Consider the following 288,358-nt stretch of genomic DNA (forward strand, 5'->3'; position numbering starts at 1 on the left):
ATGGCTTTACAAGTGAATTCTACAATGTAGGGAATTCTATGCATAGATTTTTCCCATTCATTGCTTAGCTCTTCCTAGACACAAGCAACTTACCTAATTTTTAATCTTAGTTGTGGGACAGGGAAATGTGGCAAAATATGCCTACCTCTAGCCATCAGCTCCCTGAAACCAGCCTGCAATACTTAAGTGTAATGTAAATATATATATATATATATGCTTTCCTATATTTTTTTATTAGTAGGCTTAATGAACTATATGTAGGAGCTGAGATGCACTATTTTCTATTTCAGTGATGCCAATAAATCTTAGGAGCCAGCTGGGCTTTTGGGCTTTTTTTTTTTATTATTAAAAAGTACTTAAGCAGAAAAGGTTGAGCAATGAAAATCAAGAAAGGTGTGAATCAAAAACCATCCCCCCTATTTTTCACGTGTAGATTGAAATTAATTTTTTATAGTTCAGTGGAGATTTAATATGCAAGTTAAATAGGCAAAAAGAATTATCTTTTCCAGAAAGGAGCACACATTAGCAGAGAAAAATGAAGAATTGCCTCAAGCTCAACAGACAGACCCAGATCTTTGCCATTTGATATTGCAGTAATAGAGGTGATACAGGAATGTGACTAGGAGAGTTTGCTAGAAATGGAAAAAATAATGTTGATGCTTAATCTTTCTGTCTACAACTGTTGGACAACAGTCTCTTACAGTGACATTTGGCATAAAACTGGCATAAAATTTGGATGTTACTGCTTTCAGGCAGCTGAGTCTGTTTATTCTGAAAGCTGAATCATGTGTTAAAGACGGTGAATTTCAGATAGATGGAGTCACGAGGCATTTATTTGCCCTCTACCAGGCACTAAATTATGCTTGTTTCCCTTATTTGAAAGAGCATGGCCTGTATTTCTCATAACTGTTTCCTAATCTCCAATAAGATATGTACTGTATTTCAAAATGGCAGGATTTGGTTATTCCAGGTTCTTGTTTTCTTTCCCTTTTTTAGTATCAAAGGAACTAGGAGTATTTTCAAAAATCAAACTCAAGGAAGCAAATAGTCATAACCCTGAGAACATATTGTAGTGACTGTGAGACAAATTGTCTGTGGAATGGAGAGTAGGTGCTTTTGGTTTGCTTTAGCTCGTTCAGATTCTTCAGATTTGTTTCCATTATGAAATTGCTATTTACTCTCTTTAGAAGTATGGATCTTTTCTTCTCTGTAATCAGCATTTATTCTGATCCTTCGCCCTCTAATGCCTGAAAATCCTGACATGGTATGAAATTGTCCAAAAATAAACCAGACTAGAAAGATGGAAAAGGTCACATGCAATAAGAGTTTGAATAGCGTGGTCCAATTTCACCTGAGGTGTAGTTGTGTAGCTCATGTTTCAACACAGAAAGGCTTCATTTAGCACAATGACATTGAGGGGATCTTTGAAAAGTAAAAATCAGACAAAAGAAGTAAATTAGATTTAGGATTTCAATGTGGTATAAAATAGCTCATGTCTATTAGAAGATCTTAAGAGATCCTCAAGCAGCCTGAAAAGCAAATTTTAAGAATTCTTTATCACAAGAGCACTTCCATTATGTAACTTGGTCTTGGTTATTTGAACAATAGTTTAAGAAAGGCTTTGCTAAAACCTGTCAAATCTAATTTATCATGTTCAGACACATGGAAATGCAATGTCTTCCCTTTATTTCAGTCAAGTGCATTTTTGCACTCTGGCAAAAGCACACATGCTTAATCTATTTGCTGGATATCCAGTAGAGCATGTAGCATATGGATGTGTCAGAGTGTTCCTTTCAGTGTATTAATAACATCCAGACTAAACTCTGATTCCTCTGTTTAGTTGAGAAAATCCAAGTTTTCTGCAGCAGTGCAATTGAATCTTTTCCTGTGAAGATCACAATTGCTTGAGTTTTGATTTCAGTATGAATTCTAAATAGTTTCTTTAATGTTTATATGCTGGATCCTCAAGCTGAAAGCAGTACCCAGTTGTAGTTAAGATTATACAGAAATTAATTGTAATGGAAAAGGTTTAGTTTTATTAACATGAAATAGCATTGCTTTTTAAGTCTTGTCTACTTTGCCCACAATATGTAGAAAACACCCAAACTGGGAAGGATTGGGTAAGATGGTAGCTAGAACTGGTAGCTGAAGGGTTATAGGACTAGGAAGCTGATGTTGGTCTTATGTAAGCATATAATTGTTTATGTACTTTACATCAAGCTGTTATAAATGATGCTCAAGCTCCATAATGATGGAATGAACTTTCTAATCCAATAAGATAATAATTTTATGATTCAGAAATTTATTAGATAAACAGATTATTATTTTTTTTTGTCAAAAAGAAAATAAATGTTCTAACTCCAGTATGTATAAATTTGCTTAAAACCGAGACTATTAGATGAGTTAGGGACCAAGGGGATAAATGGGCTCTGTGGTCTTGTGGCTTTTTTCATCATCTGTATTTCAAGGGCTGGTGGCACAATAAATCTCAGCAAACTTATTTTATAATCCTTTTCATGGTGGACAATGAAAATTGCCACCTTCTTTTTGTTTCTGTGAGAGTTTAAAGATAACTCTCTCAGCTTACTTTTCAGTGCTAAGCAAAGCTTGTTAGTTCTCATGTCATTAAATTTTTTCTTCTCCTATGTAAAACTTCTTCTTAATAAGATCTTTTTCTATACTAGATGACAGAATTTCATTGAAATGGGATTTTTCATGTCTACCAACTTGATTATAAACAGAGGCTGTTGTCCATACTGCTCAAATCTCAAAAAAAGAACACTTTGAAATGCATTCTCCAGGGTAATAATGCTTTAAGTAAAAGCCATGGTTGAACAGTTTTGCCTTTGCTTACACAGTTTAGGATGCTGACTTTGATCCTAAATTATGGCCTTTTAAGATGACCTCAATCAGACAAACCTTGACTTCTTGAAACTTCAGTTTTAGTGGTGACATTTCTTCTCTGACAAGTGTAAAATATTAAGAGAGAGCTCTGACTGATAGGATTCTTACTGTTGCTCACAGAAACCATGTGGAATCAGGCCCCAGGAAGTAAAGCAAGTACAGTTCTTTTCTGTGGTCTATTTGCAGAGTCAGTGCAGAAACAGACCTTAGTTAAGTATGGGCTTCTAATTAAGTATGGACCCTAGTTAAGAATGAGTAGATACCATCTTATGAGAGGTGCCCAGTAAGACTCTGGACTGCCATGCATGGGTGACTGCTTGGTTAGGACACCAACTTTTGGCATTAATATGAATCCAAGTCCTAATATCTGTGCCTCTCAGTTCCCCTTCTGCAAAGTGATAAAATTTTCTCACCACTCAGAAGAATCTTCTTGGAATGATACATGTTATTACAGGGTGATATATTCCTATAATTTTATTGCAAATCTACTTTTTCAAAAGTGCTAGTGTCTGGAGCCAAACATTTGAGAGGTTTATCTGTTCTTTCTTCTGAAGGACCTTTCTCTGAAGGACACTTCTGTGCTTTGCTTTTATGGACCAGTTCTGCTTGCTTCAAAAGCTTGAAGAATTGTGGTGTTCATGTTGCCTTAGTTTGTTAGATTATTCCCTCAAATGAACTTCCTGTTGCTGTAAAATGTAATTCATTTCCAGGGGTCATGATTTATGAGGTTAATAATGAAGATTAGAAGCCCTCAAAAATGCTTTCTTTTCCATCCCAAAAATATGCTTCTTCCCGTAGAGGATTCTTTATTTAGAAGCAAGACTCCAAAATCATAGATGATTTGTCTTCACTTTGTCAGCAGCCTACAATAAAACTGCTTGTAAGATCTTTACCCAGCCAGCTGCAGATTTTTAACGTGCATTTTACATCAGGCTTCTAAAAAACAAACCTGAAATAAGAACTGACTACAATGGAGGAAAGTAAACCCTAGCCTGTTACTTGCTATTCATAACACACACCAACTGAGTCCTTGTCTGATGGAATACATTGCCCAAATAAATGATCTGTGGGATTTGAGAGCTTGGCAAGGCCTGATGGAGAGCATTGGGACTGTGACAGCTTCTGAAACTGGTGAATCTTGCATTTGGCAAGTTGAATTTGTCTATTTGCAGAGCTGATTTGTTTCCATCAGCCAGTCCCTCTCCCCAGCCACCTCTCTGGGTACAGAGTGATGCCAGTTGAAATGCCCAGCAGTAGATGACATGTGGGAAGTTGATGGAAGTTCTTATCTACAGTGCCAGGGGCCTGTCTTGTACCATGTTCAATTGCACAGTCCTTGCATGCAACCAGGTAACTCCTAGACTGTTTCTAGTTCAGAGGTTTAGATCTTTGGATTTAAAACCTTCCTGTGAATCCCTTAAGGTTTGTTTGGTTATAAGGGTAACAAGCCTTGGAAACTGAAGGAGAGTCTGGAATGTAACAACCTGAAAATATTAGCTCAGTGATTGGAAATATCAGGTACCTAATTTCTAGCACTTGAGATCATTGATACTGGAGTGCTTTAGTGTTGTAATGCTATTTGGGTCTCAAGGTGGTTTTCTGAATGGGATCTTAAGACTGTTGGAGAGCCCTGTGAAAGGTAACTATGAAAAACAAACTTCCTAGTAGCAAACGTAATTTTGTAGCCAGCAGTCCTGGTTGAAAATCAATGTTGTGGAATCATAGGCACAGTACAGTCAGTGGCTATGAATTGGAAGCAATTTCTTACCTTCCTATGGGGCTTTCTGGGTTAGTACAGTAATGAAGCAATTGATCTTCAAATCTTTATTCTTGGAGACGTGACTGTTACATTGTTCTTGAAATTACTAAATAACTTCAGCATCAATGGAGGAAGGTACCTGCCCTTCATCCTCTGAGATGCCAGGTGTAACAAGTGTTTCCTGTCATTGCATGGGCCACTGAATTGAGGAATGGACGAATAAAGTGGTCCTTGCATGAGAAGGTTGGCTCAGAATTCTCTCTGCTATATGCAGACAGGTTGAATAGCCTTTACCTGCTGAGGTCAGTGTCAGTGTACACCCTAATATCCATTACTACTTCCATTTCCTCTCTGATCAGTCTTCCTTGATGAAGGATAATTAACACTCTGGACTGTGATTGATGAGCTCTGGGTCAGCTGCTTACTCTCTGCAGGTGTGGATTTACAAAGGGCTTCAGCTTTTCTCATCTTAACTCCTGGTGTGCAGTGTGTGCTTCCTGGGATGACACCACAGGCAAAGGGTTGCTTTGCTCCTTTCACACCACGAGTTAGGGCAGTCTTTTCCTTCCCTGCTCTACCACAGGCTACAAATGTGATCTTGAGCTTTAACTCTTAATATCTTTGTCCCTGAAAGAGGAGAAATAGCGTACTCATCACCCAGCAATATATTCAAGTACAGAGCTGTTACACTGTCAGAATGTAAAGACAGACTGCATCATCTGTAAAGCAAACCCAGCTGAGTTCCTTCATGTCTAGGTTCCTATTGTTGTTCTCTATCACAATCCCTCTCCTAGTACTCTGCTGTATCAAGAGGAGCTATTGATTAGGAATTTCAGCACTGCAGCACATTGGTTGTTAGAAAGATGATTTCACTAACTACATCACTGTATCAAAAAGCTGTTTCCAGTTTTGACTCGATATTGATAGCTTTAGATCAAAACCACATGCAGTTCTGCAACAGAGAAACTTTCATCTTCACGTTTTAAAAGCTTGTTTGCAATAGAAGGCAGAAGAAAGCCTTATTTTTAGCTTTGCTATTTCTGGCTTCAGATTTTTGAGACGGTATAAATGCACCTCTATGATTTGAATATAGCATGGTTTATAGGAGCTTTAGCAGATCAACACTGTAAAGGCTTGGGCAATTTCATATATGCTGTTTGAGTCTTGCATTTGCAAGGCAGTATATGAAGAATTCTGATGAATACAAATTGGTTTAAACTTCCCTGAAGAAAAAAAAAAAAGTCTAGGACCAGTTATATCTGAAATAGGACTTGAAAAATCAAGTTGAGTATCTTTTTATACCTGTCTCCTCACTATCAATTTCATTTGTCTCTTTAGTAAGGATTGTCAGTAACCCTGGCAACTCTGTATTTGTTTTTTCTCCTCTGCTCCTCTGACAACTGAAAATGCCTTTTTCTTTTTTTTTTTTTTTTTCTAATGGAGAACTGAAAAGTTAAGTCCCAACCAAATCATGTTAAAGGAGGAAGGAGGAGGACTGAGAAGAGAAAGTTTACAATACTTTCCTAATGCAGATTTTACTTACCACTAAAGGAAAGCTTAGGAGTAGCTGAGACAGCTTAGATGTGATTGTGATGTTTTAGGCTTATTTTGTCAATATATCTTGTTATGGGGGATTTTTAAAATTCCATCTAAAATGCTATTGAAGTAAATTATTGTGATAAAAAAGCCCAATCAGCGAGGATCTCAGCTATCTCAGAGTGTTCCTTCCATCAAAAGCAATCTGGAAAGACAAGCGGCCAATGAGTCAGGTGAGGCTGAGACTTTTACTGTGGTGGTTCTTGAGCTAAAGCCAGTTTTCTTGGAACTGGGCTATGGAATCTTCTCAACTGACCCTTTAAGTGCAAAGCTCACATGTCAGTTCTGGTCTTCAAAAAACATGAAAGGCTTAAAATCTCAAAATTGGCCTCAAATGCAATTGTCCTCTGAACAGTTTCTTTGTCAGATAAAGTACTTCTAGCATATTCGAATATATCCTGAGGACTTCTGGTAGTACCAAGTACTTCCATTAAGGTCATGCATTTAACCTTGCTTTTTAGCCATCTGATCTGTTTATGGAAGATGATACTATTGATCATAAGTATTTTTGCCTCTCAGCAAGTTGCAGTGCAGTGCTGAATGTCCCCAAGTTCTGAGGGGAGAATGAGGTCCACGATTTTTTAACTTAGTTTTTATGACTTGTGAAGATGGATGCAAAGACTGAAGGAACATAAGGAATTCATTATGTGCATGTTAATTTTCCAGGATTTAGGGTTATGCAGGATGGGCAAAGATGCTATATTCAGCTTTTTAACTGCTTAGTCCAGATGCATTATAAGCACCTAAACCCTCCTTTTTAAGCTAGGATGTTATATGTCACAACTGAAAATCCTCTGCTATGTTGCTCTGCAGTTATGATATACTATTTGACTTTAAAAATTGTACTTCATTGAAGGACTCTGATAGCAGGTCAGCTTTGTTGATTAGGAAAAAGTAATTGAAATTTGTTTTATTGGGGCAGTAGGAGGAAGGGAAAATGATTTCTATGTATCTGATAATAGAAAACATTATGGTAATTTATTTTAGATTCTGTAATTGAATTTCAAAGCTTTCAAGTTTAGGTGTGTGTGCTGTGGCCATGTCCAGAAACTTTCTTTAATTCCCTTGTCCAGATTTGATCAATTTCAGTGATTGTATAGATTTGTCTTTCCAAAAGTTGTGTCCCAGACTGTAGTTGAAGAGCAATCTCTAAACTAGTTACAGTATTGACAAAAAGCTGACATAGGTCATGCTTCTAATTGCTGCTGACAATGCCTGCAGAACAGAACTGGTTTGGAACGCAAACAGAACTTAATTTCCTCCTTCCTGCACAGGCTGGGCACGTTCTTGAATTTGTAATTTGTCATTTTCTTTTTAACCTTTTCCTAACCTGGATATATTTGCCGAAACTCTGGAAACTTAAAACAAGAGGACTAAGTTTGAAACATGAAATGTTTGTCAATTTGAGATGTAAAATTCAATTCAATCTGCAGTAATTCTCTTTGGATTCACCTTCAGCCTTAGCATAGCTGGCTTTTCAAGTAAAAGCATAGCACCATCACAGAGATGTAATAAGGAAAGGAAAAGCACTCTTGGGTCCTGATCTTGCAGAGACATAACTGTGCTTGTTTTATAACTTTGTCAATGTCCCAGATGAATGGAAGAAAGATGGGAAGGTGCTGGCAGGAGCAGTGTTGGTGGAGGCAGCTGCTGAGGTAATTGTGTGCATTTCAGAGGACCTGGGTAGCACCCTAGGTGACAGATAGTGGTTGCTGCAAAGTGCATCTGCTGGCATGTAAATTCAGGAGACCTATTAGGAATGTTGTCCTTCAAATTGATAGAACCACTTCTGCACTGATAGCCTCTAAGTAGCTAGAAATGTTGAAGCTGGCAATGTCTGACTGGTTTTCCCTCTTTTAAAAAAAACCAATTATCCATCCATGACAAGAATAGAAACAGAAGGTGGTAATTTCTTGTGCTCTTTAATTGCCTCCCAAAGAGGATAAAATGGTTACTTTAAAAGACTGTGTCTTCATCTACAGGATTGAAATACAGTCTTTTGAGAATAACTTAAAAGGACAGATGAAGATTCTTGGTTTGTTAAGGAAAGCCAGATATAAATTAGCTACTGGCTTCAACAAAACTTGCCTATCTTTAGGTATTCTGTCTGTCATATGGAAAAGTGCAGATAACATGGGAATTAATGCATGAGTTCCAAAAAAGGAAAGCAGCATTTTGGTTGCTGTTATGTCAGAAGTTAAGAAGTTTTTGCAGTAGAAAGGAGTGGTTCCATAGTAAGGGAACGGGCCTGGGTTGTGGATTACAATGTAGGTAGCCTATGATATTCCTGTGTGAGCTCAGGTTAAGAATTTTGTGTGTCCAGAATTCAGTCCTCAGCTCTCATTGTGAAACTGCCATTATCAGAGACTTATACTAGAGACTGATTTCTTTCTTAGTCAAGAATATCCCCATGCATCTTTGCAGGAGGCATTAGGGTGTGACTGAGGTATAACTTAACTGTGCTGACATGTGCTTTGGGTAAGCTCATCCTACTCCCCTGACATGAGGGGTGTCAGGGAGGGATGTTCCCATTTCAGGTAGTTCAGACTTAGTGTTACCTCACTGATCATCCCCATGAGAAGCAAATGAATGGCTGTGGTCAGAATGTTTCACATATGCTTAGAGCATTACTCCCCACATGACCAGTGTCTTGCAGCCAGAGCACTGTCCCAAGTTGCAGACTGTTGGGTTACTCTGCTTATGATGATCTTGGATCTGAATTTCTCACCTACCCACAGAACCTAAATACTCTTCAGCTCCTGGTGTCTTTACTGACAAGAGTTTAGTGTCTGAAAATGCAGTAAAAGTGAACTGTGATTGTCATCTCCATGAGCTGTCAGCAGCTGTGTTGGTGTTCCAGAAATATCTACAGTTAAGTTTCTACAGGCATCCTATACTTAGAAGCTTCAAAATTTATAGCAGAAGAATGCTTTTTGTTATGTCAACTCTAAACAATCACATTAGTTTTCCACCTGGGGTCCTGTTTTCTTCTGCCTGAAGGCATGAGGATCCTATTTTTTCATTAATAAATCCAACCTTCTGGGGACTGGCCTTTCACTTGGTTAGATCTTGGCTAATCCTGGTTCCTGCTTTTGTAGTTTTGCCTTTCTTTGTCAAATCTACCTTACCTCCTGTGGCACTCTGTGGGTTGTCTTTCTCTTTGTGTAGGTGCATGCCTTGAAAAATACAGTGCTGAGAATGTTTTCAAAAATCTATTTGATACATTGCACGGGTGTTTTTAAACTCAAAATTATTTTAAACCAAAATGAAAATAAAATTTGAAGCCAGCCCTAATGAGAACCTGCAAAGAATGGTCCCTGGGGGCTGTTTCCTCATGGATGTTTAGTAATGCCTCCTTTTTAATAATGTGTAACATACACTGGAAAATGTAATGTGATAGAAACCTTTCTACTGCAGACAGAACACACACTAGCAAGGGAGTTCAGAGAAGTGGCATAAAGTAACCAGTAAAAACATGCTTTGCTGGTATAATTGCATTTTTGCAAGGAATTTTTCCAGCATAGAAATGCCTAAAAAAAGAATCATGCCATCCAGCCAACATTGTTAAGGCAACCTCCTGCAGCTGCCAGTCATACTGATTGGATTTCTCAAACAAATAGGATATGCACATACCTAAGAACCGTGTAGACCCAACAAGCTCCCTCAAAATGAGTGACTCAGTGTAGGTAATTTATGTTCCTCATTAAGAAAAATCCCTTGCTATTTCTTTTCTATTAAATTTATGATATTTATCACCTGCTATGGTAGGATTTATTAGATTTTCCATCTTACTCTGAGCAAGTTGCATGAAGTTTGTTTAAGAAAAAAGGCAGAGACAATAGAGCCAGGAACTGCTGAGTGGCAAAGTGGGCTGCTGGGTGGATTTATTGTAGGTTATGTTTTCTTGGTGCCAGGGAGCATTCAGTAGAACCTTTGTGATTTCATCTTTTATTTCCTGCTGCACCTGACTGGGGTATGAACGGTGAGGCAGGAAAATTTGGAGACTCATACTGAAATGCAAAAACCTAATGAACATTTTCTGCTTCCAGCCTTTGATTAGAAATATTTGAATGTAATTACTGTGTCAAATTGTACTGATAAGCAGTGTTTAATCAGTGTATGAAACTGAGGGAGCATATGCCTTTGAATATTTGGGTTTTCTCTTTTCTGGGTTCTAGGTAGTTTTGCTTAGCCTTTATGTTACATAAAATAGTACTGAATGTTTTGAAGCACGGCAAGCTTTACTCAACACTTGTCAAAACAGAACAATTTCCATTTTATTATTCTCTCTGGTAACAGCTAGCAGAAAGTGTGTTTTGGGAAGGAAATCATATAAAAAAGGTAGTTATCTATGACTTGTCAGGCATGCCACTGAAGAGTCTACCCTCTGCTGCCAGATGCCCAGCTAATGGCACCTGGTGGAAATGAACATTTAGAAGTTCTGTGCACCTGCACAGAAATCAGTCCTTTGAAAATATTTCTGATTGGACTCTGAGAATTACTTTGCCCTGTTCCCTTCTGTATACGTTCTCTATATTTGACCTCATCACTGTTTTTTCCTGCAGAAGCTGCTATCTGGTTGAATTCTGATAGTGGTGAGGTTGGATTTGTTCCTTCAAAAAGCTTTCAGCAAAGATACACCTGCTATAGATGGCTGGGATAAGAATACACATTTATTCTCAGCCTGATGGAAATTATTTCATGCACAGAGAACAAGAGCTGTGAATAAAGTCTCCTATGTTTCAGTGTTGTGAACATATTACACTGTTTTGAAGAGAATGATTCAGGCTCCCAAACTGAAATGAGTGCACAGAGCAGTGTGACCAAACTCAGTGTGGCCCAGGAGTGAATATTGCCAGCTCACCACCTTTGATCCAGGAGAATGGCAAACTCTGCTCTGTGCTGGGGGTGGTCTGTGGGAAATGTCAAACTGTCCCAAGCTGGGATATTATTTTGTGCATCTAGGTCTCAGTACTCAGGGATCCCACAGAAGCACTGATGTCAGGAGCTAAAAATTACTTGCAAGAAAAATCTAAAAACCCTAGGTGTATGAATTTTATTTGCATTAACCTTGAAATTCAAATTTGGTCATGCACAGTCTGTACTTGCATTACTACTGATAAAAGAGACTGTGTAAATGTCAGCTTCGGGAGGTCTTAATTTACAGTTACAATTGTTTGATCTTTGCAAAGACTATCTCACTTTTAAATCTGCCTGATTTGGGGAGTGGCCACAGACTGCAGATTAAATCTCCAGTTCATCAAATCACGTCAAGATTGTACATTACTTTGAGATCAGTTTTCACATGCAGAAAGCTGACTGCATGCCAGGCTGCTCAGTCTCTGCAGCAACAAACTCAAAGGAAGTCCAGGAATTGAAAGACAGTTTTTTTAATTTCATACAGCAGGCATGGCCTTGCATTGCTTTCACAGAAGTCATACAAGAGGCACACAGGGTGGAGATTGCAGAGCTGATTGCTGTGAGATTTGTGTTCTGGGGATTCCTCACTCTGGACAACTGGAAGGACAATTCAGCTACAAGCTTTTTTTCTTTCTTTTGTGGGCCTCCTCCTTAGTTGGTCTCTCTATCCCCTCTAAATTGAGGGAAGCTCAGGACATCTGTTGGAAATTGGTATTTGGAAATATGTGAATAATCACAATTCTTTGTGAAGTAGCATGAGGGGAAATAGAAAAAATTACATGATTGTTCTGGAACAATTTCAGTAGCACTACAGAACTTGCACAGCCATTCATTAAACTGTGATGGAAAAGTTTGATCTATTGGAGCGAAAAGTCTTGATTTAGTTCTTGTTTTAGCATTTTCTGGCAGATTCTGCTGCAATTGGAAATACTGCTGCAAAAATATTAAGCAATGGTTCGGTACATGCTCTGAGATCATGGGTTCTGTTTTAGTGGGCAGAGTGTTTGTTCTCCCTGCCTCTGCAAACATCCAGGGCTTTTGTTTCTTGAGCTTCTATTTCAACAGAGAATTGTGAGCAATGGAAAGGTGCAGCCCACTGCCAGCATTGAACACGGGGCTGTACAGAGTGTCTATTGGGGGGAAAAAAAGCAGCTCCAGCAGGGCAGAAGGGGGAGTTCCGAGTGCAGCCTCGGGGGGGGGGAGCTGGGGGCTCCGCACTGCAGGCACTTGAAGCAGAACTCCACTTTGCTTTAGATTAGGAGGGAAAATCTGTTCCCAGTCTGTCCCTGTTGTTGCTCAAAGCCACTAAATGACCTGGATTTGAACTGGTCTCCTAATGGGTGAAAGGCTCTGTGTCTCATTGCCAATCCCAGAAGCATGCGGTTGCTCTCAACACAGATTTGTAACAAATCCTCTCCTGAAGTCATCAGCCTTATGTTTCATTCCTCTGGTGATAGATGGCAATTTAAAGACTTTGCTTTCCTCTCCACTCTTCCAGTACCTATTGCACCCTATTTTTCCTTCAGCCATATAAATCCAACTAAATCTTCTGCGAGGAGATTATGAACTGGTAGATTTTTAACAGTGTAGCATCATAAGAGAAGAAAACAAGGTGGATGTTTACATTCCAAGCCTTCTCCCATGCTTCCCACAAGACTGACAGAAATGTCCTGAGCAAAATCTGCCCCTTCAAAGAAAAGATTTTAAATCCAGTCCCTCTTGAGAAGGATATTTTCTTCTTGGTACTAACACTGGCTATGACTATCAGTGCTGTTGTAGAGGCTGCTTGGGGCCAGCATAAGGAAGCAGCCAAGTACTAGTAAGAATGTCTTCAACAGCCTCAGGCTCACAGAATGATGACTTCTGCTGGGCTGATTTATCCCTTAACTTATCTGCTCCAAGTCCTTGCCTATCATGCCAATGGACTTTTTCCTGTTTTCACCTCAGTCTTGTTTATGCATAGGCAGGGAATGTCTTCTCTTAGTCTCACCTGTATCAAATTGATATAATGACCTTCACTGAAGCTATAATTACTTTTGTCAGGGATGCATCAAACCCCAGAATATTTGATTTGTCCTCAACCTGAGGTGAGGACTCTGAATGTATTTTTTTTCTTTCCGACCCTTTGCAACTGTAATTCAGTTCAAATCTGTGGGGATCACTTTCAGATCACACTAATAAAGGAGGTAGGTTAATATCCCTTCTGTCCTTGGCTTTACTGCAGACAGTAGCAACAAGGGGCCTAATTAGTGTTTGGGTTTGTTGCTTATGGAGGTTGCTCCACCAGAAACTGGACTGACACTATGAAACTCATTAGACTCAGGTCTTCCAACGTTGTGTTTTTATATTAAAGGGAAAAGAAATCTAGCAAGAGGGAAATCCAGGGAGTGCAAAGTAGAATCCTCATTAGAGTAATTAGCTTAAGTCATTATTTCCTAGAAGCCTCAGATGGCTACATTTATTCTAAAGAGATGCCAAGGGTATGGCTGAATGTAACTGTGACATCTGCCTTTGGGAGGGGAGGAAGGGAGAGCTTTGTTTGCTGCCTGTATTTGCTTACATTTTCTGGCTTAGGTGATAAGTGATCCTATTAAGCTTGGTATAGTTAATCCTCTTTCATGGTACTAATTTCTTGCCATTATCTTTATTTGGCTGCTAATTTCCCTTATGCTATCCTAATGTAGTGAGTAGCTTCAAATATTTCTCAAGTATCCTGTAGGAAAAGTCCTGCCTGGTCTGTGTCAGTGTCCCTGGAAGGAAAAGGAATTGCCTCCTAATAAATCTTCTGCTACTGATGGCATCTCTTAGGCTTATCTGCTGTGTTTCCATTTCTGAAACTCATCTTGTACTTTGAGTTACCTTTCTTCAGTGAATATTAACAAGCACTTGGCCAGCAAACTTCTTGCACCTTGAATGGCAAAAGGAGAAAAGGACCTCATGCAATAGATCATCAAATGTCCTGGAATGGTTTCTGGTCTTTCAGTTGCAATTCCAGTGGTGTTTGTGTGCTCTTCAAATTGTGAGCACACCCTTTCAGGCTAGTGCATAACCTTACTCTTGTCTCAGGCCAGAATTCCTTGTGGAGAGATCTTTTCTGTGCCCAGGATGTTGTCAGAAACAAGCTGGAGTTTTGTTCTTTTTTGGGGGTGTGGTGGTAGTGGAGCGGGGTGAGTGTGCTGCTTTATTTTTGTCTGGTGATAACATGTCTGCCTTGTTAGCATAGGTGATAGAGCAGCCCTCATCTAATGCTTTTTCAGCCACTTGGGTTATGGCTGTGAATTTTGTGAGTTTTGCTGCTTGTAATTGGTAGAATCATTTACTAACAGTGCTAGGTTTTGGGGGTCTATTTCAAAGGCCTGAAGTTTCAGAAAGTTTGTTTTGTTAGTACTAATTGTAACAGCTGTATAATGGAGGACATTTCTGCAGTGGCAAAACTGTTTTTTTCAGGCTTAGTACTTAGTATATTTTTCTGCTCAGCTCATGTAGATCATAGAAATGAGTATCAGTGAGGTGATTTCTAAAAGTTGAAAATATACAGATTTTCATGTAAATCAGTAGAAAGATTCCTGTTTGCTTTGTATCAATCTCAAAAAGAACACTCTTGTTCCAGAGATGCTATTTGATCTTGGCTTGCCAGTGAGGGAGTCTGGTGTCAAAGAATTTAACTATCAGATCTGTGTTTTAAAGACTTTGAGGGAAGGGAGGGGTGTTCCTCCCCATGAAGAGCCCTGTCTGGCTTTGTATCCGGATTTCCAAGCATTGGCAAATTAATTGCTATAATTCTTCTTCAGCAAAGATTAAGCTGTAAAAGAAAAAAAAAAAAGCAAAAAACAACGAGGCATTGATCTGATTTTGTAATAAGATGATAAGTTTGTAATGATCACTGTTTTCAGATGTTAAAGAAATGTACTTTCCCCTGACGTTATATCAATATCTTTCTCTAACTGTTTTGAACACTGTGATGGCTTTTCTCTTAAAATCTGTTTTTTGAGATGGGAAAAGCTAGATCTGCCATTGAAACTGGGTAACTTCTATCTCTGTTTAAATTCTTTTGTGTTTGATAAAACACTTGTATAAAATCCAAGTGGGTCAGGAAAGGACCTTGTGCTCCACTCCACAGTGCTTGTCTGATCCTTCATTGTTGGTGTGTTGGATTCTCAGTGGTCAGGCAGTGTGCAATGTCATTTACTTGTTAAGTTGTTAGATGGATTATTCTAGTATCATTGCCTTGGCAGAATTGTCACAATATTCTTGAAAGGTAAGTAAAAATTGCATTTCTGCAATGAGAACTGAAGCACAGCAAGAGTGATGTGACTTGGTCACAGCCAAACCTGTGCCATGGGAGGGAACTACAAACAGTCTGAAGAAAAAGCAGTGGGGTCATGAAATATGGGGAATGATTCCTCTTTGGGTGGTGCTAAACAGACAAGGGGACACTTCATCTGAGAAGAGATGACTTGCAGCGTATGACAAAGAGCTGTAAAATCATGAATAACATGGAGAAACTGAATAGAGAACAAAAGTTCAGTCTGTCTTAGAATAAGGGTTCTCAAATGAGAGTAGCATGGGGTAATGTTCAGGACAACTGAAAGGGCATATTTGTCTTCACATAATTTAACACCGGATTTCTCTGCCACGGGATATTGTGAATACCAAACTTCTGCATAAATTGGAAAAGCAATTAATCACTGGGGGTGAGAGGAAAAAATCTGTCAAAGGTTGTTTAGGCTGAAATGTATTGCTCCGATTAGTGCTGACCATTGACCACTGCAAGCTGTAAGTGTGTAACATAAAAGTGTTGTTAAAAGCTTGCTGTCCTGCTTTTCTTACAGCAGTGCTAGAGCTGGACTTTGTCTGCCTCAGTAAAGGCATTTTTAATTTTTTATGCTTAATATAGCTGAAGAATTTAAACCTGAAATTGGGGGGAAAGTATATGCAGGAGCTGCAGCTTCTTTTAACATCAGGGTCCTCAACCCAGATCTGTTTCCAAACATGATAAATCCTTTCAAATTTCATCTTTCAATCAACTGTGTCAAAGCTGGAGAGAGAGCTTTAACATGGAGCAACTGGAATCTCTGTGAACTGCCAGACTGGTCCTCCCAGAAACACAGCTTTTCATCATTCACTTTTTAAATAGCAGTATTTATAAAATGATTTTGAAGTGATACATACCTTTAATTGGCTCAGTGTCAGTCTTGAAGCTGATGTGACACTGAAATATCAGAGCTTCACAGTTCCTGGCTATGTGTTCCAGCAAAGCTGCTGAAACACAATGTTGTGAACAAGATTAATGTGACACCATGGGATTACTTTGTCAAGCCAGTGTGATCTACAGACCCTTGAAACAAAGCAGCTCCAGTTTCAGGAAAATTTCTCTTTTGTTCTTTTTTTTTTTAATTATTTTTAATGATAGAGGAATAGAAGGAGAAAGTCTGGAGGCAGTTTCCTGTGCTGTGCTTGCTTTGGCTGAATATCTCATGGTAGCTTATGAGGATGTAGCAAGTGATCAGTTCCAGGTCAGAAGTGAGAAAGTTGAAGGAGGCAAATACTGAGGAAAAGTGAATGACAACTTTTATGATTTCTTAGGCAGCTGATCCATAGGGCTTGAAATTGGGGTTGAAGTCATGAAAATGGACAAGGATATTGATAGTCTGTATATTCAGAATAAACCTCATCAGCATCTAACATTTTATTGCACTTATAAAATTTAATTTTTTTTTAAGAGTGGTCTTGAACTTGCAGTAAAAGCTAATCTCTGACACACTACCTTTTATCATGATTCTTTCTTTGTAATGAAATGGAATATTGTCATTGGCTTCCAAAGACTAAAGTGAATATGTAATGATCAGGTTTGAACAACCTTTAAGGAATATTTCAGTCTAATGAAGTCTATGTGTGGATTCCTAAACCACTGTCTGCAGGCAATAGGTTATCACACAAGAGTTTGCTTTTTAAAAATAGGTTTCTTCTCAAGAAATGCAGTCCTTTAAAATTCAGTAGGTAAGGCAAACAGAAGGCAACATTTATTGCCTTGTGTCAGGTCACCATATACTTTGTTCTGTGTTGTAAGAAAAAAATCAATCTGGGATGCTGGGAAGAAGCCATATTAAAAATGGTTTCTAGCAAGTCCACGGGACAGGAAGAATAGGAGAGACGTACTGGGAACCTTAAATAAAGGAGTGAAACACAATGCTCTGCTGAAGCCAGTGTGGAAACTTCTTTTGTTACCAGTACATGCACTAAAATAGTTCTATGTATTTCGAAGGAATGCACCAGCAAGAAAGGGGGAGCTATTGAAGAATGTTTGATTTTTAGCAAAATGGAAGCAGGTCCCACTAGGCACTTGTTTTCTCCTCAGGCTTAAAGGACAGGAGTCTGAAAACTGTTTAAAAATAAGGACTTGCACACAATAAGGACAGCACAAAGATGAAGCACTGTTTGTACATCATTTGTACTGTGGCATTTTGTTTCCTTTGGGAATGCTGAGTTGAAAACAAGGGAGTGATGCAAGAAGACCCCTAAAAGGAGAGGAACTGCCTTATATTTAAGGTATTCGAACTATTAATAACTTTGTTGCAGCGTGATACAGCGAATGCTTAAAGTAGAAAACTACTTTGTCATCCCAACTGTCCCTGAATCACTGGGTGACCTTCAAGCGCTCAGCCCTCACTTTCCATTTCAGTTTCTTCTGCAAAGGGAAGGTCATTCTAGAGCCTTGCTTCTCTTAGGGAAGTAGCAGGGGTTAGCTAGCCCTTGGTAAGAGCTGGTTAGAACTATGGGCAAATGTAGCCATGATTAAAATTACCTGCTCAGAAATAACTTCGCCCTCTTTAGCTGGCATGCAAAATAAGTAATCCTGGCAAGCATGTTTACCAGTTGAGATGAATCCTGTTGTGGTTGCTGGATATGATAACAAGTGCAGTTCTGATAGCTTTTCTCTGATGAAATGATTCCTAACTCTGCCAGGATGCTGCAGAGTTCATCTTCTGTTGAAGTTAAGTGACCTTCAGCTTCATCAGAATTTACTAAGGAAATCATCTATTGAAGTGGCTCAATTAAGGCAGCTTCCCAGACTTGGGTTTCTGGCTCTGAAAATCTCGGCTTCTCAGACTTCCCTTTCATGTTCAGTTCTGTTAGTGGCTCTGTGTAAATCAAAGCTTCCTTTCCTTGATAAAAGAGCAGATTGGGGATATGTTACTACATCCAGCTTGAAGATGAAGTTTTTCATAAGTTGTTGCAAAACATTGTGAAACATCACTTTGATGCACTCTATTTTGTTTTCCAAACTTTTCACAGCCCGAAGTACTTCAATACAATGAGTAATTTATAAAGTTTTTAGTACCAACAGTTGTCCTTAAGTTGTGTTTCACACGACAGTGTGTGCCAAGGGGTTCTGTAATAAGCTGGATGGAGCTTTCAAACATATTAATCATGTAACTGCTATTAGCACTTCCAGAATTTGATAATCTTTTAGGTCTTTTGAGGAGGTAAAATAATGGTTTGCATTATTTGTTCCCGTTTTTCAGTGCATGTGCTGTCACTAATGCAGACCTGACTCTGTTTCTTTGCGTTTGCTTCTGGTTTGACACAATTGCACTATCAATAGATTTACTCTGGATACAGATTTATGGAAGTGAACTCTCTGGACTGGATTCACCACAAAGATTGCTGCTGAAACTACTGGAGCTATCTATTAGTTTAGTTTATACTTATCTGCAGAGGACATGAACCCTTCTTGTCCTTTGCTTTCACTCTTTCTATATTTTGCAATAAAGTTCTGTGAATTTAGGGAATTTAGTTGAAATTCAGGCATTTGTTTCGTGTTCATGTCACACGTTGTTTCTGCCACAGTTGCTCTCCTTCCCCCCTCAGTGAGTAGCAAACTAAATAAAAGGAGCTTGTGTGAGATTTGGCTCAGCAGACTGAGCTCTGTCTCAGTGCCAAACATCTTAAAGCTGCAGGAACCCCCTGGTGAGCTGTGTGCTATAACTGCTCTGGCTTCAGTGAGTTCTCAACTTCCCCATTTCTTCTTTCCTCCAATAGCACTTTTATCTGTTCATGAGGCTGTTACAGAGAATGAAATATAGAGGGTCTAATCAGTGACTCTTTGTGTGCCCAGAAACGAGGGAAACAATATTGCCCTGCTTGGGCTGCAGTGGTGCAATGGGCAGGCAGGTAAGGTGGTGGTAGAAAAATATCTGTTTTCTGTGATTCAGCTACAGCTTAAACACTCTGGGCTGATTGAACCTGCATGAGGGTATTTCTTCTGTGCATGCATCTCCTACCATTCTCTGTCCCTGTGGTTCTTTCTCCTTTCAGCAACCTACTCAGTTCTTCCATGTCTCATCTTTTGCAGTGCACCTGCACTCACCAGGCACATAGGGTGCCTCAATCGGTGGTAACATCTCTTGTCTCTGAAAGAAGTTACACTTTACAGTTCAAAAATGGGCTCATACTGAAATTTAAGATACCAGAAGTGGGCTACTGACTCCTTAGAGGAAACAAACTTGATTGTCAGCATCCAGCATCCATAAACAGATACTCCTACATAACATTGTAATCCATCTTGCAGTTCTCTTTAAAGAGAAAACCTCTCTTTCTCCTTCCTTTAATAACTGAATTTGGCTTTGCAAGGAAGGGAACCTTGTGGCAGTGGAAAAAGATACGCAGGAGGGCTGGCAGGGTTTTCTGCCTTTCCTACAGTTTGTGGCCTTGGGCAAGTCAATTGGTGTTTTCACTTTTAAAAATATATATATATATATATGCACACACCAAACACAAACAGCATTCATTATGTCTGGTACTGGCTCTGGATTTTCATCAGTGCTTGGTTAACAGCAGTCTGGGCACAGATTTTCATGCTCCCTCCCAAAACCCTCCTCACCCAGCAAATGAAGTAGAACATCACCAAAAGGAGGAGGAAAATCTTGTGAACTCTGTGTTGGAACATGAACCTGTGATATTTAGAGCACTTTGTCTTGTCTTAAGCTTAGTATAAGTAATGACTGCTATGTGATCATCTGGGGTTGGAGATTAAATATTTTCATTAAATCTGGATTCTTTTCCACCCCTTATAGTACTTCTGTATGACTGTTTACTAAGCATAATCACTTGGCTGTTGATGTTTATTAAAAAAAAATCATCTTCCTTTTCTAATGTTGTTAACTCACATTACCATTTTCCTCTTGCAGTGACAATGGGGAGAATTGCATTTAATTAAAACAATACAAAGCAGGGAAAATTTTTGTGGTTTTGCTCAGTAAAGAAGAAGATTCAGAAAAGAGTTAGATGGTTGGGGAACAGGAGAATAAATAAGAGAAGAAAAAGCCTGATCTTTTTGCATATGCTTTTATCTGCTATAATGAAATACTTGGTAATAGGCATGTTGACAGGAGGCTGCCTGTTTGGTAGGGCTTGAAGGGGAAGAGCACTTCAAATTGATCCTTTTTGGATCCTGGCTGCATTAGTATTCTGTACCCACCCAGCCCAGGCAGCAGCAGGCTGGAATGCTAATTAGTCCTGTCCCTCTTTCTCTTTTCCTTCCCCTTTGCTTCCCAATTCAGCCATCCACTTCTATCAGTGATCTATGGTTTATATCTTCCTAGCCATTATGCTGATGACCCGGGGCAGTGCCTGCCACTTTTGATAAACTGTCAGATTATTTTTGGAACGTCCACATATGCTTTTCTGGAGGTACAATTTAGTGCTATGATAATCTACTAAATTGCTTGCTGGGCTATGCCAACTCTCACTTCTGCTGCTCTTTTTAAGGTTTACATTGCCAGAAAAAAAGTGTGCCTTGCAACTTTTAGGTGATGCTGCACCCCAAAATGGAACCAGTGTATTTTTTACTAAACTGTTTATGAAATACAAGATAAAAAATGCTTGTTCTCCTGTTTTGGTGATGTACATGAAGAAGATAAAATTATTTTTTTAAAAATGCCCATTCTTTTGCCCTAAGAAGTCTGTAATATTAAGCTCCCTCTAATTAATTTTATAACATAATACATTGACAACATTGCAACATTAACCAGGCTACCTAGCATTACTTTTATGTGAATTATTAGTATATCTACTGCTCATAAAATATTAAAGAAAAACTGTGGTTAAAAGTTGAGTTAACTACATATTGACAAGGACTGTGATGAAAATTGGAAAACACATAAAAGAAAGGTGTCTGCTATACTCCTGTTTTGGGACTCATTGCTATAGCATGCAAAAAGAAAAAGTTGATTGGGTGGCACTCATGGGCCTGAGTAATGGCAAGGGCCAGACAGCTCAGTCTCGTGTTTGAAACAGGTCAAACTGAGGGCAAAACTGAGTCCTTGCATTGGCAGATGAACCACTTGTAAAGGACTGAGGTGCCTGGGTTTAGTGTGAAGTCAGAGTGGCTCTGTGAGCAGCACTGGGAAAAAAGACTCACTTGAAACTTGTCACACTTTTGGAGGCTGTTGATATTATTAGATGGAATTGGGGATGTGATACCTGCTGAGGCAGGAAGGCAAAGCATTCCTTGTTCTGTGTAATTCTTCTTGTGACTTTTCAGAGAGAGGATCTACGATGCATGAGGAGTAGAGAGGAGAAGGGAAAATCAGGCAAGGTTTTCAGACCTCCTGCTTCTCTGTAAGATGACAGGTATAGAGTGACCCTTGATTGTACTAGAGCAGATCCAAGATAAAATCTGTGAAGCAGTGTATATTTAGCTTTTGGATTATTCCTTATTGATATGGTTCTTACTCCAAAACACTTAATTTATTTTTCTCCTAATTTTTTTCTTAAACAGCCTGCAAATGTCTTGTTAAAATGTTATTTTATTTTTAAATAGCACTGTGCATAAACTTTCATCTGGTTCATTTTAGGAAAAATGTGGCTGACCTAAAAAGAGAAACTATCTTTGATCTTGCAGAGATTGAACTGTTAGCAGAAATTAATAACTGAAAAATGAACACGTGTGGCATCCCTCTAGAGAATAAAATCTATCTTTGAATCAAAGAAACTTGATGCCTAAGAAGCTAACTTCCCACAAAGCTTGTGCTTTAAACAAAATAATTAGAATTTTAAAAAGAAATGCATAGATGAGTGATCATGATTTGCCAATGATTTTCTAAATGAAAACTATTGAGTATTGTGCTGTTCCTCATTTTGTGTAGTAAGTAAATCTGAAGTGGGTCATCCCCTACTTGGAGATGCTACCTGGGAGCAGGTTTGCACAACTGAAAGGCCTAAAGCAGGAGGTATTTGAAGGCAGTGTGTAACAGCAGCTCCTGGTGAGGTCCTTACCTGACACTAAGGAGCACTAAGTGCTAGGCAGCCCTGCTCCTGGCCTGGCACTTGGGTAAAGAGGATGGCAAAACAGAAGCTTACATATGAAGCCTGAAATACCTGGCCTAATTTTCCAGAGTTGATAGTGCTTAATGTTCAATGAATTTGCTGTTTGCTCAGCATTTTTGAAAATCTAAGCTACTTACTACAATCCTAAATACTAAGTTAGAAACTGAAGTTCATACTCATTGTATTAAGATACTATCCTTTTTTTTTTTTTTTTCCTCTTGAGAATCTTGCCCTCTATCTCTGCATATCCATTCCCCATCTGTAACTAAGGGCAATGTATTGTTTTCTCCCCCAACTCTGTATCTATCTTCTACATTTAAATTACAGGTTCTTCACATCTGTCATTTAATTCCATATGTACAGACTTTAGCACCCCGATCTTGGATTTCAAATAGGTCCTCTCTGAGGTTCTTCTGTGTAATTATCAATGGTCAATCTTATTTAAGTCATAAAGGATGTGTAATATTCTGCCCATGGAAGCCTTAATTAATTAAACTTCGTTTAATGGATCACAGAACTTGTTCAGTGAGGAGCACAGTGGAAATACTGAGTATTATTTATTACTTCTTTAGTGTAAATACAGATAGTAACTTGAGATTGTGGTTCCAGTTTACAGGATGTGTATATGAACTCAAATTACCTAAGAGACAACTTGACCTCAATTTCCATTTATTGACAGTGTGTCTGCTTGGCTCACCCTCCTAAGGCATTGTGGCGTGAAATGGGAGATTAAAGAAAGAATCAAAACACTTGCTTCTTTCTGTGCCATGTACCTAGTTTATAACATCTGAACAGATACTTTATATTAGAATGTGGCTGTCTAAAAGCAATACCTCTTCCAGCTCCATGCTCCTTCCTTTACTGTTTTTGTTAGTACACACATGGCACATTAAGATCCCCTTTTATTTCTCTGAAATCTATACTTGTAGTTTTTCATCCAGAACTCCAGAAGCTGAACCAGACAGGATCCATTAGGACCTGATACAGCAAACATAAGCCTGGCACTGCTGGGCTCTGCTTCCTTATTTACTACACATAAAGGTAATTAGAGCATCACCTCTACACTTAATATCCTTGAGAGGTAGATTTGCTATCCTGGTGGAAGTCTATAAATCTGGTTTGTAAGTGAAGCCACTGCAAATTCATTGAATAGGAAATTGTGCCCATGGATTCTGGTTGTGAGGGAGAAGAAATGGAGTCTGACCTTTCTGGTAAAAACCAGAGCAATGCCCACAGCTTTGTGTTGCTCTATAACTGAGCTCCAGAACATCTTGCTAGGGCTGCTCTTGGTTGCCTGCCAGGTAAGGGGAGATGTGAGCCTTTCTCTTGATTTGTGTGACCATACATTAGGCAAAATTTGAAATCTCAGAAAATTGTGATTTATGCCCTTTGTGATTTTAGTTTCTTGGAAATACATTAGTCAAGCTTTCTAGTCACCAATTTCTCATAGACCTGGACAGGAGAATATTAGAGAGCAGAGTGCAACCAAGAGTGACATAGGAATTATTATAGTTAAACATACTTTAATGGAAATGTAATTTCAAGATGTGGTGGGTTTTAAGCAGCCTGAAGATAGTCACTAGCAAGGGTATTATCATCTCCTATATGACAGCCCAGAAATATCTGAACACCTTCTTTTTTTTCTTCTGAATACCTTCTTTTTTAAAAAAGAAGCATTTCTTATGGAACACTTTAGTCTCCTCCTTCTGCCATTGTAGTGTGACAATAACTGCATCCAGGTTGTCCCCACACCAGCATTCTGTCTCCTGCAAATGTGCTGAGACTCAAAGGCACACTGGAAAGTTGCATGTTCTCATTGTGCTTGAGATAATTACAGGCATTAATTCACCTTTTCTGTTACTGTTATAATAACTGTTCTGTGTAGCTTTATATCTGGAAGAAACACACCATGAATTATTCTGCATCTGTTCTTGATGCTAATCCTATTATCAGCAACAGGATTAGTTCATAAACAAAAGAGCTGTACTACTCTCTTCTATATGCCCTGCTATGAAAATTGAACAGGCTTACATGCAGTACACCACTTTCCTACTCTTACACTCAGCACCTCATCCAAAACTTGCAGCTGCTGAAATTCACTGTTCTGATATGTAAATTTGTAGGATTTCTGAGAAAAGAAAAAAAACAACAACAACAAAAAACAACAAAACCAATGCAAAACAAAGAAAAATGTACTTGTTAGGCTTTGAGGGCTACAGATTGTTACATGTAGTGGCAGAATAGAATACAGGGAATGGTATTGATGATATATTGCCTGTCATTCTGATGTGAAGGTTCTGTTGTGTCTGCCACTGCCTCACTGTGTGGACAAGTGTGTTGGAAAGGAACCTACTTTCCTACACGCTACTCATCACTTACTTTTCCTTCAAGTTTCTCATCTGAAAATGGCTGTAATGATGCTAAATTATTATTGGAGATTGGGAGATGCTTGAGATTATTGCTACTGAATTCCTAGGCATTATTGCTGAATCTAGTTAGCATGGGAATAAGGAGACAAGAATCAAATAAAGACACTGATCTTCCTTTATTTTGTCATAGTTCTCTTTCCTTGTTCTGGAATGGTGTTTGGAGGTAATAGAGAAAGGATTAGGGGTAATACATGTGAGCTCTCAGTTTCAGGAGCTGAAGGGTAGCTAAGACACATCTTTGCTTTTATAATTATTTCTGCAAAACTATGTTGGCAGATTCTCCCTGTAGAACTACAGCATATGCCAACAAAAGTTTTTCTGTTGGCATTGCTACACGAGTTCCTCAGATGATGTGAACTCAGCTGACAAAAGCAGTATTTTATCAGGGGTGCTACAGCTCTCCTAGTCAATATTTCAGGACCAGACAACATATATATATATTTTTTTTTTTCTCCCTCACCTCCCCTGCTGCTCTTCCTCTCTTTACCTAATGTCTTTCCCCATCATTTTCTCCACTCAGGAGAAGAACAGAGAAAGCAAAGCCAAATCCTTCCCTGTACAACACTGGCAGTATGATCCATCTACAATTCCTTAATTTCAGCTGTGTGTAAAAAAGGGCACAGAAATATTTTATGCAGCTTTTATAGTTTTATGCCATATCCATCCTGCTTCCATACCTGATCCTAATTTTTTAAAACTGCTGATCTTTGCTTTCCACAAGACAGAAATACTTTAGCAAAAGAGAGCAAATGCTGTCCCTGGACTTTCTCGGTCTTTGGATTCTCAGTGTATCTGACTTGGCCAGAGAAGTTTGGGGAAGACAAAAATTAGCAGCAGATGGATTTAGGAAAAGAGCTTTGTGGCAGATGGTGCTTACAGACATTTCCTGACATGTCCTCAGTCTTAGTGGGTGTGGTTTTCCCCTTTTAGCAGCACTGATAATACATTAATATTTCTATCTGTGCATTTTAAAGATAGGCTGACAGATAAGAGGCTGTGTTATGAGCAGAAGAAGAAACCCAACATCTCTGCTACTTTGTTTTGTGTACTGAACATTTCATCTTTGCTTGTGGGATAAGCTAATAGCAAGCAACAGCAGTAGGAATATTCTCTGGCTTCTTTCTGTTTAATCAGATCTTTACATTCTTAAGTCACCATTTTTCAGAAATCAGTTCAGTGTATGGGATTTATGTCTTCTGATAATTGGTGTAACTTATGCATTGAAAATCTGTTCAGAGCCTTCCAGACCTACCACTGTAACTGGAAACAATTCTGTAACTTTTCATGTTCATTAGGTTTTTTTAAAAGATGCTTGGATAGACTTAACACTAAGAACACTTTGGGTTTTGGTCAAGCATATGAGCAGGCTTAGAGGATCCTGCATGCTTGCTGCTAAGTAAGCAGTGTATTAAGTGCACTGTTGGATCTGCTGACCACTGACAGAAACTCAGCACAGAGATGCAGGATTTGCTGTGGAAAAGCCTGTATGTTATGAACTGCTCTGGAGACTGCCTTCCAGTACAGAACTGCTGTCATAAATTTTGGCACTGTGATCTCTTGCTTGCCATTTGGTATTTTTCCCTTTATGCTTAATTTAGGATTTGTTCCCAGAAAACTGGTACTTCATGGTAACCAGGTCTTCAATCTGCTTGCCCCTATCAGAAATCTGTCTTCACTTTGACACAGAGAGCTCAATATCTGGTGCACTTCTTTGCCTTGGAGAAAGCATCAAAAAAAAAAAAAGGAGGTGATAGGAGCTTTGACAGAGAGGTGATCAGGTTGATTTGTTGTCTTTCAATGCATCCATCTCAGCAATTCCTATTGGCAAGGTTTCCCCTAAAAATGGAACTAAAGCTGCCCTAAACTTCTCCCACAAGTTGAAAATCTGTTATCTGAAATCTTTTCTTTAGATTGATTTGTTCTTCCCTGACTTGGCAGAAATAGACCTACTCAGTCCTAGACTAACTCCTGGTTTTGCCTAAATCATTCTTTTCTGGGTTGCTTTCAATCTCTCCTTTCTGTATCTCATGAATTTTTCATTGGCTGTAAAGGATTGTCTTATTGGGTCAAAGGAGAAAGATGTATTAGAAACGAGGAGGAAGTGTAGTTAGGTTAAAAGAGGCCAAGTTACTGCTTTTGTTGTTTGTATAGAAGTTTGGATGGATGTGAAGTACAACAGAGCATATTTGGCTGTAGCCAGACTGGAGAAATGTCCCTGGAATCTGAAGATCTCTAAACTCAGTGTCTGGCAAACACACAGCTCAGCTTGATGGAGGGACTGAGGTGTGGGACTCAGCAGACTGGAATTGTGGTGGTTTTACCAGTAACCTGCTAGTTTACTTGAGAAAGTCACTTTTAGGGGGAATGAGCATCACTTAATTTCAGGCACCTCAGCTGGAGAGAGGAAGCTTTCTCTGGTTCACAGCCTCTGCAGAATGAGTGAATTTTGAGTTGCTTCTGGAGCAGCCCACCATTCCTTTCACTGTCTGCTGTGTTAGGCTCACTTCCTAATTTCAGCACCTTATGCCTCTAAAATTAGGGCTTGTGACTACCCTTCCACTTATGGTTCAGTTTTTGTACTTGAATAATGGAGATAATGATGCTGGAGTTGTTTATGAAAAGAGCTCAGATTCACAATTTAGAATATTTCTATATGTGAACCAGATATAATTAATTGCTTTCTGTCATTACATGCAAAGTTCTGTAATGGCTGGACTGGCATCATTTGGCAAATAATGCATCTGACACTTCCCTCATCAATCATTAAACAGTTGGTACATTTCTTCAGTGTGCACTAAGCTTTAAATCCTGTTCTAGATGTTTCACAGCATGCTGATGGGATTGCTCTAGATCCACTGAAATCCATGAGGAGCCTGACAGACCTGAATATCCTGGGAATCCTGTATTTTTGTGTCAGATGATCTCAGAGGGCAGCGAATGGGGAAAATCTGGGTTCACTGGAAGTTAGGACTGGTTCCCTTTGGAGTATTTTTCTTGGTGTCCCTCTGTGTAAAGCATGACACCGATGAAACAGCACTATTAGTTTACTTCTGGTAGTACAAGTCTGTTTGAGGGTGTCTTCCTGCATACTATACCAGCTGATGATTTCTGAAGGACTACATGGTCATAATCTTCCTAGAGCACTAATTCCCTTTCCTCTCCTTTGCAAGTTGAGTGCTGACAATCTCTGATGATGTGGAGAAGTTCCATGGTATTCAGTAATTTTCTTCATGCCCAAACTTCTTGATGTATATTATATCACTGTGCCCCAAGACAGTGATTTTTTCTGTGTAATTGTAGTACAAAAAAATTTCAAAAAGCTGACCCAAATGGATCCTACCAGCTCATTAAACAGTGGCAACCTATAAATCTATTTTTTAATTGCCTCTTGAATTTTTAAGTCTCAGAGTTGGTAAAGCTCATACTATAGATGTATGGAAATGGATACTTAAAAACTGAGCCCTAACTTTAAGAGGGCTGATTTGGATAAATGATTTCACTCCTCTTCTACCTTTTAATTAAAACTACTGTGGCATAGAATACGTACTTCAACAGATTTCTTTTAATAAATTGCATTAGGTGCTATTAGCTTTCAGGGCATTACTCCAGATTAACTTTGTCCTTTCTAGGATTTCCTCAGCTCTTTGCCATATCATTTGTAATAAAAATAGTCAGCTTTCTTTTCCTTCTTCCCCTTTCTTGCATCAGTATGCATTGCAAAACCAGTGGTTTGTACATCCTAAGCTAAGATAATGAGACCAATATTAATTCCACTACAGCTGCTACAGGCATGTAAATGAACCTTTCATCTGTCCAGCAGAGCAGCTTTGAGACTTGCTATGAACACCCGGGTTAAGCAGTTTGAACAGCCAGGGAGATGGCAGAGGTGAGGATGAGAGAAGAGGGTATGCTAAAAATGGCTGAAATTCAAATGTCCTGAATTAATATTTCCTACTAGAATCAATGCTGTTATTATTATCCACCACATTAATTATTGGCAGGACATTTTTTTCCTCTTTGTCTCTGCTGCTTGGGATGTAGCAGTCATTGTCCTGTTAGCACTAAAAGGACACTGTGTGAACCCCCTCATACAATTATCTTACCATGTGAGCATCAGCCTCTGCTAGGGGCTGTGTCCTCATTCTGTGAAGCAGGTTAGAACAGGCTGGTTTCTCTAAAAGCAGAATAGTGGTAATAGGGCAGAGCATGGGCTAATTAGCTGTGCCTCTCAGCAGAGCTAATTAATCTAAACACTGTTGTGTTGACACGACTGTTGCTTTGAGTTCTGGCAGGAATCAGATTGTGGCTGATGTGGTTCTGGTGTCTCTGCTCTGAATTTTTTTTGTGCACGGGTCAGCTCTGCCCTAAGAGAACGTGCTCACTGGCAGTTGGGTAGGATGGAAGGAAAACATTGACCCTTAGCCACGTATTAGCTCTTGTAATGCGTTTATATTTTACCAATGAACAGAAGCTTCCCAGAGCCTTTAGAAAGTGAATTATTTTTTGAAAGTCAGATTTCCTCTGTGTAATGGTGCAATAAGGAATTGTCTGTGGTTAGAATAACAGCTGACTGAATAACTCCACATTGTTGTAGAAAGCCAGACCCAGTGAGTACATCCCTAGTAATTCTACTTTTCAAATGTGCTTACTTCCAGTCCTCTTGAGTACAGCACTAGTGTGTAGGAATGGCTTCAGAGGGGTTTAACCATATGTTAAAGGTAAGCATATTCTGAATGCTTTGCTGAATTGAGGCCTGTGTGAAAGCAATATGCAGAACCTTTTGCCAAACATCTGATTTCTCTGAACTCAAGTGGTCTATTATTGCAGGTTTGAAATCTTCAGGGAGGCAGAGGATGTATGTAGAGTAAATTACAGCCTGATCTAATTATTGTAATGTATTCACTTCACTGGGAGATGACTCAGAGGTGCCTATGCAGGATGTCACTTGTGACAAAAGTTTTGTCCTGGTGGCAGCAACAAGGAGATGAACTTAGGTATATTTTCAGCTATATATTTTCAAAGAAGTGCATTCCAAATGCATGTATCTCTGTTTAATTCAGTTAAGCCAAAAATAAGCAGGAACTCAGTTTGCAAGTACTCCTAAGCTTTGATGATCTGGAATCCAGCTACTAATTTTCTTTAGATCTCTCTTGTAATTATTTGTATGATTTATATGTTTGTTATTGTTATTAATCCTTCAGGGAACAGTGCATTTTAGTGAGTTAGGGATACAAGACGTAGCCTTGGAGTTTTGGGGTGATCGATCTGAGGCTGTGAAACTGGAAGCTCAAGAGAGATTCTTCATTAAAATAAAAAAAGCTGAAGCAAGAATTCACTACAGGAAATTATTTGATCTGGAACTTTTTGATTCAACGCACAATTGGGATTAGGAATGCCTTAAAAACACTGACCCACACTAATAAAATAAAGAAATAAATAAAGCAGGAGAGAAAGTACAGGAAAACACAGAGGGAAAACCATCATCCACAGACAGTGTGGGATGAACCTGGAAATTTGGTTTCTATTTCTGGCTACAGTTTTGACAAGTTACCTCCCTTGTCTGTTCTCACAGTTCCTCCTACTGGGACAAGGTTTTTCTCTTGCAACTAATTACCTCTGATTTATGCTGTGCTGACATCTCTGAGTGGAAGCCATAGATTGTGCCCAGACAGTCTCAAGAGGTGTTGTGTTCCTTACTCAAAAGAAAGTGGCCCAAGACACCTATGATTCTGGCTGGTCTCTGTTATTGCTGGCTTAACAATGAAGTCCTTGAATTGAAGCAGCAGCCCAGTATCATGCTGAGAACTGTTTAACACTCCATGCTAGGAGAGAATTTAACTCCAGATCCTCATATTATGGGCTTCTCTAGTTTGATAAACAGCTGCAAGGATGGGAACTGGTGTTAAAAGCAATGAGTGAGATTTTGAGAGGCATCTCTCATAGCTGAAAACCCCTTAATAAAAGTACCTCCTTGGAGAGAGATGGGAATAAGTGAGCTACAATACTTCCCCCTGTCCTTAGTTGTGTCATTTGAGGAACTATTTCATTATATCTACTAATCCTAACTCAGGAGTTTTGCTCCTGAGCATGCAGCCAGCTCCCCTTCACTGAATGGCTTTCTTGGAAAGGTCTTGAGCTTTGTGGCTTCATACATCAGGTTTTTTAATTTCTTCCCCTAGAAGACTGTAGCTTCCAGGGAACAGATATTCTGTAATCTATCTGTGCTTAAAGAGTGAGTAGTTCTGTACCATGGAAGAGTTCTGAAAAGAAATAAGGAAACATATTAATTTATTAAATTCAAATAAGAATCAGTGCCTTAAAAGTGGATGCTTCCTGACAGTGCACATGTTTTACAGTGGTCTGACATTTGTTTTAAGTGTTAAAATACTCTTAGGCATTTTTTGCAGACTGTCAAAAGGATCTCAGTGAAGGCAACCCCTCACCACTTGTCCTAGTCTAATAAAGCAGAAACTAGAAAAAAGATATGAATAAAGAATGAGTAATTGGCCTCCTGAGTATAATGGTAGTGTCTGTTTCTTAAGGACAATTGCTTGTGTTAAAATCAACCTTTTCTTCTCAGCAAAAAATACACATTTTGGTGGCACTAAAGAAGAAAGAAATGCCAAAGTTATTTGTGTCACAATAACTTATTCATCTGGAAGGATGAAGACACTGCCCAGAGGTCATGTATGACCTGATAATGAGACTATCAAGCATCACCATAAATAATTAAAGCAAAACACATTACTTGAGAATTTTTTCTTTTCCCCTTCCTCAGGCACCTTGAAATTCATTCATTATCTGTATAATTTGTATTAAAGGTGGATTACCAATGTACAGAGCTGCAATTTTAATCCTTAGAGCATGTCAGAACAGTTGTGACTAGAAGAGGTCTCCAGGGATTGACCAGTCCAAGTCCCCCACCCAAAGCAGGATCATCAATGGAGCTCAGGACTCTGTCCTCTTGAGTTCGGAATGTTTCTACAAAAGGAGTCTCCACAGCCTTTCTGAGCAACCTCTTCCAGTGTTTGAGCACCCTCTCAGCAAAAAGCTTTTTTGTATGCTTCAATGCAATTTCCTGGGTTTCAGTTTGTGCCCTTTGCCTCCTGTCCTGTCCCTGGGCAGCACAGGGAGTCCAGTTCTGTCATCTTTACTCCTTCCTGTCAGGTACTTAGACACCTAGGTAAGATTCTCCTGAGCCTTCTGGCTGAACAGTCCTGGCTCCTGCCTCTTCTCTGCTGACAGGTGCTTTGGATTTTATCTGGTTTGCTTTTCACATTTCTGGTTCCAAGGAGAGACCAAAAATTCAAATTGACACAGACATGTAGCTGAAACTTGAAGCAAGGTGTCCTTGAGTTACACCTCCCCATGCACCCCAGGACTGAATAGCTCTTAGGAAAAATACCAGTGAAATCTCCAGGGCAGAACAGGAGTCATGAACTTTGTGGATCCAACCAAGGAAGGACATTTGGTGTACATGGAAGGTGGAATCATTTGGGCTTTTTAGATTGCTAATGACATCTTGTTGTCAGGATGGGAGGCAGTTGACTCAGTACCTCCTGATTCAGTGCCTCATGTGAGCCAAGATGAGAGTCATGGTGTTTACCTGAAAGGCATAATTAATCTGAAGTTAATTGAGTAATTCTGTATATAATCTGTTGTAACAGAGAATTCAATTGACTTCCTGAACCAATCAATTTTTGTCTCTCTCCCCTATTGTTTTTCAGGAAAGATTTAGTCTTTATTGTTGGTTTTGAAGTATTGTCTAAATCCACTTTGGTTTCATTTGCAGCAGCTACAGACAGCTCCCTCTGTTACCTCTGTGAACAGGAGAGTGTGTACGTTTCTAGAACAGTTCCTAAGGGGTTTTGTCAGTCTATCCCTTATCATTGTTGGGATTAAAAAAAGTCGTGTTGTAAAAGTCCAGCAAATATCTTTTCAGCACTGCTTAATGTGCTTGGTTCCTAAACAATTGCAATTGATTTTGGTTGCTCTTGCAAACACGAATTATTCTCTAATCATCTTAGCCTTCCAGCCACACTTATATTGACTTGTTTGTGTTTTAAAGTGAGAATATGCAGACATTGTCATGAGGCTAAGAAAGGGTAGAGGCTAATAAAAGTGAGGGTTTTTTCCTGGTTGGCAGGATGAGCCTCCACTTCAGTTAATTGTCACCCTTAGAGCTTATTTAGTACAGTGCAAGGAGTGAGGCAAATTTCAAAACTAAACAAATGACCTTTATTTTTGCTTTCACTTGTGGTTTCTCCTAACTGGCTGTTTCAAGGTTGATCAGTGGCAGTCTCTTACACCGTGTGATTGCTTTTACACAAAATGAGTAGGCGTAGCAGAATACAAAAGGGGAGAGTATTTTTCAGCTACAATATATTTCTTTACATTCAGGCTTTGTGGCAAAGTGCAGTCTAAGTCCTGGAGGATGAAATTGTACAGACAATTACCCCCCATTTTTGAATAACAGCATTTCCTTTGACAGCCACGTAGATCAGAGGGTACTGTTAGATGGGTTTTTGTAGCAGGAACCAATTTATCTGTTTATATCCACTTGTTGCTTTTTAAATTTCATTAATTTTGTCAATCTTCTAAATTCCTCAAACAATGCTATCTTTTAATCTGTATGCACAACAAATGATACCCTTGTCCATGATGGTGACTTCTAGATGTTATTGTGATGCAAGAAATACTGTAATTAAATAACAATAATATAAAATTGCAATGTACAAAGAAAGCAGTTAGTACTCCTAATCATCTGGGTCACGAATCTGCTAAACATCCTATAAGTAGGATTTGAGGAGCATAAGAAGTAGAATGACAAGGGGAACATTTAATTTAAGACAGTCTTTCTGAATTCCCAAACAAGTAAAAACCATTGCAAGAATTAAGGTTTATGTTATCCCAGGTTGCATGTGTCAGATGGAATGAACCCTGATTTTAAAATTCCTATTTTTAGGGTGCTTCTTGTTTTGAATTGATTTGCATAGAAATTCAATAAAACATCAAATTGAAATTGGTTGGAATGTTTCACTTCAATGAAAATAAACTGTTAGCAGTATCTGAAGACTTGATTTGTTGTTTATTTACCCACCTGGTCATTGAGAGATCTGAAATAATGAAACTTAAGGAGTGATGAGTGTTTTCTTCTTCCATTTCAGGTCCCAGTTGTGATTACTTTACATTTGAAAACCTGTCTTTTCGTGTGAGCATCATATGAGGAAACTCAATCCTGATTCACAGAGCTGTTTACTTGCTGAATGTGCTGACTGGTGCCTGAAACAATTACACAAAATCACTAAGGTGTGTATCTAATTCCCTCTGCATCTTTGTTTAGCTGCTGAGGTCTCTGTTAACTGTATATGTGAAACCATCTGTACAGGTAGGGGAACAGTACTGCTGATTGTATTTGCTGTATTAAAATCTCCAGTACTTTATAACAGAGTACAGACACTTCCAGGAATCCAAAGAGGGTTTTACTGTGTGCTGGTTTTAATGTACCAACCAAGTGGCAGGGATCATGAATTGCTGACAATTGAACACTTAGCATATGAAGAGTTGAAGATGAGAACCTGGATCAATAAGTCACAGGACACTATATTCCTGAAACTGCTCCAACCATTACATTCCAGTTGCTCACTTATTCAGCATCCCTTGAAACAGAGATTCATGCCAGCTTTATTTGCAGACTTTAAGTTCTGAGTTGTGTATCTGATTAATCCTTAGTGAATGAGACCAGATTAAAAAGAAGTGAGTAGAATACAGCCTGGATAAAGACATCCTGAAATACTGACCTGTTCTGCTAGCTGCTATATAAGCAGATAAGCAAGATGTGGTCACTTCTTGTGTGCCTTTATTAACTGGAGTATTCTGGAAAAGTTGTACTAGTTATGAAACCTGTGAAGGACATGATTTTTAAAATCAGTTTAGCTGTGCTAGTAAACCTCTTAAAGAGGCTGGCTCTGTCATCAAAGAGGCCAGGTGTCATCTTTACAGGTTTGTGACAACCCTTCATAGCAGAAAAACCCAGAAGGTTCAGGAGTCTTTGTGGGTCAGAAACTGCACAAGCAGATTTTAAATTTATTTGGCTCATGCTGTCACTCAAGTATGAAAAAGTTGATTACTCTGGAGAACTGAAATGCAGACATGCACACACCCTCTCTGTCCCTGTCCTCCTGTGCCTGCTGCTACACCCACCCCCAGTGCTCAGTTTTCCAGGGATCTCTCTCCTAAACCATTCAGGCAGACAGGGTCTGGTTTCCCTCTTGTGCTTAACAACACTCATTTGCAGATACATTTTAAAGCTCATCATAGACACCTTAGAAGTCACAAAATTATGCCCCCCCCTCGAATTATTGTTTTGCCTGTAAACTGTATTGAAGGAAGTCATGTTTTGCCAGGCTTGCCAATTAAGTTGATACAGATGTCTGCAGTCCTTGTTCAGCAGCATTGTGCCAAGTACATCTAAGCAAAACCTGAAGTGCAAGGTAGTTCATGAAATACATGTGCTCATTTACATACCTAAAGACTCCTGTTTATCTGTGTATGTACATTATTGGTACACATCAAGTGTGGATACATCTGTTTCATTCACAATGAGCCAGCTTAGCTTGGAGAATTTGTACATGTTTAGAGCCTGTAGAATTTGCAAGCTCATTGTGAATGCAGCAACCTGAAGATCTTTACTTGAAAGCTGAACAGGCTAATTGGAGGTGTCAATAACTTCCACTGGGGCTAATGCTAAGTAGTTGGAAGGAGTGACTGATGCAGTGGTGTTCTGAGGCCAAAGAGAGCAATGTAGGTGATGTTACAGAAGACCAAGATATCTGTGCTGGGAAGCAGAAATATTTGTGTTTGGAAGCAGTGATGCCCCTGTGACAAGATCATCTCTCCAGCAATCTCCTTGGACTCACAATTGCCTTTAGTGAATGGGCAATTGCAGCAGCCTCTACCTAATAACAGGTCCCTTCCCACCCTGAATCACAGATCTGGGAAGAAATTTGCTTAAATGTCCATTTCCTGATAACATGGACATGACTTGTATCTCTACAGTCTCTTAATGAAGTGCATAGTCCTGTGTTGAATAATTGGCCAGCTGGAGTGGTCTCTTAGTTGCTGTTATTTTAATTAAAAATATCTCTGCCTCAATAGCAGTGGTGATTACACTGACACAGCCTTTCTGCACAGGTCACTAGTTTCAGACCAGGCTGCTCTGATTCCAGCTGGGGTTGGCTGGTGGCACTCTGATGCTTAGTTTGGTAATTGGTTGGTCATCCTCCTTTGGGGTCCACTGGATCCCCTTGTTTCAGAACCCCCATCACAGCTCAGCAGTCTGATGGACCCATTCACTGGCTCAGCCAATGGTTTGAGTTGTACATTGGAGACAGAAGAGTCTTCCCAGCTCTGCTGGTAGGACAGTGTGACAGTTTACATTGCAGTGAGATAACTGTGATGCTGGTGGGTAGAGGAAAAAAGTTGGGGGGGTTTATTTTTCAAAAAAATGGTTAATTTGGCATTTTTTTAATACTAAGGAGAGAAACCGTAAACATGTGATTTCCTTCTGGTCTCTTCTTGCCACCAGGAAGATTGCAAAGAGATGATGAAGAAGCTTCTTTCCTTATTTTCAGTTTCCCACACCCTCTCTTATCTTGTCCTTGAGTAGTTTCTCTGAATTTACACTTCAGATTCAGTGTTGTAAGCTTTCTTCCTACTATCTGAAAGTGCTTTCCTGTGCTTAAGTACTTCCCATGGATTGTGTATGGAAGAAGAATATGCAATGAAAATTACATTTAGAGTGAAGCTGATCATATTTCATACAAGCACTACAGTTATATGTAATTTATGCAGGGCTAACAAATGCTAAATAGCAATTGTATGCATGGTTTGTAGATGTTAAAGATGGTAAAGCCTTCATTATAAATTGTATGTTAGAACTGCAACTGCTAATTAAAAGAATATTAACACAGGTAGTAACATTGTTCTAAACCTTTATAAACTATTCTTTAAGTACTGTTCAAACATGATACTAATATTTTTGAGTGGGCATAGGAATGAAGTGCAAAATAAAATTAAAAGAAGAAGGGAAAGCTTATTGAGATTGAAATAAAGAGTTAGGGTGAGGTTTTTTCCACAGATTAGAAATCATTTCATTCAAATAGATTTCAATAAACAAACAGAAAGAAATGGGAAAAAATATTGTCATCCTCTGGAACCTACTCTTTCTTTCCACCAAAACTAACAAGGTGCAAACCAAAAACCCTCTCAAAGGTGATAATCTGAATGAGTGTAGGTTAACATTCCTTGATAAATCAGCTGGGGAGTGTGAATATATTCCTTCTGTAGCATCACTTGGGTTCTGTCACAAAGTTAAGGCCAGGGTTAGTAAGTCTTGTCTTGATTTCAGTCCCATCACTGCTGCCATTCCTGAATGCCAGCACTCATTTGTCACAGTGAAACATAAATGCCCATACATTAGTGCAGTAACCTCAGACTGCAGAGCCTAGATGTTTCCAGCTTTAATAACATTAGAGATAAAGGCAAGTGACTTCTTAGCCTCTTGATGGTTCCAAGGATCAACCAAATTGCAGGACTCCAAATTTATTAACAATTGCCAGATTTGAATGAGTTTTACTCAATTAACTAACTCAAGGATGATTTTCAATGTAAATGGTGACCTTAAACACATCCACTGTGGAAAGGTGAAATGAGTGGATAAATGGCATATTATGACATGCTTGAGCATCATCTTGAGTTTAATGAGTGAAATTTAAGTGGAGGAAACTTAAGAGTTATTGGGGTTTTGTGGTTTCTTTTTTTCTCCTGTTACTTTCAGATAAATGTGCGGCTTCTGGGACAAATGCCTGAGATAGGGTGGTGGCTTCTGCAGTAGCTGGTCCAGCTGTGGTCCGGGTCACCTTTCAGGGACCTGCTTCTATTCACAAATTAGGTATCTTGAAGGATTTGGGCCATTATTCCCCCTGCCTCCCAGTGCCTTCTCTGCAGATGGGCAGGGTTGTTTTCAGAATGTATATTCAAGATTGGCAGGTGCCAAATGATGGGAGGTGGGAATGGTAAGGGAATATAAATGCCAAAGATTATCCATCTGATAGATAGAGCCTCAGGATTTAGCTAAATAGAAATTTACTTTGGGACATAACAGATGTCCAGATGTCCTTTGGGGTGAATTAATTTATTTAAATCCTATCTTTTTTAATGAAACACTTTTTAAAAGCTGGAATGAAACCTGACTTAAATACCCACTGAAATGTCTGCCAAAACTCAGCTGCTTGACAAGGGTGGTCTAACAAATGGGTTTCAGAGTGTTACCCAGTGGCTGATCAATCCTTTGGTGCTGGCTTTAGTGGAGGAGAGGTTATCAATCACAGGTTCCCCCTTGCACTGATATTGCTCTGTTTTGCTATAGCCACTGAATATCTTAACAGGTTAATATTAATCTTCAGTGTTAGCTGGCTGCAGTTATGAGAAGCTGTAGGAAATACCTGAAATATGCTGTGTTGCAATGCATTAGGAAGAAATAGGGGAAGATGATTAAATGTTGGTTTTCACAAGTGAAATTATTCCTGGCTTCTTATACCAATATTACCATAGGGATGCAGCAGCAATTACAGTGGTGCACTCAGTTTGCCATCAGTCTTGGAAAGTTACAGTAGAAAGTTGTGTTTTTTTTCTTAAAATGCTTACTATTTCCTATTGACGGTTTTCAAGAAATATAGGTGAAAAATCCAAACCTGGCTAATTTACAGATGTAATGCTTTTCTGCTAAGTGCTAAAGCAAAATAACTTCCTAGTGTTTGAAACATTTAATGGTTGGCACCAAGGGGTTTGGGTGTTTTCCAGCCACTGGAGGAATTGTTTTTCAAAACTATTATTTTTGTTGGTGGGTTGTTTGGGGTTTTTTTTGCTTGTGTCCTTTGGAAATGCTTTAACCATTTTTCTTGGCTGACGAAAAGGAGACAGATGCCCTGCAATGGATGCTTTGCAGCTCTCTTTTCAGTTCAGTTGTATTTTTGTGGCACTGGAGCAGGAGAGGTGGAAGGGAAACCCAGTCTCCTGCCCACTCAGCTGGAGGTGCTGCTGCCTGTCTGACCTTGGCTGTGTCTTCGTGTACTCTGTTTGACTCCGAGTCAACACCGAGTTTGACTCTGTGAGTGTTGGTGGCACTTAGAGGAAGTGTGGAGCTTTCTCATGTGGCCCAAACTCAGACATGGGTGTGCTGTGTACTGGGGAGACAAGAAGTCAGGGTGCTCCTATGAAGGTCCCAGACTGCTTTGTCAAAAGCTGCTCAAAAGCAGAGGCTTTGTTTCTTGCCTGTATTTAGAGCTTCATTCTTTCATCAAATGCAGTATTTTTAGAAGCTGTGGGAGTTTTCAAAAAAGGCTGCAGAGATTCATCATCAAGTAGATACAGTTGATGGGTGAGGGTATTTTATTTAACTTAATTTCTTAAGAGTTTACTGAAGAACAACTGCATCTCATTACCTGCTATAGACTTGCCTGTCACCAAAAGATGACAAAGAAATTCAAGTCTGTATTTTCAGAAGTCCCCAGCTGTGTGCACAGCTGGAGATGCTTTGCTGGTGCAGATTTGGCCTTAACCTGATCATGTCCTCAGAGCAGGGAACTGCTGCCCTGGCTTGGTGCTTCCCTCAGGCACAGCCCTGGGCTGGAATGAGGGTGCTGGTGTGGGCACTGGGGAGCTGGTGTAGCAGTGTCTGATGAACACCTCCAGTACTACAGTTTTGTTCAACTGCCTCCTCTTCCTCTACTGAAAATTGTTGGCTCAGCTTTCTAGTCCTGCTTCTTCTTGCTAGATTTCTGTTGCATTTCCCAGCACTTGAAAAGGAAGGATGTGAGCACGTACCTGTATTTAATTTATTTTGCTTTTCTGCAAACAGACCAATTACTCATGGTTCATGTTCTAGTTTCCTACTGCCTGCCAATGACAGGCTTCTACCTAGTCCAGAAAACATTGTCAGCATTTTGCTTTCCACTTTGTTCAGGTCATCACACACCCAGCTAATGTGAAGGGCAATCAAACTGTCGTGGTTGCAATCATCTTTTCATTTCAGTCTCACAAATATTGACATCAGTAAACATCCTAAGTATCTTTTGGCAATATCATGCTGCCTGAAAATTCTGATACATGATCCTGCAAACAGTTTGTTAGGGGTATAAACTTAGGAACTGGCATCTGGATAGAAAAGCATTTGAGGAGGAATTATGTTGTAGTTAATCTTAGGATATGAAATGTCTGTATTGTTGGGCTGCCTGTTTATTTTTGATTGGGTTTGCTAAGGCTGTTAGATGCTTTAAAAGCAATCAGAGCTGAGATTAGACATTTGTCACTAAGCAGATAAGTTTGGAAATAAAAATAGTCAATAGATATCTGAGAAATATGCAAGATCTTAATTAAAAGAAGAGAAAAATGCATCACAGTGAAATGATCTGCTTGTAAGAATAGTGGTCTGAAAAAAGCTGGAGAACATCTAAACCCAGTCTTTCGACCCAGTAGAGTCCAGTTTTCCTGGAGCATTATTTGCCATCTTGGGTGAGATGCAGAGCCCAAAGCTGGGATCACTACAGCTGAGACCATCTGACTCTACACATTGAGTTGTAGCAACTTTGTATTTGCAGTAAACAACAAAAAGTACTTAATTAGAGGCTTGGATCAGGGTTGTGTCTTTGGCTGCACATTTGAAGGTCTGCAGTACACATCCGGTTACAGTAGCACCTGATAAAAAAGGAATTGTTGGGAGCAAAGACTTAATGTGTGACTGCTGTGAGACAGAAGTTGGTTGGGGAGATGCTGACCCAGGGCTGTGCTGAATTCTGTATGGGAGGAATTCTCTGGAACAGAGTCTGTTGCTTCCAGGGAGCTCAGACTTGTAAAACTTCAGTAATACAGATTGTTTGCACACAGCAGCAACTTGCACAGACACTGGGTGTCTCTTCCATACTTGGTGGATTTCAACTCATTCACCTTTATGGAATGGATGTCATCACAGAAATTATGGGTCTGTTGTGGGAATATCTTGGGGAGGATTCTTGTTTTATATTCTGCCTGGGTGCCTGTAATTGTTCTTTTTGTGCCTGAGACCTCTAAATCTATCCAGAAGTCTAAATGATTTTGGAAAGCCTTGAAAATGCAGCTTGAATGCAACCTAATGGCTGAGTAGATCAAGGGGAAATACAAAGTGCTGTTTACTGCCTGACTCATGAGCTTGGTGAACTTGGATCTGGTGATACTAAAGACAGGCTCCAACACCTCTGAAGTTTATTTCTCTCATGTCTGTTTCACTGAGGACTTTTTTTTTGAAAGACCATGCAGGAAGAGTGCAAACCTTAAGAGATCTCTGCAGGCAGAAAAGAAATTTTCCAAAGAGCATGAGCTCATTTTCTTGCAGCAGTACTTCTACCACTGGTGCTACTAGGAGAAGGTACTCAAGGTTGTAAATCTCTGGTGATTGAACTGCTGGTGCTACAGGGAAGTTCAGATATGTTTCTATCTTCCTTAGAGGCAAGTTGTGAGGGCTGTTGGTGTTGGTACATTTTGCAGTGTCAGTGTACCAAGTAAATATTTGTTACTGCTGTTAATTTTTAAGTATTTGTGCATGCAAACAACTTGGTAAGCTGGAAGGCTCAAGGCTAAAATTCCAAGGCAACTTGACAGTGTGTGTGTTTGTGTACATGTACACACTTGACATACATACAGAATAATCACAACTGTTAATGTTGATCAGAAACTTAATTAGACATAGAGTCATAGAATCATAGGATGGGCTGGGTTGGAAGGGACCTCAGAGATCATCAAGTCCAACCCTTGAACCACTACTGCTGCAGTTCCCAGCCCATGGCACTCAGTGCCACATCCAGTCTCGTTTTACATGTGCAGATCCATTGTCCTGGATGAGAAGCTGTAGATCCCATGACACACGTTTATTTAGTATGGATAATTTATGTAGGTAACTCTTGGTCAGGTCAAGAAATTTCCCAGTTGGATGAGGCTCAGCTGAGCACTTAGAACATGTCAGGTTCCTCTCAGCTGTTGCAGAGATCTTGTGCTTCTTGCTGCTCTAGAGAAATGAAACAAAACCTCAACCAGGCATTGTCAGCCTCCTTTCTTCTATAAGGTTTTCTACCTTTTAGAGCCATTTATTTAGACTGATTAAAACTTCTTTGGCAAATGCTGAGATATTTTTGTTTTCTATTTTATCAGAAAGTATCATTTAGAAGAAAAAGATGAGGGTCATTTATGCTGATGAATGAAGCTAACTTGGGGTTAGCTCAGCTACTATGGTTTTCTGGTTTGGAATTTGTGAAATTTTGCAGTCCAGTGTTCTACAGGATTTTTATGGAAAGAAAATGATTTAAAACATTCTGTAGGAATTCTCAATAGCTATATGGCAGCAGGACAGCTTATGACAATGTTGCTTCAGCTCTCGTGGGATCAAGGGATCCAGGAAAAGACATTCCCTGAAAATCAGTACAGTTTCTTTAGACTTAATTCTTCTGAGTTTGCTCTCAGCTCTGGCAGAGTTTCAAATGGACTCTTTCTGGAGAATTGTCAATGCAGGTTATAATAACTGCACAGTTTAGCTTTACCTTTATTAGGGAATTATATCATGAATAAATATGAATTCTAGCTAAAGTGATACTGACTAATGCAGATGTAGTTAATAGAGAAATGGAAAAAAGTACTTATAATATCATTTATGATAATTAAGTTCTGAATCTTGTTTGAGGGAGGTGTATGTATTGCTGGCCAATTCAGAGTAGAAATAATGCTTACCTATGGTATTTTTCTTACAGAAATAAATATCTCATCTATAATGATGAATACTCAAAACAGCTCAAGCAAACAATTTTTTTTCTTCAGAAGCTTTTTCAGATGTTACAGTCTAGATGCAGAAATAGGAGATGAAAATTTGACTCTATGGAATACTTTGTGGGTTTTTTAGAATTATTTGTTAAATGGAGTTGAACTATTTTGGCCATCCTGTGTCCCAGTGTTTTTGGTCTGGTGGAGAATCCAGCAGGGGAGCAGGGCAGGGCAGGGGTGACTTCATTTGGATGGATTGTGGGGGGCAAGCAGTGGTCTTTGTGTCTGAGCCAGGAATAAGGAACTAAACTGAAAAAGCTCAGAATCTGGCCTTGAATATCATACTGTAACTCTCCTCAAATCCAGACCAGCACCTGGGGTGGAGAGCCACTGATTCCAGAGGGAGGGAGGAGAGCTGGGGAGAAGGAGAGCTCAGAAGAAAAAAGGTGTTACTAATTGTGCAGCTTCAGTTCTGCATTGCTTATCAAACTCAGTATTTTTTGAGTAAAATTTAAAAAAACCAAAAACCAACAACAACCCAAACTGGTTTCAGTGTGTCTACATTTGGATTTGGTGCATGCAATTAAATACCTTTTATCCTTTTGTGTGGATGGTCCATTTGGATGTTTCCTGCCTCCTTCCCCCTTTAAGACAACTGTCATTTAATCTACAAACATTCCTTTGCCTCTTCTCACCCTGGAAATTCAGGAAAAGAAAAACAATTTAGAATTTGCCCAAGAAAAATACACAGGTCAGGTGGATTAGAAAAAGATCAGGTTGCCAAATCCCCAGGGAACTGGTGTTTTGTTTAGTGTTTTACTCGGGCTGCCAGAAAATCCACAAAATCAACATTTAATAATCAAGGGAAGGCAGAGGGGTCCGGGGAGGGATGATGGTGAGCAAGGCAATGCTGTGGCTTTAATTTTCTTTTCTGAAGGAAGAAAGTCTGCATAGCAATGACAGGCTCACTTGTTCATGCCTTTAATGTGTGATCTGTTTTCTCCAGTGGAGGGCACTCAGTGTATCACAAACTAGAACATTAGCACCACAAGCTCCAAAGCATCATCACTCTCTGGAAAGCCTTCTGAATTAGACAAGAGCTGCCTCTCAGCACAGCTACAAAACACTTTAAACCTGAGCAGCTAAATGGATAAACCTTTCCTGCAGAGCTTTTAAACTGGGGGGCTTTGCCAGCACGGGAGACCTGCCTGCTTCAGGAACTGGGGAGCTGGAGGATGGATTGCTGTGTCTGGGAATGGCAAAAGGCAGCAGAATGAGAAAGGCTAGGTACCAGCAAAGGGGTTTTTTATCTGCCAGAGAAGTTGGGTTACCTGCCTGGGCTGCTATAGCTTTTACTTCCTGATTGCTACTTACTGCTGATGCTTCTCTGCTGACTTACACAACGGCTCTCAGAGCTTAGAGTCCCTCCCTACCCCCCCACACACTCCCCCCCATCCTTGGTCCTGTCTTCCCCACCCCCAGCCCTTTCCCTCTCCTTTCCCTTCCTCATCCCCAAAATTCTTGCTTGTCCTCTCTAGGGAACTTTGTGTGGGTTACTGGCATGCACACTGGATGGCGGTGATGTGAGCGGCAACCCTGCTGTGACATGAAGATTCTGATGGTTTAGAGAGAAGAGACCAGCTTTTGAAAGAGAGGGAGAGGCAAAGGGAAAGCAAAAAAGGAAAGAGAGAGAAGACAACAGCTGGAGAAAGGAAAAGGAGGACGTTTGTTGATGACAAAAGGATGGGTAAGTGAACTTTTCTTGTTTGTTTGTTAGCACGGCTGCAGCTGCATGGTATATTTTTCAGTTAGATTATTAGCTGTTCAAGAGGGGGAAGCAGCCTAAGCAGCAGCAGTGCATTCCTTTGCCAGGTGACTCATTGTACTTGCTATTGTATTTTTAGAATGTGTATTTCCCCCCCCCCCCCTCCCCCTGGCACATGCACACCTTTTCTTCTGCAGTGGTTTTCTATGTAATTAATCTGTAAATGCATGCACTGAGTGAAGGGCTGTAGAGAGCACGTTTGCTGCCTGTACCACCCACACACCTGCACACCTAGAGATAAGTACATGGATGCATGAGGCAAGCTCCCACAAAATTCTTCTGGGTTTAGATTTATATTGGATGAGCCTGTAGTGGTATTATTCAGGCTGTCAGAAAGGACTGGTAACACTTAGCAGTATGTGGGAAGCAAAGGAGAGGGGGTGATTTTGTTGCATAGGTGGCTTTGAAAAGGCTTCTTTGGGCTTTGAAGAGATACCCCAAATATTGCTGCTAGGTTTCCAGCAGTCATTTCCAGTCTTATTTTTTTCCCTCCCTCCTTCTCCCCCAGTCCCCAAGTCTGTAACAGCCAGAACATAATTCTAGCTGGCTGCTGCTGGCACATAGTATCAAAAGATGAAAATTTAAATTAAAAATCTAACCATTAACATGAAAGGCAGAGACATAGGGACATTTTAGATTAGGAATTATTTTGCAGATTGTCCCTTGGTTCAAAATTGGATTAAATAACTGCAAAACAGGGTTGGTTTTGTGTGTGTGACAAATAATAAAGTAATTATTTGTTGAGGAGATACTGGCCCTTAAAATATTCCCTGTTGGAAGAATGCATTTTGATTCTTAGCAAGATTGCAACTCTGGACAGACCAGTCCTAGAATTATTAAAGGCTGAAGAAAACATGCATATATATGTTGGATTTTCTGACAGCCCATTTCATAATTATTCAAAGAATGTGGGAAATGGGACTGTCTTCATGTAACAGCCTTGCTATTATATGATAAATTTGACATCTCAAGTGCAAAATTTTGAAATCAATATTGCTGTGGAAGAGGGGGGGGAGCTGAAATACAAATAAACCCCTTTAAACTTTCTGTGGTTTGCTGCTCCTAGGTCAGTGTTTATATCTAAGAATTTGTGCATTTTCATAGTGTGTAATGGATAGGCAAAATAATAAATGCTTAGATATTCACAGCTCTATGTAGATAACTAAATTAATATCTGCTTAAGACTATAGTTCATTTTAAAGCAATATGTCTTCTACCATTATCTTGGTCCCATACTAGCATTATATGGTATACTTCTCCAGTACATCGTTTCTCTGCATCTATTTATGTATTTTAGGTACATTAAAATGAGTAAGCCTGCTCTTGAAAACAAACCACTCAGTGCAAAAAGTAGTCTTACTGTTAAATTTGACAATAAATACACATTTGGAAGATTGATCAAACTTTACATTAAGTAGATTTCTCACTTCTGGCATGAATTTTTGGAGGAACTGGACTTGCAATTGCTTTTATTAAAGAACACGCTGAGCAGCACGTAAATACCAGAAGCTTTGGCTCATTTCCTTTCCAGCACTGTGGAGCATTCAGCACAGTGACTTGACAAATATGTTTATTGTTAAAACCTCAGCATCTAGTGATAAGGATAGCCCAGCTACATTGAGAGTATGATGTACAGGAGAAAAGAAATAGAGAACAGGCTCTTGGTCCTTCTAAAGGATCATAAATCACACAAATGTAATTGAATAACAAGAGTAGTACTGGTGATGATGGGGTAGGAGAGATGGCAAGGCACAAGCTGAGAGGAACAAGCATTTACACAACAAAAAGTCCAAGACAGGAGGCAACCAGGTTGTCTTCAAAATCACTGCTTCAATAATGTTTTATTAGAAACCCCCTTGACGTTAGTAATCTGTGGTGATTTGTTTTAATAGCTTTACAATGCACATTTGTTTTCTTTTTAATATTGTAGGTTTCCATTTAATTAAGCAGCTGAGAGGCATGAGTGTGGTGTTAGTGCTACTTCCTATGGTGCTGTTTGTTCTGCTCACGGGGGCTCAGCGAGCTTGCCCCAAGAACTGCAGATGTGATGGCAAGATTGTGTACTGTGAATCCCATGCGTTCAGAGACATCCCTCAGAATATTTCTGGAGGGTCTCAAGGCTTATCTTTACGCTACAACAGCATTCAGAAGCTCAAATCGAATCAGTTTGCGGGCCTGAATCAGCTCATATGGCTTTATCTTGACCATAATTACATCAGCACCGTGGACGAGGATGCGTTCCAGGGGATCCGCAGGCTGAAGGAATTAATTCTGAGCTCCAATAAAATCACCTATCTGCACAACAAAACCTTTCACCCCGTCCCCAACCTCCGCAATCTGGACCTCTCTTACAACAAGTTGCAGGTGTTGCAGTCCGAGCAGTTCAAGGGACTTCGTAAACTCTTGATCTTGCACTTGAGGTCCAACTCCCTGAAAACCGTTCCCATCCGCGTGTTCCAGGACTGCCGAAACCTGGACTTCCTGGATTTGGGCTACAACCGCCTGCGGAGCTTGTCCCGGAACGCCTTCGCTGGCCTTCTGAAGTTGACAGAGCTGCACTTGGAGCACAACCAGTTTTCTAAGATCAATTTTGCCCATTTCCCACGCCTCTTCAACCTGCGCTCCATTTACTTGCAGTGGAATAGGATCCGGTCTATTAGCCAGGGGTTAACGTGGACTTGGAGTTCCTTGCACAACTTGGATTTATCAGGAAATGACATTACAGGGGTGGAGCCTGGGACCTTCCAGTGCCTTCCCAACCTGCAAAAGCTGAACTTGGATTCAAACAAACTCACCAACATCTCCCAGGAGACCATCAATACATGGATCTCCCTCATCTCCATCACTCTGTCCGGAAATATGTGGGAATGTACTCGGAGCATTTGTCCTCTGTTTACTTGGCTTAAGAATTTCAAAGGAAATAAAGAAAGCACAATGATATGTGCAGGCCCTAAACACATCCAGGGTGAAAAAGTGAGCGATGCTGTGGAAACATATAATATCTGTGCTGAAATCCAGGTAGTGGTTACAGAAAGATCCTACCAGGCCCCTAAAACTCCCCTGAGACCTCTCTTCATTCCTAAACCTACCGTTTCCAAACTCGAGAGCAATCAGCCAACCTCTGTTCTGCCAAGCCCTTCTGCTGACCTCCCGACCCCTGGAGTGGAACCAGAGTACGAGCACGTTTCCTTCCACAAAATCATTGCTGGGAGCGTGGCTCTCTTCCTCTCTGTGGCCATGATCCTGCTGGTTATCTACGTGTCCTGGAAGCGCTACCCAGCCAGCATGAAGCAGCTCCAGCAGCACTCGCTCATGAAGAGGCGCAGGAAAAAGGCCCGAGAGTCTGAGAGGCAAATGAACTCCCCTTTACAGGAGTATTACGTGGACTACAAGCCAACAAACTCTGAGACCATGGATGTATCAGTTAATGGATCTGGGCCCTGCACCTATACCATCTCTGGCTCCAGGGAATGTGAGGTATGAACCATGATCCTCCTAAACCCATTTCAGCTGCTGGGAAGGAGAGGTAAATGTTTGAAGCTCTTGAGGTGTCTCTAACCACTGGAAAGATTAATGAGATTTTTTGCTTTTGGGTTTGCTCAGTAGCAAAGTTTATTTCGTTAAATAACAACATCAGGTTGTGATGATGGGTGTTTGGAATAAGTCAGAGTCATGAAAAATATAGATTAAGTTGAAATAAATGACTATGATGAAGGTGTCTGCAGTGTTAGTCCCCATTTCATTATCAGTAGCTACAAGACAGTCCTGTTTTTAATGGTTTGATAGTAAGAGAGGGGTTGAAGAACCTTTTCTCTTTTAAAAATAATGGAAACCTCTCTACTCCAGACCCCATGTCAAATCTTTAGAGGTTTATGGCCTATTTAAAGGTAATGGGCTGCAGCACAACCTTAGAGTTAGGCACTCCCTTGTTTTCCTGGAGAAGCAGGAACAGCAGCTGCCTTACGAGCTCTTCTGAACTTGAGCCTTGTAAAGGCCCCAGGTCAAACTGTACATTTACAAATATCTGAGTTGGGAGAGTGGGATTCGTGGCTTTTTAAAGTTTTCATTTCAGTGATCAGTGAAGACTTAGCTTGAGAGATGACTCTACTGGGGTTAACAGTTTCACACACTTAAAGCTGTGTTATGATTTTGACTCAGCAACATGGGAAGTACAAATAGGAAAAGCTCTCAGTGCTTCTCTTGTCTGTTGTTCAGCTGGGGCTGGATTGTCAATGACTCTATTAATGTCTGTGTATAAAATGTCTTCACTTGTGAATGCCATTGCTTATGTGTACCTGGTAAGGAGGATTTGTGCAATTACCTTTCAGTACTTATTACTAAATCCTGCACATGATGTGGTATTAGGGGACTGTGGTTGATTTTGCTTTCTTGGTTGGGGACATTCTCCCTGAGAGTGTTTTATGTGCCTGTTGAAATTTATTCCTATCCATTTGTGCAAATAAGGTTGGACCGTGGTAAATTTGGATCCATGTCTTGGACAAGCAGATGAGCAGTACTGAGCAGGCTGCAATTCTAGGATCCTGGCTTTTTAAACGTGGATGTTTTCCCTTTCTGCCCATAGGGCATCTTTAATATGTTTCATATTTGACACCTGAAATCCCTGACTGATTTTGGACACTGGAGATAAGGGGAAGAAAAACAAGGGTGTATGCTTTGGGGTCATCTTTACTGGGTGGTGGTTGTTCTCAAAAAACCCAACCTACCTGTCATACCCAGGTTATTTCTACCAGTATCATGTGAATGAAAGTGTGTTTATTTCTTGTTAGCAGCACAAGTACAAAGTAAATAATGCTAACAAAGTTACTTTGAATTTTCACTGGCTGTCACAGCGAGCATTAATTTAACCTGAAAAGCTGTCTTGTCTTCATGAACAAGTTTAACACCACTGAAGTTTCGTTAGCTTGAATAAATTGCTGTTTAATTTACATCAGGATGATATAGAGGACAGCTAAATCTGCACACCAGAACTGAAAGTCCATGTAATGAAACCATGACCTGTAATACAATTTAGATCATGATTGTGGAGCACAGAAGATAGAGAATATGTGAGGTTGTTTGGGAGACTAACATTTTTTATGATTGTTTGGATTATGGCAGCTCTCATTAACAGAAGGCCAGTGTGGCATAATCATAATTTCTTCATGTTGATGTTGATTGTTACAGCATTAAACACAAGGCGACTCCAGTTGGCCTGGTTGCCAGGTGCTGTGGCACTACCAGAACAATTCATTCCACTCCTCTGTTGAGTTTAAGTGAAGCTGGTGCACAGCTTTACAGGACTCAAGCTGTTCATCATGTCATCTGTGGCATTCTTGGGATGGTGTAAATCAGTAAGGCTGTGCTGAAGCCTGCAGTGCTGTCCCAGGCAGTGACTGCTGGAAAGTACACTCTGTATTTGTGTGGTGATTTAGTAAGCACTGGCTATCAGTACAGACGATTTCAGGAAAGAGAAAACAGCAGATCCTTGAAGGCACATGTAGTAAGCACAAGCCCCCACAGAAGTACTGTCTTCAGCTTGGATTTAACATTTTTCGTCTCCATAGCTACAAGGTTCCACTTGTAAAAGGATAGATATGCACTGTACAGTATTTAAAAATGGTAAGAAAAAAAAATCCTCATAGTGTCTTCAGCAATGGAAAGGTTTTATGTTAGGGGGGAATGAAAAGAACATGGAAGATCTCATAATGTCTTAATATCTCCCAATGTACATACTTGTAGGAAAACTATTATTTTGTAGAAGTGGGGCATAGCCCAGGCCCATCCTCCTGTGGGTCTGACTTGCTTATTCACTGTGCTCAGATTGAGGCTTCAACCAAAAAAAGGACTTCTTGGAGGGGAGACGAGTGGTTACCAAAACTGAAGGAAATTCATTGCTTGGAAGTTTCTTGATTTCATCATTTTTAGTTACTATTTTCAAATGATTGTCTGTTTCCCCCACACACCCCTGTAAGCAGTATGGTGTCCAAAAACTATGTGTCCCCCAAAAGAAATAATGGCTTAATGCCATTTGAAGTGGGTGAGATGCCTCAGCATGCTGTGTTGCTGGGACCTGGTGAGAGTGGATGGTTCCTGAGCATGGCCTGAGGTGGTGTGAGTGTTCCTAGTGTGGGGGTTTGGTTGTAGAAGTGGCCAGCTCATCTCGTCCACAAACCACTTTCTTTCCATGGCAGAATTGGCCTTGGAATAGCCCCCTGAGGGGTTTGTGCAGGTTCTGCCCACGTGAGCAGGGCTGGGATTTATGTTGGGGTGAGGTCTGGAGCTCCACCTGAGCAGTGCAGGCACCCGGGACCTGCTCTGTGTCTGCTCCTCCTGCAAGCCTGAGCTGCAAGTACAGTCTGGGTGGCTGCTTTCTCAAGGCTGTACTTTATGAATTGTTTCTTGTACTACAGAGAAAGTGCTAAAGTCAGGCTTGCTGTAAATGGGAGCAACTCCCTTGGCATCTGTGGGATTATAATCACTGACACCTGGCCTACAATATTCTGTTCAGTCTGTTGGAGAGGGCTTCCAGAATAACTGGATCTTTATGATTTTGGCTCTCCCCATCCAGTTAGGAGACTGCTGCTATCTTATTTTGGTATTTCCTTTGCTTTATGGACGTGCATCTTATTCCTTCTCCTTTTCATATTTATTTGTACATTTGCTGAAGATCTGGGAGGCACAAAAAGCAATTTCACAAACCAAGCTATAATATTATGTATTTCATACATTCCACACATAAAATATCTGTATACAGCACATAATGAAGCTATGTGGGGAGAAGGAACAAAAATGCTTCCTCCTTTCCACTGGAAGGTTATTAATCTCCTGTTTCTCAGGCTGACAGTTACAAACCAAGCAAACAGCCAAGTGAACATCTTTTCTCTGCTAACTGAGCACAGCTGATGCAAGGCCCTTTGAGAGGAGGTTGACACAGACCCTGTGAGGTTACTTCTGTGCTTTCACTTCTCAGTGTCTTACCATACCTCAGCCCTTGACAAACAAGCCCACCTGTTCACATCCAAGTACATCCTGCTGGGGAGCTCCTGTGTTTTCAATTGGAGTGAAAACCAGGGCAGTTGACACTTGTATTCATACATGCTAAATCAGTCATACAAAAAGATGCTGACTTTAATTCTCCTTTCTCCCCTCTTGCCAGTGGGAAGAAATAGATTGATAAAGTAATGGAAAATATGCAGACTTGGGCTGCTCCTCCCTTTGAGCCTAATTTAAAAGGAAATGTTGGCATGCCACTGTTGTCACAAGAAGGAAAAAGCAAAATAATCTCCATGGCCCAGATAATGTTTAGTCTATGGTTCCAGTTCTGTAAGGGTGTCCTTAGCTCTGTAAGGGTGTCCTTAGTTCTTTAACTCAGCTCTAGAAGGGCTGCCCAGGGGCTGAGGATGAGTTTAGGGGGTATTGCAACCTCATGAGTGAAATCACTCGATGATTCAGCAGAATGTATTGATTATTTTTAAGAACAATTGTATTTCCTTTGGTCATACAGCTTTATATTTTTATAAGAAATACCCAGCAAGGCCTTCCTGGCAGAGGTTCATTGTAGCTTGGGGCAATGCAAAGGAAGGTGATTCCACAGACAGTTACAAAGAGAACATGGGAGGTGATGGGTGAGGAGTTTGGGAAGCAGTAATTGTTACTAATTGTTACTACTGTCATTGTTTTCGGGCCAAAACAATGGCATTGCCTTTCCTGTAACCCTCTTTTGCAGCCCTGTTGGGTGGGCATTGCTACATGAGCTTTCTTGTATCCTCTGTGCAGTGGCCTCTCTTTCTTGGCCTGTGTGCCTGTAGGTGGACCTTGAATTCTTGCCTGAGTTGTTAACTGAAGAGTGACTCAATCTATTGAAACTCTGGCATTCCCTCAGTGTTTGTATGGGGAGATCAAGCAAGGTGCTGCCTTCCCTCAGGAAGCAGAATGTCAGAAGTGGCTCAGGGGTGAAATCTTTTCAGCACATGGCCAGAGAGAGTTATGAGGAGAAGGTAAATTTTAGAAATGTCTTCAGGATTAGGATCAAAGGTAGTAATTTGGGTTTGGTATCATTCAGAGCCCTCATCAGCATTGCATACTTGTACATTGCAAGTATCATGGCAATATCCAGAAAGTTGTGCTCTACAAGTGCTGGTCATTTGGCAATAAATGAACAGGGGAAATTTTTCCTGAGCTCAGCACAGTGTGAGATTTCCCAAAGATATTACCAAAATGACTGGCTGTATTTCCAGAACAACTCAGCCAGCTCTGCCTCGGCAGCAGTTGAGACACTGGTTATAAATTAGCAAGAAGGAGCTGCTGAAGGGTGCTGAGCACTTATTTGGGTGCTGAGATGAGAGATTAGCTTGTCTTAAATTTGGTCTTGCAATACAGGTGCTGCTGAGGCCTTGAAAGTCATTTGCTCTGAGATAACATAGAAATTCAGTGTCAAAAGTAGAAGCAGGAGAACCCACATCTCCAAAATTTTCCCTTAGGCTTGGGGACTTTCCCAACCACATTTCAGGCATTCCCTTTGCTCTGCTGGCTCTCACCCTGACAGTTATTTGACAGAGCTCAGAAACTGCACTGAGGATTTGTGGTCTTGAACACCACATCCAGCAGGGAGGGGACCTGATCATCCTCCCTGCCCTCCCGTCACCTCTTTTTCTACTGCCCCTGATTTTGTCACTTTCCAGTAGCTTCAGGGTTTAAGATACACATAGTGAGGACTGCGTTATAAAAGCTTTGTACAAAGGAGAAGAAAATGCTTGCATTTCTGTTGTAATCATTGCCCAGGCCCTGTGAAGGATTCCTGCATTGCTGGAATTCTGACAGATGCAGTTTGCCCTTTTCATCTCTCTTTTCTTTTCTCTCCCCCCTTCTTCTGCTTTTGCTTAAACTCTGTGATGTGCTGCCAGTATTTTAAGGAGGAGGAAAAAAAATCAATTTTAGTCTGTTGTGTAGCTCACTCCGGGAGGGAGAATGCCAGCAGAAATAGCAAAGAAATCTGTTGAACCTGTTAATTTGGTTTTGATTTTTCTTTTAAACATGTACACAAAAATAAATAAATAACCCCCCAAAACAACATAATCTAAACAGGGCAAAAAATCTTCTTAGTGTGTATCCTGCTGCCGGAAACATTCCTCAAACTCTCCTCCAGAATAAGAGAGCTGACCTGATTCTTGATGTTAAGACTGTTACCTAAACCACCCAGGCTGGTGCAGCAGAGAGCTCTGAGCTGCTCTGGCTGCTGGGAATAACCAGAGCTGTGGATGTGCTGCTGTACTCTGCTCCTGGGCACCTCCTGCTCTTGGCAGGCTCTCTGCCCCTGCTAGAAGAGACCTGAACATCTCCAGGACCACAGGTCAGGTCTGAGCTCTGCAGGTGTGTTACCTACAGGTGTGTTACTCCCTGATGATGATCTGCCTGCTCTCCTCAGGAGACTGGATGCTTGGCACACTGGGTGTGGAGCCCTCTGCCATGCCAGCCATGTCCTAAACATTTGGCCATGAAAATCCCTGTGTGATGCATTCTGGTGCTTGGTCCTTTCAAGCCAGGTATTTTAGGGCAGGACACAGATGGGCTGCAGCAGTAAACATTTTTGACACTAATCAGCTTTTATCACATCTGCCTGTTGTGCAGCCAAACAAACTTCCATTGCTTGTAAATCTCTCCATCTAGACATAAAGATGACTGGGTCAATTCTGAGGGATTTCTGGGAGTTGTTTCTGTTCCTAGCTGCAAAATTCCAGCTTTGTTAGGAGTCAGAGAGTGTGGTGAAGGGACAGCATGAGAGGGTGTTACTTCATGGGAATATTGGCTTCTTGGCTGGGTGAATTTGTTTTGCCTTTGCCTTTTGATGTCACAAAGAAATAGCAAGCTTTTCCTGGTAGATATATCAGCTGTGCTGTTGTTTTGGACTCTGAAATGGGAATTGTTCCACCTGCAAGGATGGGGAAGGCAAGGAAAGCCAGAAAACTGCTTGCCTGTCATCTCTAGCAGGGTACATTCTAGCTGCAGCTAAATCTCCATTGGTGTTTCTTAGTTCAAGTATAGATCAATGCATACAAAGGATTTTTAAAATCATATTTGGGGTTCTTCAGAGAGATTTAAATATATTTGGCTAGAATATGAGAAGTTCATGGGTGCTAGCAAGCCAGAGAGGCTTTCCTAAAAGCTTTGTGGTCTGAGGCTGTGTCTGTCAGTAGGAAACTCCTGATAGCAAACAACAGGACTTGGTGAGGATGCTTGAACTTCTCCTTGTTTTCTATCCTTTCTGAGACAAAAATAGCAAGGACTTTTGCATTGTGCTTTTAATCAGAAGTTCTTAAAACTTATTTGATAAGTAATATATTCTAATTCTTCCTTCCTGTATCACATGGATCACTCCCTTGTGCAACAGCTCTTTGCTCTGAGAGTTTGGTTCCATTTTTTTCCAGTTCTTTCACCATTTTCTTCTTTTTCCTCTGAAATACAGAACATAAATAAATACAGAAATAAAGAAATGCAATATTTCTGGTCTTAGCCTGTGGGGAAAGCTAACATGATCAATTTGTTTCTGATGGAATCTCACCATTAATGTTATGTGTTTTGTTTAGGTGAAGTCCTGAATAGGGAAGATCAAACTTAATCTGGTTGCTGATTTTCTAAATTCTTGTGCCACCTAAAAGTACTTTTTTGTCCAACATTTCAACTTAACTGCAAAAGTCTTATATTAGGAGAAAAAGTATATGGTTGTTAAGTCACTTTATATTGGTGTATTGTGGGGATAGAGAACCAGGCAGAGCTTTGTAATCATGTAATGTGCAAAGAGCTTTTGATGCATTCAGCATTGGGGTGTGCACAGTGTTCCCACTGCACAAGGAGACATGGATACAGGATTGAAACAGCAATCTGAGCTGCAGTTTGTAACAGGCAATCACAGAACAAGTTTTAATGCAGAAGGTACACATTTGGTATTTTATTTTTGGAAGCTCTATTCAAGTTTGGTTTTTTCTTGAATGAAAGAAGTAGCCTTTCCCTATATGTAACTTGCATTTTAATCCAGGTAAGAAGCAGGCAATAGAGAGTGAAAGAAGGTAAAGTCAGTGTAATTGTGGTATTATTACTGGGACTCTTTGTGTTTGGGTAGCAGCTGATAACTCCCAGTTTTAATCACTGTATGAAAATATTGAAGGAATCATTTTGTGTCTGGGAAAATAATCCACAGGAAGGAATCTAAACAAGAAAGAGGAAATGGAGATATGAGGAATGATTTTCTTGCAGGACAGGAGTTGAACAGTGAGTTCTGAAACTCGGGTTCTAAGAACCTTTTGCCAATGTTCAGTGTGTTGGGTGACTCAGTCTTGGGCAGTGAAAAGGCTGTGACTGCAGTGTGCACAGGTTACAGCTCCCTCCTGGGCATCAGGCCAAGGCAGGACCTGTTTTCATGCCTTGCACTCTCACACACTCTAGCTTGTTTTTTTTCTGGGTTTTTAGTGTGGTTTTGTGTTTTTTTTTTTTTTCTTCATCCCCAGACTTCCCCAGTGCAGAGAGTGTCTTTGATGAATAGACTTGAGTTGTGTGGTTTTGCTCATTTTCAAACTCTATTCTCATTAAAAATCAGCTTTGCCTTCTGTGTGATGGCCTCTAAAACCCCAGATGATTCTTCACTGCTCTCATCTTTTACCAACACATCCATTTGGATTATCTTTGTGTCATGATGGATGCTTTAAAGGGAACCAACGAGGCCATCAAATCCTTGCCCTGCTTCAACTGGCATTTGTTAATGTTCTAAATTGTCTTGGGCCTGAAGTGTGCTACTTCTTAAATTTAGAACGATGTGATTGCCTGAAGCCTCCCCATGTGTTAATTAAATCATCATAATTGTGCATTCTTGAGACTGACAGGTTATAAATAGTTCTTCTTCTCCTCTCCCCTCACCCCCCCAGTAATTTGGTATGAATGACAGGCAAAACAGCTATTGTTTAAACTGTACATCTGATCCTATCCTTCCCATTCAGACTCCATTTCTCTGCTATTATTTGATTGTCCTGAAATAATCAACAGTGTCATTCTTAAAGGCTAGTTAATTACTGTGCACGTCTCACATTATGTGAAGATGAGAGAAATTATTTTTCTGGATCCTCATTATCCATTTAATTTAACAGAAGGTTTATTAAGGAGTACTGAAGGTCAGAGCAGATGGTCAGTGTCTGTGTGTACACACACGTCAGAACAGACAGAAGAAGCCTGAAGATTAATACATTTTACTAATAATTTTTTTCCATGTATAGTGCCACATCTCACGTGAGTTTTCGGGAAATAGAGGCCTCAGTGTTCTTAACCCAGTTTTCCTCTGTTGCTCCCATGTGGCAGGTCTTCACCTGGGGAGGAGTGGAACTGCTGTGTTCTAACTGGCAAGAGGCAGAACAACTTAATGAGATTACACATTGTTTGGAAACAAACTCTGATTACAGTCATTTTCACTTAGTGAAAAAAAAGAGAAGGAAAAAATGCTGCAAATACTGAAACTGACCAAGAATTTGTACAAAGCCCTACTTGACTTTTGATCTTCCCTAGCTTCAGAGCAGCTCTGTCTCATGGGTGTGAGAAGAAGGCAGAAATGATGTCAGAGGGAACATCCTCAGGCTTGCTTTAGGCATAACCCCACCAGGCAGTTCTGCTTTGCTCCCCTGGAATGTGGAACATTCTGGGTGCTGTGCACAGCTCTCATTTGTGGGAGGGCTTAAGGCTGGAAGTTAATTTGCTGCTCTGGATCCTTCTTCCTTTTTCAGGCAGACAAAGAAACCGTAGTGGTTACTTGAAGTCAGAGATATGTTGTGCTGACTGGGATAATTCAGAATTAAATAAGATTGAAAAACATATAAGCAAGAGGTTTGACACTGGAGGCTCAACCTTTCTGTCCAAGGCTGGAGGATGTTCTTCCTTATGAGTCTGGAAAGCAGGGTGATCACCAGTCAGCCCTGGAATCCTGGAGGCCACAGGGTTTGGGAACTGTTCCTAACTCCTCTGTTAACTTCTTGTGTGAGGAGATTGTTTCATTGCAAGCAATCATGCTCCAAAAGACAAAAGGAAAGTGAGGTCACGTTGACTTTGAGTAGAGTTTAGCATTGAAACCAATCCTTAAATCTGGGAAAAATTCTCCTGTCTCGTAGTCTTTGCCTTCCCATCTGCTTCCACCCCAGGGCACTGGAGCACAATTGCCTTCCCCTCTCTTCCTTGCCAAGTGGCCACCTGAGCAGGGCTGGGGCTGGAGCTACAGCTTCAGCAGAAAGAAAAAAGTATTTTCTGGAGCCTTGAGGGCCTCCTCCTGAGAATGTTTTGTTCCTAACATAAAAGCCAGGCTGAAGTGGTCTGCTGTGCCTTGGTGTGGTATTAGCACATGCCTATTTAGTTCTTCTAAAATGTCTACACTATGTTCAGATGCAACAGAGACTGACTTCCAGCTACTCAGGTGCTCCCTTGTCCCAGTAGTTTTCTGCAGTGCAGTGAAATGGAATGATTTTAATGTAAATTTCTGAGCCATTTCTTCCCCCAGCATTATAATTTTCTTTTCCAGTGCCTCTAAATCACATGGTAGACTTCTGGCTTAAAAAGCCACATCAATGTCACATGTAAAGTGAAATGGGGAAATGAAGACAATTCGTGTGTTTTGCAGCTGGAAACCAAACTGTACAAATCAAAAAGGGAAGTGACCCAGTAGGGATTTTGGATTATTAGAAATTTTTATTTGAAAAAAAAAATCTAGGGCTATTTTCTTTGCTGACTTTCCTTTGTTGAATATATTAAGAGTCCCAGTGAGCATAAAGCTTCAACAATATGAGGCATTGATTAACCTTTTTGTATTTATTATTAGCTCCCAAACATTTATTATATTAACTTTTGAGGACCAGGTCCAGACTTCTTTGGTTTTTGGTAATAGTCAGGGGACTAGAATTACCAGTGCCTCAGGCAGTTTTTCACACAGGCCATAGGTAGAAGCCAGGCTCAGCATCCTGTATGTCACTTCCTCTCATGTCTGTTGGAGATTGGAGGGGATTTTACCCTGACAGACATACAGAATTTCCAATGGAGAAGAGGCACTCAGGTGTCTGCTTCTCCTTCTCTTTCAAGGGCCACCCAACGTCCCAGGGCCCTTTCTTTGGACCACGAATGGCTCCAGAGTCACTTGAGGACTTGGAGGGGAAGCTCCGCAGCTCTGATAATTTGTTGCAAAGGTTAAAAACCTTCACAGTGAAAAATAACTTATCCAGCTGTTAAAATCATCCCTTTCTCCACAGTGACATTAAGCTAATCTGAGAGGAGGACGTGGCTGATATTTAATGTGTGGCTGAGGAGGGATCTGTGAAGGTTTCCCAGAACTTTACCTTCCCAAACCCGAACAGCTTCAAAACATCTGATGTGTTTATTTTTGTTTGTGTGTGTTTGGGTTTGTCCTTTGAACTCCTCAGCAGCCCTTGGCCACTTTGTGGGAAGCCCTGCCTGGTGTCCTGGGGAAGTGCAAAGTGTACTGGTTTGCATCTGGGTGGGTTGGGTGTGTAAATTCAGATACAGCAAATATCTGGGCCAGCTTTCTATGTTCAGAACATGCAACATTGCATTACAAAATTATTTTCATACTGTTATCAGCTTTTATTTCAAAAAACCCAAATGCTTTTTTGGAATGCTGTGATAGGAAGTAACGTTGGTGATATTTCTGGAAAGCTTTTCATGTGATGGGCACAAATGGTTTAGCCCTGCAGTGGAGTGAGCTGAAGTCTGGCTTTAAAGTGCATTCCATAGAAGAACTGAGATCAGTGGGTTTCCTGTCTGCTTCTCCAGATTCTAAATCACATTTCTGAGTAGTGTCATAGGGGTAGTGTTTAACTTTGGTTTTGTGCTTATTGTCAAGGGTGCAAGGTTAAATGAATTTGTTCTTTCACTGACAAACTTGAAATTACACTGCTCAGTTCCTGTTCAGCTACATCAAGGGTTCAAGTGGAAAAAAAAAAAAAGTAAAATCCTTTTCCCTTTTTAAAAAATACATTGTTATTTTCAGTCTCCACTGGGTGGGCAGGTTAGAGAGGGTTTGGGTTAGCCCTACTTCAATTAATTAGTTGCTATGTATAAATTTTGTAAGAGGTTTTTAATGTACTGGTTAATCATTGATGAATATTAAAACAGGATAATCCCATAAATAAGAGGTCACATGTGATTTCAAATAGTTTCTTACAGCATGTATTAATTATTTATTAATTCTTAGTAAGCTATTTACAAATGCATCCCAGAGCTGAAATGTACTCAAATGAGCCATAGTCATTAAGCAAATAAAAACCTCAGAAAACAAGTATGTGCTGCACAGAAACAGCAATTTACTGATGCAGGGCAACTGGCTTGAAGCATTCACTGAACAAAAGAAAATTTATCATTGTTTGTAATTGATGCTGAGATTAAAGATAGAGACTCTGGACCCATCATTGAGTCAGTTTCCAGTCTGGAAGACAACATTTTAAAAGGTCAGCTCTGTTCTGGAGGTCTCATTTTGCTATCCTGTGATTTAGGACATGTTAAACACAGGAGTTACGTGTTTTTTCAGAACTGTAGTCAAGAGGCTCAGCACTCCCCCCTTGGCATGGGAACAGAAGGGCCTTGCTCTAGCTGATTACATGGCACAGCTCTGGGGCATTTGCCTACCAGAGCCCTTGTTTGGAGCAAAGGTTCCAAATCATCCCAGGGGAGACAGATGGGAGTCAGAACTTGGGCTGTCCTAAGACTCCCACTGATACAAACCATGGAGAGGTACCTGGGAGATGCAGGAGACTTCTGACAGTGTTTGCCTCCATGTTGGGTGTTGTGCAGTTTGGTGTTACAGCCAGAGAAGCTGTGGCTTCCCTGGAGGTGTTGAAGGCCCCAGGTTGGATGGGGCTGTGGAAGGGGTCCCTGCACCTGGATGGGTGGCACTGGATGAGCTTTAAGGTTCCTTCCCACCCAACCCATTCTGTGATGAGGCCCAGTCTGCTGCAGAAAGCAGAGCACAAGAGTTGAGTGGGAAATGCAAGTCTTGTAATGAGACTCCATTGCCCTTCAGTTAGCAGAGTACTGGAACTGTTAGAGCTTGAAACCTTAAAACCAGACCTGCCAGACCACCATTCCTCTTCCAAACAGCAGAAGCACTGTGCAGTGTTCCCTTCAGTGACAGCAATTATTCAGGTGCAGTAGTTATTGCCAGAAATGCCTCACTTGTGAGGTGCTGTGCTGATAAAAGAGCAAAGTGTGTGGTGTTGTATGTGTCAGTTATTTATGGATATGGTACAGTCAGGTCACATGCATGATTTGTTCTGTGAATGCCAGAGTCTTTACAGCCAAAGAAAAAAAATCAGCTTTTCTCTCTTCTTATGTTTACTTAATCAATATTTATATATTGGGATCTCATTGCAAGCCAGTGTTTATGGCTAGTTGTCCCTGTGCATCAGGCTGGGGCTTTGTTTTAGAGTGCTGGATTATTCTTTTTCTTTCAGATAGGCACTTAAATTTTTTTTCTTTCTCCTTGTGTTGATTGCTAATTATGTGGATGCAAGATTTGCTTTGTTTCCATTTAAAATTGTTTGCTTGGGACTATTTCATCATCACCTTTGAATCAGGCAAGCACATGAATATCAAACAGAGAGCTGTTAGAAGCTTTGCTTGCCACCTGTCTGCCTTCCAGTGAGTCAGTTCTGATTATTTTATTTCCACTTCTTCCTCTTTTTGATGTTTTACTATCTGAAGTATTTCTTTCCTTCCTTACCCTTTTTAAAAAATCTTATTTGGCATGTAGTTTTACCTACCTCTGAGCCTCAGCTGCTTTCTTCAAGGAAGAACTTCCCAGCTTTCTTTACAATAAGGCTCCTCAGAAAAGGCATCTGCTGCTCTATTGCTGTCCATTTTCTTTCTCTTTTTTTAAAGGCAGTTTGAAGTGATAAATCCCCCCTCATTTTTTGCAAGGCTATCTTAATTTTTGTGGCACAAAATCATTTATCTGTTAAAAGTGTGATCATTATTTTCCTCCCATTTTTACTTGCCATAGCAATAGTTTATTGTAGTGCAGCATCAGAGAGGCTCTGCTGAATTTGCCCCCCCCTATTCCAGGTGCTGAATCCACTTGTGGACTGTCTCTTCTACAGTGATCTGGCTGCCTGAACAGCCTGTAAAAATACTTACAATTGTCCCAAATTGTCCCTTAGTTTTATTCAGGTCTATCAGACAAGTAGAGCTAGCATGGCATGGGGCAGTTTTAGACCAATTAGAAATGTTGTTGTATCAATGTGACCTTGTACCTGAGCTCAGCACTGGGTGCTCTGGGCCCAGGGGCCTTCTCCCAGCACAAGGAGAAGGACTCCTCATTCTCACTGCTGTTTTTTCCCTCCCTGCTCTCCCTGTTGAAGTTCCTGCTCAGTTTTCCCACCCCATACAAAGCAGTGTTCTGGCATTAAGTGGGTTTGTCCCCTGTTCCCACCCAGAGCCCCACTGTGTGCTGAGCTGGAGGGTTTGAGAGCCTGGCAGGTCCCCTGGCTGCAGGGGTTCTCTCTGCTCTTGTTTCTTAGTCTGGTGACTCAGCTAGGAGGTGGCTGTGTCTTCTTACAAGTTTTTCCTCTTGTGCTGTTTACCAGACCTTTGGCACATGGATTTGATTTTCATAATCTCCTTTCTCATATAGAAAATCCTACTGAAGCTAAGATAGTGTGTAATGGCTTCAACCACAGATACACAACAGGATCAGGACTTCCCAGGCTTAAACTAAGTTTTCTTTTTGAGCTGTCTGAGAATGCTGCTGTCTTCCCTCAGAAGCATTTGAGAAACTCAGATTTACCATGGCTGGGTTTAGCACTCCATTGGTATTCATTCCCCTAACAGGAATCCTTTCTGCCTTTGCCATGAGGGATCCATTTTGCAGACAGCTGAGATAATGTCTGGGAGTTTGGAGCATACAGCCCAGTGGGCATCTCTGCTTAGTGAGAAACACCCTGCTCAGTCTTTGGATGTTCCATTTATCACAGACCTGCAAGACTGAAGGCTTCAGCCCAGCCCTGACTGCCTTTAATTAACACCCAGGAACATGCCCAGGGCTTCACTGGCCATTGCCTTTGGTGGGAAGCCAGGTCTGCCCTGCCCCACCATCCCTTTGGGTGCTGCAGCAGCAGGGGGAGGGGGAGAATCCTCTTAATGAGCACAGAAAGTGAACCATGCCAATTAGGAGATTATCTGCACACTCCCAAGATCTGAGGAATGAGCTCCTCAGGAGAGATGTGCACTTCCCCTTCATCTGAACTGCTTTGGAAGAGGCTTATCAGAAAATGGTAGTTGGATGCATATGGGCAGTCAGATGAACAGAAATGGGACACAAGAAGTATTTATGGAAACAAGGCCATGAAATGAAAACTGGGGTGGGATGGGACATTTCTCCATTCCAAAAATAAAGACCTTGAAACCTTCTCAATAATACTGGTAGGGAGTACTAGTGTGTGCAGACCCATTTGGGCCACACTGTTTGTGTGGTGACTGTTGTATGATCAGTCCCTGAGAATGACTGCAGAACAGGGAAACTATTGCACCAGAACAAAGTATCAGGAGGAGGGGAATGGTGTCAGCTTTAACTGTTGATGACCTCCTGCAATATCCTGAGTCAACACTTTTGTAGTGAAAACTGTTAAATTGGGGAAAAGGAAGAGCAGTGGGAAGCACTTGGCTCCTTTCCTCATTGGAGTGTGTGTCAGGCTGTGTGGGATGGGCTGCTCAGCCCATTGATCAGTGGGGCTGGTAGCCCAGCTCCAGCACCCTGCTGCTCTGGGTGACCTGGCAGGGCAGCACATGGAGGGGAAGGATGGGTGCTGAGCACATCTCTGGGAATGTCATGGGAGAGACAGGAGGCTCTGCCACTGGGCAGTCAGTATCAGATCTTACCTCCAAGTTGTCAGCTTTAATTTCAGCTACATGAACTAGAGATGAAAAGATTCAGTGCTCTGGAGTGTTGTGGCCTATGTGGAAAGCACTTGCTAATCCTCAAGTAGCTTCTTAAAGGATGACTGGAAACCTTGTTTTGTGTTTGTGATGCACTCAGAACACTGGGTTCCTGGTCCACAGGGGCAGAACAGCAAAAGGAAAGAATATTCACAGCAATAGTCGAGTGCAGAACTTTGACAGCCATCCCGGAACTAGAGAATCAATTATTCTCTCTAGCTCAGGTTTGAAATGCTCTGAGGGGATGGCAGAGCTGTTGTACCTGTTTGGTGGTTACAGAGAGGGCTCCTGTCTCCAGAGCTGGCTGCCTGGAACACCAAATTTTCCCTCAAAGAATCCATGCATCCAAATTTATGCAGTTGTAATAAATAAATTCATAAATAGAATAATAAATAATAAATATAATAATAAATATAATAAATTTCAGTCTCTGGATGATCCCCAACAGCAGGAGTTGTCAGTTTTTCCATTTGTACTTCAAGAGGAAAAACATAAAATTGAGGCCCAGCGTTGTTCCTTTGGAGAACACTTCCTTGGGAGCCCTGGGAGCTGAGTCCAACTCTCACACCCCAAACAAGTGGCTTCTCTTCCTGGGAGCTCAACCTTCCCTTTTAACTTGGGCCAGTTTGGACAGTGCACTTCTCTGGGGCAGTGCCATGCAAACCCTTCTGTTCCTAGGTCTGTGAGCTTCCTTCTCCACTGGGGTCTCTGAAGTCTACTGAAATAAAAATAATAATAAATTTGCCCTTTTCACAGTAGTCTTTAGCTTTTCCTGCCATTTAGAAAAGCAGATAGCACATAACTGTATGAAAATGTCATTTGCAAACATTTACCTCTCCAGTGCTCTCTGTGGTTTCATGGGATGCTTTCTAGAATTACACAGCTAAGAAATTGGAATCATTTAGTACTCTGGTATTCTGGGACTGCCTGAGCAGGATTAGAAAAAGGCACAAGGGAAACCAAACTAACAAGCTCTTGAACAAGGGGGCTATCAAAGTTGTTTAGAGGAAAATTAAGGAGAAAAGAAGAGATACTTAAAAAGGCTTCCTCACCAATAGTCCTCTCTTTTTTCTGTTGTCTCATGACTTTTATGGGCCTGAGCTCTTTATTTATCTATTTATTTTTAAATTGTGTGATGGGCTTTGGTCTTTCATCTTGTAAGGAATGGCCAATACTTCTCAACTGAACAAACCTCACTTTCCTCAATGCTTACTGAAAAGATTTAAAGACAATCTAAAAACAAAATGGGTGTTTATGTGGATTTTAAATAATTAACAGGAATGTTCCCTTGGGTGTTTTAGGTGTCACAACACCTACCTAATAGGAAGTTGAATCTGGTGTTGGGAATGCTTTCAGACTTCCTTGGAACATTGGAGCTTCCAGGGCTCAGGCCCTGACTTTGGTCATTATCCAAGATATCCAAGGACATCCTGGCCCTTGAGTGTGGTATATGAGCAAGAGAGAGCAAAACCTGTCTGCGTTCTGCCAGTTGTTTTCTTTCACTTTGTATACAGAGTGAATAAATGGATTTCTCCCTGTTCCATCCTGAGTCAGCTGGAGTTGGCAGTGGGGTGGCTGGAGTGAGCTACAGAACACACGTGGGGACATCTGTGCTTGCAGCTCTCTGTGGCCTTGTCTTAGACTGCAGGAATTCTGTCCTTTGAGAATATTAAGAATTAGACTTTTTAATCACACTGTGGTTAAGATAGCCAGTGGGCCATTTGTCCCAAGGCCTCACTCTTTGTGTAGAAGGTTTGGTTTTTACCTCAGTGCTGGGTCTCTTGGCCTCGTGCTGTTGCCCTTGCAGTCTGTAGTGCAATGGGGATGCCAGCAAAGTCTCATTCTCCACTACCTTGTTATGCTGCTGTTACTGCTGGGTTCACTAGTGCTGTGGTACATATAATAAGAGGAATTAAGCAAAAGGTATTTTTTGTCTAGATATAAAATTAATTCTGTTTTTTCTTATTATTATTATTGTAAAATACTAAACTCAATTGCAGATAAAATAAGCCATCTGGTTCCTGTCACAGCTGCTGTATATTACATACGTATGGGGAAATTGCTTATTGATTTAACCAAGTGTGAACAAGTGCTACTAGGAAAGCACAAAAGTATTGGTAATGCTAATAGATTCTATCAGAAGTGACATGCTGCACTTGATTCTTGGCTACAGGGCATCAACTTTTAACCAAGGATTTAAAAAAAATCAGTTATTTCTATATGGATGGCTGCACTGTTAAGGCTATAAGGAAAAATTTCTAGGAGAAGGAGAGGCAATACACTTAAAGACAATCATGTGTGCATGTTTTATTGACCTTACTGAACTTCATGTACTAGAATTTGGCTCCTGCAAAGTTTTGAAGTTATTTATGTCAGCTGAATCATCAACAGAGTATCCGTGTTGCCTGCATGCTGCTGCTCCAGCAGCTGCCCATGTGCATTTAGCCAGTTATGTGCATGGCCTGGACTTTATTTCTAACCCATTTGACAGGTGAAACCCCTGCAAGAAAGCTGTTCAGAACAACCTCAAAATTGGTGTATTCCTGCAGTGATTAAGACATCTCAGATTTCAAATGAACTGCTCTTGTAGGACTGCAAGTTGAAAAATTACAATACGTTTTGGGAGGAAAATTGGAATAGAGCCTAAATTTGAGAAGACTGATTTGTTCTGTTTCAATCAGAGAATGAAAAAAAGGTACAGAGTCTGTGAAAAGAGCCAGATAACAGAAAACCCTCTGGTTTTACTGTGTGAAATTCCTTAGAAATTCACTGCTGTAGCCTCAGCTTTCTGAAGGAATCTTTTCCTTAGACTTCTATAGTTGAAACTTCTTTCTGTGTTTATGCTATGACTTTGGGCATCTCACAGATGTTTATCTGTGTTCTCTCTGCATTTGTATTTTAGAAACTATCTTACTGAAGTAATGATCCTGTCTTTTTATTGACACTGTAACTGAGAGGGAAATATTACTCACTTGGAAACAATTATGGCTTTTTCTCATGGTTTCCAAATGGTCCCTATATAGGCTTCCTTGAGTGAATCATTATTAGTAGAATTGCTTACATAGCAATATAGTTCTACATCTTAACAAAGTCTACAAATAAAAATGCCAAAGGAAGAGCAGAAAGATCATTTCAATGGATGCCATGAGGTACAGTCTTCATTTCAGCAAGGAGGAATTGCTTAGCACCATGCTAACTGTGTTATCCTGTAGCCTTTGTCACCATTTTTAGAGGAGTGATATTCTCTCAGCTGTACTTGATCTTTTCTTCTTTTTCATCATCTTGGTTTGCATTGCCTGCTTCTTACTTTAGAATTCCCTTCAGCCTTCTCCCTGTTGATGTCTGGAGACCTGGTCTTGATTGTGTATTTGGAGATGAGTGCTTCTGGCTTAAGTGTCCAGAGATATTTTTACAAGGCCAAGGTAAGAAACCTACTACATATCTTCTGCATTTTTTATATTTAATGTAGGTAGCTGGAAACTGTGGCTCACAGTGGGTGTCATTTGATCTGACTTTTGCAAATTGTAGGGTTCTGTAGTGATTTTGCTCCTAAAATTTTAAACAGCTAATTAATTTTGTGATTTAGTCTCTGATGGAGATGAGTGATCTTAGCCTTGTTTATACACATGTAGAGAAGGAGGATCAAGGTTGCAGTGAAGCAGCTCAGGGCTTTGGGGTTCTGCCTGGTTCAGGTCTGCTCTCTCACACAACTTCTCTGCCATCTCTGCACACTCCCTGGTTCTTATGCTCAGTCAGGGTGGTAGCTCTGGCTTTCTCCAGAAGGCAGGAGGACTTCTTCCTGAGGAACAGTGGGGAGTGCACTCAGGGTGGGTGCTGCTCATTGGACTGATGCAACCCGATGAAAGAGATTGCAAAAGACTGGAATGCAAATATAGCCATCTAAGTATGAATTTACTGATGAGTTTGGGTACAGGCACTGTGCTGGCTGCCCCACTTGTGCAAAGAGGAGTTTGCTCACAAATGCTCCCAAGTAAGGTAAAGGAATTGTTCAAGTGGTCTGTGACCTAATATCCAAAAGGAACCAGGGTATTTGAGCACAGAGGTCTTGATCCAGGCTCTTGGTATACACAGATCTCTGCCCAGAGCCTACACTTGGCTCAGATTTTCCATACCCACTCTGCAGCTGCAGTGGGTGACCATTCCTGGGAAAGCTTTGACTGTGGTTGTGATGCTGTTGACTGAAAAGAAGCTGATCAATGGCTGTAGCATCCTGCTGAAAAACCTAAGGGAAAAAGGGAATGCATTTGCTGCAAAAATACCCAAGTGCAATTTTCTGAATTCTTAATTTGGTCTTGAAAATGTGCCAATTCATCTTTCTTCAGGCAGGAGCTCCTTGGGCATTACTCATTGTTTGTGTAGTTTCAATGGAACAGCTCCACATGAAGAGTGTTAATGCATCCATTAGCTGTCAGTTGGCCCAAACCTGCCTGTGTTTGCCTGTTGGTTTCTAAACTTGGGCTCACAAACAGAGATGTGAAGTAGCACAATCTGCTACTCAATCATGGTATTTTCACATACATTTAGAAAAAAAGACAGTGGGATGAGATTGTGGAGTTAGATTCCCAGAAGAATCCAGTTACAGGAGGTTAATAGCAATGACTCATCTAAACATAAAATATTTGATTTTTCATTTTCCCACTGCACTTGATTTAGGAGAAATTCATTTTTGCATCTGTCAAGAGTAATGTATGTACAGAGCCTGTCAGGAACTGAGTGTGATTGCCAGTTGTGTAGTGAATCTGCTCTCTGACTTCATAAATGAGGACCCAAATCCTTTATGAACCTGCATGTTAGTTTTAGCAAACAAGCTGAATGTAACAACTGTCTCTATTAAACATTTCCTTAAGCCATGAAGGGTTGCTCGGATGTGGCAAAAAGGACCTATGGAATCCAGACTCCTCAGTCCCAAAAATTTTTAGTGTGGAATGCTTCTGGAGAAGTTCCAGAGGCAAAAGCTGAAGTGCTTGGTCTTTGCAGGTGAAAACCACATTCATTTTTTGTGGGTTTTGCCTAAAATGGATGTGCACTTCATTGGCTTTTGTAGATCATTTGCCTAGGGTCTAGAATTAGGAAAACCCAAATGTTGAAAGTTTTGAAAAAAAGCCAGATGATTTTTGGTGAAACTCCTCATGGAAAATAATCCTGTGTTCTTTTAGCATGAAATGGAGGTGTGTGTGCTTGCAGCAGTGTCCCTTGGACTGAGTTTGGCAGCTGTAAATCCAAGTACACTGTCCAACAACTGAGAGTGGGCTGCTCTGACTTTGAAAATTTCCACCAGCTTTACTTCTTGGCTCTGTAACTGGGGGAAAAATAAAAGCAAGGCAGTATCTGCAGTAGTGGTTTGGAGCATAGTAACCTGTGATGTTTATGGATAAGTTATATTTGTCTTGTGTATAGTGGAGCTTTTATTACATTAAAAGCCCTTCTTAATGGTAATCCTGCTCTTTTTCAGAGTATTTTCTTCCTCAGTCCCAGAAGCAGATATTCAAGCTCTTAATATCAAACAGTTTTTAATAGTTTTTTAGGTTTGTTTGTTGGTTTGTGTTTTTTTCCTTTTTTCTGTAGTAACTGAGCAGCCAGTCGATCAGACTTGGGCAAGCACAGATGTATCTAGTGACTTCTGACTTTTCTAACCTTAATAATACCAATTTAAGGCACCTGGATGGCTTTGTTACTTTAGCAGCCTGGTTATCAGAGGTGTTGAACATCAACTGTAACACTCTGAAGCCTGTGGAAGCTCCTGGTATTCTGTCAAATCAAGAATCCATCTGATCTTACCTGATAAGTTTTGCTGGTGTGATCTCGTGTGTCAGATGAAGTCACACCTCTGGTTCAAAGAAGGATCCTTTAACATGGCAATAAGTCATCTCACTTTTAATTTCCTTAGCAACAAGGGAGCTGTTAATGCTTCCTCCTAGTGCCTAATTTGTACTGTGTGTTTTACTTGATGACAAAGGATCAGTAGATACCAATTTCAACTGATCACAGCTCTTTGAAAGAGTGTAGGTGATATAGCTCTGAGTTATGGTAAAAATAATTCAAAACTGAATGCTCCACATAGTTAATAATAATGCTTAAGCACATTACATCTTCAAGAAGCTGTACAAACATTAACTAATTAGTACCCCAACTAATACATAATACTCCATCATGGTATGTAATTATGTATTACTATTAGAGCTGGAGGAATTATTCGTTGTGAATAAATTATCCAGAAAATTTTTCTTTTTTTCCCCTACTGTTAGGAATTTGTTTGCAAAATAGTCCCAGGTGTTGTGGTCGTGGTTGATCTCACCTTTGCCACGATGACAGCAAACAGTGTCCTTTCTGTTCTGTGTAATCTGTTCCTTTATTCTTTTGATGCTGGTTTGGGACTGTTCTCAGTTTGTAGCAGCACCTCCAGGCCCAGCTGGGTGTAAGGCCTCGTTGTGCAAGGTGCTGCACGTTTGTACTCCTTGGCCTGAAAGGGAATTGCTTTGAAGAGAAGGAACAAATTGGTGAGTAGGGAAATGGACAGAGAGGGAAGGAATAAATGGTTGGTCCATGATCACAGAGCACGTCAAGTAAATCCATTCTGTGTCCTTGTGTTAGAATTAAATGCAGGTTTCTTGTAATCCATTCCCTTAGACAGTGCCTTTTCTTTTAATCAGGTCATAACAATGTCACAGGAGCTGCCTCAGTCCCCCAAATCTCAGTTTTCTTACTTCTGAACTAGGTCAGTGTTTCCAGTCTTGCCATGGGGGTGTTACGAGGCATGGAGATGCAGGCACATTGCTTTGGAACAGAGGGAACTATTCAGGTGGGGTCCCTGCCTTGCCCAGCCCCCAGGTTGCTCTGATGTATGGAGATGCCTCTGCTTTTCCAAGCTGCTTGCAAAAAGCTGATGTGGCAACGTGCCTGGATGTCCCAGAGCAGTTGGGCTTCCCAAGCTGTGAAGTCCTTACTGTTCAGCAGTGAGTAGTGACACCCACAGAAAGACATCCCCACAGATAGACATCCTCACAGATTTATTCACCAGGAGTCAAGTAGAACCTGTCTGTACATTTTGCAAACGTCTCTGCCTTCATATTTGCTATTTAATTGCTGTTGGTTTTGGAGCATGAGTGAGATTGGAGAGGTTTTAATCTTAGAAAAGAGATGACTGAGATGAAGCATGGTGAAAGTATTCTTAATAATGACTGAACTGGAGACTAGTTGTTTGGAACTTCTGTCTGATTACTCAAAAATTAGAAGATAGTGAAACTGAAAGATGGGAACCTAAAAAAAATAAAATTAGAAAAGAATACTTTTGTTTGATGAGAGAAAGGAATTTCTGGAAGTCAGTGTCACAAGATGTTTGTAGGTTAACATTTCCCTGCTTTAAAGAGGATTGAACAAGAAAAACTAGAAGTATTATAGGGAGTGTTTTAAAAATATGCACAGATAAAAAGATTCAGGCTTCATGGTTAAGCCAGTCAAGTCTCAGACAATGAGGAAAAAGATTACGTTTTTGTTTGGTAAAACGTTTTTCATCTTCTTGCTATAGAGTGTCTTGTGGCCTTAGCTGCTCTAGCTCATTTGCATGGTGGAACTGAAAGGCCCTGGCTCCTGAATACTATGGGAGTTCTTTTCCGTGTCAAACAAGGTTGTCCCTTTATGGAAAATGCCACTACAGATGCATTTCTTATGGTACCTCCTCTCCTGTCTGCCATATTCACACTTTCTGGTAACAGTTGCTCTGATTTTGGTTTGCTGTTCAAAGCCATACACTAAAAATTACCACTTTAATTTTCTGTGTTAAATGCAGATGGAACAGAAGGCTAAGGGTGATAGATCTGCAAGGAAGTCTCTTGTCACTTTTCCTACTCTATTTTAAAGCAGAGGAGGTGAAAATACAAATGTGGTCCAAATGCTGAACTTAGTCTGTGAAAGCTCCAGGGATTATCCTGGTGGGCACAGCACTGGTAGGGTAACCACAGCAACTGGGTGCTTTTTGCACTCTTTGCAGTGACTATCAGATAATTCCACTGTCTCGTCAAATGCACTGTGTTTATAAATATCTGCCTTGAACATGCTTCCCAGAATTGTTCTTCATAGTTTGATACTGACTGATTTTAATGGTGTTTCATTAAAAAAATATAAAAAGATTTAATTGAGAAAAGAAAGGGAGGGACATGCTTGCCTTAGAAATAAATGTGTCTGATCTGATTGCAGAATTCACACTCAGTCTGTGCAGGTGCACAGTTAGCTGTCTGATCTTCAGAGAGTTTAAAATAAAAAGGCATTAATTAATCCTTAAAGCAGCTTTCATGCATGAATCTTGTCAAGAAGTAATCTCCTCTGTTAAGGGAGGATGGGTCAGAAGTCTCTGTGTGTAGGTAGTTTCCTTTCCCAAGCTAAAGCAATGACATCTGGAATCACTTAATGAGAAGCCAGAACATCTTTGTGCTCTCACCACTTTTCTCTGGGATTTGTGGGTGGAAAACTTGCTGGCTGCTCTTGAGGCCAAAGATTTGCCTACAATGACTGAGCACTCAGAGACACCAACTCACACCTGGAGGAGCAAGAGTTAAGGTACTGGAAACCCTGGCTGAAAGCAGTGTATGTGGTAGTGAGGTGACCTCCTCTCTGCAGAGGGAGAGTCCCTGGAATCCCTGAGTGGTACCTGGGCAGGTGCTGCCTTGGTTAGTAATGAAAAGTCCTCCCAAATATAAGCAAGGGAGATGAGGAAGGGGCTGGCTGGCTGCTCTCAGTTACAGTTGTTTTGGCATGGTGTGTCTGAAAAAGATGTTCATAAATGCCTGTTTCCTTGACAACCAAAACCTAACAGATGATTGGTGAACTGATAAATATTTTTAGGATCAAGCACAATTTATAGCCTGTTGCCAGATTTCCCAGGGAATAGGATATTTGAGAATATTTGAGCCCCATTCCTAGCTTTTGCCTATCTAGACTTCTCTAAATCTAAATTTGTTGTGTCTTAGCTTTGTACTTCTTACAGCTTGGTGTAGATATCAAATCCAAGTGTCTGCTGATTAGGAACAAGGAAAAACCTCCACATATTCTTATGTACTCATGAATGCCTAGGCATGCTCTGGTTCTTCCACTTCCAGCAGTAGTCCCAAAATGATCATGGGAATATTACAAAGGGCTTATTCTGACAAAGTTAAATTGAAGAAGTGGATGCTTTTTCATAGCCCTGGCTATGAGATGAGAACAATTGTGTATGTATGGAAATTCACTACTCAAAGCAGGTGTCATGGATGCAAATGAGGGCTACTTTAAAACTTTTGATGGAAATCTGTTGGTAACACTCAGACTGTCATGGAAAAAAGTGTCACAAAGGAGAGTCCTGATCTTGTTCAGTGATTTAAGTCTCCCTTTTTTAAAATGCTGTTGGAATAATTTTTGGCCCTTGTGCTTTTTTTCTTTTTTAGTTTGTTTGCATGGCTGTGATCACCTGAAATACAGGAAAAATAAGGGATGGATCTGGAGCAGTGTCCCTTCTAGGTTTTCCCTGGTTTCAATGGGATGATGTGGGCCACATTAACAAGGGTATCTGTCCTTCTTTTTAAGGCATATGTGCATTAAATTAAAACAAACAAACAAACCAAACTTAATATGGGGGAAGGAATAGGCAACTGAAAGCAGGAAGATTTGTGATTTTGTGTTCTGTTTAACAGGGACATCTTCTTTTTCTAGTTAGAATTCCCTGGCACAAGGAAAGATTGTATTCTTTTTCCTGAGAGCACAGTGCTATTGATGTTATTGTTGCATTTCATATATTGGGTCAAGGTACTTTAACACTGGCTCAATATTCAGCATAGTTGAAAGAATACAATCACCCTATTTTCCTGCATGAGTCAACAAATAGATTTCACTAAGTAGCAGGAGAGATGTACAAGAAATTCCTGCTAAGGCATGAGGTGAAGGAAGACAAACTGAAATGGTCTGTGCTTTGAAGAGCATATCTAAGCAAGTCTAACTTGATTATACTTGGCATTTAAACTTTTGTTTGATGTGTTTTGGTTTATTTAACTATCCTAATGACCTTAGCTGATCAAAAGTTCATACAAGTGGTTCCTATTGGCCAAGTGGAAATGTAGCTGAACAGCAGCACTGAAAGGTCACATTCATTAAGGGCTGGAAGTCAGCAAAGTTATCTTCAATCCTTTTAAGCTAATAGAGTCATTGTTGTAGCAAATTAAGGCACAGCTCTGTATTTAGTACCAAGCTATCATTTATGGAAGGTTCAGTGGTAACAGGGAGTTGTTAAAATAACATTTGTTTATTTGCCTTGTTATCATATTGCAGATTATGATTGGGAGAGGTTTACAATTTTTGTGTCAAGCATTTTGAAAATAAGAAAACTGTGGTCTATGTGCCAGATGCCAAGCACTTGAAATCCAAGCTTCTAGGCTGCAGGTTTAATTGACTTTCTTAATCTAATTTTGTGATAGTTTAAATCCACCGAGTCCTTGTTTTAATTTAATATTTTATTTTTAAACTGAAAAATAAGTGTAGCTAGGGAGAAATCTATACTGGGTCTTGTCTTGCTTCTTTCAGTTTGTCTATAACTTGCTGCCCCTAAATAGTCCTGTGGGTTTTCTGTCTTTGACACCATGGAATTGATTCAGGAGTTAAAGAGATGTTTCTGTTCCTTGGAATCAGCTTGTACAGCAGCTTCTATCACCAGGCTAAGAGTGGATGCTGGAAGCTGACCAAAGGTCAGAGAGCCATGAGCATTGGCCTGCATGGCCATTTTCCTGTGATAACCAAGTGGAGCAAATCTCAGCAGCATCTGAGTTCAGAGAAAGCTTCCTCACACATAGATAGGAAAATTAGATGGCACCTTTGGGTATAAGAAATATTTCCAAGGAAGTCTTAACTGGAGGAGCATGCCCATTCTCAGGATACTGTGACAAGAACTTCAGAAGAGTTTATGTGACTTAGGACTCCAAGTCCTTTTATTATAGTAATCAAGAATTTTTAGCACATTTTAATTTTGTTTATCTGCAGTTTGCTGGCAGATAAGGCAGTCAAGAGTTAATAAACAAGCAGGACTCCCAGGTACCTTGTAACAGTTACTGTACAACAGTCCTTGCTGCCCTGTGTTGGCCTGGATGGATGCAGCAGGATTTTGGTAGCAGAGGGAAGGTCAGTCTGCAGATTCTCCTTCCATGACATAAATGGCATTTTTAAAGCTGTTTTCTTCCCCTCCTCTCTCAAAGAGGCTTGGATAATGGCAGGCAAGTACATTAAAACATACAAGGATGAGGAGGAAAGATAAAGCAAGTCCAAGAAGAGAGTGTGAGAAAAATCTGCCTTGGAAGAGCACTACACATTGCAACCCATTATGGGAGCCCTGCCCTGCCACGCTGTAATAGGAAATGTTGTGGGTTATTAAGCACTGAAGCATCACAGTGCATGAGCACAGAGTTATTCAGCCCAGGTCCTCCTATAATTAGGATGCATTTAGAGCAAGCAGAATGTTCAGTGGCCCCCTCTCATTGCTGCCACTCTCTGTGCTGTGGGCCCCTCCTCACAGCACTGGCTGGCAGGGTCAGATCCTGCAGGGGGCTGCAGGGCAGCTGGGGACAGAAAGAGAAGGGGTGTAGGTTCACTCTTACTGACCCACTGGGGTAGTACAGGATAGAGAGTCCATTTAACCAAAGTGTAAGAGCAAGGATCGATGAAAAACAGTCAGATGAAACACATCAAAAAGTACTTTTTTTTTCCTCTGAAGGAAATTAAAAGTTTTGAGATTCTTAAGTTTCATTTCCAAATGAGTCACCCAGTTCTTGAGACCTCTGCTGCCTGGCAGAGTCTACCAGGAGTCCTGGGGGTCACTAGTGGGACCATGGTCATAATTGGGATAAACTGGAGCTGCGAAATGGGACTCCCAGAAAAAGTGGAGGTGTAGGGTTTCCTGAACAACAGACTGATGTGATCTGAAATATTTGTGGCATTTTGCAATAGATTTTTGCTGACCTTCTTGTTCATGTCAAATGTTTTCTTTTTTTGGTTTGGATTAAAAACAAATGGAAAAACAATTTGAATTCTCTGTACAGCAAAAATTCTATTTTTCATTCAGCCATAATTACAATAGATTTTCATTTTAGCTGCTGCTTCAGGGGACATTTTACTGATACGGGATGAGTACTGGGATGGGGAGAGACAGCAAGCAAAGCAGGAGTTTCATTCTATTTAAAACTGCAGAGGAAAAACACTATTGTACCTGGTGAGATTGCCTTCTCATGAATTTCAGAACCTGAAGCCTGTATTTTACATAAAATCTTTCCCTTTAGTAAATACTGTTTAAGGATACTGAGATATGCTCAAAATAAGTATTCCTTTACATTATCAAAACCCAGCAATGATGGCATAGTTAGAATAGCTCCATGTAGCTGGATTTCCCTTAGCAGAGCCATGGTTACTCACTCTCTGAACCTGAGCTGGGAGTTTTAGGAGGCTCTGGCTGCTGCTCTGCTCCTTTTGCTCTGTCCTTGCCTGGTGGCTCCATTCCATTCACTCACGTTTCACCTGCTGAAGACAGAATCTCCTCCTGTCTGTTCCATGGCATATCATGATGGTGTCATTCAGCACTGCTGTTCTGAGATCAGAATTATAGCTGTGTGTCCAGTTAAACTGAAGGTGTTGATTTTGACCTCTGAAGTCTCAAATGGCTTGAAATTTGCCTGAGAGCACCTCTCTCCCACAGCTGCAATCAATAGAGGAATTCAAGCTTGAACTCTCCTGATGTGAACAGGAGGGAGCTGCTGGCAGGAGCACAGCTTCTTAGAGCCTCAGTTGTTCTTAGAATCCTTTCTGTTTTCATCTAAGGCAGAGAGAGTTTATGAAGAACTGGAATACATAGCAAGATCTTTTTATGTAGCTTGAGCAGAAAGAGGGGCAGGAATGAGGCTTTATGCTCTATGCTCAAACTGGTCTTAATTCTGGAAAATTCTTTCCCTGATATAATGGAACATCTATTTCACTTGTAGCTACTCTGACTGCTTGAGGGAATTAGTTCAGGTGATCTTTTGAACCCAAATGATTTTGTGAGGTCAGCTCTGTCCTACATCTACTCGGTTATTTTGGTGCCCATTCTGTTATCTTGGCACTTCTGGTTACATGTATGCACACATGCATTTCTGTTTGGCTACTGAGTCTTTTAATTTTTTTGCCTTTATGTTTGCTGACGTGAGGCAGCTGATTGCCCTGGATTGCTGATGCAATATTCCTGTCCTCCTTGGAGAAAGAGTAGAGCCTTGTGCAGGTTAAGGTGACAGTGAGGTTGTGCTGGTGTGTCCCTTGCCATCCTGCTGCCTCTCACTGTGCTGGAGCTGAGATGTTTTTCAGTGCACCTCTTGCTTTTTGGCAGTGGCTGTTTTCCTCCCTCATCATACTTCCTACTTTCTATGTCAGGTTACTCAAGAGAAGCTTCTTTTCCTTTGAAAGCATTATCCATCAGTGTTTCCTGGGGATGAGAAGATGAGAATGAAATCATGTGTCCATCAGGTTTTTTGTTGGTTTTAATAGAACCAATATTACATTTGAAGTGAGCTGAGGAACAGTAATAGTCCAGTAGGGAATTCTGTGAAAGGAATTTATGTGGAAGGGAATTGATTACCTGCCTCTCCTTGCTTCAGAGACAGCACTTGCTTGTTTTGAAGCTGGAGCAAATACCTGTTGGATGTTCTTAGCTATATTTGCCTCCTTTGATGAAGACATGCAAAACTTTCTTTTATTTCCCTAGTAGCTGCCCTTAAACTGGCATTTCAATTTTACAGGAACTCAGCTTTGCTGAGTATAAATCATCATTTGCATGGTGTCTCAGCTGGAGAAGTGAATTCACATGTTTACCAACTAACATGGGTTACAGCTATAACTCTTCATTGCTGCCTCTAGGTATTGGTTAGACCCATCATTTCTGCACCTACCTCTGTCTCTTGGAGCTCAGATTCTATTACCTTGATTGCACATTCATTTTTAGTCTGCCATTTTTTTAGCAAGAAAGCATCACACTTTCAGAGTACAACAACACAACACAACAGCATCTAGCTTAAGTAGAAGATAGTAGAATAATATGTATGAGAACAACAAGCAAAAAAGGCATTTATTTTACTGAGACCTGGAGTAGGAATCATTTACAAGGGGGAGGGGAGGGGGCTCTGTCATTGCTCTGTCCATAAAGGCCACCTTAACTCGACTGGGAAAGGAAAGGACACATTCTTTGTTTTCCCTTAGTTGGTGTGAAGCCCTTCATACAGGGCAAAAAAGAAGCAATAAATTTGTTTTCTGTCAGAAAGATAATGATTAACACTGTTTTCCCAGCTCTAAAACAAAGCTCGAAGTCTAAGGGCAATGAATAACATGAATAAAATAAATAAATAAGATTATTATCTCAACTGCTGCTGTTCTGTGGCAGAAGTGACTCCAGCCAATGCATTATTTTTCAGTGAAGTAGAGAGGCCAAATCCTCAAGTATTTGATGAGAAAGACTGCAGGATTCAGGTCTCTCAGATACTTCAGTTCTTTTAGTTGCTAACTAAAAAAAAAAGTCTTGAGCACCTATGTGGTAGATACATTAGGTATGAACGAGCCAGGATCCCTTTATACCCTTTGTGGATGACTTTTTTTCCATGTTGGGGTTCTGTGTGTGCCTTTTTGTGAACTGGTTTAGTGTTTCAGGTAGTTTGGTTCTAGCTAGAGCTGCCTTGTACCATCTCTGAATCCTCTGAGAACCTTGCATAGGTGCCCTGTGCCTTAGTGCTCTATGTTTAAGGTAGAAAAAACCCAACACGTAATGGTCACAAAAGGGGTGCTATTAATATTGCTAGAGTCTTAGTTGATAGAGACTGTAAAAGTAGTGTCTTTCCAAGGAGGCAAGTAGACTGGAATTAAATGAAGGAGAGTGCAAAAGGTGTTTGAAAGCTTGCATGTGTAAATTCAGACTCTTTGGATTTACTTCTCCAAGGCTGGGGGGGGTGGGGTTGCTGTTAAATAAAATACTCTGGATTGTAAATTCCTTTAAAAAGCACTTAAAATTTGTTTTTCTCTCCAAGGAACAGGAACAGAAAGGGACCCTCTGGAGATCTGATCTAATGGGCAAGATGCATTCCAGAAAATGCAGACATACTGTTCAGTGCCTCAGGATGGCATTAAAAACACTGTAATCATTACCAGTGTTTTGGGTTTTTTTACTTACTGTTCTGTTATAGTAATGATGGGAAAAAAAGACAACCCCCAGACAGGTTTTTGAAAAAATCTGTTAAGTACCATCCTCCAGTTCCATGGGCTGAGTTTCCATATGTTCTGACTCAGGCAGGCTTTGGAAATGGAAAGAGGCTGTTAGAGGGGATTTATCACAGTTAATTAGGAACATCAGACATTATTGCAAAACACTGACAATTTTTGGTATTGCTTCTTAATCTTCTTTAGGTTCAACATCACTTGGAGTTTTTGCAATAGACCACATCTTTTGTGTCACTGACTGTTCACTGTCACTGACTGTTATGAAAGTGATTTACATAATGGTATTTAATGTGCTAGGATTGCAAAGAAATTATTTTTTCCATGGGGTCTCCAGGTACTTTTGAAACATTAAATGTGTTAGATGAGCTTTCAGAGATATCTTTTCCTCCTCACCTTGAGATAAATCAGTTGGAATGGCAGAAAGGCAGCTGACTTGTGTCTCACAGGAAGAAATGGTTCTGATGTCCAGACATGTTCCCCAGAAAGATCTGCAAAACTGGTATCCCATGGTGCTGATGTACTGAAGGAGCAAAGAAATTATCTACAGGTATCAAAGCAGAAGGAAGCTGTGCCCATACAGTGTAGATTCCCATTTTAAGCCATCCCTAATGAAGGACTGAGCTAAAACATGGATTGGTGGGTCCAGGTAAGCAAGAGGAAGCCACAGCCAAGAAGGTGTTGCTGCAGCTTGAGTTCAGCTTTACAGAGAATTGTGTGTGTGCCTTCTCCAGCAGCAGCAGAAAACCAAGGTAGTAAAGAAAGCATGGCATGTTAGTGAGCATTAAAATGAAATGTTGGGATTCAGAGATTGTCTTCCAGCTCTGAGACAGCTGGGTCAGCATCTAGAGGGTCAGCAGCCTGGCTCTGTGTGTCATGAAAGGGTTTAAGTCCCCTGAAAGTTTTGCTGAGCTCCTTGTACTGCCAGCTCCCACTGCTGGTGTGTTCTTCACACTGTAAGGAATTAGCTCTTGGGTATTCTCATTGGGAAGGATTTCTTCCATCCCCAGCACTGCAAGTCAGCTGCTCACATTTTCAAGACTGAGAGAGGAATTAGGCAGGTGACAACAGGCTGGCTAAAGTGTCACTGTGGGCTGAACAAAAACCTCACAGAGGATCTGAGGTTTACAAGAATAAAAAGTGAAGAAGTTTCTGGTCTCAAAAGCAGTAATGTTAGTGTTTGTCATCAGTCCTTTTCTGATCACTGCCATGCTGTAGTTTTATCTGTAACCCTGGAAAGAAGGTGAGCAATGGGGTGTTCCAGGCTCCTGATACTCAGTCCTCAGGGAAAAAAAGTTACACAGACTTCTTGAGGTACTAATACTTATTCCTGATCACATCTGCTCTTATCTGATGGAATCCTGGCATTCTGTCTTCTCTCTGAGCTGTTAAGAATTTCTTTAGCAGAATTTCTGAGATGAAAATACATGTTGTTTTGCAACTACTTGCACTGTTGCAGTGCAGGCATTAAAATTGATCTGCTGAACAATGAATTCACACACCATTCATAAAGGAAAGCATTTTCCAGTCATCCATCTTTCCTTGTCAGGACTTTTCAATACTAAGGCTTTTTATGTTTTTGTAAAAGATGCTGCATTTTTCATTTTTATGCATGCACTGGACAATAGTGCCTATTAGAAGTAAGGTGATAAATTTTTTGGCTTCACAGCTACCAGAGTCCTTAGCATTGAGCTTGACAGACCTGCCAGGCAGTGACCACAAAATGCTAATAAAGAATAAAATGCATAAAAATGATGATAATGGTCTAATATGTAATGACATCGGGCTTGCTAACTGTAAAGTCTCTCATGGAGGTGAATATTTCCTTAGGTGCTGGCTGTTTATCATTAATTTCCCAGTCATGGCTTGAAAGCTTACACGAGTTAGAGGACAATATGAGAAAAATACTCTTCAAAAATAAATGAGAATGCTGAGAATGTTTGGTGTCACTGTGTGAAGAACGGAGACTGACTAGATAGGAAATGGAGGAATCCTTTTCCTGAGGAGGAAGGAGCTCTGTGCTGAGTATAAGAATTGTAGGCACTGAATAAGGCTGCAGTGCTCATTGATCTGTACCAAACTACCTGGCAGGGAGGCTCCCAGAGGAGTTGGGTGTTCCCAACAGGCAATACAGAACTGTGTCAGGGATACAGCCATTAATGGGACCTTTTGGGAGAACCCAGTCAGTCAAAAGCAGACTTGGAGTGGCTCTTCCTAAGAGGGTAAGGGGAGATGTTTGTTTCTCCCTCATTTCCAGCAGCAATCTCCTCTTGGCATTCCAGAGCCAGATTTTGTCATTTGCTTTTTCCCGTCTATTTGGGCCAGAAGTCAGGCTTGCATGGAGGAATGAGGTTGCAGAATTTATGCACTAGTGATCTTTGGGATCAAAGCCTTTAAATAAATGGTTTATCAATACTGTAATGAGTGAAATAAAAACATTAAAGAACTTATGCATTTATATCTTGAGCTTCCAGAACTAGAAACTTTCCAGTTACTTGTGTGCACAGACATGGCTTTTGTCTTTTTAGGGGAAGAGTTCCAAATTCCAGTTATGGTCCCATACACCCCTCAGGAGTCAGGTGAGCAATGCCAGGTGTGGGCAGGCAGGGCTTCTGGACTTGGTGAATGTCTGGCCCTTCCCACAGCAGTCACTCTGTTCATTTGTGTATAATGTTAATAGTTGAAAAATAAACCCCAGTAGTGCATAAGGTAAAGCTGCCATTTTCTGTAGCCCTGTTATTGCAACATATGCAATGTCTTGTGAAAGAAAAGTGATCCCAACTGTTCTGTTTAATTTGTTCTGTTTCATAACTGCATTCTTGTTCCCCATTTCAATAAAAAACATTTGCTAGCAGCACAGAAAAGGGGAGGGAAGGAGGAAAGACAAGAGAGAGAGCAAGCAAAGTGGCTCCATAGAGTTAGAATTAGCATAATCAGGCAAAGCATAATAAAATGCTTTGCAGTGACAGCTCTTTTGCATAATGCCATCTCATGGAGGTGTTGCTGAGGATCTATTGTGGGGGAAGGGGAGGACCTGCTACAGTGAGGAATTGACTGTAACTAAGTCTGTTGGCATTCTGTTCTCAGCTCTGGTTCCTGGAGTACAATGTGGCAGGGAATGTTAGCCAGGAGATGAAACTGGATGTGAAACGTCGAGGTGGTTTTGTTTTAACAGCTTGTGTGTATGTGTGAGAAGGGGAAAAAAAAAAAAAAAAAAAAAAAAGAAAGGCTGTTTTGAAGTATTCGAAGCTTTCACAATAATTAAAGTGATTGTATAGAGCAAACTGGATTCAAAGCCAGGTGATCTCATGATCTGAAAAGTTCAGGACTTGTAAGTGAAAGAGAAATTGAATAGATGACATACAGTCCTTTGGTGCAACTGTGGTACTGGCTTTTAGTAAACAGACAAATGGGACAGTTTGGATGCTCACCACTTCCCAGACTGGGGTTTTCCCTCCTTGTTTCCCTCCTGCACACATTTGTGCCCTTCACCTCAGCAGGCACAATTCTCATTTAACTTCTTGGAGTCAGTAGCTCAGTTTGCTCAGAGGCCTAAAGTTCCTGATTAACCTTTGCCATCCTGACTCTGCTTTGGGTTCTGCCTTCCAGTATTTGAGCTCTCATGTGACCGAAGAGATTTAATCAGCAGCCTTACTTACTAATATACTTGAACCTGATTGGTGATTAATGGCACCCATTAACCTTCTTGCAACACCATGGGCTGATATCTGCAGATGTCTGAATAAGCTGATTCAGATTCAACACTTCTCACAAAACCCTCAGTGTCTCAACATGTTCCTTGTGCATCCTTCTCAAGTTTCTTGTTCACAGAGGCAGTTATTAAAAATCATATCTTTTGACTCCTGGGTGTTCCTAACCCTGTGTAAAAGCTCAAAAGAACTTGTGTTTCTGTACCTAGGTGTTGGGAAATGTGCAAATTTTAGTGAAATTGGAAGAGGGCTGAGAAAAACTAAACAAGGAATTTGTTTCTGTAAGGAGATAAAGTGTCATAAAGAAAGGTTTCAATTACAAAATACTGTATAAAACTTCTTATAAACTAATAACTTGAAAATCAAACAAAGATCTAATCTGCACTTCATATTTTCCCATTTGAAAGGCTGTCTATTATTTTTCATTAATGTTTTGATTTTAAAAAAACAAACTTAAAGATTTGTTTACTTCATTAAGTTTAACAGTTAGTATTCCAATATTGGAACAGAGAATAAAGGGAAAAAAATAATCCTACAGAGCATTCAACTTAGAATCAAGAAATTCAGGCTCTATTTTATATCTAGACCTCCTTTTTTCTAATAATCACATACTTACCACAGTATCCACTGCTCAGTGGGACGAGGGGTTACATTTGTATGGTAGTTATGGTGTTTGGCACTATTAAAGATAGTATTTAACAATCACACCTGTAACAACAACCCTTGGATCTTGCAGGACAGCCCCATTCTGGTGAACTTCACTGCCTGTTGTCAACAGGTGTGTTTCAGTCAGCACATCCATTCCAGATTGGAGACTTTGCTTAATAACAGCCCAGTACTTAAGTGTTACATAAGTTATCCATTAATTTACTGTAGGGAGTTTTTTTGGCTTGCATCTTTTACAAACACTGATGTCATCTCCAAAGAACATGGTGTTTCAGATGAATGTTTTAAGTTACAATGAATCCAGCACTGTTAGAGGAACTGAGTGGGAAATGCAGAAGCAGACCTGCAACTCTCTCTGATCTTGAGGCCCTTAATGTGCAATGGAATCATTACAGCCAGCCTGAGCTGGAGGTATCAGCACAGTCCCTGTCACTCATGGAAAAGGCTGAAGAGAAGTATGATTCATCCCAGAATTCAGTGTGTGTTTAAATGTATTCCATAAAATCCCAAAGATAGTTTAAACTGACAGATGCAGTCCTGTGGCTGCAAACCCCACCATTTGCTTTCATGGTTTGAGCATTTGGAGGACTCTCCTTTCATCTGCTCAGAATGTTCTCCATATCTGTGGAAATTAGACCCAGAGCAGAGCCTGTTATGGGACAGGATAAGAGTTCAGGGTTTTCTGAAGCAACATTAATCTTTTGTATAAGCCTCACTTGTAAAGAATAGATAAAATGTAGGCACAGGTTCATTGCAGTTTCATTGCATGTTCTGAGCATGCAAATTCCAGGCTGAGGGAAGAACAAAAAAAAGAAAAAGCTACATTTTTTATGTGTTAGGGATATTGCCATCACAAATTTTGAATTAAATTGGTTAAGCAGAAATGAGATGAGTTTCAGTACATAGCAGGTGTAAACTTGATTTATATTATTCTCATAATGAATTTAAAATCTCTGTTCTAAACACTCTCATGCCACAGATGTTGGAGTCAAAAGCTTAGATTTATCAACCTCAAACTAATTAAAACCAAATTAATACAATTTACTTTTTATATGGAAAAAGCAAAGAGAATTGAAAGAAGAGATGGGGTTGAAATCATTTTAACAGGACAGCTTAAATAGTGTCAGGCCATTTCCAGAAATGAAATGGATCCCAAGGCAGAATATGGTAGCAAATCCTACCTTGGCATTGCATTGAGGCCTCATCTGTTGGCTGCAGTGGACAAACAGATCATTTTTATTTGGGTCTCTTTAGTGCCTTCACTGGTGAATTGGATCAGATGAATAAATTCCAAGATCTAGCCAGAAGTGTCTGTGCTGCCAGTGTCACAGTGTCACAGCAGGCATTGCACAGGGCAGGACCCTAGAAAAAAGCATGAAAGGCCAGAGAATACAGCACAGTTCTGCAGAGTTAATCAGAATTGTCAGTTCTGGGCTCAACAAACTGAAAAATACCTTGTCTTCTCTGCTGTTTGACATATAATGCAATGCTTGTATGAAAATATCATTTATAGAGACATAAAATTTAAAATGCTTTGAGGTAGATATTGTCTAATTTGCAGTGATGGGAATACAGCAAGACGTTCTTGTCCAAACTGGAATATTGCTGTTTGGTCCTTACTTGAATCTGGTGTAATCTAAATGCAGTTGTATCAAATGATACAGCAAAAAAAGACTCTTTCAGGCTATGTTTGAGTTAGTGTTATGGTGCCTGCTACTGCATTTTTTAGAGCAAATAAGTTGCTTTCATTTGAAAGGAAAATATTTTTTAGAAAGAATGTTTTTATCCATTCTCAGATGTTCTGATGAACCCCTGATTTACCATGGGATCACAATGGTACTTATTTCTGAAAGATTAGGAGAAAATTGTTGAGCTGGACCAGTTCCCTGATGCTGTTTGCCCTGCAGCTGCACTGTCATCTGAGCCAGCACAATGAGAGGGGCAGCACAGAGGTGAGACAGGTCCTGGGAGTCAGGGAGGAGGAGAGGCTTCTGCCAGCTGGGATGGCAGCTCCGTGGGTGAAGTCCAGTCCTGTCTGCTCTGCTCCATTACCTGCTCGTTTGAAAAAGCAGCAGCACAGAACTGCCTGATCCCTGGCTTTGGCTGCTTCAGTTTTGCTCTCCAAGTGCAGAGTTTCACTGGTGTGTGCCTGGCTGAGAACTTGCTGCTTCCAGGTGCAGCACAGCTGACTCTGGAGACCCCTCCTGTAGTTTTGTTCCACCAAGTTCGTGCTTGGCATTAAGAGTTAAAGCTCAGAAGCTTGGAATTCAGCAGCTGTTCCAGGTCAACAATGCCAGGCTGAAAAATCTTAGAGGTTTTGTATAGCTCTCATATAGGATTTCTGCTCCCTCCTGCAGAAATACCTTCAGAGCCCTTCACTTGGTATTTTCATCTCTTTACCTTCAGTTTCAGCTGGAGTGATGCAGCCTTTGGCAAAACAGTGATTTTTTAAAAAGCATTTCAGAGTTTGAAGGGAGGGAGAGTGAACCAGAACCAGGTTGTTTTCAAGTGGAAGGTGATTAAAGGTATTTCTTTTGACAGAAACTTTGTTAAAGAATTCTCTAACAGTGGTGGCCAGGGGTCCTTCTCAGGCAAAGTACCCAGGGAGGTGATGGAATGGTTTCCTCACAGGAAACACTGCACTTGATAAATTATTTGCATTTAGCAGCTCTGTGCAGAATTCCAGCCCCAGTGTAGTGCTGTGAGCTGGTTCCAGAGCTGCACGTGTAGGTTATGTAGAGGTTATGTACAACAGTACCTCCTGTCAGGAGGAATACAAGTTGTTAGACTGCATATGCAGGGACTTGCACTTTAGACAGATTTGGTTGCATTTGACAGGTGGTTAAGTGAGATGTATATAACAAGAGCTTCAAATCTGAAGGCTCTTTCTGCTGCTTTTGGTGTAGCACAGTGAAAGTCTGAGCTTTCAAGGAACTGCTTGCAATAGTGCTAAGATTTTAGAGGCAGCTGGAGGAGGATGTAATACCCCATGAATGATCATAGCATCCAAGTACTTCATATTTTTGACTTCTTTAAATTCCTTAATCAAAGCTTTTTTTCCCATTAAGATATTTAAATAATCTATCTGTGTCCTTTCCTCAGTGACCAAAGTTTAGTCTGGTTTAAAAGAGGGGTAGAGTCTCTACTGTGCCTGGGTTCAAATAATCAGATTATACAACTCCATTCTTTCCACTCCATTGATCCACTTTAATTTCAGTTCTCTCTGTGCTGAAGGGCTCGCATCCATCAGTCATTTCAGGGAGGGCTGTAAATGAGCTGTTATCATCTGTGTGGAACTGCTGGCTTGGGGATTGTACACAACAGTCAGAAGGCAAGGAATAGAAAAGGTCTGTAGGTAACAATCAGCCATTGCTGCTGAAAAAATGGAAGGTATTCTTTGTGACTGGAGTTCAGAGGTGTATTTGAAATTGCCTAATTTGATTGTTTACAGTTCAGCACACAATTTCATTTCCATTCAACAATAAATAAAACATGAGGGTTTGCTGTACCTTCCTCTGTCACCTAGGCCCTACTGCACAAGAAAAGATCTTGCTTTTGGCCTGAGTAATATTTATCAAATAATGTATGTTAATTACACCAAATCATTTCTAAAACAGCAAAGACAGTGTCTAAAATCCAGATAGCCTATATAAAGGTTTTGCCTGCTCTGGTTTTCTTTTAAAAGTGCAGCATGCTAGATCTTGCATCAAAATGCACATCAGTTCTTCATCTGGCATGACTTGTGATGCCCTGGATTAAGGGCAAGTCTCTGCTCATCAAGGAGGGCAGTTAAAGCATTGTTAGTACCTGAGTTCCACTTAAAAGCCAAAAGAATAATGGAATCTTCTTAGAAGCTGACAAGAAGCATTTAAAACCAAAGCTTTTCAGTGTATTTTTTTCATGTTATGTAACATAAAGTCATTCTTTGGAGCTCATGACTGTGAGATGGCTTTGGAATCACAAGAGCAACAAGGTGTAAAAATAGTGTATTTTCATAAGGCATGTGTGTGATTAATGGGGACATTCAGGATTCGAATTATTAAACAAAGGACTCATGATTTTTGGTAGAGATGCCAACTGTAATGTTCAAGGACATCAACTAAATAACAAGAGCTGTTTGGAACAAGTCGAAATTGCTTTGTTTGATTAACTCTTAAGCTCCCTGCTCCTCTGTGAGCTGGATGAGTTTTTTTTTTTCACAATATAAACACAGGTAAACACTGGGGTGCAATGACTGTAAATTTAATTCTGAACTGCTCCTGGCTGAAGACAAAAAGCAAGTGTAAAAAACCACTCATGTAAATGCATGAGCTCCAGACAGCAAGGTCACCAGAATGAGCCTTCAAATAATCATCCTAACCAGGACATGGGGTTGGCTTAGTTCTCATCCTCCTCTGAAACACTTGTGGCTGCTTTCTCCTGATCTGCCAAACTGAACCAATCTTTGTCAGTCTTTGTGCAATGCTGACTTTGTTCTTGAAATACTGAAAATACTGAAATATTTTCAGCCTGAAATACTCCCCCACCCCTTTTGAAGCTGCAGTAGCATTAGACTTTCTAGAACAAAGAGTGCCAAAGGGTAGGTGGGCAAGCCAGAATCTTTAAAAAAAAAAAAAAGAAGAAAGCATTTGGCTGGGACTGAGCACAATCTTCCTCTCTCTGCCAGTAAATCAAAGAGGTTTTGACAATAATTGTGCAGTATTGTGTGTGGAAAAATAAGTACATTTTTTGCAGTTTTAGTTGTTTATGACAATGCTGTCATAAAGAAAAGGCTTGATTTGGATACCACAGTGGATAAAAAAAATGCTACTGAAGTGAATGCATCATCTGTACTTATGGGTGCAGAACAAGGCTGAGTAGTAATGTGACTTTACTTGTAATAGAACATTATCTAACTGGGACTGTGAGAATAGGATTCAGGGAGCAGAAGGCAAACCCTCTTCTACAGAACTTAAAACCAACAGAATAGTTGATTATTATGCCCATCTTATAGGTTAAGAAGTGAAAACATAAATGGAGTATGATCTGTGCATGCCCCTGCTGCATTTTACCAACCCCAACACACCCTTTTCCTTTCCTCTCTTCAGTGGTTTTGGCTCTGTACTCAAGCACAGGGTCACCTGTGGAACAAAGTACAAAACCAGCTCACAGGCATTCTGTCAGCATCAGTCCCCAGATAACCTCCTTCCTAGAAGTTGTGTATTTTCTGTCCCAGTACAGCAAATAATTCTGCTGATGAAGCTGTTCCACTATTATGATGATTGAAGTAATTTGCTTCCCCCAGAAATCTTGTGCTTTTATTACTAGATGAGTCCATTTTGAACCCAGAACCAGCCCAAGCAGCCTGTCTGCCAGGGCTGTGTTCTGAGCACTCAGGGATGCTGCAGTCAGGCAGGAAGCTGGGGAGCTAGGTCTGCCTTGCTCCAGTGATGACTCTTCTGAGCTCCAGCTCATTTGGTGGGTCCACAAAAGCTTTTTTTTTATCCTAGGGCTGGGAGTAAAGATGTTGTGACCACTCTTCTGTGCCATTAAATGGTACACGATTTCCAAGCACTGTGAAGAGAAGCCAGGACTCCTGGTTTTGTAGTCACACAGCCTCTTGACTACACACTTGTTATCCTTTGGAAGTACCTACAACTCTAGCTTGCTGGGTTTAACCTCTAATCCTTACTTTCAAGGCTTGGTTTGTAATTGAGTCCCTTGCAGACTAATCTTGTCTGTGTAATGCTTCTCCATATAAAAGGTTTGCCTTAAAATAATGAGGTAGTTTAAATTAAGAATAAAACTATCTCTGTCCTTCAAGGTAGCAGCACACTTTAATGGGTGTTTCATGCTTGCTGGCAGACAGATAATGTGTCAAACATTACAGGTAGATGTGCTGCTGTGGCTCTGCTCACTGCCTACAGGTATCCTGTGCACTGTTAAACCAGGCAAAAAGCCTCAGACTGAAGCTGATGAATGGTGGAAATAATGAGGAGCTAGTTTTGTTCTGCTTTATTGGAGTGCTCTGTGCTTCCTCCCCTGAACATCCAGTGCTGGGTGCAGCCAGAAATCAGGTACTGCACAGGGACAGGCTTATAGCTTCTGGCATTCCTGTATTCCTGGTATCCCATTTATTGCTATTTTTCAAATGCAACAATAGGTTCTCACTAAAATTTTAATCAAAATGTATCTCGGAGACAATCAGAGGGTTGGGTTTTGAATCACTATTGAAGACAGAGAAGGCATTTTGAACAGAGGCCAGCATTTAAACTGCTTCTTGGCATTTACCTTGTATTTAATACAGGCAGACAGGAGCTTCAGAGTGATGGAAAATTTCCAGCCAAGGAATATGACTGAGCACTAGCTTATTTTGTGTTGTTTCAATGTTTCAGGTATGATATTGTTTGTATGGTTTTATTTTTTGGCTAGAAGGCTCAATGGTGGTTCCAGGAGCAGTAGCCAGTCCTGCCCTTCTGACCAAGTATCTTTCAGCCTTGGGAGCAGAGCTTTTATCTGCTTCCAGCCTCCTTGTTGATAATGCCAATTAGTGGCTACTTCTTTAGTAAGAGTGGGCTAGAGAGCCCTTCTTCCATTTCCTTTCCAAGCTAACTTCAAATCTTGTGCTCAAAAGGCAAGAGTTTTCTAGTCTGTGAATTCTGTTTCCCAGTTCCCACCAGTGACCTGCAGGGACTGAGTCCCAGAGCCAGCTCCTGCACCACAGTCCCATAAGACACTGAGGAGTCCCTTGGCTTTCCTCTGTTCATTTCACTTGGACTGCTCATTCCTGCAGCAGTCAGAGTGATTTGGGTTCTGTGGGCAGCAGAGCACTGCTCAGCAAGGCCTCTCTCACTTGGGGCTGGTACTGAAGTTCTGCAGGGTAAGTGGTGCATGCCAACCTTGCAGCAAAAGTCTGTGAGGGTTTTTTTTAAGTTCTGCTCTGAACCAGTGAAAATACTGGCAGCAGAATCCCACTGAATCCTAAGGGCTGCCAAAACTGTGTCACACAATGCCTCACTCTACATTCAGATTAATTTACGCTGAGACTAATTGGCCATGAAGACTTGATCCTTGCAAAGCACTGAGGATCTCTCATACTTCTGGTATCTCTCCATACTAAAAATGTTTCTGATACAGTTCAGCAGTACAAAGGCAAAGTACAAATGTGTTCTGAGGGCCAGTTCCACCATGTTGGACATGAATTCCCCTGGGAAAAAGAGTAACTATCACAAATCTGTCCGTTTTCCTGACAAGATGGACAGTCTTTGACTACTGCTTTTTCTTCTTTCATCTTCCTCCCACACCACCCCTTCTTCCATGCACTGTAGTGATTGTTTTACACATGCAGAAGAACTGCTTCACAGACCTAACTTTAAAAATATGTTCCTAAGGTAATAGGAACATTGATTCATAATTATGTATGGTACTGGTATTAGAGGGAGACAGAAGTACCCATATTGGCTACTGTTTATATGGTTTAATATCTGCTAGAGGAAAATCAAATATTACTATAGTGAGAAATAAGAAGAAGAACCTGTAAACGGGATAAACACTTAAACATGTGAGTATTCTGATGCTGTGCCCAATTTGAGAAGGATTACTTTAGAAAATACAGTAGTGGTGAGCATATTGCTTTGAAGCAGATAATGAAAAGAAAAGCAAAATTTCTTTCTTTCTAATAAACTGTGAATCTGAAGGCAACTCCTGCAAAATGTACAGTTTGCCTTGAAATACCTGAATGGAAGAACAGCCTGCATTTCACTTTGACAGTAATGAGAATGTGTGTCAGGGAGAGTGTCCTGTGCAGAAGGAAACAAATGCCTGACCTCATCTGAGAAGTCATGAGGATGACTGGAAGAGAAAGGAATTAAAAAACCTCAACATGATTAGGTTGCATCCTCATAATTGGGTTTATATGTGGCAAAGTAGGATGCTTCCAGAATAATGTAGCACCTGAGTACATACCATACAATAAAATGGAAATGTTTTCCATGACATTGCTATTTGCTGTATCTTTTTGAGGAGGGCTGGAACTGAGTGTGAGACAGAAAGGCTTTCTGCGGTCCTCACAAAAACAAAACCATCCTTCCTTATGTAATGAAAATAAACAGTGGTGCTTGCAACTGCAGATTTCAAAGCACTTGATCAGAATAATTATTAGTGATGGTTGGTCTCAGGGCACTTGGTAGGGAAGAGTAAGATATTTTTCTTGTTTTATGAGGAAGAGTCCAAGCCACAGAAAGTACAACTGGAAGCACAACCAGAATATTCAAAGCGTTAGCTTCTGGTTATTGCAGCTAAGGAAATGACTGGGTATGTTGTTGTAGAAATAAGTTACTTCTGGGGCCTCTTTGCAAAATCTAACCATTGCATGCAGGTATTTAGATAGGGACCAATGGCTAGTTTTGCATGTTGAGTATTGAAAATACTGTTCTTCAGGTTGCCAAGATGTCCCAGATAATCCAAGAGATGACAGAACTAGATTTTTTGAAAACTAGATAATCACTCATCCAAGTAAGACCAAACAAATCCAGTAAAAACACTGGTGTTCCCAGTTTGCTGTAACATCATAAATGTGTTCTATCATCAGATACCCACACATCCAGTGGAAATACCAGCTTTTAGCAAGTGCTGAACTGCTCTCTGGAGATAGAGAGCCTGGTGTAACACATTCCTGGTGAATGTGCCTTGAGTTCTTAAAAATCACAAGGCATGGACCTGGAGTTGTATCAAGTGTCTGGTTCTGTTGATCAAATTCCTTAGTTTGCTGGAGCCTTTGGGTCTAGACTGTTTGCTGTATAGGTGGTAATACAATGATACCTTGCACTCGTAGTAATTCTAGTAATACAAATGTAGTAATTAAAATACCTAAACCAAAACAAGATTCTTGAGACACAAGTGAATAATCAGCACAGGCTTCTCAACTGCAGTGTTGGTTGCATAAACTCAGCTAACAAAAATAACAGCCAAGTGTACAGTGAAGCTAAGCAGTAAGCTGCTCACTTATAGAACCATTAGTCATTTCATCACACCTCCAACCTTTCTTTTTTGTTCTTTTAATTTCTTCTGCATAGATATATTTTTAGAGGAACTTCCTGCACTTGGATTCACGCACAGCAACACAGCCTAAAATATCATCCTTTGAATTAAATCTATTTTTTTCCTTCTACATCAAAACAACTAAAATTATACTGCATGGCGTATCCCAAGCATTACTTCTACCCACCCTCTGCTTTTTATGTATGAAAAATATATGCAGTCGATGTGCAATGGCTTGACTGGGCTAATTCTAGTTAATGGTGTTGAAAAATACTTTGTAGCTCTCATTTATACTGCACTTTCAAGTTTTAGAATAATTCATCTGGGTGAACTGCAGAAGACGTGAGGAGGATCTGAAGTGGTTCAAACTCTGAAGTGGCAGAACCTGAAGCCTGGGACTGGCAGGGATGGCTCCTGGTGGCTCCAGCACTCAGGCACGTGCAGGACTCTGCAGGGAATTCTGGGCAAATCTTTGCGTCCCAACATCTGTGGGGTTTGGGGACCTCTGAGTATTCTTTGTGTTTGCAGTTCTTTGGAAACTATCTTGAGTTCTTAGAGTTGCAATGTGTTATTAGATGTGATGCTAAAGCAGTTATTAGTCACGCAAATTATGGTTAAATTTTATCCTATGAAACTTAAAGAATGTAAGCAGTAGGACAAGATTAGCAGCATATGGTTTTCAGCAACTGAAATATTAATTAGTATAGCTCTTAATATTAATTTAGATTACAGTAATATTGCTTTGTCCAACTGATACGATTGCAGTCTCTTAAGCACTGTGCAAATGTGAAGGGACAGTCTTATTTTTTCTCAAGTAATTTGTATGGTGAAAACACTTTATGCTCCCACCCTGGTAAGCAATCCAAAACAAAGTACTTAACTTGAACATTTCTGAAAGAATGCCTTTAGAAGAGATGCTATTTGTCATGGGAGCATTTTTCTTAGATATATCATCTCACTTTTGCACTTTCATATAAAACTGTAACAAGTCTTTTGTCCAATGTATTTCTAGCTGTGGCTGCAACATAAACCATATACTTTGAGGCAGTCAGGTGCACCATGCAGCAACAGCAGGGTTCTCAGATGTTGAGAAGCATGCAGATAGCTGCCAAATATGAAAGAATGGTTATCCCTCACCTGGGACATCACCTGAGGCTCTGCAGTCTGTAGTGTGTCTCTGTGTGTAATAACAGGGTACAACTAGTTTCCAGCTCAGATCCCAGACTCTCACTTTTAGAAGTTGTCCAAGTAAACTTTGTGGGTGATCTGAGGAAATTCTCTTAATTGCCTCCTCACGTGCACCTTCCTCTTCCCAGGAAGATAATTTGTACTTTATATGTTCCCTCACACCATATTAAGAGTTTTTCCTCTATTCTTGCTATTCTAGGTTCAGTGACACCCCACTACCCATCATTTCCTTGTCTCAGACTTTAATCCTTGGTGATTTAATATCTGTTTTCCCTTCCTTCACCTGGGATTGATTTGATTGACCTTGATAAGCAGAATGTGTTAGAGGTGGATGCTGACATCAAGGGAAGCGGCAAGGACATTTGCACTGAAGGATTTGTTGGGTACTCAGATCTGCCTGAGAACAGTTGGGCAAGATCACTCGGGCACTGCAAGACTCAAAATCTCAGGTCAGTAGCAGCCATGCCTCTGCACCTGTACCAGTGCCTACTTCATTTTCTCCCAACCATTATTCCAAATGGCTTCTCACTAAGAGTTTTGCAAATACCACAGCTCGGGGTACACTGGAATGATGAGGATACACCTTGCAATAGTGAGTGCCTTTCCTTTGGCAACATGGATTACTGCTTTGACCCATGGCTTGAGGCAGGATTCATGCCCCCCACTTCCTCCTGTTTTTCCCTGAAGGTGTTGGGAGTGGATTCTGTGTGTGTTGGTGTGTATTAGGATGTCTGTAGTGTTTTGCTTATGTTGCTCTGATCATACATGATGTCTGTCACTGTATGTGTTTACTCAAGAGAAGCAGATTTCTATCCTTTGTCTCGTTGTTTATCTTCCTTTTTCAGCTACATAATAATTTAAACAGGTACTGTAAGGTGCAGTCAGTTAACACCTGTGAAAATAGAAGATACTGAGATGGGGAGATTGTTTGGAGGGGCTGGTTGGGGTTGCTTTTCATTTCTTACCACAGGGTCTCAGTGCTGTAAGATTCTGTATGACTGTGGAATGCTGTGCAAGACTCTGGTACCAGTTTGGTGCCTGTAAGGGGCTCACTGCATAGAAGGCAAAGAGGAATTTTAAAAGTTTTTGGGTATTGAAAGAAGCAAACAGGCTCAGCACAGTATTTATGAAAGTGATGAAGTAGGGTATTTGCTTAACTGCCTCTGTGATCTCCCTGTGCTGCTGCAGGCTTTGGCTTAAGGTTCTCTGAGCTCTATCTGCAGCAAACCCCAGTCATGTGATGGAAAGCTGAGATGCCAAGAAAGCCACTTTGCTTATGTTCAGTATGAAAATAAGTCAGGCCCAATTTGCTGCAGCTGATAGCTGAATCTCACATACAGAACTTCCTTGGTGAATTACATGACTCCTAGTTAGTGAAGCATGACCATACTTTTCACAATGATCACTGCTCCCTGCTATCTGCTGTCAGCAATGGCTGGGAAAGACCCATTAATTACCAAGTGTTCTAACAACCTGTTTATGCCCGCTGCTAAAGAGAGGTAGGAGCCCTCTGTTCCACTGGGTGCTTTGCAGAAAATGGGTGCCACAAAATGAGGACTCTGTCTTCTGGTCTGGGGGCAGAGACAGCATTGCTGAACCTCATTCATAGTTTCTCCACTTGTTGTCTCCAGAGTTCATTCACGAATGGATTTTTCTTCCCTCCCGAGTTCTGAATGTTTCCTGTGTAACCATTGTTCCAGTAGGGAAATAAGCCTGAATCCCTCTTACCAGCACCATAGTTCTCCAGAGTCTTTAGAAAGGCAGTGGTTTCTTTTCCTTACAAATTCGTGGGCAAAACTGTGGAACTGTACCCAGCACAGAGCTTCCTGGGGTTTGCAGCTAAAGAACTTGAAGGAGCGTGCACCCCAGCTTGTAACTATGTCTATGTATAGAAAAAGAGCACCCGGGAATATCTGTTCTTTGTGCTAAGAAATAATGTAGAGAGGCAGGTAGAGCCATTTATCTGTGCTCTTTCTATGGCAAAACCAAGCCATGAACTAGACAGTTCCTGGGCTCCATGTCTATGCCTGCTTGCCAGAATTAGACTGGAAAGCAATTTACTTGTGGTGCAAGCTAACAAAGAAGAATTACACAGTTATCAGTGAGAGAAAGTGCTTCTGAATTTCTGTTGTTTCTGACATAATGCACCTTGCACATATTACCTTTTGGTTTTCTCCCACTCTAACTCCCAGAGGCAAAACCTGGTTCTCCAAGGAAGTAGAGTAAAGCTTTATTGACAGTTATGACAGATGCTGTGTTTCCTGGAATCAGTGGTAAATGCAATCAGTAGTGACTTGAGGATGTGCACTGTGTATCATCTTTTTTGATGTTGCATCATCAGGAAGTCCTGATGAATGAATGACAGGAATTCAAAAATCCTACATTTCACATCTGTCTCTGCCACTGGTTTGCTGACCTTGAGAGAGTAATTATATTTCTTCAGATATCCATTTCCCCACTTGTAATGTGGGCATAATAACAATGATTTCCCCATGAAGTGCTTGAGACCTGCTGCAGGCTCTGTCTGACAGTGATGCCTTCTCCTTAAGACTTGGAGCCTGAAAAAAATTGCCACCCATCTCATCAAGGGCAGCGTGTGGGTTACTTTGCAGCAGGCAGAGCACCAGCATAGTGGCAGCTGAACTTTAAGAAAAGAGACATTTCATCACCCCATGTCAGATGACAGCAGATGCAGGTGGTCAATTAGCTCAGTGTGCCAGGGATCAGGAAATCAGACAGATCTGAGGACTCAGTAAGATGTAATTGTGGTGCAGAGGAAAAAGAGCACACAATTAGAAGTGGTTCTCTAAAGCACAGCATGTGATGTGAAATCCTCTTCATACTCTAAAAGAATATCATATGCCAGTGGGCTATAGCATACGTTCCTTTTTTTATTTTTTTTTTTTCCCTTTAATTTTTTCCCCTCCTTCCTAAACCCTGCTGCTTGGTAACGGCAGTATTTTTGGGACTGATTCTTTTGCTAATTGCTAGCCAGAAATAGCACCTAAGTTTGGCAGAGCTTTCAGAAGAAGAAGAATGAGGGCTTTGGGGGGGGGAGAAAATTCAGAAATGCATAAAACTTGCATAAAAAATTGTTTTATCCTTCTCTGAAAATTCATCGCTCAGGCATATGCAGAATGAATATGATTATGACAAGTGGGAGAAGATCCAAAATGCTGGATTTTTTTAAGGACATTAAAGTTTCAGCCTGAAAAACCAAGGTGTACCTGGTGCCAGAGTCTCTGCATGAGCTTATGGGCCCCACTGTGGCTGATGTGTCTCATAGCTGTGTTGCTTGCCAAGGTCACAAGGCCAGTTTGCTCTCCTTAGGGGAAACACAAAGCTGTTACATCAATTGTTTAAAAAGGGGGGAAAAAAGGATGAGAGTCTTGGAATCTGTCCCCTTCTTAAAAAGGGCTGTGCAGTGGAACTTGAGATAAATTAGCCTGAAGACTGCTAAGCCTGTCCAAGCATGTGGGTTTTATCCAGCCAGAACGAGTGACTTAAAAAAAAGGAAATCTGTGATTTCTTTAGTTTGTGTTAGGATGCTGCAGGTCCATCAGCTTGTACTGGAATTTGGGATGCTTCTGACCTCTTGGCTTACAGCCTGTCATGTTTTGTGATGAAATCATGAAAACTGGAGAGCAGGGACTCCGTTATAAATTGTTGGCCTGCATCTGTTTTTTTCTGTTTATGTGTGAAAAACAAAAGCAATAACTATTCAGGGACCAAATTACAGACATTTTACTGGTAGTGGTGAGCATTTCCTCATGTGAGTGGCCTCATTGACTTCAGTAGTTGAATGAGCTGCATCGTTAGGTTTTTAATGGGTCTGTCCCTCTCTGATGATGCAAATCAGCAATATCCTTCCAGGCCAGGAGAAGGCAGAGCAGTGGAGGTTCAGAGTTACTTGGAGTGTTGAAGTTGGACACAGACTCACTTGTTGTTTGAAAGCTACTGGAAATGTATGGATTAGATACACAGGCTGTGAGGCTTCATCACTCAGTAGGGAATGCTATAATTATTTTTTACTGTAGGGTGATATAATATATATCCATTTTTATTCTTTCTGAATCATATTTTTCATGGAAACCACAGAAAAAGAAACCAGCTGATGTACATAAAGGGGAAGCTGGAAATGAAGCATCTTTAAGCTGTAGAATCTGAAGATGTACATTTAAAGTATAAGTAGGGAGGAAAAAGAATTAATGGATTTATTTTTGAATAACATTATAGCAGAGAACAAATCAAAAGCCCACAGAGCTTTCTTGTCCAAGGCTCTCCTAATTAACATCAGACCAGGCAGCACAATTGATTTCTGCAAACTTTTCTCATGTTATTATTTTTTTTCTTAATACAGTTTTTTCATTTCTGGATGGATTATTGCAAGAAAACTGGGAATATACCAAGTAGGTCTCCCAGTTTTACTTACCTACTGGCAACTGTTACACTGGTGCTATTCCACCTCAGCAAATGCTGTATTAATCAGGAAGCTTAGAGTATTGATTCTTCTCAGTGATCTATTATTGTTATTAATTGGACATTTGTTGATATTGGCTGAACTCCTTTCACTACCACCAAATGTGGTGAGATCTTGATGAAAATGGAACTTCAGTTGGATTTGTGTGTGTGTTGGGCTCTTTTTTGGTTTCTTGTTGGTCATTTTTTTTTTCTTTCTGTGGTTTTGTTTTGTTTCTTAAGCTAAAGGTATTTGGAGAAAAAACCAATAAAAGTCTAAGTAGTGATTTTACCATTTTACCCATGCTTAGGCACAAGCTGATCAGTCAGCATTACTGGCACTGTTTGCTTGAAGTTAAGCACATGTGTATCAGTAGTATCAGGCCCTGAGGAGGACACGGGGGAGTTCAAGGGTTAAACATTCTTGGGAGGGGGGATTCTGTGTTTATAACCATTGAAAACAGAAGCCCTGAAGTGCTTCAGGAAAGGCCCCTGGCTGAGGCCTTGCAGTGGTGACCTGTGCAAGTGGAAAATCAGAGCTCTGCTGTTTGCTGCCACCACCACAGGCTGGCTGTTAACTCTGCAACTGATAATTACAATACAGTCTTCTCTCCACACTCTGTGCAGAGCTGGCTGTTATTAGCCTGATTTAAAACGTTCTGCTGTAGATTAGCCTTTGAAACTTCTGTGGCTTTTCAGCAGATGAAGGGTCCCTCCAATCATCTGATTTGTAATGTTCTCATTATATGCTTATTGTCCAGCAAATGAGTTATTTGCAAATATGGGTATAACTGGGATGAAAAATCCTTGAACCCAATTTCTGCTTATAGAAAAGCCCCTCTGTATTACTGCAGTTTGTAAAAGGTCCATCATGTTGGATACAGCATTAATTTAAGAGAGCTGCCAGTTAAGGGGATTTTAGAACTAGGTTATATACTTGTCCACCTTTCAATAATTTGTATAAGCTTGACTCTTAAGTCTAATTTTTCTTTAAAGTTTGAATGTAATTGAAAGCCTTGTTGTAGTCATATATAATAAATCAATTTCCCCCAAAGGGCAGCTGCCTCTCAAAGTGGTGTTAGTATTCTGATAATCTTGTTCAGCATAGCTGCTCTGACTTGCATGGCAGAGAGAGAGAAAAGGGCTTTTTGTGGCTCAGTGCAGGGACTTGATGCAGGGCTCAGATACTTGGTGCTGCAGACCTCAGTGCACAAGACTTACCTTAAAAATGTATTTGGAAGCCTGATTGCTGAAAGGTGCTGAACATACTAAAATATTCAGATCACGTGCCTGATGGAATTTTTAAATAGCTGAGTATCCTGACTGTATAATGCAGGTCTATTCTGTTCATAGATGTCAGAAGAGAGGGTTCACTACATATACCAGATGCAGGATAAAAAGAGCCCGTGGTATTTGGGTCTCCTTTCCTGAAGCTTTGGCTGCACTGGGTGCAGAGCTGTCCTCAGAGTATGTTTAGTTAAAATTCCAGAGCATTCAGTGTTACTGTCTACTGGATAGCAGGGGGTAAGTGTTGTATGTTATGCTCAGCTGCTGCTGAGGTCTGTGAATAAGGGATGCAATTGTTTATGGTAAATTTGCCCCTTTTAATGAGGACGCACTCTTAATGAGACAGTGTTTTGGAGAAGGGATCATTAGTCATTCACTATTCTTGTCACAGCTCAGAGTGAAGCTGGGATGGCTGCTCTGGCATAAATGCACAGACTCTTGTGCCTCCGTGTTGCAGTGTCTGGGGATGTAATGTGACACAGAGCAGAGAGGTGTTCTGGTTGGGCACAGGAAATGCAAGCTAATGGCACTTTGCTCTGGGTGTTTCTGTGCCACAAATTAACATATGACTGAACTGCAGGTGGACACACAAGCATTAATCTTTCATCTAGGTAGTTAGGAATTGCAGTGTGAGGAGAGGATTCTCCTGTGCTGGATAATCCCAGTTGGGATTGTGTGAGCTTGCTGGGGTCTCTGGTATTTACCCCAGTTACTGAATTCTAGGCAAGTAGGAAAAATCTATTTGTAACAACTATACCATACTGGTTTAAATCTAGTTAGCATGAAGGACAGGAGTAGTGAATACCTAGTGACAGGATTTGGAGTGTAAACCAGGAATCTGAGTATCTACCCACAGAATTATTGTGCTTTCCTATCTTGCAGTTGTGTTGTGAGGACAAATGCAGTGAAGAGTGTGACACATTCAGTTACCATGGTAATGGAGGCTATATAAGTAAATTAGAAAGGTTCATTGGAGATTGAAAACTTGGAAGAAATACTGTTGCAGCTTCTGGCTTACTGTTTGGAAAAGCAATATATTGTTAATTTGTTGTTATTCTTATGGTGGCACTCAGAGATAGGATGGGATCAGAAGCCCAGACACTCTACAAAGAGGTCTGAGAGGTGGCTCTGGCCTGCAGAGCTGGTGACAGACATTGTGTATCTCTGCCCAGATCCCTGCTTGACTGGTACTGTTGGGTCTGGTTCCCATGCCCATCCAGGATGAGTGTGAACAAGCACTTTGAGAGAGTAACAAGCTAAGGATAAACAAACAGCTACCTCAGGTATATGTGGAAACAAATCATGGAGGGTTTTCTCATCGCTTTTCTAGCAGGTGCCACAAGGGAGGGGGAGGAGGTGTTAAGAGTTGAGGGAGCTCCCTGTGTTCTCACTTCTGAGGCAGGTAGTGCAGAGTAGAATTACAGTGACCTTGAGACACAGTGAAGGATGACAAATTTAACAGGGTTTTATGCAAATAGAGAATGCCAGACTTGGAAAGAGAGGAAACACTCAACTCTTCTGATACTACTAATTGACATTTTTATACAATTTAAAGCACTACACTGAATAACAAGATAAGACTTCCCCCCCACAAGTGGCACTGGTGGGTCAGGTGCAACAGTTCTTACCATAATTCCCACTAAACAGGCTGCTATGGACTGATCTTTTCCATACACATAGCCCCTCACTGGGGCTTTTTAGGTTTTCATTCATTTGTTTTGGAAGCTGTCAGAGCAGGGAAGCATTCTAGGAAAAAACTGCCTTTTGCTCCACTAAATGTTCATAAAACCAAAAGCCAATACCCTCTAGTTCCTTTTTTTCTGCTGACATAATGTGGCAACTCCTATTGAAAAGGAAAGTACCACAGAAAACTGTCAGAAAGCCTGAGCATTTTAGATCCATCCTGCAATGTTCACCACTTGCATAATAACTTTATAATTTTCGTAGTCCTTTGTTAATTTCCCTCTTTGAAAGTGCAGATTCTAGTTTTGTTACTTTAAATGATGCCTTGATACCTACTAATGAAAATACTTTTTCATCTTGAAGGTGTTGTAATGGAAGAGCCTATGACTTAGTGTTTTGCTAAAAGCAATATGGTGTTCACTGATGTTGCAACAAAATAGCAACCTCCACAGCCATGAAATAGGTTTCTGTTAAAATGTCTGCATTGTATAGATTGGTGAAATGAGAAAGCTCAACAAGCAAAGAGCTGATTTGAGATGCTAAATTAGAATCTATTTTCTGGTTCACAGTTTGTGATTGTATCACTCCAGCTAATGTGGTCTCACACGGGATGGCTTAAAGATTTCCATGTGAATGGGGCTGTGCCTGTGGCCAGGCACATGTAAGGAAAAATGTTTTTCTTACCTCTAACATAAAGGCATTTCTGTGGAGCTTTATGTTCCTCTTGACTTCCTTTTCATTTGTCTCATTGAATTGTCCTGGAAGAGAAGAAAGTAACACCAGAGTAGAGTTAAGACTATTTTTCAAGGCCAGGTTGGATGGGCCTTGAGCAACCTGGTCTGGTGGGAGGTGTCCCTGGCCGTGCAGGGGGGTTGGAACTGGGTGGTCTCTGAGGCTCCTCCCAACCCAACCCATTCTGATTCTGTGATTTTATAGTAGGAGGACACTGACTATTCTGATTGCAAACCACTGACCTGGCAACCTGAGAGCAGAATAGATGAAGTATTCACTAGAAATCTCTTTTCTTAGTAACTGAGTGACCTTTGAATGTCTAATTAATAGGCTATATGTTGGTTTTGTTGCTTCAAGGTATTTTATATTTTAATTGGTTGGATAAAGCAAACATCTGTGAACTGGGAAATCTGACAAAGTTGTTGAAATGACATCACCTGAATGCTTTTCTCACTGGAAATACCATTACCTGTTCTTTGTATTGCACTACTGCAAAGGGTGTTTACTGTTGTGGGCTCTACAAGTCTGTAATAACCAGTACACCATGTAGCAAGGAGCTTATCCACCTTAGTGAGGAAACAAGCTTCCAATGGAAGGAGCAACAGAGAGGGAGAGGTGACAAATCACAAAATAAGTACTAAAGAGAAGCAGCCTTTAAAATCTCAGTCTAGTGACCTCTGGACTAGGCACACTGCCACAGAAATGCAAGGTATTTTACAAAACCCAGTGTCCAGGTGACCTTAAAGCAGGTTTTACTGCAGTAATAGTAAAATCTAACATGTTTGTGGCCTTGTGTAAACTGCTTTCCATTTCTTTCCTTCTCTTCCTCCTGTTGTTGCAGTCATTATGTTGTTATTGACAGAAGCTTCCCAAAATGTCTTGTTTAGCAGGTGGCATCTGCTGGTGACACAGGAACATAGAGCTGAAAGCATCAGTGGGGTCTTACAGCCCCATCCCCCCTAATCATGAATGAGCATTCAGCAGAGTGGTTCACAGGACCATCTGCTCCTTCCCCAGGAGCCTGAACCATAGCTACTGGAATCATTAAACTAATTTATTGTTTTAATAACATTACAAGTTTGATAAATATAAGAACATCAGTATCAGTTATGAGCTCGGGTTGCAATGTTTGCCCTGAAAAGGAGCTGCTGTTTAGGGCAATTATTTGACTGTATCCAAGGAGAACAGAACTTGTCTGGACCTCACTCGTCCAAGCCACTTGAGTGGACTTCCTAAGTCCTGGCCTGTGCTCTGTGCCCACCATATCTTGTTATATCTCCATTAAATGCAAACACCTGGAATTGCCATTGCTTTGGAAATGTTTGTGCTTTGCCAAATAATTTAACACAACAGCACACATTGTAAATAAGGTGGGTCACACAGAAAACTAATTGCATTTCCACTGGTTTTACAAAATGCTGTAGGGGTGACAGAGATCATACAGTAATTGCCACGGTAATCTCTCTCCTCTATGTCAGGTCATTGAGGGGAATCTTAAATTTACTCTTCACTGCAGTCAAATACTGGAATCTATCTGGCATCCCCCAGCCATCTGGCATGCTATAAATCCAGCCAATAACATGGCTCTCCGTCATGAAATTCTCATTATTATTCAAACCTCTGTGATGAGGCCTGAACAAATAGCTTCAAGCAGGTGCAAATCTCAAGGCAAGGTTAGGTACAGTATCAAAAAGACACCAGGTCTGATCCTGTGAAATATAAACAGAACAAAGGTATTTTACCCAGCAATAATTTAATCTTCCTTGATTGCTGATTGATTGGATGGACGTCACTAAAGCTACGACACATTCCCAGCACCTCAGCATCTCATCAGTCATTTTAATTTGCACTCTCATATATTTCAAATATGTTCTCAAGGTGACTCTACCTTAATATTTTCTTTCTTTTCCTCTTCACAGATTGTAACTAGAAGAATGATGGGAGGCCTGAAATTCAGAAAGTGCTAAGCAGATGGGGATTTTATTTTTAAGCCATAGTAGAATGATGTTATTAGTGTAAAAAAGAAATGCTTGAAGTTTGCAGTTTCTACAGGCAGAGAGAGAGGGAGAAAGCTTTTTGCAGGAGGTGAAGTTTCTTTGCAGTGTATTAGTGTCATATAATCAGCTGTTCCAGGGTGACATAAATATAATATTATTTATAGGGCCTTATTTCTAGGAGTTCAAAGTATTTTTCATACCAAAAAACTTGGTTATTCTGGGGGGGTTTCTTAGGAATCCTGGGCTTGTAGGTTTCTGAAGCCATACTGGTGATTATTGTTATAGATGTGTCTGTAACATGTGACTTCTCAGTGGGCAGTGCTAAAAATGTAGCAAGGTTTTTGTATGTTGTAGGACTTTCATAACTTAGAGCTTATGGCCTCCTCTGACAGCTCCTATTAGCTCTTTGTAGCTCGAGGAGGCTCAAAAGTAATTTTCATTTTCTGACTGATATTTCTGTGCTAGATACAAGATTTTTGCATGGTTGTAAAATAGCAGCCAGACAGAATTGGCATGAAGTGCAGATATCTATATAACATTCAAAATTGTAGTGTTTGAGCATCTTATAGATGATAGGAAAATAATAACACATTCTACAGAGCAAGTAATTTGATTTATACTGAGGATATGTCCCTGACTGGACTAGGAACTGAACACACCAGAGGCCAAATCTTGGTTTCTTGCTTCAGCTTTATCAGCATGATGAGTGTGAGCTTGATCAGCTTCTTGCAATGTCTCCATTTCCCCATTTGGAAATGGTGATAATGTTACAGAGATCCCTTGTACAGCACTTGGAAACAGATTGATTGAAGTGTAAAAATGTCACTGTTTATTTTCTGAAATACAAGCTGGAGCTTCAGTCACTTGCTGCCAGCACCCTGCTTCCTGAAAAGACTTACAGAAAGAACTTAGAATTCTAATTCTAACAAATTTCCTGATGTGAATGTCACAAGGCCTTTAGTATTTGCCTCTACTTCCTAAAAGAGCAAGATAAATAAAAATCAGACTGATAAGTTTTGACATTGGAAAGGAAACCTTTCTCTTCACTGGGAAGAGGTAATCTACCAGTGACCAGCCAGCCTGGTGCCTTGCCAAGTGCTGGTGGGAAGCTTTCAAATGCATAGATCAGCAGGTGATTGTAGTCTCAGAAAGAGTTTCTTTTTCTTTCCTATGTTTCTCTTGTTTCTCAGGCATGGGTATTTTTTAAACTTTGAAATTCTGAAATCCATGCAACCAGACAATCTTTCTTTCAGATTTCTTTCAAGCTAAAAAAAATTAAAAAATAAAAAAAAAATGGACTTATTTCAGCTTTGCCAGTTGATGTGAACTGCAGTACCCAATCTGGCCTCAATCTGGGGAGCTCAGATAGGAAAGACAAATATCTGATCAAGCCTGTAAGATTCACATGGTTAAAACATCAGATCTTCTGTTGTCAAATTACACTCACAAGACTGAGTTTCTACCAAGTCCCTGCTTTGCAGTGTAGCCACCATGGTTTTCATCTGCTTCTGGAAGCCCTAAAGCTAGATTTGCTGTATCATTGAACTGTGGCCTCAGTGTCAGCCCTTGTTTCTCTACAAAACCACAGATTATCTCCTACAGGTCCTCGAAGACTATTTATGCTGCCTGAGAGAAAACAGACATGATTTTAGCTGTCTGGATGAGGAAGGAGGGAGGGAGGGAGGAGATGTTTGGGAGGCAGAATGGTAAAAAGGAAAATAATTAGCAATATTAGGACTTCAACATTGCAGCCATTATCAGCTCCTTATAAACTGCCATTCTTTTGTTCATCCAGGTTGTCTACAGCCTTGTAAAAGATCATTCACAGACATTCAGATAGGCTTAAACCTGAGTTCACCTGTGTTCTAACTTTGCTTCTACCAAGCACTGAACTTACCCACTTTTTGCTTCTTTCATTTTTTGTTCTCCCTTTCAGAGTGAAGGCTGAGAAGTTCTAGGCACAACCTTCCAAAACTTGCTTTTCCTTTGATTACTGTTTGTTACTTGTATGGCAGGAATATTGAGTAATTCTAAACAGACTTTGGGAACCTGGTATCATTTATGCTGGTCAAACAAGTCTATATGCTTTCAGGACTTAAAAAATACTATCACTAAGGAAATCTGGTGGATATTATGAAAAAAGTGAGAGGTTTGTACTCTGCCCTGCTGCTTATCTCTCATATGTACCTGGAAAAAGCCCTTCTCAAATGTGTTCAGCTGATTTCAGGTGACAAAGCTTGTGGAATAAATTTGCCTTGTAGCTTTCATGAAATATGAGGTTTTGCTCTTTAGATACTAATAATAATTATAAATGCTAAATGAAAATTATATTATCTACAGTTTGCATTTGTTTCAAAGAATGTTCCATTTCCTCTTTGGGTTTCAAGTAAATAGTAATATCTGATTTATATGGCTTCAGTGTAATGATGTATCTAACAGCTGTCTGCAGCATGGCCTTAGTTTCCCAAAACTGTAAATGAATAATGCCATTCTTTATTAATTCTGCCTTAAAATGCAGTTGGTTTTCAAGATGCCTCATTTGGTTCTGGTGCTACATCACTCTGCTGATTTTTTCACTGAAGTTTTAACAGTGTTGATCATTCTGGGGATAAATGACAGGCTTGTGAAACTCTCTGAGAAGCAGAAAAACAGTTGAATTGTGTTAATGGAACTTTGAAAGCCAGCACAGAAGTGTTGTAAATGAAAGTATGTTGACTAATAAGGATTGAGTGGATTGATCAGGCAAGATTTTTAGTTTTTGACTTGGTCCATGGCTCCTTGTCTGACCTTGAATGCATAACCTGGTGTGTTCATGTCTCAGTAGCTGCATCTTTAAAGTAAGTGTAAATAGAAGTCGAAAAGGGAGTGACAGTTTAATTACTGCTGGTGAAATGCATGGTAGTATTGCAGAGAAAGGTGCTGAAGAAACACAAAATACTCATAAATGTTCCATCAGTCAAAGTGAGAGGTTGAAAGTAGTTCTGAAATGTCCTCCTCTGAGGTGGATTAGGAGAGGGACAGGAAGAGGCTTGTAGTGATTGATCTCCAGGTGACTTCTCCAGGGTGTGAGACACCTGCAAGGTCTGTATATTCTCTGGGCCTAAGCTGAACCCATTAAGCTCTAGAAGTTTTCAGGAAGTGTCAAAATGGTTCAAAAAGCAACACAAGAACAGGCATTCTTGAGGCTCTTCCTTAATTCTGATTCAACAGAACACTCAGATTTTCAGTGGGAATGCCCATGTGAGGTCACTACTGAAAACCAAACACTATGAGCAAAGTAGAAAACAGGATTTAGGTTGTGCTTTTACAGTCATCAGAGAAATGCTGTTCTGAGTAGTAGTAGTAGTAATTTATTAAATTACATTATTTATGGGAAAAAACCCTGTATTTAAGTATTCTCACCATACACAAAATGGTTTTCCCTCCTTGATCTTTACCAATGTCTCTTTTTCCAGCTATGTTTACCCTATGACTGCATTAATAGATGTAGTGGCTAAGTAAAATAAGCAAAGCTAGTCAATAATTACTGGCATTAAAGGCATTAAGAAACCTAAATAGTGAATGATGAGTGAAGTACTCAACACTGAATTTAAGTGTTTTGCTTCAGAATTATTTGAAACATAGGTCAGATGTTGAGCTTACATCTAATGCATTCTGTGTCAGTGGTGGTATTAAGCCATCCCTGCCCTTGGATGGTTGTCTGTGCAGTTTGGAATCAAAACATGAGTTTATATCACATGCATGTTTGAGACCTGGTAGAGAAACATCTATGAAAAGGATCTCACAGTCTTTAAAACCTACTTTTCTTTCTTAATGTTGTCAGAAGGGACATGTGTATATATAAAGTTACAACTCAGGTTTTCCCTGGACGATTTACAAACTACATTAAAGATATTTTACTACTGGGAGTAGCTTAAGGGAGTCCAGGGACACACTAAGGAAAATCTGAATTAAGAAGAAGAAGTAAATCAGGTTCTAACATCATTTATGAACTGCTGGCAAAGATGGGTGTGGATGTTTCTGTGTTTAGTACTCATTCATAACCAGTAGATGGAGCTTTTAGTAATAGAGTTTGAAGGTGTTCCTCAACTATGAAGAATTCTTAAAGCACATTTTAAATAGTTGAAAGCATATCAAGTATATCCAGCTACAAAACAGAATAATAATTAAAAAAAACTATTATTCATGTGACAGACATCTTTGTTTAAGTTGGATCTGTCTTATTTTGAGAAGAAACTCAGGAACCTTCGTGCAGAAATGGTGATAGAAATATTCAGAAGGATTTATGCCTAAGTTGCTAGATAGGAATTACACACAGGGAGTGTGGAAGAGCTGAGCTTTACCAGGAGCTGCTAACCCAGAGATTCTCTCAGTGGTCAGATTTTCAGAGAGAATTCAGATACTTTGAAAATTTGCCTTGTAAATAAGGAATCAGAATTCATAAAGCAATCATCATTCACCTTCTCATAGAAAAACCCAAGGCAGTGTTTACACTCCATCACTTTGTTTAGATATGGAAAGAAGAACTCACTGCTTTTTCAAACAGTGCCAATAGTTTTGTATTTTGAAGTCTTCAATGTGAGTATACATCTGGCCTGGAAGATGGAATGATTTCAGTAATTCAGTTTCAGTACAGTATCAGATGGCCAGGCATTTCTTGCAGTGTTCACATTCTGCTTTGCCATGATAATTATGATTTTAGGACCTAATTGCTTCCTGACAGTGAAACATTCCTGTGACTACCCTGTCATCTTCTACCTAAGGAAGTGCCAAAGACTGCAAGCACGTACTTCAGTGGAAAGGTTTTTAAGAGTGAGTGTTGGAGATTCTGCACTTTCTCTTAAAAAAAAATCATCAAAACAAACAAACAAAACAAAAAACCCAAAAAAACCCCCCACAAAAATCCCCATAACAAAACCAACTTTCGACAGAAGGCCTCAAAATAAAAGTCCTGACTGCCTTTTCTCATGGTTGGATAGATTTATTCTCCATCCTCTTGGTGCTCTGAAGGTTCTTCCCCATTGCTCTGCTTATATAGTTGCTTTTTGCTTGAATAAACCTCAAATTCTGATGTCTGTAATGCTTTATAGACAGAAATTCTGTGATTCAGTATATATAATTTTTCTAGTTTAACTTTTATCAGCTTGGTTTCTTTCATGTCACTTGACAAATGTGGCCACTGTGACTGGCTAACTACTGAAAGGTACCACCATTTGTGTTGTGCATCTATTGAAGGGAGCTACTTTATTACAAGTGAATGCCAATGGTATGTACCTCTTGATACTGTACTGCACTTCTTTAGGCTTTGGGATAGATCATTCAGCCCAAATCATGGCAGAAGTTCCCAGTGGGAACTTGTGTGTCTTGTTTCTGTTTCAAGTGAAGCCAGAGCCAAGGTTGGCACCAGTTCAGAGTTAGTTCTTGGCTCCTCTGGCTTGGGTCTGTGCTCTAGAGATCAAAGAGGTGTTGCCTTCACAACCAGCACTCAGTGCTAGAAGAACTAGTAGTTCATTTTTAGTAGTAAAGAGCAGATCTGGGAAACACTGGTTCCTTTTTATGAGTACAGAAGTTAATGTATGTTCTGATGTAGGGAACTGAAAGAGTCAAGGGAGAGCAGTATAATATAGATGCAATTTTGTGGAGTCTTTAAAGGGAGAAGAGAGGAGGCTAGAAAGACCTGATTATTAAAGAGCCAAACAGCAGAAAGAGAAGTTTTAGTCATTGTGTGCCAGATTTTCCAAAGAGAAAAGTATCTTCTGGCTGAAGACTGCTGAAAGCAAATGGGACTTGAGTATCTTGTATCACATAATTCCACTTTGGATTTTCAAAAGACTTTAGTATGTGGGATGCTAATTAGAGCCTATTAGAAAATGAAAGGAGATGGGGAAAGGAAATTATTTTCCTCTGCCAAAAGTTTTGATGAAAATGAAAAATGCTGAAATTTAGGAAATACAGGAAGGAACAGGTTTTTTTAGGAAGAGGAGTACTGATGTACAAGCAATTTCAAGCACCAGACATTAGAAGGAGTACATTTTTGAAAAGCAGAGAAAGCTGGTCAGATCAAGTAGATTCCCCCTCCCCTCAGTGCTATCAGATAACATCACTGTGCAAGTGTTTGACCTTGGAGCACCTTAGCCATGAAATACATAAGCATTCAAGTGCTCTTTGGTTAGAAAAATGCTGGAATATGTAACACCAGCAATTTCTAGGTCTAAGACCAGTGTTGCACATTCTGTATCTGTGCTTTATTTTTTCTTCAGGATTTGGTAGTAATGGTGTGAGAAGCTAAGCATTAAAACATTGTTAACATACTATTTAATTTCTGTGTCATCTCTCAGCCTGTCCACCAGCAGCCAATGACAAGGGATGGGCAACTCTGGGCTGTGGTGTAGAGCTTGGAGAGGCTGTACAATTTATAGATTTGCAGAGATTTATAGTTCCATTGGCTCAAATCCTCTCTCCAGGGAGCTTTTTCCAGAGCTAGGGAATTACCTCAGTTCAGAAAGCAATGTGCCATCATCAAATACATCCTGATATCCTGATGTTCTCCTTCCCCTTATCCTTTTTACTGTAACTATCTCTAATTTGAAAGCCAGTAGCCAGTTTCTTTTTTTATTATTATTTATTTATTCATTTATTATTTTTTATTTGTGAGCCTAGAGTAGCTTCCCTGCAGTGTTTGTCTTGGCTTGTGAAAAACTTCCAAGTGCCAGCAAAGAACATTGCTAACAAGAATTTCCCTCTGTGATTCAGTGAGCAGAGCCATCCCACAGCTGTATGATCAGGTAATTACTGCTGTCATATAGAACAAAATATGGGCATGAAACACCAAGTATTCCTTTCTGACTGGAATTTCTTTCTCCATGTAAGCAGCTCCAAGGGCAGCTGAATCAATGGACTTGTGGCTTGCAATCTAGCAGACCAGCTGTACTTGGCAGGAAGGAAAAGCCAATTATTGTCAAGTTGTTATGGTGGACCTTTTTCATTTTTCAGGATGTTCAAATTGTAACTTGAGTGCTGTGAAATGCAGTCTTGAGCTCTGTCAGCTCAGTCTTTGTGCCTGCTTTTGTACTCAAGGACACTCTCTGGATTCTGCCATGACCCATTTTGCTACCTGGATAAATGACCAGATGCAACAGGGCAGAACAGGGCTTGGCACAGTTTTGGTTTTAAGGACAGGTACTCTATAAACTAAAAGAACAGCTCCAGGTATTAAAGGCATCTATTAGCAAACTGGCAAAGAAGGCCACTTCATGTCAGTGTCTTTTGCTGCATGTGTACAGTGTTGTCCCTGGAGTGGAGTTTCCAAGAAAGTATGGAGGTGCTTTTCTGCAGTCTGTTCCAATTTTACGCTTCTAAAGTGAGCATTTAGGCAGATTAGAAAGATCCTGAGATCGTTTTACTGAAGTTTCCCCAGCAGAGAGTTAGAATATGAGGATGAAATGTTACCATTTCATGATGAAATATCACCATGTGAAAATGCTCAAAATCTACTTCAGAGAAGAAATTGTATTTTCTAAAATGACTTCTATACAAAGGACCCAGATTTAACAGGTTTTAGGCTTGTAACCTGCAGATGAAAGCAATGGGAAATCAGGTGTCTCCACTGAATCTGGCCCAGAAGAGCCAAAGCCTCCTCAGGAGCAGCCTGTATGGATACATAGGAATTAGAAGAAGTGACTGACATGCTGTGTATCTGCAGGAATGCCCCAAATGGAGAAACCTTTGTCATCCATTTATAATCTTGCTGAGCCATCCGGTCACCTTGGATGTTCTAATCTGGCCCTTTGCTCCTGTCTTTATTTTCACTGCAGCCATTAGGCAAGCTAATAGAAATAAAACTTGTCCTTTTTGCCCTCTGTTTAGCATCATGCCTGGAGCACAAGAGTCATTGAGCATAATGTTCATCCAGTAAATACAAGTGAAAAGGATACTATTCATTTGCAGTTCTATTAGTGGAAGCTATGGTTAACAATTCAAATCTAGGGAGAAAGATAATTGCAGGAGCTGATTGCCAGCCATCCTCCTGTGTTGACTCACAGGGCAAAACGAGTGAGAGTGAGAAAGAGAAGCTAAAATTATAGTACAACTCTCTGAGGAATATTAATGTAATAGTTTTAATATTATCCTGCTCACATTTTATCAAGTAATGTTAATAAAAAGGTGGCTCTAGTGATTTTTGCAATATTACATTTTCCTTGGAATAATTGTGACTTGACATTCACTTCCAAACTGATGAAACTTTTACATTTCTCAGTGATTTTATATTTTTTGTTATTTAGGTGAAGATTATACCTTTGGGCTGGGAAAGTGCACTCTGGAATTGTAATCTTGTTTGCTAAAATATTTATGTGCAATGCTGTGATGATAGTGTACAGTGAAGGATCTTTCTTTGTGGGAACATGTTGTTATGAAATCTCTGGGATTGCTTTGAGGAGCTCATTAGCCATGCAAAGTAGGTTCATTTTGGGTTAATGCAAATATAAAATTTTCATTATAGCTCCAGTCAGGAATCCAGGCCCCAGTGTGCCTGGCATTGCCCTTTCTTTGTAGCAAACACATAGCCACTTCTCTGGAGAACTAACTGTCTGCTCACCAGACAGATTGCTGCAAGCAGATGAAACACATGAGGAGGTAACAACAGAACCAGCAGAGCTTGGCTAAAAAGCAGAATTAACAGTTCACTGCCTGCATGGCCAATTGTTGAATGGTTTGTAGACACTGAGCTGAAGGTAAGTGTGAGCTTACTGTTAGACACCATCTGCATGCCCTGTGCAGTGTTAATATTCAGCCTGTGCTCTGACAGGAGCAGGGAAAGACACAAATACCATGAGCTTCAGCAGAAGAGTGACTGATTTAGGGACCTGAGCTACTTCCTCAGTTCTCCTGGAGGTTGGTCACGTAGTAACTCTGTGAGAGGCTGCAAGACTCCTAAAGAAATGAGAGCCATCTTTGTCTGATGAGAAAACAAGCACCTGAGTAACAGGACAATGTTCCAGCTCTATCCAACTTGATTGATTGCTTGTGTTTGGCTCTGCTCAGCCTGCACTCTGTAGCCTTTCTAGTTCCTCTGTTGTGGTATCTGATGTTCTGTGTGTTTTATTTCCTCATCTGGAGGGCCTGCCTGTAGGTATAATATTGGAGGCCAAGGGATCTGTCACTTGAGCTCAAGAAGGACCTCCATCTAGTGAGCAACTAATAAGCTGCTGTTTTCTTAGCTGACTTACCTACAAACCATCCACCCAATGTGTCTAAGACATTAACCCTTCCCTATATTGGGACAAAAGGGACATTTTAATCCTCTCATGACTAAGTCAGACTATGCTTTTTCCATTCTCAGTGCATTTTGTACACAAAACAGAAACAAGAAAAAAAATCTTGTTAGGTTTATTTTTCCCTCCTGTGCTAGGCAGCTTAATGAGGCCAGTCCAGGATAGAAAAAATTGTTAGCATCTGCTGTATGGAGCAGCACAGAAATGTAATGCAATGCATTCAGGTAGGTCTTACATATTCTGTCAAAAGAAAGTACCTCCTGGGTGTTCATTCCTGCAAATGAGATATAAAATAGTTTCACATTTCCCTGGGGTATCAACACTGTTCACTCCACCAGACTGCACTGGACAGAGATCCATTAAAAGTTTTAAAACTAATCATCTGCTTGGTGGTGATAGCCTCACCCTGCTTGGCAAGGTATTGTCAGCCTTCCATCACTCTGTCAGCAGTGCTGGTTTGCCATGGTTAGAAGCATAGCTATTTTTTGCAGCTATTAACAATCTAATCCTTCCAGTTTTGGCTCCTACTTGCCACCTTCTGAGCAGGTATTAGATTCAGTTTTGTTATGTGCAAAGTAACTGGAAGAAAACGATCAAGGGAAGGTTTTTTGGGTTTGGTTTTTGGTTGTGGATTTTTTTTCCCCCAACATATATCTATAGTATATAAAGATGTATAGAGATAGCAGCCTAGCTAGCATGAATTGTTTTCATCCAGCATAGCTGCAATGGTACCTGCTGAAAAGCTGATGTGGTAGTACAGTCTGTGTTGTAAATTATACACAGCTCATTAGAACCCCCTAAAGAGATCTGAATTCTTTTCACAGGGTACTGAATGCCTTCCAGCTCTCATTGAATTAAATTGACATTATAAATTGTAGGAGCTGTGTTACCAGGATTTACTGTGTCTGCTCCTGACCCTTGTGCATGATGCTGTATGGCACAAGTCCAAGTGGAGAAAAATCAGGTGTCTGAAGATCAGATCACAAAATAGGCATGAAAAGGAGAGTAGTTTGAAGTGAGTTTTCTGAGTGTGCCTTGTTGCTTAGCCATGTGATCTAGATTTTTTTTTTTATATATAGAGAGAGGCTTAAATTCTCATTTACTACCATGACCCTTCATTAGACCCATGTTTTCCCAGTCTCATTTCTGCTCTTACTTGACTGACTTTGAAAGCTGACAGATACTGTTAAACAACTCATAGTTTACCATATATGAGCAGTCCTTTGACACCTTAAGGGTGTGAAAGAGTTTCTGCATCTGCTTTTACTTTCTCTGATTATTTTGGGCAGTCATGAGCTCAGCTCAGCTGAGTTTCAGCTTTAAAACTCTGCACATCATATGCTACAAACCATACAGAACACCAGCAACAACACTAGGAATCTGCAACTCCCAGTGAGAGTGATTTTTAAGAAATGAGAGATATTCCCATTCAAAAAGATGCCTCAATACAGCACGTATTTCAAATACTGCTTTCCACATTAGCAGTCTTTGCAAGGAATGGACTGATGCCAATCAGCATGGCAAAAAATCTTTTAAAGAGGAATTTATTCAGCTGTTATGGGAAGGGTTATTTTTAGGTTGTAAGGAATTATTGTTTTCTCTGTGTGTGCATGTGCATGCACAAGGAAAGGAGAGTAGGGAACCTTGTGCTCTTGATTCACAGTGAAAGGAATCTTCCTGGTTGGGATCCAGTAGGATAACCCAAGGAGCTGTAGGGACAGAACCATTGCAGAATCATTGTTCTTGAGTGCATGGGAAAGGCAGGCATATTCTAACCATACAGAAATTTTATACATATATATATATATATATATACACACACTTGTATGTCCGTACACTAAGCATTTGTATCCCACTTATATAAAATTTCCTTGGACTGTAGTTTTAAAACATCTGATATCAACTGTACTGCAGAGTCAAGATACTCTGTGACTTACCAAAGGGAAACATTGCTACACCAACCAGCAGCAGTTCTCACCACAAAGTGGTTCATTTTCAGCAGCAACCAGCAAAGGAACTGTTTGTAAAGAAGCTCAACTATATCCATTCCAAACTCTGGCAGGTTTCTGTCATCACCACATGAGTCCAGTTTCAGTCTGTAATCTATCTAATCTTTTCCATGAGGCCTGCAGACCCAATAAATCCTCTTGACCTTCCCTTTCCTTGTCTCTTTTGTTCTGTCCCCACTCAGTGGTGGAAGTCAGTCACCCAGATGAAGCTTTATAGACTACATTTGTTTGGTATGTAGAATTACACTGTGGTAAGAGTGATGGTCACTCTTGGTTAACATGCACTTGGTTAAGTTGGTTAACATGCACAGATAGTCCCCAAAGGGTTTTTTCTCGAGTAAGGCTACGTTTAAATACCTTGCCAAATGAGGCAGATAGGTCAAGACATGCTGGAAACAGGAGCCTTCTTTGATTCTTTGTATTCACTCAAACCAAAAGAAACATTTTGTAGGACAAGTGATATTATTTGTGTTGTTTTCTTTATTAAAAAAGGGTGTTACTTTACCTTGGATTGCTCTAATGTACAGGTTTGCATGCACAGAATTGAAAATGAAGGTAGGTAAAGTCAGTGGAGATAGACAGAGGCAATCTGCTTTCATTAGGGACAGGTATCAAAGACCACAGTGAAGAAAAGCCCTGCTCTGTGTATTAATGTGTCACAATACAGGGTTAGTTCCTCAGTGTTCAGTATTTGCCAACCTTCTCTACCAGCTATTAAAAGTTAAGCAAAGGACTTGTTTCTGCCTGATCCCTGATGATTTTCTCTCTGCAGCTTGTCGTGGAAACAGTGAAATCCAGGGCATTGAGCAACACTGAGGAATGTTACAGTATTTTTATTTTTTTAAGGTGAGAGGCTTATAAAACCTGATGTCCCTATGGCATAAGAATGTCATTTTTATCTAGCACTGAGCAGAAACCAAGATAGACCAAAATTTGCACAGGTAATCTCAAGAGTTTTGGAACCTGGTTTCCAGTTCAAACTGCTTTTCTTTGAATTGGCACTTCAGGTGCTTTGCATTTCAAATCCTGAATTTGCTCCAAAGTTGGACACCCCAGAATTTCAAGAGAATTTCAAAATTTATGGTAATTTTTTTTCAAGAAATGTGGAATCCTACCTGAAAGTCAGAAAGCATCTGTTCAGCAGTTGAGCATCTCCTTGTTTTGATGTGCTTGCACCTTAGAGAACTCTGTAGCCACAAAAAGAAACCTAAGGAAGAATTGTACCTGCCTCAGTTAATAAAGAATGAGAATTAAAAGGAAAAAGGGGTTTATAGTTGAGAAGTTTGCAGAAGATTCTTAGAAAATAAGTATCTTCTATTCAGCTATAAGAAAAACTAAAGAATAGGGGGAAAGGGGGGGGAATCCCTACAAAGCAGGCTGCTTTATGCATTCAGAGTCTTCATGCTCAAAAGCTTAGGCTAAAAAGAGCTTAATCAAAGTCAGTGGACAAATATAATGTTGGAACAAATGATGATAAAATACTGGATCTTGAAATTGGTCCAAGGGAACACAGAGGAGCCTCATGTTTTCCATAATTGATTTCAAGGCTCAGATGGGTAATACTGTGTATTATAGAAACATCAATTGTTCTGTTTTCTTAATAATTTAGACTGGCTGTTTCTTTGCTAATGATGTTCTCAGCTGTGAAAAGTAACATTCTGTGTAAAGGCAGGATGAAGGCAAATGTAAGTACTTGACATCAGAAACAGCTAAGAAAGGTTGCACTTTTTGCAGCAGTGTTAGGAGTAAATAAAAGAAAATACAAGCATTTGAAGTCCATTAGTTGGTAATTTGTATGCAGGTTGTTCCTCAATGACTTTGTGGCTGCCTGGGACTGCAGGAGGCACACTTAGGGATTTCATGTTCAAACTGGGTATTGCCAATAATCCCTCACCTTTTTTGATAGATCTCAAGGTATTTTACAAAGCAGACCTGTACTGTTATCCTCAAAAGGGAAAAGTGAGGTACAGAGGCAAATATTGATCTATTGAGTGATGTTGGTCATGTATTGTTTCTGAACAGAGCATCTCACACTCCTTTGGTCACATAACCATATACCAAGGGTTTGTGGAAGTTGCTTTAACTGCTCTCTTAAAAGTAGCACAAGAATGACTGTTTTCCTCTGTGAACTGATAAATTTAGATATCATCCTCAGAATATGTGAGCAGGTGATCCAAAGGACAGTGTTAATTGAAACATTGATGCCAGAAGTTGAATATTTCAAATGCTTTGCACCAAAGTAGGCACATTTTAGAGCTGCACTTATTAAAGACACAGGCTTAAGGCTTAGATCTTTAGCCCTGTCTTTGCATCCATCTCACAAGGTGTCCCACAGTCAAAACAATGGTAATAGATATCCCTAAAGTTCAGAATAATTTTGAAGTCATGTGTATAGTTTCTGGAAGAGCTGCAACCTTTAGGGCCACTTGTGAAATCAGAGATTTTCCCAAAAGTTTAGGATTTTTTTTTTGAGTTTGTCAGGGCTTTTAGTTCATTTTAAGTTAAACAAAACATCTCCAAGAAGCAAAAGAAAAAAAATTTGTAGTTTTTCTAGACAACATTGCAGAATATATAACTCATCCATATTGAAAAAATAGATATATAAATAATTATGAATAAATAGATAAATAAATTAGACAGCAGTCTAATTGCCCCAGATTTTCCAGTAAATTATTTCAGAAGTTAACAAAAAAATCCTTTGTATATTACACTATGTAACCCAGCTCACTATTTGGTTGCTTGTTGCCATAGCTGCAGCTCAGAAAAATGCATTTTTCTCAAAGATTTATCAACAGAGATTGCAATGTTTTAGCTCTATGTAGCAACACACAATATCCACTGTCCCCAAGTTGCATATAAATTAAAACACCAGGGAGCCATTCAGATCACATTTGAGCCTCAGTCTACATGTAGCACAAGAATAGCATCTCACTGTTTGTCTCTTAATGTACCTTGTACTGTCCACTTAGAAGATACAGTTCAGCAAGGTAGATTCTGGGAACAGAGGAACCAGTTTCATCACTTGAAACCTCAGGGATTGTGCTATATTGCTGAGGAGCAGGAAGAAGACACCAAGCTGGCTGACTTTTTATTTTGTTTGTTTTGTTTTTTTTTTTTATAATATCATTCCCTACTCAGCAGCCTTGCACTTTTTGTGCTAGCTTTAATTAATTAAATAAATTAATAGTTTAAATTTAATAGATAACTAATTCCATATTGCACTAGTGAAGATAATTGTTAGGGAGGCTTGAGTCAGCAATGTTACTGACATCCAGGATGATAAGCACATTATTTCCATGTTTGTATAAATATATGCATTTCCCAATAGTACTTTGCATGTACATGAACAAATGTTTTCACTCATTTGATTGTACAATAATGTAGAAGCATCAGTAACTCACCTGTGTTCTCCAGGAGGCTGAATCCCTGGCCATGTCTGTCCATAGGGATTTAGGAGCAGCTCTGGTTGGAGGACATGTGCTGAACCACTCTGAGGTGTCCCCTGGAAAGTGCCCCCGGTCGTGCCAACTTCTGGTGAAATTCTGGCCATTCAGGCTGAAATTTCAGGAGCTCAGCTTGCTGTATTGGCTTTGCTCCTGTGACAGCAAATGGGTACAACAGTGTTGAGTGAATGGAAGTGGACTTGAAACGTTTGAAATCTTTATTCAGTGTTTTGTTCTCCAGTTACCTCAGGGGAAGTGAGAGGCATTTGGAAGGCAGGCTGAAGGAGCTAACCTCAGGAGAAGGGCATACAAGTCGGGGGCACATTGTTCTCACTTTTGCAAATGCAATGTTCTTTCCTGTTTCCATACTCTGTTTTTAATAGTTAGCCCTTTGTTTCAACATTGAATTATCTGAGACAGGTTTCTTCCAAAAAGGAGTCACAGTTTGTAGCTTGTGTCTTATTTTATGACACAAACCCTGCCATGAGATTGGAATAATGCAGGGGTTGGAGTATGAGGGGCAAACTGGAGACACTTAACAGAAAGCATCATTATTTACTGTAGCACACATCACAGCCTGCTCATGTCTCTTAAGTGTTTTCTCCAACTCTTTCCCCCCTTCTTAATAAGTTAATGATTGATGAGGAAAAGACAATGAGGTGATTATTGTCTAGAGATTGAAGGTATAGTCTGTTATATGTTGTTAGAGAGAAACACATCTTGGACTATCATAAAATTCTGGGTTTTAATACCTTTTATATGTTCAGGGATGGATTTATTAACAGGATGTACACTTAGATTGTGTATGTATCTTCTTTAACAACAAATTGATTTATGTAGGCTTAGACTTACTAAATTTTCAGTCTTGCCTTTTGCTTTTTTTAAAGCTCAGAAAAAAATGGTATGTATTTTTCCCAGGAGCTGGGGGTTTATGATTTAACTCTTCGCTGGCTTCTGGGTTTACTTGTTCAGGATTAGTTCCTCTTTATAATAAATATGTCAACATAATAAGTGGATGAAACAGTTACTTCTGGTATTAAGCTCCAGGAATCAAGGGGGAGAGAATAGCCTCAATCAATCAAGCACAGAAACATAACTCTTAATGTCTGCATGGTAACTTAAATATTGATGCAAATCTGATGACAGAATCCCGTATCATGGTATTTATGTTAAGAAACAGAGCTTCATTCCATATGTCTACAGTTGCATAGGAAGGTTAGAATTGTGTTTCTCAGTCCTAGAAGTTTCTTTAAATTCCTATTGCTATTACTATTTGGTATTTACTTCCATGAGGCTCCATCTCTTTGCAGCTGTCCACTTCTTACATGCCTGCATCTTGAATCCTTGACAGGAGGCTTATGTCACCATGTCAGTCCCAGAGTTGACAGAATAAAGAATTCACAAAATGTGTGAATTATAGAAGATTTTTCTTATGTAAAAATGAAATATTGCAAGTTTTAAATATTGGAGCATTTCAGGCTGAGAGGACTCCATGACAGATGTCCTTATTTGGCTTTTGGGCAGCTATTATTTTTGTTCAGAGAACAATGAGGTTTTGAGCCATATTGTCAGAGTTTGATATCCATTTTCCAAAAACATATTTGCACAAAATCGTGTGCCTTCTAATACAGTAGTATCATGCCAAACCATGTCACTTCTTCCCTTTCCCAGTTAAATGAAAGCTGTCTCTACTCTTTGGCTACAGAGAGGGATGGTAAGGCAGCAATCCTTAGTATCAGTTCTAGTGTCTCAATATTAATTATAAACCTGCATTAAGTATATAGATTACACAGAAAGGAGCTACTCTCAATTAGTCTGTCATGGTTTCAAGAACTAAGTGTTGCTGATTCATAAGTATAATTATATTGTTGTTGTTTTCAGCCTGCCTTTTTGTGTAAGGGAGAAAACAGAAAGCAGATCTGCTCTGAGGAAGTGCCTGAAATAACCTCTGTGCTAGGTTTGTGCTTCAAGGGCTGCTTAGAGGTTGCTCTAAATTTGACTGCCTGTCCCTTGAAGAGAAACTGGCACCCCCAGATACTCACAGAGCACAGCATGTGCTGGCTGCATACCATCTCACCCACAGGGTAACTATTTCCACCCTGAAGCATGAATCTCAGACATTTCTTTCTTATTTCAGAAGGAGCAAAGCATGGCCTGATTCATATCAGTAGCAGATTATTGTCTTTTCCAAGACAGCACAGACAAGGTCACTCAGCACCAGCAAACCAAGGGCCCACAAGTGCAAATCTTGCATATGCTTCTCATTATGGCATTTTTACTATCAGTCTGCAAACTACAAGAGAGGATAAAATGCTAAAAATGAGAATGCTAAAACGCTAAAAAGAGAGCAAAAATGCACACAGCCTGTTCTCCAGTCCAGCTGTGATGATGCTCCTGTCATGCAGATGTGCACATACATCTCTGACACTAAATCTCTGACTTTTGTTTAAAATAGAGATCTGTATGTGAGTATGTTTATACAGAAGCTGAACCCTAGCAGTACATATTGTTATCTATGGGATCTGGATTTATTTCCATGAATAAGACAAGCCCTGATACTTTTTTTTTTTTTTCCATGACTGTGCATTCTGTATCTTACTAATTATTCTCTTATAGGTGGGATGAATTTCATCTTTAATACTTCCCATGATAGCTATTATTTCACCTTTTATCCTTAACTGCTTTACTGCTTTAGTTTAGTGGGACAACCACAATCCCCCCCCCCCCCCCCCCCCCCTTTTTGCATTAAGCTGCTAAAAGGTTTCACTTCAGCTTGTCTGAAATTAATGTTCCATTGAAAATAAATTGTCCTGTTCTCAGGTTGATTAAGGTGACAGATCCTGGAGTATAATTGCTATTGCTGTTCTGAGCAGGAATAACCAACATTTACCTGCTGCAAACATGAAGTTTGCCATTGACTCGGCTGGGCGGCAGTGCCACAGGGACCTTGACTCCTGTCCCTCAGGTGCAATCGTTTTCTCTCCACAGAGGGAGAAGCTTTAACATCACCCAGCAGCTGTGTGAAGTTTGAGCTTTTTGGGTTGGTTTTTTTTTTTTTTGGTGCGTGGAGTATTGAATGCGAGATGGTCTTAATCCCTCCCAGAAGAAGAATTTCTCTCACATTTACCTCACAAACCGACACCCCCCCCCGGTCTGAGGTAACCTGGGGTGCCCATGACCTGAGGTAAAAGTTTCGATTTCGTCACGTCTGTCAGGAGGAGCTGCACAGGGAGCGGGCACAGGGAGCTCGGGGACCCTGCAGGCCGAGCCGTGTCCGTGTCCGTGTCCGTGTCCGTGTCCGTGTCCGTGTCCGTGTCCGTGTCCGTGTCCGTGTCCGTGTCCGTGTCCGTGTCCCTCTCCCTCTCCCTCTCCCTCTCCCTCTCCCTCTCCCTCTCCCTCTCCCTCTCCTTCGCGCGCCTTTGAGGCCGGACCCTGCGCGTGCTCTGGGCGGGCCCTGGGCCGCGTGGCTGCTGGCGGGAAGCGCGCGAGCTCCCTCAGAGCGGCGAGAGAGACTGCGGGCTGTCCCGGTATGTCCCGATATGTCCCAGTATGTCCCGATATGTCCCGACGGGAGACGGCCGAGTAGCCCCTGCCGCTGCGTTCGTGTGGAGGAAGGCGAGGGGAGCAGGAGGAGGGTGAGTGGGTGCCACCCGGTGAGGCATCTCAGGTGTAAAAACGCATCCAGACGCTGAGGTGTCCGCGGGGGAGCTGAGGGAAGGCCCTCCCTGGAGGAGTCACTTTGTGGGGTGTGTGTTTATCGTGGGGTGGCTGTGGCACTGCTGGGCCTCTCAGGTGTCCCTCATCCCAGGCGCTGGGCTCTGAGTCCCGTTTTCCCCAGGCCACTTTTTGGCCACCTTCCATCCCCTGCAGATTCTTTCCTGAATTTTCTGGGAGCTGTGTGATTCTTGGGTGTAAATTATTGCACATGACAGATACAGTTCTTTAGTAGTTCATTGTCTTCTCTTTTTTAATGCCTATCCCTGTTAAGATGAGTACTAGTTTAAAGGATAATCACAGCAATATTCAAGACAGTTTTAATTGAAATGTCAATGTATTCTAATGATATGCTAAGGAACAGTCATATGAAATCATGTGGTTTATATAAGGTAGTAACTTTTCTGTCAAAATCTATTTGCACACCTTAGTTTTGACTTATTAGTATCATGACTTCATTTGGAAATATTTGCATGCAATCATCAGTGGTGATAAGTGTGTAGACAGAAAGATGGTCACGTCTCATCCATGTGTCACTGTTGCCTTGTTATAAGAGCTGAAAGAAAGATAGGCACGGTCAGCATTATGTTTTGCTTTTGTTCATATTTGCATACTGTTTGCAGATGGATTGTGGTTTCTAGCCAAACAGGCATTGTGGAAAGCTGTCTGCCATCTAGCTGTGGCAAAAAATTCTCATTCTTTACCCCTTTCAGATACATTTGAAGTCTGTTCTGGATTTTGTTGAGGCCTTTCTGGCAACTACTTAAGTGAAAGTTGATTTTGGAATCAAATGATAGCTCATAAGTGCAGCTGTGAATTCAACAACGTTTTTGCCTCTGAATAGCTCACTTAAAACACTTGATGCAATTTTAAATTACTTGGTTTTCATCCTAGTGTGAACAGGTCCTCAAAGAAAGGTTGCCAAGTGCAGAAAGGCAGTCTCAGCACTCGGGTTCCTCTGGAAGTCATTAGGAGATGAGGCAAAATTTGGTGCTTTGTCTTCCCTTAGCTTTCACTACAGAATAACAGATATAGGCTGCCTAAACTGAGCTCTCAGGGCTACACGAATTGTGCCGTTTAATGATAACCTAAAGAACAAAAACCCCCTTCCTTACATATTTATAACTTGTTGCCCAGTTTAACTCTCTCCCAGTTACACAGATAAGAGGAGTGAATGGAAACAAAAAGCCTGTTGAGACCTGTCTGCTAGTGCTTGCTATATGTAAGAATACAGTCATTTAATAGTGGCTTCAAAATAGATCTTTTTCTCCTCTGCCTGTTCGGGTAAGAACTGGAAGGTGTCTGTGTGTGCTCCACTCTTGCTGTTGTAGCATGGCAAGGGGTCCTGTGTAGCGAGCCTGTAATGTGGGAGTTTGGGGAGCAACAGCTCTGGATCAGAAAGTCACATTGCTGCAGGAAGATAACATGTGCTTACCCTGTTCCTCTGCTGCATGATGGAGTTCTTCTGACAGAGGATATCGACTGATTTGGCTTTTGGCTTGATTCACTGGGTGAATGTTCTTACCCTAGTTCTGTTCCTCAGACAGGAAGTTTCCATTCTGGCTGTATAGAAGAGCAAGGAGAAAAGCTGCATTTGTGACTCTGCATTCCCTGCCTAACTGAATAGCAACAGTGAAGCAGGTCACATATAATAATATACCATCCTCTGTCTGTCCTGCCATCTATCCTTACATAAGTGCTAACATGATTTACATCTTTGATCACTTGTGTGCCGGAGACTTGAGGAAAACTAAGACCTGGTGCTGCTTCTTGTAGTCTGAGATTTTCCCACTCATGCAATTAGCACCACTGACACATACCAAAAAAATTCAAAGATACTTTGATAATGTGACAGCTAAATGAAATTAAAGTGAAGCTCTTGATTCAATAACAGTTATGTTATTCTTCCTAGGTTCTCATTTTTAACATCTGAAAGAGAACAAAATATTCAAAAGTCCAGAAAATGAGCTTCTAGAAGAAATGGAACACATCTAGGCTCTAGCATTTGACCATTAATGATGGTCAAATGGTTTTCCATTTGGCAGATGATTACGTTAAGAATAACCCATCATCTTACCATTTTATATTCTCTTTGCCTGCCTTTATTTTCAGAAAAGTGCTATATCTGTTTCAGTAGCAATGCCCAAAGAGAAAGGTCCACGTGACCTCACATTAACCTAACTGATACAAGGAAATCCTTAGCTGGTGTGGTGATGGCCAACAGTACAGACTTGTAGGTTAGAGAAGACTGTCCAGAATACTTAGCAACATCTGGTAGAACATAACTGCATTCACAATATATAGGCATGACTAATGAGGCTCTCCTAAAATCCTGTTTTCTAAGGAGCTGTGGAAACTAATATGCTGCAAAATGTGAAGTACCAAAGGGCAGCACTGCTGGCTTGTCACTCTTTTAGCCTGCTTTTACCAGACATGCTTGACAGCTTAACAAAATGTGCCATAATCTGCACTAAAAGCTGAAAGTGTGCTTTTTGCATACTCTGGGCCAAATTGCCTGCTCTGTATGCTAGAAAGCTCTATTAATTTCAAGAGGATTGCATAGGATGTAAATACAGGCAGCTCATGATTTTCAGCCTCCAGTGTACTAAATTTTAAGTGTAGCTGAAATCTGGAATGGAGGTCATTGGCATTACATGCCTTTATTAGCAGTAAATGTGTGTGCCAAAGACTAGGGCATAAGGCATTTGTTTTAAATGCTGGGTCTTAACGTTAGCAATCACATAAATAATTCAAGTGTTGTGATGTCTGGACCCAAGTTTAATGTCTGAAACCACAGTTCAGCCCTGGAACTGAGAACCTCTCTAACATGGAGACCATAACTTTTCTATATTCATGTAAAATTCAGAGATACTGCTGGAAACTGGAGTGCTGGCATACTTAGACACACATTGCATGGGCAGTATTTGATCCCAAAGCCCTGAAAATCTAAACAGATCAGATGTGAGTGTCAGGTTTTCTTCCTTCCCTCTGCTTTGCCATTCCTGCCCAGCTGGTGGTAATGAGGGACATGGTGGGTGAGGGAGATTCAGCATTCAGTACACAGGGGTGTGCCTGAACGTGCAAAGCAAAGCAGTGCAAAGCTTTTGCTTGTTGTCTTTGAGACTCCAAGTAAATCTTACGTGTTGCAGTGTTTCTTAAAGTTAGGTCAGCTTGGGTCTGGTGCTGAATTGAAGATGTTCTTGCTTTTGTCAGGGGCAAACATCTTGCAGATACCCCTGTGCAGTGGTTAGCATTCTGGAACTTGTTTGTTTTTTAAAGTTTTTTTGCATATTGAAGGTACTCTTATGCCCTGTTAACTAGGCCTCTGAGTTAAGGGAGATAAACCAAACAGCTGCTTACCCATGCAGTGCCTTTTCAAAGCAAAAGTTGTTGATCTGGCTGTTAAAACTTTTAAATTTACTGTAAAAAAATTTACAGTGCTTTCTCCCCAAGTTTTCATTGAGAAATCGTTCATATTCTTTAGCATCTTTCAGCTTCAACTCCTACTATTTTTTCAGTGAAGACCAAACTAATGTACATAACTGCTGAAAACCTTCATTTCCTGTTGTACCCGTCCTGAATTATGTCCTCATGCATTTTTATTTATTTCTGTTTTGTGTCCAAGTAACTTGGTATGATAAATGCATCTTTACCCATATGACTTTGCTAATGGTCAGGGATGGCTTGCTCTGGTTTGAGGTCCATCAGTCCCTCTGAGGTTCATCATCCCACTAAAGGATAGCACAGCTGAAACAATCCTACTGAAGTCTGAGGTGATTCAGCACTGGCTGCACGTGCAGTTTGAGCTGTCCCTGCAGCAGGAGTGGTACAAGTCTGCTGGGAAAGGACCTGGTTGGAAACTACTGCCTCGTGCAACTCCTGAGTCTGAGTCACAAGTATTTTAGCAGAGTATTTAGTGTTTCATAATCATAGCTAACTCTTTAAAACCCCTTCACAAGGCACGGCCTGTATTTTCCTAAGACTCTGTTCTTCAGAGCCTGTTTATACAAATAAATGTATGACTCCCAACATTCTACAACAGCAAATCAGATTTACATGAAAGAGTTCAATGAACAGGGTTTTGAATTGGATTCATAATGGGCTTTTTAATTAAATGAATATAGTCATTTCATAGAGGCAGTTCTCATTAGTATGGCAATATTGAGATGACCATTTCCTTCTAATTGCATTGTGTATTTATGTAAGAAGCTCTGGTTTAGGTTTGATTTGAATAGATTGATAAGTGATTGTGTCTTGACACCTAGTGCACAGATAAAAGGTAGAATAGCTCTGCTTTCTAAATGAAGCTGTTAAATATTCAGTAACACAAATGACAGTTGTTTACTGTAGCATGTCTAAGTTGGTACATGTACACATTGCAGCCTGTACCTGTTGCATTATAAATATAACTCTGCTGTTTAACAATCCTTTGCCAGTAAAGTGAATTTTATTAAATCCCACTAACAGCCCACTCTCCAGGAGATGACGCATGTTTTCCGTTGCATGTGAGAGCCTTTAAGGGACTACAATTTCTACTGGAACTCAGAAAAAATGTTTTTCCTCCCAACCTTTTCTTTCTTCTTCTACTTTTCCATGTGTAATACATAATTTTACTGTTACTTTACATTTCCTTTACTGTTTTAACAGAAACATAATTCTGTCTTAAGAAAAGGAATTTTTCATCTTTTTCAGTGTGTAAGTCTTGATGTTCTGTTTTTTAATACTCAAAGACAGGAAATTAACCAAGAAGGAGTCCTGACTGTCCTTGGATCAAAAACCATTAAACTGTCAAGCAGTGACTTGGAAAAGAGAGTGAACTGTTGGGAGATGAGGAAAGCATGAGGAACTCTGTCTTCAGCACCCCAAAGTCAATTAATACCATGTTTTGTGTGTGATTTAATCTTGTTTCTGAAGAAAGGGTCCAGTACTGGTCACTGAATTACCTGAGTAACTTGTAGCAAGCTCTCTGAATGCTGGTGGATGTTGGGAATGTTCAGGAAGTTACATCTGGGTTCAGTGTTTCCCTGTTGTTAGCAGTCTAAACACAGTCAGCCTCCAGTGGGTGAGTGGTTCAAACAGCTAAAGCTGTGAAGCTTCTCTGTTTTAGTGACACAGCTGCATAAGTGCTTTTATAGGAAGAGCTAAAAATGTCAAAGCCCAATTTAAAAATGTTAATTAAGTTTCAATCTTTGTGGACAACATTGTTAATTATGGTAACCGTGTAGAATAGAAACCCTTGGTGTTCTCTGTGTCACATTGGATTGAACAACAATTCATTCCCTCTTCTAAATGTCACTTTAACATATTCTATTCAGTCTTTCAATGAAGGAAGAAGAAAAAAAAAGATTACTTAATATTGGCTCTTTGGTTGGAAGCTTTTTGTCACACACACAACAGGAGTTTGTAAATTTAATAATTTCCTTTTTTTTCTCTTTCTCTCCCCTATTTTAATTATTAGTTTAATGATCTCCCAAAGGCTTTATGTTTTTCAAGCATGAAGGTTTAATATTGTAAATACTAAGCTAGTCTGGAGGGGTCCCATTCCAGAAGAGATCTGGCAGTATCTGATCCTCGTGTGTTGTGCTGCTTTGACTGGGAAAAGGTGAAAGGCAAGTTCCATTTGGGGTGTGACTGGGTACTGATTTCCCAGAGCAGAGTTGTTTCAGTTGGAGTGAGCAGCAAGAAACAGAATATGCTTCAGTCTTGGCCAGTTATGTAATTCATTCATCTGATTCCAGGCTTTGGTGCCTTGGGAATACACAATGTGTGCATGATGAAAAAAAAAAAAAAAGTCAGTGCCACCCCTTCTTGTCCTTTCTTTCATCAGAAAACCAGACAAGATGTGCTTTGTTCCAGATACCCTCTAGAACTCAGCTAATTAGTAGGGGATATGCAAAACAAAGAATCTCCCACACTGTGTGGGTAACACGAGCTGAGACGTTTGCTCCTTCACACCTGTCTCTGACTTCACAGGTGTGCCTGGACTCAATACAACAGCTGCTTACATCAGCAATCACATCCTGTGTTACATTTTTAGGCTGCTGACCTTGATAGTGACACTCACTGTAGTGCAGACCTTTACACTGTCCTGCTGACTCTTGAATTACTTGTGATATATTTCACTTCATTCATTGTATCACCTCCATGAGCTCTGAGCTAGCCCTGGATGAGCTTTCTGACATACACAGTGGCTCACCAGTTAGTTTTACCTATACCAGTAGTGTCTTCTCATGTTTTCCCCCTTTGATTATTTCAATTATTCTGAGCCAATGTACTTTCTCTTGACTGTCAAGCCCTTGCAGAGGGTTTTATTACACTAACTGTAATAGCATTCCTTATTTTCCTTTTGTTAAAGTTGCAGCTTAAATCATACTTGCTTGGTTCTTACAAAACAAAGGAGGATGCCAACAAGGCTTCCTGTGTGTGCATATCATTTTATGTGTATGCTTTTAAGCTAAGGGATAAGAGGAAACAGTTTGGGGGAGCAACTGCACTTTGTTAAAAAAAAACCAAACAACAACCCACTACTAACAAAAAACAGAAGAACAAAACAAAACACCAAAAAGCCTCCAACCAAGAAAAACCCTACACACTGACTTGTCTTTTAATGTATATCAGGCTTGATTCATTTGTATATAAAAAAGGTAGGTTTGCACCATTGGGTTTGTGTTATGAGTGTTCTGACCTCAGTAGGGCAATAATTGCTTTTGTACAAAAGTGTCTGCCTCTCAAGTGTTGTGCATTTCTTTCTGGAAGTCAATGTGTGAAGGCTTTAGATGGAGGGAGGCAGTAAGACCAAAGCTGTAGCTGACAACAGGAGCCTGCTGCTTCAGTGGGATGCCCAGGGCCATCAAAAAGAGAATGTTTGCAGGAGCAGAGAGAGGAGGAGTGCATGGGTCCCTTGTGTGTATGACTAAATAGCAGTTAAGTCCTGTATCCTATCTTGCTTATTTAGGAACTGCACAGTAGCCACATGCTTCCTGCAGATTCAGTAGCTGATCTAAGGTCTCTCTGTCTTACCTATATTTTTCTAAATATTTGTTTACTTTATATATTAGTTATCACTGTGGCACTCAGACTGTAAAAGTGATTAAGCAGATGGTTTGCAAAACGTTGTGCACCTGCACAGCTTTATTTAACACTGCAAATTAACTGCTTTTGTAATAGATGACACAGCCTATGACCTGTGGTATTTTCCTTGATGGTAAATGCTATTAGACAAGCCATTTGTATTGTATTTCCTTGAGTGAAATACAAGAGGTTAGATGTTTACTAAGAATTAAAGCCACTGTTTTGCAAATGTCCTTGTAGTGCCCAAAAGCAGAATCTCTCTGATTGCACTGTTGGTGCAGGCAGCACCCATGTCCCACACAGAATTATACAAGACCTCAGGAAGAATCAGAATTACTGATTCAGTAAGGCTTGATGATAATACATGTCATCGTTTCCTTTCAGTTAATAAGATGGAGATTGTTGCTAGTGTTTGGGGTTTTTCTCCTTCTCTTTCATTTGTTGTTTTGTTTGCTATTTTCCCTTCCATTTCTCCTGTCTGTGCCAGTGTTACCCAGAGCTGGGGCTTTACCTGACAACTGGCTTAGCTAGTGTTTCACTCTGCAGCTTTGTCATCCTGTCTGGCAGATTAAGCAAACTTCTAAAGGCTTCTGTATGGGAAAGGTTCAGTCTTTGAAAATATGGACGTATTTAAAGTTTTATACCTTAAAATGAGCCATTTCAAATCGATGTATGACTTTGAAACTTTGCTTTTGGTATTAGTGCTTCTAAATAACCGTTTTTGACATGCATAACACAGCCTTCATGCTTCAAGGGAACACAAATGGTAACAAACAGTTGCCAGCTCTGTGGTTGCTCATTGCTACTCAATGACTTCAGTGGGATTTCAGTACTCAGATGCTTCAGGGTAAGTTTCAATGAATATCTCTATCCTTACAAGAACAATAGTAGAAGAAAGATTGTATGTTAAGTGTTGTGTGTAATTTTAGTGGATGAAGTTGTATCATTTAAAATCTAATCTCCATTCAGGTATGCAGGGCTTGCTTCTGTACTTCTTCACTTTGAGATAACACACCCACTAATCCAGAGTGGAATTAGAGTGCTGCAACTGGATGGAAAGATTTTTCATTATCTTGTGTCTGTAAAGGGTCTGTAAACCCATTTTTTGGGTTTTTTTGTTGTTGTTTTTTTGCTAGGGATTCGTGTCCTGTTGTAAAACTAGGACTGCTGTAAAATTAGGATGCTTCTTGCATCATATATGAATTAAACATGTACTTTTTGATTGCTTTTACTCATCACTCACCTTATAAGATGACCACAGGTCTGTCCCTGTACTGGAGACCTCACCAAAATCACAGTCATTGGTCTTTCAAGGTGAGTTGCAGTGAACGTGCTTGCTGAGCCAAGTGAAAGCATGTAGTCTTTGTTGGAAGCAGATAAAATCTCTCAGCATATTTATCACCTACTCAGGAGACTGGCAGCTTCCTCCCCTGTGTGATACACACAAATTACACAAAGTGAGAGGGGTAAGAATGATGTTATCAAAGTTTGATATCTCCCACAGCTCTGCCAATGTAGAGCTTGCAGCGTGCTGCTGTACTTGACCGCTGTCATAAGCTGAGGGCAGGCTACTCACTGTAAAAATAGTTCTGTTCAAAATGTATCTATTCTTTCACTGCTGCATTCAAATTTTTGCCCTTGTTAGTTTGTTCTTTTTTGTGATTGTCCATAGTGTTTATCTGTGTTGATGGAAGAACGGAATAGTCAGTTATACATCAGAAAAAATAGAAAAAGGTCATACAGTAAAAAAACCTTTATAGTAGTTAACTGATAACATTTTTGCAACTTTTTGTTTGTTGTCCTCTTTTGAGGACAAGTTTTTGAAAGCTATCTGAATAGAAGGCCTCTAATTAACAACTTTTTGCCTCCATCTACTGCTGTTCACAACTGGGACCTCAGAGTTGTATCAGCTTTAATTAAATGTTCTCAACACCTCCATAAGATTGCAAGGCATGATAATGATTATATTGAATATGGGATTTCCAAAATCCCACTCTGTTGATCTGGCTTTCCTCTCTGAAGCTGACAATTACCATTCTCAGTGACTTGTATTAGAGCAGCTTGAAGTCAAAACTGAATGTTTTTGGAAGTCTTGCTCTAAATGAAATCTCTAGGCCATGTGATGTACAGGCAATGGTCAGGGATGAAAGTCAAGAATCTTACATTCTCATCCTTCTGCTATTACCCAGTTCCTTCTCTTTGTGCAAGTATTAATCAGTGGAGTTGAAAGAAAAGAAAATGAGTCTCACTGAATCAGTGAGAGAAAACAAGACATTCCTTTTCCATTCTGGAAGAACAGAATTAAGAAAAATACAAAATATAATGGTGAGAAGTTCTGAGCCAGAAGCCAGAGGCTTTGTGCAAATGCTACAGCAAAGCTAAATGGATCTTTTGGATGGAGCCAAATGGAACTGTGTTTTCTAATGTGTTTGTTTATACCAGTGAGGGGTGGGGAGAGGATTGCATTTCCTGCCAGATCCTTGTCTAGTAAATCAGCTTGATTTTTGGCCTACCCAGAATTTTTAAATTACAGTAAGTGCTTAGGAAAGTTGGATTTCATCCATTTAGGGAAACGTAGCCTTTCAGACATGTTTATGACCACAAAGTTACAGTCTTGCACTGACCTGTCCATGGCAGTGAATCTTTCTCTGCACGACTGACGTCAGGAGGAAAGACTCCCTGTGGAATTTTCCTGGGTGGCAGCTTGCTGGCTGTACTCTGTGCTGCAATTTTCCATGTGTCTGTTCAGCAGTCTCCTTGTGCACACACAGCAAAACATCTGGCAAGAAACTTTGTGCTCAAGTGGTCGATTCACTGGTGGTAGTAGTTCCAGAGTTTCCTGTCTCTCATCCATATGCAAGATTTTTAAGAGCTCTTTGAGACAGAAGTTGGAATGTGACACATGGCTGTGCATTTGATATTAATTCAGATATTGCAGCTTCACTGATTTAAGTCATGTGTTTCTTGGTGTTTTCTGCTCCTGGTGTTTTAATGACTCTAAACTTATATCTTCACACCCTGGTTATAAGTGCTTTGTTTACATTACTATAAATAAATGTGTGATAACAATAATTGGTTTTGAACAAATAAAATGAAGAAATTCCTCTTTAATAGTTATAGCTCTTATCAGGTGGTTTCTTCTCCAGACTCACATCTGGTCTATCTAATGGAGCACCAGAAGGGAGTTAGACTCAGTGGAGATCAGATCTATGCTTGTTCCTAAAAGAGTGGGTTAGGAGTGCTGGAGAAGAGAGCTGAGGCCAAAGGCAGTGACCTCTTGAAATCTTGGGTTAGACACATCTAGCAGTGTGTAAAGGAAGAAAGGGGATTGTTTTACAAATCTGACCCAGTTGTATTACTTCCTTCCACTTTTCTCAGTGGGAAAGTTTCCAACATCCATCAGTTTTTTTCAGTCATCTGGCATGTGTGCAGAGGGGCTTTTATTTGGTTTTCCATGCCCTAAATTGCTTGTTCTGGTGTATAATGATACTGTAAAATGATGAATAGCAATAATAGTTTCTTGAAAGATCCTATAATCCTGGCTTTATTTAGAATGCATCCATCATGGCTGATATTAGCATTCTCCATCTCTGTCTGCAGCATAGAAGAATCTGCTGTGCAAGGGTGCCAAGTTATTGATGTCATTACAGACAAAATACAAGCATAGCCCTTTTTTGTACTCCTTGCAACACAGAGCTTCCTAAGTTGTGATTTGTAGGTCACTGATTGTTCATGCAGAGCTGGCTGCTCCTATAGGATCAGCTCCTCCTTGTTATTTCCAGCAGCAGTACTGCATACATAAAACTGTATTTATCTTAGATACTTTCTGCACAAACTCTATATGTAGCACTTTCATCTGATCTTCCACAAGAGGAGTGACTGAAGGGTTGTGAAAGAAGAAAAGAAACAGAATTGATCCTAATGATACAACAGCTGGGTCCAAAAGGGGAAGCTTTCCACTCAAAATGTGCACTGTGCTTAAGAAAAATACTAAAAGCCTTAGTCTAATCCTAGGCAAAGATCAATCTCTTAATCTTGCTGACACTGGAAGCTAACTAATCATCTGAGTATAATTTAAAGCCTCTGAACCACTGGCAGGAGTAAGAACTGGGAATAGTTTAGAGGGGGATTGTTTGTTTTGTTTGTTCTCCATTGTCCAGAAAAGCTTCCCCTCCTTTCCTCCTTTTTTCTTAAATCAGTTTCTTCCCCAGTCGGATTGGTAATAAAATAATTTCTCCCAAGTCAATGGTTTTTGCCCATGGTGGTTTCTCCTGAGTGATCTGCTGTCTGTATCTTGATGACAAGCCTTTCCTTGTGTTTTCTCTTGCCTGGCCAGCTGAGAAAAGGAATGAGAAGAGCAGCTTTGGTGTCCAGCCAGGGTCAACCCCCCCCAGAGCTGGACATGGTGCTGTGAGCTGGCTGATCTTCTCAGTAAAGTGTGTCCATGTTCTGTAGTAGCTGCAGGGAGAAACAAAACCAAATGCGAGCCTACTCTGAAAGTTTCCTGAACTCAGAATAATTCCTAGAAAATTTACAGGAGTTCTAGCTTCAGAAGGAGAATGTGCTGGAGATATCTTAAGGAAACAGCTTAGAGTTGGTCACAAATCTCTCTACAGAGTGTGGCCTCATTTGACCTAGGCAGTGGAAAAAGGCTACAGATAACTTTGGGGTATTTATTAACCATTTTGCTTTCAGAGACTAGGTGATGCATTTCTTTAGGAGTTGAATCTATCTGCAATTGCAGCAGTCAAATTAAAATACAGCTGTATGAGGGAGAAATTAGGATGAACCCAGGTAAGTCTGTAAAAGTTCAGTCTTTCCTTAGCCCCAGGAACTGAAGCATTGATCAGCCTCTTGTACCCTTAGGAAACAAGGAAAGAGTTCTGCTTTCTGCAAGTATGTGCAGAGTATAGGATTTATGTTCTGAGAGAGGCTGAAACCCCATTTATTTCCCAATAGCTGTGTGTCTGCTGAGGTCTGGATAACAGAGCATGTTTCTTTAGAGAGTACAAAGGTGATTACTGAGAGAGATTGTATCACTTCATAGTTAATGTTTTTGATAGCTCAGGGACAAGTATCACAGTATTTGTTGTAATTGTGAATAGATGGTGCAGGTTGTAGTGGGTTTAGGTAGTGTTTTATTCAGGCTGGTGTACAATGATATAATTATATCTTATTCCAGACTGATGTCCTGGTGGAGAGTAAGTTCCACACTTTGTGGAGAAGCTACTGCTTGTTGTTCTTTACACCTGCATTATTTGTTGAAAGAGCAGATGGAAAATATTGAATATGAATAGTAGGTATTTGCAAGGCATAAATAATACACATTGCAGTGCTGAGAAGTCATGCTTTTCTGTTTGTTTTTCTAATTTTCATTGAAACAAGTAGAACGAGGAAATTGCAATTCATTTCTCTCTGTCCAAAATAGATCCATCTCAGAATGTGTTTTGCAGGGGTGGATCTCTAGCTCTGATGTATGTCAGAGGAGAAGAAATTACAAAGTGTAGATGGTAATAGCCCTTCATAATAGGAAACAGTAGAAATGAGTTTGATAAAATGCAGGTAGGCACCTAAAGGAGCTTTTAAAATTACTTTTTAAAGTATGTTAGATAACTTCAGATCTCTCACTGAAAGCACAGAGAAGTTGGACAATTTCAGCTGTGTGGTGTCCTTGTAATAATGCAAAGGTGAGAAATTACAGACATCAAAATATCTTTGTACACTGGACTGTAGGTCTGTTAAACTTTACTCCTGATATGGGTTAATTTTTTATGTTATTCTTTTCTTGCCAAACTAAATAGCTTCCCAGGTTTTTGGAAGGAGACAAGAAAAGAGATGGAGTCTTGAGTATTCCTAAGGTGTCTTAGCAAATTTACTACATCTTTCTTTAGATATGTGGAACCTTTTTCTTTTCTTTACTGCTAAGGCACTTTTTACAGTTACTGTCAGCATTCCCAGTTGAGCTGAATAATTTACCCTTTTATACTGACAGGAGCTGTCATTATGAAAATTGCAGGGCCAAGTATGACAGTATTCACATAAGGGGGGAACTTAAACTTTTAACAGGCTTCAAGAAAGCCCAGACTTTTCAGCACATCTTGTCAGTCAGTACATGAGCTCATCTCTTCCTTGTGAAAAGTTGGCAGATTAGAAGATTATATCTGACAGATCTGAAACAGCATTGATGACATCTCCCAACAATAATACCTCTGTGAGGGGTGGGGGGAAGAGGGCAAAATGGTATAATGAAAAAAATGTTAAACATTGGGTAAGGGCTTTACAAACTGAAGGATGCTCAATGTTGGTGGCTATTTGTTTAGAATTAATTTCTCTTATGTGAACTAAATGATAACAGTTCTTAATTATCCAGAGATTTACTGCTCTCTGGAAAAGAATGCTTCTCAAGTTTTAAGGCTTCCTGTACTTTGAAGAAGTTGTGTCCTTTCATATTCATTAGTACTCAGTATTTTGACATTAAGGATTAATGGTGGCACATACATGTCTAAGGCAAGTGTAACACATTTTGATACTGTCTGACACTGAAATCTACACTGGCAGAGTATGTGCAGCTACAGTGCTTCACTTGGTTTTGTGCTTCACTTGGTTGTGCTTCACTTTCTTTTCCACTTTTAGTGAAGTTTGTGTCACAAATATTCTTTTCTGCTAAGGTTTGTTGAATTGGTTTATTGAAGATTAAGGAATGGTTTCTTTATGTCTGTTATGAAGATGGGGCAGTGAGGAGGACTGAACAGTGTAGAAAGCTTCTACTTTTTGCTGTTCTTGTGTTTTCTAGTCTAAAATACAAAACATGGCCTAACTGCATAATTTAGTGCAAGTGAGAGAAAATAAAATGCTTTAGCATTCTTGTCAGCATCTTTAAAGTTTATCCTTTACTGTGTCATCTTATTTTTTTTCAGTCTATCTTTAGCCTTCCCTTTCTGAGCCAGCAGAAAGTACTATTTTGTTATCACTTCTTACTGTTTAAGAGCACATCAGGAAAAGACCCACATTTTCTGACCATTTTCATGCTGAGGAATGAAGAGACAGCCATTTAGAAATGTGACAAGTATTTGTTCCTTCTCTTGCAATATTCCTGTCGGAATTCACTTTCTAACAAACCCAGTACTACCTGTGTCATTGTTTTACTGCCATGCCCAGTATCATCCTTCTGAAACCCAACAATGATAAAAGAAATCCTGAAGAGATGTTAATGTTAAGGGTGCTCCATGTTGGACTCCAGATTTGTTATTTCAGGGCTTAGAAGACAAAAACAGATTGGGTTTCCAAGTTGTGTAAGCCATGTTGGAAAGCAAGGAACACTACTGTACATGCAGTGCCCACTAGACCCACACTAATGAGCACAAAAACTCCTCTTGAGATCCCCAAGTGTTGTACAGGAAAAGGCTCAGTATTTAAAATCAATTAGCTCATGTTCTGATTTGAGATACAGCAGTCATCAGGAGGCGGTGTATATATCTGAAAACTCAAAATGCCATCACAGCTCAGCTGCTCCCACATACTAGCAGCAGGCTAAAATAACTGTCCATACTGTTTCAAATGCAGTAACTGGTATTTTAGAAGGTGCAGCCAAGGCTTTCTCCACTGCCAAGATGGAGTGAGATAGATATCTTGACTCTGCTCTGTTTGTGCAAGTTTCCCTTAGTTCTGTACCTGGCCCACCACAGTCTAACTTTAATCCACATCTCAATCCCCAAGAATTATGAGGGTGTAGTCCAATAGCTGGCATTCTCTGCAGGTTATGAGCATTTGTTGCAAGGAGAGGTGGGTACAGCATAGGAGGGGGCTAAACAGTTCCCTCCTCTGACAGGCTCTGTGTTTCACATCTGTGTCCATACAAGTGCATTGAGCATCAGTGCTGCTGCCATTGTGGTAAATTCTGTGTTTCACTTTCAGGTGAGAATCATCATATAAGATATCTTGGTTTCAGATCCTGTAAAAGCATCCCCCTAAGGAAAGTACCTGAAAGAGTGATTTCACTGCCCAGAAATTTGTTTAGGAAGTATTTGTAATGAGGAGAGTTGTTTTACAGTTGATATCTGCTTGGGATTTTCCATGCTTGGAGGAGATGTCTTGGTAGGATTTGGACAGCCCAGTGAGCAGAATAGCTGGAGCCTGTCTGGGGACAAGTTGAGCAACCTTGCTTCCAATAAATCAATTAGTATGGACAGAATCAGAAGCAGGTAACTCTTACCTACTACCAACATCGTAAATTGGTAGCTGTTAGGAACAATTTATGTTGCTATCATGAAGTGATGAGCGTGCTCAGCAGGTTGCAGGAGGTATTCATTATCCAAAGGCACTGGACTTGAAGTGATTAAGATCATGATATGTATGTTGGAAGTACTGGAATAGCAATTCTAATAGCTCAGTCTTGGATAATTGTGTTTGTTTCTTTATGTTAAATTTACAAGTCCTTTTATGCCTTCTCCCCATGTGCTTGCAGATTTTACTTGGTAATTTGCAAAATAACCCTGATTGCTCTTTCAAAAGTCCTTTCAGCATGCTGTCTGCAAGGAAGCCTAGGATGGTATTTGGGCAGTGCTTGGAGCTGACAGTTAATCATGCAGCCTGCTGCTGCTTCCCCAGGATTCGTGTTTGCTGTCGTCTTCAGTCTAATCATTAGCTTGAAAAATCTTTTTGTCAGGAATGTTCCTTTCTCTTGGTGCATTACCAAACAGCACCATGATCATCTTCGAGCTGGTGTTGCAGTGTACCTGGGCATTTGCTAAATGCTGCAAAATTGTTCACGTATATTTGTAAATAATCCCCAAAATATCTCTGATCCATTTCTGGAGGTTGTGTTGAGTGAGGGCTGCAGCCTGTATTGCTGCTGTAACCACTGCATTACAGTCTCCCTGTCCATCCTGATTTACAAAGAGAAAATGTTCTCTTCAGAATGCTACCAGAGTATTGTACAATATGACAGTCCCTTTGGCTCTCTGAGTGATGAATGACTCTACTTAGACTGTATTGTATTTGGTTTAATTTCAGTAGACACACATGATTCATTCTGTTTTGTGCTGCAGAGTCCCTGCAGCACAGAAGGTAACTGAGAGTTTTGTTTTGGCAAGTTGGTAATTGCCTACCTCACTATGGTTATTGTAGTATTGGTCCATGCAGGGAGAGGGAAGATTGGGGAAGAAATCATGAGTGTGACTGAAATGAAAATGTAGGATGCAAAAAAAAAACCAAAAACCAAAACCCCCAGATTTTCAAATAATTCAGACCTTGATGAGGCCAGAAATGAGCTCCAGAAACTAGCAGTCACCAACCTTGCTAGTTCTAGTACTGGGTGCTGAATTATCTTGGAAATCTAGACTCTAGTACATTGCTGGAGTAATTAATTTGAATATTTAGGGGTTTCTTTTGGGTTTTTGCTTTGTATTTATGTTGTGAGTGCTTTTTTTTGTTTTGTTTTTAAGCCAGGTCCTCTTTGGTGACTCAAATATTACATTCTCTGCCACTTTCCCTTTGATCTCTCCCCTTTCCTGATACAGCTTCTGATTTTTGTTGGTTTTCTCCCATTTTTCTCTGGCAGACTGACTCCAGATGCTTATGTTTCCGTTTCTCCTGAGTTGAGAGGGTAAACCCAGATGTGTAGTGGTTTACCTGTGTAAAGCTAATACGGTGACAATAAATCAATCTTGGTAATAAAATTAACTAGGTCTTTTGCTTACTCTTTTGCACAACTGAATACCATATCATCAGTAGGACAGTCTTATAGCCTGATTTTTTAATGGAGTGTAAACCAGCATTAACTGTCTGGGGAGGGGGAAAGATATTTCAAATATAAATCCCCTTATCCTTGAGTGGTTTTCTGTGCATCTAAGAACTTAGAGATTATGAAATGCTGACAAATTAAAAGAAATTTTTTACTGAACTTGTCAGACAGCTCAAAGAGCAGTTGTGGATACTCTCCTTGCATTATTCAGTACAAATATCATGAAGAGGTAAAATGTTTGAAGGTCTACTGGCTCAGCACTCCTGTAAGAACCTTCATGTGATTAAGTGAAAATTTGGGGCACAGAGAATCATAAAACCATTTTGGTATGAAAAGACCTTTAAGATCATCAAGTTCAATTGTGTACCCAGCACTGCAAAGTCCACCACTAAATGATGTCCCTAATCCATGTCCCTCCTGGGAGAGGTTTTTTGGTTGGTTTTAGTGCAATATACTTTGCTTGCTTATCAAAAGAAGTCATCACGTGATGACTTTTATGTTGTTAAGGGCTTGAGTGGAATTACAGCAGGGAATCTGATGTTCTGTTGGTAGTGAAAGAATCATGGAATAGTTCAGTTGGAAGGGACCTTTGGGATCATCTGATTCCAACTCCCTGCACAGACAGGAATGTTCTCCTGTACTGGAAGTCAGATGCACACAGATAAGGCTGAAGAGCAGTGGTGATTGGCTTGTTAGATTAGGAGTTTAAAAGATCTGCAAAGAAGAAGAGTATTTGTTATTCTAATAAGGGTTATTTTTTTTTCCTGATTGTCTGAGGAAACCTTGCTTTACTTGAATGGATATGAAGTTGAAGGCATTTATTTATCCTGGTAGCATTCAGGGTTGGAGTAAGCTGTGTGATACTCTCACCTCAGTGCTGACTCATCTGCTAACACTCAGAAATCCTTTTATGCACTTAAAACATAGATGATAATTCTTTCCTACTTCATAAATTAATCCAGAGATTTAATTCAGTCATGACTGGGCAGTGCTGCTGAGAAGTGGTTTTATACTTAGAGAAAGGGAGAAAAAGATGTTCTCCTCGTGAGTTTTCAATTATTTCTGATCTCAAATGGGCAAGGCTTTTACAGCATTTTGAAAATTACTATTTTTGGTGCTTTTGATCTTTGTTTGACAAATTATATTTTTTTACAGTTTCTTCTCTATATACTTCACAGTGTCCTGTCTCCTGTGATTGCTGCTGCATGTCATGGGGGTTGGTAACTGAAGAACAGAATTATCTTTGTTTTTGTTCCACCTTGCACGTACTTGAACACTGTGTGTGTGTGTGTGTGTGTGTGTGCACTTTGTATTTTTCTCTCTCAGAGGACACATGGCTCCGGGTTTGCTTAAGCTAACTCTCCCTTATGGAGTGAAAAAAAAAGATAAAATCACATTCCAGGGTAGATCATGACCCATTTTTCTCATTAAAAAAAAAAAAAGTAATTTCAGTGGCTGTTTCATCTCATGTTTGCACACTGTGTTTCTGCCTATTCAGTGTCTGGCATTAGACCTTTTTACTCACTGGGCTGTGTTTTCATGCTGAACTTAGTGGACACAAGTGATTAGAGTGGAAGGAGGCAAGCCCTTATTTTCTTCTTTGCTGGAGCTTAGGCACCAGAGCAGACAACTTCCTTCTGAGCCAGGGCATAAGGTGTGTGTGTTCTGGGGCCAATTAAGCATTTCCTATCTTAGGTGGGGATTTTGGTTAATTCTTGAAGTGTCTTATTTTCACAGAAAACTAGGGTTAAAAATCACTCCTCTGAGGAAATCCAATAATGAATCTTGAATAACAAGAACTCCTTGACAGATCTCTCTGCATGAGTGTAGGGTTTACTCGTAGGGAAGTCTTGACAAAAGACCAAACAAAACACAGAAGGGGTAAAGAATGAGGTGCCTGGGGGATTTCTGTTTTGAATATTCTGTTTTGCCTTTGGCTGGGTTATGAATTGGATGTCAGTTGTCGACCAGTATAAGTTTTTAATAGTTAAATGCTGCCTTTGTCTGTTGGGACAAAAATGAACTCCTAAAATCAAGAGGGTAATTAATTTTCCTGACAAGCTTTCAAAATGCTCGATTGAGATTTTAGCCCTCATATATATGACTTGACAGTTTGCATTTGCCTTCTCCCAACCCCGTGTGAAAACTGCATGCCTTGCTGGATCATACTGTTAACTTGTACAAATCCCCAGGATACCACGAAATTGGATTGTGGTCTAATGTGTAATAAAAACTTTGAAAGCCACTCCCTCAAATGCTTCCATGGCTTGGAAATGTATTTGTATATATCTGCTTTATGCATAAAGTTTCCAAATCCTGCTGGAAAAAGGCCCTTTTTTATAGAGTCTTTGATTAGGCTCTGAAGCCAGGGAAGTTGCATAGTGTTTTTGGTGTGATGGTGACAGTGTTTGCAGTCAGAAGCTGTGGGAGAAACAGAGGCCCTGGACAGGGACTGCAGTGCTAGCCCTTTGCTCTCTTACCTCTTTACTGGATGGCCTTGGATCTTGGTGTCTCTCCTCTTCCCTGTAATATCCCCTAAAACACAACCTCAGTGATGGTTCCTTAGCAGCACTCCAGTCCTCAGGCAAGCTGCCTGTCTCTGAAAGCTGCAGTTCTCAAGTATGGCCATTTGTTTGAGGTTAACTTGAGAGCCAGGAAAATGGTGTTGTTCTGTAGTAGCAGAAAATCTGTCCCTCTGGATTTTTGGGCTGAATATTTCTGTTTAGTCACATTCAGTTCCTCTTGAGCCAGATCATTTGACTGACTAATAAATTTAGGCAAAAATTGAGACTGAAATTGAAAAAGTTATTTCTAGTTCTGCCATTGCCCTTCTATTAAATTCTAGGAAATTACTTCCCTTCTGTGTATGGAAAATACACCCATTTAGAAAAAGTCAAGAGTTGGTGGTCAGTGGATCACCCTCTGGCCCAGTTCACCCATTTCTCTGTGGTTAAAGTCTGGAATAATTTAGCCAAGCTTACTGTTATTATATTACAATTATCAATTTTTATTTCCATTCTTGCAGCCTCTCCTATTATAAGACTATTCTCAGGAGCCAGTAGTATAATGGCATTTAACATTGGCTGAGTGCAATAAAGATGGTACAGGTTTTTTTTTTATAATTGGGTTCAGAATAGTTGGGAACCAATTTACATTAGGTATATTATAAAATAGCCTAATAAAAGTGACTAATTTAATGAGAGTAGGGAGTAATTAGGTTGTTTAATTCAGGGAGGGAAATCACACTACAAAATGAATTGTTATTTTTATGTTTCGTTATTCATTAAACATATGACAACAGTTTTTCAAGAAGATAAAGAAAAATGTCAAAATATGCCCTGCAAAAGTACAAGGGAAAAGTGATCAAGATGTTACAATGAAATAGGAACTTCTGTGAAGTAGAAACTGAGAGCCCTATAGAAAATGTCAGAAGGAAAAGAACCAGAAAAATCTGATTTCCGTGCTGCTTATGCACAGCAGTCACAGTAAATAGCTTTGGTTTTTAGGAAAGTAGCATTTGAGCTCTGAATATAGGTAGGCAAAGATCTTAATTACAGATCCAAGATGCAGTATGGGGACCTCAGCTTTAGTCATGTCAAATATTCTGCAGTTAACACACAGTGTAGTGTTCTGCCTGCCTCAGTGAAGAGATTCATGGCAGGGGGTAGGAGCAAGTTGTAGGGCATTGAAGTAGAGGATCTTTTCAGTTACAGGTATTTTATAGCATGTACAGATCCTGCAGCAGGAGTACAGAGACAGAACTTGTGTTGGACTGTGCTGGTACCCTCTGCACAGGGGATTTTTCTAGCAAGATTTACTGAAATTTATGACAAGTGGTTTCGGGCAGGTGCCATCCTGTTTGTTAGCCTGTGTGGATATCTGTAGCAGCTCTTGCTGTAGTTAAATTACTGTAAAACCACAAGAGTCAATATTCTGTCACCTCTGCCAACCACTAAGGTTCACATATCAATATTTATAGAAATTGCATCACTGTACACATGGGCCTTTGTCAAGGCAAGGCTCTTTTGATCTGACAGCATTGCCCAGGGAGCTGAACTAGTCCACAGACTAGAACTGTAAAAGAGAATCAGGACTTTGATCATTGACTTGCTGTGTAATTGTGTCACTTATCTCCCCTGTACTAAAGGTGTCTGCTTTTGAAATCCAGGAATTGGTATTCACGGTTGCCAGGCAGAACTGTAGGTCTAAACAAAGCTAAAATTCATTAGAACATAACTGATGCCTTCTTCTGCACATTAAAAATGCAATTGAGTGCTGCAAGGAGCAGCTAATACAATTTTTCTGTAGCCTCCAAAATGAGGACCTGGTATCCAAAGAGCACTTAGCATGGCAGTGGTTTCATTTCTAAAACTAAGCTGTCTTGTGTCCTGGCTCAGCACACACTGTCCAGATGGCTCTGTACAGCACTCAGAAGATGCAGTTATTAACTGGTTAACTTAATTTATTTCCTTTTTCCAGAGGGCTTCTCTTTCAGTGTCCAGTGGATTGACCACATTTACATTTCCAGAACCGGAGTTTGGCAAAAGGAGGATCCAGGATTCAGTGCAGCCTGGCACTGACCTCCCAGATTGGCTTCTCAGGCTACCAAGGTTTAGTTTTGTTGTCTTTCCTAACAGCAGTGAGAACTTCTGATCTGAAATCACTCGGTGAAGTGATTCTTCTGTCACTTCATCAGTAGATCTGTGAATTAAGTTCCTTTGTGATGTGTGATGGAATGCTTGTAGGTTTTTGTCCATGTGGCTGGAAGTGTTACAGCCAAGCCATGAATACCCTCACTGACATTTTCTTCATAACTGTTTGAAAGAAGTCCTGTTCTGAGGAAGGAAGGACTTGATGGGCTGGCATGAGGCAAATGAGGTTGAAATTAATTAGCACCAAGTGTTGTTGTTAATGTATTTTACACCTGTGCACTCCTGTACAAAGAGCACTTGAGGTTCATGCTTGGAATGGTTTCCTGGAATTCACCAGGTGAGGTTTAATGGCCTTTTCAGTGCTGTAAGTGCCAGTAGCATAGATCAAAACCATGATTACAGTCAAGTAAATGCAGGAGACAGTGTGACTTCTCCCCTTCAATTCCACTAGCTAATACCTCAGAATTACCTATGCCTTTATTGTCACTTTTCATTCCCTTTCCACCTTCTCCCATACCCTGATAAGTAATACTGTGGTCATAACAAAATCACTTGGATTAACTATGTACTAACATTATAATTTTACAGCTTAAGACACTTTTTTATACTTAGACTACAATCTTTTTTTTTATTTATTCCTCTTCTGTCTGTTTTTGTTCCAGGCTGTGCCTTTTTTAATCTCTCATGTTTTTAAGGAAATAAATTGTATGTGCCAGTCTGTATGTACTGCACTTGGTAGCAAGGAGCTACATACCAGTGAGGGACTCTGGAACTAATTGTTAAACTAACAGATAAGATTATTTTGAAAGAATAGTTGGATATTGATGCTCTTGTTACACATTGCTAAGAATGTCTTCAGAGTGGGCAGAATGACTCAGTATCTTTGCTAAAAGCTATGGTATATTTAGGGGTCATGTGCTCTCTTAGTAATGTGTAAGTGATTACAATCAAGCTGACTTGGATCATGCATATCTAATTAAAGGGAGGTTCACACCCATGTGACTCTCAGAAACTGATGGTTTGAAAAGGTTGTGAGTGCTGTCACTGCCTACCTGCTTTCTACTCTGCAGTTTCCCTGCTGTTGCTGCTGTGGATGCTGCTGGTACCAGGAATAACCATTGTCCTGTTGTTTGAAGAGTTGCTGAAATTCTGCCCCACGTAGATTCGGTCATTGAGGATTAAGTCTCAGTGATGCCAATTAATAACTTCCCATAGCTGTGAGGCATTCCAGCACAGGCTGCCTGCTCACACCCTTGGCTGGAGGTTGTGTTTCAGGCAGTGGTCAAATCCTGGGTGCCTCCTGGTGGCTCACCAAAAAGGCAGGAAGATAACAACCACAAGCAAGCAGTGGTGGTTCTTGTTTCTTAGTGTCAAAGCACTAGTGAAGGCAGCACATCGTTCCTAAGAAGTATTTCTTCTTGGAATCTTAAATTTGAGGCTTCTGTTACTTGGAATTCTCTCTGTTTCCTGTTCCCAGGTGATCAGTTGAAACAATGCCTCCCTCATGGAGTGGTGGAATAAGGAGGTGCTGGGTTTTGACAGGAGGTATCAAGGCTAAAGGTGATTTCTGGGATGTTGTCAAAATATCCTTGTGGTTTCTCTCTCAGGTTATCGTAGAGCATAAAGAGCTCAGGTTGCTTCTTGGAATACAGGAAGGAGATGAGGTGTAGAGTGTTATTTTCTAGTCCTGGTGATGAGTTTGTATCGTGTACTGTGAAGCAAATGATGTGAGTATTTTTCTGTAAATTGCAAATAGATCCTAATCCGTGTCATAGTTCTGACACTTGCAGGGCAAAGACCTGATTTATAATTAGCCAGACAGTGTAGACACCTGTTGGAATGAAAAGACATTTAGGAGAAATCCATTTTTGTTCATAGTTTACTTTGTTGCAGGCTGCAGATGAATTGGTACAGACTGTTAGATTTACAAGTGGTTTGCAAATATCAGGGTGTTCTGTATATAAAACTGAAATACGTGGTGTTATTTTTAGGTTTTATGTTACTAGTTCTTAGAAACATTGAAAGCCTTTTGTCTACAAGGGCTGAAACAAGTTCAGATCTTTTTTCCTGAAGTAGCAGGTGCTTTCTTGTTCCTCTGTTAGAGGAAAATTTAATTTGAAGCAGCAGAATTTCCCTGGGAGGGAAATTCCATCTTCTGGGGGCAGCTCTTAATACTGGCTGGTACATTTTTTCATGTATTCTGTAGTCAGTTTTTTACCTCCTGACTATTGTCTTCTCTCTTGGGTATGTTTGTTCTGGGTTAAGGAATCAGCTTTCTGATCTCTCCATATTTTATCTACTGGTTCTGATGTGCAGGGGCTGAGACACTGATGACATGTCAGTGCTAAACCAGCAGTGCAGGTGTGGGACCAAGTGCTGAGCTGGACTGTTGTGAAATGACTGCTGTAAACACATTTGACTCTCTTCTAACTGAAGAAAGACTTCATTCTAAAATTTGGATTATTCAAAGTGGTCCATTACACAGTGAGGCAAACCAGCAAGCAGTTTATTCAGAAGATAAACATTATCTGTAGACATAATCCTCTGCATAAACCAGCCAAGTTCCTCATACAGTGTAGACTTTTAATTCTTCAGAGCATAAATGGATTGAATTTGGCTGAAAGGTCAGTTGTCAGAGTTTTGTTTTGTTCTTAAGTAAACAGTTATTTTATCACTTAGATTTTCTGTGTACTCATGGCATTATGTATTCATATGTTATGTTCTTAAATGTCATGTACTCAAGTGCTATGTGCTCATAACATTTACATTGTTAATATTGTAGGGAAAGGAAGAGTGGTCAAGGTGTGAACAGAGGCAGCTGATTGGATGGGGAGAAGCATTAAGAGAAAAGTAGTGAGAAAATTAGGAAAATTACAAGTCATGCTAGTAAATTAAAGTGGTGTTTGTCAGCTCTGTTAAATCCTGAATTATAGCCGGTTCTGTTCCATTCTGTCAGCTCGTGCTGTTGTGACTGGGGAGCCAAAGGGAAATCTGGGAGTGTGACTGACACTATCCTTCTATCCTGTTGTTCTGTCACTTCAGTTACAGCTTCCATCACCTTATCCTTTGCTTCAGTGCCAGTGCCTTGAGTTTTTGACTGTGTCCCTCACTTAACAAAGTTTATGACTTCCTTGGAATCTCTACCACAAGCAGACTTTAAGGGGGCAGCATTGCTGAACAGGTTGTTGCTTCCATGCCCCTTTAAAAGAAATTTTTCTGGATGCAAGGCATACCTAGATCATAGTGTGCAAATCTTTCCTAACCAGTTTTCTCAAGTGTGCATTTAGCAAATCAAGGCATGGATGAGCCCTGCTGTTCTCACATCTTCTATTCCCCAGCCACCTCTAATATTTCCCTCAGAATACAACAGCAGCAGTACCATCTTTCCTACTGATATCTCTTTTCTTGATAAGAGTCCTCCAAAAATATTTCCACTTAGGTGCATTGTTACTATTCCCTAGTGGCAGATTCCCTCTGCACAGTTTTTAATGTAAAGAATTGGATGATTAAATATTTGACAAGTGCATTCAGCACTGAAATACTAATAAATTGCATTATCTCTTGGGGCAGAGGGTTATTTTTTGTCATTTTAATAGAAAAATAGAGTAATGGTGCTTTTGGAGGTGTGTGGGCAGAATAGGTTACAGTTTTGCAGGATGAAAATGCAGGCAAGTCCTCCTTTCTTTCCAGTAAGACTTTAATATAATTTGCAACCACTGTTAATTTATTATACTACTCTCTTCTTCCCAAAAAAGCCCCTCCCAAGTGGTTTAAAAATTCAGTGTTGTATATTAGCCACGTGCTTTTAAAATTCAGGTTTTCATCCTTGAGCATCCTTGAATTCCAGGTTCGTTATGGGAAAAAAATTAAAAAAAAATGTCTAAATTGATATTTAAGGAATTTCTGGTCCTGCTGGGGAGACTTGAGACAGCTTTGTCAGGAGGCATATTTAGGTTTCAGTGGTACTAGATATCCCTATCCACTTAGAGGATCCAACTTCTTGGACGTTTCTGCAATGCACAAAGGATCAAATGGATTTCTGTCAGTCTTTTTGTGCTTGAGCTGAGCCCATTACTGCCTCGGTTTTGAGCAAAAGAAAGAATAAGAGACCTGATCTGCAAAGCACTTCAGTAAAATTCTCACATTGCACTTGAAGTGAAATATAGACCCCGTTCTTTACGAAGGAAATAGCTACTCATTGCTCACCTAAATCATCTTAAAAACTGAGAATGACAACTCTGGACTGTTTTATGACCCTTGTATATGAGATTTGAATTATATTTTAAAATATGGGTTTGTGTCTACAAATAGACTTTCCTGTATATACCCCAATCAAATGGGGCTTTATAGCTGACTGGTAGGTTTTGTTTTGAAGAGATCAAGAGTATCTTGAGCCAATTGTGAGGTGGTTTTCTTTTTGGTGACTGAAGAGTTAACTGGAAAATTTGAGCTCCAAGGCTGAATTTCTCCATTTGTAGCAGGTCATAGATCAGGAATTTGTCCCTGCTGATTATACATTATCCTTACCTGCTCCATCAAGTGAGTAGCTTGCACAGGAGCAGGAAATCTCTGGATGATTTAGGAACCTGGTGCCTCCGGAAAGGCCCTCTGCCTATATATTTCATGTTGGCTAATCAGTTTGGTATGGAGAAGTAATATTTAAACTAGCAGAAAATCATTAGATGATTTACAAAATGGTGAAAACACACGACGAGACCATGAGGCTTCTTTTGGAATAGAAAATTATTTAATTATTCTTTGCTGTTCAAAACATTCATCTTGGTAAAAATTAAAATGATTGTGTCAGGCAGAAAATCGTGTTCCATGTTAATATTTGCTGGAAATGAACAAATGGCAGAGTGTCAGTTGGTTTCTCTGCTGAACTGAAAAAATGAATTACACTGTGTGGTCTTTTTAATACACAGTAGTTTTTCAGAGCTAATAAGGAAATTCTATAAGCCTGCTTGTGCTTTATATTTTAATTTATGGAGGTTTCTATCTTTGTCTGGTGAAATTATTCTCTCTTCCCTTTCTTCCTCAGTTTGAGAGTTCTTGCTGGGATTTGCATCTGTGTCAGATATGTGTTGCCACAGTGTCTTATCTTACTGGACAGATGACACTGTACACTGCCCTCTGTTTTCTCTGGAGAGCTGGGATGGGAGTGAGTTTTCCTGCATCTTGTCTTGGGTTTTCTTGTACTTTGTGTGGCTGCCTAACCCTGTGCAACAGGGCTGTAGAGTGCAGCCTCCTTGGGTGGTTTGCCAACATTTAAACTCACTCCACGTTGCACAGATACAACAAAGAGCAATAATAATAAATCTCTGGGTTCCTAAAAACTTGAAATACGGGGTGGATATGCATAAAGGATTTTTAAAAAGAAAAATCTGTTAAAATTCAGTAGAACCTGATCATGCCAGTCACAGAAATGAAAGAGGCTGCAGCAGTCGGGATGCACAGCGGATTCTGCTCTTACCTAAACCTCTCTGACTTAATTTTGCTGGCATGCTATTGTCCATGGGATAGAGAGCAAGCTGGAATTAATAGCATGCCTAAGGACAGAATTTGTCTGGCTGTGGTAAAAATAAACAATTAGAAACCTTTCACACACTGTTTTATTTCCGTTTTCTTTTTCTTCTTTTTTTTTTTTTTCCTTTCACAAGCTGGTGCTTTGCTATTGTTTGTTCAGTAGCCTGGTGTTCAGGCTTAGGATACTGAGCCAGATAATCAGCTGTCTCTCACAGATTTCAATGTGTAATGTTTTAAAGCCAGAAGGAACCTTTAGATAATCCAGTTTAGTCTCTCTTTAACTGAAATGTTTCATTTGTTAACCCTGGATGGAGTCCAGAGAATCTTTTTCAAGCCAGTTCTGTCTCCTTACACCCGTGGATCCACTCAGGGCATCTCTTGCTCTTCAGAAGGAGTTAAAACCCCAGCCAGATTCAGCCCCTCCATGACCATGCGGGGTGTTCTGTACCCATCTTCCCTCCTCCCACCCTGGGGATGGAAGCAGGGGGAGAGGAGGAGGGGTGAGATTTCCAGCTGCCTGCACTGCTCTAATCTCACCATTTGGGGTAATCCATGGGAATGTTAAATGAGTGGAACGGTCACATCCTGCTCCCTGTTTGACCTCAGCTCCAGAGTCAGCTTTGAAGCATGGGCATTGGGCAGACAGAGGGAGGGAGTGAGGAGGGCATAGGAGGCAAACTAGATTAATGTTTGTGTTGGCCCATATGGCTTTCAGACCTTTATTTTGAATCCCCTTAAGGTGATCAAACTCCTCCACTATAAAAGGGATGAAGATTAAAGTGGTTTCTGCTTGGTTTGACCTTGTTGTTTTAAAAAATATTATACTACAATATAAATAAAAATATAGAGCACTCAGTACAGCTGAACTCTGGTTTTCAGGCTAGATCTGTTGATGCTTGAAGAAAAAGATGGATACAAATCCATTCCCTGGTAAAGGCAGGGGAAGTTTTAACCTTTGCACGTTACAAGGTATCCAGTTTTAAACTAGGAGTCTAAAACACTTTATAGATTATTATTTTGGGGGGAAATTTTGGCCCAGTTATGGGCTGGGATACTAGGATGAATGCCTAGTCAGATGAAGTACAGATTTAGAACCATCTGACAATGTTGTCAACCATAGTTAACTGTGTTTCAAACACAGTTTCAGTAGCTGTGTTTACATCAGCAGGGTGTATTTACTTAATTACAGACCTGGTAGTCCAGGCAGCCAGGAATGATGACATGAGTGAAGTTTAACCTAGAAAGCAATTTAACTAGCATGTCCCATCTGTTCTTCACTATTCATTTGATTTTATACTGTACAGGCAAATGTCTGTTCTTCCTCATTCTCATGCTTTAAAATCCCTCTATGCTGGGATAGCCTTAAACTTCTGTCCTTGTGGCACTGTGCAAAGAGGGCTCTAACTATGCTCAAATGAGGAGGGAGGTTTGGGGTTTTTCAGCTTTGAACTTGATTTTTCCTCCCTGATTATGCTATTGTATGGTATCAGGCTCTTCCCTGACATTTGAAGTCCCTTTAGATAAGCAGACAGCATGTCCTGTGGGGAATGTTTTAAACCCAGCACATCCCATGGGCACTACTGTAACACTACTTACAGTTTTGTTCTTACCAGCTAGTTCACAACTTGGAAAATGGAGAGTCCTCCTGTAGCTGAGTACTCAGATGTGTGAGCTGAGCAAATATGTATTTGCTTGATGTCCTTTCAGCTTAGATTCCCACTATAGTTCACATACAGACGTGTAAGGGTTTATGTGTGATGTATACAAGACACAGAAGTGCTGAGGAGTGTACTATGGTCCTTTTAAGTCACGGGTTTGCCAGTAAATGGGAGAATGCTTAATTATGTTGAGTCCTCATAAATCAGTGAGGCCAACTGTGTTTTCAAGCATTAAGCCCTTAGCCTGTGCTGAGCCACAAACCAGGGGTTCCTGATGATGGTGTAATCTAAATCCATTACTGTTATGCAGAGACAATATCCCCTCAGCAGATTTGTTTAAAACTGGTAATACATTAAAAGCTTTTACATAATGAGAAGGAGTTTAGCACAAAGCTTTTCTGTATATTCTTTACAAAGTGTTTTATTTGTCATACAAGTTCCATAAAGAGTGCTGTGTTTGCAGTGGAAAAATCACTTTTGCTGAAGTTTCTTCCAATAGGCAGCACCATAAAAGTTCAGTTCTCCTGTGAGAGGCCTCCCTGATGAATCACTGGAGTGATCAATATAAAAAAATGGTGATTGCTATGATAAAAGATGTTGTCTGTAATAAAGATTTTATTATGGTGTATAAGGATTAAATATAGTCTGTTGACAGATTGGTGGTGTTTTCTTCCATCCTTTTCTAGGGCTAATTTTCTGATAATTTTCTAACCACATAAATCGTGTGTTATTTCCACTTGAGAGACACCTCTGGCTGCATCCTGCTTTAGGCAATGGAAGTGAAAATGAGTCAACAGGAACTAGCAACTGCTGTGATACTGTTATTCCAGACCCAGGTGGACATTTTACAACAAAGAAAGATGGATGTAAAAATAAGCTACTGGAGGTGATTTCCTTTAACCTTTATAAACAGCAAATGGGGAGCCATACCTGTCCTGGGGCTTAAGGGATGTAGAACATGCAGACATTTATATTGCTAAGTGTGGGACCAGACACCTTCTGTGGTTCACCCACCATTAACTTCTCCCCAAGAGCTTACACTGGAACTAGAGAAATATTTCTTGTAGTTGCCTTTGATTAACAACATCTCAATTAAAATGGGAAAAAAGTTCTCAACCTATTCTTTTTTAGTGTGTAACTTACTCATAATAATAATATCTGTATGCTAGTAGTTCTCAGAATTATGCTTTTAACATCTCCTTCTTTGAGACTGTCAGGTTATGTACACATATTGAAAGCTTTAAAGCCAGAGGTGCATTTTTTTTTTTGTAGTGTGGCTGACAGTTGTAATTCTCTGTCCACCTTGTTTGTGCTGCCTGTGAACTGTTTACAGTGTTTTAGAATTTTTTATGTTATTCTTATAAACTAATGGGACTGGATAGATGTTTAGTTTTAATTTTTAAATAGATCAGGAATGCATTCTTTACCCTGTTTTTTGCCCTGTTAGCTCAGCAGTAAAAATATTCTGTGTTAGTGCCACAAAGGCTGAATCTAAATGGCTTCTTTTTCAGCACAGTACTTGATGTATTTGGCCCAAAGTGTTTACACAGCCAGGAATATTAATCTCATAGCATCAGAGTTGGTAATGGAACAATTCAGTGCTAGCTTATGGCAGCAATGCTTGTGCACATTACAAATCTGTAATGTTTTTGTTACTCATCTGATTAATTCCAGAAATCCAGTTCGGAGAGTTTTCTGTGACACTTTCTTAAGAAAGCATATGGATTTTATTCCTAACTCCCATCTGTCTGCGTATCCTGCATTTTAAAGGAAGAGTACAATAGTGAGAGAAGGAATTTGAGTTAGTTTCTCTGTTTTCTCAGCATTCCTTTACCCTACCAGGTTTTGTTTCCTTAGCCCATAAACAAAGCAGCCCCAAAATAATCTTCTTGCTGGCATCACACAGTCAAATCTACAGATGTATGCACATTCTTCTGTCAAATCCATCAAATTAGATATTGGAGGAACTTGTTAGAAGTTAAACTGCATGAGCAGCATCCTCCTCTCTGCCTTTACCAGGCACTGCCATGTGCTGCCCCACAGAAGTTTCTGTTCTGATTCCTGTACCAGGAATTCCCTGTTTCCTTGAGGAGCGTGTGGAATTGTTCCTGCAGTCGCTTTGCCTGCAGAATGCAGAGCCCGGTGGAGACAACATTCCATTATCAGACCTACTGAGTGGAAGAGAGATAATGGGAGTCTGTGGAGACTTTGCTGTGCTATCAAAACAAGCAGCAATGGCAGTGCTGCTGCTGCAGGAACAAACTGAACTGAGCAACAGCAAACTTGGAGAAGTGACATTTTCTCCAGAAACTTTCATGGCAGAGTGCCTGTGCTCTGGAGTTTCCTTCACTTCTGGGGTGAACAGAGGGACCCCTCTCTGGCTGGGGTCTCTTGACCCTTAGGCTGACCTTCTTGTAAAGATTTGGGGCAGTACGTGTGGCAGGAACAGCCTTTCTGGGAGGTGTTGATTGGAGAAGAGCCTCAGCTGTCTGCTGGGGAGTCAGAGTGTTTCTGAGTGATGCTCACAGGTGAAGCAATTCCATCTCCCATCTCCCCTCTCTGAGGAAGGATGTAATTAATGTGCAGCAGGAGGAAAGTCACTGGGATTAACCTGAGTGTCAAGGTCCCTGGGGCATGGCTATAGCCCTGCAGCTGCATGGTGAGGCTGAGAGGAGCAATTCCAAAACTGTGTTTTTCTGTTACCAGACATAAAATGTTATTGGTTAGACTGAGGCCTTAGGATGCAGGTGATGTAAGCAGTGACCTTTGCAGTGTGATGAGGTTCAGGCTCTCACCTGTGCTTTTTCATGAGCTTGGAAATCAGGAAACTGAACTAAACCAGCAGTGGTGGATTTGTGATGGCAGATGGAAAGTCTGTTGACACTGCAGAACTAAAAACAGTATCCTTGACTCAAGAAAGATGCAATTTCCAAACTAGTGTGCTAAATAATATTTTTATTCTGCATTTTTGTGGGTTCTCTGGGGAATGTTGTAGATCATGAAGCCTGGCAACTTTGAATATTCACCTTCATACTCCAAGCACACCAAGTCCAGCCACCTGGCCCTGCAATGACTCTGTCATTCAAACCAGATGCATATGCTCAAGGATCTGACAGTTTGGGAAAACAGAAAATCCAAATCTGAATCAGAACTGAATGACCATCCTGTTGGCCACTTCATGATAGGGTTCGGACAGCAGTTCTGGGCTGCTGATTTGACCTTTCCGTTGCCTATGGTCTGTGCTGCTGAGTGGGTGGCAATTTGGGTATGTATTCAATGTGTATCTGTCCTTTTCAAAGTTACTGCCTTGTTTGTTTTGTTTCCTTGTCAGAATGATCACTGATAGTGCATCTGTTTGAATTATAACAGTGAGGGTCAGGACTGATAATAGACTATTTTAAGCCATTCTTAACAACAGCCTGTGAAACTGCAAGGTTGTGTGAAAGAAAGTGATGGAGGTTTACAGAACTGTGGAGTGAATTATTAACTGATGCTCCAAGCCCAACATGACAAATAAAATTCTATTGCAAAAAGATCCTCAATTGTATCAAGCATTGATTTTTGAAGTGGTTTAACAAATGGCTCCTGGGTAAGCACACTATCTTTCTTAATTTGTCTGTCTGATCAGTGAAGTTGAATGGAGAGAGAGCCACCAAATAAAATTAGCATTTTCTTTCAGTCATTACTGTGCTTTCTTAATAATAGACTTGTAAGCCCCACTCATTTAAAGGTATAATATAGTCATATGCAAATTTAATCTGTATTTATTTCAGTTTCCTGGTAAAAGCACTGAAGGATCATGATTCAGCTCCAGACCTGGCAAAACAGATATTCATCTCAGTGGTATTGGGTTTTCTTTGGCTTTTGTTTGTTGCTGTGGTTTGTTTTTTTCTAATTGGTATGTAGCTGTTTGGCACACTGTTGCTGATCACCTTGTTGTTTCAATTGGCAAACAGCTTTTGTTTTGTCCACACACAGTAATTAGCTGGGATGATATGAAAAGGGGAGAGGAGACTAATTGGAAACTGCAGTAGCTGAGTTTCTCTTTTGCAAGGCTTGATCCCTGGCTGTGGATCAAAACCAAGAGAGAAGGAAGAGGCACCAGGGCTGCCAAAGAGCACTGCTGCTCCAGGAGGTAGGGAATGGCTCCCAAGGATCCAGCCTGAATCCAAGAATATCATCTTGTCAGTGGGTGAGCTCAGCAGTGCATGCTTGGTGCTCATGCTGGGGAGTAGGTCAGCTCCTGGAGCAGTTTGTGTTCCCACAAACTCGTGGTTTTATGAGGCTTCTGGTAGGACAAGGGTGCACTCTGGGAACTCTTCTCTCCAAGCCAAGTTTTCCTCTGTGTGTTTCTTGCCTCTGTAGCATGAGACTAACTCCATGGGGTGTTAGCTTCCCCACTTTAAATGCTGGATCAGGTGAGGGGTGGATCCACCTGCTGCTTTTTGGCAGCAGGAAAATGGCAGTGCCTTTAATATATTTACAGTATTTATACTAAGTATATTTACTTCAGTGAGTAGGGTTATAGATGCCTAGGGGAAAGCATTGCTGCTCTTGGCTGTTTTTAACCCTCTGTTATGTAGCTACAGGAATACAAAGCAAAAGGACATAACCCAACTTCTCTGCAGACACAGATATGTCATCTGGGTTGTCAATGGTCATGCAGCTGCAGGCTGTCAGGGATGTCAAGCATACAGATGTATTTCACAAAGGAAAGTGTTAGAACCTTTAAACTTAGAAGCATCTTATCCTACAGAGATACAAGGCATCTCAGCCTTACTGCAGATAACTCAAGAGTAGTGAAAAAAACAGGATGCACAAGAATTTTTCATAATAGTTTGGTAGATGAGAGACTGAGAAGAGTAAGATTAATTACTTCACAGATAGCACTGTAGTACTTGCAGTTTGCAGTGGTCTAAGGGAGGGAGGGGATGCAGAAACACTCAGTTGAAATTCAGATGTGAAGGCTGGCTTTCCATTGTAGTCACATCTCATTGTTCATTCTTCTTGCCATGCTTGGAGTGTGAGAGGATGCAATTCAGTGTTCTGAAGCCTCTGTAACTAGTGAAATGAATTTAAAAGGGAGTGTGTCTTACATTGGCTTTTCATGTTCAAAGAGCATGCTGTCACAACTTTCTTAATCATGGGGACTTGAAATCTGGTTTTAAATTTATTTTCCTCTGTGTTTATGTATCAGAATAGTAGTACACAGGTGTTAAAACTGGCATTTACCATGGTGGTTTTTATATTCAGTATTCTGAATTTCTAATTTGATCTTGTGGGCAGAAAAGGACTAGGGGGGAATTTAACATTTTCAGTAATCACTTAAGTACCTTGTGCTAATCAAGATAGGTCTAAAATTCTGTTCTATTGCAGATTAAATGCTTATGTTTTTCAGGCTGAGACCAGGAAGACCACAGTGATAGAGCCCTGTGCCCCAGAGGCTCAGGCTCAGCATGGTGCTCATCTGGCTGGTGTTGCACCAAGTAGCTCTGAGAGCCTTTAAAATCTGACTTGTGTTTTTCAGGCTCTGGTTTGAGTCTGAAGGAGCAGAAGTGATGCCCAGCAGTCAGGCTGCCCTCTTACCTTCCCTGTGGAGGAAGTGCCTCAACACCAGCTCATCAGCTCTGAGCTGGCTCTGTGATCTATTCATGTGGCTGGAGATGACTCTGTTCTGCCTGGATGTTGTAGTTCCTGAGCACTGCTGGCTCAGGAGATGCATCAGGCCAGGTATCTTTCAGGTGAACAGGAACCTGTAGCTACAGGGTGGTGCCAAGGCCCAGTTTGCTTGCAGGGATAACTTGGTGATCATAGGAGCTATAAATTGACAAGTCATGGGCTCCAAGGAACTTTAAATATTTTTTACAGTGACTTCCAGGAGCTAAAGCCAGGTATGTCCTTTCAGCAGTTTTGTCTGATTTAATGAGATTCTGAGCTAGGCCATCATTTAAGAAAGTGCTTATGCACATTCTGTTCAGAGAAGCACTTAACTCTATTTTTCTTAATCTGCTGCGTAGCTTTTCCCCTGTTCTGGTTTATACCTCACTCTATAATGGCCAATCTTTGAGATCTCTTGGCAGAGAAGAAAAGCAGTGCATTGAGAATGACCTCTGCATACTAGGAATCATTGTTATGGAAGCTATGGAAAAGTTCAGGTACTCTGAGACATAGAATACAGACAAAAAAAAAGTCTGGTGAACAATTCTGTTGTAAGTTTCATTATAACTTGTTGTAGGAAGGCATTTATGTGCTCTGTTCCTATGGTCTGGTAGTATACTAATTATTCCTTTCCTTTAAAGGAACCCAGTTGTCAGATACTTTCACTGCTTGGTTTTTGAAGTTTCTGAGGGTGGGGGAAAGGCATGTGTGTTGTGGCATCCTTTTTATGTCAGCTTTTCCTACAGAAAAGTTGCAAAACGTTTTAATAGCTGAGCAGAAATTTAGGCAATTTCAGAGGAAAGTGAAAATTCACCTTTTCAGTCTTGTAGAAGCTGAGGTGAAATCTGTGAACTCCCAAGTCTTGTCAAGTCAGATCACCTCAAGTTTCTAACTACTTTCACTCACATTTTCTTTGCAAGCTACTAATCATGTCCTGCAGCAGCTGTGAGAGAAGGTTATCACAAAGATGTAAATTAAACCACTGGGAATTGCAACCAAAAGAGAATATGCAGCCCTGGGCACCTCACATTGAGACAGAGGCAGTAATTGGAGTGAGCTTGCTTCTCCTGCATGCAAACACTCTCTCTGTTTAACCTGCTTCATTAGAACTGGAAGCTCTAGCTAATTTTTGCAAAGCTTTTCTCTGCAGTCAGGGGTCTGTGTGCTTAGGGTCAGGATTACAGACATTTTCAGTTTCTGCTTCAGGCTGTTCATTCCATGAAAAAGTGAAATTGTTATGATGGAGGGGAAGGAATTAAAAAAAAAGAAAAAAATGATCTAGTGCTTTATTTTAAAAGCATGAAATCTGTTCAAACCTGAAGCTCACACAACTTACCTTCTCCTTCCCTAACAAACAAAGAGAAAGACAGGGTCTCAGTTTTGGTATAGAGACAAAAATGAGAGATTTCAGTCTGTGTGGGTAAGCTGAGTCTTGTGTTACTGCTGACCATGTCCTTTGGAAAGCTGTTGTTGCTACAACAAACTCTCTTGACTTTACATCCCTACATCAGTCTAAACAGCTCAGTTGAAGGTGATGTAGTTCTTATGCAGATGGGTGAATGCTCACTGAAGACATCTCAACATCACTTCCCAAAGGTTATGTCTTGTCTTGAATGTGAGCAGTCAATGTGTTCCATAGAATTTGTATTTCTTTCTATTCTTGGTTGACTTCACATAATCTCATAAAGCCTTTTTATTTTTATGTAAAAGGAGATTGCCATGGTTAGCAACAAGTGACACTAGCAAAGCTAAAATGACTCAAAATAACTGATAGGACAAGACAGTAGCTTCTGTAGAGTATGTAGAAGGTCTCTCTGCATTTAAAACTGATTTTTAGCACTGAATCTCCTTTTCTTTCTTCCTGTTCTCCCACTCCCCTCCCACCCTTCCAGGTGAGGGGAGGCTTGAGATTATTTTTTCCCCTATTTCCCATTGATTTCAAACACTAAACAAGAGCCCTTCCACTGTGAAATGCCTCCTCAGTACATCTAAAAAACAGTGTGGATGAGATACAGTCCCTTCCTGCATTTAGACAATTTCACATGGAGATAGCAACAAGAAAGGAAGCTTAAGAGTAGAACTGTTACATGAGCAGAGAAATTTTGGTGGTTTCTTACCATTACCTTCCTGTTACCATCAATCAGGTAGTACTGAGACCAGCAGTGTCATGTGTGTTTGTTCTTGGGAACCCCAGGGTGATATCAGCATGTTGGCTTTCAGAACTGAACATTGTCTTCTCTCATGCAAAAAGATTAAATTAGTGCAGGAAAATGCAGTCATTGCAGTCGTGCTGTTCATATTCTGTACATACACAGCCCTGAAACTCAATCTATGAATTAAATATGCAGTCTTGGTGCCTTTCAAGCTCAGCAGTGGAGTGGCTGGACTCTCCAGGATCTAACCTTGAAGAGCAAGCAGTGTTACAGATCCATATATACATTTCTGGTCTCCAGTACAGGCTCTAGCTCCACTAAAATAAATGGAATTCTCCATGATTGTGTTAACATCACTAGAATTGACATAATCATTTGATGGGGTTAAAGCATCTCTCTGTAAAATGAATCCAACTCTTTGGAGATCCCTGACTGAGCATGCTGCCTACCATGTCACATGAAATGTTCCTTGAGTCAGGAATTTCCAGGGCTTGTTTACAGGTAAGAGGAAAGGAGAGAAGTACTCCTAGGTTTATATTTCATAGTACTCTTCATGATTTTTAGATGAAAGCTGCTGGATGCTTTCCCTGCTGTTGCATCCATGTGAAGGACAGAGTAACACGGAGCTGCTGCTGATTCTAGTGTCTGTTTGTGTTGCAGTGGGGCTGACTTCATAAACTGGAGTTCTGCCAGAAGGTGCTTCTGTCATGTCAGGCTTTTGTAGTCCTGAGGGAGGAAGTATTTATGTAGTAAAATAATGTAAAGCATTCATTGCTTTGCAGTGAGTTTTCTCAGTGTGTGCCAGCCTGCCTGCTGTAATGAATTAAATGAACGTGTGCCCCACTGAAATGGTTTGCAGTACAGTAATTGTCACTGGCAACACAAGGTTGGTTTTAAGTTGTTATTATGCAGGCATAAACCCATCTGTCATACAAAATTGATATGCTGACTTATGGATACTGCCTTCATATTAACTTGGAATTATATTTGTCTTGTTAAGAAGCAGCTATTCTGTTGATGTCATAAACAAATGTGTCTCCTCAAGTTTCCTTATTCAAAACAGAAAAAAACCTCAAAACAACCACCCAACCTCCACCTCTCCCCAGAGCTGAGGTCGGATTTAATTTAGAACAAATACCTGGACTTAATTATTAGCATTCATCCAGGACACTTGCAGAGTAGATTCTAATAATTAAGAGAGAATTAATTAAAAATTAATAAAAGGAAATACAGGACACAGTTGGCTTTTTTCCATACAACTAATAAATCTACTTTGAATAATCTGAAAGAGGAAAATAATGAGCTTAGCCAGGTAACTGCACTGTTTTTTCCAAGCCTTTTGTGGTAGTTTGCAAACCAAGTTGCAGTCTGTGCCTGGCTTGTTCTCCATCATGTAAAGAGGTTCAAGAGGGCTCAGCAAAATCAATGATGATTTATTGCTGAGTCATGTAATGTTTCATTATCATCTTCTTTTTGTATCTGTTTGCTGCTGTCTTTTAATGAATATTCAGTTATGAGAAAGCAGAGATCTCTGATGCATTCTGAGCACACAGTGTTGGGTGTAGTGGAGCCAAACCATCTCTGTGCTGGTGGCAGGAAGCTTTGCATCAGACCAGGTGCAGTGAGAATTGGGCTCTGAAAATTTAATTTTCAAGCACAAATTCCTTCTCCCATCACCCTTTCTGGTTTTGCTGGAGATGGTTCTAGCTGACATCTTTCTTCATCCCGACCATTCCCAATTACCTGCATTAGACACAGAGAATGTACAGATCCATTTCCATTGCAGCTCTGTCTCTGGGTGAGGTGTGGTGCCAGAGCTGTATGTTAGAGGGAGATCTGAAGCAGTGAGATGGTTTACAAGCCTCACGTGGCTCTTTTTCATTAGCTTTGCTCATTTACAGTGAGGCTTTTATGTGTTTCTTCTTGGTGATAATACTGGAAATGATGGAGTAAAAGAGAGTCCTGTGTTTAATCAAGAGAGCAGCTCATTCTAACTCCCTAAAAGATTTCAGGCTAAGAAATACAGCTGAGGGAAGATTTCTGCTTTCTCTCACTTAGAGAAAGCAACAACAGCAACGAAGCAAAACCCAATGAGAAGTTCAGGCTCTGCATACTGAGCAGCATCAGGACAGCAGGTACTAACCAGCCTCCTGCTATCCCCAGGACACTGTGTGGCTGATGGCACTTTTTATGTCAAGCCATTACAAAACCATTAAGTGGCCTCTGTGCATTTTACGAATATTTGCTTCCAATTAGTTTTGTTGCTGCAAGACCTGCATTATTTTATCTGTTAAATGGACTCCAGGCTCAGAGGAGGGGATATTTGAGTTGGATCCTTTGGTTTTTTTCCTATTTCAGGTTTCCTGTTTGCAACAGACAATCAGATCCTGCTGTTTGATTCTTTTACCAGATCTGTTTATACACAAGCAGGGAAAAGGCTCCTCCAGATGGTTCTGATTCTTTGGCACCTTTGATTTTTTCAGTTTAGTGGCAGTGTTTGCATCAGAAAGAGGGGGTAGCTGAGCCTTGCTGTAATTTGATTAATTCCTACTGAATAAGGTAATTTCTGGGGGATTGTTCTAGTAGTATAATGTAAAGACTAAACACCTGTAAGTGGCTGTTGTATGGAAGTGTAAACACATCAGGCTTGGGCTCACAAATGAGCCCTCTGGAACACCTCTTGCCACAGCAGAGGGGCAGAGGATGGCTCAGTCAGATGGCACGGGATGAGCTCTTGATCTCAGTCCAGAATCTCTGTACAAGCAAAATCTGCAGATGTGAATCACCTGCAAACCCCAGATCATTTCAGTGAGCCAGTCCAGGGTCAAATAGATTACTTGATTTCCTTTCTATGTGGTAACTCTTCTTCATTTATTCAGATGTCTGGAAAATACATGGTGATGATATTCACTGCAGCAGTGAATTCCAGAGTTGTAGTGCTCTCTGCCAAAGATTGCCATTTGTAGGTTTAATTACCTCTAATTACATTGTTTCAAGAGAGGTACGTTAAAGAGTTCTTAAAATGATCAAAGATGATGACTTTTGAGATTAAACTATGACTTTACATGATGTCTATGAGACATTTTAATAAAACACTCATTTCATCTTTCATGTTTCCATATAATTTTCCACACCTGCAATATTGTGGGGGTTTGTGGGGATAGTCAAGCTCTCTGATATTATAGCCACCTGTGATCTGGTGTAATTAGAGCTGATAATAGAATCAATTACTCAAAGCAAGAGCCATCTGTGTCTTCAGGAGGGGTGAATTAACAACCTGAGCAGGGACAATTCCTTTTGTTTTGTTTTGGGTTGTTTTGTTTTAGCAAAGATAACATCACTTAATGTGGGGTGGAATCTGGTGAAGCATTTAGAGTAGAGGAACCTCTGTTTTTGTTACAGGCCCTGCCAGGCAGTGGTGAGATTTTACCCAAAGGCTTTGAACTCTCTGCTCCAGCTTTTCTTCATCCTTCACAGGTGAGCGGTCATCTCAAAATTCAGCAAATTAATAATGAATGTGCAAAATGTTTAAGCTGATTTTTCTGGACACAGAGCAGAGTTCTTTTGCAGCTTCATTGTCTTGGAAGAGTTCTGATGCTCAGAGCCTAGTTCAGTGCCTGGAAGGAGATTGGTCCTTAGGTAAAATGTTACATCATTCTGACTGGTTCTTTTGGAACTGATGCAGATAACTATATGGTCTTTAGCTGGAACAAAACTTAAGCTTTCAGAACATTAGTCAGGATACAATATAAAACTGATGAAAGTTTTGATTGCTAAAAAATTGGCAGTGCTGTTCAGTGAAAGAATTCCAAATCCAGGCTCTGTCGTTTTCTTTCTGCTGAGCCAATTAAACTACAGTTGTTATTTTCCTTCTCTTAATTTACAAAGATACAGTATTTAGCAGTGGGATAAACAAAAAAAAACCCCAACACACTAAGACAATAATTAAATAATTTGTGCTTTGTCTTTAAAACATACAGTCAAATGCTAATTGTCTTGTGAGGTGAAAACTTGAGCATTTGTGGTCAAGGATCAAGTGTTGTGCTCTCTACTCCAGCATGAGTGCTCTGAGGGCTTCTGCTTTTCAGACTCCCTCCTTTTGCATCTCCTGCTGGCATGGAAAGCAAATTGCCTTCAGCAAGGTTTGAGTATTGGCAACTTGAAAACCTGTATTTTTATATGGAACATATTCTTCCAAATTGGATAGATAGGCATGGAAAAACTGCTGCTAAATTTTCTGAGGCTTTTTCCATTTGATTTAGTAGAGAGTACTCCTAAATAGGCAGCTCTTCATGGCAAATGAATTTTGATCTGTACAGTGGCACTCTGTACAGAAAACTTCTTGCTATTGCTTTTGGTGTTGTTTTGGAGTCACTGATTGTTTTGATTTGGAACATTCTGGTGAATTGTTTGCATTTCCAGGTGTTGGGTTTTTCATTTAAAAAAAAAAAATGAAATGTTTGCCACATGGCACCTTTCAGCTGTGGAACTGTGTGTGAGATGAGTGGTGTTGTTCCTAATTAATGTATTGAGAAACAACATGAAGTGGCTTGTCTGTGATTGTTCATTAAGTCACTGGCAAAAGCTTAGAATAAAATTAGGAGATCTCAGATTTGCATCCGTTGCCCTTCCAAAAGCTTGTTCTTTTTTTAATCATTATTTTATTTTTAAAGATTTCTCTTCCCATCATCTCTGAAAATCAGTTCACTTTGAGTAGCATGGGACTGACACTATGGCTATTGCTGGCATATGAGTACCTAAGATAATACACTTGTAAATAAATGTTTGCATACTTGGAGTGAAATCTGCATAAGTTACCAGTGGGAATCAAATATGTGCTGTTTCTTGAGCAGACATGTTGATGAGTTCTTCCCTTCATTTGAGATTTTAGGGAGGCAGAGTCGTGCATCATTTCAGTTCCAGTTCAGGGAAATGCTTTTGTTATAGCAGTGAATAAATTGGAAATCTTTTGGCAGCTCACATATTTTTATGTGCCAACATTTTTTTCCCTAGAATGTACAACTGTATTTTTAGTGCTTACTTGATTTATTTGGAGAAGCCAGCGGGATAGTATGATCTGGGATAGAAAGTGTCTCCTCTGTTACCTGTAGAATTGCTCTAGCTAACACGGACCCAAGTATAATCTGGTCCAGAAAAGTCTTTAGCAGTGAAGTACTGTGATAGTGGAATAAAAGAAATATGTAATAGAATAAGTGAAGGAGCGTACTTAGATCAGAACAGGATCTGTATCCATGCTGTAAAGCTGCAAAGCTTGGGCAGCCTGTACTTAAGGGACTGAAGCATCTTGATGACTCTACACATAGATCCAGCATCCAGTGTCTCCAAGCCTACAGTCCCCAGGTCAAACAAGCACCTCAGCCTGGAGAAGTGTGGTGTCTGTGGGATAAAGTGACAACTGCAAGGAGGACAGCACCAGTACAGGCTGGGGAGCAGGGACTGGGTGGGAAGCAGCAGAGTTGGGTTTGCTCTTGTGCCAGCAGTCCACTTAGGACTCTTGAGAATGAATAAATTATCCCTTCCTTGTGGGAGCAGTTTAAAAAGTTCCTTGAGATCTGTCCAGCTGTATTAGAGTTTTAAGGTATTATTGTCATCTTTATTGGCTTATCAAGTAGTTAAAAGGCTAATGTCAACAGCTTTCATTTCACTGCAAGTGGTAAATCTGCCATCAAGTGAAGAGCTTTTGTGTTGCAGTCCTCTCACAGCACATGGCTTTGCTTCCCTTACATGAGTTTAAAGCCAAAATTACTCATTCTCAGTACTTCTTCCTGAGTCTGTTCCTATATACACACACACTGTATGTAAAAACTATTTCTGTTGGCTGTAACGTGGCAAAAAGGAAAGTTGGCATCTCTAGAAGTTCCAGATCAATAGATTCATTCAATAGCAATAATTACTGAAATCATAAGGATAGTGAATACCTCTCAGCTGTAAACAAGTTTGAAGTGAGATCTTGGGAATCTTTTGTTTTAAAAAGGAAGAAGCCTGACTAGAATTAATATCATATTACAAACTTAAGTCCATATCATGTAGATCCTTTCCTTGGTCTGCTTTCTAACCATAGCTTTTTAAATTGTTTGTAACTGGAGAGATGGGTTGAACAACTGAGAGCACTGCCCAAAAAGACTCACAAGCATCACAGGAAACTTACTGTTATTCATTGCTTTCTGATGATGAAATATGGTTCAAGCCACACAGCCCTGGACTGTCTTAGAGGGGGAAAAAGTAAGAGACTGAAAAAGCACCAGATAACTGAGATTTTTCCTGAATGCAGTAGGACTGGAGCCTGGGCTTAAAGCTGAGTGAGTCTTGAGACCTGATGCTTTACAAACGTGAGACTTTGATAGGTTTGTTTTTTCCTTTTGTGTAGCCAGATTATGACAGTGTTTAGCAACCTAGAAGGCACTGTTTGTTTAATGGGTCTCTGGGACACATCCCAAGGCTCAGGAAGTACTGTGAAACCTTTAGGTAAAAGGCAGCATATGTTAATTGTTAATTAGTGGATGTGTAATTCTACACAGGTTTTATAATTGCTGTGTAATCAAGAGCAAGCAGCACTCCTTGCTTTCATGGTCAGTCTGAAACCAGAAGAGGCACTGAAATTCAGCAACACTTGAGCAGTAAAATTAGACTTTATTTTTGTTGTTTTCTTCTGTGGATGTTGTGGTGCTTTGGAGTGCTGAGCTCAAGAGGGTTTGACAGCTGCTCAGGTTGAGACAGTCCCATGCCTGGAAAGAGCTTGCAGCTCCTCAGTATTATTCTATTGTTTTGCTAATTCATCTTTGGGTTTATATTTAGCAGCAGCACTTACTTTAATAGAGTTAGATTATGAATTGCTTTGTGGAGAGTTCTCAGCAGTGTGGATTCTAAAAGGAGGAAGGAAGGAAGAAGGAGAGAGCAGGGAAGAAATAGAATAGATATTTCCCTCCATCCTCTTCCAGCTGACTGGGAATGGGCTGAAAGCAATCTGAAGGCATGACACAGCATCTATTAATTCTGGGAGCAACACTCCACACATGGCTAATGATCCACTGGATGGATTCATTTCCTCTGGTTTCCACAGCTTAGTTCTGAGCATCAGAATGATGGATTTGTCTTGATCCTGAAGGCTTCCATTTGAAAGTCAAAACTTGCTGTGGATGAGTGCTTAACCCTGTTGGCTCTTGGAGTTAACTGCTGGGCACCCAAAAGGCAGGCAGAGGGGCTCAGGAGGTGGTCAGCTCACAGGAAAGCTTTATTTGGGTGCAAGTAAAAATGGCAAGTTGAATTTGGTAGAAGCCCTAGAAAGGTGAAAGAAGATGGACAGGAATTTCTGTGGGTTGTCTTAGTGTTTGTCTTCAAGTTCCTCCTTGGCCCTGCTCAGAACTGACAGAGAGAACTGGTTAATGGGTGGTTTTTCTTTTCTCCTTTCTTTTTTCTCCTTTTTTCTCTCCTTTCTTTTTTCTCTCCTTTCTTTTTTCTCTCCTTTCTTTTTTCTCTCCTTTCTTTTTTCTCTCCTTTCTTCCTGTTGTGGGTTTTTTTTTTTTTTTTTTTTTTTTTTTTTTTTTTTTGTTTTTTTGTTTTTTTGTTTTTTTGTTTTTTTTTTTTTTTTACAGAGTGACTGAAGCAGCTGCTGTCTAGCTGGGAGGAAAATTGATAACTCCACACTGCAGCCAACAGGGTGCTTGCTCTGGAGTCATTGATTTCCTTCCCTGCCAGGCAGTGGCTGCTCCAGTCTCTGCAGAAGGCAGACTGCATCCTTTATGGACTTCATTATTAGGGCAGTCATGCAGAGACTCCAGCACCAGAAGTAAATGGCATTATTATGGAAAGGGGACTGTTTGGTGGAGCCACTTGGTTCAGAGACCCTAAAGACCACTTCTGTTCCCTTGGAGTGATGGCACTGGGCTGAGGCTGGAAGCTGGGTGTGAAAAACCTTTTTTATACTCAGAAAAGGCTTTCAGAGGAATATTTTTCAGTAACCTCCTTCTGAATGTCTAAGTTTCTAACACACAGAAAAACAGTGAAAATATTCTCTGAATACAAATTTTGGCAGGCTTCTTTATAAAGGTATGCAGCTGGAATCCCATTAAATACATTAAATCCCATTAATTTTTTTTTCAAATGAATGATTTTTCTAAAGTGCAGAAGAAAATCCAGTGCCTAATTTCTCTCTTCTTCCTTTAGCTGTGCACCAAAACCCTTTGCAGCTCTGTTTATTTCTTAAGAATGAAAAATGAATGATGCTTTTGAGTACCAGATGGGGAAATAAATTCATTAGAAAAGCCAGTGTTAATTGAATAATATAAATGATTAATAATTGTCCAGCTTTGAAAATTAGAATTCCCATTCCAAGTCATTGATTTTCTTTTATGGTGGGGTTTTTTTAAGCACCTGCCATGGATGAGGTAAAATGAAAATTGATGTTGTCATTATTAACTTGTAGCTATTAGAGGTGATGGGAATGTTTGCTTTTTATTTTCTTTGAAAATACTTCAGGCATGGTTGCTGTCTAGACACTATCATTTTCTATTCAATCTCAAATTGTTCCCAGTGTGGTTTCTGGTTGTAACATCACAGTGGAAGAAATACCATGAAATGAAACAAAAAGCTATCTATAGAATCTCTGTCATAGGAGACTTCACTTAGGCTGGCAAACACAGTTCAGGTTTTCCTCTAAATTAAATTTTGTGTGTTATTTGTTGATGATCAGAAAGCAACAAGATGTCTAACATTGCCAGGATCCAAAGCAGTCAATACTATTTCCTCTTATAGGGGAAAAGACAAACAAAAAAATATCTTAACAACGTGCTGAGACCTTGTGCCCAGTGCTTCCCAGGCTGATGAGTGCTGCTTTGGGCTTTCTTTTGATGTCCTGGCTGAGGTCTCTTGTTCTTGCATGAAAGCTCTGAGGAAGGCACCCCTTTAATTGCCTTTAATTGCCTTCTTGTAGCACATTAGCATCCTGGAAAGCAACAGGGTTCTTTTAGCTGGTAAGAAAGCTAATCGTGCATCCCAGGAAAAAAATAATCCATGGATTCTACAAATAGCATTTGTAATCTGACTCCTGGGGAGTGGGACAGTTAAGGGGTTTGTGTGGTGGGTTTTGAAGGTTTTGTTTAAATAATGTGTGCCAGTCCCAGGTGCTGTGCCAGTATCTATAGTGCTTGGTTCTTGCAGCTCTCTGGAGGAATGGGTAGAAGGGATGGAGAGCTGAGGAAGGGGTAAATTGTAAATTGCCTCCTTCTTGCTTTAGTGTGGACAGAGTTTTAAGTATGTGCTTTAGATCTGTTCAGTCAGTGGAGGAGGAGTATGTGCTTTCAGAGGCTAAATTAAGCTCTAACTGGGCTCCCTGATTCTCCACAGATGTTTGTGTCTCCTCTAATTTAGGCCTCATCTCAACTAAGGAAAAAGTTTGTGGTGACAAAGCAGAATTTGGAGAGTTTTAGGCACATGACTTCCAATGCTAACTCGGTACAGTAACAATTGCTCTGTGTTCCTCAGCCAGGCTGTGCTGCAGGCACTGAGACTTGGGAGAGGCCACCCAGGATCAAGTGTCTGCAAGTTGGTCTTAAAACACTGTAAAAAAGAGACAAACAAATTTCTCTGATTTATTTAAATTGTGATTGGAGTGGGATTTAAGCATCTCTTTAAACATACAAACAAGCAAGAAAACAAGCAGAGCCCAGTTTCAGCTGCACTTAACATGCCTGTGGACAAGTGAATTTTTAATAGCTGATCTTACACTGACAGCTCATGGGAAATATCAGTCTATTAGGCAGGATTCAGGTGTTGAATTTTTAATACATTTTTTGTGATTAAAGTGCCTTTTTTTCTCCACTGCTTGAAAGAGATCACAGTGGCTTTAAAGAAGAGTTTAAAGTCATAACAACAATGGAGAATTAATACTTGCAGTTGACCATATTTCTCTGCAGGAGAGAAGGGCTGTGCCTACTTGCATACAAGTATTCTGTTTAGAGCATTAGAGACAAAAGAAAATCACTCATTTGGAGAGTAGCAAATAAGTCAGATCTGCTTGGAGATGATCCTATAACTTTGTTGTCTCTGATAGCAAATGATTGGAAATAGCTGTGGGCTTCAGTAAAGTGAGTCTTGAACAGGAAAGAGCATAACACTCATGATTTCAGGCAGGGATTTAGGCTTGGCATTCACCTGAGGGTTCTTCATGCAACTGGATGTGTAAGGATGGAATCTCAGCTTTGTTAAGGTGATGAACCATCAATGTCAACCAAACCAGGCTTTGCAGGGGGAGAGGCCCAAATCCTTCCACATAGCTTGGTTCCTTGCTGCAGCTAAAGCAGAAGGCATAATAGTGTTAGCTCTGTAAGGTCCTTTCCACACCCATGTGTTCTGTAAGATAAAACTATTTTTCATTCCTATTAAGAGGGAAAAAGAAAAAGTGTTGTGCCCATAAGCCATTTGCAAGGCTGCTGTGTGCAAAGCAAGGCATGGCTTTCCCAGCCCACAGCATTTACTTCCTGATAAAAAGTGGGAAAACAACACTTCTAATTCAGACTGTTGCACTTGTCTTGTGCAAGTAAAGATGCATTTGCCTGGGCTGACTTTGCACATGTGCACTGTTCATGTCCCAAAGCATTTTCCACCATGCATTATGCACATATGTGTCTACAGGGTCCCCTTTAAATTAGTATATGACAAATATAAATTCTATCTTAAATGCCCTTTCAGAGGCTCTTTGCTCAAAATCTCTCCATCTGCCTGAAATTGGTCTCCTAAAGAAGCTTCAAAATAAGCCAGTGCTACAATTTTCTTCTCTCAATCTTTCTTTTTGGTTTTGTGCAGCTAATGGGTGTGTTACTGTAACACCAACTGGCCTGTGGCAGTAATGAGCTTCTCAACTTAACTGTGAAAGTTTGGGGTTTCTGTTGCTGTGCTGTGTGTGAGAAATCCATGGCAGACTGAGAGTCCTGGAATTGGAGTAGAGCAGCTCAAAGCAGTCACATTCAGGTGTCTCTAGGTTTCCAGCTGCCCAGCTGAAGAAGTGTTGGCAAACCACTTCTCTGCCTGCACTGAACCTGGGAGATCTGGGTGCTTGGGTTAGTGAAGCATTTTATTATATTTGCATCTGAGAAACTTGCAACCTTTTGATTAGAAGAGGATTCTCAGGCATGAACTTCTTCCACCTGCTTCACTTTAGACTAAAACACAGGGTATCAATTGTCAGATATTGGAACTGACAAAGTTGAAATATTACCCAAAATGTTCAGCTAATCCTTTATCTCTCTCTGCCTTCAAGTGACACTTTCTCCTCCTCATCCTGAATAATCTGATCTGACCTGATCCAGCCAGAGTGTGAATGGTGGAGGAATGTTTGTGTGCATGTACTCAATGGTATGCTTTAACAGGTGACTTAAGGTATAATGTGGCTTCATTTAAGATCTGCTTTTTAAACCTTTTGAAATGGGTGAAGTCAAATTTTAACAACAACTATTTCAAGGTTTACAGCAGCAGTGATTTAATTGGAACATATTATCTTAAAGACTTTCAGGTGGAGGTCAGGTGTGTGTCTGCTCCATCCTGGTTTATGTTGTGTTCCTGAAGCTGCCTCCTGCTGCTGCCAGTGGCAGTCAGTACAGTTTGTCATTCCTGGGATGGCCTCTGCAGCCATGCAGTAAATACTTGCAGAATGCAAAGTGTGTTCTGTTCTTCCTGCATGCAGCACACTGGAATAATCACTCCAGGGTGCACATTCATCATTTAGATTGGTGCCTCCTTGTGCCAAGGACCACGTTACTCTGGCTTTTCTAGGAAACAGGACTGCCTCCAGCAAGAGTAACTGTTGACAGAAGTGGGAAGTTAGTACAACAGAAGGCAGGCAGCCCAGATGGTATGGTTGTGAATGGAAGTGGATATCTCCCATGGTGTCAAGAGAGAGGCAATATTGTGCTTACTCCATCTTGACATTTGGAAAGCAGGGTAATTGTCAGCTCTTTCTCTGAGCCAGAATTTTTGGGATGCTGTTGGTATGATTATCTTTCTCAGCCTGACTTTGCTATAAATGGTCTGGTCCCAGGTGCACATCTGCAAGAGATGGCTTGCCTGGGCTGACTTTGTCATTTCCTCCATTATCCAGTTTGCTGTTAATTTGTCCATCCCCACAATACTGCCCTCTCTTGCCCTCTGGCAGTTAGAGGCTCAGCATGCTTGCTGCAGGCTTTATGGGAAATGAGGTATGTAAGAAGGTGCTATTTTCACTACTCCTACCCTGGGCTGTGTTATATTGCAAGGTTATTTCAGTTAATTCTTAACATAGCTCAGCTTCCAGATACAGTTTTCCAGGACAAAGTAACAGGATAGGTAAAAACTGATTTTGGAAAGTGACTTTGGCACATAACAGACTTCCACTGAGATTTATCTTCTGGACTGACAACTTGGGAATCTCTGAAAATGGAACCTCAATTCCTTGACTTCCTTTAGAAATTCAAAATGTGACTACTGCCTGGGGTTGGTGGTTGTTTTATTAATTTTCCTCATTACAGAGGGATTTCCTTTCAGAAAATTGGCAAAGTCAGCCATGTCTCTGCCATTTTTCTCTTACTGGTACCTACCCTGTTTCATATTTTCCCAGCTGGCATTTTTTAATATTTTTTTTACCCGTGCCCTCTTCAAGCTGTGAATAATTCTGTAGGATATCATGCAGCTGCATGGAAATCAGGTGTTTGGCACAAGCACTGTGCTGGCTTGCTGGAGAAGTCCCTGGGCTAACAGACACTTCATCCTAAGGTATTTTGGGGAGGACAGAAAACCATCCTTCACCAGTGGTGCCAACTTCAAGCTTGTAACAATTATGAATTATTATTGAATTGACTGGAAAAAATAGTGAGTTAAAAAACCAACAGTACTTCTTTTTGTACTTTTTTTGTACAACAAATACTTCATATTTATTTGCTTTCTGTTTCTTTTAGAGTTGCAAAGCCCTGGTTTTAACTCCAGTATGAACTAAGCTACATATTTAATGAACCTCTGGATTCTTGCTTAATGAAAGGCTTAAAATTTGGAGTACAGTCAGTTTAGTCCATGGAGATTTTCAGTGGGTAGATCAGATCTGCTTTCTGAGTATGCCATGGAACTAAGGAAGTGAAGCTCTTAAATTAGGAACAGAGGGTTTGGTCAAACAAATCCAAGTCCTGCTCAGATCATGTTCATGCTCTTGGCTCACCTCTCCTGGGTCTGACTCCTTTGTACTCTGTGCCCAACCACTCAGAGAAGCATCAGAGCTGCTCTGCCAGCTCTGCTTAGGTCCTCTCACAAGTTGTATTTATTATTCCCCTTGGCCTCAGGCTAACCAGCAGCATGCTGCCAGGGCACACCTTTGATTGCCCAGCTCAGCCCTAGCAAGCAAGGCAGTGTTCAGAATGACAGTTACTGAAATTTATCTTCAAGAAGGGGAGAACCAGTTGTTTTGCTGAACCAAGTCAAACACATTCTGGGCAGTTTTGTTTCTTCAGTCTTGCAAAAGGCATCAGAAGAGGGAAACTGCACAGGCACAGGAATGTTTGGGGTTTGATTTTTGCTGGATCAACCAATGGTTCAGATAGGCAGCAAAGCAAAGCTCTGTCTGTAAATAATGCTTTAGAGGTTCTGATGGAAGAAGAGCAGGAAGGGTTATCGTTGGCTACCTTGAAAATCTGCAAGATCAGTGAGATATAAAAATCATATGTGAATCCTCAGAAAAGCAGAGTCTTTCGTGTTTGATATTCCCCTATCAGGCAGTGTGGATTTCTTAAGGCTGCTGAGATGTTCCTGGTGTGTACTGACAGCTGGTTTTTTTCTGAAAGCACTAGCAGTCTGCAGGCATCCACTGTGTGAAGTCCTGGTCATTGTTCTAGCTTGGTACCACGTTAACTTGTTGTTGTTACCATAGGACATGACAATATTTGGGCACACTTTCATGGCAATGTTAGGATAGAAGAACATAGAACTGGAGAAAGACTTTTTTTGGGAAGCATCTTCAGGAGATAATCTGGGGTAACCCCCTGCTCCTCAGGGCTTATTTCAAAGCTTGGTCAGTCTTGGCCTCATCTAGCCCAGGCCTGAGAATCTACAAGGTTAAAGATTCACCAGACTTTCTGGGGTTGTTTGGGGGGAGGGGGGAAGGCTATATATTTACAATCACAATTTTCCTTCTTGCAATCTTAACTTCCCAACAGGCAGGAGATGAGTGTGGTACCTCTGCTGAAGCAGCTCTTCTTAACTCAGTGGCAGAAGCAGCAGGTTCATTGCTCTCCCTCAACCAGTCTTTAGAATGGGACTGTCTGACTCTGGAGTATTCCATCAGCATAAGAAAAGGTTGTAAGAGAGGACTCTGAAGTGGTTTCCCACTACTGGTTGTTTCTGTTTCTAATAGTCCCACCCATTAATCCCCACTGGAGAGAGAACACACTTGTTATAATGATCCTGAAGAGCAACACAATCTTAGCTTCCTGCTTTTCAGTTCTATACACTGAGTTTAGAGCAATTTGACATTACTTCAACTCACAACAGATTTGAATGATCAAGTAGTTCAGATAGAGCTATTAAAACAGAAGAAGCTGAGAACTCTGTTATTTGCTGGAAGACTACAATTTGTGGAAGAAGCTCTAGATAACCTATTCACCTTCCCCCACAGAGCTGTAATCCATGGGTATGGCCATATGGAAGCTGCTATTCACACAGAGTAAATGTAAATAAAGCTTTTCAATGCCTTTGATATCAAAGCTATTTATGCCTCTCTCTCAGCAAGTATTTCCATTCTCTCCTAGACATAGTTAGCATAACAGAGCAACCTACTGTTTTGGATGCATTTGGAGTAACCAAACCAAAATCAAAACAACACAAAAAACCTCCCAGACCCCCAAACTTAAATCTCTTGTTCCCTGACCTCAGAATATCATAATAAAGTTTTATCCTATGATTTTTATTTCTTGGGCAGACAATTTAACCACCAGTGGAAAGATTTAGACAGCCAAAGTCCAGAGTCCATCACAAAGAAATTTCTGATTCAGTCTTCCAAATTAGTGCATATTTTTAAAGACTGATTTTAGACACTTGGACAGAATTACATCCATGTGTGCATCCACATAGGTGTGAATATCTGTTATGAAATTGGATGAGGTTAATCTTATCCACAAAATTAATTACTGATAGTCTGAGTTTTGCGTGCTGTGTTTTGAGGTTAGAAATTCTAAAAGTGTTCTTTCACATTAAAAAATATTTGTAGCCTTACTTTTTAACTGGAGAAAAACCTCTACCATCCCACTTGAATGGAATGAGCTGTTCAGCTGAGTTATTGTAAGATAGGATTCTAAAACCTTGAATAATTCCTACAGCATGTTCAGAACCCAATGCAATTTCTTCCCTATTATGGAGTTTCCATGCGTATTAAACAGCACTATATATAGTTACAAATATATTCATTAAAGATTGTTTTGCTGAAAAAAATTATCATTCCACATTCTGTCAATTTGCATTTACATAAAAAAGAGGAAAATACCCAAGTGCAGCAAAGCAGAACACTGGTGTAGTATAAAAAGAAGGCATTTGGACACAGTTTTTTCCCTCTGCCTGTGCAGGAATGAGTTCTCCAACCCAACCTTGGGTGCTCAGAACTGTAGGGACAGGAACACTCACAGCTCTAGAGGGAAGTGGGAAAAAAATTGGAAAGCCATTTCCTGAACAAGTGCAGTTTAGCACAAGTCTGCAGAGCAATCCTGAGACTGCAGCAAGCCAAGGGACCAGCACTTTATTTCACAAGCTTAAAAAAGTGTGAGAGGCAACATCCCCTTTCACTGTGCTGAAGGTAATTGGGCCAGAGCTTAGTGGTGCACTTGTAGTACTAGGGTAATGGTTGGACGTGGTGATCTTGAAGGTCTTTTCCAACCAAAGCAACTCTTGTGATCCTGTGAAATACCTGAAACCAGAGGAACCTTTATTCCCATGGCATATCCCTGAGTAACTTGAAAATCCAATAACTGCTTGGGGTTTTCTTTGAACTTGTTCAGCTGGCAGCTTGAATTTTCTGGGGAAACTTCAAAAATGAAGACAGAACCTTAACAGCAGTTTTTCATCTGCTTAGTCAAGCTTTAAATTAGGCTCTAGCTTTCCTTTTTTTTTTTTTTTTTGTCCTCCCCCATGGCTTTTATTTCTTTCTACACCTCTTGCACAATGAATGTAACTTGTGGATTATCATAAAACTGCAATGGGCTACTTCAGAGCTCTGTGTTAGAGGGTGAATTCCCCATATGTCTGTTGAGGATGACTGTCATCACCCCAAACATCTCTGCCAAGGAAAATTAGTTAAGATCCCTAAAGCAGGATCATCTCAACACATGTGATGAGGTATTAGGGAGCTGGATCTTCTATATACTTTAGGCATAATGAATGTTACCTTTGTTTTATAAACACATAATATATTTACTTTACAAGGGTGAAAAATGAAAAAGAGCTGAGTGCAATAAAGGGTTTCCCATAGATATGGACGAGACAGAAGGTAAAAACTAAATAGATGGAAAATTATCAGAAAGAGCTCGTGCTGCTCCACTTAGTGGTGGGATATAATGCAGAAACAAGTGTTAGGAACGTGAGTCAATGGGAAAGGATCAGAAAACTTCAAGGGAGTCTGTATACTAAAGGATCAAATTCACCACTGGAGCAGCTCAAGGGAATCTCTAAGCTCTCAGAGCAGCAGATTCAATGTTAGGGTTATGTGAAATGTGTTTATCTAATCTTTTCACTCTACCAGCATATATAATTAAGCATATTATTATTTATACTGGGGAAATGCTGAGGTGTCCTGAGATGAGGGCTGTGTTGTACCAAGTGATGTACAGGTGCTTGAGGATAATGCAGTCCCTGCTCTTAACTTGATAAAGAGCAGAATGAGATGGGCCAGTGAAGTGCTAGAGCCCATGAGAAATAAGTCTCCAAGTCAGGTTTAGCATTTTAATTAGATGTCCTGTCCCCTTCTCTGCACTGCTTCAGCAAGCTTACATCTGCTCCTGGGTTTGGTGAGGTAGCTGAAAGGAAGCAAATGGTTATTACAGAGAGAGGGGAAAGATGTGAGCAGTTACTTCAGAGGACTTCAGGTGCTCCCTTGCTTTTCAGGGCTGGTTTGTGCCTCTCCTATGCATTTGCTTTCCCTCTGCAGTCCTTTGGCCTCCCCTTTCCAGCAGCTCTCCTGGCTGCTTCATGCAGACCTGTGTGTGTTCCCTGACAGCTCCTGGGATGGTCCCTTTGGTGTCTGCAGCCATCCCACTGTGGTCACTCTTCACAGCAAGATGCAGAAAAAATGTTCCTGTATCTACTTGTTAATGCTTGGCCAGAGTTTCCAGCAGCTGTGGTTCTGGGCAGGGATTTTTAATCAAAAGGACTGTCACCAAGCATCAAACTCTGGAATACTTCTGTGGGAAGGGTGGAGTTCAGAGCAGCTCTGAAAAGCTGACAGAGCCTGTGGGTGCTAAAGGAGACAGTGATCAGATACTGAGCTCTTCTCAGATCTGGACTGTAATGAGCATGATTCACATACACCATTGGAACAAGAGCAGCTGGACCCTTCATTTCTACTAAATGGAAAGGAAGATATTCCTCTTGATGGATCTTTCCATAGCTGTGTGTGTTGCTATTATTTCTAGAGCTGTCTGAGTGGGAGGTTTTAGGATAGCAGAGAGGGAGGGCAGTGCTACAAGCAATAGCTTTTATCTTTGCTAATAGTAATCTAAAGGACAGAAGAGTGGGCCTGTAATTGGATTTTGCTTCAGATCAAGATTAGGAAGATTGCTTTGCAAAGAGTATAGAAACTGCCTGCAAGAGCCCCAGACATCTTCCTGTGATAGTGAGCAAGACTGATGGAACAAAACAAAGCTATGATTATCACATGGATCAGAATTTGAGTAGTGAAGGGTAAAGGCAAAGGAGAGGCTTCAGCTCTTTCAAAGTTCAAGCACAGATGAAGAGAAGCCTCACATTAAGAAACCTGTGTAAGCAGTGAGTTCAGTTTATGTGCTGATGGATGTTCTGTAGAGGCCATTTGGAACAGAGCAACAGTGTTTAGTGGAGAAAAGTACAAATACAATATCATTTTCATTAAAATCCTGTTTCAAGATGCAGTTACATTCCCATTTGCATTCAGTAAGGGAACGTGAGGGCAGTATCAGCCTCTTCTGTCGCTGGGAAATTTCTTCCCCTGGTGTGTTTGGATTTCAGGTCCCTGCAGTGAGACACAGGGGCTGGGAGGGACCTCTGGAGTTTGTCTGCTCCAACTCTCCAGCTCGGGGCAGGGTCACCTAGGGGTGGGTTTTGAATATCTCCAAAGATAGATAATCAGAAATCTCTTTGGGCAGCCTGCTCCAGTGCTTGACCTCACTCATTGTAAAAAACAAAACAAAACAAAAACCTTTTGGTGCTGAAGTGGCCTTTTCTCCATTTCATTTTCTGTGCATTGCCTCTTGTTCTTTAACTCCATATCAGTGTCTGGCTCCAGAATTCATCTTCCCACCCCTCCTTTTCCACACCTGTGTCAGATCAGTATACATATTGCTAGAATCTCCTCTCCAGGCTGAACAGTCCCAGCTCTGTCAGCCTCTCATGTGTCAGATTCTCCAGTCCCTTAATCAGCTTTGTGACTCTCACTGTGTTCCCATCCCTCTTGTCCCAGGGAGCCCAAGCTGGACGCGGGGCTGTTCCCTTCAGATCCCTTCAGACAAGGGCAAACCCTTGTCTTGTTGGCATCTGCCTCCACAGCAAGATGTGAGGTCCTCAGAGAGAGGACACAAATCAGGTTCCCACTCCTGGGAGGTGCTGGGTGGTCACTCAGAGCCAGCAGGGTTTGTCAGATCTCTCAAGCTTTGGGCCTGCTGTCCATTACTTCCCTGTAAAACTTCTTAGACAGCACAGCCTTGGAAGGTCACCTAAAATAAAGCAGTCATGCTTGCCAGCAGACCTGATTAATTACAGCTCCAGGTCACACAGATAAATTTCCATGTGTGTCTGATTGTTTTTCAAGGTAATATGCAACTGTTTAGAAAGCAGTCCTGTGTGTAGTGCTCTGGGTTTGTTTGTGCATGCTGCATAATTAATAAGTCCCAGTGGGAAGAGGGGAAATGTCTAAAGCAGGGATCTAGCTGGGACTGCAGGGGACATTTCTCCAAAACTAGAGAAAGGTGAGATAATTGCCAATATAACAAGGGTAAAGCAAGTTAGACTTTCACACCTTTTTAGAATGGCTTTAAGTGCCTCACTAGTGGAAGTTAAGCCCTGGTTTTAAACACTGGTGTTTCTCCACTCTTGGGAGAGAAGAAATGAGATCAACAGAACTAAAACTGAAGTGAAATTGTACAAAATACTGCTTTATTGCTCTAATGGCCAAGTGTTTCTGTTTAGTTGTTGCTGATTTAGTTTTAATTTAAGATAAATTAGTAATGATTCTAACTGGAACTGCAGGCAGGGCTGTATGTGTTGTGCTGTGTGTGCCCATTTGAAGACAATTCATGTGTTAAACAGTGATCAACAAAGTGTAGATAGGAAGAGGATGAGTGGATGCTTTCATCTGTGAATTACCAGTGCAGACTGAGGCAGGAAAAGGAGAGATACAAACTGTTTGCTGTCAAACTTCTATGAATTTTAAGTTGCCTTATTTCTGTCACTTCAGAAATCTCATTAAAGAAAGGAGTTAAATGAAACCATTTAAATGGATTGAACTGAAAGTTTTATCCTAGAAGACTTTGGCTAAGTTTAATCCACATTTTATAAATTCCTGGCAAACAGATGCCTCCCATGTTGGCACTATTTGTGCAGCAGAAATGTATAGAAATGTCACTCTGCATCAGACTGCTTAGCTTATTTCAGGCCTGGTGACTTCCACAAACCTCTCCCAAGGTTAATGTAGGTCTAGAGTTTTCATCATGCAGAAAAAGTTAAAGAATAAATTGCCAGACAGTTGTTCTTACCCTTTAGAACACGAGGCTTAGAACAGGCAAAATAATAAATGTGTGAGAGAGCTTTTAGGTAGCCAAGGGAGATGTGCAGCCTGCGTTGCCTTCAGGCATTCTGAGCTGGAACATTCCATGTGGGGTCACTGTGGAGAGAAATTTATGCCAGATAAATAAGGAAATGAACAAAAAATGTAACTCAGGTATTATTCAGATGTTCCTGCCACTTGATAGAAGGCTGCATGGGTATCATTCCAGTCCACTTGCTGTCAGAGTGAATTCAATTAACTTCAAAAAGCAAAATATGAGGGCATCTGCAAAGTGATAGCTCCAATGTCACCTTCAAATTTGGGAAGCCTTGGCTTGTTTGTAGCTTCAGCAAACTGAAGAGAAGGTAAAATATCATTAAATAGTTTTTAGATTAGTTGGGTCCCCCCAATCTCCCCTTTCCCTTCAGAGAAACACTGATATATTCAGACTTCTGGGTTTTTCCCCCCACATTCTCTTTAGATTAATTTTGGTGGTTACTTGGTAGTGATACCTTGTGTGACACTCAAAGTAATGAAAAACATGACTTTGCCTTTCGAATTCCTCTTGTGGTGTGGAGATCAGTTCCAGTTCCACTGAGGTGTATGGGGCTGAATTAAAAAAGAAAAAGGCAAGAATCTGTGAATTAAGAATGTACAAATTCCTACTGGTTTTGTATAAAAGGTATTTGAACCCTGTTAATGGTACAGGATTAGTTAATAGCAAAAAAGGGCTTTGTTGACAGTGCTCTGATTCCTTTGCACCCAGAATTGTTAATAATTTAGACTTTATTTTTAAACTTGTGATTTTCAGAAGAGCCTGAATTGTCAGTCTGAGATAGATTAAAATGATCTGAACACTTCATGATTTCTAGCATGCACATCCTTCATTATCTTGATGAATTTAGGACTCACTTACATGAATTTTAAAGATGAAAAGAAGGTACAGGGGAAAAGAAAGTTCTGGGCTCAGGTGCTTGAAGAATTGTAGTTATTTAAGCTTCAACACCTTTACAAGGGAATAACACAGAAATACCTGTGAACATAAGGGCCTGTGTGAGCTATCTTAAATCCAAGTTCTGGAATGACACTGAAGCCAACCTTGGTCTCTTACATCTTAGGTGGGTGAAGCAGTGACTGAGCTGCTTGTCTCATTGAAATGCCATTTTAACACCATTTAAATGCATTTGAAATTTCCAGCATAAGTGGATGCTTGGAAATTGGCAAAGGAAAAATGGGTGGATGTATGTGATGTGGAGAGACTTGGGTGAGCAGTAGAAATAGGAAAAGCTATTAATGAAGGTGGTCAGTGATGCTCAACACCCTGATAAAAGGTGTGGGAATTCAAACCAGTGCAGAAAGTGAGTATGGAATATAAATCCTACATTTCCTGATCTTCAGCTCAGCCTTAAGCTTTCCAACCGAGAAGAGAAGGGAGAGAGAACCTTTTTGGATCTTAAAATAAAGGCATCAGAGCAAGCCTGTGGGCCTCAGCTGCTTCCTGCAGGACTGCAGAAGCCTGTCCCCAGAAATGGATGGAAAAGTCCCTTCTCCAGTATCCCAAACAGCAGTGACCCAGGGGGAAGCTGCAGAGGTACCCCAAGGCAATGGGCACTTCCCTGGTGGAAGCTTTCATGGCTGTGCAGAAGCAGAAGAGCTCTTCCAAATCACATGCACCTTGATTAACTGCACTGCATAATTTATGCTTCCACTTATTTAATCACTCTGGAGTTTTGGTATTCGCTGGCAGTTGCTAGATTACTTTATTAAATTTAGGCTGTGTTGAAGGAAATTTATTTTTGTGTATTCCTCCTTCTTAATTTTTTTTTCTTAAATGTTGTCACATAAATTACTGTGTTATCGATGAATCTGCATGCAGAGCCTTGCTATTTAGTTCTTATGCCAGAATCCTCTAAATCATGTATGGCATATGTATTATATTTTACTTTATCCTATCCTTCTCAATGATGGATTTACTTTCTGTGCTTTCTTCTCTTCCACATCAGACAAAGGTATTAAAATTTGAAAGCAACAGAGAAAAATAAAATCCAGATTTTGTCTCGTTACTCACAACAGAATGAGACCTTGACATGAAAAAGATCTGGTAAATAGCACTGTAACATAAAATACAGACATCTTTTTCTTCCCTTTGCCAGAGGAGTATTGGGGCCAGGGGAGGAGAAGGGTGTCAGCTGTGGCTGTGTTGGTTTGAGGGGGTTAAGTTGAGCAGGTGAAACATTAATTACTTTTGTAAGGAGGAAGCTCTAATAGTCTAAGTGTTAATAACTCAGTAAACTGAGATTCTTTGCCCTCTTCTGCTTTGCTTAGTCTTAATAAGTCATTTACTCACATGACATTATGATTAAGGTGAGGTAAATAAGATGGAAAACTGCTGTAAGATATTGGGTGATTGCCCATAAAACTTTGTGCATTATTTTCTTGCAGCTCAATATTGTCACCTATTGAGAAGTCCTTTCTGCAATTGCCATTACTTGTCCTGCATACTTTGTGTGGCCTTTTATTTAGCTACAACAGGAAGGGGTTAGCAGACAGACACTGGGGACCCAGCTCCTGTCTTACACGTGTGAGCATATTAGAACATCTAAAAAGTTACTGGGTTTGGTTTTGAGGACAAATCTATCTTCATAAAAGGAATTATTTTTTAGAAAACATCATTTTTCTTACTTAAATTAGAATAGATGTGGATTTTGATGCAAAGAGAAAATACATTTCTCAAAAGTTGTTGCAAGAAGCAAACTATTTAGTGAGTTGGTACCTGATGTGGTTGGAATTTAATTTCATATTGCTATTTGTCTGAAAGGTCTTGGTTTATGAGTCTGCATGTGTATACATAGATGTCTTTCAGCTTGTTGTGAAGGATCCCATGAAACTGTTTTTAATGGAAAATTGTTTTTCCAGTTACTCATCTCATTGCCAGTACCTCCTTCCAGTGGTAAAGTTGTTTCCAACTATAGGTTTTTTTGGATAGCTACCATCCTGGGTCTATATTTCTCTGCCAAACTTACATTGTTCCTTAGCAAAATAAAGCTCTCACAAGTTACAGGATTTTTTTTTTATCTATAAAGCTATCCCTTGGATATACATGAGTGTAGAGCTATATCACTGTAAATCCTACAAAAGGAAAAAAAAAGGCAATGAAAATTATAGCTTTTTAATGAGAAAATTAACTTTACAGTGGTTACACTGGGTTTTGAAGGATTATCAACCAGAACGATTTCATTTAAGGTTTTTTTCATCTATTTTATGAAGCATCTGAAGTGGAATAGACCTAATCCTCCTAGATTAAAGCTCCATAAATTTGGGGGCCACAGTACATGCAGACATTCTTTTGTGGTCTTTACTAAAATGCTCTAATCCCCAGAAGAAGTGGGCATTAGGTTTGTAATATGGAAATTCTGTGCTCTGCCAGGGTTTGTAGAGAAACTCTGCACATGAACTCCCCAGGAAATGGGAATCAGATCTTCCCAGGCCTGCTGAGGAATCTGCTGCTATCAGGTGTTTGTTCTGGGCTGAATTGTTTGCTTATTCACTTGGAAAACTGAAGGCTTAATACTTTATTGATTGTGTATTTGGAATAGTTATTGGTGTGAGATGTGCTCGTATTAATGTCTTTGAAGAAACAAAAATAACCCAAATTCTGGTTGCTCTTTTCCAACATTGCAGCCAAAGTTATTGATGGAAACTCATGAGTGGCTGAAACCATTGGCCCTGAACTTGGGCTGGAGGTAATGAATGCTTTGCATGCAAAAAGTGATGTCAAGGGGAGCCCTGGCTGTCAAAGCAGCACTGCCCAATTTTCTGGGTGAGCAAACAGGGTGATTGCTTGGCCCCTCTGGCCCTTGGTTCAGGTGGAGCAGTGCAGAGTGTTCAGGGTGGGTGGGCAGGAGGAGGGGAGTGGTGAATGTAACAGAACATGATCCCACAGGGAAGTTTCTTGCTAATGTTTTCCACCATTCCTAGCAAGAAAGGACTCAAAGTCTTGTTCTTCTTGCACGTTGTTTTTGAAAGAAGAAATTGAAGTGCAAGGAGCTCAGAGGATCTTCTGTCTCTCCATCCTGGCATCTCAGCAGAGCCTCCTCAACCCTTTCACCAGGCCAGAATTAAGTAGATGGCAGGATTGGGGCTTTCTCTGAAAAGAAAATTATGGGATCTCTGTGATTTCTGCTATTATATGTAAGCAAACTGGGCTGTCTGGGGGGGTTCTGCTAGAATTCAGGTGGTTTTGAGGGTCTTGTATGTGCCTCATCCACATCTCCCCCTACATACTGATTTCTTAGAGAAAACTTGGAACCCAGCTATTCTACCTACACTTCCAACACAACTTTCTGCCAAATTGGAGCAGCAGTGCCATGGCAAATTTCATTCCTGAATTGCACTAATTCTGAGAGGAACAAGAAGTGTCAGATCCCATTCCATTTCTGCACCACTCCCTTCTCAGTCCAGGCAGTGTCTGCAGCAGACCTGGTTTAGCTCACAGAATGCTGGGACAGTCACACCATGACACTTTAATGCTGCATTATAAATCACTGTCACCTGCTCCCACTGGCACCATGCATTTCATCTCACTGCTGTTGTCCTGTTCTCCTTTCTCCCCTTTTTCTGCCTGGCATCACCCTTTTCACACAGGTTTATACCCAGTCAGCTGAAACTGAGCATAATCTGGTGATGTAAAGATTTCCCAACAAATTTCCCTTGAGCACTAAGCATTGTCCACTAATAAAAGCATGTTAAGCCAGAGTTAATTTTCTAGCAAAGAGAGAATATTCACTTGCATTCTTGTGTGGATTTCTCTCCTCTGTAATGTCTCTGTTTGTCCATGACAGAAAAATATGAAGTGATGCTATTTTCAGAACCTTCCAGGTTTTGATAATTGTGGCATCTGTTCTGTTGAGATTTGTCTCAGGGTGCTCTCTAAATATTGTAAATTAAAAAACAAGAAAAAATACTTTGTCCTTAAGAGTCTGCAGTATGAATAGTCATGATTACTAAAGTAGATTTGCATAGTAGCTTTGCTGTCTTCACTGAGAATAGAATCCAGATCTCTGGAATTAATTAATATTAATTCATTATTTATGTAATATAAATCATGTAATTACCATGTGCAATTTCCATTTCAAACTTGGTTAATTTATCATTTTATGTTCTTGTAAACTGTGGTTGAATACAGCATTTCAGCTTTATCTTAATGTAGCTTTTGTTAATTAATTTTCCTGGAACATAACTTTGGACTTGTTTTCTAACTGACATATGTCCAGTCATGCTTTTCATGCAGTCTGTGCTACCACAGTGTAACACCAGAGACTCTTAATCCAGGGATTACTGACTGATTCCATGCTTCCTCCAAAGGAACCTTGAGCATCTATGAAGTTAATGCAGGTTTAGGTAGCTCTGATCTGTGCATTAAGCACTCCAGCATTTGTATAATGCAGATTCAGTGTTTGTACTGCAGCTGCTTAAGAAAACCTCATTATTGAGACTACAACATTCTACAAATGCAGTTGTAAATCCTGGCTGGAAGTAGAAAGCAGGCTACATCTGAGCTGCTTTTGTGACTTCCACATGGCAGAGTCTGGCATCCAAGTCCTTGTCTGAAAGGGCATCTCTGCACCTCTCAGCACCAATAAGTAGCTGGATCCAGGTACATTACTTCATCTTCTGGTATCTTCATTTTACTGAAGCCTCTAATAAGCAGTTTGGTGATTGGTAATAATTGGGGTCAATTTTCCATGTTCACTCTTCCTTCAAAGAATGGTTAAATGTTTTGAAATGGAAGAGAACTGGTAAAGGTGGTTTATGATAATGTGTTTCATCTGGCAGGATCCCAGGACCAGAATCATGGGTGCAGAAATGTTGAAGCCAAGGGTACCACTTGGTCTTCTCACTGAGCCTCATCTGCAGGGCTACAGCATGCTTGTAGTCTAAAAATGCCAAGACTAAGTCAAGGAAGCAGACAATTCCCTGACAGATATCTTTAACAGCCCTAAAATTTTCCTTTTTCAACATTTCATCCAATTTGTAATTGGAAGTAAATGTTCCTTCTGCTGTGAGCTTTTCTTCTGAGCAAGCAGTGGTTTCCTCAGCTCTTCCTTCCCTCCAGCTCCTGCACATGGAGGTGCAGACACAGTGAGCTCCTGGAGCTCCTGGAGCTCTGAGTATGGCTCAGGGCAGCCTGGCCTTGATTTCTATGAGAATACAGAGCAGCTGATAACTTATTCTAAACTCCTATTTTCAATGAACTGCCTACCAAGAGCAATATATTGAGAAGCCATATGTTGACAGATAAAGCTGTATTTTTAATTCTTGTTCTCTAGTTTTCCCTCTAGATGCTCAAACTCTTTTTTTCGTAATGTAAAAATATTAATTAATGAGAGACTGTCATTCACACAGTGACACTGCCTGGCAGTAGCTAATGAATACTGTTAGAAAACCCTTCCTAACAAAACTGAGCCCAGAGCAGGATGGCAACATGATCAGGGAGATGAGAAAAGTTAATTGCTGGACTTGAAATACCTGGGGAAGGGAGGTGTTGAGAAAGTTTACAGTGAAAATTAATGATGTACAGCAAATTAATTGGGCTAAAGCTAGGAGTTAAATCCTGTTTATAATAAGAGGCAAAGAGTTTTGTACACTAATGTTAAGAGGCCTATTTGAGGACCCTGTTGCAGGTCATTTGTGGAGTCTGGGCAGGGTGCTCTCTGTCTCCTGCTTGGTTAGAGCAGCAGAGTCTGGGATGCATCCCACATCCCTGCGATGTGGAGGTTAAAGCATTAGCTCAGCCCTGCTGAGGACTGGAGTGGTTTGGCTGTCAGAGCTGAGCTTGTTGGCAGGTGAGTTGTGTTTGGGCATCCCAGGGGGTGGGAGGGCAAGGGGCATCCTGTGTGTGTCAGAGGGGACACCTGGGACTGCTTTTTTCTCTCTCCCTGCCTGCAGTCTCCTCTCACTGGGGTGATGCAGCAGTGGGAATGAGGTGATGTATAGAAAAGAGAGAGAAAATACAGATGCAGGGAAATAAAAAAATGATGTTATGCAGACGACCGTAGAGATCAAACCTTGAGGTGCTGTTAGGGGGCAAAAAATAACTACATTGTCCTTAAAATCTACTCTTCTAGGTCTTCTACTGATAGTCAAGAGTTTCTCTTTTCTGTTGTGTGTAGTCAGAGCCCTCTAAATGGTGGTGTTGTGTCTCTCTTGATGAGGTCACCTGGGGATAGCCTCACTTGAGACATTTCCTCTTTCCCATATCAGCCTTTTGACTTTGTTCGAGTGCAGAAGCAACTGAGCATATCAGTTCTTTATCACAGGGTTATCTCTGTCCTTGAAAAAAGAGATCTGAAGTGTATCAGGTCTTTTTCATCTCTGGGCATGACAATATTTTCTATCAGCCTTTCCTTCAGCCCTCTTGGTACCAAAGTGAATAAAAAGTGCCCCTTGATTTCCTCAGTGATCTCTGGATCAAGCCTGTACTGTTCACAATATTTGGATGTGAGGAGAGAAAAATGAACTGAATAATAAGAGACAACTGTGAGACAGTGTGTATCAGAGCCTGCCAGGTATTTCTTATCTAGGTTTTTGGATTCTATGCTCTATTAAGAGGTCATCTATTAATTGGTTTTACAAGATAAATCAGTGAACATTAGATGTTTTCAGCAAGTTATTTGTTGGAGTTAAACGTGGCATTCAAGGGTCTGTAACCAAAGCAGTGCTGTTTCTGTGAGATCTACATGCAGCTGTTTATTGTACTAGAGATCCTTTCTTAACAGTCTCAAAAACTACGTGTCCTTTAAGTGGTTTTGATAAACTCCTTCTGATGATGCTTAGATTTTGTTACAGATATTCTGTTCTCATAAGATACATTAATGTGGTTTACTGATCTTTTGAGCAGACACTTAGCATTGTCTGCACCTGATTTTCTGTTTTATTACACTTCAGTTCATCCTTTCATCCGCCTTGTTCTTTGGAAAGATTTTTGGAAGTTTACTTTAGATTTGACATTCTAAACTTCATATATTGTCTGGCAGGTTGCTTCTCTCCCTCCATGAGACCTTGGAAAATGCTTTCAGAGCTGAGCCTGCAATTCTCTGATTCTCTGTGAACATGTCTCCATCTGAAGAGGAATGGTTTTACTTAGACAATAACAGTATTCTCTATTCAAAAATAAGTGGTAGAAGGAAGGCATCAACCATTCATTTATAGCCTACTGCTCATTGCACTGCAATGGAACTGCACTGAGGAAGGTGTGAAATTGCTTGTGCTGGGTGTGTACACGTAGATACTTTTCTCAGTATCACATTTCAAACCCCAAGTCATTGCAGAGTGCTTCACCAAGTCAAATTACTTATTTATGGACTTCTGCAAAATCAGTCTGATGTACAGTGCTGCCTGTGTAGCTTTCATCACTGGAATTGTCTTGGTGTGTCTGCTAAATAGTTACAAATATGGGATCTCACTCATTGCTTTCGGCGTGCTTGGCATTGCAGAGTAGTGAGCACACTAGGATTTAATTTACTTGAATTGCTTCCATGAGATCTTTCCCTGATTATTGCTTCCAAGAGATCTTTCCCTGGGTTTTGCTTCCACAAGATCTTTCCCTGGGTTTTGCTTCCACAAGATCTTTCCCTGGGTATTGCTTCCACGAGATCTTTCCCTGGGTATTGCAGCTGCAGCTTTGGTGCTTCCTGCAGTGCCTCACTTGCTCTGTGCTGCTCTCCAGGTCAAGTGAAGAGCCTGGGCAGAGCTGCAAGGTGCCTCAGCATGGACAAAGCTGAAAGGACAGAGCCTCAGCAAAGCTGGCCTAGAAACTCTTGTGGAGAAGAGAGAAAGTGTTTCCCTGCTATGATATTTGCTTTAGTTCTGTTCCTGCTTTTTCTCTGTTGACTTGTGTGAGGTTTAAGGTCAGAGGCTGTGAGCTCAGCTGCAGTCCCTAGGTTGGTAGAGAATGGCAGAGAGCTCGTGTCTTGTGTCAGCATAGATCAAATCAGTTATCTTGCCTTTCTAATCAAATCTTTTCCTTTTGTGTACTAACTGATAGAACAGATCCCTGAGCTGAGGCCTTGTTTTCTTGAATGCCCTGGGTTACCAGTAAAAGCTCACTTGACTGAGGTGACATCTCACCCCGAGGGATGAAGTTCTCCAAGGCTCTCTGGACCACTGAACATGCACATGGGCTCAACCCTTCCCAGTGTACAGACAGGATCTATACACTGAGAACCTGGGCTCCAAGTGGTCCCCTGGGAACTCTCACCTGTGCTGCAGATTCCTGCTTCCCTGGTCTGCAGCTGGGCTCAGGGCTCAGATGATGGGGATTGGCACTGCTGCCTTGCTTGCTTGAAGTGGGTGTTAAGTCCATGGTGCCAGTTCAGCTGCTGGCCTTGGGGCTTTGTTTGGGGAGCTGGCCATCAGCTGGGAGAGAAAATCCCAACGTGGCCAAGGTCTGAAAGCAGCTACTGTCTTGGCACACTACCAGAACTGATCTCTGAAGGTGAGAATCAAGTTCAGTGTGTTGATCTGAACTGCCTTAAAGGAGCTGTTTTTCTTCTAAATGGGGTTACAGATGTTTTATTAAAATTTGCAGAACTTGTGCCCCAGTGTTCTTCATCTTCAAAGCTGATGTTACTGCAGTTTCATTATTCAACCCATCAGGCAGCAACGGCTTCATAACTGAACAGGGATGCATGCTGGGGTGGTAGCATTACTGAATAAACTGGATTTTCATCCAGCCATGACCATTTGGATTATAACATTTCGAATCCATCGCTTCAGTAACTTCTCTTAAGCAAAGATCATAGCCCAACTTGAGCTTTTAAAACCACAGCAGGGGCAGAGGAAATGCTTTAAAGGGCTTTGAGCAACGTGTACAGATTAAGGGAAAGCCAAGTGGGAGAGGTTAATAGAGTAATTCCTTTGTTAGCAAGGACTGTGAGGACAGGAAAACAGCCCTTCTGTTTCCTGCATCCACCCTGTGTCCCAGAGCTCCTGATTCAAGGTTTCTTTGTAGTACTCTGAACAGCTGAACCCAGAGAGGTTCAGAACTCAGCAAGGTGTGCAGATGATGGCAAAACAGAAGTTAAGATTTGAACTCGGGTTGTTCAGAAGATTGGGATTGTTGGGATGGACACTGTTGCTTTGGATTAAATTGGAAACTCTTGATTCAATACTGTATGTCCACAACCCTCCTGTTGTCTATTAATGACTCCTAAGGCGGCTCTCAGAATGGCTGAAGGAACCTTAGAAGATTTTCCATGAAAATACCCTCTTTTCCTTTCTTTTTGCTCCAGCTAGGAATGTCCTTTTCTTACTTGTTGGTGTAGTTGGGAGGATAAAGAAGTTTGTCTCTTTTTCTTGACGATTGTGTTTGATTTGAGTTTGAGTGGAAAATGTTTAGTTATAGAACTTGTTAGTTCTCTGACTGAAACCTGGATAATCTGGGGCACTTTACTGAACCTTTTTTGTGCATCAGTTTCCTATTTTTAAGCTAAAATAATGAGGCTTCTGTTCTGCCTGTCTGTGATGTCTCCTTACACCTCCTGACCTTGCCCTCTTTATATAACATTTAGATTGCACTTATAAAAATGTTCATACTGCATTTCTGTATTTCTGTTTACCCATCAGACTTATGGGGATGCTCTTTATTGATAACCATTTATTTACCTGGGTTTGTTCAGGTGGGCATTATGTATGTCCTGGCATGCAGGTGAAAGTTTTGTTCTGCTCTTTTTCTCCCTTGGACTCACAGAAAAGGCAAGATAGGCAGAAGCACCAAAGCATTGCTACAGCTGCCTCTCACCTTGAAACCACAGGTGAAACCCATAAATTTTAAATATTGGATTTAGGGTTTTGAAGATTCTTGATAGAAATACTACCAATGGTGAGGCACTCTTGGGATTTACACCATACTTTGATTTAATTATTCTTCAAGACACATTATGTCCTGTCAAGGCTTTTGTCCTTTGCTGTCAAGCACCAATTTCACTTTTCCAAAGAGACCCATAATAGGTTTGAAAATAAGGAAGTACAGAAAGTTGTGGATATAATGATTATAATTTTGGGTGTCATGAAATTATAATCTTTCTAACTATGCTCCAAACAATACATTCATCTGTAATTGTGCACGTTTAGGCCTTCCCAGGCAGTATTTTATTTGCCTTTGTGTCAGTATTGGTATCAGCAGGAAAAAAGGCAGTCCTGGTCCTGAAATCCACCTGGGTCTTTGCATGGAAATGACACGGGTGTAAAGAGGGCAGTGGTTTTCTTGCTCTTGGAACACAGAGCAGTTTTTTCATGTGGGTTTTAATTATGCCAGAGAAATCCTTTGAGCTGGGAGAGCAGCTAAGAGTCAGAGGTGGCAACTGGGACACTGTTTCAGTGGGGCCATATAAATGTTTATGACAGTCTCCCAGTCAAGGGGTAAGTCAGACCAAGGGTGAACAAAACCTGAGCTCCTGACCCCTCTGGAGCCTTTGGACAATCACTCCAAGAGTATCACATCTCACCCAGTTACCCCTTGGTATTCTCCACTTTCAGTCTTTAAACTTTTATGGACTGTTCTTATCCCACTTTTCATCACAGAGGAAGCTCCATTTCACTGAAATGTGTTCTGTGTAAAACCTGTAGTGGTTATAAAGTGCATTAGGAGTCTTCAGAATGAATAGAACTGGTATATATTTGGTCTGAGATTTTTGAAGACACTTGGGGAATTTGGAGGCTCATTTCTTATTCATTTTTATGGGATTTTGGCATCTAAATGCCCTGGTTAACTTTGAGAAGTCTCTTTTAGTAGGAGGTGTAGAAGTACCTGTTTAGAATGAGTTGAATTGTGTATGTAGTTCTTTAGATACTTAGTGGTAGATACTTCAGAATAAAATTATTAAAAAAAATCCTGTGGTGGACTACTACATAGTGACTTGTTCTGGAGATGTCTTTTTCTTAACTCTTAGAACTTCAGTGTTGGCTTGGAGCTTGGGAGTTTGTACTCCTTTTAACTCCTTAGCCCACTTAATATAACTCAAGAAGTTCTATGTAACCATAAAAACGTCCTAATGGTATTTTAGGTTCTACTAATCAATATTGGTATTTATGAAGTAGGACAAAGCTCCTAATTGTGTCATTGTGCACTGAGATGTGAGCTACAGCTCTCATTAGCACCAGCTTTCCCTGACAGGGGAACTTGTTTAGCAGAGGAATGCATTTTCTCCAAGATGGTCCTACTGAATGTTTACTACTCTTAGTAGTAACTCTCCTCTGACTGATGTTTGTGTAAGGATTATCAGCATCAGATTTTCAAGAGTTGTCACTGGTGGTAGATGTGGTCCTGGTATTTAGTAGTTGCTATTCAGAGGCAGAAAGATTTACAAAAACTCCACTTTGCTCTCTGGAAAAAACACAAAACAGCCAAAAAAACCCTATTAGAATAGTCTACATCTCTACTAGAATGTGATACACATGCATGGTAATAGCTTTTCTGTAGATCATTCTCCTCTTTTAGGGGCCCTGATTGCATTTGAAACATACCTTGGGTAGGATTATTCCCTAGGACATTTCAGAAAGCTTCTCCAGGAGCTACCATGAAGTTGTCTCACATGGCTTGGTTATCCTGCTCCCCTGGGAGCCTCTGTGAAGGTCTCAGGTTTTGGCAGGGAGATTTCCTACTTGCTTACTTCCAGCTCCTCTCAGTCACTTCACATTGCTCTTAATCACACCCACCATAAATAATTTTTCTCCAACCTCTATTTTGGATCCTTTGGGCATTTGTTAGCAGTTACATTCTGTCTCCATGCTCACTTAACCAAGGATGGGCTAATGGAAGACAACAGCTAGTAAGAAACTGTGTAGTATGGATTGAGTACACCTGCCTTCCTAATTAGTACATGCCAGGTTTAATTGTATGGCTGCAAACACTGGATCAGACTACTTCCCATGACATGTTGTGACTGAAACAGCCCACATTTATTCTGAAGGTAAGTGTTGCCCAAAACTGAAATATTTGTCTTCTTTGACACATATTATAATTATCCTAAAGAATCTGAAGGTGCTTCCTCCTCCCCTCCTCCTTTTTTGTCTATCTAATTATCACTGGAGCTCCCAATGCAACTGGTTGGCATCACTGCTTATTAGCCAAATCATTTCTTTAGCAATTATCAGTAATTTAGGCAACCATTTTGGAAAACATCCTGGAGTGCAACGCAGAGCTTCTCCCTTCAGCAAATTCCCAGATGCACATCAGGTTCTCTGCTGGTATAAATGCAAGAAACCCCATGAAAGGTAACACAGACAAATTAACATCTCATATTTAAAACCAGGACACAATTTTATTGATTGATATTGAAACTATAAATTCAGCCTGACTTTAGCAGGTCTGAGTCTCCACAGCACCAAGTGCTTCCACAGAGAGACACGATTTATACTGGCTGAGGAGCTTGATTGAAATCCTGTGACCTTTATTTTGTGGTGAAGTAATTCAAGTGCAGTGCTGACAGCCCTGGACATTCAGACACCAGCCTGCAGCCCCAGTCAAAAGACCATGACACACTGATTTCTTTTGAGTCCTTAATTTCTTTGGAGCTCTTGGGGGTTTGCTTCATGGTCATGTTTTAGATCTTGAAACCTTTTTTTCAGTGAGAGTTGTGGTAATCTCATCATTTCATGGTATCAGAAACCAAAGGATTAAGAAAGTAAACATTATGAGGCTGATAAAACCCTAAGAATCTTCAGCATTGTAAGCAGCCCAAGGCTTGCCAGAGGCTGGCATGGAGTTGCTCACAGGAATGACCAACTAGGGATGGTTTTGGTCAGTTTTTAGTCAAGCTTTTCGCCCCACAGATGGCCCAAGGTACTGCTGGTTAGAGAGTGGACAGCTAACCCAGGGCCAGAGGAGTTCTTAATGCATGAGAGTGAACAAAAGCCTGGGTTTGCTTTCCTTCAGATGAGTGGAACTTCATTGTGACCAAGTGTCTCATTTTGCCACCTTGCTGCCAGTTGGGAGTTTTTCAGAAGGGCTTCCAGTGTCACAGCAACATCCAAGTGGTAATGATGGGTCAGCAGTTGTTTGAGTTACAACCCTGGGAGGAAAGCAAGAAGGCAGGCCCTGGGAAACAAAGGCAAAGGGTGTCTTAGGAGTTAAGTTCATGATCTGAGACACTGGCTTAGTTCCCAGCCCTGTCACAGTTTCTGTGTGACCTTGGACAAGTCCTGTCATCTTTCTTTACCTGAGTGCTGCGTGAGGCAGTAATGATGTCTCCCTGGGCACTGAGATTGCTTTCCTGCTGCATATTGATGCTGAGGGGTCTGGGATCACAGGTGTTTCTCCAAATTCAGGATGTTAGGATATAGATTTCTGTATGCTGCCTGTGCGTGGAGCACTCAGGAGGTACAGAGCTATATAAATACAGATATAATCAAACAAAAGGCCCAGCCCCGTTCCTTTATTCACACTGCAATCCTGACAGATGTGTTCTCAGCAAGATTCCACCATATTCCACAGCTGAGTGGAGACCGTATGCTATTGAAACAAAAGAAGAAGATTAATTAGGCTGTCAGCCTCTGAAATTGGGTTTGTGGATGGCGGGCGTGCTCAGAAGCCTGCGTGGAGTTTGTCCATTTTTTTAACTATAGGAACAGAGAGAGGGAAAAGAGAGAAGCTGGCAGAAGCACCCATCTCTGGGTGGCAGGATGTGCACCCGAGTGCTTGGGCACTGTTTGCTTGGCAGTGGGGACACAGGGGAGCTGCAGGGGGCATGCTGGAGCTGAACAAAACATCATCTCTGGATGCTTCTGCAACTGAATTCCCTCGTTTCTGGAAGCCATTGGCCCATCACCATTTCTTGCATGTCAAGTCAAGCCAGTGTTGTACTCTCTGGGCTCTCCATGGGTAGGGAAGGCTTGACTGACCCCACTGCAAACTTGGAGCCCATTTGCCAACAAAAGCAGGTGCAGCAGAAGGAAATGTAGCCCTAGGGAAGGGCAGATGGGGTCTGCAGTACCTCTGAGCCTTTAGGGCAAGTGCCTGGAGTGCCACAATAAGCTTGAGCTCCAGCTGCTGGTACAGGAGCTCCCTGCTGGAGAGCTGGGGCTGGCCTGGTCCCCAGGGGCTCCAGCCCACCAGGGATTGCTCTGTCCTGGAGCATCTTCTGTGGGCAGCTCCATAGATTCCAGGTGTGACTTACACTGAGCAGCAGCTGTTTTCCCCAGCCTGAACTTGGGCTTAGTTATTTGATGGCTGAATTGTGCTTGCAGGCAAATGAATTTTTTGGTATCTATTCATTAAAATTAGACAGCATGTAGGTGGCAGACTGGAATGCAGTCTGTATTAAACAACAGCCACCTGCAGCAGGGGACATAATCTGCCTGTGCCCAGCTTGAGACCTGTTGTATCCTTCTAAAGATGAAGGAGATGAACATTGTATTCTAATTCTTTCTAATTTAATGCTACTCCATTATATGCATCTCAGAAATGAGCACCTGTTTTATTCCTTCTGTAAAGAGAGAAGGTGGAGGGGGAGGGGGGGGCATCTGCTTCTGGGCATCCTCCAACCCAGGTAAAAATACTCCAGTTCCCTCTCCTCTGCTTGCAGCTTCAATTGGAAAAGAAAATCTGTGCCTTCAGCTGCTGGAGGCAGAGGTAAAGTCTTTCCTACTGGAGAGGAGGGCTCTGTGGTGGGACAAATCCCCATGTAGGGGCTATCATCCCTTCTCTGCAAAAATAAAACTGGCTTCAGGGACTGAGGAGAACCAACTAACAGCAATTCCAGCCCTTTCTGTGCAGGTGAAAGCTCAGCAGAGCACAAGCAACTCATTGGGCAGGAGTGGCAGAGCTCACAAACCCAGCAGAGCTTTCCCATCTCTTGGCCCCTGGTGGTGTTGACCCTCCAGCAGCAGCCCTGGGTGAGATGTGGAGCACCAGGGAACTGCACAGGGGCAGTGCACAGTGCACAGTGTGAAGGCACTGAACAGAACAGTTCATTTCTCTCTGTCCCTGCAGAACGTGCTGCTTGTTGATGCTGCTGCCCTAGAAGAAAGGAAACATACAATAAATCCTTCTGTCTTCTTGCTGTACTGTAATATATACGAGTGACAGGATTTTGAATGCTTTTACGTGCTCTCTCTGCTGTTTCTTGCCAGGCTTCATTGCTTGCTCTGCAGCTGTACTGCTGCTCTGGGATCGTCCCAAGGACAGGCTGTCCCTTAGGGCTCAGCAGCTGAAGGCTGCCCTCAAATCCCAGAGGGTTTGCAGGTATTCCAGATATCCACGAAGTCAATCCCTGTGAACCCTGTGATCCAAACGCTGAAGGATCTTAGAGGAGTTGCCAGGATGCCACAGCTTCTGTTAGAATCAAAGAGAGTTTGGGAAATTTTGCTCAGCTCCTACAAGGAACGTGTCTGTGTGCCATGATGAGGTGTGACAGCACTGCTGGGTTCCTGGGAGCACCTTGGAGCTCTTTGTGTTTGGCAGTGCCAGGCTGAGGAAAATGTAGAACAATGCAATTAACTGAATCAGCACTGGGTTAGAAGGCAAGAAATAATTCTTTGTTTACTGTTAATTAATATTTGCTGAGTGATTAGCGTGGTATTTAGGAGTCTGTATGATGTGACCTTTACAAATCATGGCAAGGCAAATGAACAGGAGTGGGTGGGGGGTGTCAAAGATCCAGTGCTCAGGGGCTGAGCATCAGCTTGCATGAGCCACAGCAGTTTTTCTGAAGGTACCAAACTTTGCTATCCCAGCCCATGAGTTGGAATTTCTTACCTGTCCTCTTACCTCCTAAAACCAGCAGATAGTTGTTCTCATCTGTAGGGATTAGAGCTCAGAGAATACCTTTGCTTGTCACATGGATGCAATATATTTTTTATTACCCCTCTGAAGAGATTCTCATGAACACTTCAGAAGATGTTCAGAAGTAGTGCCTTAATTATTGAAAACCATTTCCCCCCTTACTTAAGGATGCTGCCTTTCATCCAGCCAAGCTGCATTTATTGCAATGAATAATAATTTTAATTTCATTGAAGTTTTGTACGTACACATCTCTGGATTTTGTATCCATCTGGTTGCCATCTGCTGACTGGTTTGCTGTTTCTATAAAAGCTTCAGGTTTTTAATTGTAGATGGTCAGGTACTCATTACCACTGCTATCATTCAACTCATCTTGGAGACAACACATAACTGCATTAATCTCCTTGTATAATTAGGTTGCCAAGACAGCCAAAATGTTTGGCTTGTTTTAATTTGGCTTCAGTGAGCATGCACGTCCTCCAAAACTGTGTGTACTTCTTCTAAAAAGGGACTGATTTTAGTGGACTAGAGGCAGCATATTAGTTGGGAATTTGCTCTTGATCAGCTGTAATTGTGGTTGTGCTGAACTCATTCACAGGAATCTGCCACAGTTCCTCTTGTGAATCACTCCACAAATGCAGCCAACAATCTTGGATAACTTACAGGGACAGGAGACAACCAGTCCCTCCTACCAGAGAGGAGAAGCTTCCTGGAGCTCCAGACATTGCTGCCTCAGAGCTTACCTGGCCTGGGCAGAGCCTGGTAATAATTTGGGCCAAAATTCTTTCAATTGAGTACATGATACTGGGGGGTTTTGAGTGGGAAGGCTCTGGCTCCATTTGCTAGGTTGGAACAGTTCTCTGTGCACATGCATTATTTCCATTCACTGGTCCTTTTTGTTGGTCTCAACATAAGTCCAGGTAAAAAGATGCTCATAGTAAACTCACCCCTGTTCCCTGCTGGAGGCTTTGCATCTTTGTCAGGATGAGCTTTCTGAAGGTGAGGTTGGGTGGGAGTTGAAGAAACATCCAAACAGAGAACTCCAGGCCCACTCAGATGTATGAAATCAGATTCTGTCTTCTCCATAGTAACCAGCCTGAGCTCAACTGCTCCTCTTTTCATCCTTGCTAGACACAGTCCTGCTGGGAACATTTCCTGGAGCTGAGCATGGTTTCTGAGCTGCCCTCCCCAACACCAAGATGCTTTTCTCGAGTTCCAGATGCTCAGGGGTCCCCCTGTCTCCTGCTCCATTGAACAACCAGTTCAAAAATGAAATAAAGAGAAAACCTCCACCCAAAAGAGCTGCTCTGGAGCCAGGAAGCACTGATTAACTTGTAGCAGGGGTTGCTCCAGATTTCCATCCAATTGCAGTCCAGGAAAGTCCAGGAGGGAAAAAGCCTTTCCTTGAAGCAAGGAGAGCCTGTAGTGATGGAAGTTTTTTTGGGTTTTTTGTGGCTGTGACTGTGACTCAGACTTTTAGGTGGCTGTGGTAAATTTCACTTCACTTCCAACACCCAAAATGTCATTCAGCCTCAGGCAGCTGTCATGTTGTTGGGTAGAGGATAAATCTTTGAGAAAGCAGGGCTGAGGAAAGTGCCCCTGGTTTGCTGCAGTTCTCAGTGGGTCACACAGCCATTCAGTCCTCCCCAGTAGACCCAGGGACCCCAATTAGCATCAAAGCTCATCATGATGGTGCTGTAGGAACACCTAAAGAAAAGTGGTTTACCTGAGGTGTAATGCTGGCAGTTTTTTGGATGTTCTGCATTCTTTCCCTGGAATATCCTTACCTGCCTGGTTTAGAAGAGTCAGAGCTTTTGTGGGGAAAGAAACAAACAAAAAAAAAACTCTTGGGCTTTCAGAAGTTCTGTTCCAATAGAACTTTTCCAAGTGTTCAGGAATATAAAGGTTCATTTTCAGATGTGATATAGGCAGTTAGTAGCCTCTCTTTAAAAAAAAAAAATCTGGCAAAAAAACCTCTTAAAAGCCCAAACCCTAAAAATCTCAGCTGCTTTCATGCTTCTAGGCACCCAGCATTTAAATGGGAGTTTGAGTGCTTAAGTCAGGTCTGAGAAGCAGAATCAAGGTTTTAAGCCACAGATACACTTTTGGAAGCATTATCCCAATTTTGACTCCCAGTAAGTAAGTTGTTTTAAAGATGAAATCTGAAAATCACTAGGGCTTTCTGGGGCTGCCTCTGATTTTTATTTTTTTTTTTCTCTTCAGCCATAAAGCCAAATTATACCAGGGTATATCCCATGTAATTCCCTTTCTGGCCCTATCTTATCTCTAGCTCTTAGCTGATGTGATTGAAAAACTCTGCCATTCCGTGACATAAATCCAAATAGTGAGTGCTAGAGGCTGTCACAGCTCTTCCAAGGAGCAGGTCCAGTCACTTCAAAATGGTGTCTCTCTCTCTATATATATATATATATTTATATTTATATTGTTATTTTTATTCTTTTCAAAATGTAAAGCCAGGTTGCACCTTCCAGTGCTGTGCTAGAAGAACAGGATGGGGAATGGGCTGAGGTGAGGAGTAAAGAGAAGTGTTGGTTTTGGTTCCAGCAATGGGAGGTGTTTGGACATGGACCTGTTCTGTTTTGCAGCTGCTTCAAATGCCTCAATTGTTCTGTTCATTTGTCACAGCTCTCAGGGTTTATTTGGAATGTGTAGTCCAAAGCAGCTGAGTCTTGTGTCTACCTGGTAGCCAGCTGGCACCTCAGTACATTAAGTTTGCAGATTTTTGAGGACAGGAAGGAATATAGTGGATAGTGGAATGAATTTGTAGAGGAACCAGGTATTAAGATGATTATCATTTATTTAATGTACTTAGGATTAGAACTCTCTGAAACCACATTTTAAAAACTGCTTTTTCTTGTACAGTGAGCTGGGAGAGTTCAAGTGCTAGAACACAAGTTGCTCATCCAGATCCTCTCTCTGCTGCTGAAGTGCTCATTGAAAGCTACTCAGAACATCAGATGAAATTCTCCTCTCTGTATTGCTGTCAATACCTGAAACTCTGGATACAGACCTGGCCTTAAGAGGTTCAGATTGATGCAGATTTAACAATGAGACAAATCTTCCCCAGTGCATTTAATAAGGTTTCTGAGGTAGAATTTACTTGGACTGAGTTAGATATAATTTTTGCTGGCATGACAACCTAAGAAAGATAGGGCATGCCATGGGCAGGATTTAGTGCTTCATCTTTTTGTATTCACCTCACTCAATAAGGCAGGAAATTTATTTACTATCCAGAGGCAGCTAACTGTTTTTCTAGTGCATTGTTTCAGCAGTCAAAAATGGCAATATATCTATATATCAATTTTGAAATGAATGGCTTTCAATACCCAAGATGAAGAACGAGAAACCCTGTTTGTTCTGCTATTGACAGAGAAATGAATTTTACCACAAAGTTGAACCTCAGACTTAGTTTTGATTACTTTTCTTAAGGAGTTTTTGTGTTGTGATTTTAAACTTCCTTCTGTTGATCCCAGAGGAAGCAACTACAGGATGATGTGTTCTGTTGTATGAGGATGGCATGGGGCCACTCTGGGTCATCAATAGTCAGAATGTCACTGTCACTGAAGGGGAAAGATGGTTCCCATGTGCAGGATCCAAGGAAATCTGTTTTGGGGGAAAGGAGAGGAGGGGGCTGACAGGCAGTAAATGTCCAGACAGTATCATTTTCTCAGCAGGGAAGGGAAGGGAAGAGCCCTTCTCTTTGCCAGCCCAGCACTGTGTTCTCTCTGTTCCCTCCTTTCAGCCCCACTGAGAAAATGTTTTCCTCCTCCTTGGGAGTTGTGGTGTGTGCAGCTGCATCTCTTAGAACTCCTCAGAGATTTGAAATGAGAAAATAATCTTGTGCAAACTGGGCTCTGGGATTAGATCTCTTTGAGAAGCTGTGGCCTGGAGTGTGTTTATCCATGTGCTTTGGCCCATTCCAGGCCCTGTTTGAAGCCCAAGGTGAAGTGGAGAGGGTACAACGTTGCTGAAGTCTGAAATGATGGTGGGTGTAAATTTTCCAGTACTGTTTATAATACACAGTCTGTCTAAATGATTCATGGAATCAAGTAGTAAAGTTCACAAACTTACCCAGGATGATGTCAGTGTGGCATGAGGTGCAGCAGGGTTGATAGCAGCTGAATAGAAGAAGTTTGAAAAGCCATTTTGGAGTAGAGCTTTTGTCTTCAGTGAATGTTAGTTTTGATGGTCCACTCCCTATAGCTGGTGAGGCTGAATAATCCTATTCCATAGAGGCATAATTAGCATTACATTTTATTTTATGAAGCATCTTTTCAAATGATTATCCTCAGACTTGAGTGCAGTTCCTGCAGTCTGGTTTATTCCATTTGCCTGTATTCTGTATGTGATGGATCAGTACCCAGCTGGGTAATTTTCCAGTCCTGTTCTCCCAGCTTCAGTTTACCTTTAACCACCTTGCCCAGTGAGGGAACCTTCTCTCCTCTAACACGTGGCTTTAGTTTTGCAGGAACTTTTACAGGGGCAAGAAAGGATGGAAGAGTACAGTGTCCTGAGCTGACCTGAGACCATCTCATTCCACAGGGAGTGTTATGGCACTGCCACGGGATAAGTTTATTGGAGCAATGCTTTCACACTTCTCTGTGGGTTTTCTCCCAGCCAGCTCCTTCCCCAATACAATAGGGATCTGCAACAACCAAGCTTTTCTTTTCTCTTTGTGAATATTCACTTGTTTTCTGTGCATACTTCAAGTCCCAGGATAAATTACAGGCACAGAAAGAGATTATTTTGTGATAAAACTATAGAGTACATACTGATTTTTAACAGTCAAGACTGAAACGTGGGCTGGATTTCCAGTTCTCCTGAGGCAGAGCAATCCCCTGGCCTTTGATGGAGCTGTGCAAGCTTCAGCTATCCCAGAACATCTCTGTGGGTTTTATTTTTGTTAGTTAGCACTTATGAACATTACATATCAGGCTGTATTGATTTGCAGTTGTGATGGCAGATGAGTTTAATTTCTGATTGCACTAATTACCCCATGCTGCTGTGTTTAATCCTGCACTGTGGTGAATGGAACTGCATAGCTTCAGGGATTCTTAGAGCCATAAAAGCATTATTGGCTTTATGAGTTTTTCACTAATGCAAAAGATAAGCACTTCACACTTCCTAGCAATCAGGTGCTTTACCTGTGTGGAATCATGAGTGCATCAGCATCAGTTAGTAAGTTATAGTTTGAAAAAAATGAAAAATAGCAACTATTCTTTCTGCTCCACTGAAGCCCTGATTCCCCATGAAGTTTGGGAGACTTTTTCCTTTGCTTAAAAAGATAAAAGCAAAATTAATTGGAAATGACAAGAGGAAAATGATCCAGCTGAATGCTTTGATAAGCAATCAAGACTTAATAGATTAGAAAATATAATTAATTACTTAATTATACTCAAAGTGGTTGTTGTTGGTTGAATGTTCATTGAAAAGCCTTTGCTGTGGAGAAGGATGTGCCTGTTGCATGAGGATCAGTCCTGAGGAAACCATTGCTGCTGGGGAGAGCCTTAGTGAGCAGCTTGTTCTGGTTGATTCCCCTGCACGGACATTGCAGATCTTCCAGAAGCTTCACAAGCATCAGTAATTTGCCCTCCCAGTCAGCTGCCTTGTACCAGTACCCAGACTTTACCTGGGAGAAAGATCTGAATGCAATGCTGAGGTCACTTTGTAGGTCAGGAAGGTTTCTTGATTTCATTGCTGCAGAAGAAACCTGCAGCTGCTGAATGCCAAAGCTGTCCCACTCCCCTTGCTGGAGGACTGGAGTCTTTCATCTTCACTGGGCTTTCATTTTCTGTGTCTGTTTCCAAGTTTGTGAAGGCACGTGGAGATACAGAATAGGGAGCAGATGAACAGAAGAGGATTCAGCAGGTTACAGAGCTGTGTGTTCATTCTTCTTTCTCAGTGCCCTTCAGTGAGGTGCAGCAGCAGCAATCAGGGATGGAGTGACAGAGATGGAGCTGAAGTCTCTTGGTCCTTCCACGTTACCAAGAGGACACTCAGAGCTCTTTGCACTGCCCTGGTGTAGCGAGAGCAGCAGCAGCAAGAGAAACCTTGTCCTGCTGTCTGTTTGACTCCATCAGCTCCCAGGGGAGGGATTTGTATCTCCCCAGAGTCCCCCACACCTCCCAGGGCAGGAGTCTTGTGCATTTTGTCTTCCTGTGAGCAGGATGGAATTAACTGGCTAACAGATTGTCCAGGACCTGTTGCTGTACTCAGTGCTGTGTTGCTGGGTGGCTGCTGCTGTTTCACTTAGCCAGGCTTCCCAGAAGTTCAGGGCTCCTGCTGGCTCCTTTAATTGTGCTCCTGGGTTGTTCTGCCTGTGCCTGACTCTGAAGTGTGGTGTTTGCTTCTGTCAGCATCAACCTGGGTGTAGAAACCTTGTCCTCAGGAGTGGAGCTGCACTTTTTACATTTGTTGCCTTTGTACCCTCCCTGAGCTGACAGTTGTTAAACAGGCATCAAAAGTCTGATGACTCCCTAGTAGCAATGTTGTACTTTGACTCAGCTGCCAAAAGAAATCAAAGATGCAGAACAGTTCAAGATAAGTTTCCATGCTTATCTGACTACTTATGCACTACAGAATATTTCTAGCAGGGTATTAAGGAAAGTCTTTGCCTCACTTTTTCTTTTAAGAATCTAATTGCAAATTAGCTAAGCCCAGCAAGAGGCTTTGTTGGGGGTTGAGCACCTGCCCTGCATGTAGGAAACCCTGTGAATGAGAGCATCCTCAAGTGGAGAGGGGAGCTGATCATCCTTGTTAAAATACCTTAGAGAACAATTCCTCATTGACAGGAGAATGTCATGGTTGATTAGCTCTGATTTCAGACTCTGTGGTGTGGTCCTGACATCTGTGAGACAGTTGTAGGAAACTCTTTGGTGCCTGCCACTTGGAATGTGCTGTTCCCACAACAGGCACTCGGCCTCAAACCAGGTCTGAGTTCTAGATTTAGGCAGGAATTGTTAACCACTTCAGTGGTTTTGAGCACAAACTCCAATGCCTTTGCATTTCCAAGTCATTCCCCGAGAAACTTTAGCATGCTCACTTGAATTGAACAAGAGCTCTGAAAAAAATAATTCTGATATTCCAAAGTTACTTTTCCTGCAAGCTTTTCTGTGCTGGTCATATTTACACTGAAGAGACCATGAGTTACTAATGATTCCTGTAACTTTTCTATGGGTTGGAATGGCTGATTAGTTTGCTTTGCTTTCCTGAAAAACATAGATATATTTCCTATCTATAAATGAAAATGAACTAAAGATAGATCTAAGGTACTATTTATTTTCCAGCTTTAGCTGCAGAAGAGGAAAAAGGACTTGGAAATGTCCATTAGAACTTCCACAGCATCAAATGAGTAGTGTTTTGCCCCACTCACTCACACAGCTTCTTTTCCAGGCAAAGCTTTTTGTGGAGAGAGCTTTTGTTGCCTGGCTGAGGAATCCAACATACGAGGTCAGATCTCTCTCAAACTGAGTAAGGGGCAGGTGCAGCCTTTGTAATTCCTCCCCAAATCCCCATTGCTTGCCAGGAAACAGAGCAGTGTCTTGTCTCTGGATGCTGTGCAAGCTGTGAGTCAATGTTGCCACACAGGAGAGGCAGCAGAAATCTCAGCCACAGAAAGAGAAGAAACTCTGGTGCCAGGGGAGCTGCAGTGAGGAAGTAATTCTGGGGAGAGGTGTTCATCCTCACACTGGGCAGATCTGGTGGTGTCAGCAAGAAGAGGGGTTCTCAGACTGAGCATGGACTTGCTTCCAATTGCTGTCAGAAAAACCTTTGCTTTTCCCTCTGCTCCACTGGGATATTGCTGGATGTGGCAGACTGAAAAATGCAGTATCCAGGAATATCAGGTTTTGGAAAGGATTCAAATGAATTCTGTTTCACTTGCCTTAAATTCTGCCTCTCTACATGAGTGTCTCTAACCTAAAAGCTCTTTCCAGGGTTGTTTAGAGGGTGGGGGCTGGAGTTAACTTTGCTCATTTTGTTTTGTTCTTGAGTTTGGATCAAGCCCTTCCTAAGGACTGGGAGAAATTTAGAAAAAAAAAGTCAAAACCTTGCTCCCAGCTTCTGGATATTTCCAAATAGGGTTGTGGGACAAAAACCAGAGAAGTGCTAATGTGGGGATTCAGCTGTGGGAAGGGGGTATGAGAAGATTGTGGGGACATGCAGGTTTAAGATGATTAAGGACAGCTGGATATTTTGGGTTTGGTGTGTGAGCTGATAACATCAAAAGAACACCAATTAATAGGAAGCAGATTTTTGTAGGAGGCAAACAGTTGGTGGAAATGAGCTAAACTCAGTAGGGTCAAACTTGTTTTTGAAGATAAAAGCCCAGCTACTTGCAACTGCTCCAACATCAAATTGCTGTTAGATTCAGTGATGTTCAGCACAGTTAAAAATAGGTAAGGTACAAAATTACCAATTCTGTATTCAGTTGCATGATCCTGTTTACAAAACCAGGAGTGTGGTGATGGTACTGCTAGTACACACCAATCTCTTTATTACTCAACTTTCTCTTCTAACACACAAATTGTAAGGAAATGTATGAAGCATTCTGACATAAAGTACTGGGGTTTAGGATTAGCAGCCTTTCAATGGGCTTTTGCATTTAATAAACAGCATTAAAAATCAGCTGTGGGAAACAAATACCACGTTACCATGGCAAAGAACAAAGAAATGGAGTGAGGCTGGTTGTAGTTAGTAAAAAGAGATTGTATAGCAGTGGGAAATGTACTGAACCTCTTTTTTTTTTTTTTTTTCATGCTTATACCATTTCTTGCCATCAATACTGGATTTTTAGACATCAGATTTTCATGATGGAAATCCAGTGCTGTTCACAGCTTTCCCTGCACACATCAAAACATGCATCATGTTCTTCTTGTTAGTTGTACCAGTGTGAATCAGGAGTAAATTTACTGGTGTCAACAGAATTAGCATAACTAAAAGGAGTGTAAGCCCAATATCCTTACTTGTTGTTGTGTGTACAGGGAGTAATACAAATCTATTTTACACAGTTTCTATATTTTATATCTATATTTTACACAGTTAGATGGCATCAGGCTCACTTACTTCTTTCTAGTTTCCTAGGTGCAGTAAAGGCAATGGATGTAAGGCTGTTGTTGCTGTTTCTAATACAAGTGCTGATGAGTTATGATGAGATCCAAGCTAAAAACAACCACCTTGCTGAGAATTAAAAAGCCCCAGACATCTTTGTGCTGAAGCTTTAACAGAGGCACTTCTGATGCTGTCAGTGACTGCACACCCCTGAGCTGTTAACATGGAGTTGATGGAATCATTAAAGGTGCTTGGTGTTCAAAGGATTCCTGTTAAGCAAACACCTCTGGGGAAGCAGGGCAGAGTTGCAGTTAATTTCATACTGATGTTCAAGCAGGGTTTGGCACATGGTTGCAATCACGGAGTTTCTTTCTGCACAAGCTTCACCCTGCTGCTCTCAGGGCATTTCTGCTGGGGTGTCAGGGTGACCCCTCCAAGGGGAGATTCTCTCTGGTTTGATCAGAAGCACTGCAGGCACCTTGCTAATCTAGAAGGGATTCACACAGCTTCTCCTTTTGCAGTGGACTCCCTGCTACAGGTTTGAAGGCTTAGAAAGCTCTCAGGTAGCTTAAGGATATTAGAGAAGTGATTGATGGGGTTTACAGCAGAAATCCAGAAGGCTGGGACTCAACTTCCTTAATTTTCAACAATTTTCATCTCTGAAAACAGTTTAGAAGGTCACTAAATGTATCAGCTTCCATCTTTAAGCAGCTGAATATCTTGGTTCTCCATGTTTTATTTCTGACTTTTTAAAAAGTTCAGTAAAATAAAGACAACCAACCTCTGGAAACAAAGCCTGCAATAGGAGGTAACTCTGCTGTTGTTTCTCACCAACACAATCTGTCAGCACCAAAGTCTGCTGCAGGCCTGGAGAGCACTTCCCATGTGCTTTCTCCCTGAAACACTAAGGTTAAAAATGTCACAACTTGGTAGGATTTTATACAGGGACCCAAACCTGCAAATGCATCGTGGTATTTTTGCTCTCTCTGATCTTCCTGGAACCAACTTGAATGTTTTATGATGCAAAACTGAGTTTACATACAGCTATAAAGCAAAACTTAAAGCAAACAAATAAGCCAGATAAATAAACAAAGAAGAAAACTTGAAGTTTATTACTGATTCACATTGAGCTGCTAAATTAAAAAGGAAAAAGGTATGAATTTCAGAATAGATGTAAGTTTTCCAAACCTTCTTTATGGTTTGGAAATACAAAAGTGGGGCAGGGGAAATAAGAAAAAATTCACCTTTGCACCCCAAAAATTGTAAAGCACTTTTACTCTTAGGGACAAAATTAAAGTATTAGATTTTCCTGAAGGAGAACAAGTAAGTAGCAGTTTGAGATTCAGACACCACAGGGGTTTTTTTAAGAACAGGGACTTCTTACCATCTTTCAAGAGCTCCAAGAAGTAGAGTTCCTGGGACAGGAAGGTTTCCAGTGTCAGTGAGTGAAAAGAATTCCTATAACCCCAACCCAGAGTGCAAAAAGCCCTTTTTCCCTACCTCAGGAGGCTGAAGTGTTCAGGAGACAAATGGCTCAGTTACACTGAGCCTGGAAGGTGCAGTTGGTGTGTGGATTGGATTATGTTGAGTTTCTCAGTGCCACAAAGGATTGTACTGTCAAAGCTGGTTTTGTGTTAATTAGTAAACACATGTTTAATTTCAGGTGTGGAAATAGGTCTGTGTGCTTCAAGAAGGGATATCTTAATTTACTTTACTGTTGCTACTTCTCTTTATTTAAAGATAAACAAATTACCTAACTTCAAGAGGGATTAAATACGTCCAAATGAGCTGGAAATCAGCAGTGATGTGTGATGGAAGTGGAGAGCCAGGATCCCAAACTCCCTGGAGCAACTGGAAAAGTTTCTCTTGATGCAGGATCAAGCCTGGGTTGTTCTGCACTGGGGCTGGTGGATCAGTGACAGGGGCTTAGAACAAATCACTGAACTGAATGGCAACAAATTACCAGGACCAGATGGTGTTCAGCCCAGGTTTCTAAGGACTGTTGGAATACAAAATTGCTCAGCTAATGCCTCTGGGGTGTCTATTGCTTCTGTCAATCCCTGAGCAGTAAAAATAGCAAATATAAACTTTTTTTTCAATAGTGGTTTTAACTCCCTAGAGGTCAGAGTTGCCACTCAAGAAGATGTTGGAATCACCGTGCATAGTTCTCTGAAACAGCTCACTGGTGGTCAGAAGGGAAAATATCTGAAAAAGAAGTTGAGAAGAAACCAGAAAACCTCCCTGTTCCATCCTGCTCTCTGCGTGGGAGCTTTTCCTCAAGTTCTCATCACCTCACCTCAGGGAATATTGAAGAGAACTGGAAAACAAAGAAGGAGAAGCAGGGGGAAGATCAGAGGCATGAAAAGGCCAATGAGATAAATGAACAACATCCCACTCCTTGGAAAAGAGATGACTGAGGATGGGATGGGATGGGATGGAATCTGTAGCAGCCAAAGAAGGATCACCATTTCTCACAGTACAGGAAGGGGTAACAATTTTATCCAGGTCAGTTAAAAAGTCCTGTAAAATAGAGAAGAAGTTAAGCAGAAATGTCTTGAAACAAATTTCAACTCATCAGAGTTCTATGGAAGAAGGGGTTTGCTGCCTGAGTGTCTCAGTTCACAGGTCTCTAAAATCACAGGAATCTCACTGAACCTGTTCAGCACTTCAGCTCTTCAGGACAGAAGTGTTTGCTGCAGGGCTTCAGAAAATGGAGTCAGTCTTGCTATGAGCTCCACATGCTGCTGATATTGAGCCAGAGGTTTCTTTATACTTAATATTCTTAATACTCCATGGCTAAAACTGCCATGGAGTAAGTTTGCCAGACAACAATGATTCTGTAAGAGTCCCAGTGCCATCAGCATCCCTGTGCTCTCAGCTTGGGTAAACACAGACCCAAAGGGAGAGTCAGGGAGAGGAGAGCTTCCCAGAAGTTTGTTTCAGTAGGACAAGGTTTGCCCTGTGTATGTTTTGTGGCTGCTGCTGTTATACAAAATGTGTTTCCAATTACTGCTTGTTTCTGAGAGCACTTCCATGGATGGGGGAGAAGAGAAGTCTCTCTATTGCCCCATCATGAACTTAATGAACTTACTTATCAAATTAACTGTGCACCTGCAGGAAAGCACGAAGGTTGCAGAGTTGTGGAATGAGGACTTTGCCTCCCATCTGGTTCAGGTGAAGTACAGCTTGTCAGCAGAGAAAAGATTCTGTGGCTTGATAATTGTGTTTAGTGCTACTTGAAAGGTCTGATTTCTGTTAAAAAGGAAAAGGGAAAGTAATTTGTTCTTTTTTTTTTCTTTTTTTCTTTTCTTTTTCCCCAAAAGGGCATCCTGCATTGATTGCAAAGGTCCTCTTGGTTTCCAGCAGAGCCAGAATTAATTGCTTTGTATTACCCGAGCTGCTTGAGGTCCCAGGCTGGGATCAGAGCTCCAGTGTGGCAGCTGCTGTGCTGTGGGCACCAGGCCTGGCATCTTGTCTGAGCTTCAGCCAGTCTGAGTTCCACCTCAAAGCAACTGGGATCCAGCAAGGCAGGGCCCTGCTCAGCTGTCCCTTCCCTCCCCTGCTCTACAGCCAGCAAAGAACCAAACCTTCTGCACCAGATCTTGGTCTTCTGTAGTTTCTACCTAATGCACTTGTATATTACAAGATTTGTGGAGTATTTAACCTGCAGTAATAGTCTGTCTGAGAATGCTTGGAAGCCCAGTCAAGTGTTTTATGTGTGCAGGTCCTTCAGTCCTCTTCTGTCCTATATTTGTGTCAGTTCTACTGTTTATTATTTTGTTGGGTTGTAAACTTTTCTCCCCAAAATTCACGGAGTTCTAGCAGCTGAATATATCACAAAGGGAACATACCTCGTTTTTATTTTATTCTGTTTAAAAAAAAAAAGTTAGATTTGCAGTATGAGAGTTTGGGTTGTTTTATCAGACTGTCTTGGGTGGCACATGTAGGAGAAGGATGTTGGAGCATTAATAGATATAGATCAGGTCATTTAGAGTGTGCTATTGCAGAAGTCTGTTGAAATAACCTTCAAACCAAGGGTTTTGGAATCAGATATCCACTAGCTTGATGTTAGGAGGAGGATGAAGACCACTCCCTCTAGAAGACTGAAGGGTAAGAGGGTTGCAGGAGCTGCATGTCAGGCTTTGAGCAGTCTGAGTGCAGGAGCTGGCATGGTGCACAGGTTCACACAGCATCAGGTGTGCTGATGGAGCTCTGCTTTATGTCAGTGAGTGGCAGCAGAGCCCTCAAGGAGAGGAAGGAGAGGACATTTTGTGAGGAGGTATGGACTGCATTATTTCCCTTTTGTATTGTGATCCTGAGGCCTCACTTGCAAAGGGGACAAAAAAAAAAAAAAAAAAAAAAAAAAAGCAAAAGAGTCAAATAGTCCCCTGGTTTGTCAGACAAAACCCATATGGTCGAGGCTACAATTGAGCCATGGTTGATCACACTCTCCTCAAAAGTGCAGCTGTTTTCCTTCTGATAGATAAATAGGTGTTTAAATAATGCATCCTACCTAACTCTGTCAGTTTTTGTTTAATGTTTCCTTTGACAACTGGATGTTTTTATTCATGCCCAATAAACATCTTGGAGACTGACCCATTCCTGCTTTAAAAGCACATTAAGACCACATTTCCTTCCTTTCACCTTCCAAAGGCAGCAGTGCAGCTGTTCATTATTTGCAGCACTCACTACAAGAGGCTCATTTTCAGGAGATAATTTTTTTCCCTTAGAACTTCATAAAAATGTTTTAGTTCCTGGCCACAAAGACACAGCGAATGAGTATTGCAGAGGAGTGCTGTGAGCTTTGATGTCAAAGCTGTTCTGCTACAAAAGGCCACAGAAGTCTGGCAATGGCAAGTTCTTTTCTTCCATGGAAATAGGAAGAGACTGCATTGCTTTGTGTTCCTTTGTAGGGAGGTTTTGAAGCTGAACTGCCTACATACCTGGAGCACAAAAAGGAAAAGGGTAACCATGTCAACCATTGTCCAGCTGGCAAGCAGCACTTGGCACCCCTCTCACTCACCCTGCCTCATCCTGCCCTGCTCCCCTGTTTAGAACCTGGACAGGAGGGCTCTGAGTGCTGTGGCAAGGCAATGAATAGCTGGGTATAATCACTGTGTATGTTGGCCTTGCTGATTGCTTTTCTGTGTTGGTGCAAGTCTGTACTTTATTCCAGGCTAAAGAATAGGGAGGGGAACAACATAATCACTAGGAAGCTAATGGATACTTAACTAACCTTCCCCTGTTTTTGTTTATGTGAGTGGGAGAACCCCCAGGCTAAACAAAAAGGCTGTATTGGTTATTTAAACTGAGGTGGCACCCAGAGGACTCAATTTTTCCTGAGGACCCCATTGTTTGTGTCTTTTCTGTTAAGTATTGTGATTATTAGTGAATTATAGCAGCTGCTCTAAGCCTCACTGTGATCCCAGCCCTGCTCTAAGCACCCTGTGTAGCTGTAGTTGAGGAAGAGTCAAGCACCAAAACACTTAGAGCACTTACAGGGAGGTCCTATGGGTTTGATAAAGGATAAAACCAGTTGAATTTGGTGGGCATGAAATAAATATGTATTGGGCTGCAGAAAGAATTCAATAGTTTCACTTTCCTCAATTGGAAGACCATCTCTGATTGATGTCATAGCTCCTTGATCTGCAATACTGGGACAGGTTTTAAGATTTTGGGTGTTCTAAAGCCCCTTCTAGTGCTCCCCCCCCCCAGTCTTTTGTCACTGGGGTTCATTGCTTGGCTGTAATTGGGCCATATCACAGAACAGGGCCCTGTACCTGAGCAGTAGCCCTGGCAAATCAGGATTAGCCCTACTCACAAGGCCAGTAGAAAATTCAAGGATTGGGGAACTTTGCAAATATTAAACACATGGAAGAATTATTCCAGAATGTTTTAACATCTCCATCAAACCTGCAGGCTGAGCACCAAGGTTCTGCTGCTGCAATGTCCTCAGACCTGGCCCAGGCAGCTGAGAAAGCAGCCAGAGCTGCCAAGGGGTCAGAGCTCCTCTGCATGCTGCACCCTACAAATCCCCCATCCTGGACCTCCCCTACAGAAGGAGGGTGGAAGGATCCTGCTGGCACAAGTGAGGCAGCAAACAGTGCCAGGAAACAGTAAGAAACAATGATCAGAAATTCCATCTGAAAACTAACGTAGAAAACCCCTGATTTCCTTTGTTTGAAGATTACAGCAATAAGCACAGGGATGCATTAAGGTGTGAGAAATTATTCTGTGTGTTTATAGGGAGATCTGATACCAGTTGTTAATTTGGGATGCAGCTCTCAGGTGGGCTTGTCTCAGAGACCAAAGATCCAGAGCCAGTTATCTGATGTTAGGCTAACAGCTTCAACTCCTGTGTCTGTTTCCTTGTCTATTTTGATAGGAATAGTGATATCAGTCTTTGTTAAACACTTTATTGTGGGGTTTTAACTCTCCGGATTGCCTTGGGGGAGTTCTCTGACCTCTGTTTATTTATCTCTAAAGTGAGGGTAATGCTATCACTGGTCTCAAAGCAGCAGTGCAAGACTTATCTGAATAATGATTGCAGAGCCCTTGGATGAGAGGAGCAGCACAAGGGCAAACAGCTTACTCCCATGATTTGACTTAGGAATGTGGCAGGCTGCAAACAGGCTCTGGGTAAGATTTTGCAAAGAACTGATGGGTGAACACTGAGGGACTTGCTATAAATCATGGCTTATCAGTATGAGTATCCATGGGTTACTTTATGGGTGTATATATGCAGGAGATCTCAGATCGTGCAAGTCTGAATTATTTCTGATTGCCAAACATAAACCATTCCTTTGGTGTGAAGAGGATGGGTGATCATTTGGCTCCTGAAATATCCAATAAACTCATGAACCCATTCTGTTAGGGATTGAAAAACACTATCATGTATAATGGTAAAGGATAGGGAGAAATGCCCAGTGCTTAATGTTCTTTTTCACAGAGCTGGAGTCATTGAGATAAACTGCCTTTCTCCTATTCCACATTCATCTTCATACACCTATTGCTATCCTTCATTTGCTTCATCCTTGTTTTGGGGCAGATGAAAGATACACTCTTTATCTTTAAGCAGTCTGCTCTGTGTTTCAGGAAGCCTGTCTGGTCCCTGCTGAGAATGAAAATATTTTCAGAGATATTTTGATTTGCTTTGCTTTCCAGAGCCCCTGTGGACTCCAGGGTTGATTCAGCCCCTTCTGCTTATTTGGGGCTTTCACACTGCTCGCTGGTGAGTGTGCTCTGTGCTCTTGAGAGAGAAGCCTTAGTCCAATAGAAATCCCTTGTCTTTTCCACAATCTTGTATCTTTTCCTGCTGCAGTTATGGTAGGATGATATTTTTCAGCTTGCCTGTTTCTGTCTCTTCACCAGAGAAGTGCCCAAGATGTGACCTGGAGTCACAGTGTCACCTTTGTTCTCTTGAGTTTGGAGTAAAGAGACAGAAAAGGAGCAGAGGGGTCTGAACAACCCCTGGGATGGTGGCAGCCACAGTGGATCAGACCATAGAATGTCAGGTTGGAAGGGACCTCAAGCATCATCTGGTCCAGCCCTTCTCATATTATTTTTATTTTGAGATGTCCCAGCACCCCGTTGAGCTGAGACTTCCAACTTTCCACCCCTTCCTCTGGGAGACCATTCCAGTGTCTGACTGTCCTCAGGGTGAAAACTTCTCCTCCTGTGTTCAAACAGAATCTTTCCAGGAGCAGCTTGTGCCCAGAGGAGTGGGCAACAGTCCCCCACCCAAGGTATGTGCCCAGGTTATCTTCAGCACCCATCCAGGTTTTGGGGCTGTGAGTCCATCTTGCAAGCACTCAGCCCAGGTGCTGTTCTTGTGTCCTGGGATGCAATGAGAGCTCTGTGTGCTGCCTCTGGAAGGAAGCCCAGAGTGACCTGTTCAAGCATCCAGCTTTGCAAATGCTGAGTCTGTGAAGGATTTATTGCTACTGAGTTAAGCTGCATGAAAGTGCTCTTAAGTAGCAGTAAGCAAACCTTTTGCTTGGACATTTGTAGCAACACCTTAAATTGCAATGTCAAGTCAAAACCACCTTTAAACTGAAAGGTGTGAGTTCTCTTGTGCTGTCCTGGGACAAGAGAGACTGAATTGCTACCCTGGCCCCCCAAAGGCTGTATTTACATTGGTGGTTTAGTTGCCACCAGCATTGTACTTCAGTCTCAAGGTTGTCACCCCTTAATGTGCTTCTGTGAACATCCCAGGGCATGGAGAAGGGTGACTGAATCCTATTGAGACAAAGCTAAACTGGATCTGCTCTGAAGTCTGTGGCACCAGACAGGCTCTCGTTTGATGTAAATCCTCTGAAATGGAGGTTTGTATTTGGGTGTTGTGGGCACACACATTGTTGGTTGTTGTACTCAACACCAACTCTTGTGCTCTGCAGATTTGCTCATTCTGGGCTGGATTGCTGACAAATAGATCCACGGGTGCAATGGCCACATGATGAGGGAAGTCACTTAGGGATAAAAGATCTGTGTTCGTGTATTTAGCTGGTGGAAAAATCTGTCCCTCAATCTGTGCATCAGTTTAGAGATCTTTTTCTTGTTTGCTATTTTCCTTTCTCCCACCTTTCATCTGTCATCCCTGTCTGCAGCACAAGCTCTTCAGGGCAGGGACTCTCACTGAACACCCAAGCCTTGGTTCCCACAGCACAGTTTCACTTTTGGTCGAGGCCTCTAGGAACTGCAAATAAACAACAGATTTTGGATGGTGAGAGGCTTATTTATCTCTCTCTATTTCTTCTCCCAAGCTGTTTCACCTTTAGGGAGCAGGTCATGGCACCTCCTGGGTCTGATGTTGGGGATTTGTTTTGGGTGGATGGACCCCTCCAAGGGAGAGACCCCATGCAGGAGGTGGGCAAGAGTTACAGCCCTGGGTTCCTCCATGCCAGGAATGCACCAAAGCAACACTGCACTCTGAGTTGAATTCCTTACCTCTGAGCTGATCTCTTCTGACAAACTTACCCTAACAGAACAAGTTGAAAAAATATCAGAGCAGCTGAAAACCATTTGGCTTGTGCTCGGCTGGTTGAGAGATTGTTCAAGCACTCTGCCTCTTGTTGATGGGAGCTGCAGGTATTTCAAACAGCAGTTCCTTTGGTTTTCAGAATCGAGCTCACAAGGCAGATTTTCTTTTCCAGCAGGATTCTCTGAACCTGGGTCTTTTCCTTTCCTCTCTCATCGCTACTGCTGCGCTCAAGCAATCCGGGTGGGCACCAATCGGGTTTGCTTCTCAGTGTTCATTGCGTCAGGAGAGGTTCCAGACCGCTTTGTTCGCCTTTCCTGAAACGCCAGGACCCGCACAGAGCAAGGAGGCAGCAGGCAGCCAAGTCCATGGACTTACAGCCCTCTCCTGGCTGGATTCAGTAGTGCCGGCAGACAAGGAGCTCGGTTTAGGCTGGGGAAACGCATCTTGTTGCTGAGGCTCCCGGGCAGCTTTACCCCTCACCATCTCCTTGTCAGCACTTAAAGCTTTGGCTCTTGCCAGCTGGTAAAGGGCAGTGAAGAAGCCCCAAAGGTGTTTGGACTGAGTCTGTGGCTGGAGAGGCTCTGTTGGTGCTTAGAAGTGGGACAAATTAAACAACTGCTGCTTTCTGTTTCCATGGAGGAAGAGCAGCTTGGAGCATCTCTTCTTTCCTCTACTTCTTAACAATCTTGACCATGTGGTTTCCATGCTGATTCTCAGTGGGTTGATCACTAATCCATAGTTTCTGATATTTCAGTGTTTTTTCTATGTAGCTGCAATAGTTTCTCATATTATACAGTGGCTGCACTGAGGATTTAGCATGGGGTTTGGTTGGTTGGGTTTAGGTTTGCCTATTTTTTTTTTAATGTCATCCAGAGATACTTTCTCCTTAAAAGTGTCTCTAAACTCCTGTTGCTCCATAATTATTTCAATTTCCCCCCCTACCCTCCCTCACTTTCCTGGAGTAATTGAATTGATCTGCTTGGTTTTGTAGCAGCAGAGATTGCCAAGCCAAGAAGATTTCCTTACCCATCTTTCTGGCAGTTTTCTCAGGGACTCTGAGTATGTCTTTACTGATGATTTCTCTGCATATTGTACAACTTGCCCAGAGGAATGAAAAAGTCATTTGTTTTTTGTAGAGTATTAAAAAGTAATGCTATCATTGTGAAATGTCCTTGCTGCAGTGCTGGACAGTCTTGCATTAATTTTCTGCTTGCTTGGTCTGTGATATACAAAGGTTCTATAGAACATGACTGAAGCATGAACCAATGTTTGTTAATTATTTGCTGTTCTGTGTACTGGTGAGTCCCTGCCCTGCCTTTTCTCTCTGTCCTGTTTGCCATTTCAGGAGGCTGCTCAGACAGCAGTGACCATTCTGCTGCTCCATCCCTTCCTCTGTACTTGCAGAACATGCTTGCCTGTCAGGGTAAAAAGAGGCAGCAGCAATACAGTGAGTTGTAGCAATTCATATCCAAGGGTCTCAAGGCTTTTTATGAGCTTTAATTAAAGTGTTCATATTACTCTGTAGTGTCTCATTTTGGCAGAGGTGGGTGGAAGGTGAACTGCATAGCTGTACCTGCTAGTAATGTATTTATAGGCAGGCAGAATGGGAGCCTGCAGGGCTCAGGTACAGGGGTTTTCCTTGGAGCTGATGGGCTGAACAGCATCATCCCTTCCCAGCCTGACTGAGGAACTCATCTGGCTTTCCTTTTGCAGTTTGTGTCTTCAGTGGGTTTGGCCAAGGAGCTGAGTGATTTTGCCCATCAGTTCTAAGCCAGGCTGGCTCCCAGGATCAGGGCAACCTCCAGCCACTCTACCCTCTCTCTGACTTGAAGCCAGAACCTTCGAGCAGCCCTCCCTCAGCCTAAAACAGGAATTTCCCTCTGGCTCTACCCAATGCTACCTTAACTTGTGGTGCTGCAAGATGCAGAGACTGTTCCTTAACCTTTCAGTAAAGATGGTGAATTATATAAATCCTCAGCCCAATCTGAGTCATCTCTCAGTACCTTTTGGAAACGGGGGGGTTGCAGTTTCCTCTCGGCGTAGGCGCTCAGCTCCCATCAGTGCTCGTGGAAGTGACAAGAGCACATCAGGAGGAGGAGATGTCCCTTCTGCTGCTGGATTCTTCTTCTTGCCAGAGTGCCTCAATCCCTGTACACACTGATTCCTCTGCTAGGAGACAGTGGAGGCAATTAAAATCTTGTAATTTCTCATGAATAGAATCCTGCTGAGAAATAGAGAATAATGGGAGCTCCCTCCCGTGTCTGAGAAGGTTTGTAGTGCCAGCCCTTCCTTTCTTCTGTGTCACTGGAGTGAATTTATCTCTCTGTTGTCTTAGGAGAAGCAAAGAGCTCGTGCTCAATTTCCTTGTTCCTCTTTTAGTTTAAGACATTCCTGATTGACTGCTCTGGATGTTGATTGTCTGATGTAAACCATCTCACCCCCACAAAGGTGAAACCAGGGCAGCACGAGCACCTTCTTTGGGTTCTCTGCCTCTTTTTCTTTTCTTTGGTACCCATTTTCTGTAAAGAAGGAACCCTTTAAATTGCCTTGAGAGGAATGAAAAATAAAACAAATTGTCTGCTCTTTTAGGTCAAGGTCACATTGTTGCACATGGAATTTTAAATAATGACAGAGAAGAAGGACTGGGTCATGTTGTATCTTGTTAGGGATGTGGGGGCTTAATATTTAATATGGTCATATTAAATGGAATTAGTGCCAATTATAGATGTGGCTCTAAGCATTTTTTTAATGAAAAAAGGGCTGAGATGTCATCTGATTCCAGCCAAAACTTTTTGGGTATAGTGTAACTAGATAACACAGCAGGGAAAACTTGCATTTCTTTTATCATTCTGATAAAAGAATTCTTCTAGCACTGGTGTGGAATTGAATCATAAGCCATCATGTTGCCTGGTGTATACCTCCTCATGTCTTAAGGAAAAAATATTGTACAAATTGAGTCACGTTTCTCCACCTTTAGGAAGTACATTTCTGGTCTCTTGACGTATAGAATCCATGTACAACTTCAAATAGTATTTAAAAGTCTTTAAAGGATCCATCAGTTTGTAGATAGCTCTTTTGCACACCAGGAATTGTAGGCAGATCTAATGAAAAGGCAGTATTTAATGTGAGACAAAGACCTATTTCACTCATTCTCCAGTGCCTGCATTTGTCACCGTGGCAGAAACATTATCAGATGCTCCTATTAAATACTGTACTTCTTTATTGTGAGTAATGGATGGAGCACATTGCCATCTTTGTGATCACTGCATGGAAAAACAACTCTGCTTTTCCCTTATTGTCATAATTCTTCTTCCACAGACACAGTGTGCTCTGTTTCCCAGGTGCTGCCCTGCACCTAGGACCTGGGAGGATGCTTTGGGCTCTTCAATACATTGGAAGCTCCAGCCCCATAGCATTTCAGGCTGAAATCCCAGCAATTTAGAAAGCTAACTTAATCTTGGGAGTGTTGGAGGTCAGCAGAATGCTCTGGGGAAGTTATTACTGAATTATTGACCTGTGCTCTGCTCTTTCTTTTTGAACCCTTGGAGACTCGGCCAGATAGAGTTTTCACTTGTCCAGAAAGGGAAGTACAAATGACCTGCACTGCAGTTCTTAATGCAGTGCAAAAAGAGCAGAAATTGCTGGAGAAAATCTAGCTTTCCACAGTGTCTAAGTGAAAACTGAGTTGCCTTAAAGAGAAAGTGTGTTTGAAAGGCACCCAAAGATAGGGAGAGGGACCCAAAGGATTTTTCTGCCTCTAGAGAAGGAACTACTACAAGGTACTGCATCACTTCTGACAAAACAATCTTCTGTCCCTACACAAATCAAAGGGTTTTTCAACCCCCCAAGCTCCTATTCCTATTGAACTCTATAGGAAATTATATTAATAGCCCTGAAAGCAATATTAATGGCTTTCCAATTAGAATATCCAGATAGTTTGTTTATTTTATCAGCCTGCCATGGCAGAAAATCAAAGGTTACTGCCAGTCACATGTGGAAGTTTTTCATCAGTGGTTCTTTTTGTCAGGAGCCAGATACTCCATAAACACCAGATAAAGCAACTCAAAAGAAATATTTTGCCTAAGGACCAGTAACAAGGCTTAGAAGACTTTCTCCTTTCCGAGAGTTTCCTTTAGGAAACCTTTTCATTCAGATTGAAAGATCAAGTCAGCCCATAGAGGGAGCAGTGGGGTGTGCAGGATTTTATTCCTGCTCTCTGGAAAAGCAGCCTTAGTTAAACAGTCCAGTGAGAGGTTCAGGTTTAGAAGGAAAGGCACTTGTGTGATTGGGGAGAAGGATTAGGAAGTTCTCTGTTGGGAAGGAAAAGAAAGCTTTAAAATCCCTAATCCCAGTGTCAGTGGAACTGACAGGGTGCTGTTATATAGGGGTTTAAAACATGAAATACACTCTACAGGAATGACTGAATAAATCATAAAATTCTGGCTTTATGGTATACACTGTATAGCTTGGAGAAGTTTTAAAGGACATGTTATATATATATTAAAAGATATTAGAAAATAAATATCTTAATGCCACATAAGGAATGAATAGATACATTTTAATTACTAATAGATGCATTTTAATTAACTTTTAGTTTTTATGAATTAAAAAAAGGCCTTTAATAGAATATGTAGAAGTAACTGGCAGCTGCAGTGTCTCCTGTCCTGTGTCCCCACTCTGTTGTTTCTCTACATTTTTCATACTTTGACATCTCTTCTCAAGTCTGTGTCAATTTTGGGATTCCAATTTCCCAGCCAGTAAAACAAGAGTTGAGTAAGATTAATGACCCACCTGTCAGTCATTTGTAGTATTTAGGCTCCAAATTTCACTGATAGGATGTGGCCAAGCACCACCTTTTATCTCCAGATGATTTTTTTGTAAAGAGAAGGTTTCTATTCTATGTTTTGCAGAAGCCATCCTGTGACCAGCCCCTAAAGACCTGGATTTCATCCTCTGGTGAGGAGGAGCAGACTTTGTCCTTGATTTAAAGAACATAAACATAAGGGAAAAAAGGCTGCAGAGACAGGAACCAGGGGAAACAGTGGGCTTTATTTAGGAGAAAATCTTCCCTGTTGTGGCATTTTGACAAAAGATAGGCAAGTTTTTATATGTGTGTACAAGCATGGCAGAGATCAGGAGCTGACAGGATTCCCAACCCCATGGAACACCAACCCTCTGTGGATGGTTTGTAGCCTGTCCTCAATTTCTTGGGCAAAATTGGTGGATGGTTGGTGGTTCTATCACGATGCTGATGAGTTCAGGTGTGGGGGCTCAGTACCTTGAGCTACAACCTGAGCCTTCCTTCTTGTCTCATCTCCCCATGTGAACCTGCATAGACCATTGCTCTGGTTTGGTGGGAAATAGATGGAGGAGGCAGAGAAGTGGTTTCTGTCTGGAAAAGGAAGGAAATTGAACATGAAATTGCAGGGAATTGATGGTGGGAATTGCACCTACAATTCAAGGTACCAAAAGACTCTTGCTCAGTGCCTCATGACTAGTGTAGATGTACCAACCTCAGGCAAAGTTCCCAGTGGGATCTGTACCTCTTGGACAACCTGGGCTAAATAAAGGTTTTGTAGCCTTTCACATAAAAATCAAGTTGGGAGTTTCTCTGAAATGCTAAGGGTGTCACAGAGACAACCACAGTAAGAACCAGTGCTCAGAAAAAGCTCACACCACCCCAGAGCAGAGCACTCAGACTTCCAAGTTCTGAATTTTTTAATAAATGAGATTTTGATTTTTTTGTCAATATGAGAATTACCTTTGGAAACATGAATTGCAGAACAAAAGCCCTATTAAGAAAAACCAAAACCCAAACCCAAAACAGCCCAGCACTTTTGTGTTTGTTCCAGTTGGAAGCAGAAGAAAACACATTCATATTTCAAAACTAACTTTGGTACTTGCATTTGTCCCTTTTAATGGGTTTAATAGGAAGTGAATGATTGTTCATTTTCCTGAGTAGGATTGTTCATTTTCCTGAGTCTGAGCTGACTCCAGAGGGATGTTCCAGGGTTGTTAAATGTGATTTTTCAGCAGCATGAAATCCGCTGAAATTGTTTATCCCAGCTCTGTCTGCCTAATGTACCCCATCAATCCATTGCTAAGGTGAAGCTGTGTGCTTCCCTAATCGTAAAGCTCTGGTAGTATATCTTGCTTATTTTTACTCTAAATTATGATAGGATTTAAACTAAACTCTGAATTTGATTTATCAACAGCTATAATGCTAATCCAGCAATGAAGTCATGGTGTTCTGAGACTAAATATCAGCACTGATGAGAAAACAGAGTTTCCATACTTTGAGTTTCCACCACCTATGGACAACTTCTAAAGTTGTGTGTAATTTAATCATTGTAATCATTACCTAGGCAAGAATTTACACATAGATCAGTTTTACCTGGTTTGTAGAGTATCAGCTAAGGCTCAGCTGCTCCAGAGTGCTCATGGGTTTTGTAGAAGGAAAATGCATCTGCAGCAGGGCCGTGGTGGTTCTCTTATCACATTTTCCATCAGGATGAATGGAGCATGTCTTTAGTTTTAAAAACTTTAAAAACAGAGTGTTCTTTTCCTTTGAAAGCAGAAGCAATAGTATGGAAGGCATGTAAAGGCATGGGAGGCAAGGCACCCAACCTGAGAGCTGAAACAGTCTGGTTCTCAGGAAGTCCATCACTTCTATTGCAAGTTTTAGGTTCTTGCCAAAGCAGTTCCTTGTCTGAGGCTCCTGTGACAGTTTGTGCCTTCACCTCATTCTGCTCTCTGGGAAACACCCAAAGAGCACTTTGATGCACTACAGACCTCCCAGGAAGCTGTGCTGGGCTTCTCAGTCCTTTCTTACATCACATTTCTGTCCTTTTGTTGGTAATTCTGTAGTGAGTCACTTGGACATCCATGGCTCTTCCTGTTTCTCAGGAAAGAATTTTGCTGCTGCAGGATAAGGAATGGTGGGAGATCGTTCTTCAAAATGGAGCATAAAGAAAAAACTTGTTGTATTTCCAACATGAAATAGATCTGTTCTGAAAAGCTATGTTTCCAAAATTTGATTTAGCAGTTTCCCAGGGAATCATTTCAACCTGGGACTGCTACTGATTCGATCTTGCTGAACTGCAAGTGATTTTCAGTGAGACAGAGACTTAATCTCTGTCTGGTCTTCAGCCAGTCCTCACTGCAGTAAGTCTGTTGCTGCGAGCACAAGAAAATACTTGAACAAGAGTTGCAGTCAGTGTGGAGACCTTGGAATTCTGTTGAACTCTCTTGGCACTACGTGACAGAGGATGGGGTACAGCTTAGGGTTCATTCCCAGGCTGACTTTCAGGTTGTCTGAAGCATCCTGTTTGAAGGAAGTGTGAGCAATTGAGAGAGAAGTCTGAGGAATGCAGATACAGGTATGTGCACGATGGCATGCCCAAAGGTTTACCTGAAAACCACTGAATGTCAGAGGAAAGGTGAACAGGGAGTGCTGAGAAACAGCTTTTCAATGCAGGCCAGAACTTCCCTGCATTTCAGGTCATGTCCAGTGAGCCCAGCTGGTTTTGAAGGGAGTTGTTACTGGGCAGCAGTGCTGAGCTGTGAACCTTTCACCTCTTCCAGTGTCAATTCCACTGCCAAAGGAAGATTTGCATTCTGAAATTGCAACCTTTGATCTTCCTTCTAGAGCTGGGGATTTATTTAAACTGTGCTTGTACCAAAAGCTTAGTTTGAAGAGGATGTGATGCAGTGGGGGTTCTGCAGAGGTGTGGGCTTCAGGCTCAGTGGTAGCAAACTGATCCAGCCCAGGAGCCCAAACCCTACATGTCCTGGACACAGTGATCTCCTCAGACAGGGATTCATTCACTGACTGCATCACCTCTCTGCACCACGGGGGAGGCAGCAGCCTCCCTTCTAATAAGTCAGAATAAATCTTGCTTGGGACCATACGTGTGTCACCACCAGAATGGGTCACACGTACAGCAGTGACATTTGAAGGCCTCCTCCTGGTTAGCTGTGCTTTTCCTGTAGCAAAATGTTTTAATCCTTCAAGTAAGTATTAGGCAATGACATTTTTAAAAATTAAAATAGATATGATTCAGAAAATGTTGTGAGCAGACACATCCATCATCTCCTGTTCCACGTCTTGGCATTCTGCATCCCTTCCCTGAGCTCCACTCGCTGCACCAAGGTTTGGGAGCATCACCAGGAGTGAGCACACCCAGGGCCAGGAGCTGCCTCAGATGTTACGACAGATTAAATGAAAAAAAAAAAAAGAGGGTTTGTTTTGTATCTGTTGTGTTTCCATGTGAGCAATTCTTTATCTTCATTTACAATTCCACTTCCCCAAGACTTAAGTTTAAAGGATTCTGTAGCACCAGTTCTGGGGTTGGTGCCAGAGGAGTGGTGGGGAGGAGATGCTGAAGGACACTGTGCTGAAGGATCCCACTTCTGTTCTTGGCCCTTGATTTGCTGGCAGGTAAATCCTCAGCTTGGCTCCCACTTCCTAGCCAGTGACAAATGTGTCTTCTGTTGAAAAGGCCTTGAAATAAAGATGACAAAGTCCCAGAGTGTCTATTTATTTGCTGAGGTATTTAGTGACCTCTTTGGATTTTTTCACTCTCGTCTTCTGCTGTTTTGTCTGTCAGCAGCTATAGCAGCTGGAAAGCCTCAGCTTAGGTTGGAGTTGTGTTGTTTCAGTCCCTGCACAAACAGCCCCTTGCCTCAAAGAGCTCAAGTCTCCAAGGGCAAGCAGGGGCAGGGCTTAATCTTCTCATTTTCCAGCTCATAAATTGGCTTGTCCAAGGTCACATCTCTCACTATCTCAGGCATCAGTTCTATAGCAATAATGAAATAAAAAAAAAAAGTTACTTCCAAACCTGGAGCAAAAAATTCTTATGAAATTTATTTTCAACAACTTAGATGTTCTTAAATAAGTTTTGTTCATCTCTGAATTGGAAAAAATCTAATAGTATCAGCTCTGTTTAGAGTGAACAGTGTCATCAGTATTTCCCATCCTTTCTCCTTGCAGCAGACTGAGTTTTGGGACAGTTGTGCTCATATTTGCAATGGTTTCTGCAGCCAGGGCAGTCTCCTGAAAAAGCTTTTGTGGGCTTGGGTTTCGTGTACAATCATTTCACTATAAATGAAAAGTGATCCCTTGTGCCTTTCTGAAAATGCAACCTTCCCTTTCAGAGGAGTAGCTTGAGGGAATGCAAGGACACTCCATTTTATGGGGACATCCTCTGGAGGCTTTCACCTCCATCGGGTTCTTTGTGGAATTGTTGATGTGGGTTTTATTTCTCATATTTCATTCTAGAGACATCACAAAAACTAATTTGGGGGGAGAGGGGAGGAACAGCTGCCTTCACTTGGAGGTACCTCAAGGATAAAACTTCTTACAGTCATTTGACATGATTTTTTCTTTTTTTAATTCCTTTGATGGAATCAAGCATCCAGAAGAGGGAGAGAGGTGCAAGGGCCAGGCCTGAGAGCAGGGAGGTTCAGCACTGCTCCTGGGTTTCATTAGCCTGGAAATCCAGTTTACAAACCAGGCTGGGGCTCCTCAGTCTCATGGCTTGCCTGAGACACCTCTTTTCTTTTTTACACTGACCAAGATTATCCACAGTGACCAATAGTAAAGTCATTTTAGACACATGCAGAGCTGACTTTTTAAGTGAAAGCAAGCAAAATACTCCAGAAAACTACTGAGAAACAGTTGAAAAGGCAGTGTGTTTATCCACCCTTTGGGATGTTGTTGTAATCCTGATCCTTTTGACTCCTGTTTAGAGAAGGGGAGAAAACAAGCAAGCAGTGCTGCACACAGGACTCGGGTGGTTAATGTACTGTGTATTATTGCTGTAAAGCCAGGACCTCAATCTCTCAGCTCTCCAGAACACAAACAGTCCTTGGGTTTTATAGGATCATAAAGAGCTGCCTTAAAGGCTGAGGACAAATTCCAGCCCTGATGGGAATTGGCGTGGATATTGCTGTATCCAAAGGGAGTTAGAGTTTCTTGTACGATGGCTGAATTTGCTCCACAAGTGAACACAGTTGTCCCATCAAATTGTACTGAGCAACTTGTCTTCTGCTTTCTTGCCATTCAGCTGTCACCTAGAATGATGTTTTCAGCTGAATTCCAGCTACTGGAAGAGTTTTGGAATCTCTCCAGCCTTCTGCAGAGAAGGAGGGGGAGGAACATAACTGCTGAGGAGATCCACATGCAAAAGGAACTCTAACCCTCTGAAACTTATAATTGGGCTTAATGCCTTTGCTTTTTTCATACCTTTTTGAGTTAAGTGCTTCATGCAATGGAAATTTGTGGTAAATCAGCTCTGTAGCCTTCACTTCAGCAGTGAAAATAAAAAAGGCATTTGTTACAAGATTGAATTATGTGTAGGGTCTCTCCAGCTATAATGAACCAAGTTTTCTAGCAGTATTAGAATAAACTCTTGCCTGCATCTCCTGCAGTGTGTGTTTTTTTTCCCCAAGAGCATATTTCTTTCTACTTGATCAGTTCATCTCTTGCAGATGATAAAATTATCTGCAAAGATTTGTACCTGATGATGTGCCATAAATCATATTTACTTGTGGGATTAACATTTGCAAGCATGGAACATTCATGGGGAAAAAAAAATTAAAAAAAAATTGGGGGGACTGGCAGTTTCTGAGCATTTACATAAGAGAAATGAGATTCAAGGTGGCTTTCAGATACATGACTATTTTTGCAAGGTGTGGATCTGCTCAGCTTCAGTTGAGCTGCTTTGATAGTGCTTCTCTTGCTGAGGTTGTAAGATAAAGAACCCAGGAAACGGAGACCTTGAGCAAACAGCTTTGTCATAGAAGAAATAAACACATGTTCCAGCTGTGCTGAAAGCTCCACATGCTGGCAGATGGGTTTTCCAGTCCTTTGCCATGCTCAGGCTGGTCTGAGCTTTGTAGAAATGCTCAGCCCCTCTCCAGGCACTGGAGAAAGAGCAGTTTTTACAAGAGTTTCTTCCCATTTCCCCCTCCATAGCCAGATTGTCCCAAATAGGACAGAATTCCACACGAGACCATTTTGAAGATGGATCTTCCAGATGGAGAGCAGCCCCTCCAGCTGGAAGGTCTGGGGGGGGATCCCATGGGACGAGGGGGCACAGTCTCAAGTTGTGCCAGGGGAGGTTTAGGTTGGAGATGAGAAAGAATTTCTTTCTGGAGAGGGTGATCAGGCATTGGAATGGGCTGCCCAGGGAAGTAGTGGATTCTCCGTGTCTGGAGATCTTTCCAAAGAGCCTGGATGTGGCACTGAGTGCCATGGGCTGGGAACCACGGGGGGAGTGGATCAAGGGTTGGACTTGGGGATCTCTGAGGTCCCTTCCAACCCAGCCAGTTCTATGATTCTATGATCCTATATCAGGGATGTCAGCACTCCTGTTGGAGGGCTCCACAGGGGCTGGAGCCACCCAAGGATCATCAAAGGTTTCTGTTGCTGCCAGAAGCATGGGGTGAGCGCGGGGCAGGGCTGCCCCGGCCGAGCACCTGATTTATCCTTTCTTTTGATCTCTCTCCGGTGCAGGTTCCTCACCACATGAAGACTTTACCTTATTACAGTTACGACCAACCCGTGCTGGGGTACTGCCAAGCTCACAAGCCTCTCCATGTAAATAAGGGGTACGACACCATGGGCCGGGAGCAGGCGGAAGCCACCAACCTGGAACTGAGTCGGGACCACAGCTTCATCGCCACCATCGCCCGCTCGGCTGCTCCCACCATTTACATTGAGAGAATACCAAACTAGGAGGGGAGACAACTTCCAGAAGCGGAGTGGGGAATTCTTCCTGAGGGACCTTTCATCTCGGAAGAGAGCAGGGCAAGAAACTAAAAAAAAAATCTACCATTCCAGTTCCAAATGTTGCGACACAGACAAAGGGAAGGGGATAAAGCAAACTCCGCAGACTGTGGCAATGCTGTCTTGCAGTACACAGAGAACTTCAGGATTTTCTTTGCTTTAAACTTTCAAACAAATTCCTCAATGTAAATATTAAAGAGAGATTGTCAAGTTCTTATTAAAAAAAAAAAAAAAATAGATTTCACTCTAGCTACATAAAGGGATGGATTAAGAGTTTTGTTTGTATATTTGATTTTTCTACATTGCACGGTTCCAGGGCAGGAGAACCACAGGTAAAAATGAAAGGGGGTGGGGAGAACAAGGGGCTGGGTGGGGTGGGTTGCCATGTTTCCTTCTTAAGTGTTTATTACAAGATTTGTTTAATATTTTTGTTCTTTTTCAACAAAGAGAAGATAGATATATATTTTCTTTTGGGGGTTTGTTTGGGTTTTTTGTTTGGGTTTTTTGTTTGGTTTTTTTTTTTGTTGGTTTTGGGTTTTTTTTTTTGGTGGTCAAGCTCTAATATTTCAAACTTCAGACATGGGCATTAAAGCTTATGTTGAACCAAAAGGACATTGGCAATTGATGCAGCAGAAACAAAGAAACTTGGGTGCATGTACATTTAAGACACAGGCTGTACACTCTGGAGGGTGCTCTTGATTTTTACTCTCTTCATTGTGCTTCATTGTTGACACTACAATTACTTTTGGGGCTCTAAAAAAGGGGAAACCTTGGAGCAGAGGAACGACTCTCGTGTTTACAGTCCAGTGGTGCTTGTTAAGCACAATTAATGGACTTTTGGGAACCAAAATGGAAGTGATGTGCTTGAAATGGATCAGAAGGCAAATCTTTTAAAGCAAGAGTATCTGGTGAAACTCGCTGGCTGACACAATTTCTAAAACACAGGAGAATGTGTAACATTGGGTTTTGGTTTTTTAATTAATTATTATGATCAGTTAGTTTTTGTGTAGTTTTTATCAATAAAATGACAACAACAACAACAACAACAAGAACGAAAAGTGGTGGAAAAAAATAAACATATTATTTTGTGGTTGGGACACCACAGCCAAGCTACTGTTTGAATGATTTCTCTGGATATGTGGCATGGTGACTCAGTGGACTCAGGGAGCAACACTTGGTCCTGTTTCACCTCTGTCTCACCTCTCAGAAGGAGCTCAAGGCATTATTTTATGGTTTTAAAAACCTGAAACTGAGGAAGCTCAATTTTACCTTCTAAGAAGGCTGAGAGGTGATTTTATCAGCATACCTGTAGGGGCCTGGGGGAGGAGGCAGCCTTCCTTTTGGACTGAAGTGGGTTTTTTTTTGTTTCTTCTGCCAGAAAGACTTTTCAGATACAAGCCCTGAGCCAAAGTTAAATTAATTCTGATCAAAACATAAGGTACAAATTCTTAACTGGAGGGTGAATAATACAGTAATGAGGTTTAGGACATGATGAAATTTGTGATTGTTTAAAGTATTTATATTGGGTGTTTTTATCAGAATTGTGCTTGGCCACAAGTTAAGGGTCTAAGTGCTGGGAGTGCTGAGTTTTGTATCATATACACAATATTTTGTTGTCTTCTATGTTTCTTGTCTGAAAAGCTTCTGTATTTTTTTTTTCTGAAAGGAAAGGAGAACTGTGTATGGATGTACACATTCTGAGGACTAGGCAGCTTTCAGGGAAAATTGAAGCACAAAGTCAACGTGATGCATGGCAGGTAACCTGTTTAGAGTTAAGTGTGAGACTGGAAATGAAAAGAAAATGAAGTGAGGTGCTAGGTGATGAGTTTACAGTCAGCTCTTTTAGACATCTTGGTATCTGTCAGCTTTTCCTCTGCTACAGACAGAGAAAGAAAGCTGCTTGAAACACCAGTTTCCTTCAAACTGAGTTGAAGGCATTGACCCACAGCCCATTGAGCTGGAAATGGAGGCACTCCCATTGATTCCTCTGGGTTCTGGATCAGCAGTAGAATATATTGCAGTAAATATCAAAAGTAATGACATTCCCATCTCCTAAAAGATGAGGGTGGTAATGTCTTTGTTAAAAGGTTCTTTAAAAAGAGCTGTATAATTCTAGTTCAGTCTTTTTAGAGGGTGGTTATGTTTATCTGCTCACCTGATAACAAGGCAAAATCAGAGAAGAAACAGTCAAGCAGGAATAATTTTTCTCTTTTAATACATTTTTCTTTTCCTTAAACCCTCAGCTGCTGGGGTCAGGTGAATATGAGAGAATAGCTGTTTATATTTTAATTAAATTCCTGATCTTCATCAATGCAAGTTCTCCCTGTGCTCTGGGTAAAGCACGTTTATATCTACTGAAAGGGATGGTATTAAACCTCCTTTTTCCAGTTCCTGATTTCAAAAGAGCTGAAGTTTAGCTGTGGTTTGGGGGATGTTTGGAGCAGGCATTAGGCTCGGATGACAGATTTTTTTTTGCAATGATTGGAAATTGTGCTGCCCAAGGAGAACAAAACAGACAACTGTGTGCACCATCACCTGGGTGAGTTCCTGCTTTTCTACCTGAAGTGTTGCTGGATTTCTGCTTTTCATACACTGATGCTGGGCAAGAACCCTGTAACTTTTCTTTGTATACTTGACAGTTAAGGAAGTAATGTTCCAGGAGTGTTTTGAAGCCATGAAGTTACAGCTTCCTTGAGTAAGGCATGTAGCTCAAGGTCATGAAGAGCTAAATAAATAGCTGTCATGGATTACTTTAGATCAAAGCAGAACTCCTTGCAGCATGTACTGAGCTACCTGAGCTCAGAACTGGTGGTTGTGATCAAACTAAAAAGGCTTTGTACCAGCCTGGCTGGTACTCCAGATGGAAGAGAAATTGAAACTTAAACTACCATGGCTACAATTAAAGCCATAGAAATTTGATTAAAAATTCACTCTTCAGCTGTAGTGCAAAAACCCAAGACTGTGATAGATTCCTCTCCAGGCTTTTGCTGTGAGTTTCACATTTGGTTTTTGGTTTTGGAGTGTCAGTTCCTGGCATCGTGTGATCCCGTTACAACTTCAGCTTAAAAAGATGCCTGAACTCTTCTTAGGAAAGGTCTTTCTACTCCTTCAGACAGTTCTTGTGAGGGACAAGAACTTGTGGCTGCTCTGAAACACAGGATGGAGCAACTCACCAGATTCCCAGGTAAGGGCCAAGGAAAACAAACTGTTTTGTTTTGCTGTGCTGGCATCTCTGGGGTCCTGCCATGGTCCCAAAGGCAGCTCTGTCCCTGGGAGAGCTGAGCCCTATCCAGACAAGCAGGAGAAGAGCCAGGCTGACCTTCAGAGCAAAGCTGCTGGGCAGCAGACCCACCTGATGTGACCAAATCAGAAGTTCAGTTTGGGAAAAATGGACTCCTGCATGTCTGGAGCTCATAATTGTCTTGCAAGTGTCAGTAGGACACTTGAAATCATTCTGTCCCAGTAATGCTCTGGGTAGGATCTGCAACCAAGGAAAAAGAGCCTGTAAAAGCAGCCTGTCACTCAGAATCATTTCCAAGGCTGGCTGCTCTGAGATTAAGAAACATTTTGGAATAGGCTTTCCTTTGCCATAGTGAATTGAAGTGTTCTGAAGATTGATAAACACAGTTTTGCCTTGACTCTCTGCTGAAAAAAGCCCCTGAAGGATTTTGGCACATTGTACATGGGAAAGCTGGTGCTTTTATAACTATTTTTAAGCTGCATGGAGCTTTAAGGATCTCTAATGTAGTATGTATTGCAAGTTATTAATTTTTAGGTGGTTTTCACAATTAAGCTCCTTTAAATATCACTAGTAACTTTTTCAAAGGTATGCAGAGGGGTTTGATAAAGCTCTCAGTCCATCAAGCTGAAACCTTGCCTTAAATTAAGCAAAAGAAATCCCTGATATTATTGCCCAGGCACAACGTTACTTCCTCCCAACATCAGTAGCAGTAAAGAAGGCTCTGACAGATTTTGAGTTTATTGGAGTGCAAGAATGAAATTCTCTCCTTGCTCCCAGGAGAACAGGGGGGCAGATTTCAGAGCTCTTGCTTGATCTCCCAGAGTCCAGTTCCTCCCTGGAGAAACTTGGTTTGATTGTTGTTATTTTAGCAGGTGTAATTCTTGAGAGCAAATAAGAATAAACCACCCAATCCAGCAAACTTAACTCTGTGCTGGTGACAGAGAAACAGGAAGACTGAAGCAGATGGGCCAAATGCAGAGTAGTGAAACTCCATAACGTTGCAGTTTTGGGTGCTAAGTACCAAATATTCCTTCATTTTCTTCTTGTGCAGTTATTTCACTGGTGCTTAATGCCCACTGTTTGCTTTGATGCCCTGGTGGCTTGTGTTTTAATAATCTATAGACAGGTTAGAGAAAATTAGGCTCCAGAAGAGAATTATATCAGTCATTACTGGAGTCCAGGGATGCTTTACACCTTTGTCATTACTGTGCTAAGACATATTCCAGTAGGGCAAAAAATAAAACTCCTTTTGAGGCAGACAGATCCCAGGATTCTCTCCAGTGCTGGCTCAGCACTTTGGGAGCCCTCACTGCAGAGATGGATGGGAACATTAGCTGCCAGCTTCCAAGTCATGATGAACTCCACTGGCTCCAAGATACATCACCACAGGCAATTATTGAGGTGACTTTAAAACTTAAGCAAGCAATATATAAATATATATAGTTCCTTGTTTATTTTTTGCTGTATGATTGAGCTGCAGTTAAGACAGGTATTCTAAATAGGTAGAAATGAACTGCTAAATGCATTCATGCTTCTTTTAGTAATCTTTTTTCTTTTTTTTCCTCTAGGAAGCATCCAAAATTGGGCAGAAAAGGAAAAGAGTCATTCCAAACTCAGTAGCAGCCAAAACATTGTGCATCTGCAAGGCAGCCTTGAGTAACTCAGGAGTTACTGCCTTTCACAGAGGCAAGATGCAGATGATGAGCTGCCACTTGGCCAGGTAGTAGATCTTATTCCTGTTGCATTTCTACAGATATTAGGGACAAAATGGCCAATGAGATGGCTCATGGCATTAGCTACTGCAGGAGCTCCAGGCAGAGAATGTGGAGTCAGTTGTTTCAGACTCTGCTACTGCTTTACTATTTGACCTTGGGATTCCTACTTGCCTGTTTTTTCCTCCCTCATAGCTGTTAGTGTGTGAAATGGTGAATTTTTGGGACAGAGCCTGCTTCTTACACCCAGCACTTTGTACCAGGGCAGCCATGGTCTCAGTGACCACTGTTGGTGCAATTGCAACATAAATAAATAAAGCCAGAAAAGCCCTCTGTGTCCTCCCCCTTCCCTGCCACCCCCTGGTGATACTTTGTGTATTAAAAAGTCAAGGCAAATCAATGTGATAACTCAAAACCTCTGGTAGATTGTGACTTTTAATCAGTGCTTTGGACTCCCCAGTGATCTCAAGCACTCTCATTTGCTAAAAGTGTGTTCTCAGAACAGCAGGAATTTGGGATCTTGATAGGCTGATGAAGAAGGAAGAAGAAAGCATTTTCTTCCAGAGTCCTCCTGGGATTTAGAGTTGAAAAAGAGAGCAGGGTAGAGTATACAGTGATCTTAGTGTTGTGCTGGAGAAAATAAGTCATGTCCTGGTGGTTGAGAGCAAAATACTCCCTAAGTCACCATCTTAGGGCTTGCTTGTTTCTTCAGACTGAATTTTCAGAGAAAGATTGAGCTTTAACTGCAGCTGGACATTTCTTTCATTAGAAGCAGGTGGACTGGCCAAATTGATTAATTAGAATATTAGGAAAATGTGTGTTGGGAAGGTCCTCAGGAGGTCAGCTGGCCCAGCTCCCTGCTGAACACAGAGTTGATTTCACAGGTGGTGGAGGCTGTGCAGGACCTTAGGCAAGTTGAGCACATTTTCTGATCTTAAATCCCTTGGGATCTGTGATTTTCCCTGGATATATCTGTGCCCACAGGACACTTTTGAGGTTACAGTAGGCATGAAGACAGTGTAGCTAATTTAGGCATATTTCTCCTGTATTCTCTGTAGCTAGACAGGCTGGAACTCTGGGCATTTAGAAGATGTCTTAAGATAAGGAACCAGCCCCTTTTTCAATTATTCTTTGTGTTAAACCCATGCTTGACCCCAGTTCTGTGTCCAGAATCCATAACTGTTCTAAAGAGTGTAAGAAAAGGCAATTTTTGCCTGAAAAGTTTCTTCTCTGAGGATCATTTGAGGGAAAACAGATGGATGCAGCTGTCCAAAAGAGCATGTGAACAGAATATAGGAAATAGGAATGTTTGGTAGTGGTTAGCTAAAAAGTGCCAACCCCAAAGGAACATCCAGGAGCTGTTTCTCTCTTGTACTGAGGCAGAGGAGTCCCCAGGTCATGCAGGTTTGTGGGAACTCCTTCAGAACATCAGGAAAGGCACAGCAGGAAGAACAGCCACCCTTGGCTGCTAATAGGAAGAGAAGTGGAATAGAACATCAGTGAATAATCAGAGGCAAGGCTTACTTTTCATCCTGCTGGGAAACAAATTTTTTTAATTCCTTGTGTTGGACAAAGGAACAAAGACTTCTCTGATTGGTAGTTGATGATACCCAGGTTGCCATTTAAAACCAGCACTCAACCATTGCAGCCTTTGCCATGGATTTATATCATATTATGTAAGATAAATTGTTGGCCAACATCAGGTACTTCTTGGATGTGCTGGTTCAGTGTTTGATCAGTGCCAGGAAGTGGTGAGAGTTTCAGATAAATTCTTTGCAAAGATTTGCTGTGCATCAATAATCCTGATATTAATTAGCTGACCATTTATCTGCCAGTGCTTTGGGGGTGATGTACAGTTCACTTTCTCACTAGCCCAGGTAGCAAAGGGCTTGCAGATTCTGTGCTAGACCTGGTGGTTGTTCATGGTGCAGTTCAGTCTAGACCCAAATCTGCTCTTGCTTCTAGAACCAAATCTTATCCTGAAATTCTCACCTTGCTCCAATATCCTAACAGCCAAGATGACTTCTCTGTCCTCTCCTCCACTGTCCATGCAAAGCATTAAATGACAGAAGAGTTGGAAACACAGGGTAAAACCCTCAAGGTTAAAATAACAGAGTTGCTAAGAGTTCTGAAAAACAGGGGGGGGTTAAGCCTGTCCTGTGCTTTCTGAGAGGTCTTAGAAAACATTCTATAGAAGCAGTGAATTATGAATAAATCTTTGAAAGAAAGCTTGCAGCTACTTGCTGCTTAGTGAAGGGTTTTCACATTTATTTAAAAAACCAAAAACAAACAAACCCCCCCCCCCCAAGCCAACACAGATTACAAACAGCTGAACGCTAAGAAACACCAAAACCAGGTGGAAGTTAATCTAAAAGTTAAGAAACAGCTGAGGTGAGAGCTCATTAGTGGTTAAATCCTTTCACCTGAGGGTAGTTTCCTACCCCTTGCTCTGCCTTGGGGGGCTTTGGTGACCACGTTCTTGTTCAGTTCTTCTCAGAGACTTCCTAGCAGCAGATCTTGGCAGTGAGCTCCCCTCCACGTGCTTAGAAGTAAGTACCTAAACTACATAACTCTTAAAATACCCTAAAATAAGGAGGCTTTAGTCTTTGCAGAATTGAAATTGCACATGTTGAGAGCAAATGTGTGTTGGGTTTATATTTATCTGTGCAAATAAGTTTTGAAGTAGTGCTTGAAATTGATTCTGGTCCAGTAGATCAGCATGTAGCCATCCTCTGGCTGAAACTCACTGAGACTGAAAATGTAGTTGGTTTTAGAACTGCAGGAATGAAAATAACTTGTGCTAATAGAGTGTTTGTAAAGCATGCATCCCTGTCTACTTAAGTGCTGGTTTGCATTACTAAAACAGCTTTCTTAAGGTGGAAGAGGTTAAATGAGACCTTAAATGAGTGTGGAGTTAGCTGGTTTTGATGAATGACCTCTCTGAGGGGGGAGAAAGCTTTAGCTTGTGTTAATGCCCTCGTGAAGATAGCAGTTGAAATGTTTTACTCTATTTATCACCAAGAGAACACTAACCTAGGCACTGGTACCTTTTGGTTGATGGCATTTAAGAGGTTTCATTCACATTCAGGGAAGTTTTGGGGGAAGGAATTGCAGCCCACTGGAATGGCTCTGAGGAACAGCACCCTAATTACATCTGGGGGGGGGATTGGGAATGGGAGTGCTGTTCCTCTGCTTTGCTCTCTCTTTCCCTTTGAAAAGAGACTTCTGGAGAAGGGCTCTGTAGAGGTAAAACTGCATTTGAGCTAAATGGGGCTATCTAAATGCATTGCAGCTTATTGTGCTTCCTTAGCTAAGTTACCCCTGGAACAACCTTTAGGCATCTGAATGAAGTGGGGATAGCAAGGTGCAAGGTTTGGGTGATTGGTGTGGCTTCCCAAGCTGCTGCTGGCAAAAAGCATCAAAGGAAAATGTTGACTGATAGCCCTGGCTCAGTACACCCAGGAAATGTCAGGTATTTCAGGCAAGGAAAATCAGTTTGATGGCAGTGAGAGGTAAAGCTGCAGGGAGCCCTTCCCCGTCAGCATCCCTGACCTCTCCTCAGGTCTTAGATTATTCATATAATCCACTGAGGCTTACAGATGTAAAACCAGGGAGTTTGTCTTGTCCAGTGCCTTTTGACAGATGTTCTGTGGCACACCTGGCCTTCTTCTCATGTCTTATCTTGTATCTTTTAGATGATAAGCTCATCTGGGCAAGGCCTGGCTGGCTTAGCATGGTTCTGGTGGAAGTCTGTGTGTGCTGTCAGAGAAATTTGATAAATAATGCAAATGACAAATGGTTTAGACAGGTCAATAGAGATGTAGATGAACTCCAAGATGTCTGTTCTGTGGCATCTGAGAGCTGAGTGTGAAATTAGCTGGTGAACATGATAGAAAAGGATCCTTGTTAAAGCTGCAGAGAATCGAGCTTGTGTGACCTTGTTAAGGTTTTGGTTGTGCAGTTGCAGAGCTGTGAATTCAGATCTGCCACACACAGTAAATTTCTCTCTGTATCCACTCCAGGTAGCTTCATAAATACCTGAACACGTACACACAGGCCTGAACTTAGCAACAAGGTGTGATGAGCATCAGCTTATTACATCTGCCAGGGAGAGGAAAGTTGAAGGAGGGCTAACACAAAGCTGCTGCCCTAGAAGAAATCTCTTACTGGCTCCATCTTGAGAGGACCTTTCCAGAGGTTATGTTTTTGGAATGAAGTCAAAGGGGGGATGAGAGATTTCACCCCAGCAGGAAACTTGTATGGTGCTTGTGCTCTGCTTTTGTGGGGTTTTTTTTGGAGAGCAGGCAAGGCAAAGCTTGCTGAGCTGGGCAGGAACAGGGCAGAGGGCTGTGTGTTGAAATGCAAAGCCCTGTTTTCAAAGGCATTTTACTTGCCAGGTGAGTGGAATCCTGTTCCAGGGATCAGCAGGTGCCTTATTCACCTTCCACAGATGCCTGGGGCTCCCCAGGTAACAAGGCAGTGAGCAAGTGGCCCTTGGAACTTAATTCTAGCACCAGTGGCTAAAATCCACTTTCTTGTTAACAGCTGTGCTGGATTATGAAAAGGTAGAAAGCAATTGTGATCCATGCTATTAGGTGAAATGTTTAATCTAACCTTCCCCTTTTTTCTTCTGTAGACTGAATCCTTCAAGTCTGTAAGTCCTCTTTTCCTCAGAGTTTTGCCTTTAGGGCACTCTGTGCCTCAGTTTCCTGTAGGTGGCTGCTTGCCTGATTTAAATCCCTGTGGAAAACATCCAAAGCTTTTACCTCTTGTTTGTGTTAACAGAGCAGACAGAATTTGAGCCTATTTTCAGCACCAGGCTCAAAGTGTGTGCAGAAAAGCCTTTGAGAAATGCTGGTTGGTAATGCCAGGGGGCAGAGATTGTCTTTAAATTCCAACACATTGTGTTTTAATTTACTGAGGGGGTTCCCAAGTCTCCTTGGGAGCAGTTGGAGTGAGGCTGGGATGTCACAAGGACCCCCAGGGTGAGCTCCTCACCCTGGCTCTGGGATCCAAATTTGTCATTTCTCCTCTGACTCTCAGCTGTGCAAGGATTTGGTGTTTGGCTGGGGGGTAGGAAAGCAGCCACACTGGCTGTGAATATTTGTGGTGAAGTCTTAGTGGTTGTTTTAGTGTAAATAACAAGAGCACCACTGAGTTCTTCCCAACAAACCCAACCATATTTCAGTTTAGATACCTAAATATTATGGAAGTCTTTTAGGCTGCAAAGGGTAAACTGACCATGTATCTGTGAAGATCACTTGATACTTGTTAATATTGAATATTCTTGGTGTATTCTCTGAATTAATTGATTTTGGGGGCTGTATTATTGGGGATATGATTTAATTTAAAGGGCTTCTGGCCTAACATGAACATTTTTGACCATTCAAGAAATGAAGTATTGGGAAGAAGTCCTTTTTGAACAAGGAGAAGAAGGTGTTCTTTTTGTAGGGAGACATGTAGAACGATGAACATCATCTTTTAAAACCATAAAGAGCACCCTGTCAGTTAAGGAAAATATTTAGGTTTTTGCTTTTGTATAGATTAAGCTGTAGTATTTTAGGCTTCATGCATTGAATCGAGGTTTTCAGTAGAGGTTGCAACCTTCTAAAAGGCATCAATATTTCAAAAGCCCAAGAAAGTTGGTTTACAAACTGTTCAGTTGTATTAAATAATGTATATATATACTTGTGAAGAAAACAAAAAATCAATAGTTATTGCAAGCTTAGCTCTGAAAGAATCCTAAGGAAATGTCAGCAGTTCTTTCTGTGCCCATCAAATGGTTTGGGCTCTCTTTTGAAATGATTTTTCAGCATTGGCTTTTCCTTTGTGGTAAACTTTATGCTGAACATCCTTGGAGGAGCCTAAATTGGTGTATTTCATCCTCAGTAATGAGTTTGCAGAGACCTTTAAGCATGTCTTGGAAAAAGTGGCAGTGAAGGGATGGGGAATGCAGGCAACAGGGAGCAAAAATCTCAGCTGCTTCCTGGTGTTGTCCTTATCTGAACCAGAGCTAAAGTTCCCCAGAAATACCCAGGGGCTGATTCCTTGTGGTCTGTGATGGTTGAGGAAGAACTTAGAGATGGGGGTGCTAGGGCAATGTTTGGGTGCTTATTTCTGTGGCAGAAGAAGTTTTTCTTTCCAAAGTAGACTCTGAGTAGGAACAGAGGATTAGGGAAAGGTTTTCATTGGGTGTGGACAGTGTAGGCAGGCACTGGGTGTGGTTTGTGAGTCTGTAACTTCATCAGCAGATGGCCAAAAGCTAACCAGGAGGTTTTAACTTGTTTAAAAATTCACCTTTGTACAAACCTACATCTGTTTGACTGGACAGGTGGTAAGAGTTTAGACTGCAGGGTGGTGAAATGACTATTTCTGATACCAGATTACAATGCTAAAAGATGCTTTTGCATAAAAACATAGAGCTTATTTCAGACTAACATTTAATATGGTATTTAATTCAATAATATTGTTAAAGATCCTCTGACCTTTTGAGTTTTTAACATTGCACACTGATCCATAATGGCCTCTTTTAAGTATAAAATAATGAGCAAGGGGTTCCCACCTGTGACTGCCTATAATTCACATTAAAATAAATGCTTAAAAGTTTTTTGTGGAAGCTCTCAGGTTCTGGATTGTGATGCAGACCTGGCTGCTGTACAGTACGAGTGCTCTTGGTGAAATTAAGAGTATGTAAAAAGTCAAGCACTACTTGCATGAGCAAATTCCTAATCTTACCCCAGGAGGAAGTAGAGATGGTATCCCTGAAAGTAACATCTTCACAGGCTCTTCTGCAGCTCTGTAGGTCCTTTAAATTGCTCCCTTCTGGCAAGAGCATGATTAATACCAATCTACAGGTTTGGAAAGCCATATCATGCCCAAACCAGCCCAGCAGTTGTGGTGTAGAGGTTAATAAAGACCTGGGCTCAGGTGTTTGGGCACTGTGGTAACTCCTGGGTGGCAGTACAGTTTTAGGAGCCTCTTGCTGCTCAGTTTATTGCCTGGAGAAGCCCATTTGTGAGGGCAGTTGTGGCACATCCAGCTGCAGATGGATGGGGTGGCACACAGGTAGGGATGGGAAGGAGCAGACCAGCAGCAGGGTAACCTGGTGTAACCAGCACCACTCTTCCAGCTTCAGCCCAAATATTGATAAACACCTCCCTGCCTTGTGAATTTGAACAAGAAATGATGGAGAGTTTCAGCTGCTTTTGCCACCCATTAAGGCCTAATTTCACTGTATGGAAAATGAAGTTGACATAAACTGGTGGTTTCCAAATGATTTGTAAGTACCAAGTCTAATGATTGGGTTAGAGCTTTGTAAATATTTGCAGCAAGGGATGTGGGATTGGCTCCTGTAATGCATGCAAGCAATGTCATTTTCAATTTACTTATCAATGTAAACATTAATTTAAACCTGATGCTAACACTGGTTTACATAACTTGACTTTCAGGGAAACCACTGAGGTTTAGAATTTATGTGTGCCTTCCAAGTGAGGTCTGATCCCTGAGATCCAAGCCAGGGTTTGGGGTGTAAGATGCTCTGGCCAGCTCTGCAGAACCCAGATGATTCCTGAGATCCTGGGTGGGGGAATAATTCCTCAATATGCTGCTTGCCAGCAATGGGCTGGAGGCAGAGTAACCTCTTGGATGGTGCTTTAAACAGAGCTGGGGAAAGCTGGGTCCTCTTTTTAGTCTCCTTGGATCTGTGTGTGCTCCCAGCTTCTCATCTGTGCTGTGAAGAGTTTACAATTTACATGAGAGAGTCAAAGACCTCTTCTGGCTTGCACGTTCAGTGCCTTACAGAATTCCCCATGGATTCTTTAGGCATTAATGTCATCCAAAGAACATTAACCATTTTATGTTAATGCTTTGGTTTGCTTTGCAGAACTCCCTTCTTTCAGAAATACCAAATCAGATTCTTGTTTCCCTGTGGAAAAAGACTTGACACACTATTCCAAATATTTTTTTCCTTGCATAGTGTGTGCTTTTTCTCTGAGAACAGAAGGAAATCTTTCACAAAGCAAAGCTTTTTGTCGCTTTCTGGGTTTCTCCCTTATTGTTTAGCAGATCACAATCTTATACATAATGTATATGACTGAAATATGCAAGGTTGTTAACATTTACCATTGTTGCCAAGGGAAGTAATTCTCTGCCAAAGATACAACTTTAATATTAAAGAGTCATAGCTGATATTACAGTGTTCAGATACAAAACCAGATAATGGAGCCCTGTTGATATTTAATATCAGCTGGATTCAATGAATCTTGCATTACGATACTTTCTGAAGGGTGGATTTGTGGTTTTGTGATGAATAGCTGGAATAATTACATCCACATAAAATGTAGTGCCTGAGAACTGGATGTCATGGAAATACAGCTCTGATAGACTGTGTTTCAATTTTAATAAAATTGAAGGAATTTTATATTTCTGGAATATGGCTTAAATTTAACCTGGCAGAGTTCAGCTTATCCAAAAGTTGTTATTGCAGAAGAAGAGAAGGGTTTGGGTTAGTTTTTTTTTTTTATAGCTGCTTAAATCAACATTCCTTCTTTGTATCTCAGTTAAAATTCTCTGGAGGGAGAGAAGAAAAATTGCTCCCATCAAAATATGTTATTGTTTGGGTACCACTGTCTGAGACTTCCAGACTGGATGTAACAGGGAGAGGTGAATCATCTCCTGTCTTGCTCTCCAGCCTAGACACCACCAGTTTCTCTTCTTATTCCTCACAGAGTTCCCCTTAGCTTTTGTTTTGTGGGAGCAGCTGGCACAGGGCTGTTCTGCTGAATCTGGGCCCTGATTTATTTGTGCTCAATAGGAGAGCATCACAACCTGCTGGAGATCTTCTCCCACACCACACCAGTGGGATTCAAGGTGTTTGCCCAGCAGCCAGGATGAGGTGAAGGTTTTGGAGTAGTGCTGGTTGGGACAGGCATCGACTCGGGCATAGAGAGAGACAAAGCTGGAGAGGGGAGGAAAACAACCTTCTGTTTCCAGGTTTTGGCAGTGAATATGAGAGGTGGACGACTTGAGCACTCCCAGGTGAGAAGAAGGCAGGAGCAGCAGCAAAGCAGCCCTCAGCCTGGAGCTGGGAGGGGAGAACCTGGCTCAAGGAGGCACCTGAGAAAGGGAGCAGGATCCAGTTCAGCAGCTGCCCAGTGCAGAGACCCAGCTGGGAAGGGATCAGGAGCTGGCACCCAGTCAAGATCCAAGCCCTGCTCTGGGATAAACAACTGTTCCTTTCTGAGCCCCATTTGTGGCTGTGTCTCAGTGCAAGTGAAGCAGCAGGGAGGTGAGGGAGCTGAGCATCAGGGGAAAGGGTTCAGAGAGAACTGAACTGCAGAGCAGGTTGCCTGCAGCTGCCAGCCAGCACCTTACCAAAGGCTGACGTTCTTGCCACAGGTTTCTGCTACATTCTGGAAACGTGCTCTGCAGCACACTTTTCTGCTTGTCTCATTGAAGTTTCTTTTCATGGCCATAATTTTTTTTTCCCCTTCAAAATAGCCAAGGATCTTTTCCCCTTTGCTGTTTCATCAAAGCTGGAAGAGGTCATTTGTCCCCATCTTCAGAAATGAGACCTTTCCCTGATCTTCACAGCCTTTCCCTTGAGTTGCTGCTTAGAAAGGTGTATGAGAAAAGTTCTCAGCATGATTTTAGGAGCTGAGCAGTGGATTGCTCCGTGTTGCTCTTTGATCAGCAAGTATCCCTCTATTTCTCTAAAATACTGGGGCAACAAGTGGTTGAGTCTTTGTAGCTTTAACAGCACCTTTTGTCTAGGGACACTGAACTTACTCAGAGCTTTAAAGTCCCTCTCCACAGAACCATGGTCCAGCTCCATCCTTAACCACTGAGCTGAAGCAGAGAGGGGCCCAACACCCTCTAAAGTCACCTCTACTGACACCTTCAGCTATCATGTCACCTCCTGCATTGTTCTCTGTGTAAACTCAGTGCTCTGAGTCTTCACTGCTGAGATTGTTTCCATCCAGGGTATATGAAATACACCACGTTTGTTTGGAGCAGCAATCAATGTGTTTGTTGCTCAAGGGGTGTTCCCTGGGGAGCAGGTCTGTCTGAAAAGCTGCACGTGTCTCCCTCACCCCGTTCCTACTTTGGTTCCTGCAGGATCTGATTCCACACAGTGATCTCATCATAAAGTGATTATTTCTTCTGACTTATTTTTCACCAGGCCCTTGCAAGAACAGCATGGGATGACCAGGCAGGAACTCTTTTTGTTTTCTTCCTTTAATCAGGTTTAGGTTTGACACGAAGGGGCTGGTTTCAATCTTTCTCTTTGTTTTCTATGATTGACAGAGAGACAGGAGGGAAAACCTTTGCTGTCATTCTCCTATTCTCACACTGCTCCAGATGAGGAGTTTGCTGTGCACTGTGCCAGGGTTGGAGCCTCAGTGGAATCGAGGCTGTCGCAAAAGCGTTGCAGAGTGGAGCTGAGTGCTCTTTCTGGAGGAGGGAAACTGTGCCTGTCACAGATCACTGCAATGGCAATTTGATTCCTCCTGGGTTGTCGCAGTGAATTCCTTCATTTGCTCTTGCTGGGTGAGTCAAGCAGAAATGGAAAGACCTGAGTTGTAGAGCATCCACTGCTCACCCTGGCCTGCTGCAGCAGCTGCTCCATGTTTGGTTGGTGGCTTCCTCTCCCCTCCCAGAGCTCTAGGGAATTTTGAATTCTCAGTCCATGATTTCCTGGGCTGAGAATTCACAGCAAAGTCAGTAACCCTTCTTGTGGCAATATTATCCCAGTGAAAAAGCCAAAATCATTCTTCAGAAATCATGACAGCACTCAGGAGCTTTACCTGGGAGCTGCAGACACTGAAACTCCTGCTGCAGTTTACAAATTAAAAGTGGTTTCTAAGCCACATAGATGGGCTTGGAAAGTGTTAGGTTTTGTTCTTGGTTGTTTGGTTTGGTTTTTTTATTGAAGTCTGTAGCTGTGTCTGCAGGTCCAGATGGTCCTTTACCAGGAGGCAAGGGGTCATGTGCTCTGTCCAGCTGGTACTCACTGCAAGATGTGCACTGAAGTTGCATGATGTGGTAGCAGGTACACAAGCATCTACCCTGCCCAGTCAGAAGGAATTTACTGAATCATCCATGAGAAGAGCAGAGGAGGAAAACCCCCTACCTCAAAGTTACCTTCAGTTTTCCAATGAAGAGTCCAGCCACCCTTCCTGATCCTGCTTTTTGTCAGAGCATTTGTGGAGTCCCTGCAAGCACTGGAGGTGGTGTCAGATCCTTTAATCAGAGAGGAGGTGCTGCTCTTTTCTGTCTCCTGTAGAAGTTTTGAAGCTTCTTTAGCACTTCTTGAAAGAGAAAACCTTGAAGTTTTCTCCCTTTGCTAATTGTATGGGCAAGAAGGGAATAAGAAATTAGCTGTTTCAGATTTGTCAATTTTAAAATGCTATTAAGCTGCTCCAGTTTAATTTTGGTTAAGAGCCGTTTCATTATTAATGCACAGAGGAAGTAATCTCTAATGACCCTTGGGACATGCCAAAGTGCTTTAAGATCAGTTTGGGTAGTCAGAGATGTGTGAGTAATAAAACGTCTGCTCTGGGAAGGGCCTTTGCCCACCCTTGGCAAGGGAAGCTGCCAAGATGGTCTCTGCTGATCATTCCCAACCTGGTGTCTCCTTGAAGAGCCCACTTCATCTTTTCCTTTTAATCTCTCTGATTGCCTTTCTGATTTATTTTCTACCTTTCCAGCCCAGAAACCTCAAAAGTGAAGGCACTGCAAGATGCAATATGACATAATCGATACAGTAACTTTTCAAGCTTGCCAAGGCTTTGAATTTTTTTATTTATTTTTTTTTTAAGTGTCTTGCTATCTGTCAGCATGTGCTAATTGAGCCTACATACCCATATGGCATCTGCTCTCTGGAGGAAAGTGTTTCCATAGTCCTGTAGAGTACAGCAAATAGTGGTTGCTGTGTAGGGAAGCATTTGCCTGGGGATGTTGTGTGCACGTCAAACAAACTTGGATCAGCATCCACAAAGCAGATACCTGAGTTGAGGCCGGAGCTTGGGTTAGAGTCTTTGGTGCTGTTGCTGTGTTACAGAAGAGTCTCAAGGCTTTGAAACCGACTGGATTGTGTTAGGCATCTCCCAAACTTAGAAATATTGAAGGTCTTGGTTCTGAGGAGGGCAGATAACAGTGGTGATTGGTAAGGAGCCCAAACGTGCAGCTCATGGAATGGAGGCAACAGCTCTGTTAAAAGATGAGAAATGGTGGTGGCACTTCAGCAGTTGCCCTGAGCAATGGGAATGCTCCTCTAACGCCTTGATAAGAGATCCATCTGTTCCTGCTGACTTCAGAACTACTCTGGGGTTTCACATTCCCAACCTTTCCCTGTGCTGCTCCGTGCCCACCGCTCGCGTTTCGCTGAAATCCTGGGAATAGGGAGCGGGAGCTTTCTGGGTCCTGTGCTGGCTGTCTGCAGAGGGGGGAATCTCACCCTTAGAATTAATTAAGCATCTGTCACTGTGGGGAAGGTAGATGCTCTCTCACATTCACAGATGGATAAACAGAAGGAGAATGGGTTGCCTGAAGCCAGGCACTGAGAGGAAGCATAAAAAAAATCTCGTCGTGTCTCTTGGTTCCCTAAGGAAACACAACAGATGCAATCGTGTTAAGTGTGGCTGTGTGGAGCCAGGGTGCTTTTGAACCCGCTGACCAGTTCCAGGCAGATACAACTGGAGTCCTGAAAGGTATTAAATCCCCTCAAATCTGTGCAAATGGGTGATGGAGAGCAGAAGGGTGCCTCACAACAAGCATTGAGCTTGCGGTGCTGCTGGTCAGGTAGGCAAAGGTTCAAAGAGGTGGAGATGACACGAGGCTGTTGTGCATGTCTGGACACCTTGGCCAGTGCCTGCTTGGCACCCAGAAGTGCAGGTGCAGCATCTAAAGGCAAGAAACTTGGCTTCAGTTGTAGTCCTGTGGCTTGTGGGCAAATGGCTGCAAATCACTGTGACAGGATCTGGGATGGTGCATAAATCCCACCACAGTTCCAGGGCTTTCACTACACTGTCCTGCTTTGCAACCCTGATTTACTCACTTGAAATCAATAAGGTGAGGGAGGGGAGGTTCTCCTGCTGTCCTAAGGACTCGATTTAGGTCTGAGCAAAGGCACTGGAAGCTGTTCCCTTGCTCAAGGTGAGGTGTGGATTATGGGACCAAGTAAAGAGCTGGGCTGAGCGTGTAGCTACCAAGGTTTCCTTTGTGTCTGGATGTAGGAAAATCTCTGATCCTGTCAGGGCTGCACACAGAACTGCCACTGGACCCAAAGTGGTGATTCAGCTGATGTTTCCTGCCCTAGGCTTGTTGAATGTATCCCTCAGTGCAGAACAGAGGGGCTGAACACTGCTTATCTCTTCTGTAACATTTGCTACACCTGAGAGGGTACATCCAGATGTGGAACAGTCACACTTAATGGGATATAGGCAGCTGAAGTGCAGAGATGAGACAGAAATAAATAAATAAGCTCGAGCCTTAGAAACTTTGCTTTGCTCTCTGAAGTTTATTTAGGAAGGAAAATGCTCCTGACCAGATGTGTGTGGGTGCAGGGAGGAGATGCTGTAGGTTTGCAGAACTGATGGCAAATAAGAGAGTGGGCCTAATCAGACTGGAGTAACTTGGATGCCTCTGTGCAGAAGTGGGTGTTTGCTTGCAGATAAAGCTTTGCCATGCTGCTTTGGAAATAGCCTGGGCCTTTGGATTGGAGCATCCTGCCTGCCTTCAGCACATGGCAGAAAGTTCAGCAATATCCACCCAGAGTGAAATGCACTCCAGCTAAGGGCAGGTCTTGATTCCACAAGGGGCTGAGTGACACTTGAATTGAAGCAGAGATGTTTGCCTGCTGCTCCATGTGGGTGGAACTTGGTAGACAGGGATCCTCAGGTGGGGAAGGGAGAACAAGTGCCTGGGGTAGAGTGAATGTGTTAAACTTGGGTACTAATGTGGAACCGTGGCCTCAGCCTGCCTATAAATTACCACCTTGCAAAGCAATTTCAGGTTTTTCCTGTGTTCTCACTTGTGATATATTTGCTGGGCTCTGTAGGTGTTTTGCCTGTGAGTCCTTGTGCTGTGCTTTGAGTCTTTTCCAGGGATGGGAGAGAATATTTGTACACTGCATGTCTCAGCCCTGGAGACCCAAGGAGGTAATTTTCTTAGGAAAATCTGCTGGTTGCAGAGTATTTATCTTTCAAAAACAAAGCTTGTGGTGGAAGTGGGTTGTTTATGACTTACAAAGTTTTCTTGACAAATTTTACAGCCCAACACAGGAGGCAGCAGAGTCACTGCCAAACAGCCCAGAGTTGGGAGAGTTCCCCTGGGCTGGGGAGAGCACTCAGCTCTGCTCCATTCCACTATCAGCATTTTAAATACCAAACCATCAAATCAGACAGTGAGTTCTTCTAACTAAGGTTGTCCTTCCTTTTATAAGGATGGATTTACAAAGGCAGATCCCACAGCTTTAGGAACAGGACAATCCCTTGGGACAGCAGTGGTTCAGCTTCACCTTCTTGCACCGTACCAGGGAGAAAAGAATCTGAACTTAATTCTCCTGTCATTTCAGGTGGCTTCTTTAACCACTGAGAGGCTGCATCCTCTGGCTTGGGCTGTTGGTATTTTCATAAGGTCTTGTTTTGTTCTGCTGGGCTGTAAAAAAGAAAAGTTGCATGACTTTTTTTCATGAAATGTAACTTGTTTTTTTCCAGCCAGCCCCCAGGGAAGACATTCAGCACCCCAAAGAGTCACAGAGTGCCATCCTCACTGCCAGGAGGGCAGGCTAGCAGTTTAACTAACACCTTTCCTTTGCATTTTAGCATCTCTTCAAGGATGACTGACTGACTATCCTAAAGGAAAGTGTCACCTAGCTTGGCTGGAACCTCTAGTTAAGGAGTGGCAAATATCTTCTCAACATATTTAGGGATAAAACTTGAGAAACTTCTTTTTTTTTTCATCGTTACCATTTGCCTGTCTATACATTTGGCATTAGAAAGTGCTCTGGGTAATCCAAGCAATGTAGATACAAACCTCTGAAAGAGAGGCTGTGTACAAGTTGATTAGATTGGTCTCCAAGACCCTGTCTGAAGTCAGTGAGATATTAATCAGCAGGAGAACTGTAGGAGTGAAAAGATAAACACACACTTTGTTTTGCCAGTAGTTCCAGAAGAGACACCCAGTTGCTTTGATTCAAGGAGTTAATTTGATTTTGACATAGATCAAAATATTTTTAGATTTATTAGTCATTTTTTTTACATCACAACAAAAATATTTCAATAATTAAAATGGAAATGTATAATTTTGAAATGTCAAAATATGATATTGCCCAATTATGCTTCTTTGTACTTCCAATCCATTACAGAAATCCCATTACTGAAATCAGTGTCTCTCTTTCACCACTGTTGTTTTCAGTCCCTGTTTAGCTTTCCTTTTCCTCCATCTTCTGGGACCTAAAGGGGTAGAAAGTAAATTTTGCTGGAGTCTTTCAACATAGATAAGATAACATGATTCTTTTTTTTTAATTTTATGGCAAAAAGTATCCTTCTGTCACAGCAGTGCAAAAGCAGACCCACAGATTGTTCCCATCTCACAGAAATTGTCACTTCAGCCTTGTGCTGGGGCTTAGGGCAGCCCTCACCTTGGTGCCTGCTGCTAACATCTGAGGACTGATCTGTAGCAGGCTCTGAATGACCCATCTAATTCACCTCCCACTAATTAGCACTCTAATTAGTATTCTGGACAGAAAAGAAGTGAGCAGGTCACAGGGAATTGCCCTTGGGATGAGTGCCTGAAGAATAGAAGTGCTGGGAGAAGCTGCTGCATCCCCTCCATCCCTCTTCATGAAGCCCCAGGACTTGATTTCTCTGTGCCCAGTTCCTCCAGGTGTCAGTCTGGGTACCAGCACCCACTGCAAAGCTCTGGAATGGCACCAGCTAAAAGTTTAGTTTTCCAGTGGAATTAACAAATTTGGGCCCTTGGCTTCCCCCAAAATGCACAGAGCATCAGTTGGAAGCTGCTTTTCCTCCACCTCCTTGCCCTTGTCAAAGCTTTTGTTCTGCCCCTGTAGAAAGCCCATGGAGAAGAAGGGGTGTGCAGGAGGAACCCCCCAGGTGGGTCACATGCAGCTTGGCACTTTTAGGAACAGCCTGAGAACTGGCAGTGGGGGGGCTGAACCTGGTGTTATCCATACCCAGATCCTGCCTGTACTGACAGAACACAGGAGGGATGATGTCCCCATACACCTGGAAATCAGACCTGAGGGCTGAAATGGCTTCCTGAGCAGAAACTTCCCCCTTGGATCCCACACCACCAGAGCTTTTATCTTGGTCCTATGGGAGATTTGCTTAATGTGCTCCCCAAATCAGCTCCATAGTAGTGATCAGGAATGTTTTGTGATGGGACAGGACTCCTGCTGCAGTGGTGACAGGGATGCAGTCCCCATTACCCTCTTTGCTTGACCATGCCTTGGGACAGGGGGGGTTTCTTTCAAAATTTTTTCATGGAGTTTATACTGCAGGCAACACCCCTGTGGGCTGCCTCCTGCTGTGCTCTTTGGAAGTATTGGGTGCCCACAGAAAACAGGGGATGTGCTCCAACAATATTGGTGATATTGTCAAGTTCACTTCTGTCATCTCGCTGCCTCCACCTCCAGGAACACTTCAGCAAACAGGCAGGAGCCATCTATTAATACACAGTGTGGAAAATTGGTGCCTGTTAACAGATCATCATCTAAATTTAACTCAGAGCCATGTGCCTCTCTCTGGTATGTAACTTGGTTGACGTCAGTGGTCTCATAGATCAGGAATAAATTCTTGTGGTTTCAGGCCCATTTCAGGTCTCTACAGATTCAGAGGGCTTTTGAGGAGCTACTTGTGTAATGGGTTAAATTAAAGAACAGGTAACATGCACTTGTGTTGGCTTGTGGGGTGGCTGCTCCCATAGGAGTGGGTAGAGCCAGACTGCCTGGGATGCTGGATGTGCAGAAAAGAGCAAGAGAAGATCAGAAACTGAGGCCAGGAATGGGACTGAACACCTGGATTCCCCTGCTGACCACAAGAAAGGAGTAAAATAAAGGACTTGTTGTTTCCATGCTTAGCTGCTAAAGCAAAGGCTCTTTGAGCTGTGGTTCATGGACAGTGCTGGTGCCACTTATCTTCTTTTTTCCCAGTTGTTTTCAAGCTAGGAGAGCAAAATACCTCCATCCACTCTTTCCTTGAACACTCTTCTACTCTCTGATTTGCTGCACCTCTTCTCCCTATTTTCTTGCTTCCCAGAGCCCAGGCTCCATCCCTCTCCTGGCTGCTGTGACTTTGCTGCTCTGCCACCAGGCATCTGTCACAGAAGCAGCAATTCTCTCCCTCCTGCTTCCCTGACAGATCAGCACTCCACAGGCTCCAAATCTGCTCTGCCCTCTTCTCATCCTGGGGGTGAAAAGCTTTAAGATGGGAGGCAGGGAGGTGGATTGACCTTTCTGTGGTGGTGATGCTGGCAAACAATCTGTGTGTTTAAAGCTCTCTCTTTAATAGTCTATGAGTTTGCTGCAAGTGATTTTGTTTGTTTGTTTTTAAAAAAAAAAAAAAGCACAAAACCAAACCCTTCCAAACCAAACAACTTTCCAATTGCTGCACAATTGTAGTGTAGATTTTTAGATGCCTCTAAAACCATCTCAAAACAGTTGTGTTGTACATGGGTTCTGTAGATTGGGATTTTAACTTTAGATTGGTTTTCTTTAAAGTCTTTTTATGAAAGTTTTTATGAAAGGGCCTTTGTCAAAGTATGATCTTCCCCTATTCTCACACTTTATAAATACACAGTCAGTATATTGTAGATGTAGGGTTAATACTTTCAAAACAAACTTTAAGGTTCTTAAATGTCAATGTTTGATCCCATTTAAGTGGAATTCAGGCAATTTTGAATACTTGAACCACGTAATCTCCTCCTCACCATACAGCTGCATATAGACAGTGTGTGAAAAGATCTGAACTGGGAGTTCTCTGAATCCCAGCTGTTCAGGACTAGAGGGGTGGCCTGAAGGAGCTGTGAGTGGTGTGATCTGAAAGCCTCCTTTGTCCCAGATGTGACCATCATTACAGGTGTTCTATCAACTAGTAAAAATTGGTTAATCCTCAATCCCAGTCTTCTCAGAATCTTTATAACTTAATTTGACTTCATAATGTTTGTCTGATTCAGACAGGGGAGGAGCTGCCAGGATGTTCATCTCTCTTCCTTTTGATGCTTTTGGGTCCTTGACCAAACTTGTGGTGGTTTTCAGGCTTGGCATTGACAAGGTAACACAAATACCCAGTTCTGGTCTGGTCAAGCTGACTGTCTCCCTGACAACCCTTTAATTGAGCATTTGCAACACAAGGAAATGTTAAAAATAAAGCTGTGGCATAGCTCCTGCTGCAGATGGTTTCCCCCTTGGACAGTGCTAGAAGTGAAGGGGTTTTTATCCCCTCCTGTGCTAGGCATGGAGAGGGCTTCTGTTAGAGCATGGGCAGCAAATAACAGCAGATGGATTGACTGCAGCTCCCATTTATGAATGGGAGCTCCCTTTCTGCTCCCTCCCTGCTTTCACTATCACTGACCATGGGGAGAGAGGCAAATGTCTCATTATGGCCAAGTTTAAAGTTAAATAAGTAGGAAGAGAAGAAGATACTGACATTTTTCTCCCTCAATGCCTACTTATTCCCCTCCTGTCCATGCCTGTATCTAACATTTTAAAATCCATCTCTCTCATGCATCTTATGATCTTTTTGCAAATACAAGCAGATTTCCGTGCTAGAAACCAGTGCCTTGGGTTGTAATCCCTGCTCTGTCAACCTGAATTCCTTTTGCTTCCAGAAGAGGAGCTCTTGATCCTTCTCATTATGAGTTGCACTGAAGCTTGCAAGAAGCAAGTGTCTGTGAGCATTAACATTCACCAGGGATGCTGCAGTGACATGAAAAGAATAAAATGACCTCTTGCCTTCCCCAGAACTCTGAAGAGTGGATTCTTTCAGGGCAGTAAAACCAGTCCTGACATGGAAAAGCTCTAGCTTGCTGGAGGAAATTAATTCATCTTCATGTCTGATCCCTGTAGTATTGGTCCTCTCGCTGTGTAACCTGGTCTGAATTTTCAGGCTTTGCAGGTCTGTCACTCCCATGACCTGATGTCCCTAAATTCTGCCCATTTACAGTGCAGCTGGGGTTTCACAGAAGCACAGGACAGCCCGTGCCACAGAGGCCACGTTCAGGCATCATAAATCCTGCCTGATCCTTTCCAAGTGATGAGGCCTTGGGCTTTGGCAAAGCCTTGAGAAATAGGTTGGTGCTCAAAGATAGCACCAAGCAGAGAGCTGCCTGGTGTGGACTCATAGGAAAGAAGGTTCTGCTCTTGGCTTTTACTGTTTGGGGTTTCTTCAGGTGCCTGAATGATGAGCAAGCAAGGAGAGATAAGGAAGATGAAGGAATAAATTTGTTTTATAGATGGGGGAAATGCTCATCCAGTGAGTGCTGTGGATTGAAGTCTGGGTAGGTGCTGAGGACAACTTGTGCTTTGTGCTACCTCCCAACATGCAGCATCTTTGGATTTGATAACATGTTGAGGTTTCTTGGGGTTTTGGGTTTTTTTTAAAGCTCTGTTTTGGAGGTCATACTTCTGGCTTGTGTTAACTTTTACTCCCAACTTTCACTATTTGTATGGCAAATTTTTGCCTTTTTTTGTGGTTGTGGAGTGCTACTTCATTTGCAGGCAGTTTCAAAGGCATTTTATTTAAAAACTGTCTACTGCAGCCCCTGGAGTGAGTGTAGCCAGCTTCATCCTATAACTTTTTTTTTCCCCCATGCATCTTTGTGAACATTAATTTCTATCTTGGGGAAGTTAGTTTCTTTCTTACACCTTTTCCTTAACCTCCTGACCTGCCTCACAAAACTGGGTGCTGTGCAGCCATTAAAACCACAATAAATGAAACAGAACCACGGTCCAGAACATCTGAGCTTTTCCTTCTGTCAAAACACTATATTCAAAGCTACCCAAGAAAGGTGATGTGACTGCCTGACTTGGATGAAAAGGTTTGGTAAGAGGCCTTGAAGAGGCCACTACAGAGAGAACCTAAAAGTCAAGGCTGTGAAAGTGGTGCCAGCTCAGAAGTCAGCAGATCAGAGAGCAAACACACGACACGCCCATGGGGTGACTTTGTGTGGCTTTGAACTCATCCTCAGACTTAGCCAGATAAATGGTGGAGCCACAACAAGGACAACCTGCCTGACCCTGGGAGCCTTGGAGGGCAGGAGATGCATGTGGTAGATACAATAATGAGACCTCACCTATTGTCCACTCCTTCTCATCAGCAGCAGGTGGGCTCGGGGCCACTGACTAAGGGTCAGGTAGTAACAGAGCAGAGGTGGTGAGTCTGTTGTCACTTTGTAGGACTTCTATTTTTGTTTTATCCAAAGTTGCACAGTGAGCTCAAAGCCTTTTGCTGCTGTAGAGGCTGAATGTTGGATCTGATGCATTGGAAGCAACTTGCTGCTGAGTGAACTAGTTGAAACATTTGGACAGCTTGTCTTGAATCCAAGAAGAAGCAGGTTTTACTTACACCTGCATTAGGATGGAATTTCAGGTCAAAGTGAGTCCAGCAGAATCCTCTAGCCAAGTGAATGTATAATTAGGAAGTTACAGGGCAGTGGTGTTAACACAAGGTTTAATTAGCTTGGAGGTATTGTCTGCTCCACTGCAACAGCATCCTCTCCAGAAAGAGACTGTCATCATGCCTTGATGAGGGAGAAAAGGAGCAAAATGAGAGATTTTTATCTCATAGGACAAGTTCACCTTGACTTGGTTTTGCTTTGAGGTTTAGCTAGAAACACAGCTGCCAGGCACTGCTTTTATATTTAGAGTTTGTGCACTGTTTGTGCAGCCAGTTGTGATTTAGCTCGGGTTTTATTTCTTGCTGATGTGTTCCTCGAAGCTGGGGTCTCACCTTTGGAATTTTTATGAGGTTGTCATATCAGAGCACTCCAGCAACAAGCAGGAGGAACAGGCCTTTGGAGGAAATGCTGAGATAGTCCCAAGCACTTGAGCGAGGCACTGATGAAGGACAGTGTCAGCAGAAAAGAATAGTTTAGGAAAACATTTCTTATGACCACTGTAATGGGCATTATATTTTGTGGCAGAATTACCACTAAAATGACTTTTTAACTCTGCGAGCCAACATCCCAGTGATGTCTTTTGGGTAGAAATAGATGCAGTGAACTCTTGGAAGAATAAGGCCAGTGATCCCCATAGGTGCTTTGCACTTCTGGGGGCATCGATTCACACTTGGTTTCTCTTGATTTACAGGAGTGAGAGGGACTGAGTTCTGGTTTCATTTTTAGCTTAAAAGTTGGTATTGTGCCCTTTGCAAGATTGCAAAGGAATGAACTCAGACCAGCAGTGGCCCTAAGTGCAGGGAAGTATCTGTATCTTAAAAGCTTTTGTGGGAGTTAATGATGGTCAGAGTCTCATGAACTCTAGCCTGAAAACTTGATTCATAGAATCAGGTGCTCTGGAAATTATGGTTCTGGAAATAACAGGTCTTCTGGAAATAATGGGTTAGGAGCCAGCAAGGTATAAAGCAGCAAAAAGCCATGTTGGGCAGTGTTCAGTTGCTCTAAATTCCTCTCTATTTCCTGGTCTGTCAGCAGCCATCAGCAGTAAGGTTGGAAGGGGGCACAGAAAATGGTAGTGTCAGTTTACCTGGGCCAGTCCTCCAAATCCCTTCACACTGTAAACTTCTGAGACCTGTCCTTATTTCTGTCATGGTTTACATCACAACATGGGTAGCTCTGGATATACAATCTGGTCTCTAAAACAGGAGATGCACATGGTACCCACATTGTGATGCAAAACATGGAGGGGTTTTGGGAAGGAAAAGGTAGTTGCTAGGCAAAATTCTACTTTTAGTCAAACTGGTGCTTGGTTAAATTTATGGTTTAACAAAGTAAATTAAATTGCTTTGGATTTACATAGATGGAGCAGTGCAAATTGCTCTATTATCAGCTCTTCCTTCTGGATATGGTACTTAGGGGAAAATGACATAGGTGCAGCCTCCTGATAGTGCTGCTGGAAGCTCAGTCTAAACCAAAGCAACTCCAATTCAGCCTACAGGTAGGAATGATGATTTGCCACTCATTTCTCTTTGAAACTTAAAAGCATCTGCAGGGTAACCTGCTGGTCTTTTAAAACTCATCAGTGGGTTTACATTACAGAAGGAAAAAAAAAAAAAAGTTTTGAGTTTGTGGTTTTATTCCCCACAACATGTTATCCAGTGCTGGGACTCATTGCCACAGGGGCTTTTGGAGGACAAAGTTTTCAAATTAGTTCAGAGAGAAAATAAGATATACTTAGGAAAGAACATCCTCCAGGGACCAATAAACAAAGAGGATAATCTAAGTCCTTCTGGCTTGGAAAATCTACAGATTGCTGTTTCTGTGGAAATTTCAAGAGCACATGGGGAAGAAGAACATGAGCTGTCTGATTCCTGCATGCCTTTACTAAGCATCTAGCAAGGCCAGGGGAGGGATCTGGGGCTCCCCTGACCCTCTGCCTGCTTCACAAGAGCCATTCTTCCATTCTGCTGCTGTGAGCAAGTGTAAGTGAAATGTTTAATGACAAATAAAATACTCAGACTGAGCAAAATCCATGTTTAGACAATGCTAAGTGTTTTTCAAGTAATATGAATAGTGCAAGGAAATTTTTTATTTTTTTTTTAGATTCTTTGAAGGAAACATCTTGGGTTTGACTGAACAAAGAATGTTCTTTCTCTTTTGGGGAGTGGAGGTGACTGAGCTTTAGTCTTTTGCTCCAAAACTTTCAGTCAAACCCTTTTCTGTGTCTCTTTAAGCTTTCAGCAAGCTGGGAGGCAGGATAAAAGGGTGTGTGGGGTTTTTTTTTGTTCATTGCCTTTTTTTCTTTTCTTCTGGAGAAAGCACAGTGGCTGATAGTTTCCAATGCTCTCTCAGTCTTGATATGGTCCCAGGATCAGAAGATGAGCGTGACTGTAACAAAACTTCATCAAAATCTGGGCTGCAATGGAGATGGGATTTATTTATTCTTGGGAGAGTGGCAGGAGTGATCTCTCAAGAGCCAAAGCTCCTGGTGTTACCCCCTTGTACAGCCAGCAGCTTTTCCTTGTGCTGAGCCAATTTACTTCTTCTTATGCTTAAAGATATTGATGGTAACAGATAATCCAGGTCCTTGGATGACAAGGAGCAAACAACAAAGTTTTTTTTTTAGTAGGTTTTCCTGGTGGAGTTGTTCTGTTTGCCTTGCTGCCCATGCAATTAAAGTCTTTTAAGCTGGCAAGTAGGTCCTGGTAGTACAAAACAGTTCCTTTCATAATAACTTTAATGTGTCCTAATTAGAAATGGAAGTGATATGCCTGTTTCAAAGTGACTTTTCTGCAAAAGGTTTACATTAAAAATTAAGGTATTTCACTGTGACAATTTTGTGCTCTTTCTCTCCTTGACTAATATTCTCTGAGCAGTGAGATTAAAGCTCTGGGATCATCAGAATTGTCTCCATTTATTCAGCTTCTATGAGGGCTGATTTAACTTAATAACTCTCATGTAGCCAACTTGGATAACACGATAAATATCTGTTTTACTGAACTACTGTTATTTCAGACCATTTATTTTCATTAACCCATCACTCACTTTTATGTTTCACCTCCTACTAACAGTGCCCTGGAAATTAATGCCCATTTTTAGCTTGCTTGCTGCTACTGAAATTATCAGAAAAACTGCTGGTACCCCAGGTAGTACAGACTGGGCTCCTCCTCAGCACCCTTCTGCTTTTCATGGCTCCATCTCTCTTTTCATCACTGGATCCACACACAGCTTTTTAGTTCACTTGTAAATAATGAAAATTGAAAAATCTCTGAATTGTGGAGTGCCCTCACCTTCTCAGCATGGTGTAGGATGGAACCACATCTTATCTTGGACACTGATGAGATAAAGATTCCCACAACACAAACACCACTTTCCTAGTTATATTTTATGGTGTTTTGGGGATTGCTCAGAGTGCAGAAATCATTATCTCCATTTACTCTGATCCCTGCTATCTTGATGTTACTCAAGGACATAACAAAAGACATCAGCACTTGGAAGTGTCCATGTTTTATGGCATTTTCTGTCATTTGCATTTTTCCCCTTAATTTTCCTGCTCCTGAAGCCCAGTGACTCTTGGCACTCTGAAGTCTCTGCCACTGGGAAAGGCTGAGTGCTTAAAACCAAAAGCAGGGAAATGTATAAAAATGCTTCATTATCATCTTGACAATTTTGTGATCTTGAAATCAAGAGAGTAAACTAAGTTAAATGCAAAATTTTTGCATTTTCTGAAAAAGACAACTGTTTCTACCAAAATTTTAGCAGAATTTGGCAAGTTTCCCTAAACAGGCCCATGAAATGATGTTTTTCTAGAGGAAAACTATTCTATCAGAACTATTCTGATAGAGATCACTGCTGCTTGGAGCTAGAGTGCTCTTCATATATTAATCTATTAGTTGGATATTACTTTTGTACCATCAGATGACATCAGCTGTGGCACGATGAGTCTCCTCAGATGGAGCCTGTACTTGCAGTGTATTCAGTTAAAAATAGAGAACCAGTAATGCCCAAGATGTGGTTTTTTTTCAGCTAAACCAGCAAGATGTCAGTGATGTAAGTGATGCTTTTAAAGTCTTCTATGAGCTGGGGGGAGGGAAGGAATATTTAGTTGGAAATTTCTTGCTGTATTTTATGGTTCTCATTAAGAAATCATTTTTGGCTGGCATGAAGATTCTGGGGCTTTATCTATTTCAGGAGAGAAACTCTGTGTTTGTCTGCCTGAGATGTGGTCACAGTGGTCCTGTTTCTGAAACTTGTAACCTTGTCAGAGGTGAAGAAGCAATTCAGTCTAAATTGAAGAATTATTGAGGAACAAGTGAGTCATTCAACAGGTAGCCTGTGCTGGGGAGCAGATCCCTGCCAATGGGCTCCACTCACTTGGGTGGATGAAACATTTACTGCAGCTTGTGAGGGCTGAGCATCCTTCTGAGCATTCTGTTTCCTAGTTCAGCACAGCAATCTGTTCAAAACAAGCTAATTTTAGTTCTTTTCTGATGGAAGCAAGCCATTTTGTTCCTCTTCATTCAGAACTTCACATTTGTGTTATGGGGAAGTTTGGGAATGACCTGTCAGAAATTTCACAGTATGGAAAATAGATGGATTGGGACAATGCTTCAGAGGCTGTCAGCTTGGCCTGTGTTTAATGGCAAATGGTATCCCCAAGCAGTAATGATTTTAAAAAGGCTCCCCAAAATACACACACCCTTTGTCTTCCTCCCCTGCCCACAGCTGCATTCCTCCCATTGCAGAAGCTGACACAAATTTCATTTGCCATGGAAGAGTCATCACCTCAAAGCATGTTTTGCCTCTGTTCCTCACCCAGGTAAATAAAATCAGACTGGAAATACAAAATATATAGAGGGGGGGTGAAGTTAGGTTTGTCTGAAACGGATGCAACTTGTGCATCTCTGAAATTCCACTGATAGGAAATGGAAGTGGTGCCAATATTCAGGTGTCACTTCTACCTTGATGATGTAAGAGTCAGTGCAAAGTAAACCAAAAATTCTGAAATTTTGAGCTGTGTTGGTTTTTTGTTTGGTTTTGGATTTTTTTGGCTGGTTTAGGTTTTTTTTTAGCATGTCTTTATTGTCCATTTCTGTGCTACGTTTTTCCCTCTTTAGCAGTGATTTTTGCAGAGATCTGGAATTTGCAGCATGACCTGAGCTACATTGCTTTGGAGCTGTTGGGTACTTCCAAATTCTTCTGTGGTTCTTTGGACATGAAGATGCTTAGCTCTGGTGTAAAGGTGGGGGGATTGTGCTGTGATTGTGCTGCAGTTTGGTGACTAATTATGTTCCCTGAGGATCACTTCAAGTGGCAGGTGACCCAGTAAAGCTCAGCTCAGTTGTGTAAGGAATAACCAGGCTGATGAATTCTTGGAGGGTTACACTGCTCTTCAGGAGATTGAACTTGTTACCTCAAAGGCAATTGAAAAAAATTGAAAATAAATTGCAAATAGAGAAATAGGCATTGGTGAAATAAGGCTTTCTTTTTAATCCAGGGAACAAGTTCTGGAGGAATGGCATTTATTCTCCATCAGTGAAAATCTCTATATTGAAGGTTTATGAGTTGTGTACATTGGATGGAGGTGGCTGGATGCTCTGACCTTCTGCTGTGGTTACTTCTGGGATCTTCATGAAAGTTCATGAAATGAACCCAATGCTGGGTTGGTGTCCTGTCTCAGTATGTTGAGCATTAAGCTACACAGAGTCTGGATCCACATTACTTATAGTCAAAGTCCTGAAACATTGCTTCTCTTCCAGAAAGCCTTCTTCTAGGTGTGTGGGCTGGGATTCAGCAACTTTTCCAGTCCTTAGGCAAAGATGAGTTTTCCTCTGCATATTTTTACCCCGTTCATTCGTTGCCTGTCAGGATTCTGGGGGGAATTTGCTCTTTCACAGCAGTGTCACTGGTTAATTTGAATCATTCCTTTTCCACTTTATTATGCTTTGGGGGAAGAAAGCAGGATGGATGCAGACAGGTGAGATTTATCTGGTTCTCCAAGAGGTGCTGGTGGCTGTGATAGTTGGCACCTGGCTGTGCTGGTAGGTCAGGTGTCTTCATTTTCAAAAAGTGCTTTTGTTAGTGAGAACACTTGGTGATCAAAATTGGGGTGAGTTCTGTTCTCTTCTGAAAGGTGACCCTGTTGTCACTTGCAGTGAGTGGAAACTAAACCCAAATGACTGCTGGTAGAACAGCAGATTTTAACAAGGGGCCTTGGTGTCTTGCAGGTCACACAGAAGTGTCAGGGGGTTCTTCTGACTTTGTCTCTCCCTCTTTCAAAGCAGAGGGGTGAGGTGCAGGGGAGCCGTGGTGAAGGCTGCAGCATTTACCAGCTGTAGCAGAATCCAGGGTCAAAAATGGCTGAGAAACACTAATTGGGATTAAACCCAATGGATGAAAAAGTTAGGGTTAAGCTGCCACCTCTCTGGGCTAATGGCAGGAATGTGAGATCAGTGAATTTCTTGAGCCTGCCTTCAAACCCTCTGCACAATCTGTTAGGCTGGCACAGTCCAGGCAGTTTCCAGGAATACCTGGGACCACCTGCAGGGCTGATGTCTCTGCAGGATCTGATGCTTATAATTCATCACCCTTTGTTCTGGTAAGATGAATGAAGCTTCTCCAGCTCTCCTGCATTTCAAGACATATCTCCTTTCTTTTCCTTCCTTGCCTTTTTTTAATTTATTTTTTTTTCCCATGCCTGATATTTCTCTAGGCTACTTCACAGGCTGGGTCTGAGCAGTGCTGAGAGCAGCTGGGGCAAAGTGCAGAGAGGAGGAGGAGGCTGTGAATCATCTGGGGAAGTAAAGAAAAAGCTGGAGTCTGTCCTGGTGATTTGCATGAAACTCTTCCATCACATTAGAGAAAGGTCTGGTGCTGCTTCTGCCAGCCAGACACTGTAAAAATAGTAGTGAGGGAATCCTGCTGTTTCCACCTCACCCTTTGTTACTCATTTGTGGGATTGGGCTGTGATGCTGTTCCTAATAGTGGCTGAACCCAGGAGAATATATAGCATTTAATCTTGGTTAAAAGCAGCAAAATTCTCTCTGAATTTTTTCCCCTCTGTGGTATGCATTAAACTACATCAGATCAAACCTTCCTTTAAATGTTTGGTACAGTGGGATCACTGTTTCCTCTTTCATCCCAGCTGAGGCTTTTGTTATTCTAAGCACTGTCTAAATCTGCTCCTGCACTTAGAAACATAATTTACTTCTGTTGTTGTTGTTTGTTATAAATATGCAAACAGTATTTTGCCCATATTAAGAGTGGAAAATGAAGTAACAACAACCCCAAATTGTCACTCCTCAAACAATATCCCTGGCACCTGGGCCTTGAGGCAGAACCCAGTGTCCTGGAGAGCCAACAGGAGCCAGAGGTCATGGCAGGGTTTTCTCTTTGGGGGATTTATCAAAGGAGATTTTAAATTGGGGATTTATTTTGGTCAGTGCTGTTTTCTGTACAGACACCTCTGAAATGGGTTGTTGTGTTCTATCAGGAAAATACATTGTTGTCATTGGCCAAATGATTCTCAACAATCAATATGAGCTTTTCTGGGGGGAATAATAATAACGTTTTGTGAATGTCTGGAGCTGAAGTGATTTTCAGCACTTATCTACACTTTGTTTTCTCTCATCATGAAGTAAATTCATTCACTCTTTACTAGTGCACCAAATTGATCCATAAACATTTCATTACCAGTAAACATGTTGCTACTTCCATCAGTATTTTATGTCCATGATGTTAATTGCATCCAAAGCTGAACACAAGGATGGCAGATAATGAAACCAAAGCTGCTATTAACAGACAAAAATTGGAAGCTGTATTATCTTTGACTTCTTTTTTAAGTAGTTTTTTTCTGCATATCATAGCAATCTGCTATGTCATTTTTCAGTCCAACAAATCTTATGTAATTTTTCCTGCTAAACAGCACAGGGCAGCTGTAGGAGAGAAGTTAAGTTGTGCCAGGGGAAGTTTAGGTTAGATATTAGAAAGAATTTCTTTACGGAAAGAGTGATCCGTCATTGGAATGGGCTGCCCACTGAAGTGGTGGATTCTCCGTCCCTGGAGATATTTAAAAAGAGACTGGATGTGGCACTCAGTGCCATGGTCTAGCAACCGCAACGGTGGTTCAAGGGTTGGACTCGATGATCTCTGAGGTCCCTTCCAACCCAGCCAATTCTATGATTCTATGATTCTATGATTCTATGAATACTCCCATCCAGAGGAGCTCAGGTTTGTAGATTTCCCTCTGGCAGACAAGGAAGAGGAACTTTATGTCCCACCTCTTGGGCATGGGTCCTTACTCTAAAGGTTTATATGAAGAGGAGCAATCATTACTTCAGCCAGATCTTCAAAAGAAAGTGTTGTCCCCTGTGGTTTGGTAAGGCAAGAGCATCTCCCTATAGACACATGTTGGGTTTGCTGTAGGAACTCCCAGGCAGAGAAATGGTTCCTTGTTAAACTGCAACATCCCTCTTGGAGCTGAAGCTCTCTGGGAAGTCAGGAACCTGTCCTGGCAGCACTGGCTGCTCCCTGGTGGAGCCAAGCAGGGGGTACAGGTTCATGGCTGTGATTTAGGGACCCTTCCTGGTTCTAGATGTGCTTGGAGTGACACAGTGCTGGTGCCACGTTAAGGAAGGAAGGACAGAGGCTGCACGATGCTCAGCTTGCCCTTTAGCTGTCCTTCTTTTTGATGCAACATTCCCAGTTAATCTGTGGAGACACTGAGGGGTTGGTCAGGGTCTGAACACTGCCATAGGAAATGGTGTTGGGTAAGGGAGCAACTAACCTGGAGTTCCAGAAGGATCTGGTATTCCTCTTGGGAATAGGCTTGGTGGTGGTGTGGGGGCAACAGGTTTGGGCTGGAGTTTGCAGAGCAGCAGCCTGATGGATTCCTGAGGAACTGGGTCTGCTGATGGCTTTGGAGGGTAGAACCAGGGCCCTCCACCCACAGACACAAGCAGGGAGCTGTGAAAGTTCTGGAATCTTGAGACCTGAATGACTAAATACCTTCAGCTGGTTTTTAGGGCTGGGAGGGGGTGGTTGTTGCATTCAGCTGGAGTAAATTGTGATAAATTACTCTGGAAGTAAGCACTGTATTAGGCATTACATTATCATTAGGGATATGTTTGGGTCTGCAAATTCCCCCTTCTGCTCAGGAGGTGAAGGACAATGTGCATCCATTTTAGCTGCATTTTCTATGTGCCTATCAGTAATGTTCTGCTGCCTTTTGTTGTAGGTACTTGGCATTGCCCACGTAAGGAACAGCAATTTGCATTATAGAACAGCAATGTCTGTTTTGATTAAGAACAACACTTTCCTCTCCTATCCTGTTCCCATGAATATTTAAATTAATTAAGCCCAGCAAAGATTTTATTTCAGCTTAATGATTTATAAATGTGACTTCTTATGTTTGTGGGAATGAGTGAAATGCAACAGCCACAGCTCTTCATACAACCAAGTACTGAATGGATGCATCCCCAGAAGATGGGCAGGAAGCTTTTCTCCTTGGATGTTCCATCTCTGAGCTTTTGGTATCACTTGTAGCTGCATTTCTGTGTCTTCCAGCTGCTTCACTGCTACATGTAATATTTAAGATTCTGCTTTGATATTAAAAAATTCATTATATAGAGAAGAGTCCTAAAAAAGCAATGTGATCTGTGACAAAAGGTGCTTGACAAACTTTGTGCAGTGTTAATCTGAGCCCAGCCAGGGTTGTGCTAAACATCCCCTTGGTCTGCTGAATGTCAGCTCATACATGCTTTAAGAGCCTTGGATATGGAAGAGACCAGAGATGCTCTGGGGGTTTTCTTACATCTCAGTAATTAGTGGGAGGGTGGTGGCAGGTAATGATAGCAGCAGAGAAATTCTGGTTGGTAACAAATAAGTAAAAATAGATTTTCTCAGGCTTTTTTATTTTTTTGTCTGATAATGAAACATAACCAACTTGTAAAACCAACTGTGCATCAGAATTGGAGAGAGACTGGTTTGGGAAATGGTCATAAAAATCCAAAATCAGTATGTTTGGGCTCTTTATTTAACAAAAGAAGATTGACATAGTTATTGACTGCTTTTGAAGATCTTACTCCTACTTTCTTAGGCACATCTGAGCCTCCATCATTTAGAGGAGCCTGGAAACGTGGATGAAATAGAGTCCATATTTATACCAGTGGTCACACTGGCACCAAAAGAACTGTATCTAAAATTACTGCTCTTAGGAGTAAGGCAGTCATCCCATCAGCAGCAGGCAGCCTTTGTGTGGATGCTGCAAATAAGGAACTCCCTCCAAGGGTTCATACCTGCCAGGGAACATGCCAGGGAGAACATGCCAGGAAACATGCCAGGAAACATGCCAAACTGGTGAGGGTGGCTGGTGTTGAGAGATACTAAGAAGAGGATGTAAGTAAGGTGTGGAGAAGAGAAACTTGAGAATAGTACCAAGTGACTCCTTATGTGTTTTTCTGTCTCTCCTTGCAAATTCCTGGTGCTGTTTGATCCAGGGAAGACTGAAGTAATAGCTGGTGGTGAGAGCTGAGCTGCCAGGCTGGAACAGGGAGTGGAAAGATGGCACATCCCTCTTACTCCTTGGCTGCTATTCAATTGGAAAGCTCAGACAGCTCAGGTTTAAAAGGATGGTTTTGAAAATATCAGCCTGGAAAGGTAAAAGGAAATTGTGTGTCTGGAGCAGGAAATTCAGAGGAACAGCTTTGAGGCTACTGAAGAAGCTTGAGCAAGGTTACACCTTCCAAAAAGTCTCAGAGCAGCTGAGACTCAGAACACTGAAAGCACATTCTGTGCTTGGGCAACTTTTGGATTTGGTGAATGAAGGAGAGGAACAAACCTGTCATGCTCTGAATTGTTAAATGTTCCCAGGTTGTAGCAATATTTACAATTTTTTCCCCTCATCCTAATTCTTTCAAGTGCTGGAGGGTGCAGGTTCTGTCTGAAGCAGCTCTGCCTTGACTCCTAAATTGCCATGGAAGGAGGTGAGTCAAGTGCTAACAGTCTCAGAACAAGCTGTAGATGTGTTGGGACTCTAATTTATTTCTTTATAAACCTCCTAATGGAATAAAATGTACAAGAAGGATATAAATACTTGTATGACTAACAAGAAGGGATGTAGTTTTAAGTGAGGTAAATGACAACTGAAATGAAGGTGTTGATGAGCAGGATGTTCTCACCTGCTGAAGGTGATCTCCAGGAGCCTGCACTGAGGGTAATCCCCAGCAGTGTTCAGCCTCTGAGCTGCTCTCAGAGTTTGATTCTCTCCCCAGCTCTGCCATCAATCTGCTGTGCATTTTGGGGATGTTAATTATTTTCTTTTCTTCCACCCCTCTTGCCTGCCCCTTCCAGTGAACTCTGTGTCCTGTGGACACCAAGAATTCCCTCCCCACTTGACATCTCAGGATGCTCTTTCAGCTGGTTCACAGGCAGAAACCTTGGGGCAGCTTTGCAGGGACAGACAGATATCCAGAGCAGGAAGCAATAAGGAAACTTTGTGCTCTCTGGAAAGGACTGTTCCATAGCAAAGTGAGCAATATGAAGCCTAAATATTTGCCTTGACACCAAGCAGAGGGGCTGGGCAGGCTTGGCACAAGCAGTGTTTTCTGAAGGGTCTGACAGACCTTTGGGATTCACTGATGAGTTATATAAAATAATGGGACACCTAAGTATCATTTTTTGAGATGGTGACAAAACATAGATAACCCCTCCCCTCAGATGTTCTTTGGATGAAGTAGATCTTCATTTCTTTGCAGATGGATGGATAGGGAATAAATCTTCCTAAGCATTTTCAGTATAAAAATCAGAACTTGCTATTTTGCCCATAAAAAACCCCTCTTTTCAAGAGGTGACTTTTTACCCATCTGCTGCTGCTGAAAAATTCTTTATGGTCCCTGTAAGTCCAGTGTGCCAAATCCTCTCAGGTGTCATAGTGAATAGATGAAATACTTATTTTTTCCTTTTTTAAATAAGGTATCTCTTTCTGACTTAGTGGTGTAAGGAAGATGAAAAACTGAAATACTACAAGGCTTTGTCTGGAGAACTGAGTAATGAGGCAGCTTTATCTACAGCATGGAGAAGTTTGGTCAGTGAATATATGTTGAAAAACCTACAGGATCTCATTATTGCTAATCTAGTGAACTTGATCTAGCCAAGAATCTGAATCTTCAAGCATCTTACAAGGACTGAGACACATGGATACATCCATTTGTGTAGCCCTAACTTTGTCTGTTATGCTGCTATGGTGATGACCTCTGAGCTTCAGTAAATTCAATTAAGTTATTGAAGGTGTCTCCTAGAAATTCACCAGAAAGTGGTTTTAAACTCCTATAGATTTTTGTGCTAATCTTAAGGGGGTGCCTTAGATTATAATGAAACAAATGAAGGCTCTAAGGATCTTTTTCATATTTTAAATTCATTTTATTGCCAGTGGGGAATACTACATCTGAGACTTGATAGATTTTGTTTTAAGATTATCTTGACATGGTTTTAATTGCATTTTGTAATATGTTTTCTGTAATAATGGGTGGAGGGAAGGTGAGCAAATGAGATTTTTAGCAGCTATCAGTGAGATTTATGCAGAGGGGGTGCTTGTGAGTTGGAGTCTTGGCTTCTGTTTAATCAATAAAGGGAAAGATAAGAGGGACATCTACAAAAAAAATAAATGTGAGTTGGGTTAGAGGGAACAGGAACAAATGTTCCTCAGTGTGTTCCAGCTCAGTGTACCATTTAAGCATCCTTAAGGTATCATTGAGCTGCAGACAATGAGTTAAGCCTCTAAACCCCTTTGCCCTCCCATTGCAGCAGAAAGTCTCCTCCTCTCTACAGACACTACACTTGAAGATGGAAAGAGACAATTGTGGGAACTGGTTTGAAAAAGCAAGTCCAATAGCTACTGAAGTGGGGAGGTTTTTATTTAGCTGAAGGCAACTGAAGTTAAATCAGGCCTTAGATTCTGAGCTTTTTATTTATACCTGGTTGTATGCTCAGATCTTCTGTCTGAATGAAACTTACTTAGCTTTTCCTCTGTCTAGCTTTTACTACTCTCAGTCTGAATAGTAGCTTTTTTTTTTCCTGTTCTTTGGAGGACCTAAAAATACAGGGAAAATGTGTCGCTTGGGGTTGACAAGAAGCAAATTCTTTATTTTGGGACATGTCTGTAGTTCTGTTCACAGCCTTGTTTGGCAAAGGTAGGGACTGTCAGAGTTGTCTTTTAATAGCTTCTAAAGTAGTTGTATCTCAGTCCCTCTTTGTTAGCTCCCCAAGTACGAGGTATTTGCTCCATGCTAGAGAAAATGCACGTTCCCCAGAGCAAGGCACTGTGCAAACTCATCAGCTTGGCTGCTTGGAGAATTGCTGCCTTAGATGAATTCTTTACAAGAAGCTTGTGCATTATCAGGAGCTCTTGTTCTGTTAGTTAGCACTGTCAAAGGAGAGTGGATGGGCATAATTACCAAGTAGTTCTGGACTGGTGAAGTGGATAATGAAAAGTGCTACTGACAGTCTTTGCGTGCCATTAAAAAAAATTAAGATAATGATTCAACATCCAGAGTTTCACCTGTGTGGTTGGTAGCAGCTCTTTGTTCTTCAGTCTTCCTGAATCTGTGTAGCACTGCCCTTACTCAGACACTGTTTCAATATCCTCTTTTTGACAGCAATCAGTGCCAGCAAAAACAGCCTCTGTTATGCACTTATGGAATAACATGCCCTCAAGGGAAGATCTCCTCCTGGCATCAATTAGCTAGTGGCTGGCTTGTTCCTTCCATGATTTCTGAAAGTCATTAGGTTGTGTTTGGGGGGGTTGAAAAGCAACAACTCTGTGTGATTTTGTTAGCCCACTCCTTTTGTGCTGTGGCTAAACTCTTCTCCTGAAATGAATTCCTAAAGCAGTGGCATTCAGTGTGGTTTATTAAGAGCCCCTATACTTGTGCCCAGGGTGTTTTAAAGCAAATCACATTCATCTAAGGGTAAAGGCTATTTCTCAGCCACTTCATAAAGTTCTTAACAGTCTAGACCTTACTGGGGAAGCTATGACACACTTGGTACCTGCTTTCAATTTTGCCTATTAAGTGAAGAAAATGAAAGGGTTTATTTCAGCAGCAAGCGACTCACTGCTTTATGTAGGAGAACCATTTATTTTTTAATGATGCTCAAAATTTCCAGCTTATGTAGTAGCCAGTGGATAACTTGCACTCTTGGAACATTAAAAATGGAAAAAGTATTTGGAAGTGATTTGGTCCAGAGTTAATGACACCTTTGCTGTTGACTTCTGTGGAAATGGGTGCAGTCAGGTAGGCAATTAAAAAAAATAAATAAAAAAGGAAACCACAAAGTATCCTGTAAGAAGTCTGAGGTTGCCTTGGAATTGCCTTTAGGTAGGACAGGATCTTCTCTCATGATACTCAACTTAATTTACACTGAGAACTTGATTTATAGACTGAGACTTTTTTTCCTATACCTTTAAAAACTCAGCAGAATTCTTCATTAAATCCTACAAGGAGATTCAAAACACTTAAAAATGCATGATTAATTTCTCTCCTGTTCTGTAGGGCTTTTACTGAATTGTTCATCCTTGACTAGGATGTCCTAGGAGACTTGTGACAGAATCACTCAGAAAAATTCATATTCCGGGAGGTTTTATGCTGCATATCTTCTTGCTATGAAACACTGCTCAGAGAATGATGATAAGGAGGCAGAATTGCACAGGGAGTGTTACACTGCAAACATCTTTTCACTGTTAATGTGATTAAATGCATTTTGTAATAGCAGGTGAAGATCCATTGCAATCTACCAAAATTACTAAGTATCAGGATTAATATGACCAAAAAATTAAAACCCAGAATATTACTTTGTGAAACAGGCATTGTGAAACTGTCATCTCTGGAGCTGCAAACAGAGGAGGCTCTGGCCTGATCCTTCATCCCCTGAAATAAGTGTTGGGTTTGATGACTAATGGCACAGATGAGCTGTTTAGCTTAGTGAGCAGGTATTAGTCTAATAATTCCTTTAGTTTCTGTATTTAATGGTTTCCAGAGATGGTAATGAGTGCTAAGTAGGTTACTGCTGTTGTCCCATGTGGGCACAACGTGGACTCAGATGGGGAAATGCTGTCTGAGTCCCACTGCAGCACAGGCAGCTTGGCAAAGAGGGCTCTCACCATGGGATCAGCCAAACCCCAGAGGAACTTGGAGTCTTTTCTTTTTCACATGTCAAAAGCTGTGTTTAATTACAACCAGAAAACCAAATTTACTGCAAAAGATAAGTATCTACGTAGGGAACTCCTACAAAGACAAAACACATTCTCTCTCTTCCCAGTCACTCCATGTTATTGTTGTCCGTGTCACCAGAGCTGCATCCCCTGTCCTGCCTGAGGGACAGACTGATTTCCTTAGGTGGTTTGTAATGCTTGTTCTGTCCTTTCCAGTCTGCTCCTTATTTTAGGCTCAAGGCAGAAAGGAGAGATGAAGTATTTTCACTGGAACTGGGTTCTTAGAGCTCTCTTGCCTTTTTATAAATCCCAAACTCTGTGTCTCAGTCACTTGGAGACACTTGTGTGCACCTGCCTGGAGAGAGTCCACTCCATGCAGTGATATTCTAGTGGTGTGATAGTGTAGTGGGGATGTGGTAATTGGCTGATATTTAATAAAATAACTCACTTTATTTTTGGCTCTCTGAAGATCTGCCACATGGTTTCCTCTTCATGTTTACCACTGAGTCCTTTGGATCAGAGGAAGGAGGTGATGTTGAGTAGGTCTCCTAGCAGAGGAGAGAGAGATGAGTCATTCAAGTGGGCACTGCAAGCAAGGCATGCCAGATTTTGGCAGGCAATCTACTTTGGGAACAGAGGACATTTCTTTTTCTCTCTACTGAGAAAGCAATACATAATAATATGCACGATGACAAGGGCCAAATCAGTATCTGCAGTCAAGTCTAATAAGATTAAAGACTGCGGCAAGAAAGAGCTGTTGTACATGGAGTTCACGTCCATAGCCAAGCACCACAGCATCTATAAAAGATTATGCTTTGTTCATGCAAAAGAGTGTGATCTTCTTGTTACCCAGTTTTTATAGGGAAAACATTTTGGTCAGGTTTGAATTCTCCAAGGAATCCTGCAAGTTGGTGTTAGGATGGTGCAGCTGCTACACAAGGGGCAGCTGTACAGAACTGAAAAATCAGTAGGAGGAAAAGCAACACTGCTTCCACCTCCCCTGCTTTTCTGGCCTGCCCCTGCTCACACTGTCTGGTGTGTGGATCACAGAGATGGTGGGCTGGGAAACACTCCCAGGACTTTATCAGCACTGAGAGATTTATTGGCCTCCATGTAACACTGCATATTCTCTTTCTTAACATCTGGAGCTGGCGTGCTGTGCTCTGTTCAAAGCGACTGATTTACTTCTTATCAGAGAATTATGTATGTATTGTACTCATACTGTTGCTGCAAAAGTAACTTATCTCCTGCATGCAGATCAGAATGTGATGCTGTTATCAGGAATGTGAATTCTTCTTTAACTTCCTCTTGTAGAAAACATCTCACATGAACCTCTCTTTCTCAGCATGTACAGTGAGTGAAGTTTACAAGGAATGCTGGTGGCATTTTTTCCTTAAAGTCTTGGACTAAAATTGGACCATGTCTGGAGCAAAAGCTGAATTTCAGAGTAAAGTCCTTGGGTGATTTTACAAGGCTCAGCCTGCTCCTGCTGCTTTCCTCTGTGTTAAGGAGAGGAACAGGAGCAGAAAGAGGTTAGGGAGTAAACCAGACTGACATGATGGAGCTTGGGGAGCTTCCCTGATGCACTTGCTGTGGTTGTTTCCTCTGTGTAAAACACAGCACAAGATGACAGTTGCCAAGTTGAGAGGAAGATGATCGTGTGTTCCCTTTGACATCTGCTTGAAACTGTGATGTGAAAGCAGCTACACAATAGTTTAAGGCTCCTGAAGTGGAATGTTTCTGTTAGGTTATGGTGATCTTGAATAACACTTGCAGGGAGACAAGGATGGTACAAACCTTCAGGCTTCTCTGAACATGCATGCAATTACTTCCTGGCTTGTTTGTTGGCTTTGGTGTTGCTTTTTGACAGCTTCACCATTTGCAGTAATTTGCTTCTATAGCTCAGATCAAACATTTCAGAAAAAGAAGGCAGGTCTCAGGAATAGAAGGCATCTGCATACAGTGTCAATACTTGAAAGATCCTTTCTCTTCTTTTTGCTAGAAATTCCTAACAGATTCTGCAACCTGCTAGAGAAGGCTGGCTCACATGCCTGGTGGCAGCTGTGCATGCTTCAAACTCTGCAAACTTTATTAATTTTTTTAGTGTTATTGTTGTTTCACTTGCTTGCATACACAGGGATATCCTGGTTTCTCTAAGTGAAATTCTGGCTTGGATGGGAACACCTGGGCCAAAGAGATTGTGAATGGCTTATCTTGGTATGAATGCTCAGATCTCTCCTTTAGACAGACCCTGATCTCATGGATCTTTCAGAAGAGCTGAATATCTTCATGTGCCTGTGGAGTCATTAGAGGCTGCAGGAACTCTCTATCTCTGAAAACCAGCCTGCTTCCACAGATTTCTAGCTGCAAGCCTGGGTGTCAGATTTGCCAGGGATTTTTTGGGATGTAGTGTCCTTTGCAAGTAGCTCCTTGGCTCTATCCCCAATATCCCATGCCACTTCTGAGAAGTCATATTTGTCTGCTTTGCTCCAGTGGAGCAAACTGCACTGGGGATGCTCTTGGAGTGTCTTCTCAAAGTGCTGTAGCTCAGAAGGATGTCACTTGAATGGCTCTTAAAATTAGGTCTGTCTGGGAGAGAGTCATTTAAATTCCACACTTAAAACTCCTGGTGATTGAGAACAAATGAAACTGCTGTGAAGGCTTCAAAACTTGCTAATGGATAGAAAGAAGAGGGTCAGGTTCTTGTTGGGAATCGTTTAAAATCCTTCCCTCCCCATTACTCACTTTTTAAGTGACATTTTGATTGTTGCACTAGGTTAGTTAAACATACACTGTTAATGCCACAGACTTTTGTAGGTTGGGCTTTTTGGTCCAAAATGAAAGTGATTTATTTTTGTACTGGTTAGCACCAGTTGTCCTGGCCATTAAATATTCTTAATTACACAGAAATGGATTCAGAGGAATCTAGTTAGATGTATTGTTGGTGTATCATTCAGCAGTCACAGGGAAATTATGAGCCTGAAATCACCCAGGGTCTCTTGCTCCTTGACTTTTGACTGATGAGCCCTGAGGAACTTGTGGCTCTGCAGTCTGACTCACACCAGCAGCTCTTCAAGGAGCAGTTCTGTCCCCAGCACCCAGCTAAAGAGCTCACCAGCAGTGTTTCTGTGCAAGCTTGCAGTATATCTGAAGAAAAACACTGGGACCTCAAGGATTAGAGATTGGAGCAGGCTTTCAGCTGAAGGTGACCCAGTATTCTAGCTGCTTTGTAGGTCTGGGCTGAGATTCCTGTGTGGTAAGTAGTGTCCTGAAAATGCCAGCAGTGGCTCTAAACACAGCTAATTCAGGTGGCACATTACATCTTTTTGTGAGTTTTCAGGTTTTTTGAGTCTATTAGAATGCAATTCCAAGTCTGAGGTTTTTCTAGAATGCATGGGATGGGTAAGCCTGGTTCTATTGTGGTTTTGTCTTCCACTGTCCCATTTTTCCACCCACAGTGTAATTCAGTACCAGTACTTGCTGTCTTCCTGGAGCTCCATGTTAAAATATCCTGTTCATCCACAGAGACCTCAGCCTGCTCCTTTTCAGCTGAAGCTCTGGAGAGTGTAACCTTGTGAAGGGTAACCACCAAGCATAGAGTGTTAATAGCTAAAAAAACCAATCAAAAGCACTCAAACCTTACTGTTTTCCTTAGAGAACAAATCTATAATGCGACACGGTTAAAATGTACATAGTTAAATGATAATCCTTGGAATGTTTTGAGTGCTGCTTTGGAGCTGGAATGTCCCTGGATGAGCAAATGCTGTAGGGACCCCTGAGCTGGCTGCAGGGGATGTAGGGCAACCCCAGCTGTGCAGATGCTCACCCCAACATCACGCTGGCATCAGATGTGCCAGGATTGCAAATCCCCATTTCTTACTGGAAGGCAGTGCCTTTCTCTTCCAGAAACCTCTTATTTGAGGGCAGGGTGGCTGGGTACTGCCTTGAGTGTGTCTGTGGAACATGCCAGACCTGAGCTGTGCTCCCCAGTACAAGTAAATGGAAAGGGGAGGGGAGGAGAGGGAGATTAGTTGAGGATTAACCCTTGTCTCAGTGATTCCTTGCAAGCTGTGACTCTTGACGTCAGTGGAGCAATTCCAGTTTCCATCTGCCGTGGATCCAGCCCATTAGAAGTGCAGCAAGCCCGATTCCCTGGGTAAAAATAAATTGGTACAGAGAAGCCAGAATCCTCTGCAAAATGTCTGTGGCTGAAGCCTGGGGAATTCTCCTACAAACCAGGATAGTAACACCTTCAAACAAGCCTGCACTGTGTTAAATCCCTCAAGCCTGTGTGCAGTCATCTGTAGGCCTGGGGATCCTCCTCCTCCTCCCTCTCCTAAACTAGATCTTATTTTCTTCTTCCTGACTGGTTTAGGCACTTCCAACATTTGTTAAACAGCTTTCATCAGTAAGTGAAGACTGACTGTGTGCTTCAGAATAATCGTCTGAAAATGTGGGGTCCAGGGGAACAGGAGGACATGAGAAATTACATATGATCATCTCCACTATTCTTGTTTTCCTTTCCATTCGATGGCCCAAGCAGCTGTCCTAAAGCAGCAGTTACTGCACTGGAAAGGGCACAGTTTGGGAACATTTTTAATGTTTGGGTTTGGACCTGGCCAGCAATGCAGAACCACGGGGCCTTTCCTGACTGCGGTCATGGGTTCGAGACAGAACAGGGAGGGTTCACTCACCAGTTGTGGTCACAGACAAAACAGACTCGGGGTCCCTTTCCAGCTCCTCCCGTTATCAGTAACCCAAATCTCTCCAACTCCCATCCCTGCTGTGGGTGCAGTCCCTCAGGAGCAGAGCTCCAGCGCGGGCTCGCCACAGCCCCGCCAAGGGGTCCTCCGTGTCCTGCCCCTCCGTGTCCTGCCCCTCTGTGTCCTGCCCCTCCTTGTCCACCACAGCTTTAGGATGACATTTGCTCCACCATGGTCCTTCCCCGGAGCGGCTGCCGCCTCACCACGGCCCGCAGGGGGAATGTCTCCTCTGGCATCTCCTTCCCCTGCTTCCTCACAGATTTCAGTGTCTCTGTTCAGGTACCATCCTCACCTCCCCCTTCTCCTCTCCCCTGCAGGTCTATTTTACCAGTTTCTTTTCTGCTTTTTTTCAGTGTTAATTGCCCTTGTTCTCAGCTTTGCCCCGCAGTGGGCTCAGCTCGGAGCCTTCAGCGTTTCCAGCAGCCTCAGGCCCAGCGCTCGGTGGCCATGTCCAGAGAGCCGGGGCAGGAAGGGATGATCACTCCTGCCCTTCCCTGCCCTCCAGAGCAAAGGCAGCCCTGGATGATGATGGAGCCTTCTTCCAGAAGACTTCCTTCAAACCCGAGGTATCTGTTATTTCTGCTGCTGTGTGTGGATGTGTCACTGTGGGTGTGCAGCTCGCCTCAGGGTCTCTGTGGAAGCCGATTGGGATGGACCCTGCAGGCGAGGCTGGAAGGAAACTTCTTCTCCAGGTTCACATTGGATAGGTGAGAGGTATGAGCAGGTGTTTCCCTCTTGTCTCCTTTTGTAACAGAGGGCCTAGGGATGTTATATTTTTCTGGAGCTTAACGTTGCAGGTTCCCAAAGCTTTCTGAACAGACTGCAGCTGCCGACCTGGTGTCTCAGTAAGAGTTTTCTTCCAGCCCACTGTTTCAGTAAGACTTTTCTTCTTCCCCTTTTGAACTTGGACTTTATATGAACTTGTGGAAGTCATGTGTAAAGCATTTGGGGTCAAGTCTGTAAGATGGATTCTCGCTTTAGAGGAGATCATTGTGTGATGCTCAGTACCCTGCTGTGACAGTTCAGATGTGTTACTCTACAAGGAGTGATACTGTTAAGCTATCAAACAAGAATTTGGAAGCCAAAATAAGGTTAAAACCACAGTTCAAAACATAGAAAATGAAGAACATTTGTCTTTTGAGATTTGTATTTTCTAACTCTGCTTGTTCTCTTTTTTGGTTTGTGTTGTCTTTTTAAATGTGTTAGCTCTCAATTTTATGCCAAAACTGGTTCTTTTAAATGGCAATTTTGGCCACAACAGCAGCTTCTCCTGGGTCTGGGCACAGCACTGTTGTTTTACGCTGCTGAGCCTGGGTCAGAGGTGTTTGGAAATAGGATGGGAGACTTCCAGAGTACTTTCCAGTGAATGTGGTGGTTCAGTAAATGGAATTCCTCCAAACTGTTGTTCATTACATTTATTGCAGCTACCAAGAGTAGGCCTCTGTCATGCTTACAAGTGTACAAATAAGAATATGCTGCAGGTCCATCAGTGAATTCATACCAGTCAGGTTCCAAAAAGCTTTTAGAAGAAAGTTGAGATGTGACTGATCAAAAAAGCAACCCATTAATTGTGCACATCACATTCCAATTGGATTAAGATATCTGGACTTTCTGAAGGTGCAGCAATGTCCTTAAGACATGTGCTTTGACCAAAGGCTGTAGAATAACCTTACTGGGACTAGGAGTGACAATTCTCCTGTTTCAGCAGCCACGAGATGGATGAGCTCATTGAGGCTGGACTGAGCCAGGGTGAGTCCTTAGGATGAGCACTGATCAGTAATGATGTCTGACACTCAGCCTTCTGGACCTGTGTCTGAAGGGCACAGGAAGGGCACAGGCAGCTCTAAGGAAAACGTAGGACTTGTGCATGCCTCTCTCTCAAACTCAGAATTATTTTTAGACAGTTTTTAATCATAAATTGCATTTCACGACACTGTATCTTGATCTCATCCTACCACTTACATCTCTTACAGCATTAGATCTCTGATACCTTCTCCTTTGTTTAGATTGCAATAGGGTAGTTCCAAAGGGTTGGGTGAAAAATAATACCTTGATTATGCATCCTAACTTTTGTTCTTAATGACTGATGTTCACTCTTGGCAGACTGATTTGATTTCCATTTAAATTTGTGCATACAGGTGAGGCCTCAATCACAAAGAATAGCTTTTTAGTTGGTTGGGTTTCTGGGTTTGATCAAAATCAAGACTAAAATTGAGGTATATGTTCAGTAATGTTAAAATTCTGGAAACTATTTTCAAGACAAATCTGCTTAAAGTGATAAAACTGCTTCCAAGACCTGCTGATGGTAAAAGGTCTTCGTGTATTCTAATTGGCACGTGGGTTCTTTGGACTGGCTTCTTGTTTCAGAACAGAGTATGCTGGAAACATCTTTCTGGTTTATTTGTGCATGTCCAGTTCCTTTACATAGCATGAGGGTCAGGAATCTGCCAGTGGGGTCTGACAAATTCTATCCATGTATTGTGCTAACTATAAATATGTATTTAAAGTATATTTTAATATAAGTATACACACATGTTTGTTGAAACTTGGCATCTTAAGCAGTACTTTTATCTTCATTTATTCGTTTTATTATTCTATTTTGCATGAGAAACCGTTGATGTTTTTGTGTAAAAGGTTATAAATTTATTCAGGATGTTATTTGAGTTGGAATCCTTAGCTGATTTCTCACTCCTCAAATTCCCTGAGCTATTAGTTTATTTACAAGACTCATGAGTGCCCTATTTTTTTCCTCTATCCTATGTCAACAGCATAACTTTTTTTTTTACATTAACACTTTGCCTACAAATCTTTTAATAGTATCTTGGTCTTCTAATCAGTAAATAATTAGAATAATGACTCAAACCTGTTACGGTGATAATCATCATCTCAGTGTTGTGACTTTGGTGTGTTTCCCACCTGGAGCAGCACTAACATGAATACAACACAGTGAGTAAGAACAGTGAGTAGCAACATTTCTGCAGTGTTTTCAGTGTGGTGGAAACCAGGGAGGTTGCTGGCAAAGGAGCTGGAAAAAACCTGTGCTGACAAAGCTTTCCTGTCCAGTTGGCAAGAACAGGAGGTCTGTTTAGATAAAGCACTGCTGGAAGCACAGGCATCTCAGGGCATTTATCTAAGCTGGGCCAAAAAGTCTGCCACTTCTTGGTTTGTGTTGCATTTCCCATTTTGATTCAAGTACCTGTTCTGAAGCAGTGGCACACAGCATGTGTGCAGCACAACAGGGAGTTGTGTTGGGCCAATACTTCAGCCTTCAAACAACTGGTAAAATATTGCTCTGAATGTTCAGTGTAAAACAATTAGACAGTGGTAACATGATTTTTTATTTTTTTTTCCCTTTGAGAGGAGCTGCTTGTGGTTATTTTAAGCTTTTATTTGCTGCATGGTTGCAGACCTACTGCTTGCCTCTAGTGCTTATAAAAGCAGATACTGGGGTTCAGGAAAGTTTGTCAGTTTTGAAAGAAGTGTCTTTCCCTTGAGAATGGTTTGAGGGATTGTGCAGTGTATATACATAAAGGAAGATTCTTATTTGAAAATAATTGGAACAAGATATACTTGACATTCTAAGTCTAGGAGAATAAAAAGGAATTTTCATTAATGTGACATAGCAGTTTTAGTGCCTGGGAGCTCGTGGAAACAAAAAACTTCAGGGATTTTAATCTTGTTTGTCAAGTAATTTATCACAGTTGTTTTCCTAAATCTCACTGATAATCAGCATCCATAGCAAATGGAGACTGGATTAAACATGAGCTGGGGTGTTGTTCTCCTAAACTCTATCTTGTATCACAGCTTGTCAGCTTTTAACTGGGCACGATGCAGAGCAACCTGATTTGAGGAGCAGGATGGGATGCAACACATCAAACACTGAAGAGGGTGTTTGGAAGTGTGGTGTCTTCTAATAGTTTCATTAGCAAACAGGTTTGCATCAGCTTCTGCTCACTCCCAGGTTGCTGGGTAGCTGAATCTAGAAATAAACACTTGCCAGGGCATCTGAATGCCAGTGTGAGATTCTGCAGAGCTGGAGATTTCTGGATGCAGGTGGTTCTAATTCATTATGGAATTGCTCATTCCTTTCTGTCAGGAAATGGAAACTGGTTTCCATTATTAAGCATTGCTCAGGAAACTTAGGATTTTGCTTGAAGGGTTCTCTTTGCCTGAGAATTGTGACCCTTTTCACTAATTTGGGGAAGATTTGTGGAGCTGCATTTTGCATTCAAAGTTCTTGGGTGCAAAACCTCTTGATGACTTGGTAAAACCATGCACAGTTCTGAGGCCACCTGAGGACTCATCTCACACTGTCACCAGCTGTCACCTCAAGTTATAAAGGCTCATTGCCCTCCTAATGTGGTGCTTGAAACCTGGGCCAGGAGGAACCTGAACCCCAAGGCAAAAGCTGGTTTGTTTGTGCTGCCGATTAGACTGCAGGGAACATAGCTGGGTTTTATGTGCAGGGCTCAGGCACAGCTAGGACACCAGTCAGGTGTTTAGATAGTGGAATCTTCCACAAGCGAGGAGGTCCAGATCATATTTGGGGTGTGAGCTTCGGAAATGTCACCACTTGGTGCCTGTATGGCTCCCAGGTTGGGTTTGGAGCATGCTGAGCTGCATGAGATGGTGTGCAGGAGTCTGGCTGAACACCCCCACTAAGTGCAAACACTTGTGCATAAGTTACAAGTGTCAGGCATGAATTTTAAATCAGTACTTGAAGTACTTGCTTCCTTGAATCTGGACCAGATATTGGATTTTGGTGGCAAGCACTCGTGCTTGGCTGAAGCACAGGAATCTGTCTCCATTAGTGTGTTCTCTGGTTTTCAGCTCAGGGTGCCTTTGCCTTCTGCATCAGCTCTGTTTTATCACTTCAAAATGCTGTATAATGCTGCATCAATAAATTCTGTATTAGTGAAATCTGCAAAGAAGCAACAGCCTTATCTTAATTAAGCAAAATATACGACTCCTGCCACAGACCATATCAGGAGCCAGTCAACCTTGTAACAGTCACTTTTTTCTTTTGTTTGATACTCCTTTAGGTTTTGTTGGTTTTTTTTTTTTTTACTGTGGAAATTGGTTTTGAAGGAAGAAAATCATGCATCATACAGGTATGACAAGTGGTGGTGACAGAAAGGAAGCAAACTACATTGCCTGATAAAGTAGCATCTCATGTGGTCTCTCCTCTTTCAGCCCCTTCTGTACCTTTGAAATATGGATTTTTCCTCAAGATCCAACCCTGGTGCCTTCCATCTGCCTCCCAGGCTCCAGGGATGACATCTTGAAGCTAAAAGGGATCTGCTGTTGGTTTGGACTGGTAAATTTTCCAGAGACCTTTGAGTGATCTATTTTTTGACAGATTCTTTTTGTTTGAGGTTCAGGTTTGTTTTATTGGCCCAGAAAATTCAGGCAGCAGTCTGATACTGTATGGAGCTGAAGTGAGTACCTTGAAAACGAGGGATGTAAAAGCACATTGTGTCCTGACCCTTGCTGTATCTCTTGAGCTACCTTGACTGCTTCTTAGAAGGTAGTGATTGCAGCATCTTAGCTAAATGGTTGCCAAGCTGATGTTACTCTGCATCTCCAAACCACAAAGAGAGATTTTCAGAGAATTTATTCTTTTTTTCCCTTACAGAAGCAGTTGGCTTGCTTTGCAGAGACCTTCTGCCATGTTCTGCTGTGTCAGTGCCTGGTTTTATTTGGAGATGACTGACCCCTATCTATATATAATCAGGAAAGTGCTTTCTGTTTTTACCAAATGAAAGGCAATGTATAAACAGAAGCTTTTATCCAGCTTGGCAACTGGGGGCTCATAACTCTCCAGAGAGAGACTACATATGCAGTGGTTTTGTGTGGCTGAGGAGCTCCATGCTGTGCCTGGGTTCCTTCACTCAATCACTTGATTTACAGTTGCTGCTTTGCCTGTGCCTATTTCTCTTTAACTTCTTGATTTATATAGGAAGGTTAAATGACTCTGGGTTTAGGTAGGTAAGTGAACATGCTTCTAAATCAGCTGCACTGCTGGGTTTCTGCACTGACCATTTAAAGTCCAGTTAGCTCTCTTTGATAGCTTCCTTGCTTAAAGGCAAAGGAGAGGCAGCAGCTGCCTCTCTCATTCCACTTGGTGAATTTAACTCATTTAAGTAAATTCTTTGGATCCTCTCCAGTTGGCTATTTCTGTGTCCCCTGAACACACTGGAAGATCCACAGATAGGTGACTTAAAGTCAGCCAGACTTTCTGGGAGGCTCTGGCTGGTTTGTTCACTGATGGCACAAGTAGGAAGGAGCCTGCAGAGTGGGAGCAGTCCTTCCCTCCTGCAAGGGGTGTGTGTCTCACCTGAATGCTTTTTGGCAAGAGAATCTGTTTCCAGCTCTTCCTTTTCAACCTTTTGCACAGCTTTGAATCCTGTGTGGTTGCTTTAGTTTGCATGTGGCATCCTTCCAAAAGAATGGGGTGCATCACTCCAGAGCTTTAGCTGGTGCTTTGCTGCACTGTTCCTGCTCCTGCTTCCCTCCTGGGACTTGGTGCTGCTTAGTGAAAAAAAGGGGGAGGCAACAGGGAATAGAAATGTCTTATTAGCTGATTGAGAAAGAATTTTAGGGCTAGACAGTTATCACTGAAGATAAAGTTCTTGAACAAAAAGCTGGTGGTAATGAAAGTGGTGTTAGCTGAACGTGTAAGAGGAGGACTGGGAGCTCAGAAACCCTCAAAGCTGTTGGAAGGAAATGGAATAGATCCAAGAGATGTGTAATTCCCAAATTTAGTTGAAGTTTTGGAAAATATATTGCTAGCAAAACTAGGATAATTTTTTTTTTTTATAATGCCTGTGATAAATGAGTTTTAGAGGATCTAGAAGACCTGAGTCAAGAATGCCTGGCACAGAGTAGGGGAAAAGGGTCTTTCTTTTCTCAATAAAATGTGCAGCAACTCTTACCAGGATCAGGTTTTCTCCCATAGAGTTGCAGTGCCAAAGGGGTGGCTGCTCAGTTATGTATATCCACAGCACCTTCACTGAACTTGTACTGGGAACCAGTTTATCCTGGTGTGTCAGTAGGGATCAGAATGAGGCTTCTTGATCTGTATAAAACAATGAGTTCAGTGCTGGAATAGTGTTCAGCCCTCCTCTTCCCAACTCCTCCAGACAATGAAATGCTATTACTCATTGCTGCTTTCTGAAATTGGGAAAGTACAGATGGTATCACATTGTTAGGAGGCCACCACAGATAAGCTGTGATAAAAAGTCTTTGTTACTAGTGATTTCTAGCTCAGTTCTACGTTTTAAATATGTTTATTCAGTGAAGGAGAAAGAAACCATGGGGCTTTTTCATTTTAATTTAGAAACCTCACTGGCTCTCTGCTGTTGCCATTTAAAACATAGTTATGGTCAGAAAAATGATGCTATGAAAAATAAATGACCTGGGGAATGCCATAAATTTTGCTTGCTCTCTCCAAGACTCCCAGATCAAATTTTATCTGCTTACAGATCCAAAGATGCCTGAGTAGTCTGCCAGTACTGCAGACTATGTGAAATTGCATTGGAAAATGATCTTTCAGCCTTTCTTTGGATCTCTGTTATGCCTGAATTTCTGCAGGCAGGACCAGCCAGGTTGCTATGGCAGTCAGACCTGAACGTTGAGGGACCAGAGTCTTGCATCCTATTTCTAATAGCAACAAGCATCAGATACTTTGGAAAAGGGTACAGGAAGCTTCTCAAAAATAAATGAGGTGTCCTTTTGATGTAAGTGTTCTTGTATAGCTCAAATTGTCTTTTCAGCCTGTGCCCAGCCTGGTTTTCCATTGTCATTGCACTTGGCAAGCAGCTGCTGCCCATACTATTAATTTTTCATAAAATGGTGAGCTGAAATTTGCCTGTGGTCCTCTCCCCCCAGGTTTTCTGTTCCTGAGAACACAAATGAGTTTAGCAAAGCAGCATCAATGACTCCCTTTCAAGTCCTGTAAGTCCCACTGGTTTACAAATAGATGATGAAATGCTTTGCTGGAACAGGAGCCGTGAATGCCACACATAACCCATTCCTGAGGACAGCTGCAAGCCTTGTGTGATCTGGGTTAAGTGGAACTGGAAGGTGTCTGTTCCTTGTGCTGCTCACCTGCCCAGCTCTCCCACCCCAGCTCTGCAAGGACCATGGCTGTGTAATTAATTTTCCAGTTGCTGCTGAAGTTTTACCTAAGCGTGGGGTTTTCAGCAGCAAATCCCAACAGCACTGCCCCATGACCTTACAACAAGAACAGGGAAATCCCTCCTGTCTTCCATGGCCAGTGCTTTTCTTTAACTGCTTTTGGTTTCTGTTATTAAGAGCCAGGTAGCCCATGCTCCATGCTTGCCCTCTCAGTGGAGATTTTCCCTTTTTTTCCATTAATCAGACTTTGTTGCTGCCAGAGAGAATAAATCATACTGAAGAAGATTTAAGGTAGCAGGTTTAGTGACAATTTGTAGGGAGGAGGTAGCTGGGAGTGAGTGTTGTGTTGTCAGGCTAAATAAAGAGTCCAGTTGTGCCCAGCTAAGAAAGGCACAGCTGGGGAGCCCTGGGCTTCTACTCAGCCAGGAAAAAGTAGCCCCAACTTTGGATGCTTTTTATACACCAAACCTTCTGTGTGATACCCCAACAACATTTTGGGTGAGTTTATTGATTATGATCTACACTGAAACCAAACCTTTTGATGTGCAAGAGAGCTGCCACCTCTGCACTGGCAGATAGAATTCACCAAATGATATTATGGAAATACAAGTCACCAAATTGGCATGAGGAGCTGAGTTGCTTTTTCAGAGCAGATCTGTTTTGCCACCAGAGGCCAGGAGCTCAGCTGGAGGAAACTCTAATGACTTTGCTTTTTTTCTTTTTTGATTTTTAATTGTATTCTGGAGTGTTGTGCATGGTTGAGAGCCTGGTGCCTGGGTTACACAGGCTGGCTGTTGTGTCCTCCCCCTTTACACCACAGAAGAATAGTGATAATCAGGTCAGAACACCTTAAATGTTTAGGAAAAGTTTTTTGGTCCCTTTCCTGAGCCTGTCTCCTTGCATTATACAGCAGAACATGAAAATTCTTGTTCTGTTCATGCATTAAGAATGGATCACTCTATTTTGTGACCAAATAACAGAGGAAAGTGAAGCAGCTGTGACAGCTTAAGCATTGAAAAGTCATAAATCATCCTCCCTTTCCCTTGTCCCCCAGAAATCATGAAAAATAAATGTGAAGTCCTTTAGGTGATATTTTTTATGCTTTTCATTCCTTATTGCTGGGAGGCTTAAAAATGTGGTGCTTTTGACAGCATTACATGACTTTAGAATTGGGGATTTTAATAAGTAATAAGTGCAATTAAAATGGCAAGAGATAACACTAAAGAAGCTTTAGAAATAAAATAGTGTCATAACCCTGTTGCTTCATAGGTAGCCACAAATGTTCATAAGCATCTCCTCAGTTTCTGACGTGGCAATAATTTATAGGTTTAATCTGCTAAATATGCCAGGATTTTACCAGAACTGCACTTATTTAATAGTTGGTTGTGCAAAAATACCTTTGTTTTGTTGAGCTTATTCCCTTCCTCAGTTGCAGGTATTCTGGCTTCATTGCTATTGGAGCTGCATTACTTGAAAGCTCCTGTTTACCAATTTTGTTTTACAGCAGAGAAATCCTGTCTTCCTAATTTCTGCCTCTTTTCTTTCACCCTGTGAAGTGTGCTGGGATATTCTTGGACGCAGAAGTTTTCTCAGTGCTGATTTCTTTGCTTCTTCTGGGCTCTGCCTCTTACTTTTGCTTTGCTATTTCTTTTCCCTTGGGAAAACCCATCTATGTCAAACAACAGGAAAACCTCCTGGAATCTTTCTTGCTGCCACTGCTCTGTCAAACACAGGACCCTGAGCTCAGTGAACACAAGTCTGACCCACTGCAGTATTTCATCCTTTCCCTGCCCCAGGTGATGTTTTCAAATTAGCCATCTGGTTGATTTAGCTCACACACACCAATGAATTACTCGAGATGAAGGCAGAGTCTGCCTTAGAGTTGGGATTAAGTTGATTTGTTCAGTAAGAATTCATCAGGGGCAGCACCCATGAGAAACTTCCTCTGGGTGGCTTCTGTGTAGACACCAAGGTTTCAGAGTGAGGTGTTAAGGAACAAACTGAGCTCCCCTTGGTGTTCAGTGCCCCATCAGCTCTCCTCTGAATGATTCTTTCTCAGATGACTTTTTCATAATATTGTAAATAGCCATAGAGTGTTCTCTGCTGACTTACTTAATGCATTAAACTTTTATCCTTTTTGTTACACTCTCTCTTTGAGAACTTGTGCCCTTAGGAATATCTTAGTGAAAAAAAAGAAGTGTTTTTTTCCCTCCTTAGGGAATTACACTGTGCTTGGTCCAAGGAAGATGTTTAAAGATCTTCTATGCCATTGCTTCTGTTTAGTCTTACAGCTTGTCTTCAGCTATTCCGACATCTACTTTTTGAGCTGTTATGTTTTGGCTACAAGCTATTTTCTCATAGACTCATACTTCAGCCTCTGACACCACTGGACAGGCAGACTGGATGCACTTCAGCTCGTATCTCATCTCAGATGAGGGATCATATACTGGAAAAACTAGATTTTTCTTTTATGCTTTTTCCTTTAGACAATACAGATCTGACATCCCACCTGCTGTTTCCATATCCACTGTGGCAGGGGGCCAGGAAAGCTTCCCATACTTTCTCCCTAAAGGCTTTTTTCTTGGAAGAAGTTTCTTATTAACCTTGAAACTTCTCCCACCTCACTTCCTTGAGTCTCCTTTGCACGAGTGTGACTTCCAGAGTTTACATTCTGCTGCTGAGAAAGCTGCTGGCCTTCAGCTCTGGTGATATCTGCCCAGTGGCCATAGTCTTGGTTTCCTTGGGCTTTGTCAGGATAGCAGCAGGTGACTGAATAGCCCCCTTTCCATGTGCATTGTTGCCACAGCTCATCCAGGGCTGCTTAAACACCATGCTGTCTAGGAGTGCATCTCACGTCCCCCCTGGATATATATTGATTTTGGCAGATTATATTCATATTTTTTTTCCATAGTCTTGCCTCTGTATAACTGCTGAAGTACTAGAGGGTCATGTAGTTTGTCTGCATCCTACCTTGCTCTAGGCAGGGTCTGTGCCAAACTCCAAAGTTGCTTTATTTGGCTGATCAGTCTTTCATTCCTTAAAGAGCTCTACATCATACCTGAGCACAATATTTCTTCACTTTTGCTTGCCCCATCCAGAAAGGTGTCACTTTAGGGTGAAAGAGGATTTTTAAAATGCAGATACTCTTTTTTTAAGCTGTGAAAAACACCTCTGGTTAAATCTCCAGAGATTTGTGGTGTGGGAGGCTGGGGTTGCTTGAAGTGAATTGGAAAAAGATGCAAAGTTGTGACTGATAACACTTGCTGATGTGCAGCTCATGCATACCAAAATATGCCCTTAACTGCATCCCATGATGTTGCTTCACTGCTCCCAAGTTCATGGCAGCCAGCAACTGAAACCTGGTAATCTAAAGTTGCATTGCAGTACATAGGAAAGGTGAGTCTGTTTCTTCCTGAAAGATCTTCAGAGTCTAAATAGAAATCCTAGACAAAGCAATAGCTGCAAACAGGATGCTGGTTCCATTTTGTAGATGAGTTTAAAGCAGGCGAGCTGCAGAGATCTTCTCATGGCTTAGAGCTGGGAGGTTGCCATCCAATTCTCAAACTGTTCTCAATTAGCTTTACCCCATATCAGTCAAGAAAGTCTCTGGTTTGACTTGAGACCCAACCAGAACAAGCAACCAACCAACAAGAAGTTGAAGCTTTATCTCCAGGTGGTTGCATGTTTGAGTTTCCTGATCAGTGTCTACAACCTTTTGCCTGGCTTTTTCCCTGAGTCACTTCTGTCTCCTCTATAAAGACTGATGATAAATTCCTGGATGTGAACTCCCAGTGCTCTACAAGGCAAAGCAAGTGATGGTATTCTCACTTCTTGATTGCAGGAAAAATAAAAACAAACGAGGGAATAGCAGACCTTGCTCAGGGTCATGTGCAAGATGGAGAAGGAAATCCAAGGATTTCAGTGTAGGTTTGACTCTTCCATTGGACCCTGTTTGATCTCCAGAGCCAGCTCAACTTCATAAAAGATGTGGAGCTGAGGTCAGCCTGGCCTCTGCAGCCATGAGAGAGTGGTGAAACATTCCCTAAAATTATACAAAGTTCAGTGAAAGTACTGGAAGTAAAATCCAGGAGGAATAATAATTGAGTCAAGGATAAAGGGACAAAGTTAGTAAATCACAATCATTATTCAGGGATAATATTTCTTACTGTCCAAAGAGAATATTAAACTACTGCCTAGGAAAAAAAAAATCACTAAGCAGAAAAAAGGTTATTAAGAAAAGATAACAGAGGGAAGGGAATATTATGCTGATTCTCCCAACAGTTATGAATGAATACAGATACACTGTGTGTGATAAAAGAAACACATTTCCCCAGAATTGGAAAACAGTCATTGCTGAACACTGATCTGTCTTTCAAATACTGAGTGCCAAAGGAACCCACCTTTTCAAGTTTTCTGTTGATAACTCATAATGAGAATCCTTGAGGCCTGAAAACATTTAGAGATTTCAATCTTGTTGTATAAGAGCAATAAATCAAAACGATGGGACAGACAGCCACTTCATGAGGAGTCCCTGAATCAGTCATTTAGCACTTAAAGAAAAAAAAAAAGATGGGGGGCAAAAGCAAAACCTATCTTTCCAGCATTTATAATAAATCAAATGTTTCTCTCTTATACCAGTAATCAAGAAAATTGTGGAAGCAGCTCCTTTGCAAAAGGTCTGGAATTGGAGAATCAAATGGTCTCTTAACACTGCAGTCAATTTGCAGTAAGTCAATTGACTGCATTACCAGAATGAACTTTAAAAAAAGGAAAAGCAGCCCTCCAAAAAGCCCCAGTTATCCTTGCAAAGAGCACCCCACCTCACCCCCCCTGAAGCTTGAGCATTTCACATCTGCTTGACTGGGTCTCAGGTGAGAGCTGAGATACAATCCCTTAAACTGAGGAAACATTTTATGGTGGCGGGTGCTGAAAAATAAGGTACAGTGGGAGCAGTGCAGCTGCTAGTCTGTATTTCTGTTCTTCCTGGGGGTTTGGGTTCCAAGGCCGCGTGCAAACTCTTTGGATGCTGAAATGCTCTTTATGTAAAGCATTTTGGATGGATTTGTTAAAGGTTTGGGGTGTGTGCTGATGGACAGCCTGATTCTGCACAGAGACTGATGTCCTGTGTGCTTCATAGAACACTAACAAAACATCAAGAGTTGGTAATGTTGGGGAAAGTTCAGAAGAGGAAACAGGGCTGTAAGGAATGACAGTGGTTTGTCAAAGATCATCTGAAGTCACGGGAGAGAAAGTTCAGATGTGACAGATGTCTGTGTCCTGGGTCACACTGCCATCCTCTGACAGCTTCCCTGTGCAAAATAAGGATGAAGTTGATCTTCCCAAACATGCCACGGAGCTCCTGGCTTCTGCCCAACAAGGGATGGCTCTGTTGGGATGAAAAATGTATGCACAGATGGGAGAAATGTCCTCATGTCACAGGGGGAGTGGTGTTGCTTGGCTTTTAACTTCCATTAGAAGTTGGGGAAGGCCATTTCTCAGCTGCTGTTGAGGTTTGTTAGAACCAATTTGAATTTTTTTTGCTGTGTCTTTGTGATGAGGGAAGATTGATTGCTGGAGATCCTGTGTACATGAGAAGACTCTTCTAATATCCCACCCTTTATTACCCCCTTCATTTTGGATTTGGTTGAAAACCAAAGGCTTTTTGGGGATTTGCTCTCTATTTCTAGCAGATTAACGTTGGTTTAGATGTGCAGGCTCATTGATTTTTTGAATGTTTAAAAATAAGTGACAGGGGCAAAACTCTTGAGAAATGAGTGTCTGGTACCTGAATGTGCAATGCAGCTTAAATTGGTGGCTGGTGTATTGGGTGGGTAGTAGTGGGGTCTAGACCCTTACAAAAATCACCTGGGGACATTGCTTCTGCAGCAAGATCCTCATGGAAATGGAATAAGTGTGGTGGTGAAGTGCTGCTCACACTGAGTCTGTGGATTGGGGGCCTGGGGAGGAAGCTTGCACGTATAGCTACTATGTAAAATTATCCCAAAATGGCATTATATTTAGGTTATATCTGTTCTACTGTCAGCCTGACATCTGTCTGAGATCAGCCACTTCTTGATTTCAGTTTAGGATTAAATCTGGACCATCTCTCATAGCAGTGAGTGATAGTAATAAATCATGCCTTGGCTCTAGGGCAGCTCTGTAATGACTTAGACTTGTGGAGTAGCAGCAGTTCATCTGTTCTGCCCTCAGGGAATTCAGTGTCACCAAGAAAAAGGAAAAGATGTGTCTGTAATCTCTTTTTCTGACCCCTTTGGACCACTGGGGAGCTCATTAGGTGCTTCATAGGGTACAGCCCAGAAGGGGTAGTAACTGATACGAAGCTTTCTCTGTTCCCCTGTACTCTGTGCAGCTCTGAGTTAGCATTTTTTCTCTTAGTGTAGTCAGGAAATGTAGAAACCAGTAGTATCCTGTGGATGAAAATTTAGTATCACAGAATTACCTTTTTTTTTTTTTTCTTTAATTGATGTCATTGCAATGTAGATCTTGTGTTGGATTATTTTTAATTCATTTTTTCCTTTGGGGCTTTGCTGCTTTCTCTCTTTATTCTGCAGCAAAGCAGGGATATCTTTGGAAGGGACCAGCTCCAATGGTAGATTCCCCACTGCTTCTGCTCAATTCTTTGGATGTTGTTGTGCTGTTTGTATAAAGCATTTTGGACTGGTCTATTAAACTTTTGGGGTGTATGCTGGTAGACAGCTTAATGGCTCTAATACTTAGAATTCTAATGTAGTTGTTTGTTTTCTGGAACCTGTTTTATATCTGGCTGTGTTTTCATCTGAATTTTATGATTCCCACATTGGTTTTGGATCAAGAGAGGATGGTTTTAGTATCCTTAGTGGTGCCAATGACTGGGAAATGGTGAGTGCTCAGCCTGGTGTCATCTCATCTTCAGGCTAACAATCCACTCAGTGATGCCAGATTCCCTGCTTCCAAAGCAGATCCTGTGGCCCAGGACCCAGTCTGGTCTTTTCCCTTATCATCTGATCCCTTTGATCTCTGCTGGTAGGACAGCAAAATCTGCTCCAGGTGGCAGCATTTTTGTGTGTGCAACTTTCCATTTCTAACTTAACTGGATGTGTCAGAAGCATAATATATTCATTACTTGCACAGCTTGATTGACATGGTTTCCACTGCTATCACATCCACATCTACCCTTTGGTCCCAGTAACAATAACTTACAGTGATGTGTTGACATAAGATTGGGAAATGGTTGCCTAGTACAATTTCCTCTCAAGTTATTTTTACGTGCACTTTTTTCTGCCTGTTTTTAAATTTAGGCTCTGCTGATTTCCATAACAAGAGGATTTGGTAGTTAAAGAAACAAACCAGTCTTCAGTGAAATGAGGGGAGCTGGGTAACTGTGGCTGCATTTGAATTACACCCCTTTGTATTCCATGAAATGAAGAGGTGCTGTACCCAGGCACAGAGAAAACCACAAAATGGCTTTAAATTCCCATGTACCTGAGCTGCCTGCTTGGCACACTCTGTAGTAACTTTTGTTTTCAATACCCAAAGGCTCAGAGGCAAAACACGGTGTGGTTGGTCTGATATTTGTGTCAGAGGTGCTGCAAATAGGAGTCTCATCTGCCTGGACTGTCACTCCATGTGTTGATGAGCTGTTCCTGGGTTAGATGTTTAATTAGTGGTAACCATCCCAGACTGGAGCAGGCAGAAAGACACCCTGGAGCTACCTTGGTTCACACGTGGCAGGAGCTGGATTCTTTGGTTAGTAATGACCTTTTTGAGTATATTCCACCTAAGAAAATATCAAAACACACTAAACACATGTCAGTGGGATCTAACTTAGCATTAGTTGAGCATCTGGCACGTTTCCTCCCTGCAACCTGTTGAGATGCAAACTTCAGGGAACAATTTATGCTAATCCCTTCTGCTGTTTGCCAGGGGCTTTTTGAGCCTTTCTGCTGGCAAACAAGACACACGGGGCAAAGTGTCCAGTTGGATTGGCCTGACAGTGTGAGCTAAAGCAGGGACCTTGGCTTTCTCAGCTGGGATCAGAATGATCAAAGATGACACTGATATATGTTGGAAACTGGACTGTGCAGAATTACTGCAGTGCAGACCTTGGCTCTGAGCTCTCCAGTATTGTCCCAGCTCAATCATGATGACTCTCATGGTTTTAGCCAATACACAGCTAAATCTTGGTCCTCACAAGCCAGGGTGTGACTGCCACTGACCTCAGGTTTCTCCCTGCCCTTCTTTGAGGCATCCTTTGCAGTGATCATTTCTATAGCTTTTTGGATTTGTTGGTGAAGAGGCTTGGGCTGGGGAGGGATTGCAAGCAAGCCCAAAGCACACAGCAGTATGTCTAGATACCAAGTGTGTAAATGGGGATTTCATTCTGCTGGTTATCTGGCAGATGCAGAGGGTTGTTATTGCTTTCAGGAATTAAGTAATCCTAAAGGTTAAGCCTGCAGGGTGTTCTCAGCCCTGGAAGAATTAATATGGTGACATTTAACTGCTATTAAAAAAAAAAAAGTTTTCTTTTTTCCCACCCCCCCTAGTCCTCCTTCTTGCTTTTTACTTGGAAAAAGAGTTTGTTTTGCATGCTGGGGCAGTAGTGGCTATTTAAATAAATCAACAGATGACACAACTGTCACTGTCAGTTCTTAGGCTAATGCAGAGACAGATTATGGTTATCTCAGCTACCACAGCATGGCAACAGTTGGCACATGCTGACTTTCTGATGGCCACTGTATTAACTCCTGTGTGTAGAATCCTTTCCCCCTCAAATACAGAGGGTTGGGCTCCTCACCAGATGCCACCTGGCACATCTCCACTGAGGATGTTAGAGTTTGGGATTTTTCAGTAATTTGGGATTTTTCACTAGCTGACATCCCTTACCCATTGGGGAATCTCTGTTCGATTCCTCAGACAAACTTGAGCCCTGCTGTCAGCTTTTGTGTATAAAAACTGGATGCAGCTTCATTGATTTATTGTGTTTCCTAATGTACAGAAGGGAGAGGAAGAATGGAATATAATTGATGGCTGATTTAGGGGGGGTGTTTGTACTCAGGCATTGTCTTGCTGCTCCAGTTAGAGCTGGTCCTATGCTCTTAGTTTGTTGACAAGAATGACTTTGTACATGGATGGCTTTTTTTAAAAAGTCTTTGTCGACTTCATTTAATGGTTTCCTCTTCAAAGTGCCTCATTTGAGTGGGTTTTAAAGCAGTTTTCTGCCTTTTCTCCAGCCCAACTGACTGAAGCAGAATGCAGCTACCAGTTGAGTGCAAGAAAGTTAGAAATGAGATAACAGCCCTGGCTTTTCCCATTGCCTCTGCTGGACTCTGCACCATACCTTTTCTTTTTCTTCTCCTTATTTTTTCCCTTTTTTTCTCCAGAGCAGTGAAGTAAAAGTTTTTACTTTCTGTAGAAATACATCCATTCATCCAAATAAATAAAATTCTCTAAAATTACAATGCAAAAAATAGCTAAATTAACATCCATTTCCCTGCCATGGAAGTGTATGACTGTTGTAGGACAACACAAGACAGAATCATAGACTTTGTTCCCATGGTTTTCTTAAGAACTCCAAAAGATGAGTTTATTTATTTTTAAAATTAAATA

At 41.3% G+C, this 288,358-nt stretch overlaps 1 protein-coding gene across 1 annotated transcript; it reads left to right on the forward strand.

The window, feature by feature from the left end:
• The first annotated feature begins 46,507 nt into the window (after positions 1-46,507).
• LRRTM4 (leucine rich repeat transmembrane neuronal 4) lies at positions 46,508-225,100 on the forward strand. Its single transcript, XM_008499345.2, has 2 exons — positions 46,508-48,085; positions 224,783-225,100. The coding sequence occupies exons 1-2, from the start codon at positions 46,508-46,510 to the stop codon at positions 225,002-225,004; spliced, it is 1,800 nt and encodes a 599-aa protein (XP_008497567.2). The 3' UTR covers positions 225,005-225,100.
• The last annotated feature ends 63,258 nt before the right edge of the window (positions 225,101-288,358 follow it).

Source organism: Calypte anna, chromosome 22 (assembly GCF_003957555.1).
Source record: "Calypte anna isolate BGI_N300 chromosome 22, bCalAnn1_v1.p, whole genome shotgun sequence".
In the NCBI taxonomy this organism is placed as follows: Eukaryota; Metazoa; Chordata; class Aves; order Apodiformes; family Trochilidae; genus Calypte; species Calypte anna.

Excerpts from the sequence above, each read along its gene's own strand:
- LRRTM4 (XM_008499345.2), top strand. The coding sequence starts at position 46,508 with ATGCACATTTGTTTTCTTTTTAATATTGTAGGTTTCCATTTAATTAAG. Across the intron at positions 48,086-224,782 it reads CTGGCTCCAGGGAATGTGAG|GTTCCTCACCACATGAAGAC; the intron begins GTATGAACCATG and ends TCTCCGGTGCAG.